The sequence below is a fragment of the Cricetulus griseus genome, chromosome 2 (genome assembly GCF_003668045.3).
Source record: "Cricetulus griseus strain 17A/GY chromosome 2, alternate assembly CriGri-PICRH-1.0, whole genome shotgun sequence".
NCBI classification, from domain to species: Eukaryota; Metazoa; Chordata; class Mammalia; order Rodentia; family Cricetidae; genus Cricetulus; species Cricetulus griseus.
The window spans coordinates 303,700,499-303,988,856 of NC_048595.1; the positions used below are offsets into that span (position 1 = coordinate 303,700,499).

General features: G+C 38.3%; 1 protein-coding gene and 1 non-coding gene across 10 annotated transcripts; both read left to right on the top strand.

Annotated features, from left to right (window-relative positions):
* Window positions 1-57,809: 57,809 nt before the first annotated feature.
* Mef2c (myocyte enhancer factor 2C) lies at window positions 57,810-203,562 on the top strand. 9 transcript variants are annotated; one of them, XM_027401793.1, is made up of 11 exons: window positions 57,810-58,346; window positions 109,286-109,481; window positions 125,894-126,097; window positions 161,139-161,198; window positions 161,342-161,479; window positions 169,423-169,609; window positions 171,794-171,841; window positions 189,279-189,451; window positions 191,977-192,106; window positions 192,682-192,817; window positions 198,851-203,562. In XM_027401793.1, the coding sequence occupies exons 2-11, from the start codon at window positions 109,428-109,430 to the stop codon at window positions 199,170-199,172; spliced, it is 1,452 nt and encodes a 483-aa protein (XP_027257594.1). In that variant the 5' UTR covers window positions 57,810-58,346; window positions 109,286-109,427; the 3' UTR covers window positions 199,173-203,562. The 9 variants fall into 9 exon arrangements, with proteins under 9 accessions (XP_027257594.1, XP_027257590.1, XP_027257593.1 ...); XM_027401789.2 differs by lacking the exon at window positions 161,139-161,198 and having other exon boundaries at window positions 57,812-58,346; XM_027401792.2 differs by lacking the exon at window positions 161,139-161,198 and having other exon boundaries at window positions 58,019-58,346; window positions 198,947-203,562.
* Window positions 203,563-251,734: 48,172 nt separating this feature from the next.
* Mir9 (microRNA mir-9) lies at window positions 251,735-251,814 on the top strand. Its single transcript, NR_105270.1, has one exon. It is a non-coding gene; the product is annotated as a microRNA mir-9 (primary transcript).
* Window positions 251,815-288,358: the final 36,544 nt, after the last annotated feature.

The following is a 288,358-nucleotide window of genomic DNA, read 5'->3' on the forward strand; positions in this document are numbered from 1 at the left end:
ACTAATGATCCCTTTGCCTAGGACCTAAAATAAACCCCTCTATATTCCTTCTCCCAAAGGGAGAATAACAAAAGTCTCAGGGCTTTCAGGGAAACGATCTCCTGAGACATGAGTGAATCATGCAAGCCACTGCAGCAAAGGCTCCCTTTGAAAGTTGTCTTCCTTCGAGGGACCCTTTGCACCCACATCTGATGGAGAGTATACCACGGAACTCCATATCGTGCACCAGACATGCAAAGAAGTTCTGTTTAAAGTAAATGCTTGGACATAATTCAGTTCCATGTAAAGTTTGATCTATAGATAGACCCGTAGGGAGAAAAGTTGCACTACACATTTGTAATCTCAGCCATGAGTTCCAAAATTCACCTCACTGAGCTTTTCTTTTTTGGTTATTTGTTGGTTTATTTCATTTGTGAAAAATAGAAAATATGATTCTCATGACTTATTCAAAATAATATTCCAAAATAATTTGCATTCTGTGTCTCCTACAGTTGTCTTTAATATAGGAAGTCATACTCACTGAGTCAATTTTTGAACTGCTTAGCAAATATTCTTTGTTAGAGATTCATTGTGAAAATAAAAATGTTATTGACTAGAATCTGTCTTATAAGTAGTTTTATTAATAATATATCCTCTTAATACTTTTATGTTCCACATTCTATTGCAGTTATTAAATTGTTAAGAGCTACAAGGTCTAGGGTTCTATGATATCTATGAACAAAGTACTCAAGTCCAGTAATTGATTTCTTAAGGTGCATCTTTCCTATCATAAAAAACATAACAAAATATCTACTTTTTCAACATACACTTTATATCTGTGAAATTAACCATAATCATAAAAATTAATTTATTTGTTAGAGATTTTTAATTTTTCTTTTTTGAAATTCTAATTTTCTTAATGTTTTTAGCTGTTGCATAGTTATTAGAGATATAAAGTTACTCTTTCATGAATGGAAAAAAGAACATAGAGATACATATAGTGCTACTTAAAATTAAGACTCTCTGGTCTACTTAGCTCTAGGAAGTACATTTTTGGACATAGGATTTATGAAATATAATCATCTTTAAAATTTACAACAGAGGCAAAGACAAGAAAAGCTACGTGTGATGCCATATGCTAAGCCAAATATAATTAAATCTTAAACTCCCGCCAAAATGAGAAAACACTGCATGGTTATCTTGATGAGATCAGCACCTCTGATTGAGGTGACCACATCACCAGCCTCAAAGATAACCTATTACTTCAATACTACCATTCTAAGGAGACACAGAAGTCAACATCCCAAGACAGTTTCTAAGAAAGAAATTCAGATAGCAACTGAAGAATTTAGGGCTGAAAGCAACATAAGAGAATATTAGTGATGAAGTCGCCTACTTTTGAGGAATAAATGAATTGGAAAACTATAGTATCAATTTAGCATATTTATTTATTTTGTGGGAGGCTGTGACATGGCAGGCAGGTGGAAGTCAGAAGGGAACTCGAGGGAGCTGATTCTGTCCTTTCATCCTGTGGGTCCAAGGAGAGAACTCAAACTTGTCAGGCTTGGGAACTAAAACCTTCATCCATGGAATCATCTTGCCAGTATTAATGTATCGTTTAAAGCATTTTAGTAACTATTTTAACTGATATACATATCATATTTATTGGTAGCCCGGTGCTGTTTGACACATGTATGCTTTAAATAATGTTTAGGCCGAGTTAAGTACATTTATTTTGTTAAGCATTTTTCATAACTGAAACTGAAAACAATCAGCATTCTTTCTCCTAGCTCTTTGGAGTATACAGTACATTGCTATCTTTAGTCATCCTACTGTGTGGTAACATTAGAAATTCTTAATCCATCTAAGAATAATCTAGAGCCCTTTGGTCAATCTCAATGCATTCTCATCTACCTCCCCCCCTCTATCATACACTATGTTAAGTAGCATTGTAACTTCCATATGAACAAAATTTGAAATTCAACATTTGAGTGAGATCATGCCATATTTGTATTCCTGAGCCCAGCTTATAACTTACATAACAGTCTCTATTTCTACCTCTGTTGTTCCATAAGTGACAGAACAGTTTCCACTGTGTAAATGTATAATTGCTGATTTCATTCTTCTGCAAGTTGGTTTTCATTTTTCCCAGAAGCATTTAATAAAGGTATCCTTTCTCTACTGTGTTCTTAGCATCTTTATAAAAACTCAGTGGTCTATATGGGTTCAGTTTTAGGCTTTGTCTGTTTCCCATTGTTATGAGTGTCTATTCATATGACAGTTTTCACATTTCTTGATTACAGTTTTGTAGTATTAACTGAAATCAAGTGTAATGCCACCTGTATGTTCTTTGTTGTTGTTCTTGTTCTTGTTCTTTGAGATTACTTTGACTATTAGGGATTTTTTTCTTTGATCTATACAAATTCTAAGTTTCCTAAGTTTCCTATGTCTCTGAATGTCACTAGCATTTTAAAAGAAGCTGCACTGAATTTGTAGATTAATTTTGGTAGTTTCAACATTCCAATAATATTGACTCTTGAGTCCAAGAACCCAAGTTACTATTCTAAATTTTATTTTAAAGACTTCTTAAATTTTAAGTAGGTGGGGGATGAACATGCATATAAATACAAGTTCCCATGGAGGTCAAAAGAAGGTGTCCAATCCACTGGTTGTGAACCATCCAACACAGATCCTGGGAACCAAACTCAGGCCTCCCACGAGAACAATAGGTCCTTTAACCCCTGATCCACCTCTTTAGCCCTCAGTCTAAGCTTTAATGTTGTTCTTTTTCAATTTCTTTTGTCTGTGTTTTATAGCTCTCATTATAGACAACTTCACCTTGTGCTTCTGAAATGTGGCATTTAGTTTGTTAACATTTCATTCATTAAAAGTTTTTGCTTCTATATTCATTAGTGATATTGGCAATGATCCCCTTTTCTGCTATGTCTTTCCCTGCTTTGGTAGCAGGGTCTTGTTAATTATCATAGAATGCATTAGTCGCATTTGCCACTTTTTAATCTGGACTTATAGAGACTAAAATGCTAGTTAGAAGAAACGGGACATGATGACACAAGCCTGAAATCCAGTGTCCATGCAGTAGAAGGAAGAAGGTGATAACTTCAAAGTCAGCCTTTGCTACATAGCAATTTCTGGATCAGAATGCTGTGAGATTCTATCTCAAAAAACAAAGCAAGAAAGCAAACAATATTGTTACATATGATCAGAATATAATAGAATCTACAGTGAATTATCTTCAACTATACTACATATGAGTTAGAAAATCCATCTGACTGACAAGTGAAGAGCTATCTGTAGGCCTGTAGGCACCATCTTTCCATAATCCTGTAATCCCTCCAAATGCTCCTTTCCCAATCTTGTGCTTTCCTCAAACATGTGCTCAAGGCAGTGCTGCTAAATTTGTGAATGGACTGTAGATCTCAGGGATCATTTTCTGTGCATGTCTTTTCGATATTCTGTACAGTAAAGTGTGACCACTATATTCTTCTATGCTTTTAACTCTATTTCCTCTGTTTAAGGGCACTGCCTCCCTTCAGGTAGTTATTGCTGACTGTGCTACTGTTGGGAGCCCAGCAGGGCAGTGTGCTGTGTGACCACAGGATTCACATTCTATCTTCTCCTTCCTCCTGAACAACTGTCATCCCTTGGTGGGAAATGTCCCATGGCTTGAAATTGGTTGCTTTTGTACACTTGATTTTCTAAGTTGTTTTTTGGTTGTGTTTGCCCCTGAAGTTGTTTTAGCGATGAAGGTTTCAAGTTTTTCAAATAGTTGAATGGGTATCAGCTATACCTTGAACATCGAGACTATAACACGCCAATGAATCCCAATGCTTTGGTCTCTGGGATGATAGGAATGACATTTTTTCTGGTTCTAAAACTACCAGTTATTTATCATCTTAAAATTTAAGTTATCTCTATTTAAAATCAGTAAATTAATCATAAAACTCAGTTTAGATGTTTTTATGACTTTGATAATGAACTTTAGAGCATCAAGTGCTGGCTCTCAAAATCTTGTTTTCTCCTTTTTGTCACCACTTCCAGTCAACAACTTCCCATCCTGCTTAGCTCTAGCTGTAGCAGTGTGATGCTAACTCTGACGCTGGTGTTTCCATGTGTTGTGTAGCTATTTCTTCCAACGTGAGTAATTCCTTCATGGAGGAAGGAAAGAGGCGCATGAGAATAAAAATGGAAACAATGTTACAAGTCTCAGGAAGCAAATTATAAGATTACAGACCCCCTCACCAAGGTTGAAAAAGCAATAAACAATGGCCAAGGAAATGAGCCTTTCTGGATGCCTTCAGTTTGTTCCAGGAGCCTCGGGAGTTGCCCCTCTCATGAATCATCACTCATGCTGGGTTGAAGGTTTCAATAGTTTAACTCCTTTGAGTAACCTCTGCTCCTGTCAGTAACCCTAATAAACTCAGTGTATCATTATATTAAATTTACATGGAATAATTTTTTTAGTCATCAGTATCCCAATTACAGTATATTTACTTGATACAGCTGGATGAATGCTCCTTATAATGGATACAAGGGCATCCAAACATTACCAAAGCTTCCTCTACTTTGTGTGGGGTGACATACCTCCTAGGTAAGTAGGGTCCACCCTAAAGTACCTAAGTGTCTCCAAAAGCACAGAAGAGCTAGAGAATCTGTTACAGACTCTGAAAAAGTTCATATGTGACAGGACTATAAGCAAGGCATGGCATCAGCTGCATACCTTTGTATGAGAGATGAGAGATGCAACTGAGGCTTAATTATTCCCAGAAATAACTTGCCCATTTAGAAGGGAATGACAAAGACAGGAAAGAAAGCATGAAGGTACTGTCTACTGTGTTACTGTGTTAGCCTCTGACTTCACAAGAAAAGGCAGGAAGAAAGGATGAGATGGAGGTGTAGGCTTGCTTTTTTTACAGTTGGCAAGATGAAAGGAAAAAGTGCAGATTAGAGCTGAGCTAATAAGCCCTTCTTAGGATACAAAAACCTGGAACCCATGGAACAGAAAAAAGAAAATAGACATGATACACAGGTCTAGCCTCAATACAGAATAAAGGAAATTCTTCGATTAGTTATGGAGATAGAAGCCTTAGTAATGGCCCAGGATAAAAAATTTATGAGAGTGAATAGATATTCTGCATCCAAAGTGCTTGACTTGAGGGCATGTTTTAAACAGTTCACAAAAGAACATCTCACAGACTGGCTTGTGACGCAGTTTGGGATCTGGGAGTGGATGAGATCAGTCTGGATGCTGTGAAAGAGGAGAGACTAATTATATAATTGCTAATCTCCCTTCTTGAGATAAAGTCTGTAATACAAGGAAAACCAATCCCTGGCTTACTGGCTCATATGAGCCACGAAGGATGCATAATCACCAACTGAGTTCCCCGTGCATGTCAGGGACTAGACGATACCAGAGAAAGGACAGGCATTACTAAGGAAATTGAGCATGAGAGGTAGTATGTGATGCCCAGTTTGCTACAGTAGATAAACCTATCTTAGCAGGAGATTAAGAGCTTGATTCAACAGGACCCATGAGACTGGTGTCATGTTTTAGTGACTTTAATGAGCCCTCTGATGATCATGATATATATGAGATAAGAGACACTCTGTCAGACCTGAATAACTTTAATTGGCATGTAAAGTATATTCATAAAGGGCAAAAACCATCAAAAGAGGATGAGAACGTGACAGAACAGATAAAGGAAACCATCTGAGTCATTGCAAAACAATGTGTCAAGATTTATGTTGAACCAGAGATCCTAGAGAAAGCTGTGTACTATGCTAGTGTATTTCTAGAAGACTCTAGAAGTGTCTGAACAATGTTCACAGAAAACATAAATGACCATACAGTGCAGGAGAAGATTAAGTTTGATGTGAGAGTGCACAGGCATCCCCCAAAGTATGCACCGTACATTTCCCTCTTAAAAGAAATTATATTTGAGGTAGAAGTTGTCCACATAGACTAGAGCCCTTTAAGTAGCCAAAAATGATATCTAGAGACAGAGACAAGAGCCATGGTGTTGACCAGAGCCTACCAGAACCACCAATGGCTACAATACGATAGAACATGGTCTCTCTGTCCCTGAGTCCAACCCAGGCCAAGCAACACAGGCTCCATCAACCTGAGAGCAGCATCACCCCAGGCTGAGGCTGGATGATTCAAAAAAGGGGAATGTGGGTTATGAAGGGTTACATACTATAACATCTCCCATCCATGCTGATGTGCCCAGCATTACTCTTGATGAAATAGTTATGACAAGTTATAGGACCTTTTCATGCTGTATTATATCTTGTTATTTCTTTTTGTAGTATTCCTTTAGTCATTTAAGACTGACAGACACTTGCTGGTAGAGGACAGTAGTGGACCTTTACAGATCCTGCCACTCTCTGTTAAAAGGTTTCTGTATACAATGCTAGCCCTTAAGTGTTTTAGAGCATATGGAAGAACAATAAAGAAAGCAATTAAGAAGTTTAATGAAGGCACTCTGTGAATATGAAAGGGCACTCCTAGGAACCATAAGGTAGTTCGATGAAAATCGCAATAGCAGAGGTGAACTATGCCAGTTCTGTTGTTTCTGTTAAACAGTGAGAACCCTGAGGTCCCCCCAACAATCAGGTTATTTTCAATACTGTTGACTGCATGCCTGAAGTAGATGGTAAAGTCCCTTTTGGTAAAGAAACAATCAATGTTCTTTGGTTGCAGGATATGGAGAAATCAGACTGGCCTTGAGCCGGAAGTGCCCTCCCTGCTGGCTGGCTTCTGTGCTGCCAGACATTACCATGAAGACTGCTAAAGGATATTTTCTCCAACAATCCTGCTCATATATGGAACCTTGCTTGTTATAATATAAATGAGATGGGCAAAATATGTTCACTGGCACAACTGTAGCATAGGAGCTATAGATACATCCAACTGCTTTTTAGTCAACTTTAAAGCAAACCACACAGGAGTTAACCCTTATCTAATACAATGAGTCAGGAAGGTGGCTTGGAAGGACATATGCTCCAGAGGACAGGCCACCTATGTCATTTTGTCAAATTGGTTTGTATGGCATGGGCATCACATTATCTTCCAAACATTTTATATGCCCATGCATTGTTCTGTTGTCAGTCTTGGCCAGTCTTCAAAGTATACTTCTTTTTTCAATGGGCAGTATAGCACAGAGATCCATAAGATTGTCAAGCTCCTTATAACAAGTGACTGTTGTGGTAGCATAGTGGCTCAATGCTTCGATAATCAGCCAAAGATGGAAGAAAATAATCAAACATCTGCACCATCCCCTCTAAGGCTCCAGGAAATGTTCAAGAGATTGGAAGAATATAAGAGTAGGAGAAAAATAGAATGTTGTGCAGCTATTCCCTCCAAATTAAAGCATTTCTTCCTGGAGGGAGACTCATAAGACTCAGGAAGTAAATGAAACTTACCAGGCCCAGGGAACTCACCATGCTTCGAAGGTTCAGAAAATTACAAGAGTGTTCTGTCCTTCTCCAAGTCTGTAAATGCAGAACCGGGGGGGGGGGGGGGGGGGGGGAAGAAACTCCCTGACTAGCTGAGTTTCCTGAGACTTGTATAGAGGACCTCAGGACTGTGGTTCCATAAGTCATCACCATGTTGGGGTAAATTTTTCAAGGATAACACTATTTTGACCTGCAACCAGGACCTAATCTGGAGTGAATAGATACTGTTCACATCTTCTTAAGAAAGTCATACAACACTGTTGAAGACTAAAAGCACCTGAGACCCTAAATAACAATTTCAGATTTGAAATACTGAGAGTAATATTTAGCTTTCACAGTGTTTCAAATGTGGCACTATGGCCAGGATTCTTGTCAGTGGAAATGGCTAGATGTTCAAGATGGTTCTTGGAACCAAAATAAACAATAGAGTTCCGTTAGGATGGATAGTTTTCAATTGCCTATCTCATGGAGTTGTTAAATGATAATAAATAATACTTCGAGAATGGCACCATTACTTTTCAAACGCAACATTCATGATGCAACTTTCTGGTAATGGAGAAGAAATGGCGGGAATTGTACCTTCCAGGATGAACATACGTGTCTTACTAATTAAGCAATGTGCTGTGATTTTATCTAAGCAAGAAGGGATGCCATAAAAGTGCCTAAATTGTACTATAAGATCTTGATCTAAATTAAAAACATGGAATAGAATAGTAAGTTTTCACTAAATGGGAGTAGTAATAATAGTAGTTAAAAATTCATAGTCATCAAAACTATACAACACAAGCTGAAGCCTCAAGAATAATCTTTACTGTGGTGTCAGAGCCAATATGGAAGTATGCATTTCACACTGAAGAATTTTGCTTGTGGAGCGTTATGACAATCTGTGAAACACAGCATCTCTTAAAGGGAAAGTCATTGGTTAGATGGGGAGAGTTGGTCCATGTAGTTCATAAAGGACAAAATGGCTATGAAAATTGTGTAACTTCTGTGACAGTTTTCCATCCTTTCCTGAACTGAAAGCTATTGATATTCTGGAGATTCCATGGACAGATTACTAGAATGTGTTAGTGATAGAAAATTCCTGGTAGAAATGCCTATGCTCCCAGACCAGGCAGAAACAGCTGTCTGGCAAGACAGACACGCCAATCAACTAAGCAGAATGCAATAAAGAATCCAGTGAAAATATTTTGGAGCTTCATGTTAAATCATTGAGTGCATTAGGCATTCACAGCAGTGTTGGTTTGCTGTTTAGGCAGGTAGAAATTATGAGGAAGGGCTTAGTAGTGATGTACTCAGTTACTAAGTTACATATTGCTCCAGTACTTAGGTCTTCATTACTTCTAAAGGCCATAACAACAACTTGAGACATAGAATGGCATAGTATATCTTTAACATAACCACTATAAAATTTTGGAAGAACAATTGTGGAGAGATGGATGGTTATCTGAAGGAGTAGAGAAAGAGAGAAGGAATGCCTGGTAGGATTGGTACTTAACATCAAAGGTACAGCTAAATTAGCTAGATCTATATTGAAATATACCACAACCATCTTAAGCCCCACATAAATAATGTTTTTCTGAAATTCTAGAAACATTAGTTATTTTCTTGTTTTTTATTTAATTTTCTTCAAGTCCTGTGACTACCAATTTGAGCAATTTTTTAAAACTTCACATAATATGTAAATAAACAAGTTTTTGCTGTAACTATATGTAAAACAAAAATGGAGTTGAGCATACACCCAAGGATGATTGGTCCATTTACTATTCCTGATACTATGAAATTTCTCCTACATTTTGTGGTTCTTTTGGTTCTTTCATGGTTCACACATATGGTCTGATTGTTTAAAATAGTGACTCTTTGTTGTGTGAGGGTTCAATATTTCAGAACATGTTGTTCATTTCTCCCTCTAACTTCAATTTAAAAAAAATGTGACATGGTATTTTTCTTCTTTGTGAGTTGTGATGCACTTGAATTAGCTCTTTTTTATGAAGTGTGGTGTAATAAGCAATGATGATGGCTCCCAAACTGAACTTCATGTGAAATCAAACACACTATGTAAAGTAAATGAACCTTATAAGGACTCTTGAATGTCAATGATATGCATGGAAAGTATTTTGATTATAGACATATTTCTTAGCACATCTAACATGAGAGTCCTCTGAAAATTAGACTGTTGCTAACAAGCCAAACTAGGGCAGAGTTATTACAGATAGCCTCATCTCCTTCAACAAATATTTATGTAGTACCTCTAAGAATCCAGACACATACAAAGTCTGAGAAATACAAAATGTCTAATAGGGAATCTCTATACAACCTCTCGATCCCGGTTGGGAAGTAAATGAATCCTCAAGTGTTACATACAGTACGATAGCATGAAAATAAATATACAGAATCACAACAAAGTGAGGGACCTATAGACTTTATTAGACTTTTGGGGAATACCTCCGAAGATGCCAATCGGATGCCTTCTTGTAGCAGTAAATCTTGTTAATAGAGAGAGACAATCCTGAAGTGTTTTCTTGACACAAAACATTCTAGCTATGAGCAAAGTGTGGCTAATATATGATAATTCATCATCGGTGGATAATGAAAGTAGTTGTGTTTGAGAGCATGAAACACACAGTGTGTAAAACACAGTATGAAGCAAACAGATAGTAGAAGTTTGTGTCACACTAAAGAAACTGGAATACATCTTTTAAGGATATCACGCGACTATGAATTATTCTTGACAACCAATCCTTGGTGCATGAGCTGGCTTTTTGGAGCCCATTCCCTGTGGTGGGATGCCTTGATGCAGCAGCAGGGAGCAGCTTGGTCCCGCCTCAACTTGATATGCCAGGCTTTGTTGACTCCCCACGGGAGGTCTTACCCTCAGTGAGGAGTGAATGGGGGAGTGAGGTAGGGAGGATGTGGAGGGCAAAGGAAGGGAGGGCAGGGGAACTGTGGTTGGTAGGTAAAATGAACACAAAATTTAAAATAAAAAAAGAATGAAATATACAAATTTTAGTGGTTTTAAGTTATTTCATACCCTCTCTTGTCTTCCAACTGCTTATAGATTACCTTCTCCAGAAACATAGTCAGAGTGGAGTGGACCCAGACTGCAAGTGGGGGCTTGGGTACTATAGGTAAATGTGCCCATGTATTCATATGGGACTTTATTCAGTTTTATTCCCAAACCTGACTAACATTTTGCAGAACAAAAATGACATAGAAACCAGCCAATTAGTAAAATGGTTCTTAATTCTCTAGAAATATTAACTAAAAAGAATTGCACCTTGCTCATCTCAGAAAGAAATGCTTTCATGTAAGAATTTATATTGTAAGTGATAACACCACCTTTGTCTCATGAAATTCTCAGTATGGTGAGAAAGTTCAGAAGCAAATGAGAAAACTATATCCTCTGGTAAATCTAGTAAATGGCATAATAGGAAACACTATTTTTCAAACTACTTCCAAGATAATATTTCTGATATTCACAAAACTCTATGAAGGACACCTTAAGTATCCTCATTTCTAAACAGTAACTGTTTTGGGCATTAAATTTAGCCCAGACACAGGAAGGAGGGCCTGGGCCCTCCCCCAAATGATGTGAAGGACTTTGATGATCCCCTGTGGAGGGCTTTACCATCCCTGGGGAGTAGATGGGGAGCATGGGAGGATGGGAGGCCAAGGGAATGAGGGGATTGATGTGTAAATAAGAGTGCTTCCAATATAAACTTTAAAAAATGTAAAAAAATTTCAAAATGATGATTGAAAAATTTGGTTATTGTGAGCATACACTGAGAGACAGGCATTTTTTTTAATTAAATATATAAAAAATGGTTTGTTTGCCTCACACTCTGCTTTTGTGTATCAATGACATACACTATCTACAAATAGATTGAAGCAAAGACTGAAAATACTGGCAGAGAGAGGATCTGGGTTCCAGGCAGACTTTGTACTTTACAAATTGAAAACAAAATCAATATATAAAAAACAGGCTAAGGCTAAACTTCAGAAATTTTGTAAATTATCAATCATCATCCTATTTCCAATATTTTTCCAGTAAAAGGGACTTGTCAATATGGCCCTAATGACGATTCACACTGTTGAAAATTAAAGAACTTGTTGCAATGAAAATTAGTAGCAAAATAAATGAGAGTTCAGCCATGTTTTTTCTGCCTACATATTCTCCTTTACCGACGAACATTTTGCTTTTCAAGTTTACTTTAAGTCTTTGGTTTTAGAAACTTCATTTTTTAAAACCAAATACTTAATCAGAAAATCTGAACACTATATGTGAAATATCTCCTTTCTTCCCCACTAGCTACAGAAAAATAAAGATGCTATCTGTTGCAAATATTCCACAAGGATTTTTGCTTCCTAAAAGGGATGGTTGACAGTGGGAAAAGACGGATGCTAAAGGTTATCACAATTATATTGACTGTCATTTTATTTCCACTAGCTACTTTGTGTTAACTTACCAATTATGCATTGTTACCTTGACCCATTTTTTAGATGTCTCAATGGATCTGAAAGGCAGTAATTTGGGACCTAAAATTTGAGCTTTCAATTGCTATATTTTTAGTACAACCTTAAGGTGCGCACAGGAAATTATGAATCTGGAATAGACAACACAGAGCTGTTCTGTGGGAGCATACAATAATTCCATTCACAACTCCTCTCATTCTGATGTTTCCTAGAGCTAATGTCTTTAAATAATTGCTTGCTCACAGCCATTGGATTAATTTTTCATGAGTGGGTTTTCAAACTGTGTCCCTCTGCTCAATATAAGAATGAAAATATTTAAAATTAGGTATGCTGGCTTGACAGTATAAATGTGCAGTTTTTATTATAATTCACACTACAAAGGTTTCAGACATTGTACATGGTATTCTAATTCCTACAAGAAATATTTGAAATTCAGGAATCATGAACTATGCCTGAGTTCTTGGAAACTATGTGTCTGCTTTGGAGGCTGTTGGCTCCTGTGAATGGAAAAAAAGTGCCACTGAGAATTTCAACCAACATGAAGCAACTGTTCTGAAGAATGTGGCTTACGATTTTCAAAGACAAGCCAGACAGTTAATGCATGCAGCTGTACTAGAAGGTGACCAAGAGTGAGAATAGATGAATCAAATAACAAATGCTTTAGCACGAGGCAGCTTCAACTTCTTGGGAGTAACTTTTATTTTTATCTGAACAGTGCTCATATTTCAAAAGAAACAAAGTCGAATACAGATACAGAATGAATTTTCTAAGTAAGCAGTGGCAAATAAAATGGTAGACAAGCTACTGTCCAAAATCAAAGAAATTAAAGATTATCAAAGTTACCTTGACAACAAGAAATACCTAAATCCTGCATGTTCTTTTGAGGATAACACATATGACAATTTTAAATCACACTAAAATTCAACTACAAAATTCTTCCAGAATAAATTAGCTTCCAAAAATCAAACATTTTCAGAGAGCCTATAAAAAAAAGATAAGTGTGAAATGTAGGCCTTCTGTGGAATCACCAAGATCTCTCAGCTCTTTATTCTTCTTTCTAAAAAGTTTCTCTTGTGAAATATAATTTAGAGAATGCACAGAAAATAAATTTAGGATGGGCCAAAAAGTATGATGCCCGGAGCTCCAATGACAACTTCGAGAATATACAGTTTTTCTGCTTCAACCTATCTCCTCTTGGTGAACAGACTTCATCATTTTTGTAAAGAAATGAGTTTTAACTAATAGCATTGTGAATTACTTACAAAAATTAAATATGCTGCTTCTATAGGAAACTTTAGGTCAGCAGCAGATGTTGGTGAATTCCTACAGAAATGCATGCCCAGAGAATGTGTTTTTTTTTTTTTTTAAATGGCAGAAATCTGCTAGCTATTCCTGCCTTATCTACAACAGCTGAGCAATCTCTCAGTGCCGTGCGGAGACGGGAAACTTGGCTCAGATAGAGCGTGGACAAGCTTGCCTTAATCACATTGCTCTTTTACATGTACAGAAGGACATCAACATTGACAGTACAGAGTAAAGCAGCCATTTGCTGAAAACAACTGTCAACGTTGTCAAGATTTTGGAACCTCTTATAATGTGATTTGTATGACAAATCTTATGGCATTTTGTTTGTCAGCAACAGTAGTAGTGAATTTCCATGTATCTGGGAAGGAAGGGAGACTGTTCAGAAGTAGAGTGGTTCCCTTACATGAGCTGCACTGAAGAAAAACACTTATTAATTTCAAACTGACACATTTCAACTAGAACTGGAATTATTTTTCAAATAAAAATTCACTTCATACACCACACAAATGTGTGCCCCCACCTTTTGGCTCAAACCTTGAAAAGTTACATTCGTCTTTCAATTTCCCTTTGTGGCTTTTTAAATTTCAAAACTGTTACTGTAGAAATATTAACATTTCCTGGGATGAATCTGTAATAGTAATGAATTGTGTTCTCAGTGACAGTGGCAGGTTCAATCATTTCCCCAAGAATCCGGCTGTATTTCCATAAAGCTCGTGAAAGCTGGCTTTAGTAAGTTATTCCGAAGCTACCACACATAAGTATTATTGAGCAATATTCCGTTAAAGGGAAAATCACAGATATTCTTGGCTATGACTTTTTCATTGTATTCTTATTTCCTACTACAAGGCGCTTTTCTCACACAATTATTCCTTAATATGCTTTGTTTTTATGTCTTCTGCCAAGGTTCTCTCTTTCTGGGTGGAGTCATCTTGGACATGTTTGTATCACAAACCACAGATACTCCCTCTGTGATAATGACAAAATGTCATTGAATGCTTGACATCAGATAGGAACTCAGCCAAGAAAATCTCAGGTTCTTGTCCATGCTCCCTGTAGTCCCTTGGCAGATTCACCAAAGTCTACTACAAGACTCTGGTTCCATGCTTCTGCCCATGTGGATCTGGTGAGAGAGCTCCCTGGCTGTGAACCCCAATCCTCAGCTCCACTCGTAGAACCACCTTCATAAATACTATCACTAGTATTTGGTAGGGATTAAATGTTTTGTTACTGGAAATGGGCATGATAGATAAAACTGAGATGCACTCTCACCATGAAAGTTCAAAATGTTTTGCTTCAGAATTTGTAGTACCCAGATCTCCCATTGTACTTTTAAGAGTAATTTTTTCTCTTTTTTATTTAAATTAAAAGCAATCTTGCTTTGTTTGTCAATCCCAGGTCCCTCTCCCTCCCCTCCTTCCTCCACTGCCCCCCCCCACTGACCTCCTATCCCATCCCCTTTCTGCTCCCCAGGAAGAGTGAGGCTTTCCATGGGGGATCTTTAAAGACTGTCATATCATTTGGAGGAGGGTCTAGGCCCTCCCTGATGTGTCTAGGCTGAGAGAGTAGCCCTCTATGTGGAATGGGCTCCCAAAGTCCATTTGTATACTAGGTATAAATACTGATCCACTTCCAGAGGCCCCATAGATTGCCCAGGCCTCCTAACTGACAGCCATGATCAGGGGGTCTGGGTGGGTCTTATGCTGGTTTCCCAGCTATTAGTCTGGGGTCCATGAGCTCCCCCTTGTTCAGGTCAACTGTTTCTGTTTCTTCAGCCTGGTCTTGACCCCTTTACTCATCACTCCTCCCTCTCTGCAACTAGATTTCAGGAGTTCAGTTCAGTATTTAGCTGTGGGTGTCTGCTTCTGCTTCCATCAGCTACTGGATGAAGGCTCTAGGGTAGCATATAAGGTAGTTATCAATCTCATTATCAGGGAAGGGCATTTAAGGTAGTCTCTCCACTTTTGCTTAGATTGTTAGTTGGTATCATCCTTGTAGATCTCTGGACATTTTCCTAGTGCCAGAATTCTCTTTAAACCTATAATGGCTCCCTCTATTATGGTATCTCTTCTATTGCTCTTCTCTATTCTTCCCTGGACTCAATCTTCCTGCTCCCTCATGTCCTCCTCTCCCCTCCTCTTCTCCCCTTCTCTTTCTCCTAACTCCATCTCCCCTCCCCTGCATGCTCCCAATTTTCTCAGGAGATCTTGTCCCTTTCCCCTTCTCTGAGAGCCCATGTATGTCTTTCTTAGGCTCCTCCTTGTTTCCTAGCTTCTCTGGATTGTAGTCTGGTGATCCTTTTCTCTATGTCTAATATCCATATATGAATGAATACATACCATGTTTGTCTTTTTGTTATTGTGTTACCTTATTCAGGACAGTTTCTTCTAGTTCCATCCATTTGCCTGTGAATTTCAAAATTCACGTTTTTTTGTTTTTGTTTTTTTTAGAAAGAATGGCTGGCATGATCAGTGTAGCTACAGAAATAAAATGGAAACTCTCTAAGTGCAAAGCATGAAAGTCATTTTAATTTTCTGGTAACCATGTTAAAAAGCAAAGAGAAGCAGATGCAATTAATATGAGCAAAGTATTTTATTTAACTCAACATATCCATAATGAAATTGGTATTAAAATTTAGTTATGACATATTTTGCATTCCTTTTTGTTTGCATTATATCTTTGAAATCTGGTGTGGTTTTCACACTTAAAGAACATCTCAAATAGGACTAGGAACATTTTCATCACAGTAGCCCTGTGAGGCCAATTGCTGCAGGACTAAACATTAGAATCCTGGGCGTTTAACTCCAAGACACTTTGTCTACTTGTGAGACTCCTTTTCCCTAATACAAGTATTTAAGCAATTCTTATCCTATTGGAACTGAATCTTATATCACATGAAAAAAACACATTTAGAAGTTGTTTGAAACTTAGGATAATCTCTGAAGTTTAATTTTTTATTTCTATTTTCTCTTTTATTCTCCAAAATTCCTATACTTTCCATTTTTCTCAAAAGATTAAAACCCTCAGAGTTTGTTCAAACCATGTATAGCAAAGCATGTGTATTTGATGGTTTAAAAAACAATTGTCAAGTTAGGTGGTGGTGGCGCACACCTTTAATCCCAGCACTCTGGAAGCTGAGGCAGGCAGATCTCTGAGTTCAAGACCAGCCTTGTCTAAGGAGTGAGTTCCAGCACATACAGCCAGGGCTACACAGAGAAACCCTTTAAACAAAAAACTGTCAAATGCTTTTGATTTTTTCTTCCTCTGCATGACAACTCACCTTCATGAAACTCCTTGTAGGGTATCAAGAGCTTGCCTTTTCTTTGATAGTCTGTTTTGAAAGACACTCAGCTCCTGTAGCTGACTAGTTAAGACCAGTGTGCAGTGTTTAAAGGACACATAGAAACAATCATGTTTTTCCAAGGCCTAGTAGAACTAATTCACTCTACATTTTCTCATCCAATGCTACACTGGCTTGTTTGGGTGGGGCAGTGTGAGCCAGGAACACAACACAAACACCAATGTCAGACTTCTGCTCTTTTTCTTAAGATTTATTTTCATTTCTGTGGGTACATATGTGCCTGTGCACGTGGATGCAGGAGTCCAAAGAAGCCAGAAGAGGGTGTCAGATTCCCTAGAGCTGGAGTTACAGGCAGTTAGTTGGGAGCCACCAGATGTGGATGCTAGGAATTGAACACAGGGCCTCTAGAAATGTGGGAAGCACTCTTTTTCACTGCTGAGCCATCTCTCCAGCCTGACTAGATTCTTTTATGAAAGGAAATTGAACAAGGTGATGAAAAAGCAAGTAGCATTGGTCATGAACACTGGAAATATTAGACACTTCTGGGGCTATAAGAGCAACTGAGAAGGGTCCCTCAGATGGCAGGAGAGTCTAGATGCAGCTGAAGAGTGATGAGGAGTCAGTCAGGCAACGGCCAGGAGGAAGAGGTTTCTGGTGGCACCTGAGATGTGGACATAAACACATGGGCAGCTCTGAGTGGGGAACATGGGCCTCACACAACGCTTCCTCATGCTTCCTTTCTCCTTCACTGTACTTATAGTTTTCAAGGGAGCATGCTTTTAACTACATGTTTCCTTTGTAAAGTTGTCATCTAGGTGCTGGAAGGATAAACTGCAAAAACAATAGCAATGTCACCCATACTTCACCACCAAAATGGATTCCTATTAATATTTGCTGAATATTCTTCCTAAAGTGGAAATTCATATATTAGTTTTAAAAATAAAGTTGTATAGAACCAGACAGGCTACTGTGTAAGCTGAGATGTTCTGCTGTATTTTGCTGATTTTCATCTTTAGTTCTATAACAGTCCTGACACTCCATGGGGTTTTATAAACATTTGTTGAATAAATGACTAAACCCATTTCCATGGAAAAAATAAAAAAAATAAAGGACGCATAGAAACAAAAGGCAAGATCTCTGTACCTTGATTGAAATATCTGGCTTATTTATGAAAATAACTGAAGCTGGTAACACTGTATATGGTCTGACCTTCAGTGGATGTATTTCCAGTACAATCTAAATGTGTTCAAGCGGGGAGTGAATCTCAACTAGAAAACAGGCTTGTGAACACAACTGCCTAAGCCTCTTTTCATCCCTAATTTTTCCTAAAACAATTTTTTTGCTAACATTTTCAGCTAATTATTTGCTAATGGGTAGGGAATTCTATCTCTACAAGCATGTTCCTTCAAACTGGAAATCCTCTTTTCCATACAACAATTTTTATTGCCTTTTTTCTTTTTGATTTTTCTTACCCGCCCCCTTTTCTCTTCATCTTTTCCTTGCTCTTGTGCCCTTAACCTCTTAACCAAAGAAGCTTTCAGTCAAAGCTGATCTGTGCCTACTCCTTGCCATTCTCAGGCCTTTTCTCCCATATTCTCCTTGTAGTCACTGTATGGCTGCCAGAGATTGTGGCAAAACACCTTTGGCCTTTTTGTTTACCCACAACTCTTCTGTATACTTGGCACCTACATAGCTCATACCTCACATATAATGGATACTTTAATAAATGAAAAGAAAAGATAAAATGTATGCATAGTATATTGCCATAAAGAATCTAGATGTACCAGTGGCTACCCAACTCACTATCTCTACAAAACAGCAATCTATTTGAAAAGAGTTCTAAATGTCATGGGGCTTTTTAAATGCTTTTGAATACAATCTTAATCACCATTTCCAGTGGTTTGCCTACATCCCAGCTGCAGTGCTACTGATTAGAGCATCAGTACCAATTGATTTTTCCAGCACGCACTTGCAATGTCTATTATATCTCATGGCTCACTGTACACTATTGGTATTTAGCCAAAGCTAAGAGGAAAAGAGACTTTGAGGACAGAGCACACCAGACCCTGAGAGTTTCCTAATTCCCAGGAGAACATAGGAATCAGGTACTCAATGTCAGACTAAATGGTTTCTTACAGTTAATGTGTTTGGTGGCCACAGCCTCAAATTATCTCATGTCCAGAGCCAGGGTTACTCAGCTGTATAATGACCTCTAAGGTCTCTCCTCCAAAAAGGATACAGGATTCATGGCTTTAATATTGCTGCTGATAATGTGAAAGTATACTCTGTATATGTCTGAGCAAGCATTCACTCTCAGCTCCCACTCTAATGAAATTCTAATTGTTTCAAAAGTTTAGGAAGGATAAAATGGTTAATCTTCACGATGACAAAAGGAAGCCAGGAAAATAAAGTGACACACTTGAATGAACTGTGAGGAAATAAAGTGCACAACATGCGATAATGCCATGACTCCGTGTTATTGCGCATTTCTGGGCTGAAAAGATATGGCTTGATGGGTAATTTGTCATGCTGTGCAATAGAGAACAACAGTAAAGAGACTTCAGACAGAAGAAAATTACACAAATAGTAGGGTGGAAAGGTATAATTGAAGATGGCAAAAGATTGAAAGAAAGACATTTAAAATTACTGTACTGACCTACTAAATGCACTTGGGCGTGGAATCCTGGCCTCACAAGAAGAGGCATTAAATGACTGCGGGCTGTGACACTACTGCGGAGTAATGCCAATCTCCTGAGTTTACAGAGAGGAAAAACACTATGCACAGCCTGATGGAGCAGCCTCAACCAGCTTTCTTAAAGAGAGCTGTCTGGGATTCTGGTGAACTATGCTAGGAAAAGTTTCCTAAACAACCCTGCTTGTTTCTTTAAATTACAAATGCAGCCAGTATTTTGAGGGCTTAACTAACAACTCCTTAATTTTTCTTAAGTCAATAAATTTCTACCCTATATAACTGTAAGGCCAGTGTAATATTTTTAACAATAAATCAATGCAAAGAATATTTCTTCTAACATCAGGTTAAGTTTCATAAAAAGGATTGAAGGGTCCCAGAGAATAATATGATGTTGTGACTGTACTGGATAGTTTTATGTCAACTTGGCACAACCTAGAGTTATTTGAAAATAAGAAACCACAATTGAGAAAATGCCTCCATAAGATCTGGCTGTAGAACATTTTCTTATATTTAATGATTGATGGGGGAGAACCCAGCCCATTGTGAGTTGTGCCATCACTGGGCTAGTGGTCCTGGGTTCTATAAAAAAGAGGCTGAGCAAACCATGAGGAGCAAACCAGTAAACAGCACTCCTCCATGCCTCTGCAGCAGCTACTGATTCAAAATTCCCACCCTATTTGAGTTACTATTCTAGCTTCCTTCAATGGTGGAATACAATCCAGTAGTATAAGCCAAATAAACCCTTTCCTCTGCAACTTGCTTTTTGGTCATGGTATTTCATTGCAACAGTTGAAACCTTAAGATAGTGCCAAAAATATTCAACTCTAAAGATACAGACACAGGCCCATGTAGGAGCCCCACCTCTTCTGTGTACTTGCTAATCATGCATGAATCCTGGTAGGTCCCTGAACCACACAAAGCTCAGGACCTCTTTTTGATAAGTAGGGACCAGATATTTTCTGAAGATTTGTTTCCAGTCCAAAGATTTGACTACATGCAGCAGACTTTCCAAAGTGCTTCTCCATAAATGTTATTTCCTTTTCCTTCCAGCTTTAGATGCCTCAAATAAGCATATATGGCAATGCTTCAAATCCCTAATCTACCTTGCTCCCTTATAGTAAATGCATGTGTGTACATGTGTGTGCCTTATCACCATCTTGTATATGGTTTCATTGGAAGCACAAAATTCCTTGACATTCAAATTACAGTGAAGTTCATTCCACTCCTTATAAAATAAACAAATCAAAAAAAAATAACTGAATCATCACAACTTAAAAGTTAGCTGTGATAACAAACAAGAACTTGTTATACTACTAGGATGTCTTAAAAATATTTGTTACTATTGTGTGTATGACATGTGTATGCATGTTTATGAGCATGTAGATACCATGGCACATGTCAAAAATAACTTTTGGGCATCAGTGCTCTCCTTCAGTTATAGGCCATGAAAACAAACCTTAAGATTATCAGAGTTGCTGAATAAACACTTCTACCTGCTAAGCTATCTCACTAGCTCAGAATATAACAATTATCATCACCAAGAGAAGCAGTTCCCCTTTTATAGGAACATGGAAATTGAAGTGGCACCATCTTTTGCAATTTTTATTACTAGCACAGTGTTTCCACTGTCCCATAATTTCTCCCAAGAAGTAGAAAATAATAGGTTATCCTAGTGATGTTCTTTGAATCACTCAAAATTATCTTTCAGTAGGAAGTACTTCAGTCTTATTACAGGTAGAGTTTTAAAACAGTTATAAGAAATAGTTGTGAAAAAATTAGATGATTTTCAATGAGAAACTAACTTCTTACAACTTCAACAAAGTTGGATATGCTAAAAATGAAGTCTTAAGATATTATGTCTAGATACTACTATAAAGAATACATTAAATTGAGAGATTTCACCCTTGCAAAGGTTAATAATCTTTTTAAGTTTTTAAAAAGCAACACAAGGCAGACTCTTGGAGAAACATCTGGAGAGGTGTTAGAGAGTTTTCAAGGCACATTGGACAACTGTTTTGTACTATGAAGGGTCTCAGAGTCACGGAACTAGAGATTAAATTGCATGGTAAGACACCATTATATGTTCTTACATCATTATATTCCTTTCCCAACTCAATGTTTCAAATTTCCAATATTCTCCAAATGTTATATCTTCATGTTATAATCTTGATAGTAATGAGCATCAGGTGCTATTTACAATGTTCTCTAAAAAGTGTAGTTTTAACTATTTTATTACTTTCATTACTAGTATCAATAAAACCAATTACTGGTTATTCAATTAGAAATTTTTAAAGATTATTGAACATGAAGAAACAGCAGAGTGTAATATAAGCTGAAGCTTTCTAAGTAAAGATTGATCTCTAAAGAACGAAGACGCAAAGATTATGTCTCCCCAACACATACATTCATAGTCATCCAACAAATAGAAGTACTGATGATATTCAACATCTATTCACACTCTGGAGAATATAACAGACTCTGAAGACCACACCATAGAAGACTCACTCTCCCTGGGGAGCAGAAATGGTATGGGATAGGTAGAGTATTAGTGAGGGGCAGGGGAGGAGGGGAAGGAGAGATAACTGGGATTGACATGTAAAACAATCTTGTTTCTAATTTAAATTAAAAAATGGAAGCCGGGCATTTGTGGCACATGCCTTTAGTCCCAGCACTTGGGAGGCAGAGGCAGGTGGATCTCTGTGAATTCGAGGCCAGCCTGGTCTCCAGAGGGAGTGCCAGGATAGGCTCCAAAACTACACAAGGAAACCCTGTGTCGAAAAACAAACAAAAAAAAAAGGAGGAAAAAAGAAAAAAAGAAAAAAGACTGTTTCACGACCTCTAGTTGATGACTATAAGAAGTATAATGACTATTTATAAGATGGTAAGGCATAGACTTACCTTCATTCCTTTATATCAGACCCCCAAACAGACTATTACAATAATCACTCATACATTTATAAATTTGATTAACTTATATTAACCATCTAATTATGTTCCAAAATAAAGGAAAATTAAACAGATATGGATGCTCACAGGGTCTCCTGGATATGGAATGGAATAAACAACAGTCAAGTGAGATAACAGTGGCAGTGTGATAAGTGCAGAGAATAGTGGAACAAGAGAAAAAGTGTGTTAAGTCTCTGCTGGGAGATGGGTGAAGCTGTGACCCAGACAGTGCTCTTATGGAAGTACACTCTTACTTCCATGTTTGTGAGCAAGATACTCACTCCCTACAATAACTTTCTTCCCCTGCATCACTGCTACCAAATTCATAAATACATGCATGATCCATTTTCTATCTCCTGTAATATCTTGGTCTCTTGGGCTACTAAAGCCCTCAAAGGTCTTATGAAGCTTCTGGGAAAGTGTTCTACCTCTTCAAGGAAACTTTGGGAAATGCTGAGATCTGCTTTCCTACTAACCATCAATGAAGCTGAGCCACCAAAACAAACAATGGAGGGAAAACTAAGCCACACTCAACCTTGACTTCCTCCTTATCTGTGCACTCAGCAGAATGAGCTATCGTAATTCCTTCTAGCAGAACCATCTGCACTTGTGTTTTCTGCTACTTGTAGACAGGAGCACGGTGACTACCTTTTGTCTGCCACTACCAACACACTATCTAGCACGCAGTAGTTGTCAAGAAATCTTTCATGAATAAATGAACATCACAATTCAAGGAAAATATTTAAGAACAAAAGCATTGATTTTTATGCCTGTGAAAAACTAAAAATGAATATGAATTGAGTTTTCAATCAAGAATTTTGAAAGGTATTTAAAAACAGGATTTAGGAAATGTAACTTTTTTTTCTTTTTTACAAATTTTCCTGTATAAACTCTGACTATAGAGCTGATCAATAGGGTAGGATTTAAGACCATATATTCTGCATCTTACTTGTAACATTACCTGAGACATTTCATTCTGCCATCTCAACATTGGGCATCAATTGCAGGTAAAGTAGACAACTATGGGCCCAACAGCCTGTACAGCAAGGCAACTCCAGATACTGTCATCCATGTCCAGAACAACAGCATGACAGAGAGCTGCTTTTATTTAATTTTCTTAGAAGCAAATTCACCTAGTAATTTGTGTACCATTTATGTAAAGGCACAATTGTATCTCTGAGGAGCTCTGGCTACAGAGCTTACCAATGGAGTAGAATTTAAGATCATGTTTTGTATCTACTTATAACAGAGTAATTCCACAGTTATATTAAGTATCTGTATTAAAAATGCCTCTACTTCCAAAGTGCATCAGAAAGTGTTAAAAATGATACTTGATTTATTACAAAGTTGGACAAAATTGGGCTCGTCCATTCTGTACCTTAAACACACATTAAAAGTAAACTCTAAAAACCAAAAAAAAAAAAGTGCCACTCTATGAATGTTGCAATCTCAATCAATTGCAAGCTGTTTTGACTACGTGATTTTGCAAATCGTGTTTTCTAGAGTCACCTTTATTGCCAAACAGAAATGCATTCTGTTGTACACCTCAACAGAATTGCTTGTATATCCTTAATGCCTTTCCAAACAGTTGTATAGAGTCAGCACCATATATATTATGGAAGAATGGATGTGTGCGCTGTGGGCTTCTTATAATAGCAATGAGCCCTCATAATCAGACCATTTCTTAATTTTGCTTACTTTCTATGCACCTTCATTAATACTATATTGTCAAAGACAAGGGTGAACACAAGACAAGAGACCTTCGTAAAGAAAAAGCAGCAGAGGAAAACAATGTAGTCATCCAAGGATCAAGTGCTGAGCTTGTGAAAAAAAAAAAAGAAAAAAAAGAAAAACAGCTCCCATTTTATTAAATAATTGTGTTCCTGAAGGGAATTCTGAAGTACTTTGCAAGTCTAATTAGGACAGATCAATGTACACTTACCTCTGCTGAGGGCTGAAAGGTGTGTAGTGACTATTTGCCATTAAAAATTTACTTGACCATGGGCATCAAATGTCCATGAGAGAACGACCCTGGCAAGGCACTCTAAGTTTCCATTTTACTCATGTCATCCTCAATGAATCAAAACTGCCACAGACACCATTACTATCACACAGCAGCTGATGTGCTATCTATATTTGAGAGGGTGGTATCAATTAACTATATTATCTATGAAACCATACTTGCAATTACTACCACTTCACAATTTATCATTAACACATTTGGCAGATTTTTTTTGCAAAGTAACATTTATTTAAAGGTTAATCAAAATTCTTAGAACAGCATTTATTATAATGTGATTTTTGATAATTGACTAAATCAGTGGCTCTTAAAAACACCCTTGTCTCAGTCCTGCTCAGTATACACCACGTTGGCATTTGGGGAAAAGAAATACATATTAGGAATGTTCATTTCAGACCTAGTCATGGAAGATCATATATTAATGTAATCAGGTGGTACATTTACATGCTCATTAGTAATCCATCATTAGTCCAAATGCTCACTATTAGGAATAAATGTACGAGTTATTCGGAATACCCAGAAATAGTATTTCTTATTTAAACATTCAGAATAAGCTGACTGAAATAAGTGCACACCTTGAATTTGAACTTTCAAGGCACATCACTAAAGTCAATCAGTTATGTCAGCACATTCTACAGTAATAATCTCAATTATAAAACTCCTGCCCCCAACACAGGAGATGGGGGTAGTTTCAATATTTAAATCTTTCTAAATCACTTTAGCTGCAAAAATTCCTAACGAATTGTGTATTTAAATTGTATGCTTTAATACAGAGTGAGCTACTAAGGCATATTAGTTATGCTTTATGATGTTTAATCTTATGTCAAAATCTGTTCTAGCATGCTAAGATAATTTAACTACAATCAATCAGTCAAGGAAATAAATAAAATGTTATAAATGCCAAGTAACAACCTCTAAAAAGAACAATCAACTACTATCTACATATTTACTCTAAATACACCTACTGGTCATCATCATAAAATGAAAGTAAGTTAAGAATTAGATGCTACTAAGTCTTTTGCTGTTAGATAAGAGCATGAATGTTTTGCAGGATGTGCTTGGATGGGCCTTTCTAACTAGAATGTAAACAACTTGGCAGTCACACTTCTTTCTATAACCCATACCAGATACCATCCATGACTTAATTCTCAGAATGCTCAGTGTGCTGAATGGAAAAAAATCAAATAATTCAAATATCCATGTGCACCTGGACCTTTGTGATGGATTTTAGTACCTATGACACCAGTCACACTTTTTTGGCAAAATAATTAAACATGCTTTCTTAGTATTAAACAAAATGGTGGTACTTACCAATTCTAGAGCCACTTGAGACTAAGCAAGCATACTGATAGATGTTTTCATATATTCCTCCAGAAAACCATTGTTTTTCATGTTTGTAATTTAACATTTTGTTAGCTAAAGTTTGGGACTAAGATCAGAGAGACTGGTAATAATTGTCAGGTCTTGTCAACAAGAGCTTGTTAAGCATCTACTGAGTAGCACACACACACACACTATGTTGGCAATTTAAAAAAAATGACAAAGAAAACTATGTCCTTGATTTCCAATCTAAACTTAGAGGCAAAGACAAAATCATCTGGCTTTAATGAGCATCACTGACTACACTCTACATTCTCATTGAAGGGCAAGGACAGCCAAGGACCTAAGAATGACAAGTGCTTGTATGTCAAGAAACCAGTCATGACTGTCATGAAAGCTCACAAACCACCTCCCATTGGAACCTCAAGGGGAAAAGTTGGCAAGGTCATGAAGAAGATGGGTGTCATTAAAACACTTCAAGAACTTCACAGATACCATATAGTAGTGCAATCACTAGTGTTAAGGGTTCAAATGTTGCCAGAATACATACATTGCTTGCTTTCTGGAAAATAATTTAATCTCTTTGTTTTCAGCAAATTACCTTTGGCAATATAAAAATTGTGAATTAATGGCCACCAGTATACAGAATAAGGAAATTGTTGCTTTCAAACCTCCTGATGGAAATTATAGTTAAAGATTGTCATGACTGAAAGTATCCTGAGGATTTTACAACAGAGTCACTCTTCTCACCTCTGAGCCATCTACCATACTGTCTAAGACTGTCCTGCCCTGCAAGACAGCTGGCATAGACTACCTGTGGCTGTTGAAGACTGAGAATATCACCAGTCAAAACTGGGTTCTGCTGTAAAAGTAAAATACAATATAGGACTTCAGCCACTGAAATCATTGTAGAAAAATTAATAAATTTATTTTACCTATTAATCTAATAATATTTTGATATACTGGATGGAAAACATATTAAATTACTTTACCTATGTCTTTTTATATTTCACTGTGTAATGATAATATTCAGAAAGTATAGTGATGTTTTAATATGATTACCTGATAAACAATTTTATGCTATAAGCCACTTGGTGTATGATGCCCCAAAGTCAGGAAGAACAAAAGTATAGCTGTAAGTCAACTGAGACCTGTTAGGATACCCTGGTAGGCCTACAAGGGGCATCATTACCCAAGCCACTCTTTCCTCTGATGGGCATAAAGCATGATTCTAAAGTTCAGGCAATTCAGCTCAACTCAACTGCTGGACTTTGGGGAGGGTGTTGGCTTCCTGATTCAGTTTTACCTTATTTTTATCACTTGATTTGGCTCTCTGTTTTAATGACCCCATTGCTTAAAATGAAAAATTAAAGGGATTGGTGATCTATCAGCGAGTGAGTGAATGGGTGAATGGGCTGAGACAGCACTCTTCTGAGTTTAGGAAAACTTGCTTAGTCTGAGGCTCTTCTCCCTGTTATGGGTGAGAAGAATGATGGATAACAGGCAATTTCAGCATGTACATGTGGTATCACAAACACAGAGCTGACATTACCCATAGCTGTTATCCAAAGCTAAAGTTGGCATGCACAGTAATATGCAAAGGATAATAAGGATCTGGTTCCATATGAGCAAGTCTAAGTCATGAAGTATCAAATCCAACAAAGGTAGAAGCAACTAGCAATACCAAGGGAGCAGGTAAGCAGTGGTATTTATTAGATCTAATCTTATGATCTAATACACCACAAAGTAGAAGGAAGACATAGAGACAGACTCCAAGATTCCAGCTGTGAACGAGCAGTAACATGAGAATAAAAACACTGTGCCTAGGTCACTATCTTCACACAAGAAAAGGAAATCAAAATCTTTAAATGTAGTCCTTATTTACAGGAGCCAATGTATTTGGCTATATGTGGGATCAGAAAATTGAGCTTAAACTTTGGCATGAGAGGAAGGGGCAGAGGGTGTATGTGTCTTCCTTCATAAGGTTGAGGGTTTGTTTTGATCCTCATGCAGCTCTTATTCTAAAATTAACTTGTCAAAAATATTTAGGAAAAAATAAAATTCCGTTTTATGAAAAGGGCATTTTCTCTCTGTGTTATGTATATGCAACCTAACATTGATTCACTTTAAGACTGAGGGAAAGTATCCAATATTTGGGGTATTATAGAATATTAAGAATACCTGTAGTAACTATATACTGGAGTCATAAGAATAAGAAATAGCTATATTTTTCAGATACAGGAACAGAGATAAGATAATATAGAAAAAAATCTATGGACATATAAAATGCTGGAACACAGTCTCCACAAGGAATAAAGACTCTAAGTCGGCCCAACTGCTAACATGCTCTGGAATGTTTTCATAGAATTGTGTTTTATGGATGCAGAATGCAAGTAACCAGTTTTTAACTTCATAAAGTAATGAATAAAATTTTAAAAGGTAAACTTGTGTGCAATTGGTCATCATGTTAAAAATAAAGAGAATTCTCAAGTTCCTACTAAATGTTACATATTATAACAACCTTTTAAAACTTCTTCCAGATCCTTCCAACTCATCAAAGAAGCCTCCTTCTGAACAGTGAACTAAGTAGTGACTTTCCAAATGCAAATTTAAGTATTGAATTGGTTATGAAACTGATGAGACTAAAGCTCACACAATGAAACACTTATGCACATAATCTCATATCAAGGAGACTCAGGTCAGGCTATAAAAAACCGCCAAAACTATCACCCCAATTAGCTGGCAAACCACACAAAAGCACAGGTACACATATCCTTCTCAACCCCATAGGGTCTGTGACTTGGAAAGGAGAGGGTGAGTTTCAAAAAAAAAAAAAAAAAAAACAATCAAGAAATTTCTAGCCTTCACATTGCATGCCCATGCATTCATAGATTTGTTGAGCTTAGAAACAGCCTAATAAATATTCAACGACAACTAACTGAATTGTTTAGTTTGATAGGAGCATAAAATCATATTGAGTGTCTTTTCCATTGCTTGCTGCTAATACCCACAAAACCAAAATTAAGACTTCTTCAACATTCAGAAATAATATATTTTCTATTGAGTTCCTAGAAAGAAAACAAAAACTCATAACTAAAGGAAACTCAAAATATGTGACATTCTGTCAGCCAATTACAATCAGCTACAGTACAAATGGCAACGTATGTACAAAGCCCATTGAATGCATGTGTTTATCTCCACATACAAAGGCCATTGCTAAGCAGGAGAGAGAAAAGCTTTGGCCAAAGGAGCAAAATGGCCAAAATGAGCAAAATTTTGACCAAAATGAGCATGATTCTGTGTGCAATTCCTGACTCACTGATATTGGAAGTTGGAGTTAATTTTTGTACTTGCATTTGATCATGTTGTGAGAACACAAGTCTCAGGTTCACTTTCTATGTACTTTCTTATGATTCCATGTGCCTGTGAGGTTGAAGTATTCTGTGGCACTTAGAATTAGGGCTCATCAGCAGAGACAGACATCCACAGATATACACTGAGCTGAAATCTGGAATTTAGTTGAAGAGAGGGAGGAATGAAGAGCAAAGGGGTCTGTACCAGGTTGGAGAAACCCACAGGAACAGTTGACCTGAACAAGGGAGAGCACATCGACCCCAGATGCTGTCAGGGAGGCCAGTACAAGACTGATCCAGACCCCTGAACATGGATGTCAATAAGGAGGCCTCTGCACTCCAGGAAGCCTCTGGTGGTGGATTAGTATTTTTCCCTGGTGCAAGAAGGGACTTTGAGAGACCATCCCACGTGAAGGGTTACACTCTGGCCCTGGACACATGGGGAAGGGCCCAGGACCAGCATAGGAAGACTTGGTGGACTTTGCAGAGCCCCCGTTGAGGGCCCTACCCTGCCTGGGGAGTGGTGGGTGGATGGGGTGGGGGGTGGGCTGGGGTGGGGGAGGAGGGTTGGGGGTGAGGGGAGGGAGAGGGAGAAGGGACTTGAAATAAGCTTGTTCCCTAACTAGAATTAATAAAATAAAATAAAATAAAAACATGGATTGCTCACAGTCAACAAAAAATACTCAATTATATATTTTCCACAATAAATTAATTTGAAATATAGACATATGTAGACTAAAAATAAAGGGATAGAGAAAGATAGACATGCTCATTCTAATTCAAAAAAGGAGAATTAGGTATATTAATTTCAGAGTAAGGATAATTCTCAATCATAAAAAGGACATTGCATAATGCTAAAGTGATCAATACTGAAAAAAATGAAACCATAAAAAAAAGAATTAGGGCTCATCATTTGTGCCCTGAAAGTAGAGTCAGCTTAGCCACTTTGCTGGTCTGCATTGAGACTATTAGATCCTTTAGACAGAAGCACAGCCTGATGGGAAATTTTTACATGATAAAAGTGCTTATATATGGTCTGCGGTGGGAGGGGGGCATTATGTGTTACATCAGTTAATGCAAAAAGAGGCCATGAATTAGAAAAAGAATAAGAAGGGGTAAATGGAAGAGTTTGGAGGGAGCAACAGGTAGGGCAAAATGATGCAATTATAATCTCAAAAAAGAAAAAGAATTAATTTTAATTAAAAAGAGCAGAGATAACATCTTTTGACATGAAAATAAGACAAGTTATTTGGTCTAACTTGGGTGTGTGTTATTTCCTGGAGGTTCCTGTGCTGGAAGCTTTATCTCCAGTGTGATAATATTGAAGTTATAGGAACTTTAAAAATGTAGGTCTGGTACAATGCACTATATGACCACAAGGACTAGAGCATTCTGTATGGATTAATGTGGCTTTGTAGTAAACAGCTGAGATCAGGAATCAGCTAATGCCCAAGAATGGGATGTTATCAATGATTGAGTCAATTTCTTGATACTCTCTGGCTTCCTCCCTCACATACATGCCCTTCTTTGTACAATGCTTTTGTTTCTACTTCTTCATCCCATTGCCAAGATGCCAGGGACTTGCTGTCATAATCCTTCACACCAAAATCATAAGCCATATAGGCATCATTATAATGTACGTAGCAGTAGAAATTTTGTTATAGCAACACTAAACAGAGACAATAGTCTTCATATGTATTCTATCCACTACTTCTTAACTATTATTGGGATGCATTGTGATTGCCCGTGCAGTAATTGTAATTTTTGAGAGATAATTCTTTGACATGATGAAAAAATCTTAGATTCCAAAACAAATGTGTACCCTAGTCTCTGTTTCCAAAGTTAGTATCTTGCAAATATTCAAACCAGAATTTGAAACTGGTTTAATCCAATGAGCCTTCTCCAGTTGTACATGCTCCCATTTGTACTGGCGTACGTATGTGGAGCTCTGTGTAATTTGATCACATGCCTAGCTCTGAGTAACAGCTGGCCTAAGCCGAACACTTAACTGAATCATTACTTCAAATTTCCTAACTCTATCTCTTCTAATTCTATCTCATTAACTCCCTTCTTCCTTGCCCTGAGTGACCACTCGTATGTTCTCCATCTCTGTAAGTGTGTTATTCCACAGGCATTGTACTAAATTAAAACAGATTGGCTGGAGTACATATTAGGTTGAAGAAATACTGTAAATTTCTGATATATTTATCTTAAAGATTAATAAGAAGGGTTAGAGGTGTGGTTTACGGGTACTATGCTTGCCTGACATTTGTGAAGACCCAGGTTCCATCCCAACATTGCAAAGATAAAATAAAACTTTTAAAGCACATGAATTCCAGCTATTTCCTTTGGATATTCCCAGATTAAGTGTCACGCCAACTGCAAAAAGCTTCCCCTCGCTTCAAGAATATCATTTTCAGGGGCCATTTCCAAGACAAATAATTATAACTTATTGGATTGTTGACTGATCTCAGGTTTGGTAAAGGGAATGTTTCACATAACCATATCAAATTTTATCATTTTGGGCTTTCAAAAACTTGTTTCCTTCAAAGACACACACCAACAAACTCAGACAGAACCAAAGATGTGGCAAATGGAACATCCAATACCAATGGATTGAATGTTTAGAATGGCATTTAGAATGGCATTTTAGGACAGTGGTCACCATCAAAAGACACTGAGAGCAGTTCATTACATATAGAACTGAAATGGGGAGCAAAATAAACAATTACATCGATTATTTTCTAGAAAATAAACCTTCAAGAAAAAACTCTTTAACTTCTGGAAGAATTCCTCCTAATTAAGCAGAAACAAAAAGAATTATCAGTATTTGGCAAACCCTAAGGAATACATGTATAGAAGAAGCAGTGAACATTAACATCTGACATCACAAAGTCAGAAGAAAAGCATGTTAGATGTACATATGAGAATGTCAAAACAAAAACCAATTTTTATAATTATGTGCTAATAGGAATTACAAAAAAAGGAATCAGTATCTTTCCTACCTTTCCACAAATGAATATGAATATGACCACTTTAAAGATTTAGCAGAGGACAAAGGAGCTTCTTAAATGACTTCACAGAAATGCAACAGCAAATTTAGAGAATGAAATACTCAGAGCACCAAGCAATGCTGTTTTCTCAGCAAATAAGGAAAAACAAGTATATATTTGTAGACTTAAGGAAAAGAAGCAAACCAACCAATCACAAGGTAGGGACTTTATTTGAGTTCTGTTTTAAGTACTAGAAAAGATAAAAATTCATGACAAAAGCAAATGTGAAAATTATTTCAGCATTTTTGAAAATAATAAAAGAACACTTTGTAGGTATAATTAACTTTTTAGGCATGGTTAATTTTAGAGTTAAAAGTTATTAATCATTAAAAGGCTGCCTACCAAAATATTAACAGATGAAAATATATTATATTTGAGATCAGCTTCTAAACAAGTTATGGTGAATGTAGACTGTTAAATAGAGAAACAAATTTTGAGCTGATTGTTGATGAAGACAGATGATGTAGTTTACTCATGTTCATTAAACCAATACCTCTCCAATTATTAGTGTTCTTGAGATTTTCATAGTAAAAGGATAGTTATTCCTGTGTAAATCAATACATGATAAATTGAGGAGATCTTTAACAATCAGAAGTCATAAGTGAACATTTTTCTCAATGAAAACAATTCTTTCAGACATTCAGGTATCAGATATGAAATTTTACTAGAATATTAAAGATGAGTTCCCTTAAAAGAGGCCACACTTTCTCCACACAGAACAATGACTGCTGAGTGAGATTAGGCCTTCTTGTGAGAAAACAGATTAATCAAAAAATCAGGTGGTTACATTACTGGAGGCACTAAACGACATGTAAAGAGACAATTTTAAAACTGTGTCTACAAACATAGTTGTTAGTTGTCATTTTAATAAGGCCTGCTTTATAAGAAATCTAATAGAGAATGTGTATTATTCAACAGTATTCTTGAAATATTATTTGTATAATTCATTGTTCCATTCTTGATGGTCTTTTGTTCTTACCTTCACTTTCAACTCACACATTTTAGTTTTGAGTGTTAAAGTTAGGGTGAAGGATCTTTGAAAATGTTCACAAATGTTTTGGGGGCAGGGAGGTGACTTGAATGCTTGCCCAGCAAGAATGAGGTTTGCAACCCCAGGATGTACATAAATTCCAGATGCATGGTAGCTACCATGTCATCTGCAGGCAGAGGTAGAACTACCAGGGCATTGTCCACCCAGACTTGCCACAACGGACTATTTTTATCTGTGAATGATCCAGCCTCTGTGAGTAAAATGAAAAAAAAAATCAAGGAAGACATGGACTCCACAAACAAGTGTACAAGCACCCCACACAAGACATAAGTGAAAAATGAAAGGCAAAAAAAATGTTTTTTAAGTCAAATAATTTATTAAAAATTGTGTTTTCTCCAGAATCTATTTGCTTTGCAGTGAGAGTAACCTTTGAGAAACTTGTTCAAACTTTTGTCAAAAAAGTTTCTCTTTTGATCCTGTCCACCCAAAAGGACATGACCAAGTCCAAAAAGTTTCTAAAAAGATGACTTAGGTCTCCAATTTTAAAACATGTTTCATGATTTGCAAATAAGAAGCACTCAAGCAGGAAACACACAGATTGTTTTAAATCTATACAAAATTCAGATATGAAATGCAAGCTTGCAATCACTCTGCTTATAATATAAACATATTAGCATTATTAATTAAATATCATATAATGTACTCCCTTTCACTGAATGCCTAAAAGAGACCATGGAGATTTAAACCTTGACACATGCTTTGGGAGCAGAATCAGCTATGGAGGCACTAGGCAGTAAGCGTCTTTGTAGACTGGTTACATACTTGAAATTCTTTGCAAGGATGCATTGCAGAAATTGTAACTGAACTTCTCCAAATATTTATCAGCATAGTTAGAACTTTCATTAGAGTATCTTTCTGATATAATAGTGTTCATAATTATCATTTTAAAATCTGCTACCCCAGGCTGAGAAAGCAATATTACAATGTCTTTCCATCAACAATATTAAAAACATTCATCTCTGGTAATGTTATAAGGAGGTTGCACTATAATGCTGATCTAAATATTTAAGTAAATGGAAAAAGCATGTTATATGACAGACTACCAAAAGATTTAAAAATCTTCGCAAAAGCATATTTTAACTTCTGATAAAAAATAGTCTTTGAAATTTAACCAATCACCTGATAATATTTCTTAAAATTCAACTAAGTAAATACCAGAGTACCCTTCTCCCATAGTCATTATTGGTTTTTAGTCCTGGTTCCTGGTAGTTGGCATGCATTTTACATGATATGAGCTAGAACTGTACTGTCCAATACTGGTCTTGTGGACTTTGTAATTGTAATAAAATAAATTCAATTTTTTCTCTGATCTGTAGTGAAATGTTGCTGAGATCACCATATTAAAAAAGTAAAGATACAAAGGATTTACAGCATCACTGAAATTTCTATTGAACAGTGTTGGTTCACAACAGTGAGACCATTAGTAACGCAAAAAAAAAATGTCAAATGTGTTCTGTCTTCCTCCATGTCTTCTTTATGGTTGGGAATACATAAGTTAAAATTGTATGCATAGCATCTCAGTGTTTGGGTCTTTTCTTTTCTCTGTCTGTGACTGAGAAACTCAAAACATTCCTTCTCCTCTAGAAAATGAATCATAATGTCAGCCATAATGTAATGTTTTGTTCATTACAAAGATCTAGGCTAACTTTTCTCTACCTCACACTTTACAAAACACAAGCCCAAGCTTATTTTGAAGCTACAATTTCTGTTTCAGGTATCAACACCTCTGACCTCAGACTTCTTATTTGTAAATTTTGTCACTAGCATGAAAAACTAACATTAGAGCTGTTTTCATAGGTTCAAAGTTCTTTAAGTATCTTCAAATTTCCAGCAACTTTCTTATGCTGCCATAGCTGTTTCTCAATTCATAAAGTTGCATTTTGTTACATTGGAAAAGATAAAAATATGAAAATGCACAAAGAGTATAATTTGATATGTGATAAACTAAACATCACTATCAAAAATAAAATGAAAACAGCATGAAAAACTCAACCATAAGTCTAAACCAGGTGCATTTAAATGGAACTCCTGGAAGCCTTGATTAAAAAGTAGTATATCTGTATTTAAAGAATTACATAAGTCATATAGTTGATCTCAAAGAAAACAGACTTTCTATAATTACTAGTTATTTTAAATTTTAAGTGTTTTCATGAAAATCACATGAATATAATGTACAGTTATGTCATACTGAAAGGAATTGGATTTTAAAAACAGATAGTGCTTATTTTAATTTTGGTGATTATTTTAAATATAGATAGTCACATATTTTCACAAAATGAATCCTATATTAAGAAATGTTTAGCAGAACTTCCATTTTCTTTTCAGGTTTTCGGAAAGGCTCTTTCTCCAGACTAAAAATGTGCTTATTGTTTGGGAATTAAATTTCCCAATTATACAATTTCCAATAAATACATTACCTACAGAAATGTTTGTAAAGAGAGAGAGGAAAGTGGGGAGGCTGGAGAAAAAGAAGGAGGGTTAGGGGGAGGGAAATAGAGATACATTAACTTCCTAGTATTTTTCCCAAATAGATAGTTGGATGTTGGTAATTGCACTCACTTTCAAGACTCTTTGCTGCAGTTAAATACATAAGCTCATTTTGTTCACTTGCTCATTCTTCAACAAAGACTGAAACCAAATATATAACTGTTAACTTTCACCAGTGAAATATCACTCTAAACTTTCTTTTCATTTTTAAAATTTAAGAATGTTTCACTCTGCCTCTGTAACTGCTCCTGACACAAGGCCTTTGAAAAGTGTCTTACCAAATACTGGTGGGTCATGGAGAAGTTTGAAATGCAGCTCGTTAAGATTCTGAGGAGCTGTATTGTGCATAAGAATGAGAACTGATGGAGAGGTTGGGACTAAACACATAATTTTATGAAATATGAGGAAACATAAGGGTTTTGTTATGACGCACATAACAATCAAGGACCTGTTTCTTTTTAGCAAGCTCCTAAAAAGTCCCACCCATATAATTATTAAATAAAAACACTCACTTATTCAGTACTCAGCTAGCTTTTAAACTCTGAATAAGAGAAGTACACAGTGAGAGAGGTACTTACATGGTTTCCTTGGATACTGGATGATGCCATTCAGGTCTATGTTTTATCTGAAAGTGGTGCCCTGCAGAGAAATGAGGCTTGTTGAGTGGCTGTTTATACATAGTAAGTAAATAGGAACCTTGTTTATTTTACAAAGCATTTTTTATTTTGACCCAGTTTCTTTTTCTCATCACACCCAAGCCTTGTAAACAGCAATAGTATGGTAGAGCAGGTACTTTGCCCAACTCGAGCTAACTCCGCTTAAGAAATCATGGTTGTTGAAGTGGAAGCTCAGAAGGGTTTGTCCAAGCATGCTCCCTTAGCTCTCTACAGTTGGGCTGTGGTATTTGTGCCAGATAAATAATGAACACTGCTTGCCTGTCTTTTTCTTACAATGGGATTTATCAAACCACTAAAAAAGAAATCTAAATATCCTTACCTTAACCAACCAGGAAAGAACCCCAACCACAGTCAGCTTCACATATCAAGGGTTTCTACAGACATGAGTTTCCATTTTTAAGTGGTGCAGTAGCATCCTGGATTCCCAATAGTTTAAGTGCCATGACCATCCAGTTTTGACAACAAGTCTCTTGGAGCTGCAGGCTTTCTAACTTGGGAGGGTGATTAATCCCTCCTATGTGATAAGTTTTAACCTTCTAATATTTCTTTGGATTGAAGAGAGCAAATGAGCTGTGGCAAAGAATGGCAACTAACTTCAGTGCTTAACACAGTTTAATAACCTGAAATGAAGTAAGTGCGTGCTATGTTTCCATTAAAAAGTTTCCAGCGACAATTAATTGAACAAAAACTTGTCCTGTTCCAAGATTATTCTTGGAAATGTAATTTTAAAGCCTGTGTGAAATGAGGAAATTTAACTTTTTTATACCATATGAAAGCAATTTCATTTTTTAGGAATGATTTGGATAGACTTCCGATTGGATATTTTCCATTGGAACTAACAGTGTAGAGGATTGGGGTGGGGGAGAGCAGCTCTGTGTTCTTTTGCCAGCACTGACAAAGGTCTGGTTGTCAATGATACCTTTACAGCTAAATTTATCCCGAGTGACATGAACAGGTGCTCTTCGGCCTGCCAGACACTTGTGCAGAGGCATCACGCATCTCACCGCTTGACGACCAAGGGGGCAAAGCCTCGGTCTTCATAGAAAAGGAGAGGAGGCAAACACAGCCCAAACTGGGGGGTTTCTCTTCAAAGCCAGCTGGTCTGGCTTTATTCTACAGGAATTATTTACCTGTCAGAGTTGGGACAACAAAGCCCTCAGCAGGTGCTGACGGGTACAACTTCCTGGGGAAGCAGAACCGGCACTGGTGAGTTTCAATTGCCAAAATGTATTTTTTTAATCTCTAAAAGTTGGTTTTGTTATCTTAGAGGAGACACTGCTGGGGTACCTATGTCCACAAAACTGATGAGAGAACTGGAATCAGACCCAACTAACCTAACAGTGGGTTTGCTTATGCACAAAATAGAACCCTTAACATTTGACAATCTTTGAAATTGTAAAATGATGATTTTGTAAAAGAATAACTTATAGTTTCAGTATTGCTCTCTGATTACTACTTTCAATATGTGAGGATAATGAATGCATCATACATGTTACATGAGGCTATACCATAGCACCTCAGTTTCATTTTAGTCTAGTTCTCATAATCTTTGAATAAAATGTTATTTTCAAAAAACTTTCCAAAATCAAATGTGAAATGGTATGTATTCTTCTCAAAAGTTTCATGTGCTGTTATTTAAGTGTGTGTACATTATAGAAATATAATTGGAATACAGAGCTGATTTTATTTAATATAAATACAACATCTCAGTGAACAGAAAAATTAATAATTAAAAGGAACAAAATTTTCTCATTATTTTCCAAGGATTTTTTAAAAGAATGAGATCTTTAGAATAGATGATCAAGGAAATAATAAGGCATGTTTTTACATCATTTATTTCCAAAATTAGAACATTTATATATTTTGGTATTTTTCTATTTTGTGAATTCAAAAGTTGGGTAAAAAAATATTTTTTCAGAACAGGATTTTAATTAATGCAAAAGAAGGAAAATGGGACCACATGTTAGGACATATTTTTAAAAAGTGATTCTATTTCAAGGACTCATTCTTTTAACTATGCTTCACAGCATTTCTCTACAAATTGTTGTATTATAGCAAATTGAAAACATTTATTTAAGCAAGAAACCAGCTCAGAGCTAAGGACTATACATAGCAAACATATGAAACCATTTTCATAAGCAAATTCCATATTCACAAGCAACATGGGCTAATGAATGTAAAAGACACAACAGCATACATTGATCAAGAATGCTATAAATTATTATGCATTAAAATCAATTTTCTGGGCTGTGGGGGGTAGGATTGGTACTTAAGAAGAGAAAAGCTTCTACAAATATGAATTACTAAGACTATGAAGCAAATGCTTTATTCTGATGGTGCCATAAATAATTCCAAATCTACATATTTAATACATATTTGTAGAGTGGGAAAAATATAAAATCTGGCTTTTGTTAATGACTATCTTATCTAAAACATTTTAAAATCCAGTGTGGTTTAGACATGTATAAATTTATGAATATTTTCTTAAACAGGCTTAATTCCCTTTAATAATATGAAAAATACTTTTAAAATGCCAAAAGTGGTCTATCCAGCCAAAAACCTAATACTTAATAGTCTCATCTATGAACATTTCTTGAATACATATTATTTTAAAAATTAAAACTCAATTTTACTTTGTATTATAAAGTATTACAGATAGACTGTTTTTCAGATTATCAAAATGTATTTTTATTAGGTGCATAGTGATTTGTACTCCTTTTTTTTTATTTAAGTGCATAGTGATTTGTTCCCCCCCTCTTTTCTTAGGTATATAGTGGTTTGTACTGCTTTTTTCACAAATGCTTTGTCACACTTCATTGCTGATTTTGACATAGGAATCACCAGATCTATTAAACAAAATAGTTAAAAAAAAATCTTCATCAGCCTCTTAAAGAATGAGACATGAAAAAAAAGATAATGTTCCTAGTTTGTTAAATGCTGTATCCTTAAAGAACCAGAGCACTTGCTTTTGAAGGTGAAAACTATTTATTACAATCATAAACCTCTTAGGCCTGCTTCAGAATTACACTTATTAAGTTCCCAAGTGCATTAGTACTGGATACATTTATCGCACCTGTCACTAACAAATACTGAAGCAGCAATAAAGAAACATAAAAACTTCTGCCAAATGTTGTTTATGACTGTCAACTTCTAGGGGTAGCAGAGCCTATTAAAAATATTAGGTAGAGTCTAACTACCCAAAATATCTAAAACTTATTATTTTCATTGTTCCAGGAATGCAGGATTAGAAAATTTCACGTTTCCTTTGAGTTATCGGAAGCCATAAATCCCTGTAACCATGCAGTGATATGTTTGTCCTTCCTAATAAATCTTCAACACTATATCACAATATACCCATGCCAACTCATTTCATGTATATGAATTGACTTCTTAAACAAGTCTCAGTGACAGATTTCAGATTAAAATGACAGTGACTCATACTTGCCCCATGCATTTAAAGAATTACTTGAAATATTTCTTCATAATGTAAAGATAATTATTTCAGTGTTGGAAAATTAATCATTCTCCTGCTTCAGAACCACTCAAAAGGCTTTCTGCTCATTTTCTATATTCATAAGAAGGCTGCTGGTTCTTCCAGTAATTAACAATAACAATAATTAATAAACTGCATGGTAACTAACCATCTATTTAATTTAAGTACATGCAGCATTTCCATGTAAAAGAGTTTACTTGTAAGTATTTAAAGAAACAAAAAATACTTTGGCAGTTTTATATGTATCTCCTCATTGACCAGACACCTGACTGACAGCTGTCATCTGTCCATGGGCCAGATGTAACTCAATAAAGATAAAAATGGCATATTACTCATACCTGTTTATAATACCTGGTGCCAGTAAGCTTACAAATCAGAATACCTGGACTACAGACAAGACAAATAAAAGGGTACCATCTCTTTGCCTAGGAATACTCCCCCGTCATGGACTTATTCTCAATTCCTTCTCATTTGTCTAATTTCTCTTCTGTCTACACATGCTTCCCATATAGAAAGAGTTCATTTCCTTAAAGGAACTTTCAAAAGTGTGTACACTCTGATCAAAACACTAAACACCCAGGTAATTGTGTCTGTCTACAAAGATAGGTATCTGTCCTTGATCATATTAATTTTGACCTGATGAAATCCTTAGGAGTCAGGTGAGGAATACTTTGAAACCTCAATTTCTCATTGTAAAGAAATTCCATAAAATAATAAATCTGAAACTAACGCAGTCTCTATGTGAGTAGGTGAACACAAATTTGGGCTTGTCTCTCAGTCCCATATTCAGTTTTCTTTGACTTCAAAAATGTGGACAATCAAACTACCAAAGTTTGGGAAAAGTTACATGAGTAAAGTTGTTTCAAAGCCTTTTTCAGTCAGTAAAAAATACCTATACAGGAATATATACATATGTGTGTGCATATATATATGTAGTTTACCAGAGCATGTTAAAATATAGTGTAAAACATTAAGAACATGAACACATTGAAATATGTCCATTTTGAGCTCTTCTGGCATCTTTTTATCATTCAAATACATTTACAAATTGGAAATACAAATTTATTTGAAATAACAGAATTTTTAAATAACAGTCATATGCTTCAGAAAATTAATATAGAAATAAAAAGTTTTAGTCTGGTCTTTCTTAAAGATTGGAGATGAATTAAAAATACTAAATATACCAAAATAAAAGCATATGTATAGTATACAATGCAGTATACTTAAAAGCTGATTCAACAATTAACTAGCTTGGTCTGTGTATGTGTATGTCTATGTGTGTCTGTGTGTGTTTGTGCTAAATAAATACAGTGTTACCCAATGGCTTCATCCTTGCAAGCTCAGAGATCATACTATTCAATAACACTGTATTAATGTAAGTTCTGCAATCAAGTCAAATGGTAGTAACTGTATCAACTACTATTGATACATTTATTGATGGTCCCTTATAATAAACTGGTTCAATCAAGATTAAAATACATAAATACTCAAATAAACATTCATTTTCTACTCTCTAGAAAGGAAATGTTTAGGTTAAGCTACACTTTCTGATTTTCAAGGAATGTATCTTATACTTGGACTTGAAACTGGTATTTGCAGGTAAGAAGTGGAGCTTTTAATATACAGACACATAAATTATTAAAACAAAAATGGGGAAAACTTAAAATATGGTTATAAGATATGGATAAAAATGGTTGCTACTGTTTCTCTCCAAAAGATTGTTTTGTTTTTTAAGTAATCAATTGTTTTATGACTAAGACTGCCATTTAACAACAAAATATATATATATATATATTATATATATATATATATATTATATTATATTGCTTATTTTATTACATCGTGGTCCAAAGCAACATTAGACATTAATCAACAGATCATTTGACATATGCAATAACAGCCTGCAAATAAATTGCAAGCAAATTAATCAGGAAATAATATACATTTCCAGCTATTGTGGAAAACAGATATGTCAAAAGAAAATATGCAAAATTGCAAGGGATCCAAGTCAACTTAGTCTTGCATCTCAAAGGAGTTTTTATGAATGTAAATTGTCCCTTGTCTGCGTCTAAAGGATAACAAGCATTTCTGACTAGAGCTGATGAACATGGTTCAAAGAACACCAGGGCAGAAGTGGAAGATCAGAGTCCTAGTCTCTGTTTCACTGCTATGTACTTTTATGACTGAAAAGCAGTCACTTAATCTCTGTGACACAACTAAATGGATTAGAGCTTTAGGGTTAGTAACATACAAATCACAAGGAAAGAAGTTACAGCTGACCAAGAGAGTATTCTCTCTGCTTCAAGGGAGGTGTCCCAAAAGACTCTGGGACATTGTTGAAATCCTAGACGCAATGGCATGTCCTGTCTTCTCCAAGTTGCTGTAAGTACTTCAAATAAAGGAAATCTCAGAGCAGCATAGAGCTGGGAAGTTAAAGGGCAAAGTAAAATTATTCCACAGGATGTTACTAAGTAAGTATCTACCAGGGTGCCCTTGTTACATAACATGAAAGGTGGCACCTCAACATTACATTACTGCATGTAGTTCTGGAATTTGGTGTGCACACTCACCGCTGAATTGGGTGAAAATCCAATGAATATTTAATATTTTCAGTTTCATGAAATGGAAGGAACAATTTAAATTAAAAAATAGTTATGACACATAACTGCTATTACAAACTAATGCTTGTTTGTCAGACAAAAAGCGAGAAAAAGACATGGAGGCAAGAAAAAAGGACCATCAAAGGAGTCCCATTCTGAAGGACTAAATATGTGGGAAATCAAGAGAAGCTAACAGCAGCAGTTAGATATGGAGGTAGGACTGATGGCAGCATATTATGGAGGGAGGTTGAAAGGCTGATCAGCCTGTTGCAGGAGCTGGTGATGTTGTGGTTGTCTTTTATGGTATCTGGGCAGGCAGAGTTAATTACCAACATCATAAGAAGACCTGAAAATCTCCTAACTGAGAAGTCCTATTACTCAAGTCACTGGAGACAAGTGAATTTTCAGGAAGTTTAGACTCACAAGAAACTGGCAGTAACCAAAGCATACATGTCTGTGAGTTGTTCATCCCTAATATTAAATATCTCTCAATTAGATGCCCACTTTACAAGGTTTTTTTTTTTTTTTTGAGGGTCCAATTCTCCATCAAAGAAAAGATTAGGGTTTTCACTCAGATAAGTTAAAAAGAAGAATGAACCATAAATTAAGTAAATTGGGTCCCCATTTGGTATTCAGCCCTGAAAACATACCTACAAGTAACATTATACAGACTGAAACAGGTTATATTTAGGAATGTGGGGTGTGTGTGTGTGTGTGTGTGTGTGTGTGTGTACATATATTTGCACAACAATAATTAAAGAAAAAGAGGCCATGAATTTGAGAAAGAGCAAGGGGATCCATGGAAAGGTTGGAGGAAGGAAAAGAGGAAATAAATAAAGAGCTTATGTTTCAGAAAACAAAAACTAGATACATAGAAATACACACTGATAGATGCATAGATAGAAAGTAAATTAGGTCCCCATGTTGCTTAATCAGCTTCTTAACGAGCAGTTTCCAATTAGTATGTTATGTATAGTGTGCCTTTTTGCTTGTTTACAGTTTGAACCAAACTGAGTATTGGAATGATTCATTTTATCTTGATCTCTCATCCTTACTGTTTCAAAAGGAGATCATACACTTTTGGGATTGTTTGGGAGAAAAGAATAAGAAGCACAAAGAAGGAAGGGTTGTGCCATTAGGAACACTTTACTCATCCTTACTCTTACCACAGACAAGGACATATAACAAAATGCAAGTGGATAGCAACAAGATTTTTCTCTCCCTCACTTCCTTTCTTCCTCCCCCCCCCACTTCTTTTTGAGACATTATATCTTGTTATGAAGTTCTTGCTGGCCTCAAACTCCATGTGATACGCCTGCCTTGGCCTTCCAAATGCTTGGATCATAGGGAAATGCCATCATACCTGATTTCTGAGGAGCCTTTTAAAATGAAGATTCCTAAATTGGGCATAGAAGTTCCTAGCTATAATCCCAGCACAATGAAGACTGAGGCCAAGCTCTGTCAGCATATAAGGGCAATCTCTTCTGCACAGCAAATTCCACCCTAGCCAGAGCTACACAGTGAGACTCTTTCTCAACTTTTGTGTTTTTTTTAAAAATTAAATACATTTTAAATGCAGTGTCCTGAGACTGTGGATTCATGGACAAGGGTTGATTCAGACTATCAGATCTTAACCCTTGCTGATTCTGAGGCAATTGAATAAACTGTCATCTGGGCTGGTCATTATCCTCTTAACCCTTCTCTAGTACAATTTCACTTCTCATGTTCCAAAGCAGCAAGAAAATCCATGCATGTTGACCCCATATACTGAGAGGCCAACAGCAACATATGGCTATAGCTAGAAATGTTACTTTTTGTTTTTACTCATTGTTTAATATGTTAAGCACTGTAGTGCTTCAGTAGTTTATTCACCTTTGTTATTTGAATTGGCAAATGATAACTGTTCCCCAAACTAGCAAAGCCCTAGTCTTCCTCAAACCTTATACTAGTTAAGACCTTAAGTAATATAATTTTAAGTAGACCAAATGGCTTCTGCTGATTCTACGGGAAAGCTATTTTGGGAAAATCCGATAGACAATGATTACTCTAAGTATGCATGTGTGCATTCACTAACAGTAAGAATACACAATTAATCATTGCTGATCTGGACGAACTACAGGCTTAATTCTCTTCTGGGTGAGTTGTTTTACCGACATAGGCTACACAGACTAGACTCCCACAGCTGTGTGAGGTTGAGTTAAGAACGTATGGATTAGGTAAATATAAACCTTTCACAGACAGTACCTGACACAAGCACAATTTTTGTTCATTGTGAATCATCATTAGAGTTGTGGATAACAAAAATCATCATATAAATTATATGGCCATATTATCAGAGCAAGCTCTTTGTAATGGCAATATTTTCTGTGGTGATTTTTAAAAAATGAAAAAAAATACTAATAGCAATTTAAAAATTACTAATAATTCCACAGTTCTAAAATAGAAATTTAATTTTACACAAAAAAATGATTAACTGCTAATATGAGATCAGTTTTATTGTATTAACAACTGAGAAGAAATTTACAACTGAAAATGAGAACTAAAGTAAAAAGAATCAAAGGGATGAAGTGGGGAAGAGTGGAAAGAGAAGACAAGGTAGAGAAGATGGAAATTTCCAGTTGACCATTGCTAAAGAGGTCAAAAGGAATAAAAAGTTGCAAAGGTTTCTTATGTAGTGCTAAGAATCTTTTCCTTAGAACACCCCTCACATTTCTGAAATTCTTCAGAAAGATGATTATTGCTATAAACTATCCATCTGATATAGATCTCTGTAGTTTCGTGTATGTGCCCATACAAAGTCAGAAGTATATTTGCTTGTTTTTTCTTGTGATACAGAAAGGTACCTATTTGTGATTTTTATAGAGGAGATATGGAAAAGACAGCACAAACTTTGTCCTCTGACCCTAAAACACTCCCAAACTCCATGTCCTTCATTCAAGAAGAAATACATATTGTCTTATAGAGGGTTCTTAAAATTCCTTCAAGACGTTATTGAGCAAATTATAATTTTATTTTTGGTGGCTTTTAGTATAAAGAAATATATATGCAGTAAGCTGAATGACAGCATAGAAGCAAAAGCACAAGAGACATGCATATTTATTTAGTTGGTATGTGACTCATGTACAAAGATAAAATGAGCCCAAAGCAACAGGTATGGCAATTTACAAAATCTGAAAGGCAAGTCCACGAATTTTCAAGGAACTGACATAGAACTCACCTTCCAACCCAGCATTTTCAGAAGCAATAACATTTCTTCTTCAAGTCAAAGCCAGCCTTCCCATGCACTTTCCCTTACTTTCCTGGGTACAATTAAGTGGCTAGCAGTGGGAGGGACTTGAGGCATATAGAAAGCCTGTCCTAACATCTCTAAAAACACAGCAGGAAATTTATGAACTTAGCTAGAGATTCTTTTGCATTAAAAAAAAAACATTTTTTCTCTTAAAAGTTTAAAAGTATTCACTTAAGAGGTGACACACATTGATAGGATGGCATGGATAAGGCAGAAGATTCTGATGAGAATTCTGGGACTTGAGGAGGGATGGAAGGACCTTGTAATCACATCAGCAGAAGGCCAAGAGGAAACAGAGACACTCACAAAGGAGCTGTTATTGATTTTCAAATTGCTGCTGGGTGAGTGAGCATGCCAAGGTGAAAGAAGGGCAAGTTGAAGGTGGGTGAAGGGAAGGACATTAGGCAAAAACAAGCCTCAGTGACGTCACAAAGCTGCCTGCCACACAAATGAGATCACTAACTCCAAAAGAGACAAAACACTTAGACTGATGGAAAGTCCCTCCTCCTATGCACTTAGGCTCAGACTCTTTAAATTTAAGATTAATGTTACACACTTAATAAGCAATTTATAAGATTTCTGAGGTAACCAAAATATATAACCATGGATCCTTACTCTAAACAAACATCTCATCCCTTCCATGTAGCTGATAAAATCCAGTATGAGTACAAACAAAACGTTCTCTGAAAATTATATTCTCCAGATCATATAAGTTGTCACCCATAAAATGTAAACTATCTTGGTGTAAATATGTTGATTTACTCAACATACTAGCATAAACATATTTTATTTTAAATATCAAATAATGGACCATGAAATAACTCATCTCAAGTATGAAACCTGAGAGAAAAAAACACCTGCTTTAAAATATCATTAAGGAACTGATGGTAATAAGTTTTTCAGGGACATTTAGAACAGCTGAAACTGGAATTAAATAGTGTAATACTTTACTGAGCAATTTCTGTGGGCCAGGCAATTGTGGATATGTTCTGCCATCTTCTAGGACCCTGCATTCTAATCTACTGTCTGATTACCTCCCTCTGCTTATAGTGAATCTCCCTTAACACACAACCATTAAGCGGCAGCACCAACCTGCAAATGTTTTCAGATCTTGCAGGTGTCGAACAACAAACCTTTGTTCTTAAAGGCTGTGCTTATTATCCAAATAGCAAATACTTGAGGCTTAATAATCAAATCTTACTTTTCACCTTGTTTACTACATGTGGTTTGTATTTAATTTTTTCAAATTTTATTTCTTTATTTACTTTTATATCTACACCACAGTTTCCCCTCCCCCATCTCTTCTCAGTCTGCCCCACACACCTCCTCTTTCCCTCCCCCATCCAGCAGGCCTCCTATGGATATCAACCAGCCATGGCATATCAAGTTGGAGAAAGACTAGGCATCCCCTCTCCTACCAGGGCTGGATGAGGCAATCAGGTAGGAGGAAAGGGTCCACAGACCCTGCTCTCATTGTTAGGAGTCCCACAAGAAGACCAAACTACACATAACACAACTGTAACACATGTGCAGAGGGCCTAGGTCAGTCCCTTGAAGGCTCCCTGGTTGTCGGTTCAGTCTCAATGAGCCCCTATGAGCCCAGGTTAGTTGATTCTATAGGTTTTCTTTGGATTTACTTTTCACTAAAGAAAAAAAATTGTTCAGTATTAACAATAAAGCTTCTCCAGCACTGGCATGCTTACTTGTTAGGATTATGAAGCAAATTTCCAAGGAGATATGTAACAGCTTCAAGCAAAAACATCTGTGAGTGGTTCGTGCCGTGCCCTGGCATAGCCTCTGTGAGGTAAGCAACCTGCAAGTAGACATTAAGTTTCTGAAGTTTATTCTAGTTGTGTGACTACAACACTTCCTGCTGAAGCAGACCTTACAAAGGTATGATAGCTAAGAACAGAGTTTTAAGACTGTTTTCCTGTCCTTTGACATTTATGGGCTATCTGGGCAGACAAAGTCATCTCTCTAAGCTTTCATTCTTAAAATCTATAAAACTAAGTTAATAATAAAAGCCCTTTAAGAGGTTGTTGTTTGGATAAAAGGAATAATTAGTAGGATCTTAAAAATAGCAAATGGCCATGAAATGTCAATTATTTTGAACGTACTTATTTTTATATACATTCTAAGAATATTGAATCTTTGCATATGTATCACAAATATTACTCCTAGATTATAAATACAATTGATTTGAAAGACTCAAATATAAATTTATGAAAGTAATAAGCAATCAAGTCCGTTGGTTTGGGTCTTTAACTCAATAAATAAGCCAACAAGCAGGCAGCTTTTTATCACTGACTTACGTTTTGTTTTCTTTCTTTGGTTTGCATTTTAGTTTTCATTCTCACCCATTCCAAAATAACTTAGGAAACTTTCATCCCAAACAATGAAAATTAATTTTCTTCCTTTTTAGAAAGTTAAAATATTAGCATAATTATGATGGATTTATTTTAAATCGACACAGAATTATCACATATTAGAAGAAAATGTTTTTGTATATTTCTTTCCATCTTAACAAATAATTTTAATTATTGTGCTTAGCTTAAATTTTTAGGCTACAAATAAAATATTTAAAAATAATCTAAGCTCTCATTTCAATAGAATAACAATCATTGAAAATTGAACAGAAAGGTAGAAGAGCACATTATATTTTATCATCACTAACCAACCCCTCCTTTCTAGACACCTTTTTCTTACTTGAGTAATGTTACCATGAATACCACATACAAAGTCTTTAATGTCCTGAGTCTGTCTGTTTTTCTGTAATATACTTATACCTATCAAGAATATATATATATATATATATATATGTATATATATATATATATATTCCATTTCAGACTTTACTAAAAATCCAAAGTGACTACAGCTTCTGTTTTTTCATATTCTATAACACAAAATAATGCAGCAGTGGTATCTACCACACATGCAGCAGAACATGGCCTCTAGGTCCCTCTTGAACAGAAGGCTCCATTAGGCATTCCATGAGTTCTCCCTTCCCAGGAGGCCTGTGCCCAGCCCAGTTGCCATAGATGGCCATCAGACATTTGGAATGACATCAGGAGACAATCTGAGCAGGCACTGCCCCAAAGAATTCTGCTAGCAGGAGACTGAGGATATCAATGTCTTCTTGGCCGACAACTGCATTCCAAAGGTCGGCTGGGGTGAAAAGAGGATGGACTTGGAGTGTCCAGTGCCTTTTCAGCAACCAAGCAGCTACCAAGCAGAAAACAGCTGACATGGGGGCTAAAAGTAGCCTAGAGACTACATACCTGTGAAAAAAGTCAACCTGACCCAATCAAACAGAATTTTATGTCTAAAGAGATTTTCACTTCTTCAGAGGTAAAATTCCAGACCTGTTCCCATCCTGAATCAATCCTCATGTCTCTGATGACCTACTTCTTTCTCTATGGCAGCCGCAGTGGGAGTGAATAGGGAACTTAGTCCTGTGGAAGTAGAAATTGTTCACACAAATTATATAGTTTGCTTTCACATCCCTGTTGCATGTTGACAAGCTCCTTCATTCCTAACAGCAATCAAGGAGGATATCACATTATATTCAACATTGTATAGGTCAGGAAACTGAGTCATGGAGAAGCTCAACATGTGAGTAATGGATTCTCCTGTGGGACTGTCAGGTGGCTTTGGCTATACTCTTTGGGTTCCCTCAGTCTTCATTTGTTAGCTACAGGGAGACTGAAGCCTTCTCCTTTGCCTGCAAAGAACCGAAACAAAGAAATGTGACATTTCTTATAGGGTCATGGATTAAGGTAGTGTGAGAAGAATCATTTCAAACATGAGCAAATGGTAAATAGACCATTTACCATTAAATGGTAAATAGACAAGAGAAACATGATGACTCAAGTATGGATCAATCCAACATTCAAAAAAATTATTATTTTAAAATTATTTCCCATTCATGAATATGCTGATGTAAACAGAGACCATTTTCACTAAGGGTTAATTACCACAATTGGGCAGAATTAATATCAACATTAATATCAACTAACAACAAAAACAATGTAGAGAACTACAGCAAACTAAATCACTTCACTACTTACTGAAGCACAAAGTTTATGCTGCATCTAAAATTTCACAGCATACGTTGCTTAGCTACTCATCTACGTAGTAATAATTATAATTTCATTCTGTTTATGTTATTAGCATTTCTGAGCAAATCCTACTCTTGAGATATCAGTGAATTTGATATCTTATTAAATTTGAGGAATATTATACTTTGTTAGCAAGTCTCACCTCAGATCACATCTTCATCTTTGATTTTACTATTACTTCTTACCTTTTGTTCTGAAAGTATAATGCTAGTTCTGCATAAGTTTTAAATTCAAGTAAACAGAGTATTACATCCCAGTTGTCCTCTTTGAAAACACATTTTGGCTGTCCGTTACTATCAGTCATGCAGTTTAAGTTTTCAAGACAGTATTATTCCTCATGCAGCTTACTCTTTATTAAATGGAATTTTCTCTGGGGTGAATGCTTAGAAGCATTCCCTCTTGTTTAAAGGATGATTCTGGCTAAAATCTGTCGACACCTTCCACTGTAGCCAGTTTGCCTGGACAAGCCAGCTATGGTATCCCAGCTAGCAGAAAGCATCCTGGGCCCTATCAGAGGACTTAAGCTTCTTTCCAAATTTACAGCTGTGGATCACTTAGTCAGCATCTCTGTTTTTGACTTGCTGTCCTTTTTTAAAAACAACAAAAAGATGCACACACTAGGTGTTTCCCAGAACCTTCGTCAGAATAAAAGACAGTAAAATTCAGACTTCAAGACATTTTGTGCCACTGCCATGTAATAAAAATAGTCCTAAAATCAGGCTGGTATGTAACATAAACCATATTGTTTTGTTTGTTATCGGGGCAGGGTTTCTCTGTGTAGCCCTGGCTGTCCTGGAACTCCCTCGGTAGATCAGGTTGGTCTTGAGCTAAGAGATCCACCTGCCTCTGCCTCCTGGGTGCTGGGATTAAATGCATGCACCACCACGGCTGAACACATAACGCATTTTTTTTAAAGCCAGTATTTTAGTTTAAAACTTTACCGCAGTACTATCCAATATGACTCCATGTAGTGGTGGACATATTCTGTATCTCCCTACCCCAAAGTTTCCACTGCCCACATGGGTCTATTGAGCAGTTAAAATATGGACAGTGTTTAGTTTTAATTAACTTTAAAAGCCACATGTGTGTAGCAGCTAACCTATTGGAAGCAGTCCTTGGCAGAGCACGCTAGACGGGCAAATAACATCACAAGAGTTCCCTTTTCCCTGTGGTTATTTTTGCAAAGTATCCCAACACTGTTTCCAAGTGGTAACAAACAAAAGTTGTGCAGGAGAAACGGAAGTTTTCCTATTTGTGTTTGCTGTTCATTTTCCTTAGCATCCCAGTTCTCTTCCTACTTTGTGACCTTTACTATACCAAGACTTGCATATATCCACAAAGGCAGTTTAGCTGCTGGAGTTAGTGGTTGGCTGTTAGTTTAAAAAAAAAAAAAAAAAAAAAACACTTCTGGCCGGGAGTTGGTGGCACATGCCTTTAATCCCAGCTCTCGGGAGGCAGAGGCAGACGGAACTTTGTGAGTTCGAGGCCAGCCTGGTCTACAGAGAGAGTGCCAGGATAGGCTCCAAAGCGACACAGAGAAACGCTGTCTCGAAAAACCAAAAAACTTCTGTAGATCCTGAGTGCTTAGGGTTTAAATCGAATTGTAGGCTCTGATCTTTTCCTATTATTGATCTATTATATTTGTTAAAAATCTGGGACGCTATAGGGCAGGGAGGCTGGACCTGCCCAAAGCCCCTATGTCTCTCCCGGATTGCAAAATGCTTGGAGCGCGTCAAGTAACCAGAAATCCCGACCTTGTGCCAGCACTTTGTGCGCTGTATGTGGTTGGTGGGCTTCTTGTGCTGAACCCCCGGCGATTATGAAGATCGCACAGAGCAGCCAGCTCCTCCGAAGAAATATTCTTGGGATCCTAACAACCAGAGCAGCTGAGAAACTCCACCAGCGCCGCCACCCCACGTTTCCAAAGCACACCCACTGCCTTTGCGCCCTTCACGCTCCATCTTTATCAGCAAGCACCCATCTCTTTCCTCCAAGCAGAGACATCTCCTCTCCAGCCGAACGCAGGCCGGCACACCCCTTCCTGTCCCGGGCTCAGACAGCACGCCCAACCCCCTGCGCACCCAGGCCCAGCAAGTCCGTGGGAGGGCCCGGCCTCCTACGCCCAGCCCGTGGAGCACTCACGTGGCACACAGCCCCCCCCCCCCCGACACAAACACACTAGCAGCCTGGCAGCTCTAGAAAGTCGCGGGGCAAAGAGTCCCCACCCCCTCAGCTGCATCGGCCACGAGAAAAGTGGGTGGGAGGAAGTAGCGACCCGCGGAGAAAGAGCAGATAGGAGGGGAAAGCCATGTCGGAGGGGAGGACCAACAGTAATTGGGTGGCGTTGCGGCTGTTGCGCCTCTCCAGTCCGCCCAGCCAGCGGGTCCGCTTTCAACACAAACCAGCCGGAGGGATTGCTGCTCCCTGCAATCAATAACTCAGCCGAGTGAGCTGCTGAAACCAAAGGCGTCCCTCGTCTGCTCTTTAAGGGGCCCTGAGGACTGAATCCCAGCCCTCTGCCTCCCAAACAAAGAAGTGGGTACCAAAATGCCGGGAGAAATTTTTAACCCCAAACTTGCACCTCATCCTCTAGTAAGGATCTTGTAAAATGAAAGAGCACAGTCCTCGTAAAGACTCTAGAAGAAACGGTTAAAAGGGGAAGTGTGACTATCTTACTCTTTAAATTTCAGGTCTCCTGTGATATGTCGAGAAATGGAGTAGAACCAGTGTTTCAGTAAGCAGTTAACAATGGCGAGAGTAAATGTAAAGTCCCGTTAAATTTAGCTGTCTCCGTGGATGTTTTCTGATCAGCCACACACTTACAAGCAAATTACCAATCAAGCCTTATTTGGACTTACTGATAGAAGAAATGTATCACAGTTTGTAGAGGAGAGTTTGGAGTTTTTTAAAGTGTATCTTCCAGACTTGTTTCATGAAGAGTAGGGTGAAGAGGTCCTGGGAGATGTGTGTATCATGATCCCCACGTAATATACATTAAAGCCAAGCAGAAGTGAGAGAAAAGGATTGGCCAGAGAACTTGGTTCTGAGAACCAGGACTTTAATTGAGACTTAGGCGTGGTGGGCCTGGGCTTGAGAGATGCAAATTCGATGATCACAACCCTAAAACAAATCCTGCCCAAATTCTTCATTTCTCTGACTCCGACACAATATAATAAAAATAAGTCATGTGAATGGCAACCCATATGAAGAGGTTTTCTAGATGTCTCCTCACTATGAAAAGTCCTGCTAAGACAACCGGGAGAAAAGGATATTGGGCCTTGTGATCTGTTGTGTCATGGTTGGTCCTTTTGGGGGACTGGTCCCATTCTGAAGCCAAGGAAAGATTCACTGGTGTACCAAAGTCATGGGAAGCTAGTCTGAGTCAGAGATCAGAACACAGGAGTGCTTGTCTATGCTCCATACAGCTAAACACAGCTTAGAAAAATAAGGTATTATTACTAATAGAATCATACACAGTGCTGAACCCACATCATCAATCCCAACGTGTTTTAAGTGAGCTTTAAGCCATGCCTAAAATGAGCCTTTTCATCAACTTAGACATTCTTACAAATATCCCCCAGTTAGACAAATTTTGTTAGCACGAGAAATGACTGGTTTTACTTTATTTTTTCCTTGTGATTTTTATCAGATATAAAATCAATGGTACAAGAGTGAAGAGAAGAATAGGCTCTCTGTTTATGAGATGCAGCATGCAATGAAACCTTTGCCTGCTAAACCAAATCCTTTGTATATTACAGTTTCTTTACCACACTCAGTCCATGTGCTGCATGGCCCGCTTGGGAGAAAGCTGTACCTAGTGAATTTGTGAATTTGTGAAATTTAGAAATGTACCATTATTTATTTTTAAAAAGTATGGACACTCTTGCAGTTGATCATTTAAATTCTTATCTAGCCATTTTGGTTTCAAGTAATCAATATCATACTTTAAAAGTTTTTAGACCATACCTACCCAAATCTACTATAATGTCGGCTTTAGAGAAAGTAACTTGTTTTTAAATACTTACACGTTTTTAAGGTGCCAAAAAAAAAAGTTGAAAACTGTGAAGTAACCTCTGAAGAAATGAAGTGAAGCATGGAAGGCAAATGGCTGTGGCAGTGAAGAAGTGTAGGTGGTAAGTGATCACATTTCTCATCTACTACAAATTTATCATTAAAGTGAAAGCACCCCCTTCTTTAAAATATTGAAAATGTTGACAGGAGTGACAGTGATACAGTTAACATTCTCCTCTTCATAATATAAGCAGTGCTGTGGCACACTGCTGAAGTCCTTGTCACCTTTCCAGATCCACCTTTGCAAGTGTCTGCTACAACTCATCTGTTTCCTAGGCAGTTATGTACATTATCACAGGACAACTACAAAGAGGTTAAAATATGTTTTGTGTTGTGGAATTTAAATCTTACCATGTTTTGCCGATTTTTCTAAACTTTCATGTACAATTATATTTGCGTTGAAAGTATTCTGGCTGACGAACAAATACTATACACTTGAATAATCTTAAGGGGTAGATTAATCTATATCCTTTCTTCATCTCAGGGTAGGTTGCTGTGGCAACCACCCCAGCTCACTTTAAAATAATTTTTTAAAGCTCACTTCAAGAGCTACACCCAGCGTGGGCCAGGCTTAAAAGCAGGCAGACCCAGTGCAGAGGGCTCTGATAGAGTGCTGCTTTAATGTAGGAAGCAGAAGAAAAGACAGTGGAGTAAGATGGCACAAACCAGAGACTGGAATGGTAGGATTTTGTAGAGCTGAAACAATTGCCATGCTCTTTGTAACTTTAGTTGTTTAAATGGATTGTTAAATAAATACTTGGACGGGTCACTAATGTGTATTTATATTTAATATAAAGCACTAATAGTAATTAATGAAAGGAATATTAGTGATTGCATGCACACACACACACACACACACACACACACACACACACACACACAGAGGGGGAGGTTAATAGCACACCAATCCCAGACATCACTTCATCCTTTTTTCTTAAAGGAAAGTTGCCTTTTATTAACTAGATAAATCCTTATATTCTAACTGAAATAAAGGATATAATGATTATTTTTATTTTTCAAGCACAGAACTAAATTGGAGAGCTCCTGGAACCTAGCAAAGCTAGGAAGGCTTTATCAATTAATAAGATTTTTGTGTTTATATCAAATCATAAGCAAAGGCCTGGTGCATGCCAGGATGTTAGTCCTCTGCCATTGAGTCACATCCTTGACCACAAATCTTGAAATTGGATAGAGAATTCAAAGACTCTCTATACCTAAACTAAGCTACTTTCTCCGTAACCAGTTTGAGTAAATTTAAGTAAATAAATATTGCATGTCTGGGGTTATTTAAAGGCAAATACAATATACACTTTGGGTCAACCACTTCATGGATTACTACTACTCAAAAATTTTAAAGCTCAGGTAGCTGTCTACTGTTCATGTCCATGTAAGTACTTCCCTTCCACTTCAGCTAAACAGGCTTATGTGAAGGAAACAAATCCTAATATTAACTTAGGTCACACATAATTAAATCTTCTGAGGGTGTAAATCTTATATTTTAAACAGGCCAACTCTAATATATTCCAGACCCAATGTTTCAAATGATCCTCACTTTGGCTTAGCATACTTTTGAATATTTACACTATTGTTGGTAAATATGAATTTGTTACAATGTTTATTATTAAATAACTCTTTGACATGTGGAACGGTACAGTAAGTTTCCTTTTGAAGGAAAATAATTCTAAAACTGAAGTATATTGTGTGGTAAATAGAAATACCATCTATAATTAACTACAATAGCATGATTAAAGTTCATATACTGGCTGTATCTACTTTGTCATATAACATAGGCCATTACAGTTTATTAATTTAAAGCACTTCATCAGTAAATTCTCCTGGTCCTTCATATGGTTTGCTAAATGAGAATCTTTGTAAACCTCAAAAATAATCCGCATTTTCATTTATGTCACCATATCTAGATGTGCCTTAGTGTTCAGCATCTCTAAGTATCAAAGGGTGTACCTGTAAAAAGGCTTTTGCCATACTGTTTACATAAACTCATGGTAGTCACCCACTTGCTATAATGAAAGGCAAACACAGTATAGTATAGATACTAATTAGCAAAAACAGAAGAAACAAACAAACAAGAACCCACAGTTTGTCATCTTTCCTGTAATAAAAGTAGCTCTACTAATTAATCCTCACAATGCTAAGGGGCCAGACACTTGAAGATTGTTCAGATGTAGTTTAACTTGCCTATAAAGTCAGCTCCTGCTTTCAAGTGAAGCCTCTGGTGGGTGCCTAAATGTTGAGGCCCACTCTTCTAGAAAAGCTACTAACTTCAAACAGCCTGCACAAAGAGACAGGAGGCTTTTTTGAACCACATTGTCCCCTGCATTAAAATAGTCCTCTGCAGGCCTCTTGAAGAACTTACCAGGAAATGCAACCAGTCATTGGGTTAAACATATGGTGCTGAAAGGAGGGCTTTGGGTTTGGGGGGGGTTGTTGTTGTTTTTTGGGGGGATACCATTAGTTAGCTAGATATTTCACTGTGCTACTGTGGTCTACTCTTGTACCTTCTGTGAGCTTTCTCTTCCTCCAGTCATAATATTAAAACATTGGTTTTGAATGTTTTAAAAATCTACAGTACCCCTGGCCTGCAATCTTGTCTTTTTTGTTTGTTTGCGTGTGTGTGCGTACGTGCCTGTGTTCGTGTGTGTGTGTGTGTGTGTGTGTGTGTGTGTGTGTGTGTGATATTTGTGTACCAGTTGATTTAATTTATCTTGAGCCTTTTGGGTGTGGTATAATGGACTGGGTAGGGACGGACCCAATACCTGCAACCTTCTTCCCTAAGTACCAATTGTTTGTTAACCTGTTTTTGCTGTGGAAAAGCATTCAGCAGACTTAAACCTTAACATAAGTATCCTTATCGGTCTCTGTTGCTGCTTCCTGTGCAGCTGAAACTCTTCAGATAGTGAAGTCATCCCTATCAGCCAGGGTAGCCTAATGCATTTGGGAAGTTGGTTTGGTTTACATGCTAATGACCTGGATAAGGTCCAGTAAGGTGTGGAGGAGACGCTGGAGGGAAAGAGGGGGAGATTCTCCGAGGAAGCTGTCCCCTTGGTAAATATTTCCATATTGCTTCGAAAGTTCATGGCCCCGCGATAAAGTCGAGATTTCAAATACTTGTAATTGTTTTATTACTAACATCGGAGAATCCTTTTCGGCCCACTTTCTAGCCTTGCTCTTGCTCTCCCGGTCTCAAGGCCAAAAGCTTTGTACTTTCTGGGCGGGCAGGAAGCGCACGCTGGGATCGAGGCTTGCAGACATCCTGGATCGTGGCTTTTACGCGTGAGTAGCAGAGGCGCGCGCGGACCAGAGCAAGAATGAAGTGGCTACCGCGAATCCAAAGGGGGTGGGGGGGGGGGGCTAGAGCAGCTCTTAGGGTCGCGCTCCTATTGGTCAGAGGGAAGATCCCGACTTCAGAAGGACTTTCCTGCTGGCTGGCTCGCGGGCTCCCGGGGGAGCAAGCGCGCGGCAGCCGAGCGTCCCCTCCGAGCGCCCTCCGCAGCGGCGGGGAGAGAAGCAGGGAGCCGCCGCTCCCCGTGTTGTCTTCCCTTTCATGCAATAAAGAATTGTCATTAGGTTTGCGTATGGCATGTGCCATTACCCCACCGTAAAACTAAAATTAGCAAAATGTCAGGAATGGAAAGATTGATTCACCAAGATGCAATTATCATTTAAAAGTGCTTGATTGAGGTACTGATGTTCAGTGATTTATTCTGCATACCATATACATAATTAAAGTAGTGTAGTGGAGTAATTTATCAATCTAGTTGAGACTGGAGGGGTGAGGAGGGAGCTGCAGTATGTTTGTTTTATTAAAATGCTGCGAGGTCTAGTCCCGCCCCCCTTTTGCAAGAGTGAAACTGATGATTTCCCCAGCTCGCGAGGAGAGGCAACGGTTTGGGCTCGTAGGGATAGAGAAACGGAAAGGAAAAGGCAGGGCAGGCAAAGGCAAGAATAAAATGAAATGGGCAGGGGGGTGCGCACTGGCGCGTACGTGCAGCTTAGAACCCCAGCCCAGTGTGCTCGGTGTTGCTTGCCACCCCCGCGTCCCCTCCCAGTATCCTTACATCCCCCCCACCCCCACCCCGCTCTTTTACGCGACGTTTCTAAGGCTGTGTGCTGCTCTCCTTTTCCCATTCGTCTTCTGTTACTTCCTTCCTGCACGCAGTTTTCTGGACGAGTCTGGCTACTTTTAATCCCACCGGCCACAGAGAGCCACTTTCTCCTCCTCCTCCTCCTCCTCCTTCGCTTCCTCCACCTTCCTCCTCCTCTTTCTCCTCCTCCTCTTCCAGCGGCTTCGGTGCGCGCGCGAATGCGCGATCCCGTGCGCGCCTCCCCCTCGCCCCCGCCCCCCCTCGCGCGCACACACGCACTCTTCGTCTCCAGCTCTCTGCTCGCTCGGCTCGCAGTCACAGACACTTGAGCACACGCGTACACCCAGACATCTTCGGGCTGCTATTGGATTGACTTTGAAGGTTCTGTGTGGGTCGCCGTGCCTGCTGCTTTGAATCAGGTGAAGAAGCACTTCAAGGCTGGATGAAGTAAAGATTACTGTTATTTTTCTCTCTCTCTCTCTTCTTCTTTTAAGAAAGGAAAATATTCCAAGGACTAATCTGGTCGAGTCTTCCTTCATGTAAGTACCTCTGACATTTCTCAAAAAGAATAGAAATAGCCTGGGCATTGTCTCTGTAATCTGTTCCAGTCTCTTCCAGGCAGTGTGTCTATCCCAACTGCTTTTTGGAAGGCTTAAGTTGAGGCTTGTTGTGCGTTCTTTTCTTTAGATTCCATGATTTCCTTGTGTGTGGCAGAAAGTAACTTTTTAGGCAGTAGTATCTGCTTGCCATCCGTTACTGAAATCACATATGACTCGTTCCTGTCACATCAGTTTGTTTAAAGTTTCATGAAGTTAGTTCACGTCATTAGCAGGCTTGATAGAGTGGAGAACGTGGAGCCTGATGTATTTGAGAATTTCCCAGACTGTTCTGTGACCTTGAAGTAGATGTCTTAAAATTTAGCAGTTAGTTCAGTGGAAAGATAGATGTTCCTGTGAGTCGCCCCCAAGATTGGTTTGCCCTGGGTTTGTATTCTGAGCCACTAATTCTTGGGATGACTTTAAGTCACAGCAGGGCTTCTGCCTTGGGCCACCTTTGTGCATCCTCTTCCCTCACCAAAGTGCTTGCTTGAGAGAGCTTAATTGGTGGAGACCAGAGGCAGTGCCCTGGCCATGGTAGTCTATGTATGGATTTCAGCATATGCACTGTTGTCTAAATATTAAGCTATTTAAAAACAAACAAGACTAGGTCCCTTAGCCCGCCTTCTGTTTGGACTTCAGATGAAAGTTACCAAACTAAGTGACTAAGTTAGCCGTAAAGGAAGTCTACGGAGACCGGGCACATTGTTTATTGTATTACTATGTATTATGCAAGTGCTCGAGTCCAATGCTAATGGTACTTCCTTCCCAGAGCAAGGCCACTAATTCTTGAGGGAAATTTTATATCTGAATCATTTTGTGCTATTGCAGATGCTATGGTTATTCTTTGTGAAAAGCCTTTTCCTCACATTTTTGAAATGGATGTCTTTTCTAGAAAAGACTTTCTATGTAAATGCTAACACTGGAAGAAGAATCAGGTTCTCTGCCGGCTCCTTAATGGGTCCTCAATGGAGAATAGCTTTGACATAAAGTGCATTTTACTATTGTGAACCTGCTAGTAACTCTAACAGTAACTGTCGTATGAAACACTTAGTGACTGCTTATGTTTTCTAAGTGCTGTAAAGAAAACTCCAGTTGTCTTTCCATGCCTGTCCAGAAGAGTGACCAGTCTCCTTTTCACTGGCACCTTGCAATGGAACTGTGGTTGCACAGTAAAGATGTTTATGTGGGGGCATAATAATCCCCCTCCCTAGAGATTTGCTTTGATATGAAATGTGACCACCTGTGAGCCCAGCTTAACCTTGTAGGCATACCAATTTTAGCTTTCAGTGGTTTAGCAATTATCAATTTACAACTAAAATATCTCATTGAATTTTTTAAATAATGGCAGTATAGGCTAGTCTTAAAAACAGTTCAGTATGTATCAGTATGGCACAAGTAGAGTTTTGTGCAGCTATTGATTCAATTATAGAAAATTTAGGCAATAAACCAAATTATTATCATCTACTATAAGCATGAAATAAATTATTAAGTTTAGAAGTAGTCCTAAAGCAAGTGCATGATAGATAAAATGAGATGTCCTTATGTCTTATCCAAAGAGGGAAAAATTCCTAAAGTCAATGAGTTTTTGTACTATTTGAAGAATAATATATTTAATCATCAGCCAGATTCCAGTCTTGATTCTAAAAGTTTTCATCAAAACATACTTTACTCATAATTTTTGTTTAAAATTTGGTACCCCAGTCAAGTTAAAGGGCCAATACTTGGCAGTTATCTTTACTTCTGGTTGTGCTAAACTTTATTTTTAAAAACTATTTCTATTAATATGGTTTACACAGCTTTGAAATGTGTTGTGTAGTTCTCATACTCCTTATTAAAAGCAGTATTTCACTTCATTCATTAATTGTGCTATTTACACCTGGGTTGATGTGCATGTGAGTGTATCAGAGGATAACATTAAGGTATGCCATTTACTTCATATTAATGTTTTTTTTTTTACATTTGTTGAAGAAGCAAATGGTCATATCAAAGTAAGAAGCAACTTTCCTTCGTTTCAAAGCTAATCATATTTTTAAAGTATGTAGGCATGGACATTAACTTTCCCGGGCAGAGATAAGGAAACTTCAGTCACAAAGACTTGCTGTAATGTGCCTCATTTTTTTTTCTTTATAAACAGGTTTATTTTGCAAAATTTGGGGGAATTTATTCATTCCAATAAGAAAGTAACTAACAATTCCTGAAAATTGAATCCTGAAAAAAACAGTATACTCTATAGCTTTCAAATATCTTTTAATTTTCCCTTGGCCCTCACCTTACTTAATGAATAAACTGAACGGCATGCAATTATGTCTTTCTAATAAATTATTCATTGTATTTAAATTTCTTTAGTAGAGAACTATACTAAATAACTCTTTGGTAAATTTAAGCATTATCTTTTAAAACTTTCTTTTGTTTATTGTTGTATATTTCATGGTTTTATTTCCAACTCTTTGCAATATATTTTAGCCTATGAAATCTCAGAAAGTGACAAAAATGGGGAAATGTCTTTCAAGTAATAATTATACTACATAACAAAAAGTAGTTATTGAATAGAGAACCAAGGTTTTCAGGGCATGGTTGAAAGCAACGTGGAGAAATTTAATGTGCAGTTAAGGCTTGCAAAGTGCACTGCAAAATGATTACTAATTAATTTTTAACTTTTTAAAATAGCATCTTCTAAGAAATTGTCTCCCAAATGAATGTGTAAGCTTAGAAAAGCATGTGTATTTGTTTTACACTTATATAGTGATGGTTTGGACCAAATGAAAGGCTTTTGCCTCTAATGCTTAGGGAGTATGCCACATGGGAAGAAGCGCTGACTATGCTCCCCTCCTCAGCACTATACTTTAATCCATCCCATGAACTCATGGATGTTCCTGCATTCAGTAAAGCTTGACTCTTCACTGAGATCTGTTACCTTTAAGATATCAAATCAGATTACAGAGACAAGTCACAAAACTGAAGCAACAACAGTGTACACCTTACAAAAGGCAGATTACACAGTTCACGTGTTAGTCTGATAGGGCAAAGATAAAAGCCGATTGCTGAGGAACTGCAAGACACTCTGATTCCAAATGATTGCTAGATAAGTATGCCACAACCCTGTTGCTTCGTCATTATAAAGAGCAACTCAAATAGGGGAAAACTCAGTCTTCAAATAATAGGCTTTCAATACTGCAGCAAAAGAAAGTGTGTGCCTTTTCGTGCTTTTCCGTTGCTTAAATTTTAGGTTCCATCAGTTCTCTATGAACAGGCATCAAGTTGTCTTGTTTGTATGAAGTGGTTACCATACAGCTTAAATGCATTAGGCTATTTCAGAAGTGTTGTGTAGAATGCAAAGCAGAATAGGCTAGAAATAAAACATCCTCATAGTATTGAATAATTGATTAGAAGAAAATGTATTATAATTGTTAATATCCAATATGTTGTTCTGTTACCAAGTATATTCTTCACCAAAATGAGAAGTTACATAATTATGAACCAATACATCACAAATGCATCTTGATAGGTGAATATTGGTGAAATAATATAAATGTATATATGTCTATTTTGTGAATGTTATATAAAAATCATTCTTTATGACAAAATAGAATGATTTGAGATTTTTGTTATCGCATAGTCTTGTTTTACCTGTAGCATTTTTAAAGCTCAAACTTCACACACATCCAACACTTGAGTAATTTCTTCTTTCTTCTGAAATTGAAGTCCTTTTTTACCCTACTGATGCCTCCTAGTGTCTCACACAATAAAACACTAATGAGTCATCCATAAGTGTAAACATTGCATTTTCATTGCCTACATCTTCTGTGATACATAAAATTAATATTTATGTGTTTAATTTTCTGTGCATTACTATAATAAGATAGGATACTGTCGTGAATGAGATGTTTCTTCTGTGTGTTTGTGACACATGTAGGTTTACTTCGACTTTAACAACATTCTGCTAAGTGTAATAAGTTTATACCTTCAGTTACACTTCATGTAATCTTTCCTTGTATTCACTAATATTGCACATGAAAAAATAGTAAATCTTCCAGTTTGGAGACCTGGAAATTATCTGGAATGGCTGATAAAAAGATTGTAAAAGAATACAACATTTTGTTTAAGCAAAAACTCCCTCAAGAGATACCAACTTTTGTTAACTCATGTATTCACTGCATGCAAATTTCTCTGTGAATGCTGCATTTGAAAGGTTAAAAAATAAAGAGTAAAGATAATTGCACAAGTTTCCTCAAATAAGGAGTGTTGTCTCTCAAAATAACAAAAGAAAAACTTGACTAGGGAGTAGATACTCTGTGTAATGGAAGGGAGGCTTACTAGAACATAATTTCGAAAGACTCACAGGGTACTTTCATGAGATAGACATTAGTGGACATCAGCTTCAATGCAAGTTTTCTGTCCTTGCAGTTATAGCAAAGACTGATGATATTCTTGCACATCTGTGACTCCTGGCAGCTCTGATTCTACTTAAGAAAATTGGCATTTGAATATGTGAGTTTTTTCTTTAATACAGTTATGAAAGGGCCATTCCCCTAATAGTTCTACATTCAAGTTCCGAAGCTTTTCACATCTATGGGCCTCCTCCTGAGTTGTGACAGTGCTTGTGTATACCATATTCATGACTTTCATCAATACAGTGTTCTAAGGATCCGAGTGCAAATGCTAGATCTGAGCTTAGTTAATTCTTGTTTCACACACACATACACACACACACACACACACACACACACACAGAGAGAGAGAGAGAGAGAGAGAGAGAGAGAGAGAGAGAGAGGAGTTAGTTCTGCTTAAAAATTACAGAGAATATTAGCAACTTTTGCCTATTGATTATTTTGTTCTAAGTTAGTCAGTGATACAATGTTATTACAATTCTATGCTTGTTGGACAAATTTCAAAGAATGTAAGGGGGTGTGTTCTTTTCATTTAGGGATGCAAACATCTAGGAATGGGTGGGCCTTTCCCACAGGAGCCGCATTTCTCCCCTTAGAGAATTGAAGCAAATATGTGGTATGTAAGAGAATGGTGTATGAGATATAGAATGATTTGTAGTGATCTGTTTTAGTTAGTGAGCAAAGAATTTTTTTCCTGAAAAACAGCTCCTGTTGGTGGTTTAATGTCCTTTAATGCTAAAAAAAGGACTATGAAATAAATAATTAACATTTTTAGTGGTTATGCCCACTACTCTAAAGTACATTCAAATAATTTTGTTAACCATCACATGTGTGTAGTACTAAGACATAAAAATAAAGGGTCCTAGAGACATATATTCCCTAGCCTCACTGAGAGAGTATATAGACAGCACCAGTGTGCCTATGTTCTTTTTGTCTGTTAAGAAAAATCATTTTATGACAAAAATACTACAGTAAAATATAAGATTATTGAAAAGACAATATGATACAATATTATGTTACATTTCCTTGCTCACACTGCACAAAAAAGGCACATTCATATTAAGAAAGGAATTTATGTTACCTGTTATATAAATCCATAGTTTAGCTTCATTGGCAAAATAAGTGACATTTGCTGTCACTATAATATATCTGCTATACATTGCTGTTCTACTCGAGAAATCCAATCTCAGTATTTGTTTTATTTTTAAAATACAACCACTGTAAACAAAATTCAGAATACACATGAAGATAATTTTCTGAGGGCATAGTGCAGGAAATAAGAGATATGACAAGTAATACATGCAATAAACTTATTTCAAAAAATCTGTTGGAATCGGTACTCTTTAATAATGTACACATTTGAGAGACTTTATTAACTCTTAATATAGAAAATTTGAAATGAATGAAGCAGTGATATTCACCCTACTTATTGAATGACAGTGCAAGTCTTCAAGTGATGATTTAAATAAAGCCCCCTCAACTTGTTTTTAGTGACTGGAGGAAGTGATCTTTGAAGCGGTCCCTAGTGGGAACCTGTTTTCCCTAAATTGCATCCTGAGCATCACTGATTGCCTTCCTGCACCTTGTGATAGATAACATACATATGAAGATGATATTATACATTGTTTAAGGATAGTGTAGTCTGCTAGCATGCTGAATTTAAAGTGTTAGACTCGGTCTTTTGTTAGAGGCTGCGAAGTGCTTAAAGGAAACCAGCCTAAAACTACATTTAAAAAATATATCCATAGTATTTTCAACAAGTTAAAAATGGTAACAAGAGAATGCATCTATTTCCCAAACTCCTAAATATTGTCACCTTTGTCTTAAATATGCTTAGTTTTTATGAAATTAGACAATAGATTTGTTAATATAAGAAAGTAGGAAAAGATAAGGAAATTTGCCTAATAGGGCATTACAGTTGACTTTCATTTCTTAGCTCTTAATTAATTGTTGACCTTGTGTAAGGTATATAACAAACCATTCTCGAAAGCAGATGTTATTTTTTAATGTAACGTGAAGGATTAGGATTTCTTTATAGTAATATTTAAGGTGTGATTATTTAGCTGAAGTATTCACTGGAACGTTTTATTTTTAGAAATCATGGTCACACAAGGAAGGCTTTATAGGACCGACTACCTAATTGCAGTCAAAGATCTCTTTAAGGAATGAATACACACAGAAGAACACATATTTTAAGAATATAATGGCCCTATATTTTTTTTAAATTGCCACACTTTTTATATCAGAACAAAACGTATGTGTCTAAGCAGATGTTTTAAGTTATATCCATCGTGTAGGTGAGTCTGTAAATGTACAATTTGACTTAAATGGCTTTGTGGGAAGGTAGTTTGAAGAGTTTAAGAAGAAAAAAAGGGAAGCCTCCAGTTACTATAGTTTCAGCTCTTTCTTTTTTAAAAACAGTAATTACACTCAGGATAAAGAAAGAGAAATAAACTCTTTTAATTCTTTCTTACATCCACACAGTTCCTTTGGTAGAGCTGGTATATTTTTATTCTTGTATATGCAGGTCAGGTACTAGCAGCCAGGCTACAAAATGAAAACTTGCTGGCTGCAGACCAGATACAGTGCACAGCGCCACATCATAAACTTCCCTCCTCTGTCTCAGGGTGATTTCAGCCCTAAGTAATGTCCTCTTCCTCCAGCTCCAGTGTAGGCTGAGCAGCAGAGGGCCTCCTTCCTGAGCAGAGGCTTTGGGAAAGGAAAGGCGCAATGTTTCCCTTCTTCAAGTTGAAAACTCTGCCTCTTAAATCACTAAGATGGGAACTGCGAAGTGTATTCAGTATGTTTCCTTTTTATTCCCATATAGAAATAGAGAATGCATAAAACAATAGGTGTGAGTTAGAACATGGGATTGCCTCGCCACCTCCTACCCACATAGTACATGAAGGCCTGATCAGATACCTGTGGTCTTTTTTGTTGTTATACAATGAAAAATACATGTTTCTTTTCAGTAAAGCGCATGCCTCATATTGCTGATAGGCCAGCTCGTTTTGTGATGCAAATTAACATCAAAAACTTTTTTTTCAGTGTTCCATCACAATGTATGGTGCTGCTGTGATTTTTATTGATAAACATTCACATGTTTAATAATTATTAGATCAAAATACAGAGTACAAAGAGGGAAACAATGTATGAGTAATTTGACTAGTATCATGTTAAGTAAGTTGATGTCTAAATATCTGCATTTACAATCCTTGCACTTGAACCTGGCCTGAAATGTCTATTTCTCTTTGGCATATAAAATAACAAATGTTTAAAAGTAGCTTTTAATTGCTAGTTACACTTTGAATGCTTACCAGTGGGCTTCTTTTCTTTAAATCCTATTAAAAATAATTTCTAGCTGCCTGAGTAGTGAATTCTCATTTGTGAGAGGTGGAGCCTGATTGTTGCCAGCACACCTTTCTAAAAGTAGCCTTCACATTTGGAAATACATTAAATGGGACCCTTCAGGAGAAAGTGTTACTACATAATAAATATTTGTTCCACTTTTATTTTTAAACTAAATTATTGCTTTCACAATGTTCTAACAGGGTATAAATCTTAGTAGCAAACTAAACCAATTATTAGCTATCTAAATAACATTGACTGGACACTCCAACAAATAAATATAAATTTATGTTCCTTTAAAATAGATAAATTGGATTATTTTCATTTTATTTAAGTGTCAAGAACAACTTTTTTCTGTCACTATTAATACATACATTTTTCTAACTAAGTTTTAAAAGATTAATGTAAGATCTTTAAAAGATCTTTTCAGAAAACATAAAAGGAATCTCATGAGAATATCAGTGGGCCAAGCCCTCTAGCAAGAAAGAAGGAATGTTGAACTTTGATGCATATATAATGAATATAGATAGAAGTAAAATAATACTTATACTGTTATAAAGTAGACATCCAATTGAAAATTGTGTAAACCTTTGATTTTGCTTAAATTTAAAACATAGTATGAGATTTCTTTGTTTTCTTAGGAGAGTAGAGAATGGTATGAAAGTTTAAATCACCACCCCTGATAAACATTGTTCTACCCACTGTCAAGTTTCAAGTATGAAGACTTTAAATGGAAAACACACTACCTTGCTATTTAAAAATCTTACAACTTCTTGATTTTAATGCCTGACTCCCTTAGAGTTGCTCCTAGTAGGTAATCTGGTCAGGCATTTTAGACACTATGCTAACGGATAACTTCTTCAAAGTGTGCCTGGTTCCCATTCATATTTGAGAATTACTAAGTTACTGGTCTTTTAGTAAAGGTTTCTGTGATCAAGGACATAGAATATATGTTGTGGATGCTTTAGTCCTTCTTTGTTAGCTATTAGTAAGTCAAAATGTACAAGTCCAGACCTAATTCCATCTGGGTTATCTTCACTAAGCAAAAGCAGAAAGTTTGGCTGTCTGAAAAAGCAAATGTGCATAATTTGACTTACTGGATTTGTTGGGAGTCCATTTAAAGTTTGTACAGGTTAGTGCTTAAGGAAATAATGTTACCTACATTCTTCTGTCACACTTGAACTTTTCTCCTTTTACATAAACTAAAAACAATTTCTGTAGTAGAGTGAGTTGATAAACAAGGGCCTGTGTGAGTTTCTCAGTTCCAGTTCTGGTTCCTTGTGGCTCATTGGTCCAAATAGATTGACAATGTCTCTTTATCTAACTGGAATGAGGGCGGGCCAGCTCCTTCTTTTCTTTCATTGAATAACTCAAAAGAAACAGTCTTAAGGATTCCTCACTGGACCTTTTTTTCTTTTCTTTTCTTTTCTTTTCTTTTCTTTTCTTTTCTTTTCCTTTCTTTTCCTTACTACTATCATTTTTGGGCCCTATCTGATCTTCCTTCTTATCGAAAAAATACATCATTTGGTACTCTGAAAGCAGGAGCCTGCTTTGACTATCCACATGTGAATGTAGACTTGTTTCAGGTGTTAACTTATTTCCTTACACTGGAAAGACTGGTGTGGTTCAACACAGGGCAATATCATGTCACAAAAGAGCTCCATAACTGATCTTGAAAGAGTAAGGACTCCAGGATAGTGTCTCTGCCAGAAACTACTATGGATTTAAAGTCAGTAGATGGTACATCCAAAACAACAATGAATAGTTTCTTGAGTCCCTAGCAGAGGCTACATTTATGGAATAATCTGGACCAAATTCACTGCTTCTATGCAATTCTGTGAAGTCTTTGGTTACAGAAAGAGAGAGGGAGGGAGGGAGGGAGAGAGAGAGAGAGAGAGAGAGAGAGAGAGAGAGAGAGAGAGAGAGAGAGAGAGAGAATTGTAATGTGTGCACACATGTGTTTATGGAGTGGGAACCAGAGGTGAGAGAGCAGAATAAGTGAGAGGCACAGAGTACTAGAGGTATAATGCTGAATGTGAAAGAAAGAGAAAATCATTGAAGCAAACACAAAGCATTTAACAAACCCTTTGCTGTTCGTTAATTACACACACACATGCCATTACATACATTGTGCACCTATAAACTGTGGAGCATGGTCATGTAGAGCAACAGCCTCAACTGGGTTCAAAATCTATCTGGCTCTTTACTGGCCTGTGATTTAAGGCAGGTTGTCCAACCTCCAGAAAAACCTCAGACCAGCATCTGTAAAATGTGAGTGTTAACATCCAGCTCTTGAAGTGTCTGTGAAGGTTCAGTGCATAGAAAAGCATTATGCAGTCATATAATGGATGTCCAGTAATTATTAAATTGCTGTTATACCACTCTGTTTTAACAATTTTATTTCTGACTAATGAAGATCACTTAGTAATGCTTGGATGAATAATTTTTAACTTTTATTCCTGCAATATCTTTAGACCATTAAAATTGGGTTACTGTCAGGTCAAATGTCTTGTTTGGATGCTCTGTTGTTTCAGCTCTAATCATTTCTAAATAAAACACCTCTTTCTCCAGGAAAAAAAAAAAAGAAACTTCACAGATCAGATGTTATTCTCAGAATTTAAAATGGGACCATATCCTTGACTTTTAAAATGCATTTATTGCAAGTTTTGACTTTGGATAGACTACTGATCAACAGTAATAGTTCTGATAGGATTTCAATCAGGAAGTGACTGATTCACAGAGCTGTTCTAAGAATTTTGAAGTCTTCTGTTTGTTATCAGTACTGGATTTTGAGGGGTCTATCGACACTTGTTTGTTTATCTTATTTTACAATCTGGTTGCCATTTGTAGTGATAGAATTCTTTATGAAGAATGAGTGGCACTGGTCATTCTCATGTGCCTTCATACGCATGCTTACATATAGTATGTATCATACAGAACCTGCTGAATAACTGTTTGCTCATAAGGAGAAAATGTACTTTTCTTTGGATAGTTAGAAAATAAGTGAATACATTTGTACTATTCTTGTTTGTTTGAGTGATTATTAATTCTACCTATAGCTTACCTACTTTGGGGCAATGAACAAATGGCAGTCGCAGTTTGTCACAAATGGACTTAATTTGGGTATTTTTCACTTGTGTGAGAAGAAAGAAAAGGCACAGAAAATGAAGAATTTTACCAAGGACTTTAGCATTAGTCATATAAAAGACACATTCAGGAAATTTTGATAAAACTTGGAGTATTTCTGGTGCAAGAAACTACTTGCCCTCTTTTGTTGTTTTTGCATTCACGTATTTTCTCAAAAAATCATATTTTGATAGTAGGTAATGTTGACAAAGCCTTCCCAGTGTATACAGCCTGGGGAGTTTCGTCTGCTTGAAATAGTTCTCCCGCTTTTGAATAATGACCCTCTGGTGTGCACCTTGCATTTCAGCTTTCTTTTCTAACCTTGTTTTAATGCCTGGATAAAAGAGTGTTCAGCGCAAGGAATACTTGCAGAGTGGACTTCCCTGTGGTAAAACAGCATGGACAGCTCCCAACACTGCAATCAAGGACGCTTCTAAAAGCTTTAATTTAAAAATAATAATAATAATAATAAGTCTGCATGAAGATGATGGAGCCCTCTAAGGCATATGGGCTTAGAGAATTATTCCCATCTGCAACCCCCTCCCCCTGCTTAGTAGCCCTTTCCAGGGTTATGATTACTGGAAAATGGCTGTTAATCACCAGGATTTTTTTTTTTGACTGCAGCTGCTTCAGTCAGACTCCTAATCTATTAAACAACTTTGTCTCCAGTTTAAAATTTGCATTGTATACTGTATAGAATAAATTTTCATTGTAATCAGAGCATCCAACAGAAATTCCAGATATGATTTATAGCCAGCGACACATTTGTTTTTATGTATGGGCTCTCTTCTGCTATTGAGCCAACTGTTTAAACAATACTGTGGTTGATCAGCATAAGATGGAATATTACAGCATTATAGAGTGCAGGCACCACTTACAATAGTCACATTTACAGAATATTTGAATTTGGCACTTGACAGTATAACACTCACTCAATTTGAAAACTTAATTCGGATATTTAAATTTTCACTTGAACCTGAAAGGTTTTTTTCTTTTTTTTTTTTTTTGAAGTTTTGTGTTCTTGTACGAAACTACTAGGTGTCTTTTTCAACCCTTGTGCTTATTACATTTGACATAATTTTAATAAATAATCCAATACCAGAGTCAATATTTAGTGTTACAAAAGAATAAAACAGGACTAATTTATCGAGGATTCTTTTTAAAAACACATTTGTACATGTAAAATTGACAGGCTACAAGAAGTGGTTGGACGATGTTCATCATGTTGGAAAGAACGTTTCAATTAAAGTTGAGCACTTTCTCTTCCAGGTCTTTTTTTTTCTCCATTTTTTATTTGCTGTGCCAAGGTATCCATGTGCGTTTTTCCACTGTCATCTGGCTCGTTCCCAGCAGATGCACACAATCTGTTCCGCTGTCACTAACAGGGTTCGGTTTATGAAAAGAATGTGTCAGAACATGCCACTATAGTCACTTTTGCAGGTTTTTTTAAAGAGTAACTGAGAATATATGCATTGCCCTAGTTTTATTGTACTCATCCCTTAAGATTTCTAAGAAACTTTTATCCTAGACCAAAAGCGTTCTTCCAGACATATTTACCAAATATTTACTTTCAATCAAAAATAAAATCTTAGAAGTCCACAAATGTCTCTAATGATTCAATGAAAGAGGAGATTTTTATAAGAATGTTTCAAAAAAAACAAAGATAGCTTTGATAAAATTATTGAATTTCCAATTATGGTATTTCCTGCATAATTAAATACAAATATACTAGACTTGGGCCTACTTTACTACTAAGTAATAGCCTTATTTAAATTATTCTTTGATAGAATAATAAAGAGATAATCAGAAATGCCAACATTTAATCTAATAGACAGCATCAAGTTAATCCCAAAGTAGTTAAACTATCAAATATACTCCCAATTTTAGAGAGACTCAACTTGCAAGGAACATTGTGATACTTTGTTTTATATGTGCTCACGTTTTAAATATATAATAAGCATTTTTGAGTAAAATTCTTGTTCGTTAAGGTTTCCTTAACTTCATCCATAATTTTAAAAATTAGGTTTATGTTGTCTTTGCTAAAAATAATTTCTCTGCTTTTATATAAATTCTTAAAACTTGAGTAATGGATGTTGCATGCATTCCAAATAATAACTTAATTTAAGGATTTTAAGTTTTATGCATAGGTGCTACACATATATCTATATGCAAATAGTTACTGGAAAAATTTACATTTTGTAGAGAGTTTGTGATATTGAATATATTTCAGAATCAAAGACTCAAATGCGACTTGAATGCTAATTTTAAGTTTTAAAATAATTTTTGACGTGGGTACCAACTCAAATCTCAGAGAAACCAAACTTTCTTGAAGTTAAAAATTCACATGACCTAAAATATAGATTAAACACTGTATAAAGAAATGATAATATAGATAATTGTTGGTAAAATACATATTTAGAAAAGCTAGCTCTAGATCTCTTCATAGGCAATTTTATGAAGTATACTTCAGGTGTACTGTGTCAGAAGTCTTGTATATTAAAAAATGATTTACCATTACATAGGTAACTCATGGAGTGTAAATTACAATGTTTTAAAACAGTTTTGCACATTTTAACAAGAAAATAACTTACAGTTGGAACTCATTGGCACTGCTGTTGCAGCGTATAAATTAATTGCTAAATTATCTCTGTAGAATAGAACTACATAAATGGTATGTTTTCTTAATTCTTAAAGTAAAATGAATACTAGTGTATCATGTTTAAAATGATAATGTGTATGTGCCTATCATAAATTTATTTTACAATTTTCTTGATGAGCAAGTCCATAGATTTTAGGTGAGTCATAAAAGCTGGGCACAGTGACACATGCATGCTATTCAAAGGCGAGGCAAAGCATCTCAAATTCAAGGTCAGCTTGGGCTACATAGCAAGACCCTGTCACGTGAGATGAGATGAGAATGAAGGACAGTTCTAGGTTTATTTTTTCCTTCTAACATTTTTACTTAGACATGACATTATATGCTATGTAATCTCTTTTTAATTTGTGGGTACTTACATTTTGGTTTTTGGTGGCCCTGATATTTGTGTTGGCACAGAGAGCTGAGAATCAAAGGGAGCTAATGATGACTAGGGTTGAGTCCTACTGTCTTTTCTCTATAACTGTTGACAGTGAGGTGAGAACTTTTGTCAATTTCAGGACAGACTTAGCCTGACTACTGCTGGTGTTGAAGAAGGGGTCATGTGGACAGCGTAACTACAATCTTTAATCTTGTTGCAGTCTGAAAAACAAGATTATTTCAAGACAAAACTCCAGGTGCAAATTTAGTCATCCTGAATTGTTAATCCTAAAATCTTCTATACATCACTTACAGCATAGAAACAATCTTAAATGTCATTAAGGGAAAAAAGTTTACTCCTTTTAGCAGAATTCACAGAAGTTGAATATTCACAAATAGGTTTTGCTTTGTGAAATACTGGATTTTCCAAAAAGAGATAAGCCTTTCTTTTAAAAATTAATGCCTTCCTTATAAAGAAGTAATCGGATTTCCAATCTTACTTGATTTTTAAAAACTAAAGCAACTATTCTTTCCCATGTAAATTTCTTTCTGGTTACTTGGGAGATGAGCTTTGGAAACATTTCATCTTCAAAACACTTAGAGTTTTGTGATTTGCTTTAAGTTACAACAAGGATGGGTCCTCAACGTTTGAACAGGATGTGAAGATGGTCTTTCCAATAGGGACAAGGACACCTTTCTTTGTGGTTAGGATGTGATACTTTATTTGCATTTGCTTAGTCATGGGTCTTTTTAGACCAAACATAGATCATTTTATGAGACTGTCCCCAAAATACTCATTATTCATAAACAAGAAAGCCATCAAAGTCTCTCTCACTGCATAAACCCAGCAAAGACTGACTGCACAAATAATGGTGGGCTGGACACCAGTGACCACAAGGCCTTCCACTCAGCTTTCTTTCAAGAATTTCAAGACAGTTGTATTTTTTTTTTCCTTCTGCAGTGACATATGTTGCCCAGTTGGTTTTCAATACTGGTTGACTTGGTGGTATGAAGTAGGACTGATCTATAAATATAATGGATACTTTTAACTATGGCTTAGGAACGCCACCTCTACTTTTCTCCAATACTTTTCCCCAACATATCTCTAAGAACTCTTACAATATTTAGGTTATGTGTCAAGCGTTTTGAGTTGTTAATTTACAAGAACCATGTATTGCAGTTGTTGGTTGTTGGTAGTAAATATAGTAGCTAACAATTTTGGAGACCTTATTCTTACTTTGCTCAGCCTAAATACAGTGAGAGATGGCCTTGGTTCTGTCCCAAATGATGTGACAGGCTTTGATGAGTCCCCATGGGAGGCCTCACACTCTGAAAAGTGGATGGGGGTGGGGTGGGGAGATAATGGAGGTAGTAGGAAGATAGGAGGGAGAGGGAACTGGGATTCATATGTAAAATAAGATTAAGAAAAGAACTCCACTAAGATCTTAAAACTTTGTAAGTTCATTAACTTATTTATTCCTCAAAACTTAATGCATTCTACTATATTGTTTCGTTTATCATATTACAGGTGAAGAAACTGGAACAAAATCTTTTTAAGTAACTTGTCTAAAATTACCCAATAAGGGGCCACACATGAACCTTCAACCCACATGATCTCTAGAGCCAATTCTCTTGCACAATGAGCTAAGACACTATACACATCATACCTTTTAGGTAAGAAGGAAGGATTCAACTATTCCATCTGAATTTTCCATTGCTGGTTAGGGGAAAGTATTCAGTAACTTGAATAACAATACAAATGTTTATGCTCTTTCTAAACAGAAGAGAGAGGAGCATTAGTCAGATATATGGTTCTGTATTGTTAACCTAAAGGCATTTTTTTTTTATTTTTTTACTATTTGATGGGCTTCTTTTTTCAAGCAGTATCTTATTACTGTTTATGAAGTGCACTTCCCGGTAACAGTGTGAGCCTGACTGAAGGTGGACTTGTCATTGTCCACTGATTTCTCTTTTGCTTTTCTTCTCTTGAACTGTTTCCTTTTTAACCTTCACTTGCAAGAATTACTGTAATTTATATATTTTCTTACTTAGTGGTTTGAGTTATTAGACAAAGTTTGTGCTGGATTTTAAGTGGGATTCAGGAATTATTGTTATTAATTCATGTGGAGCATATTCTGGAAACCTCAATTTCAAGCACACCTTCCAAGTTTCCTTTGTAGTTCAGAATCCTGAAACCAGTGCTAGATTTGAGCAAAAGTGGTAGCTTAGGATAGGATTTGCTGTATTTAAAAACTGATGTATATTAAGTTTACCATATATGGCTTTTAAGTTTTAAACAAAGTATTTCTGGGTTTAGTAAAGGAGCTTTGAAATGGAAAAGGATAACTTTGAGGTTTTATTTTGTTTGTTTGTTTTCCTGTTAGGAAACAATATCAACTTTCTTTCCTCTAATGTTTTTTTTTCCACAAAGTATTGTCAGTGTTGAATGGAGGTGAGCACAGTGTCTGATAGAGGCCAAGTGGGACTCAGATATCTCAGAATTACCAAATGTATAAGCTTAGGAGTTATACTCAATAGATACCAAGCTTTCAATATCATGGCTTACCTGCCTGGTTTCTATACCTCACATTAGTAAGGCCTTGTTTCTGTATTGAAGAGAAAGAAGTGCTTGTTTGGATTACCATGAAAACACCAATATAACCTATGTTCTCTGTACTTTAGGATGCTTTTATTTGAAATGTCTTTTGAAGATTTGGTTATTGTATGTTGTTCGGAATTCATTTGCTACAGAAACAAATAGAGGCCCCTCCATCACTCTGGTGTCTGCTGGTAGGAGGCATTTGGTCTTCTTTGTGTTGCTGACTGTCTGGTCAGCACTCACTCTTCACAACAAAACCACCAAGACAAGCAGTTGCTTCTCTTTCCTAACACAATTTGGAGTAAATGACTTGACTTCCTGTTTTTAGAACTTCCCAACTATAACAGATACTCTGAGATGCCATGGAGCATCAAATTTACTTTTAGAATTTATTTGAATTCTAAATATACAGGAAATAGGTATTTATTATCAAAGGCCTTACATTTTCCAAAGCTTGAAGAGGCAGCCATAGCTGTTAGATAATTCTATAAAGGATAATTATGTTATTAGTAATACTTCCAGAAGAAGACTTCAATATGTGTTAATACTGCCTTTTTAAATGTGCTTTCATAAAATTTAATCATCCAAGAGCTAAAATCAACCAACAATTTCTCACAAACAGAATTATTCAAAGTATGTGTGACAGAGATGGTCTTGGATGGATGTTAAGTAACAAGGGTAGGACATTGAGTTTTCTTTGTATAATTGGTTTAAGTAATAGGGTCTCAAACCTGAGTAGATGAGAAGCTTTTCAAAAACATGATACCCAGATCCCACCTCCAGATTTGGATTAAGCTGAGCTGCCATCTGGGTATTGTGGTTTTGTAAAGCTGCTTGGGTGCTTTTCATGTAAAGACTGGCTTAAGAATTCCCAGTTAAATATATGTAAATTTTAAAGTAGGCATGCAACTCCATTCTGAGATAGTTTGGGTTCTGTCCTTAAAATTGTATTCTCCAGCACTTGCTCATAAACACCAACTATGAAAATCTTGGTCAGTCTGTGCAGTCAGAGGTTAGTAGGGAGTGTCTTCTCGGTTACTAGAGATACACAGGTGGATGGTGGCAATTCTGTCCTGAGGAAATCAGTCTCAGAAACAAATGAAAATGCCAGGTGAAAATACAAATTTGATGTGCTCAACACTGCTACCCATTACATCAAAAGTGAAGTCAGTGCTTATGTGATGAAGTGTTCAACTCTTTCTAAAGATAACTGCTCAGGTTAGTCTTCAGTAGAGAGAGGGACACCTAATGTGAGACTTAAAAGATGCAACTCAGCCCTGGTGATATCGTGAAAAGGGGAGTGTGGGCAGCTAGTGCCCCTGAGAAAGCGAAGGATTCCATATTGTTTTTATGACGGGCCATATTCTCAATTATACTTTCCTGTTTTGAAAGGCTTCTCAGGCCTTGCCTAGGACTTTGGTTTCTTTTGAAATTTCTAATGAAGCTGTGAAGATGGACCAGAAGTAGGACAAGTGAGGCCAATCCCCTTTCCATTCTCTGGTATGCCACAAACCCTCCCTGTTGGGGATCTGGAGCTAACTTGGAGGACTGACTCTTCTCCTCCCACTCATGCCCTATTTCCTAGACACAGCTGAAAGGAAGGATGCCGAGCCTGGTCCTCCTCTGCAATCCCCTGCTTCGTCAAAGGATATAGAGCAGGTTATGAATAAGAGAGAGGAGCACCAACAGAGAGATGCCCCAAGGATTCTTTATAGAAAGGAACACAACTTTTATCTCATACAAAAGTAATTTAAAAAAAAATTACAGCCAACATTTTCCTTTTTCCTTCTTGTTCGAAGAAAATAAATAAAGTACATGAAGGATATCTTATCTTTGGGGAAAGGAATCTTTTGTATCCTAAAAGAACTCTTAAAAATATGCTGATAGAAGGGAATATACCTTTTGTAAAAGTTAATTCAATTTCTTAATGCTAGATACTCTTTTAATTTTTTGAGATTATAATGTACTTTTATAATTCCCATTTCCTTTCCTCCCTCTGAAACCTCCCATATACATGTTCTTGCTGGCTTTCAAATTCATGGCCTTTTTTTCTTTCATTATTCACATGTACTATATATTATTATTAATATTACTATACATGTTACATATTCCTAAGTATACAAATACACTGTGCTCACTCTGTGCAGTGATACTTGTATGGATGTTCTCCATCCTGTCCATGTGGCATTCGATAATCAGTTGGTTTGTTCCTCCCTAGGGATCACCCTTTCTCTTGTTCTCAGCATTCCTTAGTTGCCTATAGTCCTTTGCCTAGGGTTGAGGCATTGTGAGCTTTCCCCCTTCGGTTAGCTTGTCTATTGATGTCATCCTTGTTCAGATCATGTTTATGCAGGGATGATGGTGAGACTTCATGGGTGGGAATAAATCTTTAACAGCGAACTGTGGCCTTAAGAGATACACAGAATCTGAGGGACAGCACTTGCTGTTAGACATTACCAAATATAAATACAAAGTATATAAGCATACACACATAAAAACAAACACAATAATACTGTGTAGGTAGAATGAAAAGACTTCACAATAAAATAAAAGTATTGTCCTAAGTTTACCTAGAAATGATTTATTGTGTTATAGAAAGCATTACAACAAACCAGACATGCTTAGAGTTAAGACTAGGTGGTTGACATATATAGTGGAGCAAATTCCAGCTTTTGGTTCCACCTACCACGAAATATCACCACCACAAACAAGACTTTTAATGACATAAATCCATTTATGTACTGGGAGAAAAGTGAGGAACCAGGTCGCATTCCCTGATGGTAGCATTTCTCCAAGACTGAAGAAGAGAATTAAACTAATTTTAAAAGACTAAGAATATTAATCTAACAGGCTGACTTTTTGGAGGACATAAAATGTAGTGAGTTTTATCTCAGATAGATGATGCATTAATGTCATATATGCAGTCAGAAGCCATTACCTTGAACAAATTAAGTATACAGCCTGGAATCAAATTTCTGTATTATTAGTGACTTACAAGTCAGTAAATATCCTAAGATGGGATTTATTTTTTTAATATTGTTAGAAATTCCCCAAAGAATCAATATGATCCAAGTGAAAACAATTCATTTTTAAGCAACTGACAGGTCCTGTTACTGGCTGTGCAGAAAGAGGCATATTCATTAGGACTATGGGGGAAAAGTCAGAGCTTTCCATCATTGTCACTTACAAGTCCGTTGAGAAGTGGTGAGACTGTCCAGGTGGATTTTTTTTCTCTCTCATCTCATGAAAAAGCTGAAAAACTCTTCCAGGTGGATCAGATCACAAATGAATAGACTAATGACTTTCTCGAGAAATCAAACCTATAGTTGGCTGCTATCTTCCTAAGAATGTTTAATACATAAGATCTCAGATCCAGCTTCATATTTGACTGTCTGGGAAAGCTCTTAGGAATCATCAGTCCCGGGACTGGAAAGAAGGTTCAGTGATTAAGAGCAATGGCTCTTCTTCCAGAGGACTCAGGTTCAATTCCCAGTGCCCACATGACAGCTCACGACTATAACTTGAATTCAGTGGACCCAACTCCCTCATACAGACATACCTGCAGGCTAAACACCAATGCACAAATAAAAAATAGAAATTATCAACACCTACAATTCTAAACACATTGATCTAAGTCTGTGAATCATTTATTTTTTAAAAGTGACCAACGTAATTAAAATACAAAGCCAGAGTAAAAAACTATTGTTAACAGATCTTTCAAAATCTCTAAACTGTTGAATTGTTTTTGGATCATAAAGCAAAATAAGTTTGGGACAGGAGTATTACTTCCTTCTAACTGCAGAATTTGGAAGAAACTAAAGTGACTTCTTAATTTATAACAGGAGAATTAGCCATTCCATAGAATTTTCCCTTCCCAAGTTTATGAGACCAGCTGCACCATTCTAGATTCTAAATTATTGGCATTTCTGAAGATGAAGTAACAGGGGAAGTGATGAACTTTATAAATAGACTGCCTAAAATATTTGCCATGAGGGGTCAAGATGTAGGCGAAGCTGGAAAAAGACTTTAGCTTGGGGATTAGCCAGAGGCCAACAGTTGTTAAATTCCCTACATTTCCTTAAGAAAGAGACAGTAAGAATCCCTTTAAGAACATTTTTTTCTCTTCATTGTATAGTCAGTGAAATGCAGAAAGGGACTCGGGGTGGGAGTGCGGGCATAAAAACAAAACTATACCTTTTGAACCGAAATTAGATCATTCCAACCACAGCAAATTGGAAGCTCTACTTAAATTGTAGTCTTGCAGGGTTGCCCTGGATCATCTTGATGTCACCCACATGGTGAGACTGATGTCTCCAGATCATGGCTGCTGGCTTTGCTGAGCAGGCCCCTTTCTGCTGCCTGAATCTGACTGTCCAGCCTGGCTGCACAGACATGACCCGAGGCTGTGTCTGGAAGGTACACTGTAGAAGATGGCATTTGAAAAACACAAACTAAACATCCTGTATTTTGGCAATTTCTAAAAACAAACCAACAAAGCACATTTCATTTTGCTTTATGATGCTGGAGTAACAAAATGTTAAAGGAACTCGGGAACAGACAGTGTAGCACAGTGGCTAACAGGAAACGTTGCTTTACATGACAGGACTGGTGAAAACCCATCTTATCCCCAACGGAAGAAGTGGAGACACCTATAAAGCCATAGTTCATTCACACATTCACATGCCATATGATGTTATGGGAGGGTTCTTTCTCTAGCTGGAAGAACAGTGAACACAGTCAGGAGGGTCTCCATTCACCTTTCCGGCATTTCACATCATCAGAATGTTGGATCTGCTGTTTAATGCAAGGTTTTGTTTTCATTTATGTAAAAGAAACTGTTTCCCTTGTTTCCTACCTACAGAACACATTTCACTAGTGATTTTAGTCATCATTATAGTGTTGCACTGGCTATAGTGGGAAACCTATTTCCGTTACACAAAAGAACTTCATGTTTTTTCCTACTTGCAGAAAGAATTTAACAAAATGTTAAGAACTATATGGTTTAAAAACTTCATCATAACATTGACTTGCAGAACTTTATTATTGGGCTTATTCCTAAAGAAGCAAATACCTTTGCAACTGAGGCCTTGTTTATAGATACCCATCAGCTAACATATCTACAGCATCTCCACAAACAGTTTTCCTCTCAGAGATCAATTCTCCAATGTGTGTGATTGATTATCAGACTAGATTCCATTACTGGTTTTTCATAGAATAAGGTGTCTGTGGTTGCATATCGTTGTAGCTGCTGTTCTCTGGGGCTGAAGAAAGTAAGCAGCAGCTTTATGGTGGAGAAAACGGCAGTCACAGTCACTTAGCAAGGCGCTAATGTGCAAACAGCGTTACCCTCTGCTTTTCTTATATGCCCATCCTATATGCTTGACACTCAGAAACGTAAAAACCTGTTCTGTACTGCCTGAGGCTTCTGGAAACAGTTCACCCAGGAGTACACATTCAAGCCAGCTTTTAGGATTAATTGAGTGTACCTTGTGTTGCCACTATGCAACTAGTATGGATTGGACTGGACCACTTGGTACTCAATAATGCAGTCACAGCCCACATGACAATTACATTGTGTCTAAAAGTGTTTTACAACTAATGTAGGATATGTGGAATTTATTTTTCTAGGAACAACTTTTAAATGGACGATATGATTTCACGTGTGCCCAAGGAAACCTACTGTGTACCTCAGATAAAAGCTCAAAACATAATAGTGAGCCATACTAGTTCAGTAATATAAATAGCTAAATGTACTGTTCAAGTTTTCTTTTGATGATGCTATTAGCCAGAGATTTCTGACAAGATGAGTGAGTGGGTGGAAAGAGAAAACAGATTCTAGATTTCCAAAGTACACTCTATGGTACCCCAAACTCAGAAAGCACCTCCTTCTTCAGAACACCAATTTATTTTTTTTATTTTAATTAAAACCAAGTTTATTTTACATACCAACCCCAGTTCCCTCTGCCCCTCCTCCTCCCACTGCCCCCACCATCTCCCCATCTCAACCCCCATCCACTTCTCAGAGAGGGTGAGACTTCCCATGGGGGACCAACAAAGTCTGTCACATCATTTGGGGCAGGACTGAGGTCCTCTCCCATGTATCTAGGCTGAGAGAGTGTCCCTCCGTATAAGGAATGGGCTCTCAAAGCCCACTCATGCACTAGGGATAAATACTGGTTCCACTGCCAGAGGCCACATAGACTGCCTAAGCCCCAAAACTGTCACCCACATTCAAGAGGCCTAGTTAGATTTTATGCAGGTACCCCAGCTGCCAGTCTGGAGTCCATGAGCTCCCACTTGTTCAGGTCAGCTGTTTCTGTGAGTTTCCCCAACAAGGGTCTTGACCCCTTTGCTCATCACTCCTTACTCTCTACTACTGGAATCCAGTAGTTCAGCTCAATGTTTAGCTGGAGTACCGATTTCTTAATCTCACATTCTCACAAGAGCGTTCTGCCTGATGTTCAGGTAATGAGAATGCCTGCTGGAGTCTGAGGATGACTACTGATGCATTCAAGTCCTCTTGCTTTATAATGCCTTCACACTAGGTTCTAGCTCAAGAAGAGATGAAAAGGGACCAATCATGGGGTGAGCATGTGCCTAAGAAGTGTAGAACATACCTGCCATAAGGTAACTTCAGCTTTTCACCCTTCTTTGCTATATTCTGCTGCATTGCCAAGGCCTACTCCTCCAGATTTCCTGGCCTACTCCTCCAAAATATCCCAGGTAGATTTTGAAATCCATTGCCAGTAGTCCCCAAATTTAAACTCTACCATGAACATGGTGCTTAATAAATGAATACTTAGTAAATGAATGAGCAAATAAATTGCATTCCCTCTTTCTAAGCTCTATGGGGTTTTGTTCATATCGGTCTCTGGAGCTGCTTAGGAAGGCAGCTTGGCTGCGTAGGAATATGCCACCATAATTAAATCGAATGAGAGAAAAACAGGTTAAGGGACTGTAGAAACTCTTGCAGGGGGGTAGTGTAAAGTGATTTGCGTGTGGATGGAATGATTTGCCTAAGTAGGGCAGTGGATGGAAAACTAAGAAGTTCCTGACTTGCCAGTAACAGATATGTACATGTTGAGGTGACTTGAATTAGGAACTCACATCTTGGATTTTATTATAAAGAAATATCTTTCTAAAATTAAGCAAATAGGACAAGAGTGTTTTGTTGAATAGACTATGAGTCTAATAACAGCACCCCATGAAATTATCCAAAACATTCTTATTAGTGTTTGATTATCTTATTTTATTTTATTTTATTTTTGGTTTTTCGAGACAGGGTTTCTCTGTGTAGCTTTGCAGCCTATCCTGGCACTCGCTCTGGAGACCAGGCTGACCTTGAACTCACAGAGATCGGCCTGCCTCTGCCTCCCGAGTGCTGGGATTAAAGGCGTGTGCCACCAACGCCCGGCTGATTAACTTATTTTTAAGGAAGCCCTGAGACTTTTCTCTTTGCCCTGTATTGCTTGAATCATTTGAACATGCACTCAGCCACTTCACAGGAAACCTGAAAGGAAGGAATGAAAATACATAGGATGGACAGCACATTATTGCTTGCTAAATTTTAAGTTGCTTATCACCCCAAGATATTTTATTCTTTTGTATTAACAAGTCATTCATGAATGGCTAATGAAAAACACCTAAAATTATTTTTTAAAATGTATAGTTTTATAAGTATGCATACCATTGTCTTAAGAAGGATGATGATGTTTTTCTGAAACAAGAAATAATTTATATTGGAAATAAAATACTTTCAGATTATTTAAAAAATTAAACTTGAAGACTAGAAATATTTTAAATTCCTCTAAAGTCTTCTATATTGCATTGTTAAACATCAATTAAAAATGGATCATAAGTCAGTGGAAGAATTCCAAGGGTTCGTTTTAATTTGTGTGGTCTTCGGGGTTTCTCAACAAGGACATTGCTGGGCCACAGTTCTTCCCAAGGGTTTCCCACCCTGTTTAGTTCCTTCCTGCTCCTTGAGCCACTTGGGGGAGTGGTTCATAATCTATTCTAGAATGCTTCAGTCCATTCACATGGACGCTAAAATTAGAATGAATCTCAGTTCTCTATAACACAAAAGCAAAGCCCTGAAGACAGTTGTGATTCATTGTACTCCCTTTTCATATCACGGTAGAAATAATGTCAAGTTTTGTAACGTCAGTAATCATGATATTTAAGGATTGAGTGAAATGGTGTATATACAGTAGCACTATAAAATGAAAATGAACATTGTTCTTAACCCCTACTGGATTGCCAGCTCTTTCGGCTTGGGTATTACACCTTATTCATCTTTGTTTTCTTCTCTCATTTAAATGAGCCTGTTATACATAGTAGTCGTTCCGTAATTGTTGAGTTAAGTTGAAACAAATGAATGAAGGATAATAACTGTCCTAATTCAAAAGAAAGAGGCCTGGAAGAGCAATTGAAATCCTTCTGCCATGAGCCTTTTCCCTGTGGAGTTGGTTTTCCCACATCTAACAACGCCAGGATTTCATGTACACCTATTATATGGTGTTTACTGATTTGTAATGAGTGTTAAAACTAGTATGGAAAAATGTCAGCTCTTTGGAGTACAGAGGTTGAATTATAGTCATTTTTCTATTCAGGTTATACAAACTGGTGGATTAGTAATCTCTCAACTAATAAGCTACATTTTGCACCAGCTCTAAGCACCTGGCAGGCTGAAGGATTTTTATCATAACTGCTCTATGAACTTGTAGCAATAAGGCCCATATCATGCCCTTAAAGATCACTCATAGACTCCAACAAAATGTGGTTCTTTCCTGGCTACAAAAAGCTACTAATTCATTTGTAATCACATAGTGGGTATATAATGCTTCTACACATTTCTTGAATTATGATTTTACATTTCAGAATTTCCTCTACTTTAAAACTGTAAATTACCATGACTCCTTCTTACGTCACTAGTAAAAGTCAAGGGATGACATAAAGATGGATGGATGGATGGATGGATGGATGGATGGATGGATGGATGGATAGATGGATTCATTTCAAAACATGGTCTGTGTAATTGGCCACACTGGGAGTTTAAACTTAGTCAAATCTTTTCATGTAAGTTGCTTTTTATGTTTTGTGCTGATCATCTAAAGGAATTCCAGTACAAAGAAACAGGGCTTGTATCTCTTGTCAACCCTTTGTAAATCATACTTTTTGTGTATTCCACTGTTAGTATCACCAGATGGTGAGAAGAAAACTCAAAATAATTAAATCATGAAGTCTTACTTTTCACTAGAAATCTTCATGATACATTTGTTTTAGTGATGTTGTTCCCTAAAATTATCATCACTTGTAATTTTCATTTATTCAGGCAATTTCCGGTTACCTGCTTTCATTTATATAGTAACTTACTAGTGTTTTGAAAACATTGCCTTGTGTATGCAGGTATTATGTAACTAACAGAACATTTCTTCTTATTAGTTCTAATGGGAAATAAGTTAGTTATCACAGGAAAGAAAGTGAATGTTCAATAATTGTCTCTTGTTCACCAGGAACAAGTCCAGCCCAGAAATGTTGTTATTGGTAGAAGCTACTGTTGGTTACTTGAGAACAGCACACACACTATCATTATTACTTGGCAAATTAAATGGCTAAAGTCTTTGTTTAACATTTTTCTTGTTGTATAGTACACTGTTTTCTAATGGTGGTTAACAGAGCCAAAATCCAGTGCTCAGATAAACTTTTAGACCTGTGTTTTTCTTGTATTTGTTATAAAAGTAGATTTAAAATTATCATTCTATATAGAAAAGATTTAAAGTTTAAGGAAAAAGGATATGAATTTCTTACTGTTAACCAGTGTTGGACATACACTTCAGTATACAGATCTAAAATTGTTTTAGTCATAATTTTATATCTAAGATGATAGCAGTGTAAACTATTTTTATCTTTATAATGCTCAGAAATGTAGAACATTCCATATATATTAGTGCTCCTACTTCACTTCCAGTGATTTAATTCCTACTTGTTATCATGGAATGTTACAACTTAAACTGTAAATGTATTTTGATAACTTGCTTTTATTAAAGATACTTAAAGCATTTATGGACTGAATCTGATTGTATTGATTGCATTATAAAGCTTCAAGTAATAATCAACTCAGTACATTTAGTGTAATTAATGATGTAGTCTTTTTGAGAGGCTTAAAATAGATTTTATAATTTCAAGTACTTGTGGCAAATACTGTATTTTATTCACATAAATGTAAATGTCTTAAGTTATTGTAGAGTATGAAATATAGATGTTTACATTACTAAATATTGAAGTTTTATACTTCAAACTTGCCAGCTGGTCATTCAGATTATGAGCATATTTTAAAAATAATGGTTCATAGAAATGCTTCATATTTTTAGATAATAATGATCAACAGGTAGAATTCACAATAGAAAAATTTAACCAATCTTAGAGATAGTTGCTTTCACCAAGCAAATTCATAAAATCTGTAAAATCCAGCATGGGCTGTTCACACAGAGTGAAGCTATTGAGTCTGTATTGAGTACTGAATGAGACTTATTGGCATCAGTAGAAGACAAAATAAAACCATGGCATATCGTAACAAAAAGAAAAAAACACATTCTTTCTGGGCAAATTCTTTAGATATAAGTTCTTCCTTGTACATACAAGACTTTTGCTTGTGTGTGCAAAGGCTGCTCCATCATGAAGTTTTTCCACATTCTTTTTGTTTTTGAGATTTTACTTATTTTATTATGTATAGGTGGTTTTGGCTGCATGTGTATCTATGGACTACATGCATTCAGAGCACTCAGAGGCCAGAAGAGAGTATGAGATACTCTGAAACTGGAGTTACAGTCAAGAGCTGCTATGTAGGTACATGGAACTCAGCCAGGGCCCTCTGGAAGAGCCACCAGTGCTCTTAACCACCGAGCTACATCTCCAGCCCTTTTGCCACATCCTTATCTTTTGTTGCAGGTTTGTTCATAATCGATCAATAATTCTCCATTAAGATGTTGGATTGTTTTTATTATGACAAGAGCAGCAGACACTGGAATAAATCATTAGTTTCCAACTCTAGAGATTCATACTTCCCACGGAAAGAGAAATGCCCTTTGCCGAAGTGTCTTGATCTATAAAATGGACATGATAGTACACAAGGTCTTATTGGGATTAAGCGGGCCCATATGTACAGAGCACCTCACCATACACAAGGAGAGCTAAACTTGGTATCCTTTAACAATAAGAAACCTTTTGATTTTGCATTTTGTGAAGAAGTTCTAGGGAACATATCAACATTACCAGAAAACTCCTGTGTTATCTTAGGAACCAAAGGCATTAAAGGCAGTTTTACCCTATTATTTTATATTTCCAAAGATTTAAAAATTACTTATAGAGAATTTAAATGGCTTCAATTAAAATCATCAAAGATGGTAATAGGAAATAGTAGGTTTCTTTATTTGTGGAATTTTCTGAATTTTGAAATGTTGATTAATAGTAAGCAATACTTTAAGTTTTATTTATTTTTATTTTATGTGTGGACGATTTGGATGCATGTATGTCTATGTATCACTTTCATGGCTGTTATCTGTGGAGAGTAGAAAAGGGTATTGGATCCTCTGGAATAGATGTTATGAATGGTTGTGAACCACCATGTGAGTCCTGGGGATTGAACTTCTCTGGGTCTTCTTGAAGAACAGCAAGTGATAATAACCACTGAGCCAATTTCCCCGGCCCTAATAGTAAGAAATTTCTTGAAGTAAATTATAAATCTATCTCCCTGAAGCATCAGACAAAATTTGAATGGAAGGGGTAAATCTCAGCTTACTGACATAAAGTTGAACATTTAAGATACATGTTAAATAATATTCTTAATGCATTTATTGTTATAGACTTGGCCTTGGGAAGCATTTTGTATTAGCCTATCTAATAACCATCTTAGAATATTTACAGTGGGCATACGATCCCATTATGTATGTTTTTGCCAAACAATTCTTGCATCTTTTCTGGTTACACAATGGGTATTTTCAATATTATACAAAAAGAGTGCCAAAAATGATGTGTGGTGTCCTTGGGAATGTGAATCTTAAGGTTTAGACAAGGCATGTGGGTTTATGAATACCTTTTATGTTCAAATTACTTGATTTTGAAATAAGCAGATTGAAAATCCTTTATGTTTGTCATGATCACCTTAATAAAAAATATTTCATGACACTAAACAGTGTTTGTGTCAGTCAAGAAAGTATGACACTCCCTATGGCTCACACAGAACTCTATATAACCAGTTCACTGAAGGGGAGACTCTTTTAGGAAAGTCTTTCACACAGACGTTAACACAGTAAACAGGATTTTTATCCCAAGTAACGTCAGTTTTTAGTCACGATCTAATCTTTGGGTTTTTCATCCGTTCCCCTCATCAGTGTATAAAGGATGGATTTCTAATGTCTAAAAGCATACATGCTCTCGAGCTTAATGGTCAGCTAATATTAGCTGTTGTCCTTACTGTGAGGAGAGATGGAGACGGCTTTTACCTTTAGAAGGTACTTGCATTCTCTTAAGGTTCCTCTGCATTCTACAGAGTAAGAACTGTCACATAAGTAGAAATCTGTTCTCATTCTGCTACCTTTGTAGAGATAGCTTTATTTTGTAGTAAGATAGATTTGGTACTCTCTGGAGGGTGAAGAAGGATATTGTGAGATTGTGGCCAGCCTGAGCCACATTTCTCTACCCTTCCTCTAAAAACAGAAGTTTGGTCTCCAAATAGAGACCAATGGTTATAAATCAGAAAGATCATGTCAAACACCTCCTTGGAAAATTTTTATTAATGTCAAATTATTCTATCTTTGTAAAAGTTTTGATAATAAAAGAATAAAATCTTACATAAAGTATTCTATGTGGACCTTAGTTACCGTCACTCATAGTAGTTAATTTTACAATTGTAATATGGGGTTTATTTGTAGGATAAGTTCTTAGCCATGAATTTTGTATATAGAATTTATTTGAATCTAAGTTTTGTAATTTAGATAATATTTGGCTGCATTCAAACCAAATATGAAGAAGTGTTTTGTAATGCATGTGTGATCTAACTCATTATCAAAAACAATATAAATGTAGATGATAAGCTGAGTAGAAACAGTGATCCTAAGTGATCACAGATGCCACTTGATTGTGTCTTCTAAATAATTAGATATCTCTGAAGCCTGCAGAAGTTCTAACTAGCAGTGCTGAGATTATTCTTTAAGCACATTTGTTTGAGAAAAATGAGTTGCCAAATGAGAAAAAGGAAAGTGGTAACGGGAAGTTGGCATGGAGAATTGTTGCTGCACTCAGCTCTCTTGATCTTTTTCTAAATATAGTTTTAAAATGCTGTCCGGGTCAGCTGATGTCAGCAGGGGCCTTTCAGGACTGCATCTCTTCTCAGTCATCTCAGCCACGTTTCTAATGAATGTGTGCGGAACAAAGCAGCTGTATTACAGTATCAAATCAGGACTTAAAGCTGTCAATCCTCCAAATATTTTTACTATATTGGTACTCTCAAGCCAGGACTATGCTAAAGCAGTAAATTTGTAATAGCAGTGTCTCTTACTATCATGTCTTATTATAACATACTAGAAAATCATTTATTCTTTGATGGACTGATTTATTCCACTTAAATATAAGCCCTGAATAGGAGATGTGTTCATCTATTTTCACTCTAAGAACATAAATATGTCTGTTGCACTCTAGTCAGTAAATGAATTCAGAAGCCAATATGCCTACATGCTCAAATTTCTTTGGTAAATGATGAATAATATTGATAAATGAAAATTACAAATCTACAATAGAGCCTACTATTGATGACTAAATCATTCTGTTACTAACTCCGTGTTCCAATGACATTTTCTAGATTAAAAAAAAGTCATTCCCATATTTTAAAATATTTTATGTCTTTGCAGCAATGTAAGCAAATATGTATTTGAGGGAAAGTTCACAGTGCAGCCACATATAATTCCCCTTAGGAGTCCACGTGCCTTTTCCAAAAATAGTTCAATCTATAAAACCTTCTTTCCTGCCAGACTACATACAGTTCACATGGTTGTTACAATCAAAATAGAAGAGCAATGGAAAGGAATTCTTCCGCCCATAGTTCTTAAAACACCTTCATTCACCTCAATTTGTCAGTGCCCATTAAGAAGCTGGTCATTATGCAAGAAAGACGAGGAAGGCAGCTCTAACTCATGTGACTGACACCAAACATGGCCATTAATTCAAGTTGGCAGTGACCTTGGGGCATCACAAGCTGTCTCCTTGCAGGAATAAACTGGATTTTAAACAGTATTTCACCTTGTTGGGTTCTCCTTAGAACTTTACTGATTAATTTTCTTTAGTTCTAGCACAAACATTTATAAAGTTACCCCCATACTGATTTTCTTCTCTCTTGGCTCCTTCATCTAACAGTTTACTGGAGCGTATTGCTGCTCTCATTTTTTCTATCTTGTGGAGAACTGCCATTTGTACTTGGTAGCACTTTCAGAAAGAGTAGTTATAGGTCTACAGCCAAATATTATTTGCTCGTCAAAATCGAAGTTCCAAAGACCAGAAAGCACACATGGAAAAGACATAGACTAATAATTTGATAAATAAAACAATTTCTATTATAAGGTTATATTTTACTTTATAAAAACTCTCAACACCAAGGCCAGTGATGTTCTTGCTTCCCAAGCCGAAAACGTGAGTTAGAACCATAGAACACATGGAAACTAACTCAGGCATGTAATTCCAGCCCTGGGGAAGCACTAACCAGCAGATCCTATAGCCTGCAGAGCAGGCTTTAATGGGTGGGCTCCAGGCCAGTAGAGACCATCTCTCCAAAGTGGTGGTCATTTTTCTGAAGGTAACATACGCATGCACACTCTTGTGTACTAATACATCTGATAATTTATCACTACTGGATTTAAGTTATATATAATATGTTTTTCTCAAAACTTCTGAGATGTTTGCAGTAAAATATCTAAATGCATCATTTTTTATTTTCCGTTTCAGATGAACTTGTCACATAGGCCTAGAATTGTGATGCATAAAAGATTCAAACAATGATGTCATCATTTTAAATCTACTGTATCATACAACTTACTAGTAGATCAGTGCTGAAAGATCTATATCATAAAGGTTGGTTTAAGTAAATAGCCTTTGACACATAAGGTTTAATCACAAGATCGTGAAAGTGTTTCTTCAGAACAACACACATCCTCTGACTTGGAGCAGTGTAACTGAAAAACTGAGAAACTGGAGTCAGTCTCCCTCACCTCAAGAGCCAGTGTTTAGTATTTCTTGTGGTGAAAAGTTGGACAGGTCATATATTTTCTCTGTGCTTCTATTTCTTCAACAGAAAAAATGCTAAATAGTGTGAGGTGGCAGTATGAATTTACCCAGTAAATTCCAATTTATTCTAATTGGAATAATAAAAAGAGTATCCTAAGGACATGGTCATTCGAAATGAACACTACAGCCAGGGTGAAGTACAATTGTTCCAGAGAAATAAACTGTCAAGCGCAAATTAGGGAAAAATTGTCAAATTGTATTCTTTCTTCCCCGTGTTTTTAATCTGAATTTGGATTTCTTAGTATAATAGTCTGGCACAGAAAGTCATGGCTATTCGGCAACAGACCATAAATCATGACATCTTTACTTAGAAACATGTGTATTACCTAGTTAATATGTCATACTTGTAATAAAGAAATTGGGTGCTAGAAAAAAATTAAATTCCCAAATTAAATTCCTGAATTTTGGAATAATGAAACTCACAGCTTTAATGTAATTGTGTAACAAATTTCTGCCTGATAATTTATTTTCTTGCAATGTGTCAATAGAATTCAAGAAATAGACATTGCTTTATTTTTTAGCTTAATTCTAAAGTATAGGGTTTCCTTAAGTGGAGAAGGTTGTTATAAGTCAAATGGTATATACATATGCAGTATTTTAATGTGTAGTCAACTTGTTAGTGTTTGGATATGTGAACACAGAATCAACTTAAAGGCATAGGAAATGGCAAAGGGCTAATGGAACAAGAAATTCAAGTTCACATACAGAGAGAGAGAGAGGGAGGGGGAGGGAGGGAGGGAGGGAGGGAGGGACAAACTGGGGAGATTTTTGCAAAATATCGCATCCAAGTTTTAATAAGCTGAGATCAGACAGTGTCTCAACACCACAAACATTGGAAGCTTGTGAAATACTGGTATATGCTCTGTCTCCATCATGCCTTTCTCCTAGGCAAAACAGGCAAAGGACATTGAGTTCTATAGATATTGGTCATAGTGAGCGCCATCATGTGTTCAGGCCAGTTCAGAACTGTACACACTAATAATTTGAAGACTTCTGGAAAAAGAAAAGAATCCCTAACAATGCAGGAGATTTTTTTCAACTAATTCCATACCATCCTCTTTAAAAATCCAAGAACTTTTGTCACTTAATTCCATGCAGTTCACATAATTATGTTGCCCCATGTATGTAACCATAAGTATGAGGTCATTTCACTGCCTTAAAAGGTAAAAAAAACAAGTCAAGAAAACTTTACTTATTGGATTCAATTAAGGTTGTAAAGTAGAATATCACCTTTTTCTAAAATGATTACGATTATTTAGACTCATGCATACCATGGAAATTTTACCTAGACATTTGACACTATGACAAACACCTAGCTACACAGATATTTTCTGTTTTATCTCACTGTTTCATCCTCCTGAGAGTTTTTTCCAACACATTTAATGAAAACTAAAATTGTGACAAAGAAATCATCACTGTATTTCCCACTTCTTTATTTACTGTAATTTCACGGCTTATTCTGTATTCATAAATTCTCAAAAAAGGATTTTTCTCATTGTGTATCTTTTACTTTATTTTTTATGTGATTGATGTCTGAAATTGTACTCCATGGCAATCCACTATCTTTTATTATATGATAGTCATTGATCACTAGCTCTCATCTGAATATAATAGAAATATCTAAATATTACTGTCACAGATCACTCAGTTGCACAACACCAGGAAACATGAAATCACATAGCCTTTATTGAAGCATTCGTTTTTTTTCCTCTCTTGCACTCTTTAAATGAAGCTGACACAAATAGCTTTCATTAATGAGTTTTTCATCAAACCAAGTGATTAGTCAATGTTTCAAATATTTTCGGTTCCAAGGACGGGCACAAATTGGAAGTCTGAAGAATTTGGCTTCAGAAAAAGATGTAATTTAACAGAACAAACATTGAAGGGTGTAAGTATATTACAAGACACCCTTAGAAAAGGTAGTGTTGAGTGTAAAGGGTAGCACAAGAAGCCAGAAAACTCTACAGTTTAGATCAGAAACATGACAAAGGAATTGGGTTCCTGGAGATGGATCAGAACAGAATTGAGAGAAAGGCAAGAATTAAAATGGGGGGGGGGAGGATGAACATTCTGAGACATGGTAACAGCTTTAATTCAGATAAAGAATGAAAAATAGAGATTTTTTTTTTATAAATGTACTTAGTTTCACCCAAAATACCAACAACATAAAGTGTGCCACCTTTATCCTGGAAGGGAAATAAGCATAGAGTATAGTAGAGGACAGTGAATTCCTTGAGAGCAGAAACCTTTGCCAGTTCAGTCATTCTTGTATCACACAGAACAATCCGTGGAACAGCAATTAATTAAAAAAAAAACTGTCACTGAATTAAGGAATGAATAAAGTGTCACTTTGATTTGTTTTTTACCTTTATTGGTCAGTGACATGAACTTGTGTTTATGACCACATGTAATCTAACAGAAATGTGAGCAGTGTTCAGAAGCAAGTGACACTAAAATGAAGATCTCATGGAATTTCTCCTGGGCAGGTTTGGTTAAGTAAAGTCATGGTTAAGGTAATCTCCTTGCTGGAATTTTTGCTATTACTGCTATTCCAAGTCCACAAGCTACTGGCTTAAGAGGTTTTGAATACAATCTAGTAGGTAACTATCATAGGATAGCATATCATGTCTTCTGTTTTTTTATTTGCAAGAAAATAAAAGATGACCCAGCCAGTACCTCTCTTCTTTCTAAATCAAATCCAGTCTGTGTGATTTCCATTCTAAGACTTGGAGCACAAATACAAAATGAATACAGCATGATTTGATAATAGTAATTACTCGACAGAAAAACTTTCTTTATTAATAATAAAGCACAGATGAAAAGTGATAGGTAGAACCTCAGTTTTCCAAGATTCATGATTTTGTTCTGGATAACAACCTCATCCATCAGTGGGGAAAATACCTCCCAACCACACAGATTTTAGCAGGAGCTACAGAAATAGTGAAATCAATACTTTAGGGGATAACTTTAAAAGGCTAAAGAATCCTGTGCAATTAGGGTGTCTTGAAAGATGGGATGGAGGAGTTGGCTGAAAACAGTTCTAGCAAGGAAAATGAAATAAAATTAAAATAGGTGAGGTAGTCAATAGTGCTTTAAGTGAGTCGGGGGAGTGTTGAGTCAGTGTCTTGCTTTGGAGCTTCAGCTGGCCTCAAACTTCATGCCTCCACCCCCTGAAATGCTGGAATTACAGGCATGCACCACCACACCCAGCTTGAAAGTCTTTTTTTTATGACTATGTATATTTTTGGATTCTCCAGCTAAAGGCAAGTGCATAATTTGAAAGGAAAAACTTTGACAATGGAGGAAAGAAGTTGAAGTAAGATTAAGAGAATAGGTGCAATTCAGTCCAGTCTTCAAGTGTAGGGAAGGAGGACATAACTGCCAAAGTTGTTCTACATTCAGGGGGCCGAGAAGAGGAGTGACAGCAAAGTATTCTTTGAGGGATTAACTGAGGGGAAGAATTTCCTGGGTCAGAGCTGTGAAATATCAAAATAGTTTGCTGAGGAAGGTTGTGTTGCTCCTTTTCCGGAAGGTCTTAAAAATAGGAGAGGTGGAATCTTTGTGAAAATTTCTGTATGGCATTATCTGAAGGCAGGAAATAGGATATGACTAAGTCCACACCTGCCAATTTTAATGCCCAGAGTGTCTACACTCACCTGGGCTGAATGGAAATACAAATATATATATATATATATACATATATATATATGCATGCATACATACATACATACATACATACATACATATTTCCACTGTGAAGAAAGGACAACCTTTCCTAATTTTTCTTGCTTGGAAAATTTTTATTTTTGTAAAAACCCATTTTAAGAAAATAGAAATGCTAGAGCCTATCTTCAAACTCTCCCTGGTAATTTAGGAAATACTGATATCGCTAATTTTTACAAAGGACTTGATAAGTATTGCCATTGCCATGTTTGTTGTTTCTCTAGTTTATAGGATAGAAAAGATAAACCTTTTATATAATCTGGAATTTTAGAATCCTCAAGGATGCAATTAACTATTAGGTCAACTAATTACTTAATAACAATGTCCATTTTCCTAGTATAATTAAAGCTTGTCAATGTTTCTCCTTTGAAACACTTTTGTTACTAGATGTACCCATAGGTCAGGGACACTGTTATAAAAATTACTGCAGGGCTTCTTTCACTTTGAAAGGCAGTATTTACCAGCTAGACCATACATTTTGACCTAGAAATGTAAAGATTTCTTGATGACTAAAAGTTCTCTTAGAATACATGGATTAAAGAGGCAGCCATTTTGAACTTTCAGTTGATATCTTACATTAAGTTCAGCCTTGGATAGAATATACCAGTATCACTTGTAGGGTTTTCCAATAGCCCTTACCCACTGTTGCCTTTAATTAGTACAATAACATGTATAAATATATAAATGAGTGTGTATATGCTTGTTCTATCTACACTGTGTGGTGGTCTCCTGTGAAAATAGGGAAAAGGCTGAAATATGCTGAAAATTTATAAACTCTTGCTTCTTCCTTCTCTATAGGCCTTGAAAACACAAGACTACATAATATTCAGTAGGAAACAAACTTGCATAATGCAACAAAGCATGATTTTTCAATAACTTAAAATCATATTGCCAAATATACCAACTATTGTCAGTTAATTTTTATTAGACATGTGTATTATAGAGCTGATAGCTGTAAAATACTTCTAAAATAATGTTATTGTAAAACTAGGTACTAGAAATACCTAGCTAGACTTAGAGCTCTCAAATGCATAGAATTATGAAGAAATGGATAAATGCATGAATTCTGGGGTAGCAACTCCACTGCAAATAAAGGAGTATTATAGCAGACAGTGACTGGAAGAGATGAAGACAGAAGAAACACATAGACAGCTGACGGAAGAGCAAGATAAGTATCAAGGGGCCAGGCATCAGGCTGAGTACTGTGAGCACTGATTAGGTCTGATTTAGAAGCCTACTCAAGGTGCTAGTCTATAGGAGAGCCAGATACCTGCTCAAGCCTTGGAGACTGTAGGGAGACACCCTAGCCCCGCCCAATAGTCCTGGGACAGGTACCAGGCAGACCCGGGACTCACCCATAAGGGCGTGGTAAGGGAGCTTTTTTAGGGCGGCACGTGGGGACCCTAGCCCCTTTTCTGGCCGGGCTTGCTGGGTTCCTGTAACCTCGCTCTGGCCTGCGTTTTGCCCTGGTGTTTTCTTGAATAAAGAGACTTTACCATCCCAGATTACAGTTCATCTTTTGGTGCACGCTCCAACCTTTATTCATCAGGAGACACTATAACTGCCATAATCAATGGATTTCTCATCCTCTACAGAAGCCAGAAAGCTTCCATTCCATTATTAAGATGGCTTCTATTTTTCTAGATTTTCTTCTGTGCAAACACATGCTTATTTGTGTATCTTTACCTGTTTCTCATGGTGATTAGACTCCTTCATATGTGCCAGTGGGGATAGCCAATGGATATAGGACTGGAGAGACGGTTCAGCAGTTAAGAGCACTGACTGCTCTTCCAGAGGACCCAGGTTCAATTCCTAGTACCCACATGGCAGTTCACATCTGTCTGTAACTCCAAGATTTTTACACTCTCACACAGACATACATGCAGGAAAAACACCAATGCACATAAATTAAAAATAAATTATTTTAAAAGAAGAGAATATGGATATAATACCTCTGAACATCACATTTTCTGTGCTGACCTTAACTTTATAAGTACTTTTGGAAGCTAGGCACAGTGACATGTGTCTTTAATCCCAGCCTTTGGGAGGCAGATGCAGATGAATCTTGATGAGATGGATTCCATCCTGGTCCATATAGTGAGTTTCAGTTCAATCTAGACTACATAGTGAGACCTTGTCCTCAAAAGCAAAAAAAAAAAAAAAAAATTAAAAAATGTGAATAGCCTTGAAAATTGCCCTTGCAGCAAGGTGAAGTGGAGTGTAATTCAAGCACTGAGTCCGAGACTAGATTTTATGTATGAGCTGAAATTAAAACCTCAAATACTGTGTGGGGGCTCTACAAAATGCTCAGCCTCTTCGTCGTCGTCCTGCTTTTTCTCTGTAAAATGCAAATAACACCATCTCTATAGGCTGCTGTAAGCATCAGAGTCAATGTAGGCATTAGTGCCTTCATATTTTGAAGTTCCTTAGTTGTTGCCTATTTATTAACTTGATAATGTGATTAGTTGCCCAAGTACAGATTGCAGCCTTGATCTTAACCACCTATATTGCTTGATAAGGAAATGAACAAATATTTTTAGTAGAAGAAAAAGGTAAGAAAATAGAGATTTGTCCAGAAATTAAACCTTATTATCAGTCTATTGTTTTCTACCTTTTTATGGGGTCATCCCAACCTTATATTTTACATGTTTTTTTTAAAATATGTGCCATTTGGGGACTTGAACAGTGTCTTAGAAACGGAACTCAGTTGGCTTGTGTGCCTGTAGAAAGTGATACTTGAAGTTGCTGTCCGCCTAACAGGCATGGAGCTAGTGGGTAGCGGAAGCCAAGTGAGCTTTAGACAGCGCTTTCTTCCCCCAAACTGCTGCTTTGCGTTCAGATCTTTGTGCATTAGAAAAAATTACATTCTTTGATTGCTCAATATCTATTTACCTTTTTGTTTTAAATAAGCAGCTATTTCCCATTTGTATCTCAATAGTGTGCTTTTTTTGTGAAATGAGAAGACTGATTCTCCATTCTTTCTACATTCTTTACCGTGATAATGACTACTATACTGTCCTCCGGCTGAGTATAGTTTTTCAGTGGGAGCTGCTCACCTGTCAGAGAGAGGAAGCTTACCTCTTTATGTAGAGATAGTGTTATCACAGGATCACCCAAATAAATTGAGAAATGCTCCATATTCTGGGGTTCGGAAAAAATAAGTTAGATAGGGCCTGCAGCTGATGGACATTGTCTTTGGTGTCCATTTTGGGAAGTTGATGTAAATTTGGTGAGATCAATAGGGAGAATCATGGACTTGACTATGAGTATTTTCTTTTAAATTCCCGATTAGAGAGAATCAGGCAGAAATAACTGCTCAATTTAGTAGTTTCTGATCTGTACTAACAGAATTTTTTCTACAGGGGAAGTACTGTAATACTTTCCATTTAGCATTATCTGCCAAGGATGACTTGAGCTATCCTTGAAAACAGCCTGGGACAGAATGTGTAGACATGCAGAGATAAGGAGCCTCCTGCCAGGCCTTGGGCTCCAGGAGCTGTCTCCTCTCAACTCTGGCCCAGGCGCCGTTCCTCTGCAGTGTGCTTGCTCTATCCCTGCCTGGATATTATAGAGGAAGCATTTTGCTTGTCTGAGGACACCTCTATTCCTAGCTCTTTGACAGTTTCACTTGCCATATCCCCTCAGTTCTAAACATGTGGAAAAGGAGATAAAGAAAGGTGATGAAATGAAAAAAAAAAAAAACAACTGGAGTGGGAATGCTACAAGTAAGAGATGAAACTCCTTTTGCAAGCCTGTTTTGTATGCAGTTGTGACTGGGTTTTGGGGACAATGTAAATTACTCTAAAGGTCATTTTAATAGATAGGGAAGAAAGGAGAAAATGCATTGTAAAATATTGCTTAGCATTGAGCATAAAGTTAAACATGTTTTTTAAAACAAACAAAAACATTTATTTCATGATGGGGGAAATACAGTTTTGTCACTTAAGAACTGCTCTAAGTCTGCGATTCTTCTTTAGAACCCTTGAACTTTTAAGAAGTGTTAATTTAGGCTATGTGGTAAGTTGTATAACTTCATTTGAAGCTCATTAAGTTCATGAAATAAGAAAGTGGCCTATAATAAAGCATCAAGGTTGTACAACTATCTCCAAAAATTGAGAGGATGGGGGACAGTAAAAATGTATACCTTACATTTTTTTCAGTTGCACTGCAAAGGAAAAATATGTATCCATCCCTTAAAATGGTGTAGTTCCTTCTTGGATGTTTCTGTGCCATAGTTTTTTTTTAAATTAAAGTGAATCAATTTTCCTTTTCTCTAACTTCATACTTATCAAGTTAGTCATAATCCTTCAATTTGTTTTTTTCTTTCCTATTAAAATGCTTTGATTTAAAAAGTAGTGGATAATTCAATTTGTCTTTTCATTTTTAGTTGGAAATTAATCTGTTTGGCTTCAGGCTATGTAACATCTCTCATTAGATGGGCTACCCAAAGATACCTGGGTATTGCCAATATAGGAAACACTGGGATTTTCAGATATTACTGAGATCTTAATCAAAGCTCTGATGAATGTGTGGATGGTTCTCTTCTGAAAGAGAAAACAAATCACCTCAACAAATAACTAAGTTTTACTAGTATTGTTGTAAACCTGCTTACAAAGAAAAAAATTACACAATACTGTGATTTGCATTGGCCAAAATCTTGAGTATACTGTCATACTATTCATGGTGTTCCATACTCATAATTGAAAAATAAACTGAAGCTCCCAAGAGCTGTCTCAACCAGCTAGGGGTGTTTTCATAAAAGGTCTGCATGTTGAGGAAAGAAGTGTCATTGAACTCAATTGATGTCCAGTTAGAGGCCATTGGCTTCAGTCCTCTTGGTGCTTTAAAGGACTAAATCATCATGATGTTTGAGCTCGTGTATTGACATGTCCCAGTAGATGGAAGCATAAGCGTCGTGGAGCCATACCCTCTTTGCTGCATTCCCAGTGATGGCCCTGGCACTGAGCTATCCTGATTCATGCCTGTTCGTCTCTGTGACTAACAATCAGTCATTTTCATGTATTTTTTAAGCACCGTGATTTTGGCTCATGGTATCCCATGCATAATGATCATTAAACTAGAATTTTATTTTTTTTATGCAGTTTAAGCTAAAGTCTAGTTTAAAATGTGCTATCCGGATGCCCCAAATGTGTTACAGCAATCAGCCTTCTCCAGATCTACGGCTGAGGGCTGGAGCTGCATCCTCCTGAAGTCTGAAGTCTGCTGGCGCCCTAACTGACCGCCACTCTTGACAAAAGCTCTGAAGTGTTAAATCTGTGTGTTACACAGCCCTGGCATGTTTGGCAGTGCGGAGAGTCTGGTTGTCCTGGAGTTTTGCACAGATAAAGGAAGGATACAGTTCTGAGAGGAATGCAGTAACTACAAAGTGCATCCTGAAGGCCATTTAGCTCACAATGAAGGTCTGTGTTTTAAAATAGCTCTATAACAAAGTAACTACAGAGTTTTGGCAAGAGCTCCAACTATTTATAGAACTGAGTAAGGCGTGGTAAATACTGCCACGGTATCCAGCTCTCCCTTGCCATAACCCCAAACTTATAAGAAGTACTGTAATTATATTTTTCTACTTTGAAAAAAAATCATAGTAGCCATTATCAGTTTAACCATACGGAAGCTTGGGCTGAGATTTCTTTTTTAAATGCATAGTTTTGATTTTCAACAGCTGCACTGGGTCTTTAATCATATATTATCTTTATGAAGCCTTTTTCTAACATATGTTAATTGGCTGTTTTCTGTGACAAATTATGAGCTCTTACTTTGATGAGGTTCAATTGCAATCATGTTGGAGTCGAGTACGTCAAGTTTCCACCCCTGCCGGCTCCTCAAACCACTACAAACATCCGCGCGTCACTGCGATGCTGAGTAATGGCAGGATTGGGGCTGGCTGATTTTGCTACAGATTTTTTTTCCACAGGATATTTTCAGCTTCTTTGTACTAAATCTGTTTCAGGGTTTGCCCTTTTTAGCAGACACATGCTCTAAAATTAACATCAAATCTTATTGGGGATTACTATAATACAGTGAAGAATATTTCATAATACAACAGCCCAGCGTCTGTTTTGCTTTACTGACATTTCAGAGCATTTATTATGCATTTTAAGTCAGTCAGTTGTGAATTTGACTAGTTTTCTACATCATCATCATTTTGTAACAGACATTTTAGATGTTCCTCTTTTGAGGGAAGTAAGTTCTATGGGGACGATGAAGTAGATAATCAGCTGTTATAAAAAAATTGTACTTAAGTGTTTTTCTAGGTGTTGACAACTATATTGGAATGTTGCAAACTCTGTTGTTCATTACATTCCCTTTTCTTCAACATTATGTCTACCAGTCAAGAAATAAAAACAATGACAAGTTCACCAATGTTAACATCTTATAAGATGTATAACAGCCATTCCAATTCTCTGTCCTAGTGTCAACTTTTAATGTACGATTCAGATGAGCAGAAATGTTCTAATCCATCTGCTCTGAGAACTGTGACAGATAGCTTGTATCAAATACCAACAGATGATCAGTGATAGCTATAATTAGAACAGATACAAAATAGCAGTGCATTGTCTATAATCTTGGGAAATTAGTCAAGGTAATTGATTAAGGTCTTCAGTGCCTCCATCAAACATGAGTGGTGTTGGGATTAATTTAACTGATTTTGCCTCAACATCTCACATAAAGAGCTCTAGATAAACTGTAATACTCGAAGCCAAAGCCAGAGGTCGATTTCCATATAGGTATCAGGAGTTTAGATAAGATGAGCCAGATGTTAACATAGCCAGATGTGAATAGGCATTGCTCTCCTCGGGAGGCTGTTTTTAATCAGCTATTTCCCTGGGGTAATACACAGCCAATGAGCTCTAAATCCTGAGGCTACCTGTGTTCAGAGGAAAGCCTGGGAACATCATTACAGGGCTTACAACTGAGCATATGTGAAAAAAATTAAAGCAGAAATTAAGGTTAAAAGAAAGGTTAACCTCGTGTCACTTCGCTATTGCTTAAAATGAAAAAAAAAAAGACAGAAATAAAAAATAATTTTAAATACTTAAAAAAAAGAGCGTCAACCCCAACTTATAGATGCAAATGAAAAACTAATGTTGGCTGATATTAGCCAGACCTGTATAAAGGTGTGTGTTATTTTGAGAATGTGCATGGGGAGTCATCTTCAGCACAAGTAAATAAAAGTGTCTTTGTCATCGTGCTATCACATCTAAAGAGGTTGGCTTTGCAAGTCCTGTGTGGTCCTGCAGTAGGACTGTTAAGTCAATCTATACACTCTGTCTTAAGCCAGCTTGTACAAGGAAATTTAGTTCCACTTGATAAGACACATACTTAATTGGCTTTAAGAAAATAAACCAAGGTAAAGAACAATGTGTAAATGAAACAGAGAGCTTGGCACTTGGCTGTAAGGAAGCCCGGGAGCCATGTGGCTTAATTGGGGCCAGTTGGGATCATTTAATGATTGCTGTCAGAAGACCAGAGTTAATAGAAGACCACAGTGGGGTAGAGTTAAACAAATTGTCATCAGGCGTTTCAGATGAACAAAACCTTAATTAGGTTGATTAGGATGCTATAAAGGAGATGAAGAGACAGAGAAAAATTGATGAATCACTGAATTCCATATTGAGCCACATTTAATATTGTCACAAGTATCATCTGTATCTTAAGGGACCTTTATGGCAGTTTGAAAACCACACATATTCACCTGTAAACTTTAATACTTACCTAAAGTTTAATTGCAAATTAAAAAGAGGTGACATTCAGTTTAAATACCAGATGATTTATCGAATATTTTTTTACATAAAATAAAAGAAGAATGTTGACTGGAGAACAGTGTGTCTTCCCATTGTAAAGGCATATTTGAGCATTGAATTATTTGAGAAAGCAATAGCAAATTACTTTTCAGGAACATAATTTTGATCATTTAATGTGATATGTGACTAAGGAGTGGAATATGATCTTCAGTTAGATTGTCTTGTTAACCATTCATGTCAGTTACTGATATTTGTACTGGCAAGATTACTCAGGTATCTTAAAACACACTCACCGTTTTATCTGTATCTTTTAAAAGACCAACTTGTATTCGTCTACATGCTGTGCACGTGTACACAAATACACATGCGAACACACACACACACGTGCGCACACACACACACACACAAATAAATCTGAAAGAAGTGCCCAACACATACAAGCCTCCAAGAAGAAAACATTTACAGAATATTTCCATTTTAATTATTAAATATAATACACTAAAGATTGAGAAAATAACATTTTTTCCTAAGAGAATATAAGATGCTTAGGCAGTTGATTTTTACCCTAATAAGATGAAAATGTACGTTAGCACCATGTACCACTTCCGGCTGAGCTGGCTTTGGAGACTAACTACTTAGTTTCACTGCTCCTGGTGTATAGTGTTTTACTTGCTTTGTTCAGTAACAGCAGCAAGAAATCCAGCTGCATTTGCTTATGAGGGGTTACAGCTGGAGGGCAGAACCTAACGTGTGATGCTACATAGTAGCCCTAGCTTCCTGCTTAAGACACCAGCTTTACCTTCCTGGGAAAACTTGCCACAGCCCTAACTGGCCTCCGGAAATGTGTGGCAGCACTGCTGGGAAACTTTAGGAAAACAAAGACATGGCAGAAGCTGAATTCATTACATAATCTGATATGGAAATACTAAAACTGCCATGCCGTTGAGGAGTATGAGGCTTTTGACATATTTAGACCATTTGGAGTTTATTTTGGCTTGGAGAATGCAGGATGCCATTCTAACTGCAGTGGGGAAAATGTCCAAGGCCGAATATGGCATGGATAATTGTGACAGGGAAGCGGTGTTTCCTTATGTTTGTTAAATTGTTTGTAGTGCTGTGCAGTTGTCTGGAGGTATGTTGCTCCTAAATTCTGGAGTTGTGTAAATATGATGATCTATGGAAGGGATAACAGCAGGTTAGGCCCTTATATTAAATTAATTGCAGGGGTTTTCAAAATGAGCTCCGTTTTAGGCTTATTATATTTCTGACATACATTTCATCTCCTTTTGTCCTTGGGGAAAGATACTAAAGTAGGACTAGAAGCACTCACATAGAGTTTCCAGCAGCTGTGGTCACTGGGAAATTGATGTATTTCCCTAGTTATTTCTACTATTGCAGCCTGAAGCTCTTCCATGGCTGATACTTAGGAGAAAGTTTTTAATCTGTATGACAGTGTACATTTTCTTTCATTTTATGATTGTTGTTAAGGATGTAAATGAAGTACTATGGGATGTGAGATCTCCATGCTGCATATACGGGGATGACATTGTTCTCTTGCTACTAACCTTACTCTGTAACTTATATATGAAAACTAACTTACAAGTCTAGGTTATCCATGTTCCTGGCACCATTGTACACCTTACACTTCTTGTAAGTGTCATATTTAATGAGGCTAGAACCATTTTGCAAATGAAAATTATTTTCCCAGTTTGAGGTAGGACACGGAAACTACAAGTGCAGGATTCGATCATCAAGCTGCAGTTACTTGGTGTCTAGGACCCCCAGCTTCCAATTCACAGATTCATTTAGCTTTCACTTCCGTGTAAATTATTCTTATTATACCTATGAGATACTGTAAAACATGATAAAGGATTAACCAGGCTACCAGTTTGTTGGTGTATAAGCAAAATGAGAAAAAGTCCTCAGTACTGGTTATTAAAAATAGCTAGGAAATACCTCAAATGAGGGATATAGACCTTGATAAATAGAGTGCAGTTAACCAACTGGTAATGGTTAGTCCCTGCTGCTTACCTGATGCTAGACCAGATCCTGGGACTACAGACATAATGTTTGATATCCCTCACCCCACCCCTGTACTGTAAAGGAGAGGTACTGGGTCCTCTGATGGTTTATTCAAGAGAAACACTACCTTGGGAAAATGGGACTGAGACAGAAGGGAAGGATCATTCCAGACAGAAGGATTTGCAAATGTAGGAAGGACAGAGAAGTAATAACTTCTTTTTTAAGCCATTGTATTTGCTTTTTTTAATGTGTAATACTGTGATATTGACACTTGAAGATGATTTAGAATTCACCATATTGATAATAAATTTGATCAGTTGGGAAATTAATGTTTGGCATAGTGGTGTTTATCTAGAGAAAAAGAACAGCCCTTTTATCCTCTCAGGAAGATGCGCTTTGACTATGTGGCTTTAAAATAAACGGCATTCCATTCTGTAAAGTATATGGTAAACTTAGAGAAAAATGGAGTGATTTCTAGGACCAGAGAAATACTTCTCATCACACAATCAAGCATTGCTAAGAATAATAATTGGGTTATTTCATTTGAAGCTCTTAAGGGAAAATAGGTACGTTCTGCTAGTTCTTTTTAACCAAAGTATAATTGCATGCCTCATATGTCTTTGAAACAAACCATAAAGTAGAAAGTTTAATGTATCTAAATGCAAGTAATGAGCAAAGCTTTCCACTTGAAATGGTAGTGAATCACTGAATAGCTTGAGTCAGTAACAAACACAGGCTTGCAGAGGCAGGACAGGCATCCTGTTGCCTCTTGCTGTACATGGGGCTCTCACTGATTTAACAATGCTGTCTTTCTTTCTTTCTTTCTTTCTTTCTTTCTTTCTTTCTTTCTTTCTCTCTCTCTCTCTCTCTCTCTCTCTCTCTCTCTCTCTCTCTCTCTCTTTATTTCATTTTGTTTGTTTGTTTGTTTTTCCAAGACAGGGTTTCTCTGTGGCTTTAGAGGCTGTCTTGGAACAAACTCTTGTAGATCAGGCTGGTCTCGAACTCTCCACCTGCCTCTGCCTCTAGTGCTGGGACTAAAGGCGTGCGCCACCACCGCTCGGCAACAATGCTATTTCTTGTGTAACACAGTGAACCTAATTTATAGCCTTGCATTTTACAAAACACAGATTTCTGGGGATGCTAAGGGTGAAGGACATGTGAGTGAGTGGAACTGTTACTTGCCCACTTGAATAAAAGAAATCCACAATTCATTCCTTGCAAATTGACATTACATAGTCTAATGTTTTAGCCTTGTCCATAGGCTGTTTTTGTTTAAGTGACTACACTGTACTTCTGGAACAAAATACATGCTTTGCAAAGATAATTTTAGCAGCAGAGAATTAATTTCTTCCCACATCTTTTAATGTGGCATGGGAGTCTCACTGTACGATCAAAACACGTAACTGAAGGTTATGTTTAATTTCTAAATCAAAGTGTTGTGGGAAGGCGATTGAAATTTGATGATGACTCAGATCCAGTTGCTATGTGGTTTTCTTCCTACAGAAACTTTAGGGTAGACTGCCATTTCCATGTTAGAAAGAGCCAAGCAGTGATGAGATTAAAATAGTTTCTCCATAGACTAAGTTTGTGTTAGTCACTTGGATTGCTAATTGGATTTTTTAAGGTACTTTGAGAGTCTCAGTAACAAGGATTCTTTTCCCACTACTTAATCTTTCTTTTTCAGTGTGGGACTAAATAAATAATCAATGCATATTTCCAGCAAACATTTGTTACTACCATCATGATTCCATTTTTTCCCTAAAGTTGTAACTCATGTGTTTTGCTTCTTTCCTCGTATAGAAATCTCCATTGCCTTCAAAGGGTAAATTCAAAGTATGTGACAACCTTCACTAAATGTAACATGGGGAAGGCATGGTAGATGGCAATGGAGATGGATGTGCCTGCTGCTTCACCCATGTCAGCTTAGGTCTATTTGGTTTCTCTATTTATTGTTTAAGGCAGTCATAACAAAACATTCACCTAGAATGGGAATGGCTTTTTCTCGGTGTTTGAAAGACAGAAATTAGACACTTTGTGCCTCTGCTCTGCCTTTCCCTCGCTGTCCTTTATCTGAACCACTCAAAGGCCCAAGTGTGGGGTGTGCTGCACACCAGCCTGCTCTGCTCAGAGAAGGAAGTGGAGAGTTTTGGTTCCCATTTTACACTTGTGGAGCAGTTTGGGGAAGGAAGCACCTTTACACCTTTTATTGTTCGCGGTTGCTGACATCACATCCTTCCCTGCCCAGTCTGTGCGTGTTTCCTGCCATTCTGTCAAGATCCTTCTCTGTTACTGGGAGGGATTTGCTGAAGGGAAGGAGGGAGGAAGGGAAGAGGGCAAAAAGAGTGGGAGAAGGAAGGGAGGGGGAGGTGCATGTCAATCAAACTGGCTTGTTTAGAAATGAGGGAGTCTGTGGGAGAATGATCTTTAGCTGTCCCCAAGGAACTCTGTGCGGCTCTCAGGCCACTTTGCCTTCTGTCTGTCTGCTTATGGCAAACTCCAAGTGAAAAGAAGCCTGCCGTGCTGAAGTTCCCCTTTTTAGTAAGCAGGCAGATTTTACCTTTTTATTTAAGTTGGCAAAAGAAGAAACAGGGCAGACTGTAACTGCATAATCTTCTTTTTCTTTCCTTCTTATTCAAAGTTTTGATTGTTTACGTGTAATTGTTTTCCAAGGATGGTTTCTTCATGTGAAAACTGTAGTGTCCAGAATAAGCCTGTGATTGATTCTATATAATGAAAGTTCTCACAGTGACTGAAATGCTGCTATATGTAGTTTAATTATTAATATTCTTTTTTTTCACATACCTGTGAAACAGCCAAACAGGTTACTATGGTAATAATAATCTTTTTCTCTAGCCCTCCTGAAAATTAATACTTGAAACAACCATACAGTACAGTTTTTTTGTGCAAAAATCAGGTTAATAAGTAGTTACACTTAAAAAATAAAATAAAAATGAAAAAAGCTGTGTGCTGGTGCTGGCCTTCCCAGTTCTTTGAATTTTTACTGATAGCCTTGAAATGTGGGGACATCTTCCACAAATTGCCACATCATTGCTACTTGTTATTCTGCGTGTGAGCTTCATGCAATTGTGCATTTTATGAATGTTTAGAAAGCAGCACTTCAGCTACTAAATTGAATATTGTCCTTGTACAGAAAACAAAATTAAAGTTGAATTAGGGTTAATTTTCCATCTCTCTCCACTACCTGGCATATTTTAGAATGGAGACTATTTTCAATGGCATTTTCACCAATCATTTTATGTATGTGTATATACATGTGCACAGAGAAGCATGCTAATGCATTTACATGTGTATTTCTAGAAAAAATATTCCCCATTGTGTTTTAAGAATTAAAAAAGAAAAAAAAAAAACCGTCACCGGCTCCTTCTAAACAGTGTCTTCCTTTCCAAGTTGAAAAATGCTGGGTGGTGATGCAGAAGGCTGTTTTTTTCTTTTGTTAGTTTAGTGGTCAGGAGCACACTCTGGCTCTTTAAGGAGAGTCTTCTTTGCCAGTGTCTCCCTACTTGCTTGGGCATATGTATTTTGAATCAAGGTCTGTAGCCAGTGACCTCCTGTCTGCCTTGCCTCTGCACTCTAATCTGTATGCCCTGACCTTCCACCTAAAGTGAGTAAGCGCTTAGGCAGGCAGTCCTGTAAGCCGATAGCAACTCTGGCCTCTGCTAAGACAAGGGAAGGGGGATGCGCCCAAAGGCTTTTCCTGGGGTTCATGGATTGTTTTTTTCTGTGGTGGAGAAAACCTGCTTGTCTCTTTGGGGTCTTGCACATGCCTGGGAAATACCACTCTGGATTGCTGCTTGCGTCTTTGGTAAGACTATAGGAAATGCGGAAAAGGTTCCCGGTTGTGTGAACTTTAAGACCAGTTTCAAGACTAAATGGGTGGACTATTTAGCAGTGTGAATGCTTGATGTATTGTGGTGTCTTGAAGCAATGTCTTAAGGTTGTTGTTTATATAACTTTTCAAAACTTTAGAACTGCTGTTAACATTGAAAACTGTAGCTGGAGTCATCATCTTTGATAAGCACACCGTAATCATGATGTAACTTACATATGTATGCCAAAAGGCTGAACTGAGCTGCAGTTGAGTAGAAGAAAGAAACCGGGTAAAGGAGAGTGGATAGTCTTAGTGATTAAGCAGTGCTTAATCCACCAGAACTAATTATATCATAATAGCCTCTGCAATTAGATAATTACCTAAACTTGTATTTTAAAAATTTACTCGACATGTCAAAGAATAAAGAAATTTAAAGGCAGCTGAGGATCAGACCAAGTATATCTAACAGCCTTTTCTGTCCCAAGGACCTTGAACTAGAGCCAAATAATCTATTAAGTAGCCAGGACAGTGGCATAGTGTTACATAATACATGTGGGAATTTTTCAGGTCCACTGTCACAGACTAACTAGAATCAACAGAGAAATACTGAGCAGTGTGTAAAGTAGTTGTATCCACTGACATAAGAGGAGACAAAATAATTGAAGCTGCTGCTTGCAAATGAAGCAAGTATTATAGGATGCTTCCTAGTTAACTTCCATTTCATAGCAATTCACTTTCATTATGTGCAAATATTTTTAGACATAATTTTAAACAGCAAAATATAGACTTTTAATATTCTGTGCTCTTTGGGTTTGCTATGTAATTGATAATCATTATTTTAATTTTAATTCATGACCTAGAGCTCTCTGGTATATAATATCAAGCTTCTGTAATTGTGTGTCTGACTGCCTAAGGAGATATGATATGTCTCTTTTAAACATTTAAATTTAGAGGGCTGGTGGTCTATTATTAAAAAGTGTATAGTTACAAGTGAGATAATAATCTTAATTTTTTGCACCACTTATTTCTTATCAGTGACCATCATTTCTGAGTACTGTTTTAATGGGCAGTTTAAAGGCTTCCAAGAGGAAATGCTCTTACTGCTAACCGATGCTGGAACATCAGATGAAACATCCCATATTACTTTTCCTGTGTTCACTGTCGTGATCTTCTTAAAATAAGATTAAAGGATTTAGTTTGAAATTAGTTGACATTTACATATATCAAAGAGCACTTTCATAATTGTCCATCCTATTTGCATAACTAGGGACGTTATCACCTCTGCTGTCAAAACACGAGATTGTTTTCCATTCAGAAATGAATTAGATGCCCTACTTAGCATACACAGGTATATAAAGGTTCATTAACTCTCTGATTTAGGTAATTTTTCATAACAGAAGGGTGAAAATTGTCACCTAATTTCATTAAAAATATTAAGCTCTTTACAAAAAATACAGTTCATTTCAAGTGTTGGATTTTAAAACACAGTTTTCATCACTTAAATGACTTCTTAAATTACTTATGAGCTTATTTTAATTATAAAAGCATTCACCCCTGTGTATAGGCTCCTGCGTGTGATGTGCAATGAGCTTTTAACAAATACTTATTTGCATTTGTTTTCTTGTTTTGCTTCCATGAATCTTATTACCTTGATGGAGTTTGGAAGACCACGCTAGTTCTTAGGAAGTTGGCTTGCTGTGGAACTGTTGTTTAAGTTGTCATTTCTGTTCAGCAGGAACGAATGCAAGGATTTGGGAACTGAGCTGTGCACGTGCTGAAGAAGGAGACTTGTTTGAAGGAAACAGGAAAGAGGAAGAAAAGGAAGGAAAAAATACATAATTTCAGGGACGAGAGAGAGAAGAAACACGGGGACTATGGGGAGAAAAAAGATTCAGATCACAAGGATCATGGATGAGCGGAACAGGCAGGTGAGTAGGGGACCCTTTGCATTGGCACTAAGGCATCTTGTCAACCTCCATCAACACAAGCTCTGTGAGCTCAGTGTATCCAGTTTAAGTGTTGAGATTGTCATCTCTTGCAAACAAAGCAGGGAAGAGAAAAATCACCTTAACTGTTAGATGTATGTTTTAAAGATTGTTCACTTTTCACTGCCTCAAAACTTAAATGGAACTTGTATTTGTATGACAAGAATAGCTGAATAATTAAGAATTAACAAGCACAGAATTGCTGCTACAGTGCATGCATCATCAAACAAAGATATTCATGGAAACCAGGCCTTCTGTAGTCATCCATTTTAAGTTTGTAGTATTGCCTAAATATCCTCTCTGCAAAATGGCTTGCTTTCTTTTCATCACAAAGGAGTGTCTGAAGTAAATCCAAACATGTCTAGATGCTACTGACAACAACAACAAAGAAAGCACCCACAGGAGATACTAGCTGCATAAAACATATAGACAGGAACATCCTGATAACTCACATTTTCTCTAAATTCTGAAATTTTATAAACATGGTACTATCATTGTTTTCTACAACTCCAGTGATAATGTCTATAAGACACAGTCAGTTTTGAAGACTTCATATATCAAATGTTCAGTGCTGCATTAAACACCGTGCACCATGAGTACCTGCCTGCAGTCTGAGTCTTCCTTATACTGGAAAGAGGAACTGGGCTTCAGGAGGGTAGTTAGGTGGTTTGGACACATCCTACAGTTGACTATCAGGTGACAGTCCTCCAGAAGAATCATAGTGCACCTGGGTACCCACAGTGGCCTTCACACAATGGAACCTGTTCTTGGCCCTGAGAGAGGGGTGAGTCAGCCCCCCACCCCACCCCATCCACGCTGCCAATTTATGGTACAGAATAGGCTCAACATATTCCCAAATAATGACACTCACCTTTCATTAGGTTCCTGTTTATCCTCCTGTAACATAAGAGTAGATTCAATTTTAAAACACAATGTTACTTACAATTTTAACTTATAATGAATAGTAATCATTATTTATTACACTGTCTCTACAGATGGCTCTTTATAGAAAGCCAGTGAGCTTCCAAGAAGTAGGAAGATTTTTTGGTTTTTCAAGACAGGGTTTCTCTGTATTGCTTTGGAGGTTGTCCTGGAACTCGCTCTGTAGACCAGGCTGGCCTCGAACTCACGGAGATCTGCCTACCTCTGCCTCCCAAGTGCTGGGATTAAAGGTGTACGCCACCAGGGCCCGACTATACTTTTTTCTAAGCTAGAATGTCTTCTAAGGTTCCCAGGACTTGAACTGCTTTGAGCTTAGCTTTGAATTAAATGACAAAAAATACAAAATTCATGAGGGACCTCTCAGTGTTTTCATACAGATTGTCTATTGCTGTAGGCCAAGACAAAAAGCAATATCCATGTTATAATTAAACCCCAATTTTGTATTCACTTATAGCTTAAAAATGAAATGAAAGCTGCAGTATTGAACATCACATACCATTGACTGTGGGGACCTTGTTATTTGGAACACAATCTGTTTGGTTAGAGAAAAAAATATGAATTAATATTTGTAGTTTATTAATAATGTGACCTAATTTTTAGCTTTGTGAAATTAATTCTATCTTCTTATTACTTACAAAACTAGAAGAAAATGGTGGGGGTTGAATCATGTGGCTATTACCATGCATTCTAAGGAAAGAAAACATTCCAATAGAGATACAAGAATTGCTACATTATACTCTTTAGAAAGTTTCAATGTTTACATACAGTTATATTGATCTATGCTTGTAGATACTCTTACCTATATTAGAAGTCATAGTAACTTTAGGAGGGAGAAAATATTTAAATTCAGCTTAGTTTGAGTGTTTTAGAAAGTTTTGAGGATTGATTCCTTCATTTTATTCTGTGGGATTTAGAGTCAATGCATTATTTTCCTCAATTTGTTGGTACAATGAGCCTCTTAATTCAACACTGTTGAAGTAAATTAATACAAGTGACATTGCTGTGTTTTAAGCTATGCTTCAGTGGTTGTATGAGGTAACAATTGACAACTTTAAAGAGCTGTCACTCATGGTAATGTTGATCTTGCTCACCTTTCCTTTTCTGTGAGAGTGGTCCAAAGAGCCACATGGAAAAAGGCATAAAGTATGTAGGTCACTTCTGATAATGAAAACCAACAAATGTGCGGAGGAACCCTAACCTGTGCTCCCTTTAAATCACATGTTCATGTGCTGAAAAGAACAATGTCAGCAGCTTTGCTCTCTCTGAAGTTGCTACACTGGGGTGGCCTAGTAGTACCTCACACGGAGGCTCACTGCTGTTTCTTCTTGAAATCTGTTCTTTCTGCTTTTGCATTTGTGAATTTGACACATACAGAATAGTGTGGGCTCTTCTGCAGGAAAAGAAATGCTAACCCAAAGTGGGCCCTGAAATAACACAGCACTTAATAGTACATTGTGTTTCAGAAAGGTAAAGCTGGCTTAAGACAGAAACCAGTTTTCACTGAGTTCTGCCTTTATTGTCTCTTTTACAAGTAGACAACAGCTATATCTCCTTAGAAACATACAATTGTGCAATGATAAAATTCAAAATCTTTTTGTACTTCACATTTTTTCAGTTTATTCTTAACCTTAACTAAGTTTCTCAAGTTAATATGTACAACTAACACATGAATTGTCAATTTATCTTAGAGATACATTCAGACAGCTTGGTGAAAGTCATTACCAATTAGTTTCCAAAGATGACATGTAAATTATTCCCTTTAATCCTTAGTAATCCTATTTTATAGCCGGATGTTATTTATTTATTAAGTCAACAGTTTTATTTAATTGCATCATTCCCAAAAGAAAATATTCACTGGTGAATAACAGTCTCATCCAGGGATGAGCAAAGTGTTCTGTAAACGACCAAGTAGCAAATGCTGTTTGAGCTATGCCATCTCTGACACAGGCATGGAGCTCAATTGCAGCCATGGACAATATCTAAATGGATATGTGTCTGTATTCAATAAGAAGGCTTTACTGACAAAGCAAAGGTGAGCTAGATTAGTCTAGTGGGCCATAGTTTTTAGACCTCTGGCAGACTGAAATAGACATGGAAATATGAACATGAACTATGAAAATATAGAACAAAAATGTCATTTATGGGCTGAGAATGAAAATATCAAAGAACTAGGAAAAAACAGCAAGGGAGTGCTTTATTTACCACTCAAGCTTGGAGAATGGCGTTTCTGGGCAGGTGCACAACATGGGAACTACAGCATTCTAGAGGAACCAAAATGTCTAAAGATTGAGGTAGGAAAGCCTTGGTTGAGGATTCAGAACTGGGTTAATAGGACTTTGAGCCTACTGTGTGACAGTAGAGTAATGAAGGACTTCGCACCAAGTAGAGCAACACCCTGCGCAGCTTAGAGGATGTTCTTCAGTTCAGAATAACTGACCAAGATTTCATAGTGAAGATCAGAAGCTCAAGATCCAGTGTCAAGTTCCTCATATTCAGAACAAAACATACTTCCTTCAGGGATATCGTGATACATCTACCATATCTTAATGGCTAAAAGAGCAAGCCTTTACCTCATGTCTTTTTTCAGTCATAGCATATTGTATCCTATAAAATATAAGAGACAAGAGTCCAACTTCTAGTGACATATAAACCTTTTTCTAGTCCCAGCCCTACACTTAGTAATATTACTCTCCAGTTACAGTAGCTTAATAGCTTAATACTAAACTACATTCTGCCAGCAAATTATTTCGCCTTTCTGAACTTAGTCGGTAGAGTGAGGATTAAACAGTAGCCACCATGTTCCAGTGCAGATATGAAGTGATGCATTTCAAGTGCTCAATACATGCTCCTCCTGTTAGGAGTCATGCTCTTCGAGCCATTGTTTCTTACAGTCATTGTGATTCCCATCAAAACAGCTCCTGTGCTGGGTAGCATATGAAAGAAAAGTTGCTGGGTCTTCACTCCAAGGGAGCTCTACCATAGTAAAAGAATGTCAGGAGGGGAGTGGAACAGAGTAGAGCAAGAACACAAAGAAGCTCCCTTGCCTACAGGCTGCTAGAGAACCATCCAGAGCAGTGTTGCTGCAGAGAGTAGGGTCTGTGTGCCCTGAAGGAAGAGCACACAAGACATGCACAATGCAGGTCTTATGACTATGGTGGGTGGAAGTCATTTCTGAAATCCTGTATATGTGGTAACACAATTTTCAAATGTGTGTTATTGACCAAATGTTTTTACAATACTTTTCACCATTTTTATCAATTGTGCCTCCAAGCATATGGTAACCATGATTTCTTTCTCCCCACCCCCACTATCCCTGTTTTTGTTACCTTTGATCCTTACTGATTAGGCAGCCATTTAGTCTTGGCCTTGTTCATATGTTACACATTTTGGATTTGGTGCTTGAAACAATTGGACTTTTAATTAGTTTTTTATGACTCATTTTTACAAACAAAATATAATTAGAAATCTGTCCCATGAGGAAGAACAATGTATATAAACTCAGTAAGCCTAAAACTATTTGCTCATGTTTGTACTGAATTTTTCAGGCTTCCTACTTTGAAGGGACTAGCATAATAAAATTCCAATGTATTTGTGCAACAAAAGGACATCTAAATATGTGAATAAGAGGGAAGTATTTGCAGGTAGCATATCTAGGGCCTAAGATAGTAAGCTTGCATGCAGATTTAAATGCCTATGTTTGCGTTGCTTCCCTCAGATCTGACACTTTGTTTTTTGCCAGCAAAGAAAATTCCACATAATTGCCAGTGCAGTAACTTTAACCCATATTAAAGACAATCAGCATCATCACCCTTAAAAAAGTCAGGAGAATCCTCTTACAAATTAAAATGACTCAGGCTTTATAGCTTTTAAATTTTCTAACATTCCTTCTTCCCGGGCTTCTGAAACCCATGGCACATGCAGCAAGTTAGGGAAGGCCTGCAGAAGTGTATTCAGTGTAGATGCTACCACTGGTAGTTTGTACATAGTGACTTTTTTCCAGCTTAATCTGGTACATTTTGCACTGAACTGAAAAAAAATAAGAAAGGAAGGAAGAAAAGAAAAGAAAAAACCTGCTTTTAACTATTTTCAGTTCTTAGCAATTTAGCTCAAGTTGCACAGGAATTTTTGGTGTAACTTCCCTTCAAGATGGTATTGAGAATATGAGCAAATAAAAAGGGCTGATTACAATTCTAAATTTGGAGATTATATCTAACTACCTAAATAAAGTTTGTTGAAATGTGATAGATTCACTCTTCAAGTGTAGAAAGTTAGATAGTTGAGAAATGAAAATTAATTACTTTGACAAAAGTTCTTGGTAAATTCTGGTCTGCCTTGGAGAGCAGAGGTGTGCAGTCCCATTGTCAAATGCACTTCCTCCCATGTTGCCAGAAACAGCATTTTCATCCTTGCCAGTAATAGTTGATACGGTATAGCTGAACTACCCTTCTTCAATGAGGTGTCTTGACACTGGTGCAGAATAGGAGATTCAATGAAAAAAATAATGTTGAGTTCTTTTCTTTCTGAGGCTAAGTAAGTTTGTATATATCTCATAATGATGTTTATTTTACCTTTTTTCTTAATAACATTTTAACTGATAATAAATTTCCCTGAACTTGTGTAAAAATTATGCTCAGGTCACTCTGTAAAAATGAAATGTGGGGGCATTGTGGTTGTATTAAGAATGGTATTGTTCAGAGATGACTTTTTAGGCTACACTCATGCATACTAGAAATATCTACTAGCTAGTGCCCTGTGCATCATTATTCTTTCACGAATTAATCTTAAAATAATGAAGAGAACAAATCTTTTAGTATATTGTCCCAACTGATGCCCAACACATTCATTTTTTTGTTTGTTTGTTTGTAGAAAATCTGAGAGGCTAAAATTCTTGAATGGAAAGTGTTCGTCATTTAAAAAATAAGTACTTTCTCTACATGCTAGAGTTGTTTTATTGTCTCATTTCAAATTTGTGTATCTGACATAATTTCTATTTGAAATAAACAACTTAAAAGTTTTAAGAATACTGCACCTCAAACATCTCCATGTTTTTTGTGGAAAGCTGACCCTAAGTGGCCCGTTTGTCTCTGTGAACACATGCTCACACCATGCCTTTTTTCAAGTCACTTCCTGCTTCGCACATACACACACTAAATGTGACTTTTTTTTTAACTGAGAAATCAACACTAGCAATATGAGCATTACAAATAGAACACATAAACTAAGAAAGTTCTTCTGAACTGTGAATTAAAAGGAACATTGGTAAGCATTTTAAAAGTCATGTCTTTCACAGGCAAAACTCCCTTTAGCATCATAATTTATTCATTTAAAGTGGAATACTTTCAAACTTATGATGAAAGCATTATTCTAAACTTTAGAACCCATTGTACTTTTGGAAAAAATATTTGGAAGCTTTTGGGGATTTTTTCCCCAAAAAGTAATGGCTACAACAAAAATAAATTAAATAACATAATTAAACAGATTAAAAATTCCCCATTTGCAGTGTGTATTTGTGTTTCTCTTGAAATATGTTAGACCACTAATGGGAATAAGAGAAACCAATTACATGTTTGGAAATTCGACTTTTAATTTTAAATTGGAACAGTTTAGCATAAGACATCACTAACATTTAAATAACATTTCAACAAATGTAACTGTTTGGAAACTACAGCTGAGGCAGCCTCCTGCCTTCTGTCTTGTGGGGATTGATTTGGAAGGCCCTCAGGGAGAAAATATTGGAGTTGGGAGGTAAAACTGAAGCCATTGTGGGAAGGAAGAAGTTACTCTCTTCCTGTTATGACAGGAAGGCATAGACAAATGTGCTTCCTGAGTTTGCTCAGCAGGGAACGAAGGACTCTTTGACCTTTAACTTACGTACATTTTGGCTGTAAACAACCTTTTGCCCCCTCCCCCATACTAATCTGGATTATTTAATTCTTCTCCACTTCAAAGTGTGTATCTTAAGTAGATGAAGTGCGGTACAGCAGCCTAACTGCTGCTGGAGATGACACATGAAAGTCAGCTCTTTCAGAACCCTCTTGGACCCAAACAGCATGTGCAAGTATGTCCAAAATATTGCACGATAGGATGCTCTTTTGAAGTGTACTTTACTATACTTCACAATTGGCCACTCTTTTAAACTCTGGCAAACTGAATGATTGACACCGGCCTCTCCTCTCCTTACATAAGCGAATGTATCAGAAGCCCTCAGAAACCACTTTTAAAGCCTACAGTCTTCAATAGGCACTCAGTTGATTGTGATCTCCTATTTATTATCCACCCTAAAGATACCAGTGCACAAGATTTAAGTTTTTATTTGGACATCATGGGTGTTGACTTAGGGGAAGGGGCTGATAGAGTTCTATATTCTATACTCAGAGCCCCTTATTATAGTTGGTTTATTGTGTTGGGAAAGTTAGGGACCAGTACTAAAATCCTGTGGAAAGGCTGCTGTATTTGTCTGAAGTATGGCTCCGTTTGCTGGAGGCTAAGGAGGACAATGGTCTCCTTTGCAACAGAACACACTGCTGTCTCATCATCGCAAGTTGCGCTTGAGGGTTACAAGCACATGGTAGCATTCTGCCTAAAAGAGCCCTCACTGCTCCTTAAAGGGCCTTTCATTTAGGACGGCATGCCCCATCATTGTATAAAGGAGCGCTTGTCTAGAACACAAGTCTGCAATGGCATCGCTTCCTCCCACTGAGAGTAATCAGCAGGCCTAGAGCTCGGAGCCTTCCTAATGACAGACTGAATTAAACAAAATAAAACTAAAGAGGAATACTCAGAACAGTTGTGCCATTACTTACGGACAGGAGCAAGGAAGGGCAAAATGGAGCGTTTAGAGGACCATTTTCCTTTTTTCAATTAGAGATTGTTGTTACAGACTCTTGACTCCATCCCTAACCCGTTAAACACATGGGAAGACCCAGTGGCTTGTGGATTATTACAGAGCACATTGTCTCTATGAACCACACCTCTTGTCACTCATTACTCGTTTATCTCCCTCAACTTAGGAAAATGGAGATTATCTTAGTGGCAGAGGGGGAATGATATGGGTGATGACTACTTTCATATAAAGAAGTTATATTAATAATTTTGGGGTATGGCAATATGTAAAATCATAGAAAATAGAGTTAGTTGGGTATATTTCAATATATTCTAAAATAAATGACAATTACTTTATTGCTTTATGAGTTAAAAATATGGCTGCAGAGTACATTTATTCAGTGTTAAAATGCTTACTCATCTACAGAAAGCTCTGGTTTTGATGCTGGCACTGGGAAAGAAGAAAGGAAGGAAGAAAGAAAGGAAGGAAGGAAAGGGAGGAAGGAAAAAAGAAAGGGAGGGTGGAAAGTAGGGGAGAGGAGGAGGGTGTGTGACAAGGAGGGTAGGTGAGTTAAGAATCACTTTGTTCATTGAATACAAAAAGTTTCATTAAGATTAGGCCTCAAATTCTGTGGTTTCAGACTCTACACAAAGTTAATGTTGCATCCCTTTGAGATGGTACTAAACCTTAAAGTTCAGGCCTCTGACATTCTTAGGGGTGTGGTAGCTATTGTTTGCAAAGTTTAGTCTGTTTGATTCCTTCAGAATTCTTCCCAGTAAGGTACAAGCTTTCCCTTTGTCAATGTAGAGCTAAGTCCTTCTGAGATGACTAGGAATGTAAAGGGTTGTGAGACAAGTGTATGGAAGGACAGAGGTCACCAAAAATACCCTTCCCATGACACACTATGCCAAGCTAATTTCCCTGCCATGGGAGAAACCACACAGGACCAGACCTCCGGTTTTAAAACTTGGTATTTAAACTGCCTGTGTAGCAATGTCTATGTGGAAATCGCAGTTCCATTATTTTTATTCTAGCTGTGAGCAGACATGTATTTGCTGCCAGCAAAAGCACTTCCCATTTTGGGAGACTGAAACATCTATAAATATAGAAATAGTATGTGCCTACTCATGCTTGTATGTGGTTCTCACCAGCTTTCGTGGGAATGGTTGAGTATCTAAGGGCAGCCATGGCTACAGAACCACACAAAAGCATATCTGGTATATTGGTGGAAGCAGAAACCACTGGTTCTCAATTTATTATGACTAATATTAATTATTTTAACCTAGGAAGCTACCTTTATGTGAATCAGTGGTCTTCGTCAGAATTCTGTTCTCAGGAGCGTGTCCAATAGTTATTTAAGCAAATAAAAAATGGTGCATTTACATGCTCAGCTAACACTGGGCTGGGTCTAAGCCATCATGAGTTTCTGCCTAGAAGAGGGAAGGCATGATGACTAGAGAAACATGCATTATGTATGGAAAAGGTATTATTTCTAGTTCATCTAGGGACTAGTTGTATAACTACATAAGGCCACTCACCTCTGTATGCATAGTACCCACCTGAGAAAGGGAGATGACAAACTGCCAACTACAGCCTATAGGCAATACTATTAAATGTGGTAAAATTGCTGAGTAAAAAGTCTTTGACCATCTTTAAAAATTTACCAAAACCAATGTTCTTGTCTAAAACAATTACATGATAAAATATGCTCCTGTTTCATCAACAAACTCAAACAGAATATTATTCCATTCAGTTTTTCTCTTTAGCTTAATTACAGGGAACGTATATTTTCACTATAAGTTAAAATGACAAAAACATAAAAGAACTATGTGAACATGTCCTTTGTTGGTGGTAAGCTTCCTTTTAATTTAATCTGAGCATATATGAGAATTTATTTTGAACCCTCCATTTTGTAAAGAAAACATGTACAGTTCCTCCATTCGTGTATCCATCCATCCAATAAATATTAGTCAGTTATTATTTTGTAATTCAGATTACAATGAAGAACAGAAAATGGCTCCAACTTTCAAGGAAAGCATGAAGCAGTTGAGACACTCTAAAGTAAACATAAGTGAATTGAGGTAACACAAGTGGATGGACCCTAGCCACCAATTCACAGTGATATTTTACTTCTTGGTAAATGGAATTTAAAAGTGATACTTATCATAAACTGATAAAATTAAGTTACTAAAGCATAAGGACCATGTAGAGTGACACTACAGTAGAGGGTACTTGTTTTGAAGTTAGTAATCACTCATATTCTTTTCTGCACAAAAGTGGATACCTTCTAGGCATAAAGTGTGAAGACATAAAAACTGCAGGAGCGGCTGTAGGACAAGTTCTTGGTCAGGTTAGAAGCACACTGTTTAAACCTCAACATCAAGCTATACTAGAACAAGATCAAGGGCAGTAAGAACAAGAATAAGGGCAGTAAGTTGAGCTCCACTCTTCTCTCTCATTACTACACATTTCCTTTCTCTTGAGGGGATGATATTTAGCAGTACTTTTCTTTCTAGAACAAGACCAGATACACATGCCTTATCATACAGGCACAAAACTTTAAACCTTAGAAAATGTTTAGCATTTGGCTTTTAGCATTCTGCATGTAGAAGGATTAAAAGTAGCAAATATTTCCAATGGCTTTCCAGATTTAGTTGCAGACCCTGCATCAGCCTCTTTGTCATTCTATCAGTGATCTGATTTTGTCAGCATCTTCTTAGAGTATAACATATAGCATAGATATAGTCACCAAAGGTTACTCTAACAGATCAGTAAAGATAATTTATTACTACTTTGGATGTTCTAAACTCAGATCTTTTCCCAAAAACAATCTACCATGTTTTTCAAAAATCAATTGCTTAAAAAAATCTGTGAATGGTAATTTCAAAATCACCTGTTTGACTCAGCTCATTTGTGACTCAATTTGTTAAAGTCTGTATTAGCTGTAGAGTCCACCATCTATATAGTGTTAGCTCTGCTTTCTTTATTTATGTTACATGCATATCTAATAAGTATGCCTTCAGTTTTCATCTAAGCCTTTGGTAAACATGTTTTCTGAGACAAGAAAGTGACTGAATTCCACAGCGCCTTTCTAGAGATTCCTTCACACTTTGTGTTGGTTAATTAATTGATCTTTTCAGTATAATTTTTCAATTAGTAAGCTATTCTTAAATGCACAAATGTGTATCTATTAAAAGTCCCAACTCATCAGAAGGTACAAAGAATGTTTGGTTGACAACAATAGCTACCCCAGACCCTTCAGCCTCTTCTGCATGTGAGGGTAGGGGGAAATGTCTGTGTGTATGTGTGTATGCATGCATGTGGGTATACATGCTCTTGCATGGGGAGGCTCTAAGTCTGTTCTCTACATCTTTGTCAGTCCCCCTTCACTTCATTTTATAATACCAGGTCTCTCACTGAACCTGTAGCTCACTGATCATTTAGGCTGCCTGGCCAGTAACCTCCAGGGACCCACCTGACTCCACCCCCAGGCCCCTATACCTGGACACAAATGAGTACTACATCTGCTTTTATGTGGATGCTAAGGAACCACACTTAGGTGCTTATGTTTGCACAGTAGGCAGTTTATGGACTGAGTCGTCCCTCCCTATCCTTCGATCCTACATTTTTCCCCTCTTTGTCTACAGCCATAAAAATAAATATCTGTCTTCACACTTTTTTACCCTTCATGATGCACCATCCAAGCACAGACTCAAACACTTTTCATCGAACTTTTCTTGAAGTCTGGTGAATCTACAAATATGTATTCTGTTATGGACAATCTCTGCTTGTCATAATACAAATTTCAAAATAACATAATTGCTTTCTTTCAAGATTCACCACAGTAACTTGTTAGAATATTTATATGTATACAAGTCCAGAATCTCATATCTTTAAGAGGTTAAATTGCCAAAAGGCAAGTAACCCAAATATCTACTTTTAACAGAAAACTATACTGAGGCAGTCAACAGTATTTAAAATAGAGTATTCTGTTCTGTAATCTACTATTCAGCAACCAGTCATTCCATAGCCACAAGTTAGTTGTGTGAAGGCTGCTCTGGAATCTTAGGGAACTAAAATGTCAGCAAGAAAGACAAACTCATAAGCAATCAACTCTGGTATCCGAATGCTTTTGAAAACAAAGGCTTGTATGAGTTATTGGAGGAACCAGTACATGATGGTACACACCTGTAATCCCAACAGTTAGGAGGCTGAAATAAGAGTGATCAATGCCAACATGGAGAGAATGTGTTAATACCAGATCAGTTAATACCGGACAACTAAAATGAGGAAGGAATATGACAGTGAAAGCATCTTAGTGAAAGCATGTTATGATTTCAACCAAGCTTTGCAGTATGGTGGCAGTTCTGGCAGCGGTCCAAAGGAACGGAAGAGGTCATAGTACCACAGGCTGTTCTGACCAGCTACAACATAAGAAATAATTTCCAGGAGAGTAAACTTTATTTTGTAATCATCTCATTTGGTTTCATATCTTTCAATTTTCTTTTTCATTCTAGAGAAACTTGGTCTGAAAACAAAAGCTAAATTAAAACAATGAGATAATGCCACTTTAAATTATTAAGCATGATAAGAAACAGAAAGGTATTGGTGAAATAATGTAGTTTGTTCTTAAGGGGAATAAATTCCTTCAAACATTGATTGATGCATTTGGCGATTTTTCTCTTCCAGTCACAGAATTGACATCAACTTAAGAAATACTATTTTATGTAATAGAAATTATAACATCCAGCACAAATGTGTAACATGGAGAAGACTAAATAATACCAAATAGTTATTGCACCTCCTAACATTGGACATGTAGAAAAGTCTTCAGTACAAATGGTCTCTAACAAGATTTCATATATTTACATTTTTTTTGTAATCATCTCAAATTTGCCCATTTGGGCATCTCAAAATTGCCCAAGTTAATATATATATAATATATATATATATATATATATAATATATATATATGTTCATTCTTTATATAAAGCTGCATTCAGGAAATATGACTGTCTTCATGTCAGATTCCAATTTCAATTTCTCATGCCTCCTTAATAGCATTGTCAGAAATTATGTGAGATCTGTACATGTGGTGGGACTTAAAACTTAGAGTTACTATAAAAATCTAATATTGAAATATCTTCATACATCATGATCATTGCATGTGGGGCTGTAGAAAGATTCAATAGGAAAATAAAACTGTCAGTGCTTACAGTGTAGTTCTTCTTGTTATGCAAATGTATTTATCAAATCTCCTTAATTCTGAAAACTAGATGTTGAATTACAGTGCCCACTTAAATAATATTGGCTTTATTCTTCTCTTGATGCATCCCGATTGATGTAAACACTTGGAAAGAGCATCTTTACTTAACTGCTGTAAAAGCAGCTTTCTGTATCACCTAAGGTCAAAATATGCTATTGAAATAGAAATATGGACTTGTCCCCATTACAAACTATTGTCAGGCTATGAAAAATGTAATCATTACAATACATTATTATATTTAAGTATAAAAGCTCTGAATTGCAATCTTTGTCATTGAGTGGCATATTTTAAATGAAGAGTAATATCCCAGATCTCTTTGGAAAGCTTAATGCTTAAAACAATTTTATCTAACTATGAACAATGGGAAAAAGCATTATAAAATACATTTTGAGTATGCATGAAGAATATGAACATAATACAGAATTAAATTTAGAGCAACTAAGAGTAGATTTTGAAGATATTTTCTTAGCTGCTTTAATACAGTCACCATTTCAGATTGCAGTTTTAATGAAAAGAAGCTATATGCATTGATTTTTTGACAGGTATTATTAAATAAATATGCATTATCAAGCAACTTATTTGGTTACACAAAAGTTGAGAAGCATCTAAGAGTAAACACAAATAGTGGTTTTGTGATATTTCTGTCCTAAATATACTTTGGTGATGATTGCTATAATGTCCCAAATTCTAAGATTTGAGTACTACTGGAACCATACCGTGTTGAGATGGTTTACCTACACTAGGTAGTCAAGAAGTCTGATTAAAAGTGATTCCATATATGTGAAGCTATTTTACATCAGTGCGTCTATATTTAATACATTTTAGTCTGTTTCATTGAATAATACACAAATATGCAGTTAGATTCATGTCTAAAATTGCATCTCAAAGAAACATTAAAATATATTGTGACTAGATCACTGCAATTAATGATTATGCTTACTTATCAATTCCAATTGGAAAGTCTTCTGCCCATCCTTGGTGTCAGTTATAACTCATGCAAATGAAATGAACCAGAATGAAATTTTCTAAAGAAGTATGATAGATATGAAAATAGAATGCTACGTTTTTCTATCAGAAGCACTTTAGAAAAACAGCAAACAAAGACATAGACGGTTAAATACTGATAGTTACCGTGGAGCAAAATTGCCCAAGTTAAAATGTAAATAACGTCTGAACAGAGATTGGCTGATTTGTGTGAGCTGTGATAAAAGAGCTTTGTATTCCAAAGGATAGTCAGCAAGGGCAGAAAGCTTGGCATGATGCTGTCATCAGGAAGAGCAACACCATTAAGCAGCTTCAGTATAGAGACTCTTCGTGTCACCAGAACACATATTTTCTTAGTATTCATTTCTAGGGATCCTGCACTTGTGGTGTAAACTCTAATTGGTCTTAATAATAAAACTCTAAGTCATCTATTGGGGTGAAAGCTTAAAGAATAGAGAAGCAGAACGGCCAACCACTAGAGTTCTTACCTCTACCAATGCTCAGACCAAATGGGAGAGTCTGTTTGAAGACTGCCTCCTCAGACTGAATCCTCAGACTGACTGCCCTGCCTTATATTCCTCTTTCTGCCCAGCCATATCCCTTCCTGTTTCCACCTCCAAAGTACTGGGATTGAAGATGTGAACCACCACTGCTTGGCTCTGTTTCTCTTTTAGACTGGATCAATTTCATGTAGCCCATGGTGGCTTTGAACTAACAGAGATCTATCTGCCTCTGTCTCCTGAGGGCTGAGATTAAAGGTGTGTGCCACCACTACCTAGCCTCTGTGGCTAACTAGTGTGGCTACCTCTGCACTCTAATCTTCAGGCAAGCTTTATTTGTTATATCATAAACAAAATATTACCACAAGCCCTTATGATGAGTTAGGTAATATGGAAGAAAGAGATGCTAGAGTAAATGCTGAAACTGAACTTTGGAGGTTTGGATGGCCCAGGGATGCTTTGACAGTTTCACACTGGAGTACATTCATTGGCTATCTTTGGTTATGTGAAGACAAAGAAAAAAGAAAATAATGGGAATCTAGATTTGGGAGTTGCAAATAAATGGCAGTCAAAAGTGTCCTGACTTGGACAAGATCCATTGCATTTAAAGAGAAAAAAAAAGCTAAATAAACTGTCAGAGACGCCCAAAATATGACACTCAAATTCCAAAAAATTATATATGCTTCTCAAATAAATAAATAAATAAGCAAAGCTGCACACAACACTGTTAGCCATAGGGTTGGGAAGCAGGTTGTAGTTTAAAGGTTTCTCAGCCATAGTGCATTTCCTGGAAATCTTTTTGGGGAATGATATGCTACATGCTTGCTTGGAAACACTGAACTATATATATGGTTTCTTAATTAATGATGTCCATGCCTTTGTGTGGGTAGACCAGCAGGACAAGCTGAAGTTTAAAGAACACTGAAATTGTACAAGTGAAGTGTATGCATTTATGTCTGGTGGCATTGGCACGTAAAAAGCTTGGGAAACTGGAGGCAGGTGCTGTTGGAGACAGTTCATGAGGGAAAGGAGTGTGGGGTAAGGTTTTGCAGAATGAGATGAATTGTGGAGGCAATGATTCCAGGCAGGGAGATTATTAGGCCAGGAAGCCGAGAGGCTGCCCATGGCAACATGATAAGAATATAAATGGTGGGGCTGCCTGGGACATAGACAAGTGTGAACTTGACAGATATTTGTAGGGAAGGAATTATGGGACTTGGTCATAGATTAGACTAAAAGAAGAAAAGGTCAAAGATAAAGTTACTGGCCTGAAAGAAAAAACTAGGAAACAGTAAAACGAATTACACCAAAATCCTAACACTTCCCAGGACACAGCTAAGTTTCTGGAGAGTACAGTGCAATACCTGAGAGTGGCCTCCAAGTGTTTTCAATTAAGTGGCACAATACTAAACAATTTTGTGTGTGTGTTGTTTAAACACAGGTCTAAAATACCAGGTTTAGAATGCCATGCCCAATCTTCAAATGACTAAAAAACAAATCAACCTCTAGATTTGTAAATGGGAAAATTGTCAAACATGTTGAAGTTACCATTTTAAGATATTCAAAGAAACCCGATTGTTTCTTCCGTCATCTTATTTAAATGTCTTGAATTAAATCTGGTATCTATAATTTCCCATTCTACTACCACTAGCTAGAAATCACACATTTTCAAATTCTAGGCAGAAATCACTTCTAGATTATTTGTTTTGTCTTTGAATGTGTTAGTGCCCAAGGTTCTGGCAACTCTACACCATTGTTTTGCAAAAGAAACAAAAGTAGTGTGAAAACATAAAACACACACGAGTAAGGTTTTTGCCTTAAAAATTCTTCCTTTTTCCAGGTGACATTTACAAAGAGGAAATTTGGATTGATGAAGAAGGCTTACGAGCTGAGCGTGCTGTGTGACTGTGAGATTGCACTGATCATCTTCAACAGCACCAACAAGCTGTTCCAGTATGCCAGCACCGACATGGACAAAGTGCTTCTCAAATACACAGAGTACAATGAGCCGCATGAGAGCCGGACGAACTCTGATATCGTAGAGGTGAGCACAGGAGCTGTGACCCTGGGCTTCTGCAGAGCCTTGTGGTGTGGGCCTTGCCCAAATCTTTCCCTATGTTCCTACTCCTGTATATATTTTAAGGCTTTTTACCCCAGCTGTGACTCTGCCACCCTGGTTATTTCTCTCAAAATGAAAGTTGAAGTGGCAAAATGATGAACTATGTAGGATCTAGAAATCAAGTTCCAGGGTCAAGTCAGTGGCTGCTTCTTTCTTGAGTGAGCAGTATCTTCCACTGTGTATCCAGACACCAGAGTTGGGAACTGCAGTCAGGTGAAATGTCATCCAAAGGGTAAACTCTCATATACTTACAATTTAAGTATATAATAGTTTCCCTACAGAATCAAAATTTTTTCAAGTATATTCGTTCTAACCATGTAATCTTTCACATGTATCACTTCTTATTTTTAGGGTTATCTCACTAGGAAAGTAAGAACAGCTTTATAAAAATGTTTTTCACTGGGTATGTTGGCACAGACCTTTAATCCCAGCACTGGGGAGACAGAAACACGTGAACTTCTGTGAGTCCCAGGCCAGCCTGGTCCACAAATCATTTTCCAGGACCACCAGGGCTTTTACACAGAGAAACCCTGCCTCAAACAAAACACAAAAGTTCAGCACTAGTTCTGATCAAATGAACAAGCCTCTTGTATCCCCTTCTTTTTATTGCATCCACCTCTAATAATGACTAATTCTTATTTCTTTGTTTTTATTGAAAGTTTTCAGAAGCATTGGAATTTACTGGTTTTGTTTTTCATATTGTCAATTTGCCTAATAAGACCAGATACAACTTCAGTGGAAAAAAAATCAGTGAACCATGTTTAATATGTGGTGGAGATACTCTGTGTCACTTTTGTTTTTCATTGACTAGTGATTGAGCCATGCACTTGCCTGGATCCTCAAATTTAATTAGTAATAAAATTTGCCTGCCTTTAAGAGAGGTCTTTTCCACACCTACATATAAACCCCAAAATGAAAAACAAGTGTAAAAGAACTAGTTAGTTGTGAAATTCAAGGGCTTTTATGTATGTGAACTTTATAGTCGAAACCCTATCACATACTACAGCTGTAACAAGATGTATTCTAAGTTAACAGACTGACCTAAACTCCAACATTGGGGTTGATGTTCTTGGACTAGACTGCTCTTCATTTGATGTGAAGCAATAGAACTTTACTGGATGGATTAGAAAAATACGTTGACTTTTAAATTCTTCTTTCATGAGTTTTTAATCTAGAAAATTTATATGCCGAGTCTTTCAGAGGAGTGTGCTATCTGACTTGAAGGTGACTTGCAGTTTGACACCCCATCTGATATTTTCATAGGCCTCTATGGATGGGCATCTGAGAACTTGATTTCTTTAAGGATGTGATATGAACACTGGGTCAAGAGTCTGAAATTTGCATTATCATGCTATGTGGCAAGTTGACTCTCTCACCAGCTGAAGGGTTCTCATCTCAGAAAATGAAGGGGGTTTGAAGATAGCAACTCCATGGTAGAGGGTCTCCTGAGCGCAGGAGATTCAGAATCTCAATTCCAGCACTACACAAATAATTTGAAAATCCTTTGTGACAGTATAATTTTTAGAAGTAGCCATTCAAGATCTCAGTAAAGTTCTAATTTCATTATTTTGAATATGATGGAAACATATTAAATCTCTGATCACTCTAGGCTTCTAACTTTCTAGCCAAAGCAAGAGTCTGTGGCTCAGTATTTTGAGTGAATACAACATGTAAATGTGTCCTGATGGATTATCTCAGTAACATTTATTCTTTCCAATATGGCCTTCCTGCATTTTAGAAGTAACAGTTGGTGGAGAGGATTTTAAGGCACAGTCTCTAGCTAATAACATTTATATTTCTGTCATATGTACCATCTTTAACAATATGGGGCATTGAAATCAGAATACTTGAGATAAGAGACTGAAGTGGAAAGTCAGTATATAACATGTTCCCTCAAATAATTAGCCATGCCAGCTTCCAAAGCTTTGTAGCGGTACACCAATTACAATAGAGACTATGGATCTGTAGCTACAAGAATTCACTTTGAGAATAGGTCTAACAAAGTTTAAAGTGAAGATAGTTTACTACTCCTGGGTAAAATTTTTAATCCTATTCATTTTAATTTAATGGAATACATTTAACTGGGTAAGTTTAATGGGGAGTGTAATATGTTCATGAAGGGTCATTAGTTTTCCATTTTCCATTTGGACCATTGTCTCTGTCCCTCAAGCCTTTACAGTTTACTCACAAGAGGGAAAGTTTTTTTTGTTTTGTTTTTTGTTGTTTTTTTTTTGGTTTTTCGAGACAGAGTTTCTCTGTGGCTTTGGAGACTGTCCTGGAACTAGCTCTTGTAGACCAGGCTGGTCTCGAACTCACAGAGATCCACCTACCTCTGCCTCCTGAGTGCTGGGATTAAAGGCGTGCGCCACCAACGCCCACAAGAGGGAAAGGTTAGAGAGAGAAGCTGGAGGGAAGGGGAGGTGATGAGATGGGTAGGGAGGGGATGAGAAGAGTAGAAAGGGGAGGAGAGGAGAGGGGAGGGGAGGGGAGGGGAGGGGAGGGAGGGAGAGGGGAGGGGAGGGGAGGGGGGAGGGATGAGAAGAGTAGAAAGGGGAGGAGAGGAGAGGAGGAGAGGGGAGGGAGGGAGGGGAGAGAGAGGAGAGGAGAGGAGAGGAGAGGAGAGGAGAGGAGAGGAGAGGAGAGGAGAGGAGAGGAGAAAATCTAACATGGAGACTGAAGTGAAGATTCCTGGGCCACACCAGAGAAGTGTTAGAGGGTCATAGGAAAGTGTGCACTGTGTGGGTGTTGAAAAGAGATTTCTCCTTTTAGCAAAAAGCTCTGTGTAATTACCATGTCTTTGCTTGATAATTAGCACCACTGTTACAATGGCACAGAGACACACAAAGGCTTAACAGATAGACTGAAATAGGTTTTTTTTTTCCCCATTGTATCATAATGCAGCTTGAATATCTGTTTAGATACATTATATAAATATGCCAGATTTAGTAAATGTGTTAAAAATTATAATCCATTGTTTAAAAAGGAAACAAAATCAGCTATTGTATTTAAATACATCCTTTGAAGAAAGTCCATTTTATTTGGCTCTGTAACACAAAACTAGATATCTACCCAAGTGCTGGCTTACAAGGCTCTGAAATTCAGGTAGTGTGAAGAACTGCCCCATCATCATTGTTCTCCTAATGGGAGAAACCCTGGAAGTTTCTCTTGGGCTGTATTCCTAAAGAAGCATTTGGTAAATACCTAAGAATGACCTGGAGAATGCAGATTCTATAGGACTGTGCCCAGGGAGGTGATGTCTGCATTCTGTGCTCTTGTTGAAGGTGTAAAACCAAATACAGAAACCGGCTTGGGAACAATTGGAAGCAAAGGAGCAATGCCCCATAAATACCACGTAAGCTGCTGAAAGGAAAATGGGCACTGGCGGTTCAATAGCACTACATGCTAGCACATGTGTGCTTCAGGAACATGGCAAGTGATCTCTGGAAAAAAAAGAGTCTGATGGTAACTGCCATTAATGGTAACTGCCACTATTCCGTGTCTACCAAACATGAAGCCCAAATGTGAGGGTACTTAGCACCTGGCCAACAAGGAGTCTCTCAGCACTCAACTATTCTGCAGAAGAGTTATCCAGTCTGGGCCAGAAGTCCAGCTACTGTGTGTAAACAGGAACAAAATACAAGTCCTGCACAGCTCCCTAGGAAATACAGGGATGAGATTAGCACCTATTAGAAAAGAAACCCTAGAGTCACAGCTTTTATTTTTAGATGCATGATTGATTAATGAGTCTCCCCCTGTGCGCGTGCGTGCGTGCGTGCGTGCGTGCGTGTGTGTGTGTGTGTAAGACATCTGTGAGAAACAGACAGACTGACAGACGGGCAGATGGATGGACAGGTGGACAGAGGAAAATTTACCTTAATTTTTACATGAGTCCTGCTTTGGTTTAAAGACACCTAGAAGCCATTGTTACATTAAAATGTTTCTTCTTTGCCCAGTAAGTGCAGTAACAGTTAAGGCCTAAATTAGGATGTACAAGGCCTTAAAATAGCTTTTAACCTTTGTTGCCTCACAGTATTGCTGGAAGGTTATACACAGTCTAACTGCTCTTGCAGAGCTGGGTAAAGATTGGTGAGTACAATTTTTGTTGAAGAGTAACTGCAACAAAAAGTAGAAGTGCACTTCATTGCAGATCAGTATTACACAATTTGATATTGGGTATAAAATATAAAAACTACCTGTTCACTTGACCCTGTAATACAGGCCAAGCCGATATAATTCATAGTTACAAAATATAGATTCATAAACTTTGTGTATGCCATAGGCTTATATTATGCAGACGTACTTAGCACAAAAACACATTTGCTTCCTTGTTTGGTAGTTTCTGGATTTCCATTCCTTCAATCATTCACCAAACAAAGATTTGTTGAATTCCTGCCCTGTGCTACCTGCCATGGAATGCCTGAAGTGCAAATATAACCAAAGCAACTTGAGAACTCTGAGTTCTTAAAGTGGCTCAGAAAGCCATGTGACTCTGCCATTTCCCTTCTGTCTTTGCTTGTCACCCATTTGACCTTGTCCTGACACCCCATCCTATGCTTCAGACACACAACACATATTCTCCCATGCACAACCTCTCTACACTCTATTTGCTTTATCTTCATGATTTTGTACTAGGCCTTTGACTTTTACTTATCCTTATTTCAAGTAAAGTCCCAAACTGTGAGCCATGAGGAAGTTACCATTGTATTAAGTGCATTCCTATATACCAGTCATCTTGTGCTCTGTCTTCTACCACTGAGAGTTATTAATATGATAACCTTCTTAATAGTTACACACTATATTTGAAACTTCCGAGGGGCAGGGACTTTAACTAGTTACTCAACATCAACACCAGCTTTATCATAAGGTCTGAAGAGTAATAGGTCCTCGGGATGCATTAAATGGAATAAGCAGGCAAAAATAAACACACATTATCAAGTCATTGCCAGAGAATAATATCGCTCATTTAAAGTATAAAAACAGTATTTTCATATCCCAGTGAAATGTTTTATGACACAGACCACTATAGAAATTTACAATTAGTCATAATGCAGCTAACAACTGACCATAGGGTACCAAGCCCCAACTTGTAACACCTACAACACAACCCCTACACTTAAACCTCAGGGAACATCACAGAAGAAGAAGCTAGTTAGAGCCAGAGGACCAAGACAACAGCTACAAGCTTTTATCCCCTATATGTGACAGGGAAGCAGAACCCATGAAATCTCAATGGGCTGCTTAAATAAGACCTGAAGATTGTCCGTCAATGTGGATGGGGGAAAACTCACAATGCTCTGCCCATTGATGAAGAGCTATAGGCAATTAATGACTTTTGAGAAAGGGGAAATCAGTCTTCCCCAAGAATGAGCCTTCAAGTGTGTTATCCATATTGAAATGGTCAGCTCTAAAAATGTATACATAGAAGCAGCACTTGATGAGTTCAGGAGACTGTATTTACGTATTTATTTATACGTGTGTGTGCATGTAGGTATATGTAACAATAATCATTAAAGGAAAAGATGCCATGCATTTTATAAGGTGGAGTGACATAGGATGAGTTGGAGGGGGAAAGGAGGAGGATAAGAATATAAATACAGTATCCATATGTTTAAAAAAAAAAAAAACCACTATCTAGACCTGCCACCTCTGCTATGTCAACCACTAGCCACATGGAGCTCTTCAAATTTAAGTGAAATAAAACTCAGTGAAACTTATGATTCATTTCCTCAATAGCAGTAGCCACATCTCAAGTGTTCTGTGGCCATGTGTGGGCTAGTGGCTGTGTTGAATAGGGAAGATCCTGACCCATTGGTCAGAGAGACCACATTGGTCTGAAAAGTGAAAAGTGAGTGTTTTACTTAACTGTGCCCTCAAACTAACATGGATTCTTCAATTCATCATCATTTTAGTCTTCAACATGAAGTGTGAGGGATCCATTTCAAAAGTGGCAAGTGGTATAGAGATCCAGCACTGTAATTTTAGAAAACAGAGTGCAAACATTCTTTTACAAAAGACACCAGTTTGGAACTCGGTACTTGGTAAAACTAGACACACATCTTACCTCGGGCCACAGTCAATCAGTAACCTCACTAATTAATTTGGTTAGAAAACACCTTCAAGTGCTCTCTAGACCATAGGGGAGCACTTACCATGTGGATGGGGTTGTGGTGCAGGGTTGTTCTTTGTCTCTAACTTGAAGCTTGTTAATGGGGAGGTGGTAGATCTTTCATGTTACTCTTTTAAATTTGCTTGATGTAACATTGTACCACTGCTTAACTTTATAATTAGTCATTTCTATTGAAAAAGTCCTCTTTATGAAGAAGTATAAAGAAATATCCTTCATTTACATTACAAATATTTCATAGATTTACCATACAATATAACTGAAATAGTTCACGTGGCTAATGACTCAAGAAGCTTCCCCTGCTGGATGTTAAATCAAGTATAGACTTATTTTCAATAGATTATTTAAATTATTAAAAATATTTGCATATCCCATAAATATCTAAACCTATATTGAGATTTTCAATGAGAAAGAAATAAACTGAATTTTATAAGAGATTTTTTTAGAATTTAATTTTTTCTGTGTGTATCTTTAAAACCTTTACTAAGAACTGGAAATTATATTTCTGTTTGTCCTAATAAGAGAAAAGACAATTTCAGATATATTCGTATTTCTCATAACCATACTACAATGGTGTTTGTTTGTTTGTTTGGCTGGCTGGCTGGCTGGCTGGTTAGTTGGTTGGTTTTTCGAGACAGGATTTCTCTGTATAGCCTTGGCTGTCCTGGAACTTACTCTGTAGACCAGACTGGCCTCAGACTGACAGAGATCTTCCTGCCTCTGCCTCTCATGTGCTGGGATTAAAGGTGTGCATCACCACTACCCAGCTGACTACAATGCTTTTTATACACCAGATTTTAAAAGTCATTTCTTTTCTAAAATAGTGCTTTTGTTTCACTTGCATATGTTTTGTAAACATAAAAATCTGCTTTGCATCTCATTTATTAAGAAAATAATTGTTGAACAAAACTGTGCATGTTAGATTGCTTACCTTATATGTATAAGGCAGTAAAACTGGGTTTCCTCTACTCTTACATCACAGCTCTGGTGGCTTTACAGCATCAAAACCAACAGAGCCATCAGAGAATCATGGATGGTCAGAGCAGAAAGGACTGTGCATCTGAAAGCACAGCCTTGTGTCAAGACTAGCTTTTTCATCCATTTTTGTTGACTGAGGAATATGATGATAACACACAGTAGGCATTCAGTGTACACCAACTTATTGATGGTCACTGTGGTATAAATGAAGTTTATGAGGGCTTTTGTTTAAGTTTGATCTGTTCTAATAATAAAAGTGACTTCTTCAAGTCAACTAGAGATGAGTAAATGTTGTTGTTCCATCAGAAAACAAAGTTTGAGCTGTGAAGATGGCCCAGTCAAATGTTTTCTGTGCAAGAAAGAGTACCTGAGTTCAATTCCTAGAACCCACGTAAATCCCACATTGGAGAGGTCAAACTAGCTGAGGATCCCTGGTGCTTTCTGGCTAACAAAGCTGCTTTAATCAGCAAGACCCAAATCCCAGTGTAAAACCCTGTCCCCAAAACAAGCTGGAACTTGAGAAACAACAGGCAAATCTATTTGTATCCTTCACATGTACATCGGGCATGTGTGCCCTTCCACAAAGACATACACTCATTGACAAAACATACACCCACATAGATACATGCTAAAACCTAAAAGATACAGGAAACTTAGGAGAAATATAGTGTCTAGCTCTGGCAAGAAAAACAAAATGGCTTCTAAGCCAAGAACTATTGGTTGCTGTGGGAGAATAAATTTCAGGGCCTTCATCTGGGCTTAGCAAGAAGGATCCGTGTGTCAAATTGCCTCTGGCATAGTCTGATATCACTGGTGGTGTCTTCCTAAAATTCTGATTCCAATGTGACTGTTGTATGTGTGACATTGGACTGTGCTTTTTTGACATGTTTCCAGTTGATTCTGATCTCTTTTGAATGGTGTTTGAAAGTCTAACTGTGGAACATTTCTTCTTGGTAGTTTTACTGATTAGGGTCATATTACAAAATCGAATCTTAGCATAATGTCAGTGATGCTTCTTTAAACTGATAGTCAATGAAACAAATTCTTCAAGCAAGAGAGTTGGCTTTTTCAGGCAGTGCCATTAATGCCCATTATGACTCAGCAGGCAAGCCATACTTAGGGCAAGTGGGGCATTTAGGCACTATGTTCCCCTACTCTGTGAGCAATCATTTAGTAGTGGCTTCCTAGAGCAGGTGAGGAAGTTTCTATGTCCAAGTCCAAACTAGCTGGGGAAGTGTAATGTGATTGTGGAGGGTGATTCAGAAGAAGGGTAGCACCTCTTCCATTGCTTTCATTGCCCCCGTGGTCATAAGACTCCTTGGGACAGTCTGAAAATGATAATGAAACCCAATATTGAAATAACTGAGCCAGGCATTGGTGGCTCACACCTTTAATCCCAGCCCTCAGGAGGCAGAGGCAGGAGGATCTCTGTGAGTTCGAGACCAGCCTGGTCTACAAGAACTAGTTCCAGGACAGCATCCAAAGCCACAGAGAAACCCTATCTCAAAAAGAAAAGAAATAACTGTAATCTTCCCAAAGAATCAATAAAAATTATGTTAAAAAAGAACTGTAATTACATTAGTGGTACATGTACACACAACAGAGTAGATAGGTTATCGGAAGCACACTGTATTTTACCAGTGGCTACCTATTTGCCCCATTATCTAGTTACATCTCACTGGTATTCCCAGCATGTTTTGTGTTACCCTGAAATCCAGCCACTTCGGAGGGACTGAATAAGGAAAAGAAACTTTCTGTCAATTATCTCTAAAGGTCATAGAGTTAATGACTAACTGGGAGGTTAATTAGATTCTGAAAGCCTCTTCATATCAATTAAATCTCTTATCTTTATGTTTTAGTAAATAGACCCAGTGACTACTTAGGGCTACTGCTCTAAGGGAGGTAGCATTATAAACAGTAACTATAAATGAGTGTTTATTCTCACAAAAAAATTACTACCAAAGATTAGATATATGGGTTAATAATAATAACTCAATTTCTGAATTATATGCTATATTTTTCAAAATAACATGCAAATCTCCCCTTATTTAGAAACAAATGCCATGCCTTTAGTAGCAAGAAGGCCATTTCATGGAGAGGAAAACTGAGGTTACAATGATCCTAGGAACAGCTACTAACTGCAAACCAATCCATGATACTCTTTCAAATTCTCAAACTTGCTATATGTGGTTCGGTGGGTTTTGTTTTTGTTTGTATTTTGTTGGTGGTGGTAGTGGTGTGTGTGTTGTGTGTGTGTGTGTGTGTGTGTGTGTGTGTGTGTGTTGATAGGAGTTCAATCCTGAGATCTTGATTTTTCTAGAAAAGTACTCCTACTGAGCTATGTTCTGTCTTAATGTATACATTTTAAAATAAATTCTACATTTAGCATCTATATGATGATAAATGGAGTCATTTCTGTCATGTGAATTGTCTTGTATAATTGAACCCAACATTAAATAAGCTGAAAAAGGTCAGCAATGATCAGTAAGTGAAGCCACTAACCTTATATACTTATATATATTGACATTAAATGAAAGCTCAGATCTTTTATCTATCTTATTGTCTGGATATACTTCTAAGTACTCAATAGCCAAATGCAACTGGTAATCTCATACATAGTTATGCATCATCAAGGCTTTCTATAGATAGGAGGAAGTGTACTAGTGAGTTAGCACTCTTGTAGATTGAGATAGCGAGGATGATCTTGATCAGATACAACCTAATAAAGGCATACAACTGGACTCCAGTGACGGCTTCTCCTTAACTGTGGCTGTTCTGAGTTGATTTCATATACAGAAAGAAACAGAAGCTGGACGGCCACTTCTGCATTAGGGAGCAGGATTATAAAATTTCATCTGTTAGTTTTAATGTTCAGAAGTAGAAATTCTAAAGCCCCACCAACTGGGATTAAAGATAAGAGTTTAAAACTAATTTCAAGGGGCTGTAGTTCAGTGTTAAACTATATGCCTACCATGGACAAGGTGATGAGGCAGTGAGGTTGATCCCCAGCACCCCAAAGCAATGTTACAGTAACATAACATACCCATTGTCTGACCAGAGACAAATAATACAACTTCTAAGCTACAGGCCCCTCCCTTGAGCTAGGTTTTTTTTTTTTTCCACTGAGTTCTCTCCTGGGCCTGTAATTTGGATTATGAGTTGTAAAAGATGTCGGAGTCTGTTGTAAACTGTTGAGTTATAAAAATGGGTTGTACTTTGAAAGCTAAGGAGAAAGTTCAAGAGAAGAAAGAAGATAGCAAACAACGAGTTCTTGACTTGGGGATATATAATAGTTTATGCTAATAATATAACATTTAGATAAAGAACTAACATTTTACAAAAATTAGAAATTTAAACAAAAGCCAATGTATCATCTATTTTTTCCCAAATATTTAGAAAGCAAATGCAAGACCTGGTGCTAAGTGCCCTGAGAAATAAAATGGTAGTAACATATTCACTGTCCCCACCCCAGAACTGACAGTCTAGTGTGGATGAAGCACATGCCGTGTTCACCGTTTCATTCAGCAGATAAGGGTGAAGCTGAAGTCCAAGTGCCAAGCATTTTGCTGGCTGCTGGAGATGCAATTGTGATTGCAGTGAAGCCCAGTGATCTGAACTCTGGTGAAGCGTTACTACAAATAGGGTGTGCTAACAGAGGGAAATGAAATTACAACTATGAGCACCCAAAGGTGTGCCAGGATGAACATTAAAGGTTTTTGTTTTTTAATCATGTGTTTATGGAGTGCTGATGTGTGCATATGATGGATCCCCGGAACTGGAGTTACAGGAAGTTCTGAGCCACTTATTGTGCCCGCTGGAAACTAAACTTGCATCCCTACAAAAGCAGTAAATGCTCTCAACTACTGGTTGAGCCATCTTTCCAGTCCTTCATGGTAGATTTTTAGAAGAAAGTATGACCTTGAGTGATAAGTAGAATGGTAACGATGTGCTAAACAGGTATGTAAGTCACTTATTCCCATTTAAAGTAAAAATGAGACTAATTATTTTCAGGCATTTGATATATAAGTTATAAAAGAATATATAAATGCAGTGACATAGAGACATAAAATGTATTTACAGACCATGTTTGTCTATGGTGTGGATATGTGGGGGTCTGATTTCCCATTGGGTTACATTTTTAAATATAGAGTTGCTCTGTAAACAGGTGGTTATAATTTTAGAAAAAATATCATAGAACACATTAGCAAACTGCAGTGTATATCTGCCTGAAGTTTGACTAAAAAGTTCAATTTACAGTTGTATCCCACACCCTTGTTTTAACTTGACGGGGAGTTCCCACCCCCTTATTCTAAAATAGGATACTTTGGCTGAGGGGCTGGAAAATGTTTCATACTTGTGTAACATTCCTATAACCTAATCGCTCTTCAACTTTTTCTCTTAGTTTAACCATTGGAGAATGTTCTTTGTTTCTATAGTCACTGCTTCACATAGTAACAGCTTGTTGTATTATGGTCTGTTAGCCAGAGGGTAGGTTTATTTTTAAAACCCTGAACTCTGAATTTTTCTTTATTTTTCCAAGATTGAAAGCAGCTGAAATGCCTGGAGTTGCAGGTTGAAGGCTGCTTCGCAATATGTGGGGAGAGGCTCCATTCCCTCGTGTGTGTGTGTGTGTGTGTGTGTGTGTGTGTGTGTGTGTGTGTGTGTGTGTGTTTAAATTTTTTTCCTAACAAATGTCTTCTAACTGGCAGTTGTCTAAAAATAGAAAACTGCTTAACTAAAAATAGCCTGGCTCTCTGTCGTGCCAAAGAAAATGGAGAGGAATAGGCGTGGAATAGAAGGCTGAGTAATCCAGTTCTATTCATTCAGAGAAACCTTTGGGAACACAGGCCATGATAAAGTGCCCTCCAGAAACCACAGGCTGGACTCTCTCTTCAGACTTCTAGGTGCCAGTAAACACTTTAGCCCCAGGATACTTTTTTCCCTTCATAGATTGTAAACATTTTCTGAAAGACAAGGCTTTGTTTCACAGAACCTGACAAACTGCCATAAGTAACTTTTTTAAGGTCTTAAAATTTCATAATTGTAAGGGTTTTTTCTTTAGGAAAAAAAAGGTTTTTAAGGAAAATGTTGTAAAATAATGTACATCATGTAATAATTAACAGGAAACTCGGTTATAATAAAAATCCCACTTACTGCTTGCAATTAAACTCAAAACTTTAAAAGTTTCACAGAAAGAAATTACTTCTGTGACTCACTGTAGCTGGAGAGCAGCTGACTCACTTTGCTGTAGTCCCTCAGGGTAGGACACTCTTGGTGGAGTACATCCCCTGACAGACCCTATTTAATCACTTTCTTAGAGTCATCTTCACCCAAGCAGATTGTTCTCTTTTCATTTTTAAAATGGAATAAAAGCCACCTGAAAAAGTGACATCTTAGGAAGAAGATGGCTTTCTGTCTTAAGAAATGGCATTCTAAATAAGCTGTTTTTTAAACAAATACACAGACTGTTTTTGCTATGGTAAACACACACACACACACACACACACACACACACACACACACACACACACACCATTTTCTATTGCTTAAGTAATCTGAATAACCAGGTCAAACATAGCAACAGGGTGTGGAAATGTCAGCACAGGTCAGGGGTGGTGTGAGTCTGGGCATTGTTATTTTCAGTTCCTGTAATGCTGCTAAGGCTCCTGAGACAAAGGACGCTAATTGATGGAAGAGGCTTAAATCATTGCTAGAAGAATCAAGGTCCTTGTATCTGTGTACATCGACTCTTCTGGTCTCCTTCCGTCTTGTAAAGCATTTTGTCGTTTGCATGTTGGCCCCCTACTGCTCTTTGTAATGGATGCAGACCACAAGTGGTTCCTTTATGCAGCATACAGGGTGTAATTGTGTCTGTGTCGTGTATTAGTAATTACCAAGCTGAATTCCCATATTGTATCTTTACTGTAGGCATGGAAAAATAGGACATACAATCCTGCATAACCACTTTCAACCTAGATAGTGAGCCACTCAGAGCTGTATCCTAGGGACAAAGCCTTTTACATATATACTTTAAAACAAAATTGTCATTGTCCAGTCATTTGTGCTATGCAGGGTAAATTCAACTGTGGCAATGACTATCTTTGACATTATAGCATTCATTTATTTTTTACTATTCAACAAAGCCTTTGCAGTGTGGAAAATATTGTCTTTTTAATTGTTGACATAAAAAATTTAATATTGCTGGATACTATAATGATATTAGCTACTTCCACTATGCTACAGTGTAGAAAGAACAGTGCCTGAGTTTCTATGTGCAATAGCTTATGTGGCATTCATAAACATCACAAAACATGATTATGTTAGCGGCATTTTCCCTTAAACAGTCATATTTTCATATATAATTTATCAATCTTGACTCAAGAATTGTTAAACCAGAAAGAGCTGACAACAAATTTTTGTTACAGTAAACAGATATGAATTAATTATTAATTTCTTTGCTATAAAATTTGCATCCATCCTTTATGTATTATGTAGTTGTTATCGATTTGACTACCTCTTAATCTGTAGGGACTTGAAACAGCTTCAGGACTATTTATCTATAACAGAAGTCAAAATAAAACAAGCAGCTTGGTTTAAACAAAGAGAAATTCCATTTTTTTGCGTGCAGATGTTTATAATGATAATGAAGGACTGTTAACTACAGGAGTAAAGAAAGCAATATGACCATTTTGATTAGGGATAATCAATTAAATTGTATTTATTTTGTGGATTATTAATGTACTCGGGATTTTAATTACATTTGACTATCAAAAGTAAAAATGACCTTTTGGTGTGTATGTTTAGATTTTTACTTTTGACTGTAGATTCTTTTTATTCAAGCAATAATGATTAGATTCTGGGTAAACACAGAAATCAGCAATACTAGGAGAGATAGGGGCTTGTACAGCATAGTCTGTGGCTCCACAAAACCATCTAGCTGATATAGAAAATACACACAGAAATCAACTGGACAAAACCATATAGAAAGAACTGGGATATTTTATGAAACTAGCTTGAGTTCTTAGTTTCTCTCTGCTGTGTAGCTAACTGAATGTCCTTGAGAAGATTATTTATCTTCTGTGTCTCAAAGTCATTGTTTGCAAATGGGATTAATAATAATAACTAGTGAATGACTACTGTGACAATTAGAGGTGTGAACATTTTTGAATACTTGGAACAGGTGTCTGACTCATAGTAAAATTTATAATGAGATGACAGTAGTGAGGATGATATATGTGATAAACCAATACCTAGTAGGAAACAGAATATTCAAACCTAAAAAATCATGGATTGCAATTGGAGGCTCAAAAAAGTGAAATCTAGAAAGGAGCTATGAATTGATGAAGAGTTTGTAAGGAAGCCTCAAAGGATGAGTGATCCAAGGCACCGTGAGAAGGGGAGAAGGCATGAACAGTGTAGCATGCTATGAATACAGTGCTCATGTACAGGAAGAAACCAGGAAATGAATGTAAGATAGTCAAGGGGGAGGAGTCAGACACAAAGTGTTTAATGGGGAATTATATGTGATGAAAATAGATCTGAAAAAGATCCTGTGGACTCAAGCAAGAGAATAGCATAAAGGAAAATAAGGAAGGTGTGACTAATGTTAACTATCTCAAAATAGAAGCAGTAGAATTATTTAAAAAGTACCAAACTATTTTAATTTGTATAAATGATGTGTGGATGCATTTTAGAAAAATCTAAAACCTTTTTCTGTATGTGTATTTTGCAAGCTGTTTCAGTCACCCTATAAATAATCTGTGATTGTACATAAGACATTTATTGTTGTTTGTTGAGACAGGGTTTCTCTGTGTATCTTTGGCTGTCCTCGAACTTACTCTGTAGACCAGGCTGCCTTCTAATTCAGAGATCCACCTGCCTCTGCCTCTCTGGGATTAAAAGCGTGAGCCTTCGTGCCTAGCTCATAAGATATTTTTTTTAAATGCATATAATTTTAGTTCACACTGATAACACAGACATGCATTTCTCTGAGGACTATTTATCTTATTCGAACAGAAAATTACAGAGACCATAGGTCACATATTTTAAGCTACTTAAGCATCTGTACATTAAATTGAAGAAATGGGAATTTCCTACGAATAGGAAAAGATGTGCAATTTTAATGACTTCTGACTCTGCAAACAGAACAGGATTCTACCTATACCGTTGAAATGTTAGCCCTTTAGCTATCTGTGCTGTGGGAAAATTGAAGCCTGAAAGCCCAGCTTTCTCGCTGCTATGGTGGGTGGTGTGACACAAGAGGAGGATACAAACTGGAGAGTCACACAAACCTTGTTTCTTGCAAAAACTGTGACCTTGGGCATGCTTCAAAATCTCCACTGAAATTCTGCTTTCTAAATTGTAACCTCGTGTTTGGTCTTTCTGTGGACAGTGACAAGTAATGTACATGGCTATTATCACATGTAGGGGACATGACCTTTGGCCATGGCATACTATTTCTTTTCTTACTCCTCCTCCTTACTCATGTAACTTAGGCAGTTTTTAACACCCCTCCCCCAGCCATGTATGTGTGTCTGTCTGTCTGTCTGTCTGTCTGTCTGTCTGTCTGTCTGTTGGTCTTACATAACACACACACACACACACACACACACACACACACACCTTCTAAGCACTGAAATCTACAATATATATTTTGCTTTGTTTTTATATCCTAAAAATGTCATTTTGTTGGCTAATTCAGTGGTAGCCTGCCTACCCTCCTGTGTTCCAGGACCTGAGTTGAATCCTCAACAGAGGAAATGAATTCATTTTGAGAACTACTATACATAATAGATGGATAAATGTTATTTAATGAAATTCTCCGTACAGACAGTATACTGACTTTTAAACTAGGACTATATATATATGTGTGTGTGTGTGTGTGTGTGTGTGTGTGTGTGTGTGTGTGTGTATAAGTATATATATTAATTCTGTTAAGGGACTTCAAAATAATGTTGAAAAAGAAATATGTAGAACTCCAGCAAACAGACTCCCTAGACCAATTTCTATATCAAACTTTGTTACAGTTACAAACCAACCCTATTTTCCTTTTTAACAATATGCATCCAAAGAAGAGGGCAGTCAGACCCGAGTGTTGTGTGAGATGGGTGGAAGGCAAAAAGACTGGCTGAACTTTAAAAGACAACATAATTGGCAAAGCTGAGACAAAGAATACCCCTCCAAATCTCTCTGATTTAAAAAGAATTTCATTAAAATACTAACCAGTCAATGGTGTTTAGTGTGATGATGCTGTTAATGATAAAAATTCATGTGTATCCTAAATTGCTTCTAGTGAAACTTTCAAGTATCTCTATGGCAGCTCCCTCAGTATTTCGATGGCAGTATGATATACGCTGCTGGAACTGAACCAAGCATGTGCTAATGTATTATACATTTGGCTCAGTTCCAGGACAGCAGGTGTTTTAGATATTCCAGTCACACACCCACAGTGTATATTGCCACTGGGGGGAAATAGCATTTCTAAATCACCAATGTTAGTTCTGAACCACACCTATTTTGCACCATAAGAACAGCATAGATGAACTGTAATCAGGAAAGGGCCTTTCTCTGCTTAGAGGCGCAGCAAACAAGTAGTTCTGAAGTCTACACTTGACCACTGGCTCACAAATCGAGGCACTGGGTGTTCAGTAGTCAGAAAACAAGTGATCAAAACCCAGGGAAATGGTTCAACACTTTCCACAATCGAGTTCCTGCAAATAGGAGCAATTCTACTTATAGTAAAGAAAATAGTGGTAAATTGAACGATAATAAATTGGTAGGTTCTGATTAGGGAAAGAAATCTGTGTGTCATTAGAATCCACCACTCAGTTTGCAAACAACCTAACAGGAAACAACCTGACTTTCCTGGGGTTCTAATTACTAAATTGAACCATTTCCTTTTAGAGGAAAAAGGGCAATAGTAACTATATGGAAATATGCTGGGTGGTGGTGGTGGTGGTGCATGCTTTTAATCCCAGCACTCTGGAGGCAGAAGAAATACATCTACACAGAAATAATTTAGATTATAAAAGTTTTAACTTCCTGCTGGATCCACACATGTGCACCTACACACACACACACACACACACACACATACAGCTGCTGCTGCTGCTGTTGCTTTCATAAATGGGTGAAACCTGCAGCTCCAAGCAGATGAACTCAGATACAGAACTTCTATTTCACTAAGCAAAAGTTCCTGTGTCAGATCAACAAACTTTCATTGATCTTTATCTAACCCTTTGGCTCCAGCAATAAAGTGATGCAAGAAGGCTGGAAAGAGGTTTCTGACTTCCCCCAGCCACCTGCCTTAACCTCATGCTCCATTTCAGTATAGACAGGATCTCTTTGATGATTAGTCAATAATGCACATTACCTCATGGAAACTGGCTTTGAACTCCATTGTACTTCCTCTTTTAATGGTGCCATTTCCCCTCATCTTTCAACAGTGATCTTTAAAAAGAAGCAAGATACTATTCAAAGCAACAGTGACAGCAGGTTGAGGCATTTTGAAACTGTTAAGTGGTTAATATTATTTATCCAACAGAAAACTGGCATTAAACCTGTGCACATCTCTAAGTATGGTCACTGAGACCCTTTAAATATCAGGCAGCATGGTTTGTTTCATTTCAGATTTCACAAAATCTGGTTTCCCATCTAAGAGACTTAAGTATTACTGTGCTCCAGAGAAAACAGGGGAGTTCACAACTGTGGAGACAGTCGGTGACTGTGGGTGGCATTTATCTGCTGAGTCAGGTCCCCGGGCTTTACCAACACTGCAGATTTTCTGACAAGATGCGAAAGCCCAAGTCTGTGGCTTTTGAAGCTCTTCTGTAATTTTCCCCTTTTCCTTGCAACTTTGGGAAATTTTCACTTAAGTTCGTATTTTTTTTTCTGTCTTCCTCTTAACTGTTACAGAAAATTGAGAAGTTTTACACTCAATTCCTTTACTTTTCCTATCATCCCTGTCTGTGTGAAAATAAGGGAAAGGAACAGCTTATGTCACCATGACTAGGAAAGGAACTGTTAGGAGGAGTGCAAGATTTCTCCAAGACCCACAGCATTGCACGGAGATCATCAATTGTTTGTTCATAAGAGTATACATCTTTCTCTTTTTCCCACCAATCCTCTCAAACCCAGGAAAGGGGGAACTTTAAAATCACTTGCTTTGCCTTCCCTCACATGTCCAGGCAAACTGAAGCAGAGAACTGAGCAGTTCGTTGACTCAGAAAAGTATACATTCTCCCTAAGTAAATCATTAAAACCTGTTTTTCTTAGTAACTAAAACTTGGGGTTCTTCCTAGGAGAGTCATAATCACCATAGCAGCCCTGCACTTGGATGTACCCAGAAGTTCAGCCTGTATGTCTTAGAACAGCCACCTCTCAGCGTTAGGAGCCGAGAGAAATTCAAGTCTTTCTCTCCCTTCATTTACACTTCATTTTAATGAGACCAATGTTACAGAGATGCATGCAGTACAAGGGGTTGTCCTGAGTTCCATGTTCATGGTAGTATCGACAGGAAATATCCTAGACAAGCTTGCTTGTCAGAAAATACATTTTATTGAAGATATTTCCCTTTGTGGAAAAAATTATCAGGCAAGTTGGTCAAAAGTTATATAGATAAAATGTTCACATTTTTGTGTGTGTGGCAGAAGGACCCAGCCCAGGTCCTTGCACATCCAAGAGACATATATACTCTATGGTTGAGCTACATTCCCAGGCCCTAGTCTTTATTACCAGACAAGCTTGCAGAAGCAGAGTTCTAGAAAATAAATAAATAAATACTAAATCCAGGGGAGTAAATACCCAGCTCGTGTTTTGATAGTGAAGGAAGGCTGCTTTAATTTCCTCTTTATTCCGTGGAAGGAGAAATGATTCTATAATTACCTGTGCAAATGGCTATGCAAATGAAAATTTCTAAAGTCACCAATAGACAAACAAAAATCACTAAAATTTCATTAAGTTATGAAAACTAAAATATGAAACTTGAAAGCCAGGTTGCAGAGCATTTCCATGGACAATGCCTAAGATTACTGAAGCCACCATGACTAAACCAGACAACACAAGTCTGCAGGAATGAGAAGCTTAATTCCCAGGAACTCCTTAGAGAAGACCATTAGGGCCAGAGGACAGCTGCTCCATGGGGCTTACAGCTCCACTTGCTTGCTCTGAGTTAGACAACCGTGCTAGTGAAGGTCAGGATGAACAGAACTGAGGGTGGCTTATGATGGAGTTCTGTGTTAGATCTTGAAGTGCGAAGCTAACACCACAGGAAGCCAACTGACAGACTAAGTGGCACTTGGTGGGCTTGCTTATTATCCTCCCTGTCTTTCAAAACATCCCTGGGCAAGGTCAATCATTCTTTCCTTTTCTCAGCCCAGCCAGCAACTATCTACTACCTGTGTATTGATCATCATCTTTTCTTTCTAACTTTAGTAGCATCCTTTTAAGATGAAGGCAACTGAAAGGAAACTTAGTCTTACTAAGTCTATGTAAAATATGAATTCATGGAAATGTAATTTTATGAACTGTGACATGTCCAAAGTTTTGTATCCTTTGGAGTTATATGCATATATTTGAACAACAGTCTTTGGCTATAGAAAATAAATTGAAATTAATTTTGTTTTTAATTATTAATCAATTTAATTTGAAAATATAAAATTAGAAAATTTTAAACTTGTTCGTAGCAGTCATTAGTCTGTATAGGTCTTGCTCAGGATGTATTAGTAATACCATCAGGCTTCGTACAATACCTTTTTGTAAGTATTTAATCTACAAGAGAAGATCCCAGTTTCTACAATAAATGCATTAGATGTTTTCAGACTCTTTTGTTCTATTATTACATCCTATTTATTCTAATCCTTATACTCAATTTGTAATTGTCTGTGCTAATAAAAACTGGCTCTCAAAGATAACACCAACTAACTATCAAAGCAACAGAGGAGAGGCTACTTCAAATGCCCTCCCCTGATAATGAGATTGAAGACTAACTTATATCCTGTCCTATAGCCTTCATCCAGCAGCTTGTGGAGGTAGAAGCAGACACCCACAGCTAAACACTGAACTGAACTGTAATCCAGTTGCAGAGAAGGAGGCATGATGAGCAAAGGGGCCCAGACAAGGCTTGTGAAACCCACAGAAACAGCTGACCTGAACAAGGGGATGCTCTTGGTCCCCAGACAGATAGCTGGGAAACCAGTTTGGGACTGACCCAGACCCCATGAACTTGGGTGTCAGTGAGGAGACCTTGGAAATGTATGGGGCCCCTTACAGTAGATCAGTACTTATCCCTAGCATAGGAATGGACTTTGGGAGCCCATCCCACATAGAGGGATACTCCCTGAGCCTAGACACAATGGGTGGGCCTAGGCCCTATCCCAAAGGATATGACAGACTCGGAAGACCCCCTATGGAAGGCCTCACTCTCCCTGGGGAGCAGAAAGGGTATGGGATAGGTAGAGTGTTAGTTGGGGGGCAGGGGAAGAGGGGAGGGAGAGGGAACTGGAATTGACTTGTAAAACAATCTTGTTTCAAATTCAGATACAAATTAAAAATGAAATAAATAAAAACTGCCTCTCTACATTAATGCTGTAAAAATAACAGAAACAAGAGCATGAATCTTAAGAGATGGGAGCCTCCAAATAACAAATGATCCTGCCAACCTCGGGGCAAGTCCCTGTGGAAAGTTGAGCTGAGAGTCCTGATTCAGAAATGCTACTGGCACTTTTGATGTTGGTCCGAGAAGCACTGTTCAGTTATTTAGCTAGTGCCAGATGGAAATAATTATATTGTTAAGAAAGCAAATAGTGACCCTTTGATTAATGAACTCAAAGTCTGCATTAATTCATGAAATTCTAAGGGACCATTTCTTTCCCAGGTACTAGGAATTCTCAGTAAAAGGTGCAGCTGTTCCCTCTGGAAGCTGGAGGCAGGATCTTGGTGGCTGTCCAGTTGGAATAGCCATGATAGGACTGCAGGAAAAGCACTGAAGACAGCAACCGAGCTAGTGCAGAAACACTTTGCAAGTACAGCCCAAGCTCTAAGAAGGAGGCTGAGACTCAGCATCTGTCTGAGGGATTTGTAGCGTCTTTATTTCTAAGCACCTTTTATTTACTTGATGCCCTTGATCATTAAATCGTAGAACCCTGTAACACTTCCTTCTACTAGACACCTACTCTGAGACCATTGAACGTAAAATCCTGCACTTACTCTTGATCCACATAATAGATTTGTGGTAATGAGATAAAGCTGTAGGATACAGGCTTGACTCTGAGTTTCCTGTGAGTTCAGATACTGTGGTTTACAATGTGATTGGAAAGATAAGAGGTAGAAGTCAGTATAAACTTATGGCAGGAAAGGAAGCAGGAGCATTTTATCTTCCCTGCTTGCTTTTCAGAGGCCTGGTCTATAGGAATTCCCTGTTGCCCAGTATGAGTGTGGATAAATGGAGTTCTGTTCATTCACACACTGACAACAACCCTATGAACCTAAGTCTCTCCTTCCAAGTCAACACTCTGAATGTAAACCTGTGCCTATCCTTTTCCTCGGATCTGAGTTCTAACTAGCTTCTCTGGTTTTTGATCACTAAGAAATACAGCTGTAGTTTCCTGCTCATAGACAGGTCTGCTGGAGATCAACATGCTCTATCAGTCTACCTAGTTAACTGGCCTGGCTAACCAGCAAGCAGTGATTCATTAAAAGTTGGATAGACACTGTTAAACAAGAAGTTAGACACTGTGTCAGACAATGAGATGAGAAAACTAGTATTATATTAACAAAGTCCCAGGAGATGTTTTACATTGAAAATGATGATGATGATGATGATGATGATGATGATGATAATGACAAAGCTAGAGACCAAGTCTGACCTTTGTCACGTAGCATGACATTCTCTGAAAGTTCCTTCCTCGGTGTGTAGAGAAAGAAAGCTGGGTTTCTAGCCACTGGCTTCTTCTTAGCTTGTCTGAGGCTCCTTGCTGTATGTCATCAGGCTGTCATTAGCACTTTTCTTCTATAGAACGCCTGTCCAGAGGAGTTAACTATCTGTTGCAACATTCTACTGTCAGATACTCAGCTAATTGCCAAGAACAGACAGCCCTCTGGAGACTTCCTGTCTGCATTAATCTTACAATCTAAAAAAAAAATGAGATAAGAATAATAATAGATAGAATACAGATATGAAATAAATGTTAATTACACAGTTCAGAGAATCATAAAAATATTAATTATTTTTCCAGGGCCCCTGAAAAGCTAGTCAAGTACCCCACCATTGTGCTACAACCCTTGCCCTCCATCAGCTCGAGCCTACTGTTTGTCCTTTGTATAATTAAATTTTGTATGAGAATAGATAGGGGTCCTGGAGTTCTGTGGTGGCCATTGCTAGAGGTCACAGCAGTGAATATTCTGCATTCAAATCTAATAACTCTCTTGTGTGTTTTCAGGTCCCACTGTAACCTCACTTTAAATATGCACCACTATTACTGAAGCCTTAGATCCTGTTATTATCTTATTAGCAACACTATTTGTTGGATGACATCCATGTGCTGGACACAATCAGGTTGCAGAGGTAAAGAATTTCCTCTGTCATGAAGACTTGTTCTCACACATGCTAACTTCCTTCCTCGGGTATCTATAGAGGCTGAATGACAGGCTACCCTCATACCATCCCAGTGGCACTACATATTCCTCAGACCTGTCAGGAAAGGGGGTGGGAGTGCTATTGCCAATCTGTGCTTACAGTTGTTAATAAATAGTCTCTGGAATGTTATATTTCAGGTTCAGAATTAGGAACTGGAGAGTCTTCAGGCTAGACTGACTCTAGAGGTGGTGCATAAGAGGCCCTTTCCCACCTTTGCCATCAGTCACTGCAGAATAACTGAAAGGAAACCAAAATTTTAGTGGAGAATGGATTGTGACATGTGCATGGCAATAGACTGGGTTATGAAGTAACAAATGTTCAAGTGGTAGGAGGAAGAGATTGAAGATGCCATAAATGAAGCCTATATTAAGAATCTAGAAGTGGCCTGGGACTCCTCAATGCCTACCAGCTAAGAACTCAAGGAATGGAAAAGAACTTGGGGAATAATTCATTTCTGTCTCAGATTGAGGTCTGGTATTGGCATCATGTTAGGCCTGTATTATATTTTGGATGGAGGGCAAAGAGAAGGATTTCCCATTGGGCAAGGGAAAATGTGCCAGGGTCAAGAACATTAGAGTTTCTAATTCTCTTCACTCTTCAGAGGGACAGGTGGAAGAAGCATTTTTGTCAAGGAAATAATGTAGCCTCTACATCTTGGGAATCTCTGAATGCCTTAGAAATAAAATTTTGTATGTCTCCTTCTGATGCAGTAACAAACTTTATAAGATTCAAGCGAATCCATAGCTAGCCTCAAAACTTTAATTTGTTGCTTCATAGAAAACCCTGCATATCTTCTGCCTTTCTGATAAGATAGTGATAGACCAAAGATACAGCCAACAGAGTTTCCAATGTACATCAAGGGCAATGCTTTGTACCTGGGGAAAGCTAAAATAAAGGTACAAAGATGTCTGTTGCAGTACTTTGGTTCTTCAAAAATATTTTTGTTCTCCTTGTGGTAACTTCCCCAAAGATCAGGGGCAAGAAGGATACCAACAGTATGAGTAGCACTTCTAAGATGACTATGTTAGTCTCCAAAGCAGAGAGGAAAGTAAGCAAGGACATCCCAGACAGGAATGAATATCACAGATCAACAGTGTTGGGAAATTTCTTACAGTCTTGGGAAATTATAAGAAGAGTTCCCCTTGGTCCAAACACAGTGTCCTGGAAGAGAAGGGGAAACTGAAGCTAGAGAAGCAGGTGTAGAGTCCTACTTACAAGCTTGTGTGTGATGTGCCAGTTAGTAGTCAAAGTGATTTGTAAAGACAACAATGATGCAATTAGATTTTCATTTCAGTTCGACCCCACCAGAATTATGAAGGAGGCTTGTGTGAAAAGTGGGGTCAAAAACCAAACATACTGAGGACATGAGGCAGAAGAGCAAGGTGAAGGACAGTTGAGAGGAGGTGATGAAGCTAAAGAAGTTTTGGGTTTCTGGCACTAAGTTGTAACATTTTCTGAAAGGACACTGGAATAAGGGGTGAGCTAGAATCAAGGAACAAAATGGGAAGAGAAATAAACATAGATCCTACCAACCCTTATAGAAACTGGGGCACGTAGTGACTAGAAACAGCTTGCACAGACAGGCTATAGGCCACCCTCATTTCAAATGATGTCATGCATTGACTCTACTTATGAATGAAAGACTAAACAAGAAACTACAAGGAAACAAAAGTCACTGTTTGACCGTAATGCAATTACTGAAGATAGCATATGTATCTCCTTTTGTTAGTAGGTTTATAAAAGATGATGCTCTGAGGAATTATTTTTAAAGCTCCAGTGCTTTTTCCCCGTAACAGATTTGCAGCGGAAGTGCCACAGTCTAAAAAGATTCATATATGGAGTTAGATTCACGTTTCATGCTCTCACAAAACCTGCTTCCTGATCTTTGTTAATTTATTCCTTTCCTCTCTTTCTCGGTGTTGTTGAATTCATTCTGGCTTGCTTTTTCTTCTTCCCTTTTTGAGAAATTGTCAACATCAGCTATTCTTCAGACCCATCTTGAATTTGACTGACTTTAGCTTTTAGGTTGACCCTTGATTCAGGATATCAGTATTCCATGGCTGAAGTGTGTCAGACTTCCAGCTCAGTGTTCTACACCAGCTGCATGTCTGGATCCCAGAAGAGATGAGGTGGAAGGATCCTTGAGGGCTCTAAACTGCTCCCCTGTCCTGAGGAAGTCTGGATCATCTTATTTGTTCTGGAATTGATCACATTTGCAAATTCTCCTCTAGGTTAAGGTGCTTCCAAAATAAGACTAATCCCAGAGCAGCCTCGTCGAACAGGGGACTACAGAACAGCTTCTGACACTTTTGGGAAAACAAAGATAAGCTGTTACCAAGAGTTCAGAAACATGCTTACTGAACATGTGTATATTCACATATTCACTAACTTTCCACTATGTTCTTTCCTATGGTGTTTTTTGTTTTGCTTTTTATATAATTTACATTCTGCTTCCAGTATCTCCCCTTTCCTCCCTTTTCTACAATGAATTTTATTCTCTGTTTCCTTCTGCCTTACAGAGATTACCCACTCACAACTTTCTTCCATAATCATTGTAGTGTCATCACTAAACCTGGGGTTTAAATTTAAATAAACCTACTAATTTTTAATCAATGGGATACGGATAAAACTAATTTACAAGGAACTTCAAATTAATTATGAATTATAAACAGTTCTGCATCGTTTTCTGCCTCAAAAACTATATATTTCAAAAATAGTAAATTTGTAACAGTTACTTAAAAATTGGAAGATGCCAAGTTTTAAAAATAATATGAAGTAGTTATTAAAATAGTAAAAAGAGGGAAAATCCCATAAAGAAACCATTGCACTGAGGCTTTTCTTCCTCCTCCTGACACTTGGGTGTTCTTTTCTGCTTCGTTTGTGTATCCATTTAAGTCTGTCATTTATGTTCCAAACTTCTATTAAGCTCTTTCTATGTCCCAGCTCCCATGCTACACCCTGGCAATACAGGATGACAAGTAAACAGCCCTGTGCTATAAGAAGCTCCCAAGAGTAGTAAGAAAACATGCAACAATTTGAATCATATAGTCAAAAAACTAGTTCATATCTGGAGGACCAGAGGCAACACCCAAGACAGAGTATCAGTTGGCAAGTTGGCGTTAAGTGGTCTGGATCCCACTGCTGTCTCCACCTCACAGAAAGACAGCTTTGGTCCAATTGGGAAACCTCAGCAAATGTTAACACTGAAGAAGAAACGTGTGTCCCTTTCATTTCTACAGCATTTGCTGAGTTGAGCACCCAAAGTATGACAGACTGTTGTGTGTAGCATTCCAAAGAAAATACGGGAAGTGCTTTTGTTAAGGCCCTCTAGTGCACCCCAGGAGGCTGATAAATAATGACTGACCAAGGCTACAACTGAAAGTGTGTAAAGTCTGTGCACGGATGGTAGAGAAATTACTTTAACTATTTGATGCAAGAAGATGAAATTTAACATGATGGCCTGTCAGCTGCACTTTGGAGAAGGAATAGAGACTGCTTGTCTTACTCCTGAAGCCCAACTGGAGGAGTGACTCTGCCACTGCTTATGCACTATGATTCTCCACCTTCTGGGAGGCAGGAAGAGAGCCAGATGACCCTTGGGTTTATCCGCACTGCAGTCCAAATAATTTTAGGAGTTGACATACCTGAACGCTTGCATGAAATAATCTGTTGCCATTAGAAAACTTGTGATGATATTTGATATATTTAAAGTCATTCAAATGCTGAAAAATAGTTTACTGGAATAAAACCCTTCAATTCCATTATTTTTAACCTTTATTTTATTTGCTGTTTAATGATGAGTATTTGGAGACAGGGGATATATGTATGTGAGTGTGGGTTCCAGCAGAGGCCAGCAGCATCAGATCTTGAAGTTGTGGAGTGAGGTTGAAGTTGTGGAGGAATAGGTGGTTGTGAGCCACCCGACACTGGTGCTGAAAACCAAACCCAGGCTCTGTGGAAGAGTGGTACACACTCTTGCCTGCTGAGCCATCTCTCTAGTCCCTCTAATACTATCTTTTAAGGAAAGTTTGGTCCTTTAATCTAATTTTGACTCCTGGAGAGCCAACATCCTCTTCTAGCTCCATGGGTACTGTATACCCATGGTCAAACTCACATATCTATAGACATAATCAAAAATAAAATCCACAATGGTCTCCATTTGTTGTAAAAGTAAGCTACTTTTATCATTTTCTTTATTTTTGAGATTATAATTCATCATTTCCCTCTTTCCTTTCCTCCTTCCAAACCCTTCCTTTCTCTCTTTCAAAGTCATGGCCTCTTACATAGTTATCTATGTATATAAATATACAGATATATTTCTAAATATGACTTGCTCAGTGTGTATGTTATTTGTATGTATGTTTTCAAGGCTGATCATTTGGTATTGGATAACAGCTGATGTGCTCTTTCCTGTGGAAGACTTTCTCCCACTCACAGCACTCTTTAGTTGTTTCTATTTCTTAATCTAAGGTTGAGGCCTCATGGGCATTTCCCCATCCACTCTGCCATGTCTATTATTGGTGTCCTTGTTCAGCTCTTCTTTAAGCTGTCATGTTGGTGAGACTTTGTAAGAGTAGCTCCTGACATTTCTAGGAGTCACTATTGCATAGCAAACTTTTGTCCTCTGGCTCTTATCATCTTTCTATCCCCTCTTCTCGAATGGTCCCTGAGGGTTATATGAAGGAATTGTTTTGTAAATTATCCAGTGGGACTGAACCCCACAACTCTGTTTTTTGATTAAGAGAGGCATCTCTAATGAGGGGTTGTAGTTACACTTACCTGCAGGTATAAGGATAAGACTTAGAATGTAGTGAGGAATTATGCTGGTCTAGCAAAGTGTTGTTAGTAGATTCTTTACTGAGATCCATGACTGCACTAGTTCACTAGCCCCTGGAATTTGACTAGGATTCTATTACCAGGTATGACTTCCTTCCTATAGAGTGGACCTTAAGGGATGGTTGTTGACTACCAGAAGCATGTAAGTGCCACTTATTGCACCTTCATGTTATCTTGTCATGATGGTCATTATGGTTCATGAGTGTTGCAGCTCTATAGGACTATAATGCTTTCTCCCTCATCAGCTTGCACAGTATTATCTGAAACCACAGAAGTTAAATCACAGGAAAGAGGCTTTAAGGTTAGATCTACCTTAAATTATCCAAGACCTTCAACTTAAGTGTGTGGTATCTTCAGTAATAGGGACTTACCTTCAGTCTATGGGAAGCAACCAAGGGCTATATTAGTAGTCTATAATGGACTACCTTAACCAACCATATGAAAGGAAGTTTTTTCATGCATGGTACTGAGGTTTTTGTTAGTTTGTAGTTCTTTTTTATGATTTTTATCTTTTATTCTTTTGTTTGTTTGTTTTTCTTATTAGTTCAAATTAGGAACAAGCTTGCTTCACATGCCAGTCCCTTCTCCCTCTACCTCCCCTCCCCCAACCTCCCACCCACTCCTAACCTCATCCCACTCTTCTCCCCAGGGAGGGTAAGGCCCTCCTTGGGGGCTCCCAAAGTCCACCACATCATCCTGGGCTGGACCTAGACCCTCCCCCATGTGTCCAGGCAGAGAGAACATCCCTTCATGTGGGATGGGCTCTCAAAGTTCCTTCTCATACCAGAGAAAAATACTGATCCACTACCAGGGGCCGCATAGAGTGTAGAGGCCTCCTCATTGACATCCACATTCAGGGTCTAGACTAGTCCCATGCTGGCCTCCCAGACAGCAGTCTGGGGTCCATGTGCTCCCCCTTGTTCAGGCCAGCTGTTTCGGTGGGTTTCACCAACCTGGTCTCAATCCCTTTGATCTTCATTCCTCGCTCTCTGAAACTGCGTTCCAGAATTCAGTTCAGTGTATAGCTGAGGGTGTCTGCCTTTGCTTCTATCAGCCACTAGATGAGGGCTCTAGGATGGCATATAAAGTAGTCATCAGTCTCATCATAGGGGAAGGGCATTTAGGATAGCCTCTCCACCATTGTCTATATTGTCAGTTGGTGTCATCTTTGTAGATCTCTGGAAATCTCCCTAGTGCCAGATCTCTCCTTGGACCTATAATGGATCCACTCTGTTATGGTATCTCTCATCCTGCTCTCCTCTATTCTTCCCCGACTCAGCCTTTCTGCTCCTCCATTTTCTCCTCTCCCTTCCTCTTCTCCTCCTCTCATTCTACCAGCTCCCTCTCCCCTACACTCATGATCCCAATTAGCTTAGGAGATCCTGCCCCTTCCCATTCCGGGGTCAGCCCAAGTGACACAACTTTCTTTTTGGGAGGGGTGCATGTTTTGGGGAGGGTCGAAATGAGGATGCCTGTGAAGTGCAGGAGGGAGAAAAAAAGGGGGAATGTAATTCTATAGTTTTGTTTTAACTAAAAATTTACTTAAAATTAAAATGACAGAAAAAAATAAAATCTTAAAACAAAACAAATGAAAAAACACTGAAATTTATAGTTCCTTCTACACAGACAGACACACACACACACACACACACACACACACACACACACACACACACTTTCACCAGTAGAAGAAAATATATGTTTAGAATTAATATTAATCTAGAGGTAAACAGTGTGATAGTTTTATATTTTCAACTTTTTCAGCTTTTCAACACAAAAAGATAATTTGTTACGACTTAAATTTTTCATATATATGATTCACTGGTCTAATTAAGACCAAAGTGCTGATTGTACTAAATTCACAATGTATCGATGTGTTTTTTTTATTTCGGAATAAGAACAAAAGAGAATTGTGGTACACATAAATGTGGTACAGACAATGCTTTCAGTTTTGATTATTAAAACTTGTAGAGAAATTTTTTGGCACTTAGTCTTTCCCTGCCCAAGAGCTCTGTTAGAAATGATAAAATAAAACACACAATATACCTCCACTGAGAGCTTTTTACTTTGAATTTATAACCTAATTGCAGATTTCAAGGAACATCTTAGGGTGGCCACTCACAGATGGTGAATTGTCTTGAGCCAGTGTTGGGAGTCCTTGTACACAGCATTCATTTCAGTCACACACCTCCATGACTTCTTGTGCTGAAGCCCACTGAGCTTGTCCTCATCAGCTGCTAAAGTCAGGCTCAAAAGGCTTAAAATCAGAAGAAAGAAAAATGCCTTTCCTATATTCTTCCTTGGTTTTTGTGTGAATGCAACATCCATGCAACTAACAGTAATAATTCCTGCATATGTTCTTGACACATGAACACCCTAAAGTCAGGAAGAACCCGTTCGTTATACAAGAAAGCGTGATTATTTGGATTTTAACAAAGGTTAATGAGAGTAATTTGGGGGTTTTCACAAAAGGGTTTTACATTTCTGCTGTATAGTTAGGCGCAGATAAAAATTAGAAGACAATGAAAACATGTTATTCAGGACTGAAACTACAGACAGAGAGAGAAATTGGCTGGTTTGAGCTTCTAATATGAGATAGTTCTTTGAAAAAAATGCTGAATTTTACTTAAATAACCTTAAAATGAGATATATGAGTTTCATAGAATTGAAAAGGGCCAATAATTTAGGTGCCTCTTTTGTACTAAGAAGAGATTTTTTAAAGAAAACTAAGAATTAAAACAATACATAGCTAAAAGGGAAAAGTCAGTTTAAATCATTGCATAGCGAAGAGATTGTCTAGTTGATAATATAATGCATAAGACAAAAAAGGAGGCTCCATGTGGCATCCTTTTTCATTTATATTCTTTTCAGTAATGAAATAGAATCTGTTACCCTACATCTATTTCATTAGAATTTTTGAAGCACCTGTCATCTATCATCATCGGTTTATACATATTTCAGATTTTTCCAGTGAACAAATGTAATAATGCAGGTCCATATGTCCACATGTCTGGGAGTAGAGATGCCACATGATTGTTGGATTACCTGCCTGGACTTCTCCCATTTATTGTTTGGGGTATGTCACCTTCTGTCAGTCTAATTACTTCTCTAAGAGCGGCTGCTCTCTGCTCACTGTGTGACAATTACACTTTGTGACTATACCCCAGAAGCCTCTGCAGTCAATTGATCTAGCCCAAAAGTGTCACTCTTCTGTGGCAAGCTGGCTTCAGTATACAGGCTCACTGAAGATTTGCAGAGTTCTCTGGGGGTAGTCTATTTAGATATAGAGAGCAAAGTTGGTGGTTTTGGTGGATACTTTGCCTTCTCTTGGCACACAGAAAAAGACTGCTTTAAAATACCATCTGAGGGACACCGCACATACATCCTATCTATAGGACTTCTATCTCTATTCAAAAGTGGCTGTTTAAGTGCCTATGTTACCTGACCAGGACACTTATAAAAAGATCAGAGACACTTTCAAGGCCAACAGCAGAGTTTGAATTTGCTAGAAAAGTCCTAAAGGAATACGCTTCAAATCCATTTAGTAAGCCCTTTAGCTCATATTGACTATTCATTACTGTGAATAGACAGACTTGGCTGAGGCTAACAGTAGTTCCTTTGTCATCATTAAACAGCTGTAGATTTTAATATAATAAAGATAAAACTGTTCCTCTAGTTCTGCATTCACACTATGGTATTCAAGTTTGTGCCACCACTTTCATTTTCCAAGCTTTATAATTCCACCATAATCATTTGTTCTTGGCAGAAATATGTTATGCAAGCACTCAGCTGAGGCTAATATTTTTGAACAGTTTTTCCAGTGTTCTGGTTATGTGATTATGGGCATTTAGAGCTTGATATTAATTTACTCTCAGATTTTGTGTTTCTAGGTCTCAAAAAGCTCTTTTTTAAAATAACACAATTTAGCTTAAATCATTACTTCTATACCAGTCATATTTATTACAAAATAATGTCATCAGACACAAAAGGAATTTGGGGGGAGAAAATCATTATATTTCAATGGCACCAGCTTTGTTTGCTTTCAATGATTCACACCATACATCAGGTACAAAGTGGCTAGTGATGCTTTTGGTGTCTTAATCCATAAATTAAATATTTTGTTGATCAGCAAACCCTGTCCCTCTTGACTAAAATTTGGTATCAAATGACTAGCACATAGCTTAGTTGGTAGGAGTGCTTGCCTCCCGAGGACAAAGCCGTGGGTTTGATCCACAGCACAGTACAAACCAAAAGTGGCAGTGCATACCTGTAATCCTAGTATTTGGAAGTAGAGGCAGAAGAATCGGAAATTCTAGGTCATTTCATTCATATAGCAAGTTCAGTGTCAGCCTGAACTACATGAAACCCTGTCTCAAAAAGAAACTGATATCTAGCAAGTATTGATACTTATTCATATTGTCATCCTCAAAATTTTCCAAAAACCTAACTCATTAAGTTTTCAACTTAATTTGTACTGATGTTGAGCGGACTTGCTATAGTTGAACTTGAGTCAAAGAGATAAAGTCTGTGTTCCTTATTTCTTAAAAACAAAAAGTTTCAAAAATGGAAAAGTCAGCCACTCCTCCTTGTCCCCAAACAGTGACCAAAACTCCAGTTGCCATAGTTGGCAGTACTGGTCTGAGATCTGTCATAAGGTTTCCTAAACTTGTCACGAAACACTTGTGAGACAGAATGAGTTAACATTTGTGGAGGTATTTCGATGAAATATAAGCAGTGTTTGAATTTTTATAAGTCACAGTATCTACCCACCCAAAAGCTTTGGGAGAATATTTAGCACACATGTATGTGCCAGATGGGTTGTAATGACAGTTGATAGGCCTCTTTTAACCCTTGCGTTCTGTTGTCAGAAATCTGCATATCAAAACAACGATACTTTTTACAATAAGATTTATTGACTAAAACACACACTGAAAAAAATCTACTGTCTATTAAGATTAAATTAACATAATATGAGGCTTTGAGTTAAAGGTTTTCATAAGAATATCTTAATGTGTCTGATACAAATATAAATAGGAACTTTGGAAATTACTAGATATTTTCTTGATCTTACCTACTTTTCTCTAGGATAAGTGTATTCATTTTTTAAATCATGTACTCGAGCGGTTGTGTATGTTCTATTTGTGCCTCTAATGTTAAATATTTGTTAGTGTGGCTATGTGAGGGTGAGCATGTGAGTGTTGGTGCATGTATGTGCATGAGATGTAAAGGCCACAGGTTGATATCATGTATCATTTCTAGATCATACCCCATCTTTAATTTTTGGACAGAGACTGTCACTGAAGCTGAAGCTCACTTATTCAGATAGACTAGCTGCCCAATTAACTCCATGGATCTGCCTTCTCTACTCTGCCCTAGGTTGAGGAGTTACGGGCCCACACCACCAAGCCCAGCTTTACACATTAGTCTGGTTAGAACTATTTCTTCATGCTTATGTGGCAATGAGATATTTCTCCATACCTGTAAGTGAATTCTTAACAGATAGATAGATAGACAGATAGACAGATAGATAGGCAGGCAGGCAGGCAGGCAGGCATGCACGAACTCACACACACACACACACACACACACAGACTGTAATGCAAAACACTCTCTTTCCTTAGAAGCTCAAGAATCTATAGAGGCCAAAGCAAAAACACATTGAAAATACCACAAGTAGAATGTTTGTGTGATTGAGATAATACTAACAGAAGAATTTAAAATGTAAGAAATTAGTAAGTGGAATTATCATCCTAGTGTTTTGTGATATCCTTTCTAGTGTTATTGTGGAAATTCTCAATAAGTACTTGTTCTAGACCAAAATCTATGGTTGTAGACTCATGAGAGGGGGACAGGTGGTCCCACCAATTAAAAATTCCCCAAGATTACAAATGTATATTTTACCATCTTGTGTCAAAATACTCATTTTAATATTCAAACATCTTACCACATAATAAACTGTAACCATATGTTTGTTATATTATACCACTCTAACATTAATAAATATTTACAAAGCTGCATTATATCCTAGATGTATGAGAAATGGTAGCTCTCAGTTTGATTTTAAGTACAAGCCTTCAATGCCTCAGAAAGTAATTTTAAGTAACATTATGTTTGTTGCACACTGATAAGAATCAATGGATTCGAATTTTTGGGCTGGACATTCCATTGGAAAATGACACTTTCTTTATTTTCCCTTGACTGGGCATTTCAGCTTTTGCTTTATTTGTTTCTGAGTTTTGTGTTTAACACGGATCAGCACTGCAGAACTTCCCATTAGTGACAAACAGATAGCTGTGCATCTCTTTGTGCCAACCCTGCTAATAACCAAAAAAAAGAAGAAATAGTGTGTGAGACTCTTAATTGTTAACATATCAAGTTGTATGATTAATCAAAAGTTTTGTGATCTTCAAAGCCACAACATTGTTTCTGTCCACTGGATTGTACGTAGTTTTGTGGAAAACCGTGTTTTTTAAAAAGAATAAAATTCAAGACTCCTGACGCATAGTTTTCCAAATGGTTACGCTGTTTTCTTAGTATTTATTCCTTAGTGACAGCTGAAACTAGAGCAGACTACACCAGAAGACAGGAGGCTGGCGCTAAGCCACTGACTTCACTCTCATGTGTCAGAAGAGTCCCAGGCTCATCCCTATTCAGCTGAAACCAGGCATTTTTGCTGTTTGATAACTACTGACTTGGTTGCCTATATACAGTGCTGTCTTCCTTACTCAGCTCGGGATAATGAAGCCCTAAGCTCAGACATCCCACTGTTGTTTCTAGCTCCTGTTTGGGAAGATAATTTCTCAGTATTGGAAATTTCAATAAAGAGTCTCACACTTACACAGAACTCTAACAAGCAAAATAATTTTTCCAAATGAGCTTCTTTCTTGTGCTTCATGATTAGCTGGCTTCTCTTATGCCCTTTTGCTGTCAAGTGCCAGGGGTGGAATGGAACAATAATGCCAACCACTATACTAAATCCAGAGATAATGTTTGCAACATTTGTGCTTTGTTCATCTCAAGTTCTGAATTCATTGTGCAACATCCTGGCTGCTTATATTTCTTTGGGAAAAGAGAATTGTTTTGCATTGCACTTCGCACATTGTGTTTGGTTGTAATTGTTTTTCATTATATATTTCTGTCTGACTTCCATATCAAGACATTTCACCTTCTTTGTTACTTGACTGAATTTAACTACAAACATGATAATTCCTTGTTGTTAAACTATTAATGAAAATTGTTGAAATGGCTCAGCCTCTCCTTGTGATGTCTTTTCAAAAAATGTAGTATAACATATGTAATAACTGAAATGCTGGACATCTTGACTTTCTATAACATCCCTAAATGTCTCTTACAGCCTTTGTCTAGGTTTAAAATTTCCACATTATGTATTTCAGACATTGAGAAAGAAGGGCCTTAATGGCTGTGACAGCCCAGATCCCGATGCGGACGATTCAGTAGGTCACAGCCCTGAGTCTGAGGACAAGTACAGAAAAATTAACGAAGATATTGATCTAATGATCAGCAGGCAAAGATTGTGTGTAAGTACTCAAAACACCCTTCATTTTTTTTACTCTTGATATTTCTCTGAACCTGGCAGGCATTGAACAAGAAAGAAAACAAAGGCTGTGAAAGCCCTGATCCTGACTCCTCTTATGCACTCACCCCACGCACTGAAGAAAAATACAAAAAAATTAATGAAGAATTTGATAATATGATCAAGAGTCATAAAATTCCTGTAAGTACCAAAGGTAGATGGCTGATCTGCTGGTAATCGCTACAGTAACGTACCTTAACCCTTGGTGATGGCTTGCTCTAAGAAGCGCTGCAAAGTCAAATAGATAAAATAGCCATCTCATCCCACAGTCAGTGCATTTAGAAAGCAACCCCTGTGGGATACTGAAATTATATAATCTCAAAGAGTTGCCATGGAGAAGTTCATTCTGAGGTAGACGAGTTCACAGGAGAAAGAGAAAACTCTATGTGACATGCCCTGAAATTACACAGTCTTTGAAACATGAATCACAGTACAGTCAAACAACACGAGAATTGCTTTCTACACAAGTTTGGTATGCAGAGACCAGATACATGAGTGGAACAGTCTTTCCATCATGTACACTGACAGTCATGACCTAAGTAAAGCCTGGTTTCTGAATGACATCGGCCCCTCCCAGTACACATGAAATTCAGCAACAACACTGAAGGGCTAAAGCTAATGTGCCGCAGGAGACAGGCTGCATGAAACCTAACGGTAAGACTTCAATGTCTGTGTGATTTTTAAAGCTTTTATCCGAATATTATCTGCTTTGCATACACCAACATTTTCCATGCTTTAACTTTTGCCTAAATTATGTCTTAACTGATTCAGAAATGTTCTAACAATCAATGCCTTGCCAGATAGTTAAGAAAAATAACTGTGCATGTATTCTTTTGTTTGTTCAAATGTATAGGATAAAATGGTTATCTTACTGTTGGATTCAGTCATCAATCCAACAATGTTAATTTTGTAGCATAAAAGGATTACATTCAAGGCTCACATGCTGAGAATAATGTTAGTACCTGAATCCTAATTTGTATACAGGTTTCTCAGTACATAATTAAATTTTTCAGAAAAGTGCCTTTCTGGTAAGTTAGAAAAGCAGCTCAAATGTGAGTATTAAAAACAGATCTTCAGTGAAAATGGGCTTTGTTGATTATACATGTAGATATTTGAGGTGAAAAGCTGTAAACCATACTGCACTCACAAAGCAAATTGATGCATTTCCACAGTCAGCACACACTCAGCCTCTACTGGCTGAAATGAACCCTTTAAAATTTATTTGCAAAATTGTACTTATTAGAAACTCTGTCTTCATGACTGCTTATTTTTTCTTTTGCTAAAGGAAATGTCAGCAGTACAACTTTTTTTAAGCTTCATGTTTTAAATCCTTTTTTGAGATTATAATATAGTTACATCATTTCTCCCTTCCCTTTCCTTCCTCAAAACCCTCCCATATACCCTCCTAGTCTTAAAGGTCTTGTTCCCTTCCACACATGTTCACAGTGTTTTACCCATCGAAGAAATCCATATATGCTTGCTAACTGTATGAAATATTCTTAAAGGATAAAATGTCTATCCAAATCTATTTTACCCAGAAAAGAGAAATAAACAGTGCCTTTGGGTAAACAGCTTGATCTTAGAGCCTGAGTTTTTCTTGCTATATATAGAATGGACTGTTTGAAAGCTGTGTGCACAAAGGCTTAATTAAATGTAGGACTGTAAGGCAATGCCTTCAGTACCTGCGATCAAATGAATCCTCTGCAAAGATGGGAAAAAGGCAAATACCCACCATATTGCTGATAATTTTGAGCAAAGGTGAACAGTGGAGCCTATATATGGAGAAAAAAATGAACCCCCAAAGTTTCAGAGGGTGTTCATGGATCAATTTCCCCACATTTTGAAGGGAAAGAAGATGGAGCCCCTGTTGGGGGCCCTACCCTGCCTGGGGAGTGGTGGGTGGATGGGGTGGGGGGTAGGTTGGAGGTGGGGGAGAAGGAATGGGGGTGAGGGGAGGGAGAGGGAGAGGGGAATTACATGTGAAACAAGCCTGTTCCCTAACTTGAATTAATAATAATAATAATAATAATAATAATAATAATAATAATAATAATAAAAAGAGGAAAATAAAAAGATGTGATACTCACCTAGATTCCCTGAGATATTTCTCCTTGGCATGTAAAAAGTCCAAAATCAAGATACTTGGTTTGTTAAGAGATACAAGGATATGTTGCAGGAGGTGAAAACCACATGAGAGTCTATGGGCAAAGCACCGAAAAGGAGCCACATGGCCTCTAGCTGTGCCACAGAGTCTTCATGTCTTACTGAATGTCGCAGCATCCATAGTAAAAAGCTCAGTTTTTGCACATTGCTTTTGGTTGCTAGAAGTCCGTTTTGTTGAACATTTCTACAGCTGCTAAAACATTTACAAAAAGGCAAGGACACTCTGCCCTTTGTGTGTACAAAGTGTCTTGAACCTTTTAAAAACATTACAAGACTGTTTTTCTATTTCAAAGAACCAGTGTGAAGCATTTCCCTTTTAAAATAGAAAATTTAATACTGAAGTCACCTGTTGGAATAATATAATTTATACCCATATTCCTCAATTATGTGAAATAATCCATGGCTGATTTGGAATCTTGTCGACCAGCATTTCCTCCTGCTGGGTTTGCTACAGTTCGTGCTGGGAATCATGGCAAGCAAAAACAGCTCCATTAGAGGAACCAGGATTAGCCAAAGGGTTGAATGGCTGAGAGGTCGAAGCAAAATTGCTTTCGGAGAAATGAGAAGAGAGAAATGGGGGAAGGTCCATATTTTCCTCAGAATTATGGGCTTTGAAGAGAAACACATGATGCTGTACCTAGAATCAGCAATAGAATTAATGTGAAAAGCAGTTGAAATGATTTATATGAAGAGTAAGATGCTTGAAGCAGACACCCACAGCTAAACACTGAACTGAACTCCTGGAATCCAGTTGCAGAGAGGAAGGATTGATGAGCAAAGGGGTCAAGACCAGGCTGGAGAAACCCACAGAAACAGCTGACCTGAACAAGAGGGAGTTCGTGGTCCCAGACTGATAGCTGGGAAACCAGCATAGGACTGATCCAGACCCCATGAATGTCGGTGAGGAGGCCTCAGAAATCTATTGGGCCTCTTGTAGTAGATCAGTACTTATCCCTAGCATAGGAATGGACTTTTGGAGCCCATTTCATATAGAGGGATACTCTCTGAGCCTAGACACACTGGATGGGTCTAGGCCCTATCCTAAAGGATATGATGGACTCTGAAGAACCCCCTGGGGATCAGAAAGGGTATGGGATAGGTAAGGTGTTAGTGGGGGGCAGGGGAGGAGGGGAGGGAGAGGGAACTGGGATTGACATGTAAAACAATCTTGTTTCTAATTTAAATAAAAAAAGGGAAAAAAAAGAAAAAAGGAAAAGATTGAGACCATAGGTCTCGTGGGGACAAAATGGTAAAGCTCAAGAAAGAGGAGAAGGATAGAAACTAACAGACAAGATGAATTCATAGCAAGGTGGAGAAGCACCCAGGGTATTTATGGTACGGAGTGACTAGAGTGAAGTTAAGTCAGGGTGGCTATGTAATCACCCGTACTTAATTGTGTAGATATTGAATACAGGGAAAGTGAGGGCAGGTGCTCAGACAGTGATGAAGGTCTGTACACTGAGGATATACAGGGAATGAGCAGGTGTATGCTATAACTACTAGGAAGCCATGAATAAATTAGGATATTAGCAGTTGGTAGTCCCTGGTCATTAGACTTTCTCTACTAGGAGCTTGGTAATGATGGTCCGATCAGTGTCAAAACAACGACAAAACAGAGGATACAGTAAGTTGTTCACATGAACAAAGAAGGCCCATTACCTAAAATAAATATTTTATCAAAAATGTATTATTTGATTTTTATCGGACTTTTCTGGGTGGAGTGTTTGAGGAGAGTAAGAGTTCAGATTCTCTTCTGACTAGGAAATCATACCTCAAGGACCATGGCCACTGCTCAGAGACAGCAGCCTCAAGCTTCTCAGTCATCATGTCTGCATCACTTAAGCAAGGACCACTTGCATGCTGTCACAGAAACGGGCTTGGTTATATGCCCTGCTGTCTCTCTCCAATTCTTCACGTTCCTAAAAGCAACAGTTCAGTTCCCTTTTCTTTGAGTCATAAGTTAGATAGCCAGATCTACTCACAACACTCTGATCACTCCAAATTCTACTTTCCAGAACTGAATCTTCTAAACATTTAGAGACTGCCATGATATAATCACTCTTAGGGGACTTCTGGTTTTGATCCCAAAAGTTTTAATATAATCCTTTTTGATGCTTCCCAATTTTGAACAGTCAAGAAGGAGAAGAATAAAGCAAATTTCTTCAAAACATACGGGTTACTCTACCCTCTCCATTACTCCCCAATGGAGTATTCAGAAATGTTCAGTGTCTTTATCTATGCAACCATCTTTTCTCATGGATAAGCAAATCAGAGTCTAGGGTATTAAATGGCTTTCTGGTTATCTGACAACTTATTATACAACTGGAGCTGCAGTTGAGATTTCTTGGGGAAAGGCTAATCTTGATTTGCTAAAATATCATATCAATGTGGTCATTTTAAGCTGGTAATCTACTTTCAAATTACTGTAGATAGTTCCTGACATGGCTAGAAGCAGTGAAAGTACACCAATGATGTTGGTGTATAATGTGACTTCGAAACTGTTTAAGTATGCTCTGATAATGGAATATATCTGCCTGCCATTTGGCCAATTACAAATGAGTTTTATAGTGATCCTGTTCAAGTTGTTATGGTCCAATGTGCTAGAAACTCAATAATTCTTCAGTGTAATGCTTACAAGGAAAAAAAAAGTTTAGTGATTTTCACTGAACTAGTTGGTAGGATACCTCAGAATTCATTGCATAATTATTAATTACCTCCTATATTGTGAATGTGCCTATAATCTCTTAGTGGAAGAGAGATGGACTTGGTCCTCTAGGGAGGGAAAGTCAATATTCTATTCAATATTAGGAGGGACTGAGCTTTGTAGTGATTCTTAGGGACCCATCGAAAGTGGAATGTTTCTAAATAGGAGCAATGAGTACAAATTAAAACATTTAGAATCAAAAATAGTTTTAAAGTATGAACTTTTGAGTAAATATAGAAGGAGGGGATCTTTACAATTTGTTTTTCCCAAGGCCTCAGTGGTATTAGCTTGTTTATCATGTGGCCCATGGATGGTAGTTTGCTAATGCCCAATATGTGTAAATAGTAGGATCTCTGACTACAAGATTTTATTTGCTCCAAAATACTGTCAATCTACGATAAAAACCAAATTCAGTCACTAATTCAATGATATTGGGCCATTTTCTCAATTTTACTATTTTGAAAAAGAAAAAGATGCACAACAAAGAGATACTGATGGGATTAAATTACACCAAGTATGTAGATTACACACCCTAGTGCCTATCAATAGAAAACATGTAGGAACTGGTAATCTTACCCTTTTAGATTAATACAATATATATGCCAAAAAGTCTCCTTTACAGAGAAATATTCAAAATGTAATGCAAAGAACACATTTTGAATTGTTTATAGTGACATACCTTGAGTACTTTGATGAACTGGACCATTTCTAACCAACATTAAAACTCTATTTAATTGTAAGAAACGAGAAAGAGATCCACAGATGGGCATAAGGAGCAAGCAAGCTGCCAGATGAAATAGAATAGTCAAGGTGGATGTCCTGGAGATGGCAGGGTTTGGAGGAGAGATTTGGATGTGATACTAGGGTTAATCATGGTACATGGTCAGGAATGAAAAAACGGGGCAAGGATGGCCTGCAGGCATGAGACAGTGGAGGTTGGTAACTGCCAAAATTTGGAGGATATCTAACCCATTCAAGGAAGTGGAACTTTTACTTTAAGTAAAATGGGCACAGTGGTGGGGACAAGCAGAGGGATGCTGCTATCTAGTGTGTGCTCCAAAGGGTCAGAACCCTGATTGTTGTATGGTGAAAATTAAAAGCAGGAAGATGACGTTCAGAGTGGGTCGAACCATCAGGAAGCAACTGCAAGAATCACCAGGAGGGTGCTGGGAACAAGGGTGTTCTCATGTCCACCATGAATTCCAAACTGACCCCACCCCTAATCTGTAGAGCTAATATCATGATCTGAGGTCATAGCCAGAAACAAGTGCCAAACTCAAGAGTATGGCTGAAGAGAGATTGTTAAAAGGACTGCACACTTAGAGTTAAGGGGAACATGAGAGAGTAGTAAAATATGTTAGGACTTGGAGTCTAGAAGCTGCTGTTACATGCTGGTCTAATGATGCAAGCAAAGCAAGAAATCACTAGAGCAGGACAAAGTAAGAGAGCCACTGAAAGATGTGCCATTCTATGGATAAATGCAGCCCCTACAATACAGCTGTGATCTAGCAAGAAGGATGCTGGTGATGATGGTGGTGGTGGTGCTGCTGCCTGCACCAGTGGCCAGAAAGCCTGATTGATATTCTGGAGGCCAGGGCAGAGAGAAGAAATTGGATAGTCGAGGCTGCTTAGCACTAATATTGTACTGGTTTTGCAGGTGACTTCTATTCTCTTTTGGCATGTCAGGAAAGGGATATATTTACCACTCTACATTCACCTTACAGAATGCATTGACATTTTTCTTGTTTAACAGGGCTTTGGACATTTGGGCATATATCCATGCTCTGATATATTACCAAGCATTTATATTCCACTGTCATCGAGTTTATCCAAAACTCATTTTCTGTTAGCTTGTGTACAAGCCATAAATGACCTAAAAGACAGATGTACTACCATGTCACAAGTATTTTTATTTCCCTTAAAAACAGTGAAAAATCAGTCATTTGAAAGTAAGTTGTAAAACATTTGCTTTAATCAGGAATAGTATGTCTATAGCATGGAAGAAAATAAAAACATGCAATAAAGACTACAAGAGAATACATTATAGGTACCAACAACATAACCATAGAATTACTACAAACACAATGTATGAGGCAGGCCAGCCAATCAGTCACAGATAGTTGATGTTAACTCTAAAGAAAAAAGTAGTAAAACTCAAAGCAGTAACAGCAAACTGACTGAGCCAGAATAAAATGTCCAAGTAAACTTGGACAACTTCTTATTGAAAACCTCAGAGGGCTTATATGTACCTTTTGTGTGTATACACACATTTGCAATATTTCATTATTAATGTTGTATGCCTTGATACCATGAGTCCTCTGGCATGTATTTCAATAGTATTTTCATTTGTAATGCTGACAAAAGGAGAAAGACAGGAGTGTTTACAACTATGATGAATTCTTGCAAGCAGAAACAGAAACATAATTTTGCTTAAATTGCCAAAATAATAGCAAAAAATCAATAATTGGAACCTGGATCACTCTAATTAGATATCCGCACAGCTTCAGCTCACTAAACATTTGCCAACTCTCTCATTTGAGTTATAGATTTTGCCATGTGGCAGGGTAGTACCTATACAGCAAAATGTGAGGCTTTGTGTATTTTCTGAGCTATCACTTTAAAATATGAGCTAGTGAATGATACATACTCTGCTGAAACCTGTACCGTAAAATGCCTATTATCTTCTGAGTTGCTATTAAGAGACAGACTTTTTAAAAATAATAATTAAACTATATGTGCTATTCACAGGCCTGAAGATGATTTTATATCATTAAACTTCTGCATAAATATGCCTCAATAAGCAATTAAACCAAAGGATCTGGTTTGCATTTTAATCCCCCCTTTTCTCTGTGAAGTCATCACAGTCATGTACCTTTGATCTTATAGTCATTTCTGGCACCAGATTCAGATATCACAAATGAATAATTATTACTTCATAGAATGGAATTCAAAGACAATGGAGTCTAATGAAATGGGGCTTTGTTTCACACAGAAGTGAAACCTTTTCTAACAGTTGCAAAGAAAGAGTTCTAAGCACAGTGAAGAAATCAATTTATGATTGCACATCTTGAGACCCCTTCTTGACAGTAATCTACACACTGCACGGTTTGAAATTTGAATTTTTTTCTTGGAGAACTTAATGCTGTCTGTACTTGAATGCTCTGTTAGCATCCTTCTGTCTTTCTTACATGGCTTTTCCCTTGTTTCTGCTCCACAGGCTGTTCCACCTCCCAACTTTGAGATGCCAGTTTCCATCCCAGTGTCCAGCCATAACAGTTTGGTATACAGCAACCCTGTCAGCTCACTGGGAAACCCCAACCTTCTGCCACTGGCCCACCCTTCTCTGCAGAGGAATAGTATGTCTCCTGGTGTAACACATAGACCTCCAAGTGCGGGTAACACAGGTATGTCCTTCAAAGGCTATAATGTTAACAAGTCGTTGGGAGGAACCTCTTCTAGAGAAAGCTTCCTTACCTAATAAGTGCACTTTGGCTTCCCATTTATGACCTTTCATCGCTTAACATCCACACCTTACTAGATACTCTCCGTGACTCAGTTGAAGTTCTCCAGGGTCTCTTTCAAAATATTTCCTAGCCCATACTTTGTCTTTTCTGACTGCTACCTACCTCCTTAAGTTGCTATATTTTAACCACATACTTTCTCAAGCAGTGTGTCAGGTATCTAGTCTACACACTTTTGTTCCTTGTCTCATCTACATAAATTATCATTTGCTCTCTTCTTCCTACGGAAAGGTTGCCTCCTATGTAAAACCACTCTCTGTGTTCTCTTGTAGCATCTATCCCTATATGTAATTGTTTGGATCTTTTTTTTTTCCTGAGGCAAGTTATCCCAGAATGAATATAAGGTAGAAAAGAACTGTGTGGTACAGTAGCGTGACTTAGAAGGAGTATGAAATAAGAACACAGCTGAGTCAGAAATGCAGTTAAGAGCATGCCACTAGAGATTTACCTCTGCATTATAAAAGATCCTTGCTACCGTTCAATTCACAATGACCTAGAGACATGAAATTATTGCTGGGGGTGGAGGGGGACCCAGCCATTCTTAGTATGAGAATCCAGCTAAATATGTTGTGATGTAGTGTATTGAATATGTGACTTTTTCTCCACTGGACTTGAAGGATCTTGAAAGGAAGAATGCCCATTTGATTTACCAAGCTCACAGTGGGAGCTGATTCAGTGAGCACTGAATATAACTAAGCCATTCCTTCATATTTCCAGAGGCAGAATCAAAAATGATTGTATTTCTAAATCTCATGCAGCAGTCCATTGTGTATTTACATTCTGGTTTTAAGGAAGCACTCCACAGGGCACTTTCAATAGCTAAGACACATTTAACTGTACTAAGAGCAGCTTATCTATGGAAGAGCTTTTTTCTCTAGAAGATTTATAAATCTCGAACCAGGGAAGTGTATACAAAAGGCTTCACTGTGCCATTCTGTCTTTTAAAATATAATTGAAATTTTATATAAATTTTAGTAGCCATATAAATTCCTTTCTGATTATATTTAGGTGTATTTGAATGTCTTATTTGATAACTCATGTTCATTTATTGTTTTAAATATGATACTTTGTCTTCAAAACTGTATTTGGTGGGAAATAGCAACAAATTTTTAAAATATATTAATCTATTAATCATCTTTTTTATTCAAAAATCTGGAAACAAGTAATAACAATAAACTATTACTTAAAAACAACTAAAAAAATCCCAATTAGATGATATTGCCACTAGTTTTCTAGACCTTGTTCTTTAAAATTTTTAAATACGAATTATATTCAGTCTTCTTGAAAGTTCACAACTCTCATTAAGAAGAACAGACATCATTAGACTTATTTACTTATTTATTTGTTTGTTGATTTTGATGGGGTTATGTAAGTGCCACTGCCCATGTGTGGCAATAGGAGGACAATGTCCAGGAATTAGTTCTGTTCCATATGTGGACCCAAGAGATGGAATTCAGGCCATCATTCTTGGTGGTAACTGCTATAACCTGCTGAACCATCTTGCCAGTCCAAGATTTTATATTGTTTTTTAAAGTAACAAGAAATTAGCATAGTTCTAAACCTGTGGCAGTGAAAGCTTGTTTGTCATGTCATTTAGTAAAATTCAAGATGAAACATTAGTCAACTCATGAGAAAATAAAATTCCTAATCAATTAATATTGCACAAAAATGATGCTATAAAGTATGTTTAGAAAGAAACAAGACACCAGATGTGTGGCTATCAAGGCATATGGTAGAAATGAAATGGGGTTTTCCTGTTATTTGCTGTGAAGTACCTCTTTAGGGGAAAACTAGACTTTAAAATAATAATGCATAGACAACTCACAGACTGTAGTTTTTTAATGTGATGGTTCCTAGAAAAAAATTCTGCAAAATGTCAGTGAGTGAATGCATTTTTAACATTTGTGCACAGCATGTCACAATAAAACAAATGTCAGCTCTCCAACTTAGGTAGAACTTTTTAAGACTGTCTCTCAGGAGAGGACAAATGGTGAGTGCTGATGGCACTGTGCTGTTCCTTTGACCCTTAGCCTTTCTCTCCTTTTGATTTTCCTCTTTGCTCCATAGGTGGTCTGATGGGTGGAGACCTCACATCCGGTGCAGGCACCAGCGCAGGTAAGCACAGACCTCAGTGCTGCAGTGTGTGGCACTGGCCACAGTCTGTGGGTGATTTCCAAGAAACTCTAAAGCTCCTTCTGAAGGAGGAGTGGTTAGACAGTAACTTAAAAAGGAACTATGTATTAGCTGGAGTCTTCCTTGATACAGCTTTAGCCAAGGCAAAGCAGATATCAACCTGAACTGTCACGTCCAGTTTGTTAGTGAATACAATGTTCTTGTGTCCCTTCTATAGTAAGAGATACCTCAGAATAAAATAACTTCCACTGTTCTGCAGAGAATTGTAGATTCTTATCAGATCACCTCAATCCCTAATACTACTCTGTAGGCAGGAGTATTTTAGAGAAGCCATACTTCTCACACTCTCTGTTAATCAGTTCCTGAATGAATCGATCATGTCCACCCAAAGTACTGATATCTGGTATAATTCTAAAGAAGAGTACATAAGAAACAGCTGGAATAAGATTGCAGTCATTCAACAATACTGCTAATAAAACCATATTCCCAAATTATAGTATTGGAATTATTGAGATGTTGGTTTCCTTTTCAATGCAGATACATAATATAGCACAGTACTTTTAAGTGCCAACTCTAGTTTACTATTAGCATAAGAAGTAACCATAGTAATTTCTACAGCTGGAACATGCTATAAATTTAAAATAGGAGGCAGGCATGAATGACACAAGGTTATGTTTGAAGTGTCAAAAAAAATCAAGTTTTTTGAAATATGCATGGACAGCCTAATTAAAACATTTTGCTAGGGTCAAATATAATAGCCTGCTAATTATAAGAAAGAAGGTAAGGAAAATTGGCATATAAAAACATTTTTATACATACATCTATTGTAGGTAGTGTCTCTTTTCGGTGTTGATATTTTATTACTTCAGTAAGTGGTACAGAAATACTAGAAGTATACAGAGAGTAGAAATAACTGTAGCCCCCTGTCTTATAAATTTTTAAAGATTAGGTAGGCCCAAACTAGTAAGTAGATTCAATAGTAATTTTCTAGACACTGAATTTGTCATGTTTGATTTTTTTTCACTGCAGAAAATACTTTGCAATTAGTAACCTCAAATTTCAAGAACCAGAAAAAGTCCAGATAGGTGTTTCCTAGATTGAAGTCCTGGCCATACACTGGTTAGGAGAGGGGGTGGGAGCTGGTTGAGTAGTCACAAGGACCAAGTCATAACCTAAGAAAAGTAGTCTAGATGTCATGACTTTAACATTTCACTAAGCCAGCTTGATTACTATTAAAGGAACAGCCAGTAGTGGGAGTAAACACTAAGAAAATGCTTTTTTGTTTTTGTTTTGTAAATTGGGTGGGGGGGGGCTCTTGGTTACTAAACTTTGATGCAAATGGCCTCTTGTTACTGTTTAATAGCAATGAAGCTTTAGAATTGACGTTGAAAATAAGTGTTTGATTGTTCAGTTCTGCTGTTATTGTTAACTGCCTGACAGTCTGCTAAATTTAATACTCCTCCAAGAATAAGGAAGATATTCAGTCTTCTAAATATAAGATTGCCATATACGGAGTGCAGAACCATTAAAAAAAATCTCAGGAGTTAAACTAAATCATCCTACTACCTCAGAACGTATGCCATAGATGCATGACACCTTATAACTAGAAATAGAAGGGATCAGGCTGGGGATATGGCTCAGAGGGTAAGTTTGCCATTTGTGCCTGGCACTCTGAACATTGAGGCATCTGTAATCATGCTGTGCTCCTGTGGAGGATGGGAGACAGACACAGGACAGTATCCTAAAGCTCCTGGGCCAGCTAGTCCAACATATACAGCATCGATAAACAGGAAACCCTGGTTCAAATGTGTAGAAGGCAAGGACCAGTTCTCAAGCTTGTTTCCCCACATTGCCTGTGGCACTGACCCATGCCAAGCCTACACCAAAACATGCACACGCACATTACATACACACAGAGATGGAAATAGAAGCAACAAAGGAAGAACTGTGGCTTCACCTTATTACTAAATATAGTTTTCTGGTATGCCATAGTCACAATACATAATTTTCATAGTTTCTACATCAATGTATAAAAATTACTTAACCATTTTATAAGTAGAGGAAGCAGCCCTTTCTGTTCCTGGTTCCAAGGAACACCTGTTGCAGATGCCATTTAGTCTTGAGCACAGCCATGTCCTGCTTGCAAGCACACTCATCTTCGCCTACTCTTTCATGCCAGCCAGTATCATATGTCAAGGCTGAATATATCTGTGCTGATGTCAGAGAATCACATAGCACCAAAGAGAAACAAGGCCAGCCAGAAAGTCTCTGCATTCTCAGTGAAGAAAACTAAAGCAAAATTACCAAAAGATATCTTCAAAATTTTTAACATTGTCATTTAAACTCAAGGTCTCAGAGTTAGAACCTTTAAGGCCAAATGACAAGACTGCAACCAGATTAAATCCTTTAAGCCTTTGTTGTTCTGGTTGTTTTTCAAAATCAAATCATCTTAACTAGTTACACACACACACACACACACACACACACACACACACACACACACACACACACACAAATCAAAGGTATAGTTTCACTAGGGGAGGCAGTAACTTTCTGGGACTTATCGTGTGCCTTAAAAATACAATCAAATAAGCATTCTCTTTCTCTTTCTCATCTCAGCTTGGTTACATGTAGTAACTTTCCCACCTTTAACTGAGCTGTTATGTGGTCACCCTGTGAGCCACCTAGTCCCAAGGTACTTCCTAGGTTAACCCCTCTACCTCCATAACTGACTCTTTTTCCTAGGTAAACCCCTCTCCCTCCATAGTTAGCCTAGTGTCCTGATTCAGACTCACAGTAATTCCCCCAGACTCTTTCCAGAGTTTCCTTACACATCTTTCTGTTCCATGTCACATTCCCCGATAGTTTCCCTGTGGCTGATCAGTCTTCCTCAAAGCCTCACACTAATGACATGCCATCATTTACATGCATAAAACTCAGCAATGTGCCCCTTCTCCTTCACAATTACCCATGATCCTCTTACCTGTGGCCCACCTACTTTCCAGGCTTGCATTTTCTGTCATTGCCCTCAAAAGCATCTTGTACTCCAAATTTACTAATAACAAACACTTGAATGGTTGGTATATGCATTTTTTACAAAACAAACATTTACCTCAATCAACCTCATAGCTGTCTTTTAAAGTAGATGCTCCCATTATGCCATCTCTACATATGGGTAAACAAAGGCATGGCGAAGCTACTTAATGGCCTAAAGTAGAACCCAGGCAGTCTGTCCCCAGAGTCTGTACTTCGGACCCCCTCACTATGCTGCCACTTCCAGGACAGTGCCAAGCCCTCCTCCCATGCCACCTGTATATTCCTAACTCTTCTTTCTCTCCCCTGATCTGTGCTCCTGAGCACTGTCTATCATCTTTCAGAACCAAGTTCATCCATTCATTCCTGCACCTCTGCTCTGTGCTCCCAGGGCAGCCTGCACTGACATTAAACATTTCTTCCTTTGCACTGTGATTACAGACTCTGGGCATATCTCTCCTGGACACTGCCATTTGGGACGGAGCAGTCTTAGTTTGTGTCTCAGCTCAATACATAAAAGTAACACACAGCAGATGTTCAGTAAAGGTTTGTTCACTGAAGAAAAATATTTATCCCTGAGATATAAAGCTTTTAATAGTATTAATAAAGCTTCAATGATAATAACCTTTATTATTTAATAAATAGTAATAATAAAGCTTTAGGAAAGTAATAAGTGAGAATATATCTTTAAAAATCTGTAATTTTAAATACAAAACCCCCTGATCTGTACTTCACAAAGATAATATATTCAATACAGACTGTATAAAAAGTGAATGTCTAGTTGATGAAATGGCTGAGCACTGTTGGTTGATAAAGCAAGGTTTTACTAAATTCTTTAATACAGTTTAAAAAAAACTAAATATCTGGGCAGTGGTGGCACATGATCTTTATCCCAGCACTCAGGAGGCAGAGGCAGGTGGATCTCTGTGAGTTCGACACCGGCCTGGTCTACAAAGCTACACAGAGAAACCCTGTCTCGAAAAATTAAAAAAATTAAAAATAGAAAAACTTAAATAGCTGATATAGAGAAGAAAATGAGGATTGGTATCTATCTCATACAATCACAAATCACTGCTTAAAACAATGAACCCCTTATCATCACTTAGATTGAAATAATTACCCATGAAGAAGGCAAGTTGTATGGAAGAAGTAATGAAATGGGCTTATGCTCTTGATATAAGGGATATATACAGCAAGTCATTATCATACATTAGTAACGATGACGCTTCTAGCTTCCAGTCGACAGTTACTCATCCACGACTTACTGCTTTCCTGATAACAACCAAAATGAGATGTCACTGCTTTTAAAATTACATTTTGTCATGTCTCTGTACATTAAAGCTTTTAACATGTTAATCTAAGTGGTTATTGATGATTGTAAGATCAAGTTCAATTGAATTCTTGTTGTAATCATTACATTTAATGGAAATAACCACTTGCACAGCTATACCTTGTGCTGGATCAGGCACCATCAAAAGAATAACTTCTGGGTTTTTAGTCAATATTCTTACCTTTTACAGAGCAGAAGGCACACAGATTTACTGTTTCATGGTTAAGGTTTAATCACAGTAAGGGGAAGAACTTTAGAAATCATTTTGAAAAATTAAGAAGATATGACAATCTACATAGCTATTTGACAATAAGACAAAGAAAATTTATGCATATTGGCTAATAATTTTAATTGGCATTCATTGTAAATTACATATCATTTTATATAAAAAGGAACTAACAGCTGTTTCTTTATTTTGATTGTCAATTGTTTACTATTTTATGCATTTGGTTGTCAAGCATTGCCACTTCTGGAATGCTTAATTTACATCCGCTAAATAGGTGGAGACATGTGGTTTGCAATGTACTGCCATGGATACACACCACAACAGGCAAATACCAGGGCCTGCTTTGGAGACTCTGCAGAGGCTGAGCTAGACCTGCTCTGCTGTCTCAGCACTTTAAGCTAAGCACTCATGCTGAGGCTAAGACAAGATTATCCTCATACTCCGTTTTGCAGGCAATATTTTATGATCATTGTGATCACATAGTCACAAAACTATATTTTTTAAAATTCAGGTGGCAATGGAAAGAAAAAAAAGTAGTACACTGCAGTATGAAACCAAGTCAGAAGAGGCAATGAGCATGCAATGCTCAGACACCTATACATTTCTTATTCAATGACTTAAAAAAATTGATGAAGTGACTAAAGTTTCCATTTATAAAGATGACTTAGTAAGTTTGCGTTTTGCTTTTTAACAAATTCAAATTGCAGCATTCCAGAAAGAAAATATATGAATTGGTTGCTTTCAAATAAGAAAACTAATTTTAGTATAAAAATAAAATTTGTATGTCTCCTTGTTTTGAGGGTTGAGGGGGATGTGTTACATTCCTCAGCCAGATTTTTATATCTTAAAAATACTATTAAGTAAGATATGAGGAAAACTAGGCTACTTGTTGGGTTCTACTATGAAAGTATAATTTCGTTAGTCTGTATTGTTCAGAAGAAAGACGGACGGACGGAAGGAAGGAAGGAAGGAAGGAAGGAAGGAAGGAAGGAAGTCTGAATTCTTTTTCATTTTACCTTGGAAGTTCCCAAAACAAATAAAGATCCTGTAGCCTTGCTTTATTATTGCCTAAAAAATAAATAACAATGATATTTTTAACTTCAAGGTTACCAAGATTTATTAAAGGGGGAGAAAGAAACTAAGTCTTTTAATTTGACAGTCTAGAGCACATGATACACAGTCCCTGCCAGGAAGATCACTTCCACTTTGCATATACAAGATTACAGATAAAGCAGAGCCCTGCCACACCTCTCTAGGGGCTGATGCTAGTCTGGTGAAGGTGGGTCTAAACTAAGACTTAAGGGAACATGCCACAAGCTAACTCAGCATGTAAGTTCCACCTTCAGCTCCTGGGCTCTGCCTTAGCTCCTACGGAGTCTGATTTCCAAAGAGAATAAAAGGAAAATCTCAGGTCATAGCTTCCTGGAGTGGTGTTTCTCAACCTTGCTAATGCTTCGATCCTTTAATTTAGTTCCTCAAGTTGTGGTGACCCCCAGTCATAAAATTATTTTGTTGCTACTTCATAACTGTAATTTTGCTACTGTTATGAATCATAACCTAAATATCTGATGTGTAGATGGTCTTAGGCAACCCTGTAAAAGGGTTGTTCCATCTCCAAAGGGGTCGCAGTCCACAGGTTGAGAACTGGTGTCCTAGAGTCTTTAAGCAGCTGTTGGAACCTTTTTTTAATCACTAGCTCTGATTTCCCAAGCTATATTTGTTTATTTATTTATGACAGTGTTGCCCAGGCTAGTCTAGAACTCATGCACTTCAGTGATTCCCAGCTATGGTCTTTCTAAATGGCTGGGACTACAGATATGGATGTTTCACTAGGCTCAGATTTCCCTCTGGTTTTAATCACCTGCACGTCAATTATGTTTAGTAAAGTCATGGGAAAATTTGTATCTCCAATCATATCCTATAAATTTGCTATAAGAATGGGGCTGCTAATAAAATCTTGGTATTTTTAAGTTTAAACAATTAAAGTGTCCTCCCACACACACAGACAATATTAGTTTTGCTATCTCTGAGACTCCTTTTCCCACACCACCCCCTTTCCTGGTTCACCCTGATGTCTGATTTTGACATCACCATAGGATTTTTATAAATCTTTTCCCTCCATAGCTTATATTTGGTTTTTTGTAAGTTTTGTTACAATTGCTTATTTATTGTGTGCATTGGAGCATGTCATATCACTTGTCTGGTTGTCAGAAAACAACTTGAAAGGGTTGTGTCTCTTCTACCATAGTGTGGGTCCCGGGGACTGAACTTAGGTTGGCAAGCTTATCAGCAGGTACCTTTACCCACAGAACCATCTCACCAACCCATCACCTGAGATCTTATTTGTAGATAACACAGGACAAAAAGTATGAGCATGAGGAACATGAAGTTACACTTAAGTAGACAGCAGCTGCTGAAGAAGGGATGTGGTTCAAAGGGCCCTCTCTTGATTGACTGCTTACTTCCTATGGACTTTCTCATTTGAGACTATGAGGCTGCCAGCCAAGAGCTATTTTTAGATAGTTTTTGCCAATAACTTAAATTTTGCAGTTAGACTTACATAATGTATTTTCCTTGAATTCCAATTCAATGAGTATGTGATCATGGCATCTCCTGTTTGGAAGATAGTAGTTATTTTAAAGAATTAGAGCTGGGGATACTAAAATCTTGAGCATCAGTTTCAGCTTGTACACAGAATTGTCCGTAGGCGCTAAGGAGTCACAAGATTTGTTTATTATGGCACCGTTTCAATTGTTTGAACTCAGTATTGAAATGTTCAACTGTCTCCCTCAGCACTGTGTCAGTTTCTCACTGACATTATGCCAAAGAATGGATCTGTTTTTTTTTTTTTTTTCTTTTTTTACAAGGAGAACCTGTTGGACTAACACAGCTATTATAGCAGTGGGAACAAATCAGTTTATGTCAAATTTACATATTCAAACATGATAGTGCTAATTTACATACCAAGGCAGAAAAAAACAGTTTTAGTTAGAACAGTACTAACTCCAATGAAAACAATAAAGTCATGGAGCAAAGTTTTTGCCTTTGGAATTACTTTTGGGAAATAGGCCATCAGCATACATTGAAAATAATAAAATAACCCACCCAAAAAAAAAATACCTGATACATAAGCTCCTTTAGAGTGGACATTCTTGTCTTTAAAAGGTATAAAGTTTTACTGTACAAGATGAGTGTAGGAATCGAATGAGAGAGTCGACACAGAGTACCTTGCACAGTTCTCACTCTAGAGTAAGAGCTTGTTAACAAACATTGGCTTTCGCTTGTGTTACAATTATCATATCCTCGGTTTTCTATCCAAGAAAAAAAGAGTGGTTTGATTGTGTTCCAGTACTGTCCACTGAATGTACACTGCCCCATACTGGTGCACTGAATGTACACTGCCCCATACTGGTGCAATAGTAGTCTCCACAGAGACGGCAGGCAGGTCTAGGCTGTGTCCTTGAGGGTGAGTGAAGCAAGTGTAGTCATAAATCTGAGGCAGCATGGGAATGCAGCAAGCGCCGTGCGTGCCACACATTTCACTTTGAACATTATGAACTTCGTATGTGTTCAAAGCGGTTGTGTAAATGTTAAAACCACAAGTCATTATTCCTTCTCTTCTGTCACGTTCTCCCTAATTTATACTGTCTCAATATTTTTGTTTAGAAAAATGACTGAAAGAAAGAGCGATTGTGTCAATAATGAAGACACCCCCTCATTTTTATCAAAGAGACAGCCCCAAAAATCTCAAGAAGTGAACAATTAAATGAGTCATAAATCTATCATTCATAGTTAAGTGGAGTTTTTTTTTTTTTAAGATAGTAAGGATTGATGCCATTTTATGGCGCCATTAAAAACTATCCTCTAAGTCAGTAAGTACCCCAAGCATGCAGATATTCTCAGAGCCTATGTGCATGGAAAAATCAGATTGTCCTCCTCTGCCTTCCTTGTGAATGGGGGCTTTTCCAGGGATGGGGGAAACATACACACAATGCATGCTAAATTCCAAACATCTGGTCTTTGTAGTGATGCAGTGGAGGCCTGCGTTTGGATGTGTATCAAAGCTCTCACATTTGCTCCCCGGGTGATTGCAGAAGCCTCCTTAGCTTCAGTTTCCTCCTTCCCTAAAAGTTGGGTGACAAAATGAGGCCCACATTAATGATTAGGACAAAGGAGTGCATAAGGCTGCTTTGGTATGGACCCCTTTCCTTGGGAAAGCTATTTTGTAGAAGTAGAAGCCCTCTGCTTCTGCTTTAGGGTTGAGGGAACAGCACATGCTCTGTGAAAGCCAATATCCACTTGACTGATAAAGCATACGTTTCACCACCCCAAGGCTCAGTACGAAGCATTTGTCACCCATTCATGAGAAGCTGAGACAAATCCCCAGAACCTATGTAAAGGCCAGGCTTGGCAGTGCATGCCTGAACACCCCCCCCCCAGTGTTTTGGAGACAAAGACAGGAGGATCCCTGGGCATTCCCACCGCCAGGTTCAAATAGAGACAAGGAGAGAAACTGGAAGTCAACCTCTGCCCCCTCCACACACACATACTCACCAGAAAACAGGCAACAGTTCTCTGAACATCAAAGTCAAACGTGCTAGATGTGAAACCCTTGAGACTGCCTATCTGCTGACACAATACAACAGAGACAAGTCTCTTAGAAATACCTGCTGCCCACAAGATGGTACGTCTTCGAGTATTTTTCTAAGATTGCAGTTGGAGCAAGGCCTCACTGGGGTTCCTTCACGGTGCAGTTATGTGTTATTATAGAAGCCCCAGAAAGAGGAGAAACGGGATTCTGGGGACAGGAACCTGTAATCAGGAGTCTTCAGTAGATCTGATTGTAATTCATCTGCAGCAGGCATGGTGAAAATGTCATTTCCAGACTTTTGACTCAAATGTCACGTGGTTGCCTCTTAGCGCATTCCATAAAAATGAACTCTTTTTTTTTAAACAAAACAAAAACCCTTATTTTGATTTTACAACAGCTGAAAACACATTTTCTTTCAAATTCTTAACTGGGTTTCAGGCGTTCAATATAGAGTGAGATGTGACTGCAATCTAGAAAATCAAAAGATGTCTAGGAAGATATGTGCAGGTTTGAGACATAAGATAACATCTTTGGGCCAGGCATTGGTGGCGCATGCCTTTAGTCCCATCACTCGAGAGGCAGAGGCAGGCGGATCTCAGTGAGTTCGAGTCTAGCCAGGTCTCTAGAGCAAGTGCCAGGATAGGCTCCAAAGCTACACAGAGAAACCCTGTCTCAGAAAAAAAAAAACAAAAAAAAAAAAACAAAAAAAAAAAAACAAAAAAAACTTTGGTTAAAAAGCTAGCTTGTAGTCTTAAAGCTTAGTCAAATGTAAAATTAGTTGATGGTGGTGACTATTTACATAAATATGGCAGCTCCTATTTAACAAGGCAATGTATGGAAAGTATTTTCAAAATGGTTCTAATAAAAGAAAAAATTAAGGAGCTATGGGCATAATTCAGTGGAAGAGCATGTGCTTAGCATATGTAAGGTCTTGGGTTCAATCACCAGCATAAAAAAAAATTAAAATTACAAGCGGTCTAAGTGGGGAAAACACTTAGCTGGAGTAAAAGCAACAAATCAATACATGAAACGTTTAGCTGTGTCTTCATCTTAATGTTTTCCTGTGGCAATGTGCCCCAAACTCTCCCAGATCGGATGACATGAACGAATCCCCACACAAAGCAATTCTGGCACACCTCTAAGTTAGATCAAAACAACTAATAATAGATTCCATAAAATCCTAGACATTTTGCTGTTGTGTTAAGTGGCTCTAATAGAAGCTTGTCTTTTTAATTGACGGTAAACAGGCAAGCATCTTTATTCTTGACTTAAATTTTACAAAATCTCATTTTAAAGATTGTCTAATCATTTACCCCAAATAGTATACTACATAGCTGTTCAGGCTCTTCACACATCTAAGCCCATCAAGTCTTGTTCACTGTAAGTACTACCTAGGAGACCAGAAACTTAGCTTGACACATCGCCATTGTGTACCTTTTCATATAAAATTTCCTTCTAAACCAGCCTTAATATTAAGGCTTGTCTTGTTTTGCTTTGCTTTATTTTGACTTGCTTAATTTTAGTTTGAGGTACTAATGCCTGAACCCAGGGTTTGTTGGATACCAGGCAGGAGCTTTCTGACTAGGCTATTCTCCTCAGCATCATTGTTACTATTTGTAACACCCAGTAATGTGGCCTTCAAATTTCCACATCTCCTTTAGTTTAGAAGAAGCTCTGAGTCTCCTGTCTTCACAGATTTCTTCCTTTATAATCCTTTGATTTTAAAATGAGACAATGTGTGAAAGCCTTTAGAATCTAGAACTTGATTTTCAGACAGCAATGCAGCATAAACTTAGGGCATGGACATGCTGCTTGAGTTCACATTATTTCTCTACAAGTGGATGGCTTTTTGATGTTGAGCACGTGACTAAGCCTCCCTGATCTTTGTTTTTGTTTTTTGTTTTTTATTATGCAACATAATGAGATACTTTTAATATCTCACAGGGTTATTCTTGTGAGGTTTAAAGGTCTTTTTTGTCCATGTTTGTTATCAGCTACCTGGCACTGCTGAGGGAGGGGAGGTAATATGCATGCTTGATACCACATGAGTGGCAGATAATACTTCGAAGTGTTTGCTATTATTGCTGTTGGTATATTGTCAGTTGACAATGTTTGCCTCCAATTCACATTACTCTTAGGCTTTTCTTACCTAGGGAAACAGTGTTTTATAATGAGCAGGCAAATCTGCCTTAGCCTCCTTTGTGCCCAGCTCCCGACTGCCAGTGAACTAGTAGTCATTGATACTCTGTCATCTAGACCTGATTTACAATGTTCTCTGTGGTGTGTGCATCTTAACTAGCTTCGCTGGTAGCAGGCTATCCCCTTTTATGTATGTGTTTCATAACACACCAGATTAACAGTGCTAACCACTCAACAGCTCTCCTTTGTTGCTTATTTCCTACTGGATAAAGTTGCTGAGAGTTTAGGATAAAGTTGACATAATCCGAGACACTTGTGTTAGCTAATCCTACTTTTCCAAATATTGAAAATGTATATTCTAAAACAGTCAGTATTTTACCTTCACCGAACACTTTCCTCCTCAAATAGTCATGATTCATCAAACCTCACTGTTTTGTGCCCCTGTCTCTAAAAAGTCTTTCTTCACCTTCTAACAAAACCCTATTTACACTTAGTTGGCACTGTCCACCATTTTTTAAATGACTTTCACTTAAGTAAATTTTTTGAAAATTTACAAGTAGCACATCACTGTGTGCTATAAAATGATAAATAAGTAAGACAAGCTAAAAAGATGGCACAAGTAACTCCTATAAACAAGTTTAATAGATGGACAGTTATGTGATTTGGGGGCTTTTATGCCATATGGCTGATAAACAGTTTGTTTTATTGGTATACTTGACCTCCAAAATATAATGTTGATCCAAATATAAGAGTTTTGCAAGTAGCATAAAGAAGAGAGACTTTTGGTGTTTAAATTTAAAGTTATTCATTCCATTTTCAGTCACCACCTCCTGTTCCACAGTAACTCATCTGCTAGTGCCATTTCTGAGTAATTCCTAATCCTCTAGCTCACTCTGTAATGTTTCTCCAATATATAAAGCACTGTACAAACGAACAGTCACATAGTGTCACTGCCTCTAATTGCAGTGACAGTTTAGAGAAGAGTCAGTTCAGTATGGACAGAAGTTATCTGAAAGGCATCATGAAAGAGTCACCACTGTAGCTGATCCTTAAAAGACAAATTTGAATTAAAGAGCAGAGTGAACACTGACAGTTGTTGAACTAACAGAGGGAAGACTCAGGTGTATTCAGAGCATGAGAGCCTGGATGTGGCCATGTTGAATTAGGTTAGACATGGTAGGTCAACTATAGAAAGTCCTGAGAGACACGTAGGGCACTGACCCAACTGTGTTAAACAGTATATGGGGGAAAAAAAGAATAGGACAGAAAGGCAGTTAAGAATGATGCCCCCAGGAGTGCTAGCCAACATCACACATTTACACAGAAGTTTGCATACAGACTAAACCCTCCTGAAGCTCAATTTAGAACAAGGAGAGGAATCCTTTAGCTAAAGAATAGAATAGGTGGAGGGTTTTGAAAGACTAAGTCAAATGGGGATTGAAGGCTATATAAGAATGATGGCAGCTGGGCGGTGGTGGCGAGTGCCTTTAATTCCAGCACTTGGAAGGAAGGTGGATTTCTGTGAGTTCGAGACCAGCCTGGTCTACGTAAATTCCAGGACAGCCTCCAAAGCCACAGAGAAACCCTGTCTCGAACTCCCCTTCCCCCCCAAAAAAAAGAATAATGGCAATAAAAAATGCATACAGGCCTTTTTTTGAGAAAATTGAAAAAGATTTGGTATCTTGTAGACTATAAAGATGGAGGGAGGGGAGCAAAAGGTCAGAGTTGACAATTTGGAAGATAAGACTGCCTTGCAAAAATTAGCTGGCCCCAGCCCTAAGATTAATTCCAGCTTTGTGCTTATTAACTTTTGTGCTTTTATTTATAATTGAAAAATTAAAAGAAAAAACAAAAAGCAAATGAAAAGACTCACAATACCCAAATGTTCAAATAAAGAAAGTTGTAGAACTGTGGGCTCATAGGAGTTTGTGCTCAGCTGAGCTCTGTGTGAAAAGGCCAAGTGCTTGCCTCTTATCTTCAGTCAGGAGCGTGTTCTCTGAATTTACAACTTCCTAAAATAGGAGTGAGTAAAAACAAATGAAATAGAAAACACAGAAAAATGTTTTTGAGTTAACTGTGAGGAAAATTAACACTATATTTCAAATCTTGAATATTTACACTAATTTTGAGGTATTTATATGCTTGTAGCAACAAGTAGAGTCTGCCATCCTTTACATAAGTTACATCATGAAAGTATAAATTGTTTTATAAGAAACAGTATTTGAATCAAATGAAACCATAAAAGCTTCATTGGACTCTAAAGTTGGTCTGTACCTCATTTTCCTATAATATATAATCAGGAAATCCATTTGCCATACTTTATAATTTTTGTCCTTTTAAGTGGCCAGAAGAATGTGACATCTGCATATAGTCACGTCTAAATTGATAATTGTCCAAGTGGAGTATAATTTTAAAACATGGTATCAAGAAAGTTGAATCTGTATATTAGAAGGCTGTTGAGAACTGGTGTTTCCCACCTCCTGGGCCCCTGAATTTAAATGTGACCATGCTCTCTGGTGAATTTATCTTTAGGTGGGACAGCAGCTTCCACACAGGCTAAAGCATTCTGACTGAGGAGGAGGCTGTGGTTTCCCAGCCAACTTAAATGCAGGCTCTTCTTAGCAATAAACCACACACATGTATTCATCATTGATTTCCAAATGATAGGTTTCAATATCACTGGTCTCGGGTCCACAGTCTCACATTCCTGAATCTATATTATGCCAAAGGAATAACAATTTGGTGGCTGGAAGCAGAAATGGTTATTATACGGCTCCAAAATGCTAGCTGGCACAATATGCTAAAAATAGCAGAAATTCACTCATAAAAAATAGAATTTATTTGTTCATAAAAATAACTTTGTGCTCTAAAAATACAAATATAAAAAATGTCATCATAGCTGAAAATATTTTACATTCAATGTGTAAACACCTTAAAAAATATGTAACTAATCTTCTAAAGTGGTGTAATTTCCAAGTAACAGGAAATATTTCAAGAGAGAGAGATAGAACAGTATTTAATTCAGGTTTTACTTCTGAGGTGTTTACTGAGTGGAAAACCGTGCATGTATGTTTCCTTTTTTCCCTCCTACTGCTGCCTCAAATCGCTGTTTTAAAATGTGGGCAGAAAGATGGAGGGTTTTTTGGAATGTCTCTGAGCTTACCATAGAAAATGTTTTTAAAGAGACTTTTCACAGCCTCTGTGAAGCCTTTCCATTTTCTCACACTGGCCCTGTGTTTGTCATATCTCAGGACAACACATTTCACGAAGCGGTTTTACTTCCTTTTAGCAGAATTACTCCTCCATGCAAACCAGCATCAGCTTCTACCCAGGCAGGGTTTTAGTTTCTTCTCATCTGTTCAGGCTTCATTGCACTGCTTAACTGACATTTCTTCTTCTTCTTTTGAAATTACTAGGCTAGTTTTCCATTTGATTGTTTATTTAAACCAGATCTCACCCAGGGTTAGCATGTACATGACACATGTTACTCAGTGTGTCTGTCTGAACTTCAGCAGATGGGAATGAATGCTGTAAATGTCTTGGTTTTCTCATTTCCTTTTCATCCAGGAGACTCTACAATTCAGTCTAAGGCCCTAACACAGAATAATGGTCCAGGGAGACACATTAAATACAAAACTCCTCTGTGTATCCTCCCTTACCCATCTTTCTCCTTAGGAATATAATTTGTTTATATTTCTCCTGGTGAGTAAAGGTAAATGTATTGTTTAACATAAGAACTTTTGCTACCAAACGGTGTCCAAATTAACTGTAACAGATAATTGGGTTTTGACATATTTAGCTAGCTGTACTTTAGCAACTTTTCTTGATGTTTTATTATAGAAGACTAATTTATATTCAAAGTCAGTGCAAATTTCTTAAGCAACTACTTGGTAGTTGACACATGTATTGGGGTGTTTCATTTGTTTTATTTTAGTTTTGCCTCAAGAAACTTGTTAATTTCTATCCATAATTTAATTGTAAGAGTGAATCTTAGCTGGGCGTTGGTGGCGCACGCCTTTAATCCCAGCACTCGGGAGGCAGAGGCAGGTGGATCTCTGTGAGTTCAAGCCCAGCCTGGTCTCCAGAGCGAGTGCCAAGATAGGCTCCAAAGCTACACAGAGAAACCCTGTCTCGAAAAACCAAAAAAAAAAAAAAAATGAATCTTGCAGTTTTTATACATTCAGCCTAATATTTATTCATAAAACAAAACAGGTAAATGAATTGGATATGAAGAACAAATGTGTTTTGGATCATATGCTCCAGCTAGATTTTAACCCAAAAATTATCCCCAGGGGGACAGTTTGGGAATAGTTTGGGAGCCAAAATGGGGTGGAAAGGATAAAAGAGGTGAATATATCAAAGTATATTGTATACATGTTTGAGCATGTCGTAATGAAACCATTACTTTGTACAATTAATATCCACTTAGCTGAAGGTTCTCATAAGAATCTTCTGGAAATAGTCCTGTGCTTTTCTCTGCCAACTCCCTATGTCTACCTGAAGCCATCACAGTAGTCTCAAGAATGACCCACACCACTGGGCTTTTCCAAGCCCAGGCTTTCCAGTGCCTGTAGATATCTCAGGAGACAGTTATTTCTGTTCAGAAATTCTGGGTGGTCTCTGTTTCTACCACATTAACACAGAATTCCAGACCTCCACAGTCCGACTCGCATAGTCCTCCATGGAGCACTCCTTTTTCACTGACTCCTTTTTAAGCAGATTCCTATCAGATTTCCTAAGGATGATGGGTAAAAATTCTTCCTTAGCCCTCCCTCTACCCAGTCACCCAAGTCATAGGCTTAACTGCCTCTTCTCTTTTGTTGAAAAGTAAATTAGTTCCCTAACCTGCGTTAGGCAACCTGTTCTCTTATAGAAATTGAATCATATATAATTTATACTATTCTACAGGCATCTTGTCCTAGGTAGTCTTGTTTGTTTGTATACAAGTGTGGATTGTTTTACTTTCAAAACCTTCCCAGGCTATAGCCTTGTCTTTGCCTCCTCACTGAGTAGCATTTGACCTCATCTCTCTAAGAGTAATAGATACTTGCCTTTTGTGACGATGACAATAACAACAAAGTTTAACTCCCTCCTTCAGTGGCCCTTGGATAACAACTGACTAGTTATCTAGGGAGCATTATTAAATCCAGCAGTGGGTTTCTCCTATTCTCCACCAAGAAACCAGCAGATAGCTTTTTCAGTCAGCTCTTACTCCAGTTCAGTTTGCCTTTCTACCCAACTCCTTCTCTGTTTCTATCGGGGGTAGTTTGTTTTAAATGTGGGAAATGGAAGCTTCTAAATGCTCACTTTGTTAGGAGCTGAATATCAGATCCTAAAAGAACCCTAACCCTTCACAATTAGTGGCTTTCCCTGTGTCTGAATGACTCAGCACTTCACTGGAGGCATCATAGCTTCAGTGCCTGAGGACTGTCACTTTGGAAGGTTTTCATGAGCAGGAATCATGCAAGGCTTCAGGCTGTGTGCTGAACTTAGTGAGAATGGTAAACCAGACACAAGAAAGGCCATGGAGAGCATTCACTTAGATCTGGGGAGACTGAACAGCAAATGTGTATTCAGCTTCCCCTCCTCCTGCCTGCCCTAGAAATTACAGCCTTGCTGCCTTGCCCCTTCTTCATCGAAGGATGCACAGACACACAGAATAAAACCCAAACTAACGAACTGAAAGAGTGAGTCACTCCAGCCCGGCCTCCGCCAAACTAGTCAATTAAAGTGCAGGACCAATTCTGTGCTTTTCTTAGATCCTGAACTGGCTGTCTGACTTTCTTCCGGGGGAGGGGAGGGGTGAACTTAATAGGAAAAAAAAAGCATATGATATGTAGATTTCTGATCAAGTTAACAAAGATTCCCTCTCTTCTCACACAAAAAAAGTTTTTAATATTCTTTCAGAGGTGTATGAAACAATTAACTGGGTTGCTGCCTTTCATACAGAGGTTAACACAGTCAGCCTATGAGCTTTTGTGTGTTCCTGTGGATGTCTCACAGTTAAGCTTTCCCTTTTATTCTCATACAGAATGTTCTTTAAAAAACATGCTTAAATCTAGATTTCTCCCTGAGTTCTGTCACTGTTTTGTATTAACAGGGAATGGATATGGCAACCCCCGAAACTCACCAGGTCTGCTGGTCTCACCTGGTAACTTGAACAAGAATATACAAGCCAAATCTCCTCCCCCTATGAATCTAGGGATGAATAATCGTAAACCAGATCTCCGAGTTCTTATTCCACCGGGCAGCAAGAACACGATGCCATCAGTGGTAATGCACAACACTGTCCTTAATACATGTTGATGATAGCTTATCTGGATGTGTTTTGTTATTCTACTATTTGTCTAGATATGAATTTCTTATGCCAGGCAGTTAACACTATTGACTAATGGTGTTTTTAATCTTATTGATGGAACTGTAGTAACTGATTTTGCATTTTCCTGTTCTATATTAAAAGAAATCCAATAAACTCTTCTTCAAGATTGTTTTTCTAGAATAAGAAAAAAAACAATTCTCCCTAAGGCTCTCTCCATTTATAGTTAGAAAAATAGTTCTAATACTGATCAAATCATATCCCATAGGAAAAGTAATTATGAAGTGCTTCGTTAAAGTATTTTTACATTGTTGAGCTATGTTCTTACGATGCTGACAGTGAAAAATACTTTCCCTGATTCCTAAATTTCTAATTAAATTTCTTATATTAATTGGAAATCCATTTCTTAGGTATCACTTCTTTAATATCTAACATACCGTATGCCTTTCCATTGTCTTGGCTCATCTTTGCCTACACATACTTTATGAAAATTACTAACCCTCAAAAGCAAGCTTTGTTAAAGCCCAAGAAAATTTGAGAACCAATGTTATATTTTATATCAAAAAATGTAGTGACATACTTTTAAGGGAAAATATAGAAATATAAAATATAGACTTCACCATATATAAAATTCTAAGGTTGTATCATTTTCTTGGTTATGAGACTGATGCCTAAGATGGAAAGAATATTGTGGTATCAAATTCAAAAACAAAGATAGATAGTTAGGTAAATAGATAGAAGATAGGTAGATAGAAGATAGATACAAAGATAGATGATAGATAGATAGATAGATAGATAGATGATGGATGGATGACAAATGGTGTTCTCTAACTCAGCAGTATTTACCAGTGAGAACATTTATAACAAAGATTTAATAGGCAGATTTAAATCATTCTACAAATATTTCTTTCTTTCCGTTTTTTTGTTTGTTTGTTTTTTTTTTTTTTTTTTTAGAAATCTCTGTTCTGTGGCATGCTTAAGAGTAAAATAGTCCTGTGAACTGATTGGTTTATTATTATATTCATTTTTTTTAGTATCTAGCCAAAATCAAATAATATGTGACATTCCCTTTAGAAAAGACTGGGTCTAATAAATAAAACCTCCCACAGTGATGCAGTCGGTGTGGGCCAGGCATGACAAACAGTGTTTCTCAGCAAATTTATCCCTCATTTTTTAAAACTGATGCATTCCCATGGATTCTGCAAGTGGCAGGTCGTGTCTCTCTTCTGGTTGTCATGTGTGAGCCCCCTTCCCTCTAGCAACTAGGGTTTAAAGTACAGTCCTTTTATTTTTTTATCAAAATATGGTGGCGAAGTAATGATCATAGAGACACTGACCTGTGCTGAAACCCAGATAGATTGCCTTCCCATTAGAGACCAGCACCTCACTAAGGAAAACAAAGAATGCCTTTGTTAAGGAGATGTCTTTGGAGTCTGGTGTATAAAGCTGCTTAAACTGTTGTGTCTATCAGGGGGTGCTTCTCCTTTTGTTGAAAAGATTTCACAGTTACAAATATTTATAGACACTAATTAATAAACTCCTTCCCCATGCTCTCAGTCTGAGGATGTGGACCTGCTGTTGGTAAGTGGTATGAATGTTTCCCTTGGAGGGCATGTTCAGGAAGATAACAAAACTACTTTAGTGTAAGGTGCTAGACAGCTGTGATCAAATGGAAGGATGTTAAATTTACCTTATTGAATGAAGGTATTGATTATGCTTAAGCATCTTTAATTTCTAGGGTCTCTGGCAGGTGAAAAAGAACATCTGGCTTTTGTGGCCTTTTTCCCCTCTCCCCCCCCACACACACACCTTTTAAATAAAGGCCATGTTTTAAATATTTTCAGACTGAACTTATTCTAAAATCCAAACACAAAAATATTTCTTTAGTTATTAAACAGTAAAATGCCTATTTTTCAAGATTTAAAATATTCTAAGCGAATGCATCTTTTACCTCCTTGTTATAAGGAGTTAATTACTGGCATTAGCTACATTGCCCTCTTTGCAAGGAAGTTTAGAAGCCAAAGAAAGTGGTCAGAGCACCACCTGCTGGTCAGAATATAGCATGAACCCATAACCGTCAGTTCGACTGTATATAGAACTAACTGATCATAAAACCCACTGTGGTTGATTTTAATTTTTTAATTTGCATTTGAATAAAAACTGAAACAATAGCAGTACAGTATACATATTTCATCAGTTCTCAACATAGTCTGTTTTTACCCATAATAAAGCTATGGTACTTGTTACTAGTTCAGTTGCCTAGGAGATACTGATGTAATGGGTTACTATGGCAACAGCTGGTCTCTTGAAGGATTGTAAATGATAGGGTTGGCAGAGTTCATAGAGACACATGTTAAATGATTAATTTCATGAGCTTTGTACCACCGTATTTCTTTATGTGAAAAACTAATAGTGAGACCTAGTATTTTGAACTTTTTTTTTAAATCTGCCATCTATAATGTCCTTTTATTTACTTTAAAAGAATCAAAGGATAAATAACTCCCAGTCGGCTCAGTCATTGGCTACCCCAGTGGTTTCCGTAGCAACTCCTACTTTACCAGGACAAGGAATGGGAGGGTATCCGTCAGCCATTTCAACAACATATGGTACTGGTAAGTAGCTTTGCTATGTGCAAATATTACAGTAAACACTTCTTTAAAAAGCATATTTTAGAAGTTAATTTCTTTACGCTGTAGGGAGCTTGTGTGGAACCTGTGTCCAGAATGCACTGTACCATTACACTCTTTATGAAGGCAAAGTGATTGTCTACAGTGCTTTTTCAAGTACCTGGAAGTTCTATTTACCCAAAGTGAATTCAAAATGTCAAGAAAAATGAGCTACTATTTCTTTACTGTAATCAAAGCTCACTTTCTTGAGATTTTTAAGTGAGAAAATTTTTTCTAGACCATAAAACATGCACATACTTTACACTTTTAAACAAAGTTAGTATAATAAGCTATAACTGCAGGAGCTGTTACTTTAAATCTTTTGTGAAATCCTTACTTGGGTGAATAATATTTTTCTTTTTAAATTAAAATTATCCCTGGTGTTTTATTTTCTTCTTTTCTCGAATCAAAACCTTTGACTCAAGTATGTCTTAGAAATTGAAAATGTTTAATTTTGTTTACCATTTGACAGTTTCCAAATTAAGTGTCCCCCTTGCTGCCATCTTCATTCCTTCATCTAGAGTACTCCCTGAGTAGTGCAGACCTGTCGTCTCTGTCCGGCTTCAACACTGCCAGTGCTCTTCACCTTGGCTCTGTAACTGGCTGGCAACAGCAACACCTACACAACATGCCGCCATCTGCCCTCAGTCAGTTGGGGTAAGCAATATTTATGTCTTTCTATCGCAACCGGAGACTGTGTTTTTAAGTGATAAAGGCCTGGCTTTAACAATGTGTTTTCATATCTATTAAAGGGTGTAAAACTTGATTTCTGTGAAAGGCACTTTCAGATCACATTTCAAGTAGCTTAGATATTGCTTCACGTGTTTCTTCCATGAACAGGAAAAATAGTTAGGCCCAGTCTTTCCTTAATGTGTAAGACTCTTTTTCTTTCTACCTCTGTTGGTGATGGAGCTTTGGATTAGATTTCTGTGAGGTTACTTTTTTGGAAATTTTGAAGGTATTTATAGTTATAATTCTTTTCATATTTGAGCTGAGGTTCTCCTTAGCACAAACTACATAATTTTTTTCTAATATGAACCTAATGTTCATAGGATCAACTGTTGAATTTCTGGACAGGCTTTAAATATGTATAATGTATTCGTAGGATAGTTGTCTAGTTATATCCATTGTATTAAAATATATGTACAAATACTAATTAACACATGCAATACTAATTACTGAATTTGGCTATAAAAATAACTTTTGTTGTTTTCTGGTCAAAGTGTGTATCTTTCTGCCCCCTTGTGGTAACTTTGAGATGCATCTTTGTCATAGAAATGACTTCTGTCATTTATCTATGGAGAAACTCGAACTCTAAAATGCCCTGAATCCACAATTTACACTCCGTCTTATAACAGTTAAACCAGACTCCTCATTTTAATTTGAAACAATAATTACAGAATTCAATCTTTAAAACAAATAGGACAAAACTACTTAGAGATGAATTCTCATATTTTAGAAACATCCTACATACCCACCCCACATTCAATTTTCTATTGAGCCATTTTAGTTATGAGTTAGTAATATTAATTAACTAGTTTTGTATCTCAATGCTGAGGAAGGTCTATTTATTCAAATAAAAGTCACTAATTGCTACCATAACTTCATTGTTCTTGCCTTCTCCTCCCCCTTCTCCCACTGAACTTCATTTAGTATTGATATAACACAGATCTAAGATACCATTCAAGAGTCACTTGTTACTGCCATCCCACTGACAAATCACTGTCATTGAAAATCTAGCCTTCCATGTGCACAATTAAACAAATTTACATGGCATTATGGCTGTGCCTTCTGGAAAGAGTGCTGCCATTAAAGATGTATGAAATGTTGGTCAACAATGATCTTTTTAAGACATTTAAATTTTCCTCCACTGCTAATGATGCAAGTAGATTCTAATTTCAATAACTTTTCTGGAAATTTTCACTAAGTACATAATACTATCCAGACAATTTTTATATGTATATATAGCATTGTACTGACGTACTTGTCCATAATAAGGGGAACTGTTCCTTTCTAATTATTCATAAAATTCATCTATTATAGCACTAAATCCCATCCTCCTTCCAGGTGTTAGCCATATCAAAAAGCCATATAATGACCAGCCAGATGGCTCAATGGCTAAAGGTGCTTGTCACAAAACCTCATTAACAACCTTGACAACCTGACTTTGACTGCTGGGACCCACATGGTGGAAGAAGAGAATAAACTCCTATTGGTGTACATGCACTTGCACTCCCATACACAGAACAAATAAATACATAGTACAATTTTAAGTCTTGTCATTTTATTTGAATATCATTTTTCTTTTGCTTGTGAATGATATCAGATCATTTTTAATTATGAGGGTATTCATATATTTGTTATTTTGACCATCCACACAATTTTAAAAATTATCACATGGGGAAACATAATTCTCTACTACCCTTAATTAAGAAAGGAGTGAGTGGTACCCCAAGACTAAAGGGAAACTGAGTTTCCAGCATCCAAGGATCTACCCTCCCTCCTTTTCTTCCAAAACCAAATCTTCTTGTGCATAATTTGAATTTAGTCTATGAACTGCAGTTGCACTTAATCACTTCCCTTACACCTCACATTTATAGGATGACCAAGTCTTCACATCCTTACACTCAGCACCACCACCCACCTCTCTCTCCTCCTCTGTCACCATATGCCTTCTCCTTCATCCTCCCTCACAGTAGCTGTTTGTGAGATGTCTTCAGATAAGCCATCTCATCTTCTTACACAGTTTTGTAGAAAACTCCAACGTATAATATCTATGTAAAATAAAGTATATAAATTGCCTTAATTCCTTAGAGAAGCAGTTCTCAACCTGTAGGTTGAAACTCCTTTGGGAGGATCATGTACCAGATATCCTGCATATCAGGTATTTAGATTATGATTCATGACAGTAGCAAAATTACAGTTATGAAATAGCAATGAAATAATTTTATGGTTCAGATCACCACAGCATGAGGTACTGTAGTAAAAGGTGGCAGCATTAGGAAGGTTGAGAACCACTGTCGTAGAGAATAAATCAGTTAAAAGGACTGATATGTTTTCCAAGTCAAAGGGTCTCACAAATTTGTGCTTAGTAGGTAGGTACTATATTTTAAGCAAAGAATCGGATAGAATTTAGTTCCACCACAGTCAATACCTCCAGAATCCTAAATGACTACTATAATTCTCTCTCAAAATTGCAAACTATAGTAAAACTCTTTATTTTTGTCCATGAAAACCGAAATGTCCACTTTTCCTTATAGCATTGTCTGCAAGGCTAGGCTTGAGAAACTACGTAGTATCTATTTTATATGATAAAGTTAGACAAGAGGCAGACACTAATTTTATATAGGAAGAGCCATTCCCAGTGAGGGAGTCACAGTTTTACAGACACAGCCCTTGACTTTTAGGTATTCTTTTGATCACTGTCTAGAAAATGACAACCTGTTTTCTGGAAGTCTGTCCACTCGATTTCTTCATTGATGAGAGTATTCAATACATAACTGAGAGAGGGAAAGAGGGAGAGATTGAATAGAGATTACTTTTAAAAAGTCATGCTTCATGGCTGTGTGGTTCCAGTCTTAGTCTGGCTAATACAGTAAATTCCAGGTCTATCAGGGTTACGGGGTGAAACCCAGTCTCTAGGGGAAAAAAGGTGAGGCTCAGGGACTGGAGAGATGATGGCTCAGCAGGTTTACCTACGACCCAAGGCACCCATGTCAGATGGTTCACAACTACCTGTAAGTCTAGCTCCAGAATATCCAGTCTAGTCTCCCTCTTCCTCTTCTAGTCTCCCTAGGCATCTGCATACATATGCACCAGCTCACAAAGAGACATACACATATACTCATAAATAAAAATAAAATGAATCTTAAAAAATAATTAGGCTCAAGTGAGCCTGATGTGCCAACCTGTAATCCCAACACCTAGGAGACCAAAAACAGTAGGATTAAAGTTTGAGGCCAGTCTGGAATACATAATGAGACTGTCTCACATAGGGAAAAGGAGATAAATATAGCAGGAAAACCTAATTTTCTTGGGGTGGTAGAGTGAGAGGAACTTACATAAAGCTATCCGTATTTATTTCTGAATGATTTTGAGGAAGGGTCGTTTTCACAGTTTAAAAATCCTGTGTAGTGGATCAGACCTAGCACAGAGGCCCTGACAGGGTACCCTATACACCTGACCCTTTCCTGCCTCTCCTCCGACCTCTTTCTCACCCACTTACACCTGTAGCATCTCACAGTTGTTTATGGCTATGTTTTGTCTCTCAAGAACAAACTAGCATACAGTTAAATGGTATGAATGCCGCTTTTTCTTGTCAGAAAAGTACTCCTTTGACAGCAGAGATTAGCCACTCTGAAGTGCATTCTATACTACAGTGAAAATGAAGTTGAGACGAAGAGACCATATATATCTCTTTACTGTAGATTTAGTCCCCACAACTACACAGCTCAGAATAGGGTTTCCTATATGTTTAGTGGCAAAATGAAATCCCACCACCAGATAAACTGTTCCAGTTAGAGAAAAGAATCACCAGAAGTTCTTTGATCTTTTGGGGGAACAAGATGCCACTAAACTTTTACACGGCCATTGATTTGGGGAACTGAAGCAAATAAAAGGATATTTCAGCCTTCTGATGGCATTAAAAAAACATCCTTTTACTCACACTATTTTTAATTTAATTGACATAGATAAGTTACCTATGTGACCCAACTCACGAAGTTTTCAGAAATTTCCCTTTCTACTCTGTTTAGAGAAATGCAAATTAAAATGTCAAAGAGTGAAGGAAAGTATTTATTGATGTGCTGTGTCATTTCCAGCCTCCTAATTGACATTCGTTATTAAGCGCTCGTATGATCCACAGCAGAAGCGTTTAATTAAATGTTAGTGAAATGGTTTTTCTTACCCAGAGCCAGGAAAACTCTTTCTTCCAGAAATCAAAAGAGGATTTCCTCAAACATCAAAATGAATCATTAAGTAACTTTGAACCAGTATAAAATAGTCCACCATTATGGAGCCTTTGAAATACAGGTGTTTTCCTGCCCCCATCTCAACGTATTCTTGATTTAAAGACCATTTAATTAAAAGTCTCAGAAAATTAAGAACTAATACAATCTAAAGTAACAAGCTTCAGATAAATAGTTCCATAAATAAACAAAGATAGAAGCCATGTGCAATGGGACTGTGATCTTGGTCTAAGGGCTCAGATTGCCAAAGAAAGAAGGGCTCATTAAAACAGCAAGGAATTCTCTTTATATTGTCCTCCATGTTAGCCCATCTATTAATAAGAGGGAAGTAATTCCTTGCCAGTAGGTGGTGCTTTTGTATAAAACATTACTCAAAGATAAATTCGTTTCTGACTAATTTTATATCTGTGCATCCTAATCCTTACCGAATCTCCCAAAAGGCCAGCCCCAAATTATTCCACTTTTCTCTGAAATATACTCACACTGTTTCCCTGCTTCGAAAGATACATCTAGTTCTCCCATTAGAAAGCAGCATGATTACATACATGAATAGGTAGGCTTAGTTTCTTTTGTTTCAAATTTGTGTGGCTGTACAGATGATTATTTTCTGTGAGTATCCCTCAGTTAAAGCAACTACTGTACTTTCTTGACAGTGCAGTTGGGTCAGCTTGGCTTTGGCAATCAGAATGCAACAACAACAACAAAAACATCTTAAAGATGATGCAAGGTGACCACAGTTTGCTCTGATCAAAGTCACTGATTGCCGAGCAAGGCTTAGAGGCTTAGTCCTTCTCTCTCCAGAATATCCTGTCTAAAGTCTCCCAGAAAACACTCTTTGGGAATCAGTGTGGGTCAGGATAGTAATAGCACGCTCCATTCTTCTCTGACACACCCTTTCCTTAAGAAACAGCAGATTCACCAAATAATAATAGTTATAAATAAGAGAAGTGCAGCCCTAAATACCCCATCGTTTCTACTGCTTAGCCAGAGTAAGGTCAGAGGAAATGGTACTACAAACAAGGTTTTTATCCCATGCAACTCCAAAGGATAAAGAAATCCCAGCTCTGTATCAGTTTTAGTGAGATGTTTTAAACTGGTGTTTAAATTTCCTGCAGATAATGATCAGTCCTTTTTCCCCTCCTTTGCCCTTCCAAGCTTTACATCAGTTATCTATACTATATAACATTTGATATGTTCTGTTCATTTGAAATTCAAACTGTTCACTTTCCCTTAGTACTAAATAACTCCACCTGTATGGACATATTAATTGAAAGGAGAGGAAGCTTATATCAATATAAGATTTTAAAAATAATTTTCAAATGCAGGCATTAGTAAACCAAGAGAGGCTGGTTTAAAGCCAAGCACCATCCCCCAAGGCTTAGAAAATGAAAGATTGGAAATTGTACAGGGAAAATTCCATGACCACAGAATGGCTTTTGTATCATGTCGCAAACCTTTACAAAAAGGAAAACTATATGGTTTCAGAGTCTTTGGGGGTTACAGATCATTCATAAGGCCTGAGCCAGTTAAGTAGCATGTTTCCCACCAGGCACAGGCATTCTCCACCGCTCTAGGCTGTGACGCCACTCGGTGCCTAGCTGCCCTTCTCACTTGGGCGTGCACTAGAGTCTATGCAAGTCGTTAAGCTGATATGTTTGTAATGTGAGTTCCTGGGGCCTGCAGGCCTCCTCCATCTGTAACTGGGTTTCCTTTCCTCCTACAGAGCTTGCACTAGCACTCATTTATCTCAGAGTTCAAATCTCTCCCTGCCTTCTACTCAAAGCCTCAACATCAAGTCAGAACCTGTTTCTCCTCCTAGAGACCGTACCACCACCCCTTCGAGATACCCACAACACACGCGCCACGAGGCGGGGAGGTCTCCTGTTGATAGCTTGAGCAGCTGTAGCAGTTCCTACGATGGGAGCGACCGAGAGGATCACCGGAACGAATTCCACTCCCCCATTGGACTCACCAGACCTTCGCCGGACGAAAGGGAAAGTCCCTCAGTCAAGCGCATGCGACTCTCTGAAGGATGGGCAACATGATCACATTATTACTTAATAGTTTTTTTTTTTCTTGCAGTGTGTGTGTGTGCTATACCTTAATGGGGAAGGGGGGTCGATATGCATTATATGTGCCGTGTGTGGAAAAAAAAAAAAACCGTCAGGTACTCTGTTTTGTAAAAGTACTTTTAAATTGCCTCAGTGATACAGTATAAAGATAAACAGAAATGCTGAGATAAGCTTAGCACTTGAGTTGTACAACAGAACACTTGTACAAAATAGATTTTAAGGCTAACTTCTCTTCACTGTTGTGCTCCTTTGCAAAATGTATGTTACAATAGATAGTGTCATGTTGCAGGTTCAACGTTATTTACATGTAAATAGACAAAAGGAAACATTTGCCAAAAGCGGCAGATCTTTACTGAAAGAGAGCAGCTGTTATGCAACATATAGAAAAATGTATAGACGTTTGGACAGACCCGGCAAGGGGTGGCCATTGGTAAATGTTAGGAACATGCCCGGTCACCTAACATCCCGAGGAAGCTCACAAACCTGCAGGCATATCATTGGTGTATGGCACTCATTCAAAAGGATCAGAAACCATTCAAAGAGGACCATACCTACTTTAAAAGAAAAGAAAAGAAAAAAAGAAAAAACAAAACAACAAAAAATGTACAAAAAAAAAACAGTGTGGCGTTTGAGAGCTAACGTATTTAATTAAATAAATAAATCTGGGTCTGCATCTCTTATTAAATAAAAAATATAAAAATATGTACATTACATTTTGCTTATTTTCATATAAAAGGTAAGAAAGAGTTTGCAAAGCATTTGTGGCTTTTTGTAGTTTACTTAAGCCAAAATGTGTTTTTTCCCCTCAATAGCTTCGCTAATATTTTAAACAGTCCTGTAAAACCCACAGAGGACTTTTTGTATAGAAAGCACTACCCTAAGCCATGAGGAACTCCATGCTTTGCTAACCAACATAACTGTTTTCTCTTTGTAGAAGTTTTGTTTTTGAAATGTGTATTTCTAATTATATAAAATATTAAGAATCTTTTAAAAATCTGTGAAATTAACATGCTTGTGTATAGCTTTCTAATATATATAATATTATGGTAATGGCAGAAGTTTTGTTTTCTTAGTGGGAGGGGGGTATATTTGTGCAGTTGCACACTTGAGTAACTATTTTCTTTCTGATTTCTTTTACTCTGCACACATTTTATAAGTTCAAGGTCAGCTGTCAAAAGGATAACCTGTGGGGTTAGAGCATATTACATTGCAACATCCTAAATTGTTTTTAGAATGTCAACAAATTATAGGTCAACTGACATCCATTGTATATACTAATTGGTTTCTTTCAAACTATTTTTGTTTTGTTTTGTTTTGTTTTTTGCATTTTATCAAAAGCAGGGCCCCTTTCAGATCTCTCCATTTCACCACGCATCTTGGAATTGAGTAAGTTCATATCCTAACTCGCCCATATTCTAAATTACATGGTTCATGTTCAGCCTTGAATTTGATGTTTCTTAGAAATATGCCCAGAGTAAGTTGGGTCACATGTCCTGCAAGTTGGGCCCTAGGAACAAGAGATGTGAGTTTACTTGGTGGATAAGTTACAGATTTCTATAGAAGAAAAATGTGAAAGACTGGGTGCTACAAGGGAGGAAAACAGTTAAGGGATGGTTACTTGTCGTCCACCTTCGAGATTTTAACTGACCTGTTGAACAGCCTGGTGTGTCAGGACCCCCAATGTCACTTCTGCATAAAGCATGTACGGCATCTATTTTTTTCTTCAATAAAGAGATTTAATAGCCATTTCAAGAACTCCCATTCAAAAACTTTCTCTATGTCCCTTTTGTTAATTTTCAAGATAATTTAACACTTGTCTAATATTTGTGTGTAAGGGATTAATTTTCAGACCCTCTAAAAGTGAGTGCCATAAAGAATCAATATATAGTGTTTAATAAAGTGATATTTCAGTCTAGGAAGTGATTTCCTTCTCTTGGAATGTGAAGATCTGTCGATTCATCTCCAGTCATCCATACTAACATGCAGAGCAAAGACTACGGTAAAATCAGTCCTGCTAGGTCATATGTAGGACATAATCATCAGTTTTTATTTCCTTTTAACTGCATAGTTGCTATGTGTTTCTCGCTGTAAAAGGCTGCCGCTGGGTGGCAGAAGCCAAAAGACCTTATTAATGAGGCTATATTTTTCTTAACTTGATCTGCAATCCATAATTAGACCACGATGCACCTTTGGTTGTATCCGTATAGGATGCTAGCCTGCCTTGTAGTAATGTTTTATATTAAAAATAAAATAAAGACATCCATCATTTCATATATATCCCACTACTAAAGGTATCCATGGAACATGAAGACTAGTCTTTATGCAGAAGGAAAACAGGAAAACACCTTTGCAAATATGGTTATCTATACACCTGTTTGCATGTCTGTGTATGCGCACAAAATGTGCACATGAAGTGAAAATGAAAATCAGTCATCATTTTACTATGGACTTGATTCCATCCTAACGATTCATGTTTATAACTTAACATGTATTAAATATGCAAGCATATCACAAATGTTCCTTGTCATTTCAAAATACATTTGTTTATCAGTATCCTTAGAATCTTGCCAGTGGGTGGGAAAGGGTCATATAAAAATATGAAGAAATAGCCATATTAAATTTTTACCTGCCATTTGCCTCGGCAACAAAGCAAACATGAGTTTCTAATGTTAAAGATAGAGTAAGCGATTGTGCCAGCAAAGGCCTCTGCTGTTTATAGCACTTCTGACAATAGTTTTGTACAAACTCGAGAAGAACAGACTCACTTGAAAATGGACGCCAGTCACCTCCTTCCCACTACTGAATTCAAAGCAGTAGCAGATAGTAAAGGGATAATCTAAGAATTTTTTAAGATGATTTAATGAGAAGCACAATTTTTATTGTGACCAGTCACACTCTATGAACAGTCAGTGTCTGTCTGTCTTTACCCTTCTGCCTTTTCTGTAAGTCACCACTTACTGTATTTGCAAACCTAGTATGGTTTTTAATCACAGAAAGTCCTTTGTGTCCAGGAGTCTGGGCAGAGTTCTGAGGGATTATTTTAAGTTACCTGGCCTAGAGTAGCATTTTAGACAACATTCATCATTGCAAGTAGGAGAACTGTAAGTGGCGTTTTACATGGCTGCAAGTATTGTTATACCTAGTCCTATTTTAAAAGAATTTTGGTAACAGTAGGCTGAGAACCACTGGTAACGGTGGTGCAGCATATGCAAGCTGCACAACCTGTATGCTGTACGCATTGATGTGAGGAGGCTGTTTAGTTCAACCTTTTTTAAAATTGTGTTTTTTAGTAAAATGGCTTAATTTTTTCCCAAAGGTGGAATTTAACATTTTGTAATGATGAATATGAAAATGCCTGTCATCTTTAGAACACCTAAAGGTTAACTAAAGTGAGAATTGCAAAACAAATCCCAATGCACGTTTTAAGACCATGTCTGCCCTCTCTCACCTCTATGTGTTTGTTTTTGACATACCTACCCTTTACCTTAGAGATACCGTTTTTACTCCTTGATCCCTTTGATGTGTGTCCCACATCCCCAGAGGGTAAATGCTTTGTATTTCTTTCTTTAAATTTTTTTTGAAGAAGAAGCCACTTGAACCTTCAATAAAGGCTGTTGCCTAAGCATGGCATACTTCATCTGCTCTCCTTTGTGCCATCTGCTATGGTGTCGTCACTTATATGGCGTTAATTTCCTGCCACTACAGATCTTTTGAAGATTGCTTGAATACTGGTGTCTGGTAGAATGCTTCAGACTACAGATGTAATTAAAGGCTTTTCTTACTATGTTTTAACCAAAGATGTGGAGCAATCCAAGCCACATATCTTCTGCATTAAATTTGTCCATTTTGGTTATTTTCCTAATCGGGTATTGCATTTTGCCTTCCCTGTTCATACCTCAAATTGATTCATACCTCAGTTTAATTCAAGGAGGTTCGCTAAGTGATGGATCCTGTCGTGATATGAATGCAGCAGTGTACTCTTGGAGCAAAGAGACCCGGGTCACTGTAGGCATAGGACTTGGATTGCTTCAGATGGTTTGCTGTATCATTTTTCTTCTTTTTCCTTTTCTGATGACTTGTTTCCATTCAATGAGAGTAATTAAATAGCTTGTAAATGAGGGCATACAAGCATTTGCAACAAGTATTCAAACAGAGGCTCACAGCGGCATAAGCTGGACTTTGTCGCCACTAGATGACAAGATGTTATACCTAAGTTAAACCACATCTGTGTATCTCAAGGGACTTAAATTCAGCTGTCTGTAGTGAATTAAAGTGGGAAATTTTCAAGAGTTTCTCCTGCTGGAAATAAGGTATAATTTGTATTTTGCAGACAATTCAGTAAAGTTACTGGCTTTCTTAGTGATGCGGTGTCTGTGGTGCATTCTTTCAATCAATGTTTTCTGTCCCAATGATCCCACTTTACCCTGTTTTTTGAGCAACTTATCCCCAAGCACAAATGAGCTTTCTCAGTTTTTAGATCCAAATATATGAAAAGATGGATATTTGTGGTAAGGTGTGAATTGTGTACCAGTTTTTAAGCTAAAGGAATATTCAGCCAGGGTGGGAAGTCAGAGCTTTTTACAGACTGGGGTGGCCTCTTTCTTCAGGCAGCTCCATGAAGATCTTTGCTTGTCTGTTGACAGAATTTCCAGGTCTTTATGAAAGGCATAACCATGAAATAACATTTTTACTAAAATGTATATATTTATTCTCCAGAACCCTTCCTTTTTTGATCAAAATAGCTTTTTTAAGAAGGTTGGAAACATAGTCTTGTATCGAAATATTCGAGTAAACCAGTGGATTCATACATTCTTAAAACTACAAATTATATACATTACTATAATCCAATTATAATTTCTAATGAGTGTTCTTAGAAGATCAATACGAGTCAGTGTACCAACTGTGAAGGAGGAAAGGAAGGCACTGCCAGGCAATTAGACAATATGGACTTTGGTGTTTACAGTGATTCTTGGTCTGAAAAATGAAAGAAAGGCACTTCCTGGAAATGTTGCACAAGGCTTCAAAATTAGCACTGCTCTCTTTAATTGATTTTCGGCAAACGTTATTCGGCAATGATTGTCTGTGACCCCTGTGGTAGCTACCAGGAGTCCCTGCTTTCAGGATTCTTGGTGACTATTGGTAGGCAGAAAGGGTTTTCAGAGGAGCCCAGAGAGGAATGCTTTGACCATCTTCAGAGTAAGGTAAAGACAGGCCCAGCGTGCAGAAGCTTTAATATCTGGTTAGTAGCGAAGCCTTGCCTTGCCTTTTGAAAGGTGGGCAGGATTAAGAAAGGCTCAGAAACATCAAGCAGCCTGATTTAATGACCCCTGGCTCTGCCCTGTGTTGACACTAGTGCTCTGTTCTCACCATTGTGAAACATAATAATGTTTTCTGTGAGCTTGTGTTCTGTAGGCGAAGTGCAGTGGGGCAGTAGAATGTGTGTGTAAACCGAAGACACACACAGGAAAAAGAGAAAGGCTTTCCATGAATAGCTTAAACAAAAGATAACTTTTCCTATGTTTATGACAAGGAGCCCCCCACTTTTTCGTTTCCCACTGGGCTCTACATCCTGTCAGCCCCAGGTAAGGATGTCGTTGCACATAGAAGCAGTGAATACAAAGACACTTGACTGAGAGAACAGGACACAGACACATAGAAACTGGAGCCCATTCTATTTCAAATTAAGGAAACTATGAGAAAAAACAGAGATGAGAGATAAGAGTGGGAGAATTGGCTCTGTGCTTGATTAGATCATATCTGTGGGTTTAAAGACTCAATTAACACTGGGTGGTGGTAGCACATGCCTTTGATCCCAGCGCTTGGGAGGCAGAAGCAGGCAGATCTTGAGGCCTGATTGACAGAGTGAGTTCGGGACAGCCAGGGAAACCCTGCCTCAAAAAGAAAAATCAGTTAACTATGGGTGTAGAGGCCTGTGTCTCCAAATTCGAACTCTCCAAGAGGCAGAGGCAGAGGCAGGTGGATCACTATGGGTTTGAAGCCAGCCTATTATATTTGGTTATTTCCAAGCCAGCCAGGGATGCATAGTAAGACCTTGTCTCAAAAAAAGAAAAAAATCAGATGATTATTTTATGAAAACAAGTTGTCAGAATTCACAAAATAAGATTAATGGTTGGCCTAATTATTACATTAAGAATCATAAAAGTTTACATACTAAGCTTAAGTTATTAAGACCCCAATGATCACAAATAGAGAGGCCATAGCCTCATGAGACAATAGTTACTTCAGTGTTCACTGGGTCGACTTTGACCTATGCCCATGAGAATATTATAAATACAAGCTTAAACTCAGAATATCCGTTAATGAAGAAGATAGCTAAGATAATAGTGAAGCCACACCTTTAAGTTGGCTTGTCCGGGAGAAAGGAGAGGAATGGGGTATCCTAGAAGGGAAAGTAGCAGAGAGAATATCTGCAGAGGTGAAAATAAAGTGAAGAAGTCAAGAATGAGCAGTCAGACAAAATGGAAAAGAGAAGCTGTCACAGTCAGAGAGGACAGAAGAAAAAGATACACAGCTATGTACTGGGGTCACAGAGAAATAGGACAGTGGAGAGCATTTTGCCTGCTGTGAGCAGTAACTAAGACAGCCTTTTTGACCAGCTGTAGTGGGAAGCAGGAGAGACCAAAAGAGATTATCTAACAGGTATTATCAAATTTAGGCGGCAAGTATGAACCAAACTCAAAAGTTTTGGTATCAAAAATAAAAGCTTGCATGCCTGCCAGACATGATTGCACACACCTTTAATCCTAGCACTCACAAGACAGAAGCAGGTGGATCTGTGTGAGTTCCATAGCAGCCTGGACTACACAGCAAATTCCAGGCCAGTGTTACATAGTGAAACCCTGTCTCAAAAACAGCAAAAGGAAAAGATCTCAAGTGGCTGGCAAAGTCAAGGACCAATGGAAGGCCTTTTAAAACAGCAGATGATGTCTAAGCAATGTGCAGGACAGGAAAGAGAAGCATAACACTCATAGTTGATGCAGTTGATGCCAGGACATCATCAGTTCCATCACAGCCCCAGACTTGACTCACAGACTAAGGAAGAACCCTAACCCTGACATGCCCATTCCTAGCAGCTAACTTCTGTTCTTGGCCAAATGGAAATGATGATAACCTTTGGTGCAAACACCAGGCTGAATGGGGTTACACTGAGGAGCAATAAGACAATCCCAAGCTAGATGGAGAGTAACTAGGAGAGCCCTTGTTCAGACAAAGCCCATGAGTGACATAGGTTGGATCCCATGCCTGGCCCTCCCTCCCTCCCACAAAAAAAGCAAACAAGTAGCAGTGGCAGGGGAAACCTGGGAAAGCAAAAGAGAAGCTGAAAGGTAGCTGATACTAATATGTACCAACCAACTGTTTTCCCTACAATGAACCTGACCTGAATTTCCCTATTTAAGATACGAGGTTACACTGTACAGCATTCCTAACTCCTGACTGAAAATCAGACCAACTTTGCTCCTGACAAGTAAAGTAAGGCTTTATTTGTTCTCTTTAAACATTGGTTTTCTGTGACTTCCAGGGTCTGGCTCTGGCTCATGTGAGATCATTATGGGAGCTAATCTCTAAAAAGTTCAGGATCTTGCCTGGAGGTGGTGGTGCACACCTTTAATCCCAGCACTGGGGAGGCAGAGGCAGGCAGATCTCTGTGAGTTCAAGGCCAGCCTGATCTACAAGAGCTAGTTCCAGAACAGCCTCCAAAGCCACAGAGAAACCCTGTCTCGTAAACCAAAATAAATAAATAAATAAATAAATAAATAAATAAATAAAGTCAGGATCTCTACTCTTCTCACACATCGCTGAATCACACCGCATAGCACACTGGTAAAAGTAGCTGGAATTTTCCTACAATGACTACAGTGTGCTCTTTTTATTTCCTTGGGGATACTGCATTCATTCTCCAAAGATCATTTGCCATGCCCCTGTTATGATTGATGTTCACAACCTAATTCTTCTGCTCATGGAGAAAGTTGTGCTGTACAGGTATCAAGGCTTCCTGCTGGTGATGCCAAAAGCATTGCATACCCACATGTATTCTATGAGTTTTGCTGTTTACAAATAAGACTTCTGCTTACATATACAAAGCATTTTGTATCCTACCTAACATTTGAATGTGTACTAATTTTGATTAGTATATCTGAAGGGGCCCATCTGTAAAGGAGTGCTGAGGTAAATTGTGATATATCTATATTATGGAATACTCTGCATTGGGGGAGAGGGGCAGAAAACCCCTTTGTGTTAATATGCAAAATTACCAAAACACATAGCTAGATTTTTTTCTTTTGTCTTTATTTCTGTCCTGGAACTTGTTTTATAGATCAGGTTGGCCTCAAACTCAGAGATCCTCCTGCCTCTGCCTCCTGAGTGGTTAAATTAAAGGTGTCTGCCAGCATGCTCAGCAGACATTTTTTTCAGCAATGAAACTGTATATAGACTATGCTGCATTTGAAACAAGAAAGGGAAGAGAAAGCTACTAAATAAAAAAGAAAGGAAGATACACAAACAGACCATATGGTTGTTACCCAAGTGGAAGGGTGGGGATGGAGAAAAGAGTGAATGGAAAGGAAGGTTGATGACGTATAGTTTTTATTTTTGAACTATATGAATATACTATTTTTTTTTGAGGAAAGGTTTCCAATTTGAGAAAAAAAAAAAAAAGACATCTTCCCTAAAGCCACTAACTACCCAGTCCAGTGAAAGTGCTCACACTGGAAAATGCTTTGGTAACTGCCATGCTCGGAGAAAAGCTCCAGAGTGATGGCTTCCTTGCCTTCAGAATTGACAAAAGACTAAAGGCTTCAGGTATCACCTGAGATTGATAGAACCCCACCCTTAAGACTGGGAGTTTGATTCTTTACTAACTACGGTACCCGGCCCATTGACTCATGAATGTTTTCTTTGACCTTTCCCAGTCACCTATCTGCACTTTTAAAACCTGGACTCAGAACTCATCCTATGAGGTATGATTACTCTGACTACTCAAGAATCTATTCATCCTATCTAAATATATAATATTAAGAATTTAAAGCTTAATGCCTTATCTAGGTTTCTTGGAACTTAAAGCTGCCTCTTTTTTTCAACCTGTTCCTGTCAGAGACACATTCACCTCTAGCATTTGAACATTAAGAGTATGTCGTCTTCTCCAACTTCTGGGTCCTTCTCATCAGATCTAGTAAGGAGATGATGTTACTATCTGATTTTTCACAATTCATCCATTACATTTCCAAGGTTAGAAGGGTCAAAACTGTGGTTTGGTCCTACTCCCTGTCCTGCCCTCTACATGATCCGTCCTGGTTTCTGCACTTTGGGTGTACACATTTTGACCTTTAAAAATACTAAAGAACTCCCTTGACCAAACCAAAACATACTTTATTTCCTTCAAAATTGTACAAACAATAAATAAATATCTGCCTTTTCTTCCCTGAAATCATCAGCTGGTGAGAGCCTTTGTTTTGAGTGTGACCATTAAAAAGTGACTCAAAAATGATTGCATCTTCCTAATAGTATGTCCTCTACAGGGTCTACTTTAATATATTCAACAAAGCTCAGACTTCATGTAATTTAATAGAACCCAGATTTTTGTCTTTAATAACACATTTTATGAACTTTAATAGAAGTTTTGCTGTGAAATATAGATTCAAAAGATGAGAGACATGTTTTAGTGTGCTTCTGTTTTACAATTTCACAAAATTAGAAATGTGTGTGCAAAAATAGAATCTAAATTGTGATTATAATTAATAAAAGTCACTCATTTAGTTTGCATAAAAACTATGTTGAGTGAGTGAATGGGACCCAGAGATTATGAGAATATACTTCATTGTTCAATTTGTATGAGCTCAAGAACACATAAAACTAATCTATATTTATAAACATCAGAAGATGGATGCCTGTGGAGTGGACAGAAGGAGCACAAATAAACTTTCTCATTTACTTTATTGAACATTTAAAATCTCTACATTTGTCTTTACGATTTTCCTTAGTTAAAAATACATATGAGCTGGTTGGAGGTGCACGGCTTTAATCCCAGCACTCTGGAGGCAGAGACAGGCAGATCTCTGTGAGTTTGAGGCCAACCTGGTCTACTGAGTGAGTTCCAGGACAGCCTCCAAAGCTACAGAGAAACCTTGTCTCGAAAAAAACTAAAATAGAAAAAGAAAGAAGCAAGGAAGGAAGGAAGGAGGGAGGGACGGAGGGAGGGAGGGAGGGAGGGAGGAAGGAAGGGAGGGAGGGATGAAGGGAGGGAGGGGAAGGGAAGGCAGAAAGAAAGAAAGAAAGAAAAGAAAGAAAAGAAAGAAAAAGAAAGAAAGAAAGAAAGTTAAAAAAGAGCACTGGCTACTTTTCCAGAGGACCCAAATTTTGTTTATTTGCAAGTTTTTAATAATAAAGTTTATAAAATTAAAATAAGGGATTATACCACTTGGTGGCAAATGGATGAATGGAGATCATCATGTTAAGTGAAATAAGCCACCACAAGCCCCCTCTACATCCCCCAAAGTAGTGCATGTTCTCTCTCACATGTGTAAGTTAAGGAGAAAAAAAGAAGAATGATGAGAAATTAAAAGGGGAATTACAAAGAATGTAAAAGGAGGAATAAAGAAAGAGTAATAAACAGAGTGGCTGTGATAATGGTACATTATATGAATGTATAGGAATACAATGAAACTCTTTGCACAATTCCTATTCATCAATAAAAAGAAGAGGGTTCTCAAAAAAAAAAAGCATTAGTTTTCTTAAATGCTTTGGAAATACTCCCATGCAACATTGTGTTGTTATTTTACCATAGATAAAGAAAAGTACTTAAGTTCATTCCCAGTCAAATTATCAGAAACACTAAAATAGTATAGGTAAATTAGTACAATTACATTGAGACTGATTGTGTCATGCAATGGCACACATCAGATAAATCAACTACTTCAAGGATGATGTTATTATTACCTCAGGACACTCAATGAGTTTTGAATATTTTTCAATTGAAGCTTTTAGACCACATTCTTAACAATTCTATGAAACATAATGTTAAACTTCAAAATATAAAAGAGAATAAAGGAATGAGAATGCTTATCTTTTGCCTATAGATTACCCAAAACAAAGCAAAACAAGAGTCACTTATTTTTCTTCCTGGGAAACTAAATAGAGGACAACACAAATGAAAATAAAGGGCTCAGGTGCATATCCAGTGAAATTTCACTTAGTAAATTAAGGGCAAGGTATCTGCTTAAGTCCTCTGAAACTACAAGTAGAATTTCGGGGAGGCAGGGGAGTACACATGATCAATAGGGAAGAATACACTTGAGTTAGCAGGGAGTCGACATTTAAATCTTTTATTTTTTTAAATTATGGCATGAAGTAATTTTAGAAAGTCTTAACATCTGTTCTTATGCATTTAAATAAGTACATGTAGAGTGCTGAGTGTTCACACACACACAGTACACATGTCTCACGTTCGATGAGTCAGAATGGTACAGAAACAGTAGGAAAAGTGTTTTTGAATTAGGTCGATGTGTTTTCCTGTCTCAGAAAGCAAAATATGAGCAAAAGATGGCCTACCTTGAATGCTGTTCCTCCTTAGTCCTTCGCCACCTTTTGGCTCTGTACACCCACGCAAGCAAGTAGTGTGTGATGCCAACCAGAAGATCAGAAGAAACCTTCAGTCTGCAAATAAGTATTTGAGCCTAAATTGTAAGATCCTCAGATTATCATTCTATATTTTTTGAGCAGCATCAAAAGATGACTCACATGGCTCCCAGTGTGTCTTCATGCAGAAAAGAGAATGAAAAGATGTGTGCTTATAGGAAAGGCATGCAAGGGGGCTCATAATGATCATTTTACTCAGGCTTTTGCTTTTGTTCAGTTATCTTTTCTCAGCTCACTAGCCCACTTCTGCCCCTGGAATACCTTTTTTCTCTATGTATAAACTGACTCTATTTCTAGAACCACAAAAAAGAGACAGCCCGTTCACTTTATTCCACAGTGTCACACAGATTACAGTAGTCTCTAGTCTTGTGCTTCTATTTGCATCATGTAGCAAGGTCTCAAAAACTTAGAAAGTAGCAATCCTTAATTGCTCAAAAGGGTATGGGATAAGTAGGGTGTTAGTGGGGGAAAGGGGAGGAGGGGAGGGAGAGGGAACTGGGATTAACATGCAAAACAATCTTGTTTCTAATATAAATTTTAAAATGGAGGAAAAATAAATGCATTTAAAAAAAAAAAAGTATCTTAATTTGCCAGGCAGGGTAGTGCAGACGTAAGCAGAGCTCTGTGAGTGTGAGGTGAGCCTGATCTGCATAGTGAGTTCCAGGACAGCCAGGGTTACATAAAGAGACCCTGTCTCAAAAAACAAAATGGGGGGGATAGAAAGAAAGAAAACCCTCTTAACTTGATAACAACCATTACAACCATGAATTACAACCACTGTAGAGACCCCCCTGAGCCCACACAAGATATACCCTGAAACAACTAGTTATGGAAGGAGCAGAGCTCACAGACCAGAGCTCCTTATTGGTAACTGGTGGTTATTGATAGTTTCTGGAAGCAGTACAATCTTGTATTCAGTTGTATACTCTCTCCTGATCTCACCACACACCAACAGATAACGCAGAACCAATGGTCACTTAGATAACTGTGGTTAAACTCAGTGAGTAACAAAACAAAACAGACAGAATTTGTAAGAAAGAGGTAAGTCAGATAGAAGCAGTAGGGAGACAGGAGAAAGTAGAAAGTGAGAGCAGTCAGTCACCATCGGGACTATGGGAAGTTGTCAAATACCAGATTCAATGAATAAGAGGTTTTTTTAAGATTTTATTTATTTATTATGTATAGAGTGTTATTCTGCCTGCGTGTATGACTGCATGCCAGAAGAGGGCACCAGATCTTATTATAGATTGTTGTGAGTCACCATGTGGTTGCTGGGAATTGAACTCAGGATCTCTGGAAGAGCAGCCAGTGCTCTTAACCTCTGAGCCATCTATTAGTTTTGAAAGAAAAAGAAATGTCTTAAATTCTCATGCTGTTGTTTACAGGTTATGAACAATAGTAAAATAGAAACATGATACCACCAAAAGATTAGCACTTGAAATCTGTGTCCGGGAGATACTGCTCAGTTAGGATAACGCATGCCTTACATGTCGGGAGGAGAAAGAGCAGAAGAGACAACAAATGAGAACAAAGCTGTGAAATGCTGACTTCCAGACATGACATGCTCTTACCTGCACCAAACCTGAGCAAGATAAAACCAGTCAAAATTCCAGAATGGATCTGCAAGGATCCCCAGAGATCCCATCCATCCATACTGGAAGTGCTATGGGATGCTAGAACGTGGGGTAAGGGGTCACTCTCTTTGGAACATGGACATTGGTAGGTTACTCATGCCCCAGTGGATAGGTGCAGCATTAGTTGGGCTTGGAATTGCCCCAGTGGATAGGTGCAGCATTAGTTGGACTTGGAATTATTAATAAAAATTTCTTAAAAAGAGGATATGAAAACTTAATCCCATCACTTAGGAAAGAGAGGCAATTGGGTCTCTATTATTTCGAGGCCAGCCTAGTCTACAAAGTAAGTTCTAGGCTAGTAAGTATCACGTAGTGAGATCCTGCCCCCCCCCAAAAAAAAGAAAGAAAATGAAGTTGATGAGGAAATGGGACAGGACAACTAGGAAGAGGAAGATTTTGGTAGATGAACATGGTCATTATATATTACATAAATGTATTAAATTTTCAAGGAATAAAAATATTTTGATTTCACTTGATAAACGTAACAACCACCTTTTGGATGTCTTGCTATTTTGGATTCTGCCACACAAAGCAAAATTATTAAGTCAACAGCGCCTTCCTCACACAGCCTTTTCTAAATGTATTAGCCTAGCTTACTGGTGATTTAGCCACATTTGAAGTTGATGGTACACACTGGGAAGTAGCAATTGTTTGTACTCAGTGAAAGGCTGGGAGATCCTGTTCAGGACCCATCACCACATTGACCTGCACTGAAAACTATTGTTCTTTCTTCAGACTATAGTTTTGAACACCAGGTAAGACATGTTTTTACTGATTCTTGGTCTTTAGTCAAGGTCCTAAGCATGTGGCCTTCTTGAGAGACAACAGGGCAGCAAGAATAAAGATAGTACTATTTAGGGGCAGCAAACTGAAAAAGAAAAAGATCCACATCTCCAGAGAGATGGCACCTGACAAGGCACCGTGCCTATCACATGTGCTGACGTAACACAGGATTAATGCAGATGCCGTAACTGCTAACAAGAGTTGGTTCATGTCATCTTGGTTAATGATAAGGAACAGAAGAGGGATCATAGACGCCTATTCTGCAACTTCAGAATCTGCCCCTGTTGGTCCTGAGTAAGGCACTACTTTCCTTGGGTTAACAACATCTATGCACTGCCCTAATGGGCACAGGCCCCAGAGAAGCTACCCAAAACCAAGCTTCCTCTATTTTGTTTCCTGATGCATCCTAAGCTGCTAGAATGGAACAGAATAAAAGTTCACCAAGTGATGCCTTCAATTAATCAGTGGGTGATCAGAGTGAACTAAATGTACTGTAGCCTTTGTGGTCTTTTGAGTGTTTTTGAAATGTGTTGGTATTTCTGTCTATTTATTCCCATTAACACCTGAAATGACTCATCAAAGGAACAAATATATTTTCATTTCATCTACAATAGTCAGTTTGAATGTGACAACATGTAAAAACTCCCAGCGCTAAGGAGGCAGAGTAGGCATATCTCTGTAAATTTGAAGCCAGCCTGGTCTACAGAATGAGCTCCAGTTCAGCCAGGGCTACACAGAGAAAATTCATCTTGAAAAACAATACACAAAGAACTTTCATGGAGAGCACACCTACAATGAGTTGGCAGGCCAAGCCAGGCAAGTCTCCTGGAAGCACAAAGTTCAGCTATCCCAGAGCAACAATGGCCCAGAAACAGAAAAAAAAAAAAAAAAAGCTGTCTCAAGGGGAAAGTGAGAATCAGTGTGGCAGAACTGACCTCCACACAGACACTAGGACCTGCAGAAGCCCAACTCCCTCCCTCACTACTCTCCTCTCTTTTCCTCCCTCCCTCCCTCCTCCCTTTCTCTCTCTCTTTCTCTCTCTCTCTCTTTCATACACATACACACAAACACATACATGAATAAATTTTAATTATAAATAATATATATAAAATGAAAATACATAGATACATAAATATGCAGTAAATTCATAAATATATAGTAAAAATAGTTTCAAAATAAACAGGTCTACACCTTTGAAAAGTTGCAACTTCTGAAAAGACAGATAATTTTTAACATTTCCTTTTTAATTTATTTTTATTTAAAATTGAAACAAGCCTGCTTCACATGTCAATCCCAGTGCCCTCTCCCTCCCCTCCTCCCCCACCCCCCACAATCCCCTCAATCCCCCACCCATTCCCCCTCTGCTCCCCAGGGAGGGTGAAACCCTCCATGGGAATCCCCAAAGTCTGTCATATCATTCGGTCCTCCTCCTGCAGCCCTCTAAGTGGAATGGGTTCCCAAAGTTCATTCGTATACTAAGGATAAATACCAGAGGCCCCATAGATTGCCCAGGCCTCCTCACTGACACCCACATTCAGGGTGTCTGAATAAGTCCCATGCTGGCCTCTCAGCCATCATTCTGGGGTCCAGGAGCTCCCCTGTGTGCAGGTCAGCTGTTTCTGTGGGTTTCTCCAGGTAGGTCTTGACCCCTTTGCTCATCACTCCTCCCTCTCTGCAACTGGGTTCCAGGAGTTCAGTTCATTGTTTAGCTGTGGATTAACATTTCTTTTTTAAAAGGAGAAGCAAGTAATATATTTTGAATATGAATGGTGATTACAAGGATTTCTGTTATTTTTTACTTTTTGTGTAATTTAAAGTTTTATACTCAAAACTGAAAACTAGTTTTAAATTATGACAATATCTGGATTTGAGCAAACTCCTTGACTTCCACTGAAAACTAAAATTTCAGTTCAACCTAATTAGCAAACTAGTATTAATGTTTTCATTTATACTCAAATTTAATGATTTCAAATATTATAGTATTCATGTTTACATGCACTGAAATAAAATGAAATTGAAATGATCAAATTTTGCTATTTTACTGGTAAGCACTTGGATATTTTAGGTTAGAAATTCTCATCTCCATTTTTAGAGAAGTTAATAATGGCTCACTTCTATTAGTTTGTATAATATTCCTAAGTAGGCTCATAATGCAAATACACTTAAGTATAACCTGTATCTCAGCATTTACCCGTATCTCAGGGAGTTTTGTTTTATGTTTATATTATTTATTTTATGTGTATGAGTGTTTGAGTGGCATATACACACACCGAGTATGTGAATGTCATTAGAGGTCAGAAGAGAGCATTGAGCCAGAAACTGCAGTTATGGAGGGTTGTGGAACACCAGGCGGGTGCTGGGAAGTGAACCCTGGTTCTCTGCAGGAACAAGTGTGCAGAGCTGCTGAGCCATCCACCAGCCCTATGTCTCTCACTCTTTGCACAATAAATGAACACTTGGAAACCATGATCCTCCTCACTAATGCCTTGCACATAACTCAAATTATTCGGTATCAGAGCTTCGATTTTCTTTAACGATCCAAGTTCCTGTATGTTATATCTTATTTCATGTAGTCCCCTCTGTCTTCCCCAATGGAGTCTTTGCTATTCTAATAATGCTTATCTACCTTGTCTGGAAGAATTAACTACACAAGCAGAATGCAGCCAGAGTTCTTAAACTAGCTTTTAAAAATAGCTAACATGTTCAAGTGTCTGAAATGGAAGGCCAGGTACTAGCTACCTAGCTTGCACGTTTATAATTGTTACTAATGTACATACTTATCAAGATTAAATGAGAAGAGGAAACACATAAATTCGTAACCTTGTGTGTTCATTTGTAGTTTTCATTTCTATTTGTATCTTCCAATGGAGATTTAAGGATTTTAAATAAGGGCCTGATATGTTCTGTATTTTTTTCACCACAAAAGAAATATATTCAAGACAGAGGTCCAACCTAATGCAGAATGCTAAGGAAGCTCTTACAGCTTTCTCAGGTAACCGAGTATGCAAATGTCTTTAGACTTTGGTTGTGTGTTTTTCTTCCCTGAAGATGATGGCTGCACTGTAGAAAATGGTGCTCTCATAGGATTACCAGCCTACAATCCACACCTCCAGAGAAGCTAGGAAACAAGGAGGACCCTAAGAGAGGCATACATGGACCCCCAGAGAAGGGAAAAGGGACAAGATCACCTGAGCAAATTGGGAGCAGGGGGGAAGGGGAGGGAGGTAGGAGAGTAAGGAGGTAAGAAGAGGAGCGGGGAGAAGAACATGAGGGATCAGGATGATTGAGTTCAGGGAAGAATAGAGGAGAGCAAGAAAAGAGATACCTTAATAGAGGGAGAAATGTTATAGGTTTAAAGAGAAATCTGCCACTAGGGAAATGTCCAGAGATCTACAAGGATGACCCCAACTAACAATCTAAGCAACAGTGGAGAAGCTACCTTAAATATCCTTCCCCTATAATAAGATTGATGACTATGTTAAATGCCATCCTAGAACCTTAGTAGCTGATGGAAGCAGAAGCAGAGATTCACAGCTTGCACTGAACCGAACTCCTAGAATCCAGTTGTAGAGAGGAAGGTGTAATGAGCAAAGGGGTTAAGACCATGCTGAGGAAACCCACAGAAAAAGTGGGAGCTCATGGACCTCAGCCAGATTAGCTGGGGAACCAGCATAGGACTGAACCAGGTCCCCTGAATGTGGGTGTCAATTAGGAGGCCAGGGCAGTCTATCGGGCCTCTAGTGATGGATCCAGTATTTATGCCTAGTACACAGACTTTGGGGGCCCATTCCCCTTAGAGGGATACTCTCTCAGCCTAGATACACAAGGGAGGCCCTAGTACTACTTCTGCCCCAAAAGAAGTACAGACTTTGATGATCCCTCATAGGAGGTCTCACCCTCCCTGGGGAGTGGATGGGAGGTGGGATGGGGGGTGACACAGGGGAGGGGGGGGGATGGGAGGGAGAGAAACTGGGATTGATAGGTAAAATAAGATTGTTTCTAATTTAAAGATAAAGAAAAAAAGAAAGAAAATGGTGCTCTCACTCACTATGACCAGAAGCTGTGATTAAAGGCTAACTGGTGCTGTCTTTGTCTCTGCACAAAATAAGTAGTCTTAATCCTTGAAAGCAGAACAACAGCATTTTATGTGCTTTGGAAAATAAAATAATTTTTCTAAAGTGTAACCATTGTTGTCAAGGCATTTTGAAATTAAAATGTCATGAAGACATATAAATACCATCTGTTGTGGTAAATAAGTTGCCAGTTCCCATGGGACTGATCCAACCAGACACTGCTGCTGGCCCACTCCTATCTTGTGCTATCTGAACCCAGCAATCAGTGTGGTGGCAATATTAGCAACATTATCATAAATAATATCATCAAAGTAGTGTGCTAGGTAAAGAGAAAATATACTACAAACAAATGAAAGGAAAGATCAAAGCCACAAGAATTGAGGGTTTCTTATGTAAACTACTACAGGCTGCTACTTATTTCAATTAAATGTAGAGTGCTTGAGAAAATTATATAAAACCAAGGAAATCTTACCTACCATCTATTTGCTAATGGCTAAGTGACTGCTGTTTTTTACATTTTAGATTTTTATATTTAGATTCCCTTTTAACTTTTTTTTTTAATTTAGCATGTTATAAATGCATTTTAATTGTGGCAGTATTGACTTAGACATTAATAAAGCAGTACATTTCTAAAATGTAATGGATTTCTGCTGTGTTTAACTGGGGAAAGTTTTTGTTGTTGTTTCTTTGAGACAGGGACTCTCCATGTAGACTTGGTTGTCCTAGAACTTGCTATGTAGACCAAACTGGCCTTGAGCTGAGAGACTTGCCTGACTCTGCTTCTGCCTCTGCCTCTACTTCCTGAGTGCTGGGATTAAGGACCTGCACTACCACACCTAGCCTGACAAATGGAATTTATCAAGTCCCGAGACCTACAGGTTATTTAAAATGCAACTGGCAGTCTGAAACCATTTGGGCCACCTGCTGTATCCTTTCAGCTCAAAGTAGATATCAGGATATCCTTCCCTGCAAAAATGTCAAAAGGAAGATGGGAAGGTGTAGTATGAGGCCATAGGGAATCCCTTGGATTCAGGTTTCCGGAGTGCATAACAATGTAGAAAGATGTCCTGTGTTTTTTCTCTGACATTGTTTCTGAAGTCAATATATGTACATGTTGGCATAAATGATGACATACAAAACTGAGTACTTTTGTCTCGATGCTCAATTATCTTCTTTATCATCTTGATAAAGATTAAACTTGAACCTGCATTTCTTGCTTATTGAAGACTTGGGACAACTACCATTATATTTTTCTGACCAAAGTGTCATGGTTCAACAGTTTTCTGACAAAAAATTAAAGAGGGGAATCTATGAGAGTCAATGTTTGGACAAGTGATATTTAAAAAAAATATGAATTCAATATGGCAGAAGGTAGAAGAAGGTGGCCTCCCCTACAAATGCAATCAACTTAGTGAGAGGGTGTTCTAATCATGTGGGCATGCCACAGTCAGCCTAATCTGAAAACCCAACCATGAACTGCCAGATGAAGAGTCCAAAATGCCAAGAGACATAGCAAGAGGTAAGGAGATTCAATTTAAAAATTTCCATCTTGTGGCAGTTTTATGAAAAGGGTTTACATAGAAATCAAGGACTAATAATGAGAACACACAAATTACTGTAGAAAATGATTAGTGATAATAATTGTTCAATAAAACACATGTGTCACTTGCCTCTGAATAATAATCTAGTTCTAGTGACTAATGAACAATTCAAATTCACAACCTTAGGGCCAACTCTGTTGTCACTATTCTCCAAGTCAGAATAGAGAGACAGGTTAGCTACTGAACCACCCCAGACTGACCTGTCCCTTACAAGCTCTTTCTTCAGTGCCTTACTGAGACCTGAAACCAGCTTTCCTTCTCTTCATTTTGCATTCATTTCTTGAAAGCTCCTTGATTTCCATCAACACAAGAAACTCCAAGAATGAACAAATAAAGGGGGGGGGGGAATCAAGACAAGGAAAAAAGGACACGAAAGAGGGAAAACAATCAAAGAGAGGCCAACACATGAGAAAGTGGCCCCTCTCCAAATGTTGAATGTCCTAAAGAATTTTTTACTCAATTTTTGACATCACTATGGAGTCTCACTAATTAGAACATAAAGAAAATCATTTTACTTGCTCAATGTTAAGTTCTCAAAGTTTGTGAAATAAATGGGCAAATTAAGAGAACTTAGACAATGTAATTAAGGGAACATGGACTTTAGAAATAATCATTTGCTTTTAAGTTTAAATGTGATGTGTATGTGTTTGCCTGTGCTCATTGTGCAAGAGCTTACAGAGGTCAGAAGAGGTCACCTTCTCTAGAACTGGAGTTGCAATGGTTGTGAACTTCCATGCTAGGAACTGAACCTTATGTACTCCGCACAAGCACGAAATGCTCTTTACCACTGAGCATTCTCTCTGCTGACTTAAAAAATTATTCTGTCTTCTCCATTTGGTTTAGCAATACTGTAGAAAGCCTTTCCTTTGCTTGGCATTTTGGCAAATTTCTTTAGGAGGCAGACAAAATGAACCTTTTATTTTTTTAGTATGACACTATGTCAAATAACACTTGAGTATTGAGGGCTGAATGCAGGGTTTTTGCTTGCAAAGCATGTACTTTACCATGGAGCCATGTTCTCAGATAGGTCATAACTTTTCCTTACATTACTGAAGAATCAAAAAAACCCAGATATAAGGAAGCTGAGGAAATGAGAAGATAGTTAAAAGAAACAGAGAAAGGACTAAATGCACTATAGTTAATTTTCCCTAGATGGAGAAGTCTTTTAAATTATTCTTTGAAAATTTCATACATGTATTCAATTTATATTGATCATATCCACCCCTAACTCCAGCCCAAAGCCCCTCCTCACTACATCTGAACACATCTCCCTCTGTTCTTCCTGTCCTCTTTTTAAAAACATATTTCACTGAGTCCAAGTAGTGCTGCCTTGGATATGCACATGGTTCATCTACTGGGGCATGGACCACTTGCCAGTGGTGCCAGCTATACCCCCCAAAAAAATGAAAAGTGACTCTCCTTGGTAGCCAGCCTGGGGAGTCATTCCCTGCCATGCTGTAATTTTTAACTGTCGTGATCTTATGCAGGCCTTGAGCAGAGAACCACAGGTGCTGTGATTTCATGTGTGCAACAGTCATGTCACGTCCAGGAAAACAGTATTTCACTACACTCTTCCCCCTCCTCAGGCTCTTAAATTATTTCTTTCCCTTCCTCCACTATGTCCTCTGAGCCTTGAAAGAGTAGTTGATATAGATATCACATGTAGGACAGAGAGCTCACAGTTGCTTATATTGAGCAAGCTGAACAGTTAAGAGTCTCTCTAGTAACCCCTGCCCACAGCAATAGGAAGTTTCTCTGGCTCTTATTGAGAGCAACACAAGTCTACAGATACACATGCCACATACTCTCTTTCTATACTAGCACTAGCTTCAGAACTTTTGTATGTTTAATCTGGAATGTGGAAGCCAGGAAACTAGAAAGAGGTCATTGTAGGGATACACTAAGTAAAAGGGATAACAAAAATACAGGGAAAAGTAAAGAGGGAGAATATTGGGGCCAGAAAGGTTCAAATAGGTAACAGAGTGGTAGGAATGGGAACACAAAAGAGCAAGGGAAGGATTAACCAAAATGAAGTGTATATGAAGAAGTAAGATCGAGTAAGTAATCTAAGTAAGAAAAAAATTGAAAGAAGAGGACATAATAAAACACATGTGATATGAAAGAATGGGGTGGGGATACAAGGAACTAAAAGTTTAAGCAGAGATGGGATTAGTGGGATGTGGGGGAAATGAGGTAGGGATTTGCTAACCATAACTAAAGATTATGAACCGCTAATTTATAAGCTAATTTTGTTTTTATTCTTAAGAGTCTGACCACCTTTTATTGTTTGTTTGTTTGTTTGTTTGTTTGAGATGTGGACTCTCTACATAACCATGACTGTCCTAGTACTCACTATGTGCACCAGGCTGGCCTCAAACTGGTAAATCCATCTGCCTCTGTCTCCCAGGTGCTGAGACTAAAGTCATGCACACCACCATGCCCAGATTAAGTGTGGCCAACTTAAATAGTCTTTCTGTTGTTTTTTCATAGGAATAGATATTTCCATACTACAATAGAATATGAGATGAAAAACAATTGTATGTTACTATTTAAAATTATATTACATTTTCTTTGTGTGCACATTGTAATTGTATATCATTGTTGGTTGTCTTATTTTGACTATACTTTGCTTAGTTTAAAAATGATTGCAGAGCACCTGGAGAGATACCTAAAGGACCTAGGTTCAATTCCCAGTCCACACATGGTAGCTCACAACTGTCTGTAACTCTAGTTCCAGATGAATTGACTCTTTTTTTCTGGCCTTAGTGGCCACCAGGCATGAATTGATGCACAAATAAACATTCACGAAAAACACTCATTCACATAATTTTTTTAATTAAATGATTACTGAAAGATGACTTCATGAGTAAAGTGCTTTCTGTACAAGATAAGTGTCTAGGCCCGTAAAGATGACTGCTCTCCATCTTGCCTCAAGGTGAGAGTTCAAAACTGTCCTTAATAAGTCAAAAGACCTAAAGGTCTAAGGCTTGGCTACTGCAGGATGTTTCTGCCTTGGTAGGGCATGTCTTAACTAAATAACAACAGACTTGGGCTCAGGTGTGTTCACTCTTGACCCTGAAGGCCAGATAACAGGTGTGGCTACCAAATGCCTGGAGGATTAAGGGAAGTAAGTCTGTTTGCTCCTTATACATGACAATAGAAGTCTTCTACCATGTTCCTGTTTGGTTGGGTACTTAAGTATGTTGAAGAATAAACTCAGTGTTCACTCAGTTCAGTGTTCACAGAATTGCCCGCCTAACTCTATCCTGTGTCTCTGTCTTTCTCTTAATGTCTTTACCTACCCCTTCTCAATCCACACTCCCTCTCAGGTACTGACTAGGCAAGTCAGCTAGATTCCACTGTAGCCCCACAAAGCCGGGTTCCCACAGATAAAGACCTGAACTCAGATCTCCAAACATCTACATAAATACCAGATAGCAATGCACATGCGCCTGTAACATTAGCTCTTGTGATATGGAAACAAGTAGATGCCATGGGCTTAATGGCCATCCAGCCAGTTACTGAATAAGTGAGCTCCATGTTCATCCTGTCCTCAAAAAACAATGTAGAGAGAGATAGACGAAGTCACCCAAGTCACCTTCTGGCTTCCACAGACCTGTGTGCACCTCTTGAGCTCAAGCAGGTAAGAGTGGCCCCCAACACACACATGCATACACACACACACACACACACACACACACACACACACACACACACACACACACGATTGTCATGATAAACACATCACAGTGGTGTCTTCAGAATGCTGATTTTGAATATTATGCTATCATCTACTTTAACTTGATGATAACTTAATAGTAAATCTACTGTTACTATAAAAAATGGAACAAAATCATAGTTTTCAAGGAAGATCTTCATTGCAATGGTATATATTAATCTGAATGTTTGATAGCCAAGGGAAGTGGTGTTCAAGTTGACACATTGAAATATCTCTTGCTGGCACACACCTTTAACCCCAGCACTCAGGAAGTAGAAGCAGGCATATTTCTATGAGTTCAAGGCCAGCCTGATCTACTAGTGAGTTCCAGGACAGCCAAAGCTGTTACACACAGAGACACCCTGTCTTGAAAAAAAAAAAAACACAATAAAAAAGAAAGAAAAGTAAAAAGTAGAAAAAGTAGAAAAAAAAGAGGAAGGCATGGAGAAAGAATCCAAATATATTGTTGGAAATGATTTTATTCAAATTAAGTACATAGTCGTCCAGATGAATACTTTGCATATTTCAACACATTTACTTAAAATTTAAAATTTTACTTTATTATCCTGTCATGATGTATAACTAGAAGATAGATTTTTCTTTTTAATGTTATCTCTTTTGTCTTGAATTTTAAAATCTCCATATAAAAACTAACCAGATTCATTTTCAAAATAAAATCTTACTAAAATATTTTTTAAGACTTGTCTCACTCTTAGTCCAGGCTGGCTTAGAACTTGTCCATGCAGCCCAGATTGTCCTTCAACATCAAGCTGTTCTACTGTGTTTGCTTCTGCAGCCTCCTGACTCAGGTTTATAACTATATACCACCACACCCAGCTGCTGCTGTTTTAATATTATTATTATTATTTTATTCTATGCGTGTGTGTTGACATAACATAATTTGTGTGTTGTTGTTTTAAATGTGTGTATTGGCAGAATCAATAATTTTGAAAAGAATTTCCCTATAATCTTTAGTTCTGGTACTTGACTTCACTTTTAACACCATTCTAATGTTTTCCATAATCCTAAAGTTTGATTTTTTAAAAAGGCAAAGAGCGTGACAAACTGTTAGTTTGGATTTCTTTTCTTCTGGGGCAGGGGGCTGAGTGGAATCACACTATGTAACTCTAGCTAACATGAAACTCCCTGTGTAGACAAGGTTGGCCTTGAATTCTAGCTGCCTCTTGAGTGCTAGGATTAAAGGTGTATGCCACCACGCCCAGCCTGGATTTCTTCTAAAGGCATAAAAGCATGAAACAGGCAATATTAACAGTATCTCCGGAAACCACTTGACCCTGTCAAGATCTTTGGCTTTGGTGCAAATACAAATCTGTGCCAAGGCTTCCACACTGGCTCCATCTAGTGCACTCATAGCATCTGGTCTAGTTTATTAACTGAAGCTTTCTTTTTTTTTTTTTTTTTTTTAATGGACAACCATGAGTTTCCGGTTCATTACAAGCATCTGTCCTTGACTGAGCTTCCACTTAGAGGTGCCATAGAAGTGTCCACTGTGCCTCTCTACTGTGCCTTGGGTTTAAAATTGGCGGGATTGTAGGAACCATGGTAATGTACAGCTGTAATCCTACCACTCAAGAATTGGAGACAGGAGGATCAGGAGTTCAAGACCAGCTGCTACACAAAGAAATGAGGACAGCCTGGATTGCACGGCAGAAAGGGAGAGGCTCATAAATTAGTGTGAAACTTAGTGGAGAAAAAAAAAACTCATTTAGTCCAATGCCTACTGCTTAAAAGGAATTGAATAAATAACAGATGCTTTGATTAGTCCATGAATTAGACACCTTTCGATAATTTCTTTATATTAACTGAAATAAAAATAAAATTCCAGAAGTTTGTCCTAACAGCAGTAGTATACAGGCAAGTGAATTCTGTCTCATGCACTGTTTTGTGGTTCTTTAAAATTAATACCTAAATGAAAAAAATTACAGTGTGGTTTAGAGATTGGGAACAAGTTGTAAATGAGCAGTTGGCCAGCAGGACATTGCCACTCCCTCAAGCTCACAGAAGTGGCTTGTGATGGTCTCAGATCCTCACCTTTAGTGGAGATCTCTTTTTGGCCCAGGTGAGGAAGAGGGAAAAACCAGGTGACCTAGCTCTGCGGGAGCCCAGACCCAAATCTCAGGTTCCCACCCACTTAGGGCGGGACATTCTAAATATGCTGTGGAACCTCAGAGCCGAGCAGCCACTCTTCAAGCTTCCCTCCGAGTGACCCCAGAGATGGGCTGGCTGTCAAAGACAGGAACGCAGCTCCAGGGAGTAGAAAGATTGATGTGGCTTTGTGAGGGCTATATGCTGGCACTTCTCTGGGGCAGTCTTTCTCTCTCTCTCTCTCTCTCTCTCTCTCTCTCTCTCTCTCTCTCTCTCTCTCTCTCTCTCTCTCTCTCTCTCTCTCTCTCTCTCTCTTTCTCTCTCTCGCTCCCTCCCTTTTTCTCCTTCACCCCTGCTCCCCGTTTCCCTTCACTATCTTCCCCTTTCTTCTGGTTATTAAAGTCTCAAAGACTGTATGAAGTACTCGACATCCTTTCCCTCAATCAAAAGTTTGAAAACCAGAATCGTAGCCAATGAGAGTTTGACTTCCAAGTCACACAGGGAGCAACCAAAGAAAATATTTTGCTCAGATCCTCGCCGGTTAAGGTGAAATAAGAGTAAAGGATAAAATTGGCTGCAATTTTCACTATCCTCTGGCTTGAGTGGAGAACCCGCTCCCTCCATCCAGCTGCAGTTTGAGACACTCCGTGTGTGTGTGTGTGTGTGTGTGTGTGTGTGTGTGTGTGTGTGTGTGTGTGTGTGTAAAAGTCCCGAGAAAATGTATTTATATGCGTATATAAGTATGTATTAATTTAAATAGTCCAAATGTGTTTTTCTACATCTCCCCGCACATAAAATCTGTAACTCAAGCCCAAGATAGCTATTGAAAGAAATCAATAGCTGAAAGCCAGAATAGGGCAGTGCCACCCTTCACAGCCAGGCGCAGCTGTCAGCAGCTGGCTAGGGGGAGCCTACACTCTTTCCCAAGGTTTGGTGAGCCTGCAACTGCCACAGGTCTCCAGAGAAGTTCATCATTCACTATCATGGACTTCAGATTCATTTTTTTGCGCGCGGGGGGGTGTATTTTCCAACCAACTTGTTTGGGAATAACTGGGTTCTATTCACAGATGGAGGGCCTCTGGAAATAGGTAGGATGGACAGGTACCCTGTCGTGAGGCTTTGAAAGTTAAATATGCACGCATTTCTAAATCTTTCTAGGCTGGAGGGATTCTCAGCACAACTGTTCGGGAAGGCAGTCCCTTAACAAGCAGTGCCGCGTTGCTACCTATTGCAAATTGATAGATAAGTCCTATGACTCTACTCTGGCACAAGTCACTATAGCAGCCCGGAACAGAGGGCCACTACAAACGAACGGTAATAGCTGACTGCTTTGGGCCATTATTAGTCGGTGCCACCCAGAACATCTCAAGAAAGGCTGGAAGTGGAGTCAGCAGGAGTGTCCAGTTCCAGTTTCAAAAGCGTTTTGGGATTGGCTGACTCAAGTCCACCCTTGCCACCTTCTAGCTTATAGAGAAAGGGACACTCACTTCGGGCGTAGAAAAGGCAACCTGGCTTGATAAATCCTCAAGGTCTTAAGGGCCCAAGGCCCAGGGGACTCCATTTTGCAGGGTAGTAAATAGGACCTGGGCACAGTTGATTTTCTATGCCTAGTCCCCAGCCTTGGGAAGGCTGTTTCCAATCCAGCGAGACTCACCCTATGTGCCTCAAGTGGTTCCAAGAGAGACTCAGTCCCTTTCTTCTTTGGGCAGAGGCAGAGAAAGCTGTGGCAGGAACTCCAATCTGTCCCTGCTTGAGAGCCTCCAGATTTTTGTTGTACTTTGATTCTGGAGTCCTATGTGTTTTGTTTACTCTGGGACAGCATAGGACTTCTGGGTACTGTTAGTACTATTACAGGCAGAAAGGTACGTCTATATGTTTTGAAATTGAGCTTTTTATTCGTTAGTTTACTGATGAAATCTAATTTTTTTACAATTCAGTTTAATCTGTTGCCACTGTTTTGTTGTGATGGAGATTTAACCGTGGGATTTTCATGCCATGCTCCGCTTCAACAGCTCTCAATCCTTTCTTCGTTGGTCCTCAAAGAAATACAGCTTTTTAAAATATTCGGTGTCAGTGGGTTCATCTTTACCCCGCCTTTTCTGTCTTGTCGGGGTAAAGTTTTGCGCTCGCTGAGATGTGACACCCAGGGTATCATTGGAGCTCCCATCTTCCAGGGTGTGCATGATCTCCGGAATTCAGCCCCTCCTCCACCCTTTTCGTTTGAGATGTTCGGAACACCAGCAACCTGGAGGAGTGAAGTCCCGCTCCTCTGGCCTACGCAACTCAGTCCAAGCATAGAGAAGTTTAGAGAGAAGCAATGCCGTCCAGCCTCTTCCAATTCCAGTCTTAGTCTCTTCCTTCTCCCACCATACTGTCTGCTCTCTACCAGAGACGCGCCACCCCACCCCCCACCCCCGGGCTCATGATTGTCCCCAAACAGGGCCCTAAACAAGACTCGCAGCAGGACAAATGCTCTCCAGGCCCTTTTAGTACCTGAGGTATGAAAAACGTTCCCAGGCAGCATGTGTCACCGCCTAGGAAGAGTAAACCCTTCATACCCTGGTGTCCTAGTCCTATGGAACAGGACTTGGTTACCCACGGAACTTTCCAGGCTCCTAGCGCCTTGGAATGACCGCTAATTCATACTTCAGTCTGGGGAGGAAGAATGGCCAAGCAAGAAAAACTGGGTCATCCTCAAAAAGTTCCTAAGCAGGGAAGCGAGACTAGCTCAACTTCAAGACGTGGAGTGGGGTCACAACACCAGTCTGGGTAGGGGGCTTTGAGCTCTATGGCTGGGAGACCAGGGTTTGTTTTTCCGGGGCGGGAGGGAGGGCGGCTAGGGGCAAGTCACCGTCAGGGTTCTGCTGCAGGCTGATGAATAAGAAAACAAAAGTTCATTTATTTAGATTTGTTAAAAAAAAAAAAAAAACAGAGTTCAGGCTAAATTGTCAAGGTTCATAGTTTGCTTTAACTTGTGTAGTGCAAGACAATCTTTTCCAAAATCACTTCGGCACTAGTTGACTGATGAAATAAGCAGGGAGAGAGAAGCAGATCATTCTGATTTTTTTTTTTTTTTTAGTTAAGAAGCTGTTTGGTGTTTCAGTTGCTCACATCTCGTCTAGCCTTGCTAGATTTACAAGTAAGAACTTAGAAAAAAAACCTTGTTCCTTCTTTTGTTTTCTCTTGTTGAGCCAGTTAAGCTTTTCGGAGAACTCACTGGAAGCAAGAACAGATTGGTGAAGTTTCTCTAACAGGAGCTTTTAAAGCTCTGTTTTTCTCTGGGTTCAGTAACCAAAGATTTTTTATACTCATATTCTATCATTTGCCTTAAAGAAAGGTGTGTATGTGTGTGTGTGTAATGTATTCACTTAAGTTTTAGATGATTCGGAAGTGCTAAGGTCCTTGTTCTTCACCCCTCGCTGACTTCTCTTTGCCTTTAAGTCTTGCATTTGTGTTGCCCGCTGACGCTGACGTTAGATTGGGAGGAATTTGGAGCAGCAACTCAGTTTTCTACCCAGGCTGGCGCCGCGGGCTCACTCGCGGTGCATATCCCCTCTTGTCCACTAGAGGTCACTGGCCCCTCGCGGCTCGCCTCTCGACCTGCTGCCTCTGGCTTCTAGAGCTCAAATTAGCCTCCCGTTAATTAACACCCGAGTCCATCAAGGCGGGTTCCTCGGTACATTACTTGCAGCAGGGCTTATATAGACAACCCACACCCAGCCAAAGCAAACTTCCCCAAACCCAACACTTCCAGCATGTCCAAACTGGGAGACAGGCGCCAGAGTAACCGGGGCAAGGTATCGTGCCATCAAGCTTTAACTTTTGTTGGGTGGGGCTTGCTAAGTTGCTGTGGTGAAGACCGCTTTCTTTGAGAACTCAGGTTCTGCGGGGCCGCTTTACTCCCTGGCTGTCGCAGGTTGGGAGCGTGCTTTCTGGCCCTGCCAGCGTCCTAGTACTTACGGAGACTTTCTCCAGCGCCTGTCACTATGGTTGGTTGTTGGTCTACTCTGTTCTAGGATGTTTGTTTAGAACATAGAGTTCAAGGACATTCCCAGAGGTCTTTGAAATTGATAGAAGAAAGAAATTTACGTGACGGCAGCATTTCTCCTGTCTTTTGACAGAGAACGGGAAAGGGAAAGAGGCGGGTAATGATGGGGATGCACGCCAAGAATTGAACCTGATTTCAGTGTCTGAGTCAGAGGGCCCAAGGTGTCCTGGGGAATTCTCTGGCTCTTGCTGCATGCACATTTTTACTTTCTGAAATCCTCAGGAAATCTGAGGTCTACCTTTAATTTTACAGTATTTTTCAATCGAAATCCCCAAAGGATTTCCTCCTACGGGGCCGGGAGGAGACTAAGCCTTGGCTCCAGGCCTCAACGAAATCTTAAGAACTACTTGAAACGAAGCCCGGGTGTATTCTAACTTCGTCGTATTTGTAAATCGCCATGACATGCTCCTTTGACGTGTTGTGCTAGCTGATGGGTCACTTCTAGTGTTATTAATTCCTTGGGGGAAAATATTGGAAATCTTAATTCAGATCTAAGTATTTATCTCACTTGATGTCTTTTGCGGTGATGGGTAGAAGGCATGGGGAGGCGGACTGTGAACGTCCCCTTAACTTAGGTACTGGGCTTTCTTTATCTGGTCCTCCAAAGACCTGGACATTCGACTAGGATCGCGAGTGCTCACTCACTAAACTGCCTTTCATGCTGAGACAAGAAGCAACGCGTTTATGGTGGGAATAAGGCTTCCGTAGGACTCTATGGTTAATGGTTAATGAAGCATTGTCCGTCCTTCAGGGACAAGGGAAGCCTGGTCGGGCTACTATGTGCTAGGTCGTGAGCACCAACAACGTGCACATTAATATCGAAGGGTGGGCAGGAGGAGGCAGATTAGAGATCTTGGGAGAAGTCCCAGAGCCGATGCTATGACCACTTTTCTTGAAAATGGGAGGGGGCGCTCCCCGAAACTGGAACAATCCAGCGACTTCGAATACCACCTGAGTGAATTCCCCGGACTTAGAAAATTTTTGTTTCACAACCCTAAATTTGGAGGAGGGGGGGGTCCCTGAAACATCCCCTCCAGGATCCAGTCCAACTTTAATCAAGAAAGAGAACCCACCTACAGCCCAAACTTTGTTCAGCCACCACTTGCTTTTGGCGACAGTGCTATCAGGCCAGTGTCCCAGCACAGGCTCTGCAACCCGACCTGTTCCAGTGCAGGCACAGGTGTCAACCTGAGTAGGGATTATGTAATGGATTTGGCGGCCTGCGCTCCTACCAAAGGGAGGTATGGAGCGGGAGGCTTTCTCTTTCTTTTCTTTTCCTTTTGACTACATCTGGTATCAGGTGTACAGGATCTGAGGCAGCAGGTGTGATTAGAAGGGAAAGAACAAGCGAAATGGTGACCAAGGTCACAGTGCTTCGGGAAAGCTGCCATGAGAGCCTGGCATGTCCTCCTTAACCTGAGGATGGCTCACAGCGCAGGTGGCCTGGATTCCACGGTAGAGAGGCCAAAGCCGGGCTGCCCTCCCTCTTGCAGAAGCTGTGGAGGTTCTATCCTGGTGCCTTCTGATCCCCTCATGAGCGTGATTGAGTGTGAGTATAGACACAAAATCATATGTGATAGGGAGCCCCTCCTTTAGGAGAAATGATAACATTTGACAAGCCGTACAGAGGCAGGTCTCTAAAGTTAAATCCAAGAGCCCATTCAAGGCAAGGCCACATGAGCACTTCCTAAGTGGAATTCATTTCGGGCCAATTTTGGTAACTGTAGAAGGAGAATTTCAAACAGCGCCAACCTGCGTTTCCTTTGGCAGGAAGGAAAAACACTAGGAATAATGACCTCGGCTCAAGAATTGTCAATGTCCTTTCCGACACCACGTTGTTGCCATCCTGAAATGTGACAGCCACAGATATCTGAAGCCTTGGATAGCTGTATGAATCGTTTGAGTCTTAAAAAGTCACATGCTGACTTTGGGGAGTGGTCTTAATTTTTAATGATAAAACAGCTTTTAAGAGATAACTATGGAGTCTAAATTTCAAGCTCTCTTGATTCCTGAAAGGAGTATTCATTCACGGTGACTGAAAAGAAAGGTTAAAAGCGAGCACAAAGAGAAGGTAGCAGAAGCTCTCCACAGTGGCCAGTCACGGAGGTGGGGTACACACTGGTGAGGAGATCACAGATGAGCTGTGGCTCCTGGATCCTTAATTCAGATTGGTGAATGTAGAAATAAACTTACAGACTAGAAACACTTGAGTCCAAGATACACAAATGAAGCTCCATCTCTGTAGACTATTGCCCATTTACAGAGTTGCTGCCTTTCTATATTGATATTTACATGACCCCAGCATGCCCTTCAGAGTCTGTGCTAATTATACAAAGAACTAACAGCAATGACTACCTGTAAACAACATTTTTACAAGTCTGTAAGAGAGAGACAAGAAAAATACTAACATCTGGGGGGGGTTCAAATGACCCCATTAAATATGTCATAATTCATGTTGTTTGATGGTGAGTATTCTTGCCTTCTTGGCTATTGCCAAAGCTGTTGTTTTTGCAGAAGATTCACTTGAAAAGAATCAAGCAACAACACTCGATAGCCACCCCTGTTTGGGGGACATGTGTGAGTTTGTATAGGAATCCCTATTGCAGGTCTCCTAGGCCAGCCATACCTTGTAGCAACACTAGTGGGGACACAGTCCAACATGAAGCTGCCTCCTCCCTGACAGAACTTGAAAAGAGAAACCCTCCTCCTTCTCCTCCTCCTTCTCTTCCTCCTCTTCCTCCTCTTCCTCTTCTCCCCAGAATCAGGTCACATTTCCAAGCCTCTCATTAAAGCCACACTCACAGTGCCAGCAGCACAAGGCCAGTTGTGGCTTGGGGCTTTACTTACTGCCTCATGAAAAGTTCCACACCTGGCAGAAAGGCAAGCTGTGCATCTTTGGTATGTCAGTGGCTATCTGTTATCTACTTAAAGATTCCTGGGCTCATTTTGCAAGTCAGTGTGCACAAATCTGACATTGTAGATAAATTTAAAAGGAAAATCTGGAGTGCAATATACGAAGTTATCTGTCTCAAGTATAAAGAGAAGTTTTGTTAGCTGCTGAGATCTTAAACCCAGCCACAGATAGCTCTATGTATCAGACAACTGAAATCTAAAAGTGTGATTGTCACACCCTTCTACCTCCTTTGAAAGTGTCTCATATTTTCAAACAAAGATAGCCAGATATCTAAGAAGAGTATCCAACAACAAGCAAGGATGCTTAATTGTTGTACAGTTGTTAAATGGTGGAAAATAATAAAGGTCTGTCCCCAGCATATCATTGTACTGAGTGTTGCCCTTACACAAACACTCACTTCAAAATGTTCAGGCGATACAGGGAGGCAGAGAACTTTCATCCCCAGACAGCCCTTGCCAGGGCAGCTCTGTGAGTCTGGGAGCACCGTCCTGGCCTAGACATATGCTCTTGGCACAGTGATCCAATGGTACAAGCTGGCCTCTGGTCTTTGTGCTTTTCATTTGGTTTTCTATTGCTGCTGTCCGAAAGAATCCTGAAAATCCCAATCAGGGTGAAATACTTTAATACAGTTCATAGGCAGCCCATTCTGCTCAAGGGAAATGATTTTGTTTCAACTAACATAGGTTTTTCAAAGAACAAGTTCATTTTCCATTTTACTTCAAACCCATGGTAGTCATAAATTAGCAACATTTTATCATTGTTATCCTGAAATAAGATCTGGCAGATAAACGAGTCCTTATGCCAGATGTTAAACAAGCTAATGTCCAGGAAATTCTTCCTTCCACAGAAAAGGTGCATAACAGTACAGCAATAGTAGTTTCTCAACTAAGTACGCAAAAATCCTCAGTGCTGGGAACCATTTGATAGTCTAGCTGCTATGGGAGAAAGGAGATGGTTACCGAGACACCAGTGCTATTATTGAGATTAAACAGCTTTGGGAGAATATAATTGCTAATAAAAGGCTTTTCTCCATACCCCTCATGCCAAAGCATGGCTTCCCTCCCCCCTCTGACATTTTGTGGTATGCCATTCAGATGAATTGTTTAAGTAGAATTATGTGGAACCTAGCGGCCTACTGTACAAGGTCGCATCTACAGGTCAACAAGGAAGCGAAGATGAGGGTGACTTCACTATACTTAGGGATGACTGTCTGAGAAAACGCATTCACGTGTTTAGATATCGATGTTGAAACTTTCCCTGTTTATGAACGCGTCATAATTTTTTAAACCGACCGCATTCACCCTCTGTGGTACCCGCGTGTTTGTGAACTAAAGGCGGCCATGAAATCATCGCATGGGGCTGGTTTAATGCGTTTAACAGAGAACTAATGGGTTGTCTGTGGCAGAAAGCGTGTTCCCATTTCTAATCCCGTCACGTACTGAAGCGGTTTTGTGCGAATCTGTGGCTTCCACCTTTATCCATCCTGGACACTCATACTCAGGAAAGCCTTTCCAAACGCTTCCAGCTTCTGACCGCTGCCAAAGTGTCCTGCTTCCTGGATACTCATTTTCGGTCTATTTTCGTCATACTTAACAATAATAACTGAGCCTTGCAGTGTAAGACCTCAGTTGAAATGATCCGGTGAGCTTCTGCCTTGTTTCTTGCTTTGAAATATAATGTCAACTACTCAATATATTTAATTTGCTCCGCTCTCCAGGCTGCAGAAGACCAAAGCTACTTTTGTGTTGGATTTTACCTTCTTTCTCACCCAGAACCTGCGTTGTGCGCGTATATACACATGCGCTCGTGCATGAACACAAACACACGAGCGTGAGCGCGCGTGCGCGTGCACACACACACACACACACACACACACACACACACACACACACACACACACACACACATGGTGGGGGGACGGGGAGAGAGAACTCCGTAAGAAAGGAAAAAGAAAAGTCAGGGATATCCCGTGAATAACAGAGACTTGGGGCTCAGCCTTAACCCAGGCATTGGGGGAGACAGAGTTAGGGTGGGGGTGGAGCACCAGCCCACCGACAGCAGCCGCTTTGGCCTGGGAGCCGGCGGCCCGGGTGTGGACGCGAGAATGCCCCGCGGGCCCCTGCACTTGTCTGACACAAATCAGGCTGACTAGGCTCAGGGAATGAAGTAAAAGTTCCGGATGCTTGAAGACCCTGAGTAGCCACCTTGCCCGAGCGAGACGCTGGCTGGTGGAGCGGCCTCCAGGGCTGCCGGAAATGGGAGGAAGCCCTCGCAGGGGGTCCTGCGGTTCTAGCTTTTGTACCGCCCCGCCTAGGCCAGTCGGGAGCTGACGCACCCGCTCCCCAGAGACGCTGGGGGCGTCGCACTGCAGCTGGGTGGGGAGCAATTTATTCCTGGCGGTCACATCCCACCCCATCTTCTGTTACTCCACCCTACCCCTCCCATCCCTCCACCTCTTCCTCCTCCTCTTCTACCAACGCCCGCACTATTTTCTGATTCTTTTTCTCCTCACCCTCCATTCTCCCTCTCTCCCTTTCTTTTCCTCTCTCCCTTTCCCCCTCCCCCACTCTTCCATGTCCCTCCCCCTCCTACGAATAACCAAGCTTTTGCCTCTAAAAGTCACAAGATGAGAGAGAGAGAGAGAGAGAGAGAGAGAGAGAGAGAGAGAGAGAGAGAGAGAGGCCTGCGATGACTGAAGACAGGAGGGAATCTGGTACACCTGGGAGTGAAAACTTGATGCTTCTGGGCCAAGATTTGCCAGGGCCTCGCTTAAGGTGAGTACTCTGGGGACCCGAGGAGTTCCCACTAGGAAGGCTCCAAACCCCGCCCAAATCTGAGAGACCCGCGGTAAAGCGGTTGAATCAGGGTTGGGGGAAGATCCGGGAAGGAGCACAGCATAAGGGTCCCAGGCCAAGTGGGTGCTGTAGCTTGCCTTGTAGCTCCTAGCTCCGGCTCTAGCCCAGGACTGCTTCCCAGCCTGCCTGGGGAATCCGCGACGGCTGTGCCTTCCAGTGTCTCTTCCTATGCCGACCTTCCCGCAGCTCCCCTCCTAACAAATCGGCGTTCAAGGGATTCAAGGGACTCTTTGGCGTTAGGAAGTGAGAAAGTCAGCCTCTCTCTCAGATAGTGAAAGGGAAAGTTTGGCAAGGTGGAACTCTCTGGTGCTACTGTTCCCTCGAACCTAACCAAGGATTCCCAGGTAGCGCAGAATATTGCTATTTTTCTTTTTTAAAAAGAACGACTTTAACGAAAATTCGTATGTAGTCAAAAAGATTATTGGATCACTATGACTGATCAGCTGCTGCTGACCTACCAATAAGCGTTTTAAAATACACACGTACATTCATGCGTGCCCCCTACACGCAAACACACTCGGGGGGTTATGAGTAATGAGTCAGACAGCTCTAAGTTACCAAGAATTAAGTGGGAATCTAAAGGTTTTTTTTTAATGTTATGCACGTATGCTCTATTTGTGTGCACATTCGAGGAGGGGGATGCTGAAGGAGCATTCGTTGGCTGGGCATTTTCTCCGTGCCTGTGTGTTGCGTGTGTTGTCAGCTGGCTCTGGTTTCTAAGCACCGAGAGTTGCCAAAGCTGGGGCCAGCATCCACCTTGGCACCCTAGTGGCAGAACAGGACTCATTTGTTTGGTGCAGAGCGGTGAGGACCTGGAAGAGGCTGGAGTGTAGTTAGGTCGGCCCCCTGCCATCTATTACACCTGCGGCAGATGGCTCAAGTGGTAGAGCGGTTTTGTTTGCCAGGATCAAGAAGGGAGGAGGAGGAGATTCATCCTCGCCCCACTCAAAAGAAGTACCGTAAAGAACCAGAGAAATAAAAGAAGCCACGTCCATGCCATCAAAAGCAACAATGCTGTCCCCTCCCCTGAGTTATTCTGGGCAGTTAGTGACCTTGATTCCTGGTCCCAACAGATATCCTGGCAGAATTTTACGAATATATTTTTGATCAAATGTTTTCTCTACGCGCGCGCGCGCACACACACACACAAGCACACACACAAGCACACACACACACACACACACACACACACACACACACACACACACACACACACACACAGGTGTATGCACACAGGTGTCCTTGGAGCTGAAGGGAATGCCACTCAAAATCCAGGAAGTCCCTTTTCTTCCCAAGAGCTTCCTTCACTCAGACTGCCAACTCACGCAGAAAGACCCCTCCCTAGACGCCCGGCTAGCTGGGATTTAAGCAGGCTCCAAATGTATCACTCTCATTTTTACATAGAGTGACGATCCTTTCTGATCAATATTCTCATCCTTGCATCCTTTCCTTCATGTTACTCAACAAGCAGGGAAAGAAGTAAACACACACTCCCTGGTGACAGTGAAACATGGACAGATGTGACAAAGAGCGCACACAGTCTATGAAGCTGTCTGTTTTCAATTGTTTAATTCTATACTGAAGCCCAGAGTGAAGAGAGAACTATATCAAGGGACACCAAAACACAGCAGGACTCTGTCTGTACCCTTGCTCCACACAAGTCACTATAATCACAGACATCTATGTTTTATAGCAAATATTTTCATGTTTCTTATGAGGTAAATTATTATGCTGATCTGATTCTCTAATGTAAATCAAGTAAATTTCCTTTGCCCAGGATATACTATGCTAACTTGTTGGGATGGTTGGTATGTAGCTGCAGAGAAATTCCACCATTTTGGAGCACACATTCTATTATTTTTCACTTAAGGCCAAATGATGTTTAGAATTCTACCAAAGAAGATGAAACAAAAATCCATTCTAGTTTTGGTTTGGGGGTCACAAATAAGACACATTCTAAAACCCCCACACAGAAAGGGGAAAACATAAAAAACAAAACCACACTGCCATTTTCCAAGATTCCGGAAAGAATCCTGTCAATTCCGGAAGAATCCTGTGAACTAGGTTTCTCTGGCTGGGTACTTACATGCACCATGTAATTTAATTATTCTGCAATCATTTGCCTTCCCTAGGAGGGTTTTCATTTTCCAAGGAGAAACTTTAATATACAGTAAGCTATAAGGATCGTTGAGATGAATATAAGAATAGTCCTGCCTTTTATTCAGAATTAGTAATATGAGTTTACTCACACATCAGACAAATAGCTAAGGGTCTGTTCTAAGGTGTGAGTGCATGTATTACCAAACCCACTACTATCTACTTGCAGAAAAATTAGAACAAGAATACTGCAACCATAAAAATGAGATGGGTCTTCTTGAACTTTTAAGAGTTTTTTTAAATAAAAAAACCCAGAAAGACAACTGTTTTAAAACCTGCTTTTAGGGACACTATGAGCATCCTGTTTTATTTAAAGAAAAAAGAAATTATCAAACTTTTACAATTCTGAAGAATGAAGACAATAATTTAGCCCAACCAATGCTGCTTCTCCTCCCCTTTTCTGATTTAAACATGTTAGACCCTAGTTTCAACCAGTGTTCTAAACCTAAGAATAAGAATTTCCAATATGAACTCGTGACCTTTGAATTAACAGGTGAATTTATTGTGTGTGTTTTTTTTAAATCTGGGGTTTGAGAACAAATGACATTTTAAATTGAAACCTCAGAGACTCCAACTAGTTCAAATGATGCAGTGTTTTAAGGGAAAGGAATCTGCCTTCATATTTTAACAGGACAGTCCCGAATCACAGTAAGATTTCAAAGGCCCCTGCCCGCTCAGAACCTGGCACAAGGAAAGGAAAAGTGTAGAGTAAGAGGGCATGCTGGGTCCCCTCCCTCTTCCACTCGCCGCTGGGACCACCTACATCACATGCTTTCATATGAAATGGCTATTTGGTTTTACAGAAAAGACTCATGAGACGAAATCTAGAATATGCAATATGCAAATTGTACTCAGCCACACTTTATATAAAATACATACATACATATATATTAACATATCTACTTTGATACACATGTTCTTGTGTGTGCTTAGGTCTCAAAAAACATCGCCATCATTCCAAGTTTGTCTTAGCTTGAGGAATTAATAAGGTTATAATCCCTTTTTTTTTTTTTTTTAAAAAAAAAAAAAAGGTACCAAATGTTTTCTGGATGCAGTGCAATGAGGTAAAGCCATTTAGCACCCAGAAGGGCTCAACCAATTTACAGGCCTTTGGCGGTGCCAGGTATTTTTAAAGATAGTCTTCAATTGGCGCTGAAATAGGTGTGGTGGTGAAGAATAAATTATATTAATAAGCTCATGTAAATTGGGATTCGATATTTGTTTGCATATCATAAAACCAAAGAACTGTGATCAACTGCATTTGCAGGTCCCTAGGGTTCCCAGAAGAAAGGGCCTTCGGCTGGATGTTTTGTGTGTTGCCTGTGTGATCAGGCCCCTTCTGCAGCCCCCCCCCCCCGCCCCCAGAGCCCTCTAGAAACTATAGCTTTGTCTTTCCTAGTGCAGAAATGGCTAGAGAGGTCCCAAGAGCCTTAAACACAAAGCTATTGAAGCTCCCCAAGCCCAGAGAATTCAGGTTCTCCGGGTCAGGGCCGCCCCGACGGCCCAAGCACGGTCCTCAAGGGGCCAGTAGGTGTCGCTGTTTCCCTGCTGGCAGGAGCCTGGAGCCCGACGTTGGCCCCTAGCACCACTCAGCTTTCGGCCCCGGGTGCTTTCCCAGACTCCTCTGAACTCCAGGGTTGTGAACGCTCCCACATTGTTTTTCCCCCTAAACCCTGTCCTGGCTCACCTGGCCAGGGCCACAGCAACAGTGGTCGACCTAAGGGAACATCTATGGAGAGAAAAACGAGAGACTAATTTGGTAGGGCCAAAAGGCCACCCCTACGGAATAGGCTGAAAGCCTGCTTCATCTGCCTCCCATGCTCCTTTCTCTTCACAGGCCGAGGGTGGCAAAGGTCTATGGGGAGCACCCTGGTAAAACCCAAAATTTGAAGAATTCAGACACGGTTTTACTTTGACTTTGAAAAATAAACAAGAGGTTCACAACTAGCTTTGCGGGACCTAGTCACAGAAAGAGTTTTCATATCCTAGTCTCAAAAGACTATGAAGGAGGTTGGGAGGAGGGGGCAGAACGCTAGGCCTGGACCATGAGCTACCTATGTTTTTGCCCACATGCCTGTGCGCAGTGTCGGGTGAACGCACTGGCCATCCTTTGCTCTGACCCAGAAAGAAAAATTTGAAGTACCCTAGTCTCCCCCACCGCCCTCCCTAAAGCATTGCTTACTAGGCATTAATCTCCCTTGGATAGGGTTAGCCTATCTTTGCAATCTGTATTAAAATTCTAGGTATTGAGAATTCTGCTCCTTTATTTGACGTCCTGCGGGCCCCTGGCTTTGGCTCAGTATACCGCGTAAGCGATTATTAACCAGAGGCGTTCTTTTTGTGTCTGGCAGGGGGAGGGGGGATTTGGCTTGCAGATTCCAAGAGAGACACTTAACAATGGTTACATCCTATAGATGGCTGGAGATTTTATTACGATCCGGATTTCTATGCATAGGGACCCCACTGCTCTGAGGGAGAAGGTGGCTGGGGGAGATGGCATGAAACACCCTAAATTCAGTCTTGCACAGTCTCAAGAGGTGTTATGGAAGTGGAATCAGCTTTGTATTTAATGCGAGTCTAAAAATAATGTCTGCGGTCAAGAGTTTGCTGTAATTTTTTTAAAGACCCATGCTGCTGTGTTTTGTGTAAAAGTGAAACATTCACAAAGACGAAATATGAAATTCGCAAATAGAAGGCAGAGGAAAACTTCGCACTTAAGGTGCCAAATATATTGGGATAATTTCCCTGTAATGTCTAGGCTGAGGCATTTCCCTCTCAGGACCAGAAGCACAAGAGGCTACGTATTCAAAGAGAAGCTGACTTTTTAGCCAGAGTTAGCAAATATCTTCATTAAATGTCACGCCTTTGCTGTTCCATAAAATAGACGCCTTCCTTTAAAGTCTTATGTCTGTTATACAATTTTAAATAATCATTTCTGATCCAGACAGCAGATTTATCTCTGGGGGTGGGGTAGGACGAGCACGTGTCTAATTGTAGGTTGTGAAGTTCAGTGAGGTGGTATTTTTAGCTTGAAATGCTCAGATTCATATATTTGGATGTTTCTTCCGGTCTCATCCTTTCTGTTTTTCCCCCTGATTCACTCAACCCTTTCTCTCATTTTCCGCTCTTTTTTGTCTCTGTCTTCCTTCTCCCCTCTACAGCGCCTCTCGTCCTTTCCTTTCACTTCTTCTCTTTCTCGCCTCTTTTCTTTCTCTTTCCCGCTCGCCCCCTTTCTTGTATAATTTATTGTCTGATTCTATCAGTCAAGTTAATATGAAACTAGCAAGAGGGAGGCCCATTACCCTTATCTGGCCCTCTCCCCGAAGCGCTTATGAGACTTAGGGAGCTGTCGGTAGCTGTCAGGTTATGGACCAGAGCGGCGGCCCTAGGTGCAGAGTACTCTGCCTGTGGAAGAGTTGGGGTCCGCCTGGGGTTGCGGGGCTTATTCAAATACCGCCCGCTGCTGTCGTGATTCGCAGGGACTCGGCCTCCATATGGTAATGCGGGGCGGGGGGGTGGTGGTGTAGAGGGAGGCGCAGAGGGGAGGGGAGGAGAGGATGGGGGTGAGGGCGGGAGGGAGGGGGCTCCGACACCGCGCGCTCTGCTGCCGTGCTGGGACAGAGCACCCGGACCCGCGGCAGCGGCGACAGCGGCGCTACCTACCCTCTACTGCAACACCCAACGAGCCAGGAAGCAACCAAGCTACGGGCCCTCGGGGTAAGCCACAGTGCGCACACCGCAGCGATGGTGAAGCCAATGAGGGAGATTAGAAACAGAAAAGATTCCAGAGAGATCAGAGATAAGAGGTGTACCTCTCTCTGTCCCTTGTCACACAGCGCGCGTGCACATGCATCTGTACACACATGCATGTTCGGACAGCAAGACATTCCACATTCCTTGCTACTTCCATCTAAATACATGCACCGACACTCTGCCCTGCAACGTGGCCAGTGTGTTTGTCCTGATCCTGCATAAAAGCGGGCAGGTATGTGCTGGAGCCCAGGCAAGAATAAACAGCCACACACAATTGAATTGCAGCCAAACTCAGATATTCAGCCTACTGAATTGATTCACTCGGCCCGTTGCCCCGCACCCCAAGCAGAATTCTGTAACCAGTTATGGAATTCTGCAATTATTCATAAAATGTACTGAAATTTTACCTCAGGAAACATAATTTTGCTATATATGGCAAGGTAAGGGTGAACCTGAAGGATGGATGTGTTTCCATTTTTTAATGTTTTACGCATAGCCATCTGACCACTTTTTATTGGGTGACATATCATATGAGCACTTTCGTGTAGGCTTGGAAAAACTGTAGCCAGAGGTAAGACTGGAAAATGCCATAAGAATTAAGGGTGCTGAAAATGGATGCTAGAGAGTGCAGCATAAAAGCCGGCATACAGCTGTAGGTTTGAAATGGGAGGAAATGCATGTGAATATTTATACACAAAAGCCATTGGGGAGGGCTGAGTCTTGCCTTGAGTATCTGTGCAGGTAAGTCATTCATAAGAAAACTAATTACCTGTGTATGTACTCTGACTTGTTTAATTGAAAAAGCTGCATGTGTGCACAGTTTCTGTTCTTTGTGGTTATGCAATTATGGATTGGTTCCTTTTTTACATGATAGCTTTAGGGGATGCTAATATGTAATTTAAATATACATATATTCAATAGCTGTTGTGCTGAATAGCTATACTGCCAAGAAGGAAAAATTCTATCGTATAAGCAAGATTACTATAGCTTGAAATCCAACTCAAGGCCTGTATATTTTAAGGCACATCAACTGGGTTAATAGAGTTAACTGTTTTGTTTGTGTGTTTTCACTTCAAAGTCTGGAATTCAGGATGCTTTGCAATCAAGATAATGTGTTTCCATCCAGATTGAGATAAAATAAAACTCAGTATATTTTAAATGCTGCAGACACGACATAACATACAACATGGTTGAAAATGTCTTCCTTGCAGAAGGCTGTCCATTGCTGTGTCTACACATTTTAAAATACATTTTTTTCACAAGAAATGCTAGAAAGCAATAGGTGGTGAATACCGCATTCCCTGTGTTAATCAGCACAATTTTTTAGTAATCTGGAATCCCTTCACTCACCCGTACTTTTCTCAAATGTATTGGCTCCAACCTGTGTTTCTGCTAATAGGAACTTAATCAGAGAATCAAACTTTGAGCCTCAGAACAGTAGGCATTATAGTCAAGGGAGGGGTATGTAAAGAAAGAAAAAAAGAAATGTGTTCTTTTATGATCAAACTAGGATGTTCTTCAGTTGGCATTGTATACATAACACATATGCATATTTCTAATCTTAAGTAAACAAAAGAAGGGAGGCAACTGTGTACATAATCTAGCTAGAGATAGGAGCAGACACTAGCCAAAAAAAAAAAAAAAAAAAAAAAAAAAGACTGACAGAAAGGAAGGACAACAGAGGCAGATAGACATATAAAACAGGAAGAAAAAAAGGAGGGGGAGGGGAAATCAACAAAACCGTAGAACCAGAAATTTTCAAGGAAATTTTTTAAAAATGCAAATATATCTTTACATATGCATCAGTATTAAAAATACTACACGCTGGACCCAAGGGGAGCTGGAGCAGGAGGAGGAGGAAGAGGAGGAGGAAAGGTAGAGGAGTGGAGGAGGAGGAGAGGAGGAGGAGGAGGAGGAAAAGAATGGAGGCGCCGCGGAGCCCTGATTATGCATGGGCCGGAGCTGCCTCCTCTAACCTGTTCTCGGAGCAGGGCAGCCGGCGGTCCTCAGCCGCCCACAGAACAGGAGCCGAAACAACCGTTGCCGAAGGCTACAGCGTTTATTTTTCTCTTTTGGGGGATTTTGGCGGTTGTTTCAGGGGCTAGCCAACTGGCCCCTTTAATTAAAAGCTTCAATAAAAGGCGATCGCTCCAGGAATGCACCCGCTCCTCTTCGCGCAGGATTTGCATATTTTTTTAATGCCCTAATTTCCTTGATGTATGTAAATGTAGCCGGACGTAGAGGGAGACAGGGAGCTGACGTCAATGGACGTGACCTCGCTGCTAAACCTTGAACGTGAAGCCGGGATGGGGGAAAACACGGAGCGGCAGCCGGTGGAGCCCGAAAGCCTGTGTGTGTGGCAATATCTATCGGTGGCCGAGCCCGAGCCCGAGGTGCCAAGAGCGCCCTTGCCAATCCCAGGGGAGGACAAGCCGCTGCCTCGTTTCTGCCCGCGGCAGTTGCCAGCCTCGCCAGTCTTCCCACCACGTTCGCAGACTAGGTCTGCGCCTCCAGCCCCACCAAAAACAAGTTCTTGTCCTTTCCCAGGAAAAAGAAAGAAACAGACAGACGCACACACCCAAAACAACAAACCCAAAGCAACAGATAACAAACAGAATGAATCCCAAGTGTTTTAGAACAACGCTCGGGTGGCTTGTCAGAAAGAAGATTGACAATGGAACATTATTTTTTTCCCCTTCTCTGCACCAGAAGAGGAGAGGGAGACAACAGATACCAGCAAAGCATTCCTAAAACACGATCTGCTACACATGATCCCAATAGGGAGAGGTAAATTGTCCAGCCAAATGGTGAGGGCTTCTCTTTTTGGTACCTGTTTACCTGTCAACAAATTATGCGTGTTAGCTTCATTAACAACAATGCCAGGAGCGGGAATTCTACTGTAGTGGGAGTGTGTGTGTTTGTGTGTGTGTGTGTGTGTGTTTGTTGGAAGGTGCTTAGACTGGTGAACACAGAGGGAAGCGACTTGGGAAAGAGACCATCCAGCCTTTGCACGGCCAGGTCTGGTGATTCATCTGGGCAGTTATCCGCCTAAGGCTGCGGACTGGGGCTCGAGCTCCCCCCTTTGAAGAGATAGGCCTAAAAAGCCTTCTCCTGTACAGCCAGGCCCTTGCGATCACATTTTCTGAAGAAGGGGACTTAAGGTGGGAACCATCCCCTTGGTTGCGGCTTGGAGTGGGCCTGGTGTTTTCTTCTAAGAGCTCAGCTGCTTCTGCGTGGAGGCAGCGGCCCTGGGAGATCCGGAGGCCTGCAGGCTTGGCTAACGTGTGCCCGCGCACCGGGCGGGGGCCGCTGGCACCTCCCAGGGCACACTCGCCCCCGCCTGTGATCACCACCCGCTGGGAGCCGCGAGGGTTTGGTGCTCGGTCGCAGCAGAGCTAAGGGCACAAACCTGCCAGCAGGCTAGGAAGAGGCGCTAGAGGCCGCGGTGTCAGCTTCCCAAGGCTGCCGTTTCTGATTCCACCTCGCAGCCCAGCTTTGTTTTCCTGACCTGCTCGCGGCCACTGGGCCGCGTGCCTGCGAGGGGAGTGAGTGCGTGTGCGTGTGCGCGGAGCCGTGCGTGTGCGCGGAGGCTGCGTGTGCGCGCGGCGGGCGGGGACCCTCCCGCCAAGGACATGCTTGGCTGGCTGTCCTCCGGCTGCACTTGGCGGGAAAGCTGGGGGCCGGCGGCGGGGCCGGGCGGCAGCAGGTCTCAGGACAGCTTCTCTTCTCCTTCCCGGGCCACATTTACAGAAGGGCGGCCGTCGAATTTTTACAGAGCACCAACCCCTCCTCGCCCTGGGTTGTGCATGCTCCAACTATGGCCCCGGGGCTCCTAGGTATCCGAGCCAAGGCTGCCTCCAGCTCCGGGCGAGCAAATAGGCCCAAGGGAGCAGACTGCCCTCACCGGGACAGATTCCTGCACCGCCTTCCCCTCCTCCCATGCGCCCGCACCCCTGACCGCCTCCTGCTGGTTTTGCAGGAAACCCACCTTCCCTGGCAGCCCCCACCTTTCCCTCTACACCCTTCCAGCCCCTCCTCCCGGATCTCAGCTTCTCTGGTGCACGCGCGCGCGCGCCTACACACACACACACACACACACACACACACACACACACACACACACACACACACACACACGCCTTTTCTTCCTTTGCAACCTTTTATCATGCTCGCCTAGTACCCTTTGAATAAAACTGGAGTTTAGAGAAGAAAAATCCTCATAATGTATTCCTTGTCTTTAGCAAAACACACTAACAATCAGAAGGGGGTAGGGGGCTTGAACCAAAAGACCTTTCTTGAAAAACAAAACAAAACAAAACAAAAAAAAACTCTGCAAGTCAAAAGGTCATTCTCCAAGTTTGTAAATAAAATTGCAAAAAGGAACCCCGAAAGAAAGGAAAGGAAAAGAGGAAGGGAGTCAGAAAGGCCCACAAGTTAATAAGATGATTCACTGGGAAAACAAGACGGGGTGGTGGTGGTGGTGGTGTTTCTTTTTAAAATGTGTCTAAGAAACCAAGAGGAGAAAAGCTGGGGTAAAGAGAAAAAAAGAAGAAATAAAAGATAGAAAAGGCAAAATAAGTTTCCAAAGAAATGTGTGCTTTGCATCCTACAATAGGAAAATGTAGCCATTGCCCTCCTTCAGACGAGACATTTCTAATTTGTTCCGTCTGTCAGGAGGGAACTATGAGAGGTTTGGGTGCAAATTCATTATCTCTGGCAACGCAGAACGTAGTGTGGGGACTGAAAAAGACCGTGGCAATGGATGAACAATAGGGCTTCAGTTCATCAGTAACAAAAGCAGTGGGGAAATTGGTTGAGTTTCAGAGCACGTCCTCCTCGGCAGAGGGGGCTGGACTAGACCTTGGACAGCCCCCCCAAAAACTTGCCAAGCCTCGCACACACCACTTCACTCTGCACTCCGAGGCTCAGGGAGCAAGTGCTTGAGTGGGGGGGGGGGAGTTGGCTTTTTCCCCCTCCTTGGTCTTTTGCGCCCTTCTCTCTTCCTCAGAAGAGAAAAGCGGTGTAAACTATTTTAGACGCAATCAAGGAAGAATCGCCCATCATGTGGAATTGAGCGGCACTTTTAAATGTACTAAGAGAAGACTGATCTGAAAAAAAATTATTTTCCCTTCTTTTTTGGAGACGCCTAAAGGAGCCTGTTTGTGTGCTGTTGCCACGTTCTGCTGTGCCTGGGTCTTGTCTTCTGCCTGTAGCTTCGATTTCGGTCCGGCTGGATTTGGGGGACAACACTGCCTGTCGCAGGGACATCAAGTGAGTATCTTGGCTGCGTGAAGGCTTGCAAGCTCTGCGGGGCTGCGGGGCTGCGCCAGGCCCGCGGTGCTGGTAGTTGTCCGGTACCCACACCAAGAGCCGGGCAAGGGCCGCTCCGAGGGCCAGTCCGGGGCTTTGCTTCAGCTAATTGATTGTATGACTCCAATGCCAGACCTGTTGATCTTGTAAGTTGTCCAAGCCAGGACGGTTAATTATCCTCCCGAATGATCCCTAATCGCAGAGAGATGCCAGAAAAAATTCGCACAGACAGAAATTTTGTATGTAAATTTGTGGTGTTGGTAGCGGGACGTCTTTTAGATGCAGTGCTAAATACAATTGTGCTTTGCGTTTTTGAATTCTGGGTTCTTACTTTGAATAATTTGTCTATTTTGGATCGCCCCAAAGTTCCAGTTACCTGGCACTGAAGCCACTGTCTGATCAGATCCTGGTGGAAAACTTGTACACTAGGTAACTGCATCTGGTAAATTTTCTCCTCTTTCTCTGCTTTCTGGATTTTGGAAGGCAGAGGCCGCTTTACAGGGCTATCCCGAGTTTAGCTTTAACCAAATGCAACCTTCATGGTTAGTTACTGCGCCTTGGAATTGGAATTGGAATCAAACACCTCCGGAATTGGAGCGAAGCTTGTTCTTCGTTTGCTTAGAGCCCAAAACCAAGTGAAGGCAAGACCTTCTTTTGGTGGCTAGGGACTATCTGCAGAAAATCCTGGGTGAGGAGAACCATAGCAATGTATTTTTTGCTTTAGGGTTTTCGGCGTTTTTCTCTTGCAAATGTGCCGGTGCTTGAATGGAGTACTGTCTGAAGGGGTCAGGGCAATTCAGTGGAATTGATCAGAAGTTAGACCCCAGGCCCCGTCAAGTCACGGCCACGGCCGTGGGTGGGGATGGGGGTGGGGGTTTAGAGCTGTGGCTGCCTTGGGCCCACTGGATGAAGTCAGACCGTTTTCTCCCTTTCTCAGTGCCTACACCTGCCCACCACCTCTATTTCCACCTTGGCACCAGTAACTAGGGCAATGGCAGGAAAGAGCCGCTGTAGTCAGCATAATTGAACCAGTGCAGTACTTTCATTTTGTAAAAACAACAGCTCCACCCCTCCAGTCCTAAATAATAGTAAGCATCAAAAAATCATTTTAAAAACCCAACCTATTTTCGGGAGTATGTAAGGCTTCCTAATATTGGATTGTGGGGGCAGGGTGGGGGAAGGGTATAAAAAATCCACCACTTTACAGCAATCAGGGTTTACATTATTCATTGATTTACTGAAGGAAAGAGCCAATCAGGAGCCATAGATATGAATGCACATCTCACTGTGCTGTGTGGCCTTACAGTAAACTATTTGCATCTTTCTAATGGATTAGACATTTATCCTGGGATTCCCATTGTTTGAAAGGCCAGGAAATCCAGTCCCTTAAACATTTAGAAAATAAGACTTTGTTCCAGACTTAAGATCCTTGCATGGTGGGGCTGTCTCTTCTCTTTTGTATGGCAGGTTACAAGGTTCAAATCCCTAATGTTTCTTAAGTCTCTTCTTTCCAAGCTAAAAATAAAAGGAGAAAGAAAAATTAATTTCCCAAACCCCTCTAGATCCTGCATATTTTGCATTCCCATTATCATGCATGTCTCCATTTAAATGCAAATTAGCATATTTAACCCTGTAGGTGCTAAGGCCCAAGATACACAGTACTGGTGTTTCATATAATCTTTTGGTATTTTAAGGAATCACAGTAATTTAAACACAATCTATATATGATGATATATATATGTATATATATAAACTGTGGTCATTTGTTTTATTGCCTATTTTTCAGGTGAGACTTCAAAGAAGCATAAAATGAATAGACTATTCAATCAAACAAAGGTAATTTAAGACTTTTATTTGATAAAATATAACTGATGTACTAAACCAAAATAGTGTATTGTTTACTGGTGGACAGGTCTGCAGTATATTGCATATTTCCCCTTGCAACAGATAGAATTCCAGAAACATCTAAGTTTCAGTGTGTTCAGTTGTTTCTCCTGTAGGAGCCTTTGTGAATATGTATTAATATATACATATATGTATATGCATAAAGCATAATATCAATATAGCCTGCAACGGTCTAGGAGAAAGAAGTTCATTTTCAGAAGGAAGAGTAAGATACTTTTATTATAATGTAAGCCAGCTAAGTACATTACTTGAACCATGGACATTGCTGTAAAAAATGGCTTTTTATAAAGACAATAGTAGTAGTAATAGACTACAGTTTGTGCACCTGTAATTCTTACAAATCAAATATTTAAAAAGAGTTGGTGTTAGGCCAGTTCTTTATGTATTCTACATTAATGTAAATAGGATTTAGAGACATTCTCAATATTGGTAATAAACCAAATGTATTTGAATTAATTAAATAACATAATTCTGACCCAAACATGATGAAATTCATAACTTTTTACTTTTAAACAGCAGAGATTGTATATTCCCAAGTGAACCAGAATGTTTGAATCATGTTTCAGAAATCTGAGGACCTATAAAAACATCCCAAAATGAGCATGGCAATCACATCCTAGCCTCCCAGCCACTAATGAGAATTTAGTAGGGAACGAATTTAGTAGGCAGGCTGTATGAATTCAAGATATCCTTCAGTATTCTGACTTCCAAGCAAATATTCTGTAGCTCAGCCAGATAGTTTTTTAAAAGCAAAAACACCTGACTTAAAAGTGTAGTTGTCGAGAGCTGTTCTTCACATGTGCTGTTGCTGACTCCTTGGAGCTGTATAATTGCAACATATTGTGGGGTGTATATAATAATACATATGATAAACCATGTTGCAAAACTTGGCAATATTATAAATAATCAGGGACTCAATGTTAAATCTTAGTGTTTTTCATTTTTTTTCCTGAGAGGTTGATAGAGAAATAAAATATTTAATTGGCTACATGACTACTGAACAGACTGCCCATAATCCTCAACTTGGCTCATTTCACTTATTGGGGTTCCCATGATAAATCTGTTTTTAATACCAAGCATGGAGACCAGTCTTAGAGTAAGTTGGCATGACTATACAGCATTCACTGAGAAAGTGCTATTTGAAGACAGCATCTTCTGTAGTTTCTAATGGCAGAAACATTCAAACATTCAGTGTGTTAACTCTCATTGTAGATGCTGTTTCTAAAAATCATTTTATTGTTAAGTATGGGAACATAGTCATAATAATTTTCAAACTCAAAAAAATGTGAGGATGATATACACCCACCCACAGATAAATGCATAGCTTGCTCTCTCACACCTAGAAACACATAAAGCAAAGGGTATTCTAAAAACATTCTTGATTTCTTGGGCTTTGACTTACAGAGTTGAGTAGATTTGATCATTTGCTCGATTTATGTAATACCTGCCAGTTCACTAATTACTCTGCTGCCAGTTCTTGGAAAGCAAGGCCACAGTGCTCTTTAATCTTCCAAGCTCCAAAGCTCATTAGGGTTTTACATGATGTCAGAAGTGGCATGTGTCTCAGTGAGTTGTTTATGTTGTGACCATATGGTTTAAGAAGGAACAAAAATTTCATGAATGTGTTTTTAAAATTGGATTGTACTTTACATGTGTGTTTTATTTCTGACTTCTTGTTCATGATTTGATAAGAAATATAGATGAGTTCCTTCCATATCTTAGTTTTTTTCTAAATAACCAGTAAAAGAATGCTTACTACAAAAGTAAACAAATTATCTAAGGACAGATTGGCATCTCTGTTATGCTGCCATGTCTTAATTGGTGAGATGTTGTGCTTAAACTCTTCACTGGAGATTTTTCTTAGCATTAAAAAAAATTTTGTCAGTCTCTTTTACAGGGTTTATATGTGTGTGTTGTGTATGTGGTTGAATAAGCCTGTTCTCATTCACATCTTAAATGAATAAATTAGTGAATTCCTGAGGAAAATGTATGTTCCAAAAAATGTAAATCTGAAAGTGTTTAGCCATTAGGAAAATAGACACATTATGGAATTGAGAGTATAGTGACACCCTGGTGGTGTGTGCAATGGATATTAAGACTTATTAATTCTCTTTTAGCATGTAAGTTAAAAAATAGCAATGCCACCAAAAATAATTAGTAATTTTCAATAACACTTCATAAAGTTTACCCACAGAGAAAATGCCTGTTATGTAGATTACCATGGATGTTTTGTTGAGAGGCATCTAAATGTTCCATATTAATGGATGTGCCAGGCAGATCATCTATTATAAAGGATGGAAAAGGAAAGGACTCTTGGAAGTAATTTTAAAGTCACACTTTAAAAACTTCTAAGACAATGAATGAAGCTAATTAATTTATTAAATTCTGCTTCTAGATAGAAGAGAAATATGAGTGGGTGGGGCAGGGAGGTGAGGTGGCACCATACTCCACATCCAGGTGCTTTATCTGCATTTTCAGGAGACATCATTTTGTCATCATTTTATAAGCAAGTCTAGAGCATTTTTTTTTTCTGGTATGAAATTGATGTTTAAAACAGTAGACAAAGGCTCAGCATTTTTACCATAGCAGAGTTGTATACAATATTAGAAACTATTGCTGCAATGTTTACCTGTGCTACATTCTAACACACACACCCTTTATATGCAATCATTAAAAAAAAAAAAAAGATGAAACTCATCTGCTTAGATCGTTCAGTTTGAATTTACAGAACAGAATGCTCCATCGCTATGGTACACAGATACAAAACAGGACTGAGCTGTGAAGCCATTAAAAACACAACACCAAAGCAAATTGTCAGTGTAATCTCACATCGACTCACTGCGTTATAATACAGATCTGATTCCCAGCCCCAGAAAGCTAGGCCCTGCTTTAAGCAATAGTAAAGTGCCTTCCATCTGCCTGCCTATGCAATCTGCCAGAAGAGAAATGCAGGCAAAGACGTTCCCCAGACCTGAAATGCTTTTATCTGTCCTTAGAGAGAGATTTCCTCCAGTCTTTGGATATTAGAGCGATCTACACTAGCGCCGAGGAGGTAAAAGGCCGCGGGTTGCTTTTCCAGGAACAGTCGGTAGTGCTAGAGGATGAAATGTTGATTGAGAAAATAGGGCTTGTGGCAGAGCTGCTGCTGCGTCGCCACCACCGCTGCTGCAGACGCCGCCGCAGCCCCCACTCCTCCTGGCAGCAGGCATGGGGCAGTTGGCTGATCACTGATGCATATCAATAACCATGTACTTGAGATTTCTCATGACATCATCATTACCTTGGTCTCCCGCGGTCTCAAACCTTTGACCTTGCCGGGCTGGTCCACAATTTGGCAGTGAAAGCCCCTCCAATGATGGCCCTTTTCTCCTTCTTTCAGACCGGGGGCAGCAGTACTCCAGCAAGACAGCATCTTCTCCCCAGCCTAGAAGTCCTGAGAAATCGAGGATCTCCCCCTAAAACATTCACATACAAGATATGTGCAATCAAGCTGCCAGCACTTGGTAAAAAGCTCATGATGCCTAACCCAATGATCCGGCGCAGATCTTTGAATCAGCTGTCACTTCTATAGAATGGGATTTTCCCCCTCTTCCTCTTTTACCAGCGCTGGAAACTGCCGACTGCTTTATACATCTCAGTAGAGGAAGGCTAAAGAATCTTACGTGAGAACGAAGCAATTTACAATGCAAATAGAGGCCTGTGAAGTGATGGACGCTGCAGCTCACTGGAACAGCTTGCTGCACCTTAGTCGCTGGTTCTCATTTTCTGATATTAATAGATGAATTGTTGGCTAACGCTGCTGGAGATTACTTGCTGGAAGGGAAAAAAAAAGTTTGGAATAAACTCTGAATGCAACAGATCTTATTTGGATGTTTAGCTGCACTCACTCAGACAGAAACCAGGTCATGTTTGCATGAAAAGAGGAATCTTAAACGCGGCAAAAATCCTGGAGGACTACACTTGTGTAGATCCAGAGTGGAGCCGGATCTGGAGTGGAGCCAGAGGAAGACTTCCTGTGAAGGAAGCGAGTTGTTATCTTTGGTTATCTAGCTGTATGAGTGTATTGGTCTTCATAAAGCTAGATAACCGAAAGTAAAAACTCCTTCAAGATCACCGAGGAGCCGCCCAGAATGAAAGCCTACAGCCAAGAGACAGTAAAGACCAGAAAGGTCAGGAATGCTTATTGAATCTAACTTTTTTTCTTATGATTAAAAGTGGGATGCAAGGAAATTAAGTGACACACATATTTGAAATCTAAAGGGGCCAGGTTTTGAGAGGGGCTGTACGACTGGAGAGGAGAATTGTGTGGCTTTTATGGATGAAGATGCATGGGCTTTCTATATTGTTCTGTTTTGGAGCAAACGTTTACATATGAGAAATGTTTTTCTTAGAAAGCTGTTATAGTGATGCCTGATACCTCGTTTAAAAATGATGCAATAATTATGTAGATTTGGGCAGTTCCCTTTTGAGGCCCCTCCCTCAAGTTTGAAGCTTGTGCTTGGAAACTTTCTATGTATTTGGGGGCTGTACATTAAATTCTATGAAGTTAGACTTTCAGTAAAGCTTATATTGGAAGGCTAATAATTTATATCTCCCGAGGACTTAGAGCTAGCAGGGAAAATGGGGGGGGGGGCTCTGATTTTTATTCTTCTATTCAAAATACAAGGACAGATGCTTCTCTGTTCCAAGAGGGTTTCCTTGAGGAAGTTACTGAAGCAGAAAGACATGATGGAGACGAGATCGCCTCCCCTCTTGTCAAAGTGTTAAAAAAATGTTCTGTCTTACTCTGCGCCTAGCATTGGAAATGAAAGTGACATTTACGCCACAACCCACGTGTGCGCCTCCTCTCTTTTTGTTTAAGGATGATCAGGTCTATCCAGGAAACAGCTCTGGCATCCCAAACTGAAATAATTAGGACGTATATAGACCTGACAAAAATGGAAAGGGGGTGGGGAATCTGAGGGTCTGTCTTGCCTAATTGATTCCGCTAAACGGAAAGCAGGAGATGTGAACGGCAGGACGCTCCGATTCCCACGCTCGGGGGCAAGTGGTAAAGCCTGGCCGGCAGCCTATGACAGACAGCCCTGTTGGGGGGCAGGGGTATGAAAAAAACATCAAGCACACACACCATACTCATCTCCATCGCTTAAGAAAGTAAAGGCATTTCCCACCCACAGCCATCTGCAGCCTCCCAAATGGCAACACCAACTGGTTGGTAGCTGCTGCATACTGTTTCTGTTAATTTTTAAACCACTGTTTAATCTGGCCACCATTAAATTTGGCTTTCTACTTTGGTTGAAATTTTCATTATTTAAGGAAAGCAAGTGGAAAGGGATGCCAAGAACGTCCCTTGGAGAAATTCTCAGCCTATGGTTAGGGCCTTGTGATCACCTTTGGGCTTTTCTTTTGGCTGTGTTATATTATAAGTCTCGTCTGATAACACTCTGACTTAGTTCATCAGGCTGTTTACTTCTCTATGTGACACAGGAACTTGGCCTACTTATGCTAATCTACATCCTGGAAATAAAGCTATAAAGTCATCAGTCTGTAGAAAGTTGACTACAATCACAATGCGTTTAAAACTTGTTTTAGAACAGTCTTAGCAGGACGTGTGCTACAGCTTCTTCTTCTTCTTCTTCTTCTTCTTCTTCTTCTTCTTCTTCTTCTTCTTCTTCTTCTTCTTCTTCTTCTTCTTCTTCTTCTTCTTCTTCTTCTCTTTTTCCCTAAAAGTAACTAGTTCTAGCAGAAACTTTGAAGTTTTGGAGAAATTCATTGTAAAGCTTTTCTGAAATTCCTTATATTTTGTTACATGTTATCAGGCAAACATTTGTGTAGACATTTGCACATAAACACAACCATTGCAATAAAAAAATTGTCCAAAATTGCCTGTTATCTTCCACATGGCCTAAATTACTGACACTCCCAAATACATAATTTTTCTTCAGGGACAGTGCATTTTTCTTTATTACTTCAATTTCTTATAAGACTGAGACTGGGAAGGCCTGAAAAGCCACTGTTAGCTTCACATAGAAAAAGCTGAGAGACTTTAATAACGCAAATTCTCAATTTGGCTGCTGAACACGTGCCAAAGTTTTACTACTGTAGTGACTGTTGAGAAGACCCGTGTTTGTTTACCTTTGAAGCACTGTTTGTGCAAACAAGCTTTCATTGTAAAGTGCCTGTGTTCCTTTCATTTGCCCCATGTCCAGGGGTGCTATTTACCTAGAACCATTGTCTACTACAATTAACATTTACATTACAAAGTGTGTGGTTTTCTTTCTCAAGGAGGTTCAATTAAGGCAATAAGATGTTTGCTGGGGAAACCTATTGTTTACTCAAAGCACTCAATGGAGTCAAATTACTGAAGTTTTTGCCTACATCTTGGTCGTTTATGTAAATATGTTAACTATAACATCTAAGGAAAATAAACAATATTAAAATTATGTGTTTGCCATTGTCATATCAAACTTGCTTTGTATCATACTAATGTTACATAACTTATCGATCAATAAAAATACATTTCAATGTTATTTTCATTTTATTTTTTTGCTACTCCACTGCTCTTGCTGCAACATGTCCCCAATTTTTTTTCTATTACACATCAAACTTCTGACATTTTGTTTTATTTGTGTGTGTTGAAAGAGGTACCATATTTGAGCATGGGTGTAAAGGGTGTCCAAGATAATCTCTACAATTACCTTATCATAAGGTGATTTTTTTTTAAATCTGAAATATTCCTAAGGCATGCACATTTAAGTCAAAAGAAGTGTAAATATCAGTTAAGCAGTTCTTTGAAAGCTAGTTTTAGCATTGGCAGAAACCGGATCGAGTTTATTTAGCATACCCCTGCATTGTAAAACAGTTGGAGGGAAGTTGCAGGTTGCGTGAGTATGCATGTTAACTAGTGGGAACCAAGGCAGTCTTTGTGACAGGGAAGCAGCAGATTGCTGTGCAAGGCCAATGTTAAAAAGGCAGCTGAATTTAACACCATCTGGAAGAAAAGATCCCTTCACGACTTTCTCACACCGTCAGACAAAACTAGTGTCTCTTGTTCTGAGCCCTTGTCTATGCAACCATACAATACTGAGTCATTATACTTTTGCTGAGAGAAAATTTGAGAACACAATATGGGTAACCAGTGAATGACCAAGTTTCATTGTGCCCGTCTAAGTCGATTGAAATCTACGTCTAGAGCTATGAATGGTTGTATTGTTTTCCTCACCAGGGCTGTACTAAATGTCAGCACAGTGTAAAGAAAAACTTGAAGTCTGCAAATAACTTACCAGATCTCAATTATAATATTTTCCCACACTAGAACTAATATCATTGCAAGGGGCTACATTGCAGAAAATACAAAAAGAGATGAGAAGAAATAAAAGAGTTCATTACGAAGTTATTTTATCTATACAAACATTTTAATTTTCTGATTCGAAGTTTAGAATGCAGGCCTAGTTGAGGAGTGGAGTTCATTACTTGGATGCTGAAGTTACAAAAATGCTCTTGTGCAATTAAAATAGATTAAGAACAAATTCTCACCTCTACCTGAAACTAATTATGCATCAATGAACTCCACTTGGATTTTATTGCTATAGTTTGATTAGAATTGCTAGTGTGACTCTATCTTAAATTTTGTTTTGAGTTTTAGCATGCTACTCTTTCAAAGTTTGCCACTATCATTGACACTGTAAACAAACACCATAGAAATACATTTGCCAATATACACAGAAGTATACTGGGGGATTCTAGTGCCTTCAAAATATGTTTCCTATTTATAATTTCTAATTTGTTTTTACACAGAATATCAATCAGTTATCTTCAAGGTTAATATTCACCTGTTCTATTTGATTGTAAACAGTTAGAAAAGGTAACAAAACAATTCAAAAATAGTAAAAGAAGTCAATTGTGTATATTTTATTAAGATGTCTTTAAATATAATTGACTTTGCAATTTTGTTATTGTGTCACTAAGTGTCACATAGTTCTTAATGTGTAAGTGCAAAACAATGAGTAATTGCTGTTTTGCTGAATAATACATCTGAGTTGCCAATATCAAATGTCTTATTTTGTGTATTCCCAAACAGGAGCATTAGCTGCTGTTTTTGACATTTAGAACCTTTTCAGGAATTCTGAGAAAGAGGACGATAAAATGATACCTTTAAAAGTAAATGTAAAGCTATAAGCAACTTATTTTCCTTGTCTTATTTTGTGATACTAGAAATTAACAATGAAAAGTCAGTCATTCAAAATCAAATTATAAAGCATATAATATTAAACACAGATAAAAATCCAACACAGCAACAAAAATGGAAATTGAATAGAAGTTAAAACACAGATACACAGAAGACTTCTATAATACCTTGCCAAAATATGCATGGGTATAATATTAGTGTCTTTCCCTCACTGAAGTTATGCATAATAATGAGATAGCTACAATAGTTACATTCAAAATAAAATATTTTTTCAAAATAGTTCTTCAAGTCTTCAAGCATTACATTTTGTAGTGGTTGGAATGTTCATGTTTATTTTTGAAATTAAAATGATTTTCTTACTTGGAAATATGTAAAATTCTAATTTGATTTCGTGTTGTTTGATGAAAATATAAAAGTCATTTAAACAATGAGATGACTGAGTGCATTTCAAGTTCAAAACCACTTCCAATTCATAGACTACTTAAACATTTAGGGTAGCTCATCTTTTCAAGAATTTTGATTTTTTATGGTTGTTTTCGTTTTTTTTTTACTCAAATTTTTATTTAAATTAGAAAAAGCTTGTTTTACATGTCAATCCCAGTTCCCTCTCCCTCCCCTCCTCCCCTGCCCCCCACTAACCCTCTACCTATCCCATACCATTTCTGCTCCCCAGGGAGGGTGAGGTCTTCCATGAGGGTTCTTCAGAGTCTGTCATAGCCTTTGGGATAGGGCCTAGGCCCTCCCCCATGTGTTTAGAATGAGGGAGTATCCCTCTATGTGAAATGGGCTCTAAGAATTTTGATTTTTAAAGAAGTCTTTTTTGTTACAGTGTCTAGACAGGGGGATGGACAGATGACTCACTGGTTAAGAGCACTTGTTGCTCTTCTAGAGGATCCAGGTTCAATTCCAGTTCCAGGAAACCTGCTGCTTTCTTCTGGCTTCCTTGGGCACCAGTCACAGATGTGGTTCTCAGACAAGCATGCATGCAAACAAGCACGCAAGCAAAACAGCCATACACATAACATAAAATAAAAATAAACGAAGTGACTAGACAATGGGCAATGAATCAAAGAGAGCTAGGGATTTTCCTATGGAAATACCATTGTGATTTAAGAATATATTCACACACACACACACACACACACACACACACACACACACACACACACACACACACAGAGAGAGAGAGAGAAGAGAGAGAGAGAGAGAGAGAGAGAGAGAGAGCAGGTTGGCCTGCAATTCAGAGATCCACCTGCCTCTGCCTCCTAACTTCTGGCATTAAAGGCATGCACTACCACCCGTGGAGTTCATTATGTATCTTTCTGTAACTTAATTTTCTTAAATTTGCTAAAGTAAACACACAATGTTATGTTGCATTGGGGTAGGTGGATTCTGGGTGGTGATGGTGAGATGGATAACAAAGAACAAGTGTTCCTTGTGATTAAGAACTAGAATTAGAGTTGTTGAGTAAAAGATATTTGTAATACTGAGTCAGTTGTCTTGCCAGTATAGTAGCTTGAGATCTTAAATAGACCTTACAGCAATGGAGCATGTAAGGCAGTTCTTCAGTGTCTCTGGATTAATGGATGGCTTTGTTATCCTGTTATTCTGCACTCCCCCCCACCACTCCCTACCCCCACCCCGCCAAGTTAAGCAAGCTACTGCAGAAAAATTCATTCCCATCTGCCTAGAGAGTCTATTTCACCCCTTCTGGGAATTGTTCGACTTTCCTGTGAAATTAATCCTAAAATGGTGAATGAAAATGCAAGTATACAGTTGTGATTGCTGCTAAGGAATATCTGCCTGCTCTCAAACCGGGCCTTAGGCGGGAGTTTGTACGCTTCCTTAGAAAGGTGATAGCCATCTTTTGAGGTAGAAGCATGTGGCTTTCTGCTTTGCAGCCAAGTGCCAGACCACAGGGGGTAGAGTTTAAAAAGTGCAGATAATCGACTTTATTCATAGAAATAGGGACTTCTGAGCCATATCTGTTCAAAGAGAAGCACATCCCTGTGTTTGGTGGTTTGACTTGGTCCTAGCGAGGCGTCTGCACAACGCAGTCTAGAGATCTAAAAATAGCCAGGCTTCTCCTTGCAAGGTGCTCGGTGTGGGCGGTGTGCAGAGCAGACGGCAGGCTGTGACTGGCTGCACAAGTGGCTGGGCCAGGCAGTGGCAGTGGCTGCGGGTCTGCCGCTGGGCATCACAAGGCCCGCCAGCGCCGGCCAACAGCCGGAGTCCTCGCTCAGCTGCCTAGGGTCGCGGCGGGCGACAGAAAGCGGGCGTCTGATTGGTGTTTCCCGGGAGACCGGCTGCCCGAGCTGGGGGAGCTGGTGCGCCGGCGCGCGCGCTCCCGACTGGCGTGCGCTCGAGAGGCTGGGGGCGCGCCGCGGCGCCGGTGGCGGGTTGGGAGGCTAAGGACTCTACAGGGCTGTGTCGCCCAGGCCGCCCCTTCTCTGCCTGGCGCGCTGAGTGAATCCAGGAGGGTTGTTGAATGTGATTTGCCTGTCTGTCGGCTGGTTACCAGAGACCTGGTCTGTCCGGGCCACTCCAGTTGGCACTTGCTTAGGAATCCTGACCTTGCGGATGGGGTGGCGTTGAGAGTTAGTCTGGTTTGGACAAGGGTTTCTGTCAGGCAGGTGTTTTCTATCTCAGAGCCCCTTCCTTGTCTGGTCTGCACGGTTTTCCGTGGTTTAGGGATTCTCTTCTGAGCTTTTCTAGCTCTGCCCAGTTTTTCTTTTCTTTTTTTTTTTTCCTTTCGGAAATAGTTCAGGTTTAATGATGATGTTCCCTCCTACTCATACTTTTTTTCCTTTTTTTTTTTTAAGCTAATGAGTTGTTGCTAACAGAAAAGGATTCCCCCATCCCCCAAAAGGACAAGTCCTGGTGCGGGGTGTTCTTGAATTTGGGTCCATGGGAACACCCACTTGGTCTCTAGGAATTGCACCCACCTCTCCTTCTATAGTCCACCGGGAGCTCGGTGCATCTTCACTCCAACAGATTTGCTGGAACTATTAATTTCCTTGTTGGGTGGATACAGCAGATATAACTTGTTCAGAGATTACTTAAAAAAAAAAAAAGATCTGGGTCTTAAGCACTTACTAAAGCCAGTTAATAACATCATGCATGGACATTTAAACTTGTTGTAAGTTGCAGCCAGGATTAAGGGGAAGTCACGCTGTGCGCAGCTAATGATACCATCTTAACTCTAACTGGCCTAAATCCACCACCTCTGGCTCATGTCTGGGTCTTAGGCCCTTCAACGAGCCTAGAAAAGAGGGGGGGGGGGACTCAGATGAGTGAACTGGGCAGAAACTTCAGTAGCATCTTTAGTTCTTACTTGAGGTGACAGCCAATTACCCTGGGAGGCTATTCTGGGTCTTGCTGTTGGAATGGGCACGATCTCCAGGAGGAAGTCCTTGCCATCTTGGTGTGCACTGCACATACATGAGATAAGGATGACACTCTCTGAAGGGTATTGGCCAACATGTAGAATATTTTTTACTTTGTTAACCACAGGTGTGAAAAGGTGTTGGGTGCTCAGGCGAGTTTTCTAGTTTTCAAAGTTGGTGGCTTTCTGGTTGCTGGTCTATTTGTATTGCCAAGGCCAATTACTTTCTGGTCTACTTTGAAAAAGTAGTTCAGTTCAGTATTTCACAGGTAAATTTCTCAGAGTATTACTAACAACCTCTTGTCATAAGTTTCAAACTGATTGCTGTTTTAAAGGAGTTTGTGACTACTTTATGACAGGGCCAATTAGAAATAACCCTGGGAAAATGTTTCACAAATGCTGCGTTATTAAAACACCTAATGATACCTATCTGGTTCTGTCACTAAGTAGCTGTCTGGCAGATTTCTTGTGTTTATGAGTTTCTTTTAATAGTCATTTGCCTTGGGAAAACAAGTTATCAGGATAATGTTAACTGTAGCTTAGTTCTGAACTTTTTTTTTATTTAAACCCATACATGACAAGGTTAAATGTTTATGTCTTTTATCATTAACAGCTAGTGTGAGATTGAAAATAACTTTACTTACTGATCACTGTAAAAACTGGTGAAAACCTGCAAATTGATGGCTAAGGAATCACTTGAGATGAAGGTTGTATGGAAAAGGATCAAAACAGCAAACTAACAATACTTTCTACTAATTAGGTTACAAGAAAGAAAATGCAGAATATGAACCATAATGTTTCTTAAATCTTTGTCTTTTAGAGAAAAAAATTTCCACCAACATGTATGTGAATAAAATCTATTAGAATATATGAACTACTGACATATATGATAAGAAATATTTTCACAGAATAAATATCTCAAACAGTTTATATGTTTATCAAGCCCATTCTAATGAAAAATGTCTATAATCTATTTGGAATTAATGCCTCCATGAAGACAATAACAAATTTAATATCATTGAAATTCAGATTCAACCAACTAGCTTCTTGTGAAGGCTAAATTTCTTGTATAGTGATAATAAAAGTGTACTTAGTTCTTATTTTTAATTCAGTGAGTATTATGAAGGAACATGAAACAGCTGCATGAATATAACAGTATTGAGGAAGAAGCCACATGATTGGTTTTAGGCCTTATATTTTGAAAAGCAGGCGTTTTATATACTTCAGTTGTTTAAAATTATTTCAGCTTACTATATTATCCTTAAATACGTGCTGTACATACAATGTTAAATTATCACTGGCTGGTGCTAGTCATCTGAAGTTGACAGTCAGTGTAGAGCAGTATGTGGGATAGCTTGAAAACTGCATAAGAGCTTTAAATATGAAGTTATCGACATCACTAATTGATGGGAAGTTGGTTTGAAAAGAATAAGAAAAATTCTTTTTTGAATCAAGATCTCATCTTGTAGCTCATGATGGCCTGGAATTCAATATGGAGCCTATCTTGCCCTCAAACAGAAATCTTCCTGTCTCAGCCTCTGAAGTGATGGAATTACATGTGTAAGCCACCATTCCCAAATAAAAACAAACACACAAAAAACAAGTCTTTATCCTTAGTGTTTGTGGTTGATGCCTCTTGAATGATTTTAATAGTGAAAATATCTAAACAGCAAGGAAATAGGAGTTAACAAATTAACATTTGTATTGCTTTATAAAATGACTCTTCACTATCTGTGCACATTTAGGTTAGTACAAGAAATAAATAGCTCAGTTTATTCCAGAATTGTATTAAAAATTGCTGTGTAGCTGCAGTTTTCCTACTGAAGACTTATATGCAATTATAGTCTGAAGTCTCAGCTTGCAGATATGACAAGGGATTCGAGTGACTCAAACAGCAGGGTACAAATACTGTATCTATTTCTACCAGTTTGTCTCAGATGAACTAGCTGCTAAGGAAGCCTCTGTATCAGAACTGAGTTAACTGAAAGTGTGCTTCCTCTCCAGTAGGTAACCCTGTCTCCATTGGTATGCTATGCTCATGGGTAAGAAAAAAAGAGGGCTTGAATATCTGTCCTTCAAGACTTTAGTCTTATGATCTATATTAACCAGTTAGAATGTATGAGGTGAAAAATATTTGTGTTAACCAATTACTATCCACTAAATTATTTTCTTACCACTAGAAATAGGAATTTGACTTTGTTTATTAAAAGTTAATACTCAACTAGCTCTATTTCATTACAGATTGTCTAATTTAATTTTGATCTTTCAAATTGCATTTTATATAATAAAAAGCTCTTCTGCAGAAAATGCAACTTGAAATGGGAAAATATTTATGCTTTTATTGTTACAAGTGATCAAATGCTGCAGTGCTAGATATTAGACTATCCGGTGTGCCACTACATGATTAACTTAATGTAATGCTCAGAGTCATTACCACATTCATGGGTGTCTTTCTGATATCTCTCCAGACCACTGGATTTTGAAGTGTGATTATGTAAATTTTCTACTGATAAATAAATGACTATAATTGTACTTGAAATACCACTCAAATTCTTAAGACCATGGATTCTAAATAATATATTATGCATTCCTTAATTATTTATCAAGACTAATTCAAAATAACTGTAGGGCAAAGCATACATTTATTTTTAAATAGCCATCCCCTTCCCCAATTTTTTCAGATTAAAAGGTATACCAGATGGTGAAAACATGGGAGATGAGAAAGAGGTTGATGAGTAGAATAAGTTCATTCTTCAAGGAGACATGTTTGGCTTACCCAATAATACTCTTACCTCGATGCTATTTTTTTAGCATGTGACCTTAATGGCATTGTAATAAGGGTATTTTGGTGATAAGAAGACAAACATTTTTAAATGGGATTGCCAAAAATTCTTATCATTGTATGACAAAAAAGGGGGGAAGCTAGGAAATAAAATATTTTTACCCATTATTATTTCTGAATGTTCTTTTATAATCATTATGAGGAAATTGTAAAATTTGAGTAAGGGTACTAAAGGTACCCTTATGGTACCAAAGGTACTAAATTTCAAGTATGGTTTTCTTTCATTTAATTTTGGATACAGAAAATCACAGTAATTGAATGGTGTCTTTTTATTGTTCAACATTGCTAGGCTGTTTTCAGAGCTCTGGGCGCACTGTGCCTTTAAAGGAAGGATGTGTGTGTGTGTGTGTGTGTGTGTGTGTGTGTGTGTGTGTGTGTGTTACCTACATAAATCCTAATTGCAGAGTCTACTCTAATCACCATGTAGAAATCATCTGAAGCCTTAAGTTCATGAGATACACACTTTTCCTTTTTATTCTGCAGACCACACCTTATCTGGTTGCTAATGAAATACAGGAGATTGATTGCAGAAAATCTTCAAGGGAATATTTGCTGTAGCACATATAGTAAGCTCCATTTGGTGCATTAGCATTTAGCCATTTTATGCAAATTTAGAGAAAATGACTCATGTATATGATTTAATATGCATCAGCGATAACTCATACCACCCTTATAAGAAAAAAGAAATTAAAAATTCATTAGAAAACTAGACTAGTGTCACTACATGGTTAAAACATTATTAAAGCATATTTCAATGTTTTGCTTACACTAGTGTTCTCATCATGGTGCCACCATTTCATGACAAAGGCCGTAGAGGAGAAAACATTCAACTTAAAATGTCTGCTGGCACACATCGCTGGATTTGTGTGTCACTAAACAATGAGCGAGCATAGCCTTGAATACCAACTATTTAATTAGCACTTTTGGAAGCCATGCATAGAAAATAGCTCATTTACATGCATCTGCTTAGCGATTAGTCCCATAAAAAGCCACCATTTTTTTGTTGTTGTTTAATATTGCAAGCATTTTACCATTCGGCCATGAAAAAAATCAAAACATACGTTATTATTTTCAAATCCTTAAATTCAGATATTTAATTAAAAAAGGCAAAAGTCTTCATATTCCTTCTCAAGATATATTTAAATTACTTAACCTTAAGTGTACCATAAAAGGCTGGATACAAGTAATAATTAAGAACTTCAAAGGGCAACAGAAAGCCTCTAAGAGTCAGTCCTTGGTTTAATTAAAGGCTATTATTGGAAAGCTCTCAAATATACAGTTATGTTTAATGACAAATAATGATTAGTAAAAGCAGTATTTGAAAGTTATGAGCATCTTATCTTAAATATTACTGATATACTCTGGAAAGTATTTTTTATTATTCCATTTGAAAATAAACGACACACATTTCCTGCAAAATCAAACCGATAACACTAAGAGCCTGCGTGTTTAAGATGCTTTTCATTAATTCTTGAGTCTTCGTGTACCTGTCATTATCACAGACTAATTGGATGCTTTTTTAAAATCGTTTCTGCCAACTTAGATGCCTTTAGGAGGTCATGCTTTCCTAATACAGTGGGGTGTTTTTGAAGGCACATATACAAATGTGCAAGGATGCATTAATAACAAGAGGAGCTTTCTTCAGCTGCTTTGGAAGATGGCATTCTCTTTTGAATGCAAATTGATATTTAATATTACCATAATAAATTATTTGCTTTAGATTTTTGTATTATTTACCACATTTTTGTCAGACACAATCAGTTAGAAAAAGGAAATGACACAAAATAAACCATGTATAAAATAGGAATGCACATTTATGTAAATTTTGCTTTATTAGAAGCATTTATACTTATTGGACTGCTTAGCTATATGTATATTATTTTGTATGAGAAATTCAGTTGAATTGTATAGATAAAATTCAGGGATGATTAATGAGTGGTGTATAGATCATATTTGTTGTTGTTGTTGTTTTAAAAGACAGTATTTCACTATGTAGCCTTGCTTGAACTTCACTTTGTATACCAGGCTGACCTTGAACTTACAGAGCTCCACCTGCCTCTGCCTTCTGAGTGCTGGAGTTGAGGACTTCTAACATCATACCTGGTTTTATGCATACATTCTTAAGTGAACTTTAAAATTTTGTCTCAATGATCCTGTTTGTTAATTATCTTTTATAATTAAATTGTAAGCACATTTATAATTTAAAAACCACCAATTTATTATGCATGCAAAATTTTACTTTTATGGGTAATTTGTTCTTTTGCAGATGTGACACTATTTCCTCTGCTTGGGCCAATGAATACCAGGGGATGTATGAACTTAGAAGAAAGATTTCTTATATTAAATACATGAATATGAATTTATCTAGCATACTGTTGAATTTTATTTTACTTCAATTATGTATTGTAGTCTGCTCAAAACCAGGACCCCCCTTTTCTAAGACAAAGCCTGAGAGGTTAGCTTGGGATTAACTATGTATTCCAGAGTGACATTAAGCTTGCGATTTTCCCACCTCAGTCTCTCAAGTGCTATAGCTCCAGCAATGTACCACCATACCCAGCTTAAACCAGCCTTATCTTTTATTTCCTGATTATTCTCCCTACAGTCCTTCCCAAAACACAAGTGCTCAGAATAAACATAAGCTTGTAAGGAGTGTGGAACCTACTTGTCTTGCACAGTGTCAAATATTTGTACCTGGAAGAGCAATGACAAATAGTACATGTTATTTGTTGATGAATGAATTTAATTTTAATAAGAAACTACTCTTGCTTCTGCCTTATTAGTTAAGGGTTGGTTTGGAGAGAATGGTTCCTCCAACAGGAAGAGTTCTCATGAAGCTGCCTAGGTCTGAGACTGTATTTCCTAGAGAAAATGATTCTTTGAAAATAACTCCTAAGTCAACTTTCAAATCTTTTTTGTAGAACGTGTTTTGAGATCCCTTATTGCAGATGAGGAACAGTCAGTGATTTTAGGACTGAATCCTAAAAATTCCAAAGCAAGCCAGGTGAGGGTGGCACACACAGTTAAAGTTAGCACTCAGGCTAACTAAACTAAAGCAATTATATAAACACATTTCAAACAAAATATTTTGGAGGTAATTTTGTTTTATTTCACTTTGATTAAAATATCTAATTCATTGAAGTACACCTCTTATGAAAATGACTGGAATGCTTCTAAATTAAGGTCAGTATCTCTCAAGACCTAACTTCTTTGACTAAATTAGTATTTTGTTTTAGTAATGCTAGAATCAAATTCAGAACCTTTTCACACACTGGGCAAGTATCTTACCAATGATCTAGTCCTCCAGGCCCTAGGACTGTGTGAGTGTGTGTGTGTGTGTGTGCGCATTCTCAGGTGTGGGTTCAGGTTGTGGGGCCGGGTGCATGTGGAGGAGGCCTGAATCTGACACTTCATCCGACACTCTTCACCTCGTACTGAGGTAAGAAGGTCTCCCAACACCAATTTCACAAACTCAGCAGGTATAGCTAAACAGATTGCTTGGAAAGTCTCTTTCTCCAGCTCTGAGATTACAGTCAGGCCTCCATGACCACCCAGCCTTTACTTGGACTCAGAAGGTCTGTTGTGAACTCCTGTCCCCGAAGTTGTGTGACCAATGCTGTGTCCACTGAGCTGTGTCCCAAGCCCCTAGGATCAGTTTTGAAAGGCTCATGGGTTACCTCAGAGTACTAGGGATTGTGATTAATGACTCACTAGTAAATGGTACTCCTGTGATTTCACGATTGGTCTTCCTGAGTACCTAACCTGCAGTCAAAGAGCTACACGGAGAGTTTAAGCCACTGATCATGTTCTCATGCAGAAATATTTCATATAGAGACAGCAAAGGCTGACTTTCTCACATTTTTACAGAAAAGGGCTCCAAAACAACCAGAGACAGGCTGGAGGGATGGCTCCGCAGTTTAGAGTTCTGGCTGCTGTTCCAGAGGAGCGGGATTCAATTCCCACTGCACACGTGGTGGCTAAAAACCATTTGTAAATCCATTTCCAGGGGATCTTCTAGAAGTTCCAGGAGACCTCGTCTGGTCCCCAAAGGAACCAGGCACATATGTGATGCACAGACATAGCAAGCAAAAATGCCAATACAATAAAATACTTAAAAAATTAAAACAAATTTCAAGAGAAAAATGGGAAACTCAATCCAGTGAAATGTTAGTTAGTCTTATGCTCCACCAACAAGGTTCTATGGCTCTTAGAAAACAAATAGTGTTTTGTTGTGTTAAGAAGCAACACCTAGGGGGCTGGAGAGATAGCTCAGTGTTGAAGAGCACTGCTGGTCTTCCAGAGGAGCCGGGTTCAATTCCCAGTACTTGCATGGCAGCTTACAACTGTCTGTAACTCTAGTTCCAGGAAATCTGAGACTCTCACACAGATATACATGTAAGCAAAACACCAATAAAATAAGCAAATAATTTAAAAATAGTTTTAAAAAGAAGCAACACCCTTATATGTTCATAAGACTCAGAAAATACAGCCCATTCTCATTTATGTACCACTAAGAATGAATGTTCTTGACCAGGGTTAAATATTTGACTGCTAATATTTTCAATGCTTTACCTTACTATTTTAGCCCATTAATGACATTTTTTGAATGCAATCATTTCTGCTTTTGTGCTAAAGGAGAGCAGATGATAACTGAAGTATATAATGGGATTTCTAATTTATCTGTTTTGATCATTATGACTAACTTTGAATTCTGGTAAAATTTGGACTGATGCTGTCATTAGACTTTATTATACATCAGAGAAGAAAATTCAAATGAGGTGTTCTGTCTGTATCACTTCATAATTTAGGTTTATTTTTAAATTGTACTTATTTATAGACATGGTCTCATCATATAGCCCTTGCTTGCATGAAATTCACTATGTAGACCAGGCTGGTCTCCAACTTATAGAGATCTGCCACCCACTGCCTCTTGATGTTTTTGACTTTTAATAACTATCTCTAATGTACAGGTGGCCATACAGCTCCTTCTTATGTTAAAGGTAAAGCTAAATCTATTAGCCAGCAAGTATTTATGGAGTAATTTATAAGTAGATAGAATGCTGGAGGATGTTTGTGTGGTTGTGAATATGGGGTTGGGAGACAGAAAGTTTTGAATGAGGGGGTCCCCAGGAAAAGTACAAGAAGTTGAAGAAAGTAGATTAATAAATAAGAAAAATTAGTAAATACATGCTTAAAATTAGTAAACACTTATTACTAATATTACAGAAATTCATAGTCAATATGAATCAATATGGAAATGTGATGTCAGAAGCTTTGGGTTGGAGTTGTGGAAGAGTTATGGGATTAAGAGAGAGAAATAGCCCAGCACTCGGGAGGCAAAGGCAGGCAGATCTCTGTGACCAGGCCAGCCTGGTCTCCAAAGCAAGTGCCGGGATAGGCTCCAAAGTTACACAGAGAAACCCTGTCTCAAAAAACAAACAAAACGAAACAAAACAAAACAAAACAAAACAAAAAAACAAGAGAGAGAAATAGGAGCACTATGGGCCAGAAAAATGATTGATGATGACCTAGCTGCATGAATAGCAAGGCATGTTTTTAAGAGTGAAAAGAGAGAATGGCTTTATACTCAGTAATGGTGATTAATATTTGTAGACAGGTGGGATAAACAAAATTATTTAAATTCTTGAAATGTCTCATTGGAGATAGACATGATAGAGATTATGTGTTGCTATTTCAAATTATTTTTTTCTTTTATTTAGTGCTAGAGACTGTATCCATGGCCTGTTATGCTAGACAATCATTTTACCATTTCTCCCTACACCTATTCCCAGTAAGTTTTTGTTTGTTTGTTTGATAGATATATTCAACAAATATTTATTGAGGATATATTATATGTAAAATACTTAGCTACTACTGGAAATACAATCAGACCAAATGAATTCGTGGTTAGCATTATGAAGTTTGTATTACAGTGGGGGAAGTTAGCTTTAAGTAATTGTTCAACTGACTTAACTGTTTAGGTCAGTTCTACAATGGAGAAGTACAGAGACAAGTCTGGTATGAGAGATGCGATCAGATAGCTTCCCTTTAGAAATAATGATTGACAAGTCATACTGAAGGAGAAGTAGAAGATGACTCAGGGAAAAATAGGTGGTCTTGCATAATGTACAGAAAGGAAAACAACATGTCAAGGTCCCCATGTAGGAGGAATCCTACTATGTTTGAGAGAATCCAAGGTTAGTATGACTAAGGTAAAGAAATAGACAGGAATCACAGTAAGACACCATAAGAAAGTTTTGGTGTCAAAGACACATGTTTTTGGTAATTTTTGTCCTTGACAAAAGTGTGGTAGAACAGCACTGAATGGTTCGAAACTAAAACTAAGACAGGTATATTTGGATTTACATTTCCAAGAATTTCTGCCTTTATGAATGGGTGAGGCAGAAACTCAGGAAGCTGTGGTACAATTAAAGGGGACTATGGTCTGAGCTAGAGAAGTTTGTGTGAGAATGAAGAAAGACAGGTATATATCTGAGAGGAATTTAGTGAAGCAAAATACAACCCACTACACAAAATGAGAAAACAGCATTTTTTTTAAAAGGCTCCTTTTGTCAGTGGATCAAAGTGAGCCCCCAGTTGGATACATAACATTTTGAAAAGATGATGGAACCTGAAACTGGGTAGAAGAAACTATTGTGTTAAATACATTTAAAGAGGAACAACACAGTTTTTTTTGACTAAATGTTTTACAGAAAATGCAGATTTTTGTATCATATGAAGATTTTTGATTTCAATGTGTGTATGTATACGTATGTGTATGTATACACACACACACACACACACACACACACACACACACACACACACACACAAGCTAGAATGAATGGAGTCCGTGAGAGGGAAAAAGAAGCTTAAAGAGAAGTTTGGGGAGGGAAAATGTAGGCAAATAGAACACATATAGCAGGGGCACAAAAGGCATCAGCAGAGGCAAAGGGGAGTAGCAGGAGGGAACAGGGGAACAGAAGAGAGGAATGGGCAAGAGGATCAACAAAAAATGCCTATAACATGCCACAATGAGTCCTATTACTTTATATGCTAGTTTAAAGAACTACTGATAATGTTTTGCCTTAGTGTGTTAGCATGTCAGTACTGTAACAGATACTTGAGATTCATGAACTTAGAAACAGGAAAGATTAGTTGGTTCATGGTTTTGGAGGGTTCAGTCTGTGCTCAGGAGGAAAATGCTCCTTTTGGGTCTGTGGCAAGGCAGCTTTGGGCAATAGAGCAAGCTACTTGATGATGCAGATGTTGAAGAGTGAGAAGAAACTCACAGCCCCTTTGGGGCATGCCCCCATAACCTAAAGCCTCTCAATATACCACATTTCTTAGGATTTCCACATTGTAAAGTTTCCACTGCCTTACAATGGCACTATGCTGAAGACTATAAATACCTACAACACTGGCCTTGGGATGACTTGTCAAATCTGCATGACAGCACTTCATTACTTTAGTGGCTACAAGAAGTAAGTAGACTAGAGAGGAAAACTGATTCATTTCAGAAGTTTTGAGTTTGCAGTATTTAATAAGAAAGATATGGAGAGATAGCTCTGCAGGTCAAGAGCTTGCTGTGCAACCCTGAGGACCCAAGGTCAGAATCCCAGAACAGACATGCTTATAATTACAGCACTGAGGAGGCAGAGACAGGAGGATCCCCAGACAGTCTCACTAAGTCTGTTATTTCTGAATTCACGGAGAGACTTTGTCATGGGGCAATAAAATAGGGAGCAGTAGAGGAAGGTACCTGATATCCCTCTCTGGCCTCTGCATACACACACAGGCACTCCCATACTCACATGCATGTACTGTACCCATACACTCCCCCACATACAAATGAAGCAGAGAAAGCAACTATGGAAGGCACCCAACTTAACCTCCAGGCTCCATACATGTATGTACATACATGTATGTACATTTGCATAAACATGTGCACACCTGTGAATATGCACACACATACTACACATATAAACACACAAAACACCATCACTTGAAGCTGATAAAGTGGCTATTCGGGTGGGGATAAACAGAGATTAGTGATTGGATTCGTGTAAAAAAGTATGGGGATTTTTCCAAGGAAGCAGAGATGATAGCAAACTGCAGCAAAGGCCTGAATCTGGAATTTTTAGAAGGAATAGCAGGTGTCACAATGAACTAACTTACATATGGAAACCCAGTCTCTCTCAGAAACTGCCTCTTGAAGGCAACTCAAATTTTAGCAGTTTTCTTTCACTTACTGAAACAAGTGAAGTCCTAAAATATGGCTATAGTTTTCCACATTTACAATTTGTAATGAGCAGAACACCATGTAGGAAGTCAATAAATGTCGCTCTCAAAGCCACGGCAGGAAGATTGCAAGTTTGAGAACATCCTGGACTACACGGTGAGCTTATGTCCCCCAAAACAGAAAGTGAGAAAAGATTAGGCACATGTTCATATTATTTCAAAAACAATTAGAAGCAAAACAATGCTCCATGAATAACAATTAAAATGATTATCAAGTTATCCAAATATGCTCAAGTGCATAGAAATTTCTCTCAGAAAAAAAATAAGCTAATTTTTGCATCCCATGAATATTAAGGGAATTTTTCCAGAACATACACATTTGGCACTGGTTTGGGTCTATAACTTTTAGTTCTGATTAGGAATTTATATTAAAAAAGATGAAAAATTGTCATTAGACAAATAGATAAAAGCAAGCATTAAATAGTTTGTTAGGACAAATAAAACACACATGGGAGTTATGACAATAGAGAATAACTAGGTAAGACTTACTTGGGAAACTAGGGTTTCCAGTGGCACTTAATAATACATGAACTCAAAAGAATTGTTTTTGTTTGTTTCATCATGTAACTCATGCTGGTCTCAAAATGGTATCCTCCTGCCTCAGCCCTCAGTCCCAGGATTGCTGACATGTACTACTTTGTCCAGCTACTACTTATATGTTTGAAAGTTATAGGAGGTACATGTACTGAACCCTTTGGGTTTAATAGAAACACAAATTTCTGTCACTTTTGGTTCTCTAGTAGGGGCCATGTAATACAGAAGGATGCAGAGGAAACCATGACAGAAATTCAACTATTTATCCTTGTGCTTCACTTCTATAGTTATGCATTCAAATTGACAGAAAAAAAACACAGGAACCAACCTCTCACCTGCATATCTAGCCCATAAACCTTAGCATCCAGTTTGTTTTTCAAAAGATTTTAAAAATAGGATGACAGTTTGGTAAATGCTTTAATGTTGTACCATGATAAAGTATTTAAGAAAACAAAACTGCCACTAATGTCAGGTATTTATTCAGAGAGATATATTTACATATTTAAAAATTGCAAATTGTTGTGTGATCATAGTATGTATGTACATATGGGTGTGTTCATTCCGCAGTGCAAATGTGGAGGTCAGGAGACAACTCTGTGGAGTCTGTCCTCTCCTTCCACCCTTTTGTGGGCTCTGCAGACTAAACTCACACTGTTAGGTTTGTGGAGAAAGTACTTCTCCATTGGGCCATTTTTATTGACCTTAAATCTTAGTTTTCTGAAATACTAACTAGTATTGATATTGATAGGCAGTAGAGTTATTTGCAAGCAATAATTAATATCAGAAATAAAGAATTTTAGGTTCACTATTTTGAAAGTAATAGATCTGAAACCAAAAGATTAGGGATATAATTGGTGACAACAGTTTATATTTAGTTATAAAAAATTGACAGAGATTGTTTATTTTTATAACTACTTAATGTTGATATTTGTATGTTGATGGTTATGAAAATTTTATTCTATTAAGTACATTTTGCTTTTCTAGACTTTTCTTAATTATCATAGTTTTCCTTATAGTTTTAATTATCACTATTTTCCTCATCATGTTCTCACTGTAGTTTTTAGAATTGACATTTAGACTTAAAACTATTGTTTAAAGAATTTAATTCATCATTTAAAAAGGGCACAAAAAATGCTATTTGAAGCTCAAAGTTGAACCGAGATAGATAATATAACAAAAATAAACTTGCCAGTTACTTTAGCTTCTCTTTCCAGGGATGTCCTAGTTACTGTCTGTTGCTGTGAAGAGACAGCATGACCAAGGCAACTTATAAAAAAGGTATTTAATTGGGGGCTTTCTTACAGTTTCAGAGGCTTACTCCATTATCATCATGTCTGGGAGCATGGCAGAAGTCAAGAAGGCTTGGCGCTGGGACAATAGTTAAGAGTTTACATCTGATCTAAAAGGAGGTATGTGTGTGTGTGTGTGTGTGTGTGTGTGTGTGTGTGTGTGAGAGAGAGAGAGAGAGAGAGAGAGAGAGAGAGAGAGAGAGAGAGAGAGAGACAGAGAGAGACAGACAGAGAGAGAGAGACAGAGAGAGAGACAGAGACAGAGAGAGAGACAGAGGCAGAGACAGAGAGAGAGAGAGACTGGGCCTGGCTTGGGCTTTTGAAACCTTAAGGCATACCCACAGTGATACACTTCCTCTAACAAGCCCACATCTCCTAATCCTTTCCCAAACAGTGCACAAACCAGTTACCAAATATGCAAATTTATGACCCTATGGGGGCTGTTTTCATTCAAATCACCATGAGGGGTAACTGCAATTTATTACCAGCTGTCTCAGTTCCCCTCTTGAAGAGTAACTGCATTTTCTTGAGCTTTGGAAAAAAGCTCTAATGTTGAAGTTGGAATCACTTTGCTTATGTGAAAGGTTCTCAATTTATAGGTGTATTGGACTTTGAAACATTTTTCAGCTATTTCCGATCTTTATGTACCTATGATGTCAAAGGCACACTAAGACCTAATTCAAAGCATAAATCATGGTACTTTAGAATCTCTAAAGGTGCTACCTTTGGTGAAAACTAGGCAGAAATTAATATTGTTACTTTGTGCGAAATTCATATTAGGAGACTTAAAGGAAAGTTTTGAGTGGTTTCTCTCACAGAGAATTTGTAATTATAGGTTAGCTCATAAGCTTTTTCTCTCTGAAAACTTCATGTACTTCACCAACTTTCAAAATGTCAAGCTGTTTCCCACTCTAAATTAGGTGACATCCAAACCTTAGATTCTCCTATAGTCAACAACCTTAAAAACAAAACAAAACAAAACAAAACAACAAAACCAAACTTGTAAACACTATGATCAGTAAGAAGTTCAGAACAGCAGGGCGTGTTGCACTCCTTTAATCCCAGCACTCTGGAGGCAGAGACTCTGTGAGTTCCAGGTCAGCCTGGCCTGTAGAGTGAGTTCCAGGACAGCCAGGACTATACAGAGAGATTCTGTATGACACATCTTACCGAGCATAACATGGTAGAATGGAGGTGGAGTGTTATGAAGTTAGGTAAGTGGTGAATGTCTTGGGTTTTCATAGAAACATTATTTTTAAAAAATCTGAAAATCAAATAGAGTATTCATCAATGCTGAGCATGGCAGAAGGCAAGAAAGCCTGGCCCTGGGACAATAGCTAAGAGCTTACATCTGATCCAAAAGGAGGTAGCTGTGTGTGTTTGTGTTTGTGTTTGTGTTTGTGTTTGTGTGTGTGTGTGTGTGTGTGTGTGTGTGTGTGTGAGTGTGTGTGTGTGTGTGTGTGTGTGTGTGTGTATGTGTGTGTGTGAGAGAGAGAGGGGGGGAGAGAGAGAGAGAGGAGAGATACTTAATCATACAAGTGATGGGCCAGACATTCCTTGCTCAAAAATGCCAACTCCTGAGACTGTTCTAGAGATGACAAGGAGTTTCACTAAATCCCAGTGAAATTTTTGTGTTTTATCTTGTCCTCATTTCTGAGATGTGGAAACAGAGGCGAGGAGAAGCAATGCATGCATAGTAGAAGTCGACAAAAGAAAGGACAATATCAGGGTATCTGGTTCAGAGTAAGATTATGTCCAAGTCAGCAAACAAGAATATTATGGTTTATTTGGCTACCTTGTTATCTAAGAAAACCTTCAAGCCAGTAAAACCCCAGCCTTATTAAATCACACATTATCAAGTTAGCAGATTATTTAAGGGGAAAGCAGGAGATCATTGAATGGGGAAGTATGGAGAGAAATTAATGTCTATAAAATAAACAGACCATTTCCTTTCAGGATTACATGCTGTGGTATATTTAGGTACAATTTATAAGCACACAGTTGATATTTCAAATTTACATATTTAGAAATTTACATTTATAACTATTTCAACACTCACTTGAATATCTTAACAAAAAGAATCATTTTTATATGTCAAATTTTATGTCTAACTTCATGGAAAGGAAAAATGCATTGAAATAATGTTTACTGTCTGATATTATGGCTATCTAAACATATTAATTCTAGCGTAAATAAGTGACAATTTTCTTTACCTTATGTTTAAGTGTGTGTGTGGAGAAGTGTCTTTGATGATAAAAAGAAAGTTAAAATTAACATAACCTATGTTTGGTATGCAAGCATTACTTCAATCAAATATACATTACCATTTTCCCCTTTAAGCCTCTGAATTTAAACACAAAAATAAATTATTGGTTCTGCATGCTCTGCAGAATAACTGAGGAGGCTGTGTTGCTGCAGCTTGACATTGCCTAATTGCATGGAAGGCAAATTGACTCTGGGTAGAATTGTGAATGAAGGGATGTTTCTATCTTGCATTTAGGTAACAAATCCTTCTCCCTCCTGAGCTTTCTACCTTCACAGTTGTTTCTCTTTCCACATTCATTCATTCTGGAGCAATTTCTTCTTGTCCTCTACTCCTTGGCTCTGTTGATCCTGGTTCTGGGGACAGAATTGAAAGTAACTAAGTCCCGAGGTGAAATTGGTTCTATGGTTCAGTGTCTGTCTCGTTTTTTTCCCATCGCTGTTACCAAATACTTTATAGTGGATATTATAAGTAACAGTCCCCTCACCCAAAGTTACGGAAGGTGAAAAGTCCAAGTCTAAAGGGTCATTAGATTCACTGTGTGATGAGGGCCTCTTCCAGGTGTGGGCTGTCTCTGGTGTCCTTGTGGAGTGCAGTTTGTGGAAAGGCTCCTCTAGGAATCCTCTTCTATAAGGACATTGTTCTCACTCATGTTGGCAGAGATCTTACAATTTAGTCATTTCCATCAATGCCCTTCTCCTTACACTGTTACATTGGGGATTAAATTCCATCCTGAATTTTAGAGGGGTGTTCATTGTAACCACAGCAGGATCTTATTTCTTAAAACATAATGTAGCTTCAAAGAGTAGAATTGTTTCATTTAACAAATATTGACTCACTGTTATGTAGCCTCTATAGACACTTACTAGTTTAATCTTCAGTAGCCTATGAGGTAGGCTTACAATTGTGGAATTTCAGGACAGTCAATGGCAAGATTCAGTTAGACTCTCACAACAGGGGTTTAGCCCATATATTCAAGTATAAATGTTTATATCTAAGTGTGAAGAAATGTGAAATTCTTGAGTTTTTAATATGTTCCTGTAGTTGAAATATTATCATTACTATTATTAGAAATGTCTGAAATTTTATATCTAACATTTAAATATGTTTTTTTACTTTTGAAAGCACACAGTGTGATTCCACTTTTAAAGTCTCCTTTAACGGGTGCTCCTTTTTAGAGGAGCTTTTTAGAGAAGTGCTTTTTTTCTAAGAATAAAAACAAAATGTGTTCATTCTTTTTAATGGTGCTATGAAGCAGTGAGAATATATTTCAAGGATATCATGAATTGTTTTTATTTTATATTTATTTAATTTTTGAATATATGATAATACTTAGATGTGAAACACATTGTCTTTATGACTAATTTTATATTTATTTAATTTTTGAATATATGATAATACTTAGATGTGAAATACATTGTCTTTATGACTACTTGGTAATACTCTATCAGAATCTCTAAAAACACTTGCAAACATATAGAAGAACTAGAGGATTATAATTTACATAGTACATAATTTAATAAAATTTCTATGAAACTTTCTTGCTGCATGTAAGAGAATTACTAAGAAAAAATGCAAATAGTGAAAGCAACAATGAAGGCAAAATGGTAACAAGAGTAGGCTAATTTTAATTAGGAAATGTCAAATTTGAATGTAAATTGCAACAATTGTTTACATTTCTCAAATCTCACACGACAAACTAACTGATAAGAAATATGGCAACTCTGAAGCTTCTTATTATACAAGAACTCCAACTGTCAGCTGATTTCTCAAAGAAGCCTGTGCAAATGGTCCCATTGTTTTTCTTAACTCATGAACAATAGAGATGGGCCTAAAATAGTAATTCTCAGCCCTGGCTCTTCATTGGAATCAGTTAAGAAACTTCTGGAAATAATCAGTGTGGCAATATATTACTTATGATTTATTAAATCTTGTCTGAGGATTCAGAAAGCAAAGCCAGCCAGAAGCTCTAGAAACTAGGCAGTGGTGATACACACCTTTAATCCCAGCGGCCATACTAGCTAGCCAGGCAGTGGTGCACACACCTTAAATCCCGGACTCAGGAGACAGGCAGATGGGTCTCTGTGAGTTCAAGGCCACCCTGGCCTACACAAGAGTGAGAAGTAATGGAGCTCATAACTTTGAACCCAGAACTTGGGATCACAGGCCTTTAATTCCAGCACTAGGGAGGTAAAGAAGGAGGATATGGTTAGGTAGAGAAAGGAATATAAGGAGGAGAAGACAAGAATTCAGATCTTTTGCCTGAGGATTGGTGGTGACAGGATTGACATTTCAGATTGGTAGAGGTGAGATCTATTGGCTTGGCTGCTTTGCTTTGTTGATCTTCAGCTTGAAGCTTGAACCTCAATATCAGTCTCTGGGTCATTTATTTTTCATATTCCAAATCAGTGTTTGAGTTCCTGCCCCAGTTTCTGATTTAGATGGGGCCTAGGCAATAAAAAAAAATCAAAGTAAAGTAAAGAAAACCAAATACATACGTAAAACATCTGGGTACAAGCAGAACTCAACCAACAGCTGATGCAATTCAACCATTCACTAGAAAATGTTCATACTACTATTTCTACCACACAATTCTGTTTTCTAAATGGGTTTTCTGCCCTTAGACATCAAAAGTTTAAAGTACTGTAAAGTTTAAACTTGGATGATGTTGTCAATCTGTGCTTGATTCAATATACTTAAAGTTAAAATGCTTCATAAAATATATTATACTAAACTTGTTAAAGCATATAACCTTATACAATGAAAGTGAAATTCTAAATTAGAGGTTAGTCATTGCTTTTTACTCTAGCAATAATTAAAATAAGTCAGACTTAAGAAATTGTGAAACTCAACCTGTCATTATTAACTTAAACAACTGAATCATATGCAAGGAGGATTTTATTAATTTGTTAGTATTATGACATTAATGCCTGATAGTCATTTGAACCTAGAACAGGTCTAGATTCCAGAACAAATTCTACACAGACGACTTCAGCTTCTCCCCTGAACATGGTTTAGACTCAGAAATACCTCCATCCGTCCTGCTACCTCACTTTGCTGTTTCTAGATCTAGTTTTAGCACTCTATTTTACTACTCTGATGCTTGCCAACTTACTATGTAACAAAAGTCAAAAGTCAAATTCTTTTTTTTCCAACTTTTAAAATTTGAATTAGAAACAGGATTGTTTTACATGACAATTCCTGTTCCCTTCTCCCACCTGTCCTCCCCTCCCCCCCACTAAAACCTTATCTGTCACATATCTTTTCTGCTCCCCCTGGATGGTGAGGCCTTCCATAGGGTGTCATCAGTGTCTATTGTATCCTTTGGGATAGGGCCTAGGCCCACCTCTGTGTGACTTGGCTCAGGCAGTCTTCCTCTGTATGGAATGGGCTCCCAAAGTTCACACCTATGCTAGGGATAAATACTGGGCTTCTACAGGAGGTCCCATAGATTTCTAAGGTTTCCTCACAGAAACCCATATTCTTGGGGTCTGGATCAGTCCCATGCTGGTATTCCAGCTATCAGACTGGGGAGCAAGAGTTCCCGGATGTTCAGGTCAGCTGTTTCTGTGGGTTTCACCAGCCTGGTCTGGACCTCTGTGCTCTTCACTGGTCCTTCTTTGCATCTGGGTTCCAGTTCAGTTTGGTGATTAGTTATGGGTGTCTGTTTCTACTTCCACCAGCTGCTGGATGAGGGCTATAGGATGGCATGTAAGTCAGTCATCAATCTCATAATCAGGGGAGGGCATTTAAGGTAGCCTCTCCTCCATTGCTGAGATAGTTAGCTGGCGTCATCTTTGTAGATCTCCAGACATCTCCCTAGTGCCTGATTTCTCTGTAAACCAAAAATGTCTCCCTCTATTATGATATCGCCATTCTTGTTATCATGTATTCTTCCCCTGCAAAAGTCAAATTCTATTTGCTTCCCTCCTTTAGCTCCACTTACCATGAAACATCATGGATAAGAAAGACAAAACTTAAAAGCCTGTTATTGTAAGTTGGTAGATAGAAAAAGCTTATAAGCCCATTTACTTCTTCTAAAGTAGCTCCAAATTGGTGGCCAAGGAGATGGCTCAGAGATTAAAATGCTTGCTGCACAAGAATAAGGACTTGAGTTCAGATCCCCAGAACTTATGTAAAAGCTGGACACAGCAGCATCTTTTAACTCAGTGCTGGGAAATAAGTAGTGGAGACAAGAGATCCCAGAGCCTCATGGACTGGTCAGTCTAGCCATGATGGTACGCTCTAGATTTACTTAAAAATCTTGTCTCAAAAAACACAGTGCAGAGTGATACAAGTTGCCGAATGTTGACTCTGGACTCTGCATGAGCACACAAGCACAGCACATCCCTCAATGCATGTACCACACACAAGCATGTATGCATGCTATAAATTTAGAACATTTAAAATCATTTATGCAAAAATCAAGCTTGGAAACGATGGTCTCTTTTTCTAAAGAAGTTTAGAAAATAAAGAAAGTTACCTTTAACACCTCAAAAATTCAAAATAAGCAAATCCGTAGCTTTGCTACCTAGAAATTCCTTGGGAGGCATCACTCAACTCTTGGTTTTAAGTAAACACCAAGTAAAAACTTGGTTTTAAGTTCTCAATTGTTGGAACACATTCCAGGAATGGAGATTAATGAGGATTCTGCACACCTGTTAAAAAACTCTAAGAAAACAAGACAAGAGTCCTGTGACCTCAGTTTCTCCAAAACACAGAGTTGTTCTTGGAATGGTTTTGTGCTCCTCCCAGATGTAGTGGATAGAACTGAGTTTGCTTCAGCCGTTGTTATTCATAAGCCTCTATGGAAAACATGATTTTGCCACGTGTGGCTTGTACTTGTCATTCAACACCTTATGCTATGTGATTCTTCTTAACCCTTGCAGTACATATTGTCTGATGCTCTGAATAAAGTTGGCTAGTGCATGAGACTTTAGTTCGCCTCATTTTTGGGCCCTGCTGTCCCAGGTTCATGCTGCCAACTAGAGCAATAAACTCCTAATCACTATGATAGATTTATTACAATGCAAAGAAGTCACCTTTCAAGTGATTGACAGAAGAGTTTATGACTTTTCAAAATTATTTTTGTGATTTATTATGTTTATTTTTCCTTATACAGTAGGGTACCGCCCAATCACATTTTAAGGATCATGAAATAATTTGGATACATACTAAATAAAATCCAGGCAGAACAGAATGGTCACTGATATATTGACAAAGATGAGATTTAGGTGTTGTTATGGGCTTGTTTGTGAACTTAAATAAAATGTCGAACTCTGTGCCAACAGAATATGAGATGGGAGTAATCCACAGCATGAAATAGCATTACAAGTAGTCTACTGTATTACTCACTGTTAAGTATCTTCGGAGATAACTGCTTTAAGAACCTGAGCATAGTCAGCCGGGCTTTGGTGGTGCACGCCTTTAATCCCAGCACTTTGGAGGCAGAGACAGGTGGATCTCTGTGAGTTCAAGGCCAGCCTGGTCTACAGAGCGAGTTCCAGGACAGGCTTCAAAGCATTACAGAGAAACCCTACCTTGAAAAATAAAATAAAAAAATTATCTCTTGTTTCTCAGAGAGATAGTATTAGTATTGTAGAGATTTGACATCAAGTTGAATTGTGCAAATTATGAAATTCTAGCACAACTTTCATTTACAGGCTACACAAGCCTGTCTCACATAAATGAGTGTCACTTGGAAGATAAGGGATTGTGAACATTTAACATAGGCACTGTTGATGGAAATAGTTTATCTTTTCCAAGTCTCAGGAAACTATTTTCCCCTGTGTTTGAAAACACTCAAATACCTTTACCAAGTATATGTCCTTGCACAGGAAGAGCTGTGCTCCTCAAGTTCCACCCCAACCACTGTTTTTTTTTTTTTTTTTTTTTTTTTTTTTTTTTTTCTAGACCCAGTAGGTCCTATCTTTGTGCCAAATACAAAGTCTCACCAGAAGAAATAATTTGTGTGCAAAACACATGAATCATGACAATGCATGAATTCTAAGGATATTGGACCATAAAGGATGTAATGTAACATCAGCTCAGTCCATATTCACCTACAGATATGGGAGCACTTATCAGAGTCTGGATTTAATGCATTAGCTGTGCAAATAGAAGGGAGAGGAACAGTTTTCTTGTTTGGTTGAATGGAGGTTAGGTCCAATGATAGCCTATATATATGCTGAGTGAAGATGCCAGAGCTCCTTGGAGTAGAAGCCTGGAGCTATGGAGCTGGGATGTTGAAGCATATTTTTCATAGGTGTCATGTGTGACCACTCGCTAGCTACATCTCCTGTGCCATCCCAGACACTCTATCATATGAGAGTGTCAGTTTTTTTTTTTTTGAAGAGCTCTGTGCTGACTGCCCTCCTTAAGCCAAATGGCAGCACTTATTTCCCAAAGTAGAAAGGGCATATTTACACATGCAGCAAAGATATTGTGTTAATTGAAATGTTTTGACCTACAGGGGTATTTGAGGAAATGCAATCCAGCTCGTGCACAGAATTTCAAGCTGTGTATGTATTCAAACAATATATGTATGACTGTCTATTCTTTCCCATTTGAGAGATGAGTAGACATTTGTTGTCCTAGATCATTAGGATAAGTATAATAAAGTACTACTGATTGTATTGAAAAATAGTATCTTATTTCTTCCTAGTTCTGGGAATTAGAAGTTCAAAATCAAGGTGTAGGAGGTTTGGTTTCTTCTCAGGTTCCTCTTTTTACCTTTTATAGGCCCATCTCTCCCTCTTCCTTCACACAGCTTTTTCTTTTCTTTTTGCCTTTTTTTTTTTCAGACTTCTTTATTTGAATTAGAAACAAGATTGTTTTACATGACAATCCCAGTTCCCTCTCCCTCCCCTCTTCCCCTACCCCAACTAAAACTCTACCTATCACATATCCCTTCTGTTCCCCCTGGATGGTGAAGCCTTCCATAGGGTCACACAACATTTTCATAACCGCTTGACTGTTTTATTCTCATCTTACAAGGACTGGATTAAGGCCTACACATGGTTCTAACCACCTTTTTGAAAAAAATGCTATCTTAAAATGTAGATGTGTTATGAAGTACTAGAACTTCATATATATGGATCTGAGGTGATACAAGCCTGTAATATCTATGCTGACTTATGAGAAGTTGATCATGTTTTTATCAAATGATGAAAGACTTTGGATAAATTAGAATTGGTAGACAAGAAAGAGGTACATGAATGCCCAATTCAGAATAGGCACAAAGTATAAAGATAATTATGTCTTTCCTGAATGCTCATGAAAGATCATTTGGTGTAGAGGACATTGAATAGTTAGGTGGGTAAGTGCATACACATCTTGTGTGGATGCCAGAAGGCTGCATTCATTAGTTATTGCAGTATACATGCAATAACGAAAGAATAAATTATAAGATAAATAATAAATATTATAAACATATATTATAAAATTGTAAATAAAATAAACTATAAAATAAGTACATTATAAAAATTAAATAAATCATAATAAATAAAAATGAGTTGAAATAGGCCATGTAGCAGGGATGTAAGCTCTTCATGAGCTTAACAACTTCCTTATTCACTGAAATCTCTTGTTTCATGTGCCAGCATCAGATAACACTGGGAGTCTATAAAGAGCCAGCAAGCCTTGTTCTATTGGCAAATGACTCAATATTTCTTCCAGGGGAAGGACAGAGTTCAGTACTCATTGGATTGGAATCATATTCTGGAAATAGATTTACAGTATTCATGGTCACAATATTCTTATCATTTCATTTTTTAAGGTGTATTTATTTTATTTTATGTAGATGATTGCTTTCCTTACACACGTGTATGTGCACTACAGGCACTCTTGTGCTTGAGGAGGTGAAAAGAGGGCACCAGATTCTCTGGAACTGGAGTTATGGATTGTTGAGAGCTACCATGTGGGTGCCTGGAATTTAATCCAGGTTCTCTGTAAGGGCAACAAGGGCTCTTAACCACTGAGCTACCTCTCCGGCCCCTGAACATTTCACTTGAGGCATAAGAATTTCAGGATCATTGTCCAGGAATTTGATAGTCTTACCAAGTATGCTATCATCTAGAAATAACTGGCCTCCTAAAATCTCAGCTCAGACAAGGGACAGTGGCACATGCCTTTAAACACAGTTCTTGGGAGGCAGAGACAAGTGGAGCTCTGTGAGTTTAAGGCCAGACTTAAACTCTGTCTACAAGTGAACATCAGGCCAGCCAGGGTTACATAGTAACACTCCCATCACAAAACAAAACAAAACAAAACAAAACAAAACAAAACAAAACAAAACACAACACAACAAAACAAAACAAACCTAAAGGAAAACTCAGCTCAGACTTCAGTGAAAACAGCACCCTGAAAAGCTGATGCTTTACCGTGGAGGACATAGTACATGCTTTCATGCAAAGATAAAAATAAGATGCTTTATCTTATGTACAAAATCATACATATCTAGGAATCCAGATATAGAGGACTGACTCCTCTATTTTTAAAAATTAAGTATTTTATCAATTCTTTGGGGATTTCATACATTATATTCTGATAATATTTATTTCCCACTCTTCCCCTTGACTCCTTCAACCCTTTGGAAATCCTGTTCTCTCTCCTTTTACTTGGCAATAACACACCCAGTCCATTTTGTGCTGCTTGTACTCTCAAGTGTCTGGGCCTACTTGAGGGGGATCACAGTCCACCAGGAGCCACACCCTTAAAGGAAACTGCTTCTTCCTCTCCCAGAACTCATCACCTTCTCATAGCTCCTCAGTCTCAGGCAGGGCCTCATGAGACACCAACCCCCCACCCACCCACACACTAGGATGCTGATTGGCTTGTTTTACAGGTCTTGTGTGGGCAACCACAGCTATTTTGGGTTTATGAATGTAAGATGGCCCATCATTTTTTGTCATTCTTTTAAGTGTGTAGCTATATCTCATTGTGGTTTTTCACTTGAGATTCTTTAATGATTAATGAGGCCACAAGCACAATCAAGCTAATGACACATCTATCACTTTAGAAAATTCCGTTTGTGTGTGCTTCTTTTCCATCCATATATTTTCTTTGGAAAGGTGATTATTAAAACCTTTTGCTTATTTTTTCTTAAAAATTAGATTGTTCTGCTAAGGAATTTTGAATAATATACTCTGAATAGCAGTTCTTAATCAGATGTACGATTTTAAAGATTTTCTCTTAGCTTGTAGCTTTTATTTTCATTATTTCAACCACAACTTAACATTTTTATATTTATTTGGTTTAGTTTATGTGTATGGGTGTTTTGCTTGTATGTGTGTCTGTGCATCATGTGTGTACAGTGCTTGTGGGGGCCAGAAATAGATGTTACATCTGCTGGGATGGGAGTTACAGAAGGTTGTAAGCCACTGTGTGGGTACAGAGAACCTACCCTGTGTCTTCTGCAAGAGCAGCAAGTACTCTTGATGTCTGCACCATCTCTTCAGCTCCTCAACCATATTTTTTGGAGAATGAAATCCCTCTATGGCGATATCCGGATTATCAATTCATTCATTATTGGATAATGTTTTCATATATAAAATATCTTTGTGTAACTCAATGTTAGAATATGTCTTAAAGTATAGCTTTAATTTTATATTCAGTCTTGTCTGTTTGATTTTCTTTTACAATTTGCATGTAGTATAAGGTATGAATTGAAGCTTAAATTCCTTCTGTACTTAGCAATCAATATTATCAGCATTATTTTTTAATATTTAACCTTTCTTTATTTTGAATTGTAGTTTTCAGAACAAATCATGTAGCTCCTGTTAGTTGACTGGAACAACCTGATTGTCTCTTGAATTATGATCTGGATATCTAAAATTTGTTAATACTTTTGTCCAGACAATCACAGCCTATTGCATAAAAAGTATCCAATGGGACCGTCAAAACAAATACATTATTATTAGTAATATTAGCTTTATAGAAAGAAATGACAGTTTTGCTTCAATACAAGAAGATGTAATATTTTAGAAGAAAATAAATTTTTACCCAGTGTACTTGTATAGTAAATACTTGATTCTAAGTACATTCAAGAATATGAATAGGGATTTTTTCCCCAAGAAATTATTTTCTTTTAGTTCAAATTAGAAACAAGCCTGTTTCACATGTCAATCCCTTCTCCCTCTCCCTCTCCTGAATTGGGATTTTTTGGGGGAGAGATGCTTCATATTATATTTAAGTAGTAAGATATACTTAAATATTAAAAATTAACAGTTGTTGATTTGTGATTAAAAAAAGAGTTTTATGTATTTTGTTACATGTGTATGAGTGTTTGCCTGCATATATTTGTATGTGCATGCTACGTGTACCTGGTGCTTAAAGATGCCAGAAGAGGGCATTATATCCCCTAGAACTGGAGTAGTGAACCACCATGTGGGTGCTAGGAACATGAGTAGCCAGCCTGTTGTCTTAATAGTGGAGTCATCTCTCCAACCTTGATTTGTGTTCTTCTAAGTAGTTCTAAGTATAGAGGCTGGGGTGATAGTTAAGTTAGATTGGAAAAAAAATAGCCAAGAATGTAAGATATAAATTAATGTAGAAACCCCAACTCAATACAATGAAACCAGTGAAAGAAAGCCCATGCAAAGATATTTTATACTTTCCCAGAGACTTACTCATCTCATTGCTTTTCCTTCCAACTATTCTTAGTCTATGACATAGATGGAATAAATTCTAAAATTAAACCTCAAAGGGTTGTAATCTCTTGATGGTCTGTAATTTTTTTGACATGATTATTACATTGGTGTATAGGTGTTTTGTCTGTATGCATATCTGTGCAGCATGTGTGTGCAGAGGCCAGAAGAGGATGTAGGATCCTCTGGGACCAGATTTACAGATGGTTGGGATACTGCATGTGCATGTTAGAAATGGAAACTGTGTCCTCTGGAAGAACAGTCACTATTTTAAGCCACTGAGCCATCTCTCCAGGTCCAGCCAGTAATTACTTGTCTCGAGTCTCAATCTTAAAAAGAGATCCTGTCTTGAATGTTGAGTTCATAAAGTGTAAAACTTTCTGTTTCTGCTGACCTTAACAAGGGTCTTGGTTCCCAGACTGATAGCTGGGAAACCAGCATGGGACTGATCCAGACCCTATGAATGTGGGTATCAGTGAGGAGACCTTGAAAATCTATAGGGCCATAGATAGGACATAGTTCAGTACTTATCCTTAGCATAGGAATGGACTTTGGGAGCCCATTTCACATAGAAGGATACTCCCTGAGCCTAGACACACGGGATGAGCCTAGGCCCTATCCCAAAGGATAAGAAAGACTTGGAAGACCCCCCTATGGAAGGCCTTACCCTCCTTGGGGAGCAGAAAGGGTATGGGATAGGTAGGGTGTTAGTTGGGGGGCAGGGGAGGAGGGGAGGAGGGGAGGAGGAGAACTGGAACTGACATGTAAAACCATCTTGTTTCTAATTTAAATAAAAAAAATAAGTTCCACAAGCAGCACAAAAAACCAAGATGCTTCATCCAAATCCATCTGTATTCTTAGAGCACTGACCCTTGTTTTCAGAGAAGGCATAAAGCTGTGTACTTAGGAAAACAAATAAATAATACTGCACTGACTAGAATTTTTTTTTCTGTTTCTGAACAACTATGGTATCTGCATTCTCCCTTTGAGTAATCCCATGTCTAGAACATATGAGTTAATGAGTACTCAGTTTTGATAAGCAACAGACTAACAGTTCAAGAATGCAAACACTCTCAAAGCTGTTCTGTTTTGAACATATATAAAACAGCCAATTGAACTTTTTCTTTTGTCACTTATCTAACATTCATTTGCTGTCTTATACAAAAGAGAGAAAAAGCTACTAACACTGACTTTCTAGTGTGCCTGAAAGAGCCAAGATGCAGGCATGATTCTTAGCATGAGTCCCAAACCACATTTCACACCACAGAATAAAGAAGGGGTTGACTAATAGACTACTCAGAAACAGAAACCATTCTAAAGGTGGTGCTTGTGCTGTTAGTCTTTTTCCATGCAAAAATACATAAAACTAACATTTTTGTATTGCTTCTGCCCAAGGAAGGCCTTAAAGAGAGAATGTCATCATTAATCTTACTTTGTGTTTCACAGAGTATTTTAAAAACAGGAAAAAATATCATGGGTGCAAAAATGATTAAGGCTCTGAAAAGAGCAGAAGAATATTATTGTTATTTCTATTTTTAAAAAGGCAGAAAGTGAAACTTCATCCACAAGGTTACTAGAAATTCAGTGTTGTAGACAGAGACTTCTGTAGTATGTAATTCAGCTTGCTGTAGTTTTGGATCTGTGTGCCACTTTCTTTTATATTGTGACTTGAAACTTTACCTACTTTTCTATAATTTAACATCTTAGTTTTAAGTAAAACACTTTAATCTAGAATGATTTTAATTTAGACGCTTGAATTATTCAATATATTTTATTTATATATTCTTTCATAACATCTGGAAAGTACTGTGAATTATATGAAGATATTTTTTCAAAATTATAAAATATCTACATTTTATTACTTTTCTCATTAACTTTGTTTATACAATCAAGAAGCAAATGAGTTAGCGGTTCATAATAAATGACAGCTATCAGAACATTACCTCCAAAACTACCAGAAAGTTCATTTCCAAAACTTTTTACTTGTCTAAGGGACAGAAAAAAAGTTTATCTTTGATATAGATGCCTCTTAGACTGCCATTTAAGCATGACGTAAAATTCCATGTAGCTGGTCCGTTGTCAGTGTGTAAAATTGCAGTAAATATCTCTATCAAGTAAAGAGAATGAAAAAAGACTGACTGAAAAAAGGTGATACTGCCCCAAGTCTTCTTCAAGAACAGCCTCATTTAGTTCTCATGAGTATGTCAAAGCAAAAAAACAATATATCGAAAGTCACGGAGATGAAAAGTGGTCACAACTGACTCTGATGTGCTTGTCATCAAAGTTGCATAGTTCTCACTCTTCTGAGCTAGCTCCGAAACATGTAGCAGCTAATTAATATTCACCCACTAGTTAGACAGACAAGTGAAAGATTTACCCAAACAGAATTCTAATACCATGGAATGTATTGAATGCTCAGGGAAAGCTACATAGCTTTTAAAATTATTTTGTTAATTGCCTTAGGTTAGCATACAGAGTCATGGTGGCATTTTTCACCTATAAGTGGCATTACGCTTTCTTGTCATTTGTTCTGGTTACTACTGCCCTATGTCCCACTGGGCCTGGTTCCCTGCCTTCCCCCAGACAACTCCTATTTCTTCTTTCTTTGCACATGAATTCCACTATCATTCCTTTCTATCCCTAAGGCCTTTCACCTTCTCTCCTGATCCCCTCTCTAGTCTCATGACACTCCCCACATATCTTTATACAAACACACACACATCTGTAATTTCAAATTTAGGTACTGTGTATAACAGAACATGTGGTGTTTGTCTTTCTTAATCTGGAGTATTTTCCTTACCATAATAACATCTAGTTCCCTCCATTTTTCTGTGAATGCAATGATTTCATTTTATATGGCTGTGAAAATTCCGATGTGTGTAATACTCTGGTCCTAGTGCTATAGACACCCTCAACCATGCCTAGATATGGGTGCTGGGAATTTGAACTCAGGTCATCATATTTGTGTGGTAGAGACTATACTGATTGAGCCATCTCTCAGACCTCTAGGCTTTATAGAAATGTATTTCATAAAAACATAGATTTTTTCACTAAGTCTTAATATGTCAGTATTAGTTTAAAATTCACTTTTTTTTTTTTTTGAGAAAGAGGGTTTCACTGTGTGATCATAGGCTGGCTTGAAATTCACTACGTGGCTTATCTTGACTTCGAATTTACAGAAATCCTAGCCAGGTGGTGGTTG

What these genes read in the sequence shown, in the direction of transcription:
- Mef2c (XM_027401793.1), top strand. Translation starts at nt 109,428, where the DNA reads ATGGGGAGAAAAAAGATTCAGATCACAAGGATCATGGATGAGCGGAAC. An exon ending in CGGTGCAGGCACCAGCGCAG is followed by an intron (nt 171,842 to 189,278) that starts GTAAGCACAGAC and finishes TTGTATTAACAG; the next exon opens with GGAATGGATATGGCAACCCC. An exon ending in TCTGCCCTCAGTCAGTTGGG is followed by an intron (nt 192,818 to 198,850) that starts GTAAGCAATATT and finishes TTCCTCCTACAG; the next exon opens with AGCTTGCACTAGCACTCATT.